The 288,358-nt window shown below is 40.3% G+C and overlaps 13 protein-coding genes across 15 annotated transcripts; 7 read left to right on the top strand and 6 right to left on the bottom strand.

The window, feature by feature from the left end:
* The first annotated feature begins 101,038 nt into the window (after positions 1-101,038).
* On the top strand, positions 101,039-101,845 carry atoh1b (atonal bHLH transcription factor 1b). The gene has a single exon (XM_072396386.1). It carries the CDS (start codon positions 101,096-101,098, stop codon positions 101,843-101,845), a length of 750 nt encoding a protein of 249 aa, XP_072252487.1. The 5' UTR covers positions 101,039-101,095.
* Positions 101,846-102,444: 599 nt separating this feature from the next.
* dok3 (docking protein 3) lies at positions 102,445-109,561 on the bottom strand. The gene is made up of 5 exons (XM_072396460.1): positions 109,356-109,561; positions 106,060-106,362; positions 105,696-105,786; positions 103,821-104,002; positions 102,445-103,564 (listed from the first exon to the last, which is right to left on the bottom strand). The coding sequence occupies exons 1-5, from the start codon at positions 109,416-109,418 to the stop codon at positions 102,713-102,715; spliced, it is 1,491 nt and encodes a 496-aa protein (XP_072252561.1). The 5' UTR covers positions 109,419-109,561; the 3' UTR covers positions 102,445-102,712.
* A 207-nt stretch (positions 109,562-109,768) lies between these two features.
* Positions 109,769-117,271, bottom strand: LOC140318246 (probable ATP-dependent RNA helicase DDX41). Its single transcript, XM_072395970.1, has 17 exons — positions 117,093-117,271; positions 114,892-114,987; positions 114,284-114,434; positions 114,086-114,160; positions 113,907-113,967; positions 113,666-113,802; positions 113,497-113,569; positions 113,257-113,410; positions 112,678-112,814; positions 112,224-112,386; positions 111,697-111,828; positions 111,500-111,571; positions 111,320-111,416; positions 110,881-111,030; positions 110,716-110,787; positions 110,243-110,353; positions 109,769-110,158 (listed from the first exon to the last, which is right to left on the bottom strand). Exons 1-17 carry the CDS (start codon positions 117,117-117,119, stop codon positions 110,022-110,024), a joined length of 1,845 nt encoding a protein of 614 aa, XP_072252071.1. The 5' UTR covers positions 117,120-117,271; the 3' UTR covers positions 109,769-110,021.
* A 1,415-nt stretch (positions 117,272-118,686) lies between these two features.
* fam193b (family with sequence similarity 193 member B) lies at positions 118,687-128,062 on the bottom strand. Its single transcript, XM_072395969.1, has 10 exons — positions 127,746-128,062; positions 125,192-125,470; positions 124,449-124,650; positions 122,150-122,368; positions 121,412-121,823; positions 121,118-121,301; positions 120,768-121,001; positions 119,437-120,484; positions 119,279-119,354; positions 118,687-119,150 (listed from the first exon to the last, which is right to left on the bottom strand). The coding sequence occupies exons 1-10, from the start codon at positions 127,902-127,904 to the stop codon at positions 119,054-119,056; spliced, it is 2,910 nt and encodes a 969-aa protein (XP_072252070.1). The 5' UTR covers positions 127,905-128,062; the 3' UTR covers positions 118,687-119,053.
* A 1,282-nt stretch (positions 128,063-129,344) lies between these two features.
* Positions 129,345-132,420, top strand: mxd3 (MAX dimerization protein 3). Its single transcript, XM_072395968.1, has 6 exons — positions 129,345-129,513; positions 130,210-130,309; positions 130,464-130,493; positions 130,597-130,711; positions 130,856-131,021; positions 131,190-132,420. Exons 1-6 carry the CDS (start codon positions 129,444-129,446, stop codon positions 131,306-131,308), a joined length of 600 nt encoding a protein of 199 aa, XP_072252069.1. The 5' UTR covers positions 129,345-129,443; the 3' UTR covers positions 131,309-132,420.
* Positions 132,421-132,554: 134 nt separating this feature from the next.
* prelid1a (PRELI domain containing 1a) lies at positions 132,555-137,030 on the bottom strand. Its single transcript, XM_072395967.1, has 6 exons — positions 136,931-137,030; positions 136,180-136,299; positions 134,663-134,888; positions 134,457-134,570; positions 134,063-134,141; positions 132,555-133,483 (listed from the first exon to the last, which is right to left on the bottom strand). The coding sequence occupies exons 2-6, from the start codon at positions 136,269-136,271 to the stop codon at positions 133,362-133,364; spliced, it is 633 nt and encodes a 210-aa protein (XP_072252068.1). The 5' UTR covers positions 136,272-136,299; positions 136,931-137,030; the 3' UTR covers positions 132,555-133,361.
* A 1,515-nt stretch (positions 137,031-138,545) lies between these two features.
* On the bottom strand, positions 138,546-142,479 carry npy7r (neuropeptide Y receptor Y7). The gene is made up of 2 exons (XM_072395966.1): positions 142,406-142,479; positions 138,546-139,894 (listed from the first exon to the last, which is right to left on the bottom strand). Exon 2 carries the CDS (start codon positions 139,853-139,855, stop codon positions 138,740-138,742), a length of 1,116 nt encoding a protein of 371 aa, XP_072252067.1. The 5' UTR covers positions 139,856-139,894; positions 142,406-142,479; the 3' UTR covers positions 138,546-138,739.
* Positions 142,480-149,805: 7,326 nt separating this feature from the next.
* On the top strand, positions 149,806-154,368 carry trim105 (tripartite motif containing 105). Of its 2 annotated transcripts, none has more exons than XM_072395972.1 (7): positions 149,806-149,900; positions 150,313-150,716; positions 151,733-151,828; positions 152,218-152,451; positions 152,565-152,578; positions 152,723-152,838; positions 153,051-154,368. In XM_072395972.1, the coding sequence occupies exons 2-7, from the start codon at positions 150,417-150,419 to the stop codon at positions 153,608-153,610; spliced, it is 1,320 nt and encodes a 439-aa protein (XP_072252073.1). In that variant the 5' UTR covers positions 149,806-149,900; positions 150,313-150,416; the 3' UTR covers positions 153,611-154,368. The 2 variants fall into 2 exon arrangements, with proteins under 2 accessions (XP_072252073.1, XP_072252072.1); XM_072395971.1 differs by having other exon boundaries at positions 150,310-150,716.
* Positions 154,369-157,642: 3,274 nt separating this feature from the next.
* Positions 157,643-205,429, top strand: flt4 (fms related receptor tyrosine kinase 4). Its single transcript, XM_072395975.1, has 30 exons — positions 157,643-157,937; positions 177,724-177,820; positions 179,233-179,507; positions 182,377-182,522; positions 182,634-182,796; positions 183,567-183,706; positions 183,787-183,958; positions 184,415-184,532; positions 184,693-184,859; positions 185,831-185,999; positions 188,817-188,952; positions 189,501-189,609; positions 190,367-190,726; positions 191,270-191,416; positions 192,155-192,286; positions 192,742-192,848; positions 195,190-195,325; positions 195,792-195,896; positions 196,846-196,959; positions 197,701-197,789; positions 198,015-198,174; positions 198,284-198,378; positions 200,539-200,661; positions 200,867-200,978; positions 201,218-201,317; positions 201,537-201,642; positions 201,757-201,881; positions 203,616-203,736; positions 203,882-203,967; positions 204,880-205,429. The coding sequence occupies exons 1-30, from the start codon at positions 157,880-157,882 to the stop codon at positions 205,097-205,099; spliced, it is 4,188 nt and encodes a 1,395-aa protein (XP_072252076.1). The 5' UTR covers positions 157,643-157,879; the 3' UTR covers positions 205,100-205,429.
* Positions 205,430-206,218: 789 nt separating this feature from the next.
* Positions 206,219-224,659, bottom strand: ergic1 (endoplasmic reticulum-golgi intermediate compartment 1). The gene is made up of 10 exons (XM_072395974.1): positions 224,494-224,659; positions 218,813-218,874; positions 213,775-213,847; positions 213,310-213,404; positions 211,225-211,349; positions 210,611-210,715; positions 210,447-210,507; positions 210,128-210,228; positions 209,271-209,393; positions 206,219-207,601 (listed from the first exon to the last, which is right to left on the bottom strand). Exons 1-10 carry the CDS (start codon positions 224,511-224,513, stop codon positions 207,494-207,496), a joined length of 873 nt encoding a protein of 290 aa, XP_072252075.1. The 5' UTR covers positions 224,514-224,659; the 3' UTR covers positions 206,219-207,493.
* A 4,246-nt stretch (positions 224,660-228,905) lies between these two features.
* On the top strand, positions 228,906-232,364 carry dusp1 (dual specificity phosphatase 1). The gene is made up of 4 exons (XM_072395973.1): positions 228,906-229,780; positions 230,004-230,149; positions 230,273-230,492; positions 231,166-232,364. Exons 1-4 carry the CDS (start codon positions 229,372-229,374, stop codon positions 231,519-231,521), a joined length of 1,131 nt encoding a protein of 376 aa, XP_072252074.1. The 5' UTR covers positions 228,906-229,371; the 3' UTR covers positions 231,522-232,364.
* Positions 232,365-239,800: 7,436 nt separating this feature from the next.
* neurl1b (neuralized E3 ubiquitin protein ligase 1B) lies at positions 239,801-267,874 on the top strand. Of its 2 annotated transcripts, none has more exons than XM_072395964.1 (6): positions 239,801-239,988; positions 261,635-261,876; positions 261,956-262,289; positions 264,367-265,098; positions 266,216-266,341; positions 266,924-267,874. In XM_072395964.1, the coding sequence occupies exons 1-6, from the start codon at positions 239,892-239,894 to the stop codon at positions 267,169-267,171; spliced, it is 1,779 nt and encodes a 592-aa protein (XP_072252065.1). In that variant the 5' UTR covers positions 239,801-239,891; the 3' UTR covers positions 267,172-267,874. The 2 variants fall into 2 exon arrangements, with proteins under 2 accessions (XP_072252065.1, XP_072252066.1); XM_072395965.1 differs by lacking the exon at positions 239,801-239,988 and adding an exon at positions 255,921-256,310.
* Positions 267,875-273,105: 5,231 nt separating this feature from the next.
* mtnr1c (melatonin receptor 1C) lies at positions 273,106-286,043 on the top strand. Its single transcript, XM_072396459.1, is given in 2 exon segments — positions 273,106-273,322; positions 285,178-286,043. Coding segments are annotated over 2 exon segments (1,083 nt in total).
* Positions 286,044-288,358: the final 2,315 nt, after the last annotated feature.

Here is a 288,358-nt window from a genome sequence, read left to right as displayed (position 1 = left end):
AATGTCAAAACATCTTATGTTATTGGGTAAATATTATTGCAGCTTCAAATTGATTCACAATTGCAAAAATATCCAATTTTTAATATGTATTATTGCCAGTGCAGTTCAGTTATTTATACTATTTAATTTGAAAAATAAGGTTTTGGAGTAAATATATGATGTAGAATAATAAGACATTTTCTGTCAGTCTAGGATGATCATTATCCTGCATTGTTTGACTAAATGTGGACACTTTCAGGTACACCCTAACTGTCTGCTTCATGAGGACCTGAGAATACCCCCCCCCAACACACACACACACACAGTGTTGTTAACAGTTTGTTATAATCCTCAGCCAATTCTAAAGGTGTTAAAGGCCTCAGCCTGCAGCACTGCTCAGGAGAATCACTGATTTCGTAGACCCAAAGATAACTGAAAATTAACATATCTAGTTAATTACCTTAATCAGCCAGCCCTCATTTATCAACTTCGTGTCTAAATTGCTTTTTGTCAAGGTAAATTGATTTTAATTGCACTTTGACCTTCCATGCTATTCCTTTCTGTCCAAATCCCTATTGCTTTACATGACCTAAGTGCAGCATATCAGTGTGTTAGGAATTCACTGTATTATTAGGCAGATTTTAGCACGATAAAAGCCTAATATTTATCTTGTGTTTCCCATATTATGCACTCCTCAATTTGGAATCTCCTCATACTTTCATACTTTAGGTCAATATGAGAAGATAATTACTTTTTAACAAAGTGCTCTCAGTGTGTGCTTTCCCACCTGCCCAGCAGCAGTCTTGCCTGGCTGTGTCCGGATGCTTTTCCTCTGCGCTCTTATGTGCTAAACCCAGGAGAAGGTTCAGTGAGGAAGACAAAACAGTCTAATCCTTCTTCGGAGAAAAGGTTACTTTATCTTAGACTAATTTAGCCTTTATCTGTCAGCATCTGTTGTATATTCTTAAAAGATTAGATATGTGATAGAGTGAAATGACAATATTGTGTTCTCTCTTTACCAGAGGAATTGATTCCATGTATCTTGTATGCAAAGGAAATGGGTGATCAATGTAAAATGAAACCCTGGGAGCTGATAGCTGAGAAATAGTGTTTTTATGAACAGATTCATGTCAGTCACGCAACCATGATGGTTCACAGCTATGAAATGCATATTTCGTGACCCAGCGTACATTTAAAAGGAGAGCTGTTATAAACCAGCATGACATGTTATCTGATTTTATTTGAAACTCTAGTGACACTTCCTCTCCCTTAAACTTAGGGAGCGTTAAAGGAGATATGAAAAATAGAGCATTTTTTTTCTTTTATTCAAGGGCACATGTGAAATAGAACCATCTGATGAATAAATGCTTTCTTTTTGCGTCGACAGACACCGTTCAGTATCTTGCGCCTCCCCTCCCACTTGATTTGTTGAAAGGAATCAACTGAAGCTGCCTTTCACATTAGAACAAACCTTTGAGATAATCTGGCAAAGAAAACGGGTCTTATCTGCATTTGTTATTCTCACAAAATCTTAATGAGTTGTGTGCAGGGTTATCGCCAAAATTCTATAGAGCTCAGCAGATGAAAGAGTCTGATGTTAAAAATGGAGAGAATCATTTTTCAGATAAGGAAAGATTAAATGAAGTCGCTAGATTTAAATGGAACAGAGTTGGATTTTAATATTCATTTTCACTGTTATATCTGTTTGCATATTTATATACTGTGTGTAACACAATCAATGTTTGACAGTGTGATCATAAAAAGCACCACTTGTTCAATTTTCATTGAAATATCACAAACTGTCGAGGGATTCATTACAGAGAAATACCGAGGACCTTTAAACAGTAAACAAAAGAAAATGTGATTAAAACCTCAGCTAATTTACACAAAATTTGTCTGGATACAAACAATAAATGTGTCATTCTGTTTTGATGGCAATCCAACAAAATTTTGTTTCAGTCTCGTAGTCGATGAGCATGAGCCAACCTGTCACTATACAGACTTTAAGACCTCTGAGATGTGTGAGTGCGGTATTATGTCCACAAAAAGAGGGCAGCATCTTTCCTGTTGATGAGGATTCTTTTTGTCAAGTGCAGCAATCATGGGCCTATTTAGAAGCCATGCTAATAAACATCCATCACTGTGGCTATCTATCATCAGTGCCCAGAAACAAAATGCTTACTGCACCATTGTTGAATTAAAGCAAGCAAGTCCCTCTGGCAGGCAGGTGCAAGTAAATGAGCTGAGAAATTGTGCACAAAAAGGCACTGGTTTAAAAAAAGGGGGAAAAAAGCTGTTTGAAAGCCTTAACTGCCCTCAGTTTGCACACATATTACAAATGCACACACATTATTAGCTGTGCATGTTCACACGTGCACAATCATAGACTTTCATGTAAATTTGCAGAAGTTTCTCATCATTGTAGTTATGTACTGAGAGTGATTTGATTGCGTTAATTACTGCTAATTGGCTGCCTCGCTCAGATGATCCATCATTACCGGTTACTTGTTTGTAACCAGACTCAAAGTTCTTTCTGAAGTTACTGTAGCATGCCCAAGATTATGCTCCCTCAGCATGTTATCTGAAAAAGCTTTGTAAAGTTTCTGTGTTGCTCAGGCAGCAGAGTGCCTCCATGTAATCGCAAATGGCCACATCATTGTTTTACTGGCAGAAATGCTCAGGTTTTTAGAATTACTCATTAAACATGCAATCCAATGAAATATTAAGGTGCACTGCAGATGGGATACAAAAAATAGGCTCAGATTTCTTTTTCACTTGCAGTGCACCTCAACTCTGGCTTGTTTGTTTTTGTGCTACAGAAACTTTACACGGAGCTGAAGTAGATTATTTGCTACTTTGTGGGCACTGGGCAGTGTCATTTGTGGAAAAGCTGATTAATAACAAGCTGTGCAATTCCTTTAACTGAGCACCTTTCTTCTTTTGAGATGTGTTAAGAGATAGCTGGATACATTAGCTGAGTGTACCCTCCAGTGACATGGAAGATAGAGCACCTTGCTCTGTTTCACTCATTCAGTCAGCTCAACACACAGCTGTAGCAGATCAGTGCCCCTCACTATAAATCCAAGTTGAATCGAGTTAAATAAATCCAAGCTTACAGATTTTGGACACGACCAACACTTTTGGGTATTGTTGTGTTTGTTCTAAATAGGCTAGACGTTTAACTATTGAACACTAGGAGCCACATTTTATGACAGCGAAACACTAAAAAGACAGCAATTGTTAGCTTTTTATTACTCTAGAAGCTGATTTCACCAGAAAGAATCAGAGTAATAATTTTATACAATAAAGTCATGCTTGGCGGTACTGTCTTACAATCCAGCCAAATTAGCATCACTGAGTCTGCTCTTCTACTGAGTCGTCCCAAGGTTGGCAGAAGCTCTTCTTCCATTAGCAAAGGAGCAGATCTCCACCAAGCACATTCTGGATGAATGATCTGAGCTCTCAACTGCCTGGCTTCCTCCATCAAACCTGGCCAACACTCGTAATAAATGATAGTCTGGAACAATGCCCTATTTTCATGACAGAGTCATCTGTCATGCCAACCCAGACAAAGCCCCCAGAGTTTCATCATTTCCAACTACTGCTCACACCGAAGTAACAGAAAAGAAACCCTTATCTGTTCAGTAATGGCTGTGGAATGCCTTGAAAACATAGATGCGATTTCTAAGTCAGACACATTCTTTTATCTGAGGAGTTCCACACGAATCCGCTTTGGTTTTCAATCTCCATTTGCCCTGTGATGCAACTGTCTGAGTCCAAGTATTTTATTTCTGCCCCTAGTCCACATCTTATTACATGGGTCTTACGTTCAATTTCATGCATTAAATGCTTAATTAACCCCTCATTTACATTAGGTAGGCAGATGCTTGATGCTCAATGTCAATTTGCAGGTTATTCAGGTCACATTCTGTCATCTGCCAAAGCATCAGAGGCCTTGTAGGCTCGTCGTAATTGTACACTGGAGGGATCCTCGACAAATCCTGTGACTGAATTTCATCTCATCTCATCTCATCTCTCTGGTTATAGAGTCCAATCTCTTGTCAGGGCTGCATCTCCATTTACATGTTGTTCATAAAGAGTATCAGTGTGTGAATCTTCCCAACACTTTGCCTGCCGCGGCTTTCAAAGCTAAGAATTGCTCTTAGATTTAGAGCTGTGTAATAATTTACTGAAGATTAATAATTTGCCACTGTTTTGATGGTTGTGTGTCTCAGTGATAAATCGGGAGGCTTATCAATCAAGACCTGGTGATGTTTATCCTAAATCTGGTGCACTTTCACATTTTAGCATGTCTGTATCATTCAAAGCGGCCCTTTTGGTTAAAAAAACCCACAAGTTTTGTGTAATCTTTATTGATTCCTGTATCTTGTGAAAGATGTTGTTGTGACACATTCTCAGGAATGTAGTTCTTTTTTGGTTTTGTTTTGTTTTCTGAAAACTGGTCGAGCTTTTGTAGTGTAGTGTAAACATTGATTATGTAGCAAATTCCATTACACATAACCTTAATGTGCTTAAGATTTAGTGTAGATAAGTGAGAAAAGTAAAGTCGAGTTAAGGACTGAATGTAGACACTGGTTACTGACCTCAGGTCAGCAGGCTGTTTGTGCCAGACAGCTGGACCACAGTAACTGGGAGCACCCTCAGCAGACTTGGATCTAATTCTGGGGACAGCGACAAGACCTGCACCGGATGACCTTTTAGTTTTGTTGTTGTGTTTTGCACTTTTTGTGCCACTGTGGTTATATCTTATGTGCTGAGACAAAGAAGCTGTTTCCAAGTCTTATCAACATTTTTATGTTGCTGTTTTGGATTCAAATCTTAAGTGCTGCTTTGTGGCCGTGAAGTTTTGAGTGTTGTAATTTCTTACTTCTTATCTCATCTGTTACAAATGTGCTTTACTTTAAAGAGGTACTAAGACTCATAATTTATCAAATCGAAATTAATACTGACAGGAGAAAAGAAAGAGGCAATGTCATTTTGAAATAAACAATCTGTATATCTGGCACGTTATAGCAATTAATCCCATGACTTGAAGGAAGTCAGTGATATATCACATACGGCAACAATGATCAAATCCCAGAAAAAAAAATCTTAAACTTCAGTTTTAACCTTTTATTGTGTATCTAAGGCTTCTACTTGCAGTGTGACAAGATGGCTGAGCAGGCAGCAGACATCTTGTCGTTTGACGTCTTTTGTTGGATGTTTTCCTTCTTGAGAAAACACAGGATTTAAAGGCTGAGCAATGGGAGAGTGACACAAGCGTCGTGGTTTTCACCGTCCATATCGCTCCCACGTGTATGTCCACTGACAATAGCGAGCCATTTGTTATCAATATGATATTTCGCCAGAGTGACATTTGGTCTCAGACAGGCGATCCATGTACACAAATATTTACGTACATGCTCTTTAAACATTTCACATCATCCTGCCTAACATGAATAATTACAAGAACTTACGGTTGACTGAACTGGGATCTTTATGTGATTTCTGACAGAAGTCTGGCTCTGTCTGCTCTCCTCTCAGCCACCATCCCACCTTCACATCCATGCTTCAGCCTCTTCACCAGATGATAGATAAAATTTACATGGCAGAGGAAGCGCTGTGAATGCTATGAGTTAGGCACCTGGGCGCTGGCAGGCAAAGACAGAGTGCTTTGAGAAATAAATGTAACAGCACTATCTATCTGGGTTATTAGAGTCCCCCCCACTGGATACTCTTTAACAGAACACTGGCCATTATATAGGCCAGAGAAACAATGCGAGAAAAAGATCTGGCAGCAGTAACAAAGCAAAGGATTTAACTATGGAGCCCTGAACCCTCCTTCCATCCTAGCCCTCATTGTAGGATAATGAGAGAACGTGTAGGGTGTTGAAGTGTTTGTTAGTAAACAGGGAAGGCGACAAATCAGTGCACGAGTGCCTTTTACACTACACTACACTAACATGACAAACAGATTGCAGGTCATTATCACGCTGTCTTTTACTGGTTACATAGGGCAAACTTAGTTATTTTTCCTTGAGATAAAGCACAAGCCATTTTATTCGCTAGCTAAGCAGACAGGTGAATTTGTTCTAGCGCGGCAAAATTATTATGTGCTGCTGATGCAAAGACAGAGGCTGGCACACGCTGAAAAGACACGACAGGAAAAATGGGATAAGCAGCATCAACAAAATGAATGTGTGCTCGCACTGCTGTTTGCATGATGTCGCAGACTGAGACAGAAGATGAAAGTCTGTAATTGATCATGTTGCCACCTTCCCGGCTCTTGTGCTGAACGTTCAAAAGGATTAGTCTAAAGGTTGATGGATTAAAGCAAGGTGGGAAGGAGAGGAGGTGACTGTAAAGAAAAAAAGTGTTGAACATGTGCACTCTAATCCTCAGCTGGTTTGCTGGGGCAGAATTACAGCACCTAATTGTAAGAGTGATTGTATGCAGCTCTTTACTGTTTACTTTTGACTATTGGATTAGTGGGTTAAAAATCTCATGAAGTAGCCTCCCTCTTCCCTGCATTTCCACATTTACACAACCTCTTTTAATCACAGGGAGTTGGTGGTTCATATAAACAGTCTCCACAGTGACTCCAGCAGCCTTAACTCATTTGCAATGCAATTACACACATGCAGGTTAATTAAATAAAGATGAAAGCAAGTTAGTATGTGGTTGGATTCTCGCACACAAACCAACGTCATGCTGCAATTATACATCATGCGTTATGTTAAACTTCCTCCTTTAAGCATTCTTACAAAATCTATATGTACACTATGTAATTCTGTTGTACTTCCAGCATGGCTTGCTGTTGTACAATGATAATAAAAGCTCTCTTCTCTATTCTATTCTATTCTATTCTATTCTATTCTATTCTATTCTATTCTATTCTATTCTATTCTATGTACACTTAATGCTGCAAAACACTGGAGTCTGGCATATGCACATGTGTGTGCCCCTCCACCAACAAGTCAGCAAAGCTATGCTGATACAGAGAGGTCATTAAGAGAGTATTTAATTAAGGCCGGGAATAAGGTCAGTGTTGGAAGGACAAACATATTCTAATAAAGTGTAGGTTGCAGGAAGATCCCACAGCACTCTCATACATCAGGCTGGGCCATGACGACCACAGCTCAATTTCGTATCCCTGCTATTTCTATGTAGATTAAAAGCTCATTCATCAATTCCACCACACTCTCATTTTGATTACACATGGCTCCTCTCCTCTCCTCTCCTCTCCTCTCCTCTCCTCTCCTCTCCTCTCCTCTCCTCTCCTCTCCTCTCCTCTCCTCTCCTCTCCTCTCCTCTCCTCTCCTCTCCTCTCCTCTCCTCTCCTCTCCTCTCCTCTCCTCTCCTCTCCTCTCCTCTCCTCTCCTCTCCTCTCCTCTCCTCTCCTCTCCTCTCCTCTCCTCTCCTCTCCTCTCCTCTCCTCCTCACCCCCTGGTGGTCCCTTTGGCCTTTATTGTACCACAGGAACAAATCTGCGGCCATATTCTTAATTAAATCAATCTGCAGAGGCCAGCAGGTGAATCCACTCACCTTTGCTGTAACTCACTCAGATCAACATACTCACTCTGACCTTGACCATGTTAATCTGTTGCATCTGCACCTGCTGGAACAGCAGACGGACACAGAGCAGAGTCAGGCGTCTGAGAATGACAAAGAGACTCACAGTGGTGATGAGTAAGGCCTACTTCACAAGTCCAGATATTTTTTCGTGACAGCATTTTACTAACAAAGGTCGGTTTACTTCAACATTAGCCAGAGGCACATATTTTTAGGGTTCAGAAACTTTTCTTGTGTTGCTTTAACAATTCAGAGGTTTTAGTTTCAGTAACTAGTGTGAAAGTCTTGATTCCAGATAGGCCAGATGACATAGTTGGACAGCAATGGATACTAAAGTTGGTAATAAAGTGGTAATAAAGTATTGTCGGATCTGGGTCTGTAGTAGTCCCTCGAAAAAGCAATTTAGGTTCCACAGGTACAGAGAACAATTCAGCGAAGATGAGAGCAATTTCAGCGAAAGAAAGAATGCAGTGAGAGGAAGGAGCAGACTGTATTGCTATTTACTAGTCTACTCTTAAAATAAAATGAGCTGGGATGTACATTTCTTTGTGTAAACTACGTTAACCACATCACTTAAAATGGTCTCTGTGTGAGCACATAGATACTCACCTAGGATATGATACTAATATCTCTCTACTGATGGCGTTCATTATGTCATTCATTCATTTTCAACATCCACTTTATTAAATTCAGCGTCACGGGGGTGGGGGCTGGAGTCCTTCCCACCTGACACCGGGCAAGAGCAGGGATACACCCTGGAAGAGTCGCCAGTCCACCACAGGGCCATCACAGAGACAAACGAGACAAACAACCATGCTGGCTCACTCCCAGGGTCAATCAAGAATCATCAGTTAACCCAACATTCATGTTTTTCAAAGGTGGATGGACTACCTAAAAAGAACCTATGCAAGCATGGGGAGAACGTGCAAACTCCCCACAGACAGGCCCCAGTCGGGATTTGAACCAGTAATCTTCTTGCTAATGACAGCCTTAACTGCTACATCACTGCTCCTTAGCTTTTTATTTTCAACTTCTTACAGAACCACATTATTGTGCAGCTGTACTTTAACAGCTCCACAACTTTGTACAGCACAGTGCAAAAGTCTTACGCCACCCCTCACATCTTTGCATATTTGCCGGTAGAAAAGGAAATGATAAGCAATTCATTTTAACATGTACAAAGATCAATTGAAATACAGTTTACGATACAAGACAAAAACTAAGTGAAAAACAAAAGATACTCGTAAGAATTCATTCATTTGCTACAATATTATAGCAGCAGTGTCAACCCCACCTCTCCAGTTGACAGAGCCCCTCTGAAATCTTTAGGATTTGAGATGTATATGTTCCTCTGGTCATAGTTTTCTAACCACAATTGAACAAATCTAATCTCAGACTCTGTTTAATTTTCACTTTCCTATTTCCCATCCCACACAGTCTCCGTCTCTCAGACGTCTTTTAAATGGACAAATTCTTATCTGTGCGTGGTTTAGGTGGATAAACGGAGACAGGATTCATGCCTGAACCAAATGCAGACATGATTTTCTGTACTGTGCTGTACCTGCAAACAAAGTGAATAATGCAATGTGCTGCCCTATTACTGTAAGATGAGTAAATGTCACAGCCGATCTCCTGCCATGAAATTAACAATTAAAGAGGCAATTGTTTTGTCTCTGCTGCAGCTGACAGCAGTATGTATTCGACTTCTGTGGGATTGCTTTTTTGTGTCATGGCGATCTTCAGTGTGTGTTTATCATCAGGCATGCACATAGATTTAGTGCACATTGAACTAAGCAATTCAATTTGTTTTAAAGCAGAACCTTCACTGAGAATCTCAAAGTAGGAGAAATCCATTCTCAGGTCAACTCCTTGACCATTCTCACTATAAATAAAGAAATCTCTTTGAAGGCCTGTACAGCTACTGTACTGTTAGAGGTGTTACGAAACAGACCTTACAAAAAAACACAATTTGGTTTTGGTTTCTTTTAGTAATAACATTTTTTTGCTTGTAAATTTTTGTCATTAATGCTTGCAATTTTGAAGGTCATTAATACCACACCTCTGTGCCATTTTTCATTAATTGATTTGGATCTATAGATTTCAGTTGCTTCTGCTCTCAGCAAAATCCTCGGAGAGTAACAAAACCACACTTCAGACAAGCCAAGTGTCAGAGAGCCAAAATCAATAAGTGTGACAAGTGAATGTGTGATTTTGAGAGACACCTGTCGATCCTGCAACGCACCTCAAACACTTTCCTCTCATTCCAAAGACTCAATATCTCTGTAAGGGAGTGAAGATTCTCAAAATTGGTACTGAAAATCACAAAGGAGATGGAAAACTCTGACATCCCAATTTATTGGAAAAAAATGTGTTTTGACTTTATATGTCAAGAATCTTTCCCCTCTCCGTTAAGCAGGTTGAATTTTAATGCAGTCTGAAAGTCAGTGCTGCGTGCTATGATCTATTCAAACAACAATTTACCTACAATTCTTTGTTGGTGTTGTGTTTAGGCCTGGAGGAAGTGTAAACTGATGAAAATTGACTGAAAATCTCACATCCGATAATAAAGGAACACAAAACTGAATTAAACTGTAAAAAGCTGATAGGTAACCATGTATTACCATTAGATTAGTTGATTTGTTACTGTTTAAGAAAGCCACAAGCCCCGTTAATTTGATTTCATTGAGGGTCACCAAGATCAGTTTTGTTGAAAAGACACAGTTTTCTCAAACCAGGTTTTCCTGTACTGCCAGCCAACAAACTTGTGAGCAAAATCTTAATTATTGCGCCCCTCAGCTACCTTATCTCTGCTCAGTCAGTAAGGTGAGGTTTACGTTGTTGATGTGCTGACGGCTCTGATAAGAAGTCATTAAAAAAAACAACAAAACTAATGGAGCTTGTTCCAAGCTTATCCCAACAGATTTTTCCAGCCAGTCATTTCTACCGTCTAGGAAAAGTTATTTTTCTTTCTCACCTTAAAATGACCCTGAAAGAGGCCACTCACTGGAGAAAGTCTACTTGTGTGTGTGTGTGTGTGTGTGTGTGTGTGTGTGAGGGGGGGGGGAATGCAGAAATCTGAAGCAAAAACAGAAAATACCTCAATATAATACAAGTATGATGCAATATCACACTTGTGTTACCAAGGAAAAATCGAAGGTCTCCTGCAACCTATGACCCTGCCTCTCGCCAAATGACAGCTGGGATTGGCTCCAGCCCCCCCGTGACTCTGAGTTGGGTTAGGCGGGTGTAGAGTATGGATGGATGGGTGTTGAACATGTTCAAAAACTTTCAAGGCTCCATAAAAAGTTGCGCGCCTATATTTTATATTTTTCTTTGCAAGTTGTAACACAGTATTGGTTTGAGAGGATGAACTGGGATGCAACAGAAATGGCCTGTAATGCAAGAGAACAAAGTTTGAGTTCCGTCTGTACCTACACTGTCACTTCTATGGATAGGGTTAAGCACAAAAACCACATGGTCATGCTTAGATATTGCTAAATACAGGGTTTAAGGTTTGGATCATGTCACTTGTCCACTTCCCTATGAAAAGCAGTAGGAAATGAAAAATGTCATTTAATTTCTGCATTTTTATTGTGATTCTAGTGTGTTTTGGACATGGTTCAAATGTACACATTGTTTGTATTCTTGTGAGATTGGGCTGCCAATAAATGCTGACATACATTCCAGGCACGGAGCTTTAATTGTATAATCATTTGCAGTATATTCAGTTTATGTTTAATTTATGTTATTATGTTTAAGTCACCTCTGTTCTCTGGATAACTGGACTTAGGTGGCTGGGTAGAAACATTATTTAGGTTTAGGCGAAACAGTGTTGGTGTCACTGGTGTCATTATTCCCTTTTCCCATAATGACAACAGAGAAGTTTGAATTTTATTTGTTCTCAGTGCAATAATAGAGGACTTGTACAGTATTCTCTGTTTGATTTGTCTCTGACCTTATTGTGACTTATATCAATGTTTCCTTTAAGGACATTTCTAGGACTATAAAAAATAGTCTTCTACCGTTACTTATTCTACTAATCATATCTATCCCAGACTACACATGAGGTGTTCTGGAACATCCCTCAAGGCTACGTTACCAAAACACTCATGAGTCAGTGTATCTGCCTGACACACAACAGATTCAAGCTGATATGTTATGAAAGAATTTCATTAAAATTTCACATAGCTGTAGCTCTACCGATTTATCTGATGTGCAGTTTTATGTGCCTCACGTTTCCACATAACAGCATCCATAGACTGAGGTCTCAGCAAGCTGGATTTCAAGGTTATCATTGCATACAGCTTTCAGATGAGCAGCTCAGTGTTGGCCAGTGACATTATACATGGGGAGTTTATCCTCCAAAAGTGGGTCATGTGATGACTTTAAAACTTTTCCTCGTTGATTAATATATAAACTGATCTCTGTCTTATTTGTGGTCTTCAACATCTACAGTCTCTGTGCCTTTTTAATTGTCCTTCTCACTCCTCTAGTATGAAAAAAGAGAGAGTTTGATTCTAAAACAATGAGACAAGTATTCGTAGTGCTTGTGAGCCTTGAGGTTTTTGTTTGGTTGGGTGTATGGTGGCGGGGTGCAGCTCGCCTGCAGAGAGAGTGTGAGATGTGAATGGCCTAGCAGGAGCCTGGATGCAGACACGTCATTACAGTTAATATGCACCCACCACTACTCACTGAAAAGAGACATTTTGAAAACTGCAGACAGCTGTGATAAGGACTATGTGACAGTTATTTTTCTCTTGCCTTTTTTTTTTGCCTGAATTCCTTCAGCTCGCTCACTTTGTCTTTCTCAGTCTCTTTTATGACGACTCCAAAAAAGCATGCTCCTCCCTTTGTTTTTGCTCCTGCTATCTCCTCTTTCCTCCATCCTTCCGCTGTTCCTCCCCTCCTTGTAATGACTGTCCCCGTTGCCTCGACTCAGTCAGCCAAATGTCACATAACAGAGCCTGAAATATCAACTGGGCAGTCGATATGGCAAAGAAATGATGGTGAGGGAGGATGGTGCTTTTGTCTTTGGTCTTGTGTTGTTCCCCAAAGTGCAGTGAACTCTTGAACATATTGTATTGATGACTGCAAGCAAGCACAGCAAAAGTGCATATAGAGTTCCTTTGAATATTTGTTGCCTACTTGCTTTGTTGTCCAATATTGCTCAACCCATCCCACACAGTGTTTTAAATGGTCATAGTACTTTTTTACTTCACTCCCACTGGTGAGTCCTTCTTTTCCGCTGAGCTCACACCTTCAAATGCTTAGGGTTAGAAGTTGAAAGTACACACTTAGGGTGAGAATAAATGTGCATGGTTAGGTCTGTATGTTATGAAATACATTTCTATACAGTTACAAAAATCAATACATATACACCCTTGTGATACATTGCTATTTGATAGTTTGGACATGTGGCCAAATGTACCTGTTACATGTTATCTGGCAAAATTGGGCTGAGTTGACAGAGATTCAAAGTTTCAGAGATGTACAATATCTGCATTTTATCAAAATGAACTGCTCTAGTGTTCCAGTATTATTACATCAAATACTTCAGCTAAAAGTTTATGATTATAGAAAATGCATTCAGAGAGGGAAAAGTATAAGCTGCAATAATTCTAGAGGAAGAAGAAGAATGTAGCCTCAGTGATTTCTTTAGATTTCTTTAATCATAAAATCTATGAGAAGTACTTCCACATTGTTAGCTGACTACTGACCAGAGTGGTCTAGCGTCTGATGTTTACCCCCTGTGCAAAGTTGCCTTGGGAAGATGATAAGAAGTCCGTTAACTGCCATCTGTGTAAGGGAATTATGGGTATAAATCAGGACATTTTGAGAATAACATACTCTACTACCTACTACATACTCTAACATACATACTAGTACGTTTGTCCAAGGGTAGGTTTAAAATTACGCAGACACCATGTCCGGGCTTTGTGCTTAGTGATGGGAACATGCAACATCTTCAAGGTCACTAAGAACAGGCAGATTCTACTTAACGAAGACAGCACCCTCAGTAAGTCAGAGATTTTGGGGAATCCGGGCTTGACACATCTCTCCAGACTTGATGCATCAAATCTGTAATTCTGATACGGACCTGGTTCACAATAAAGGTTTCTGTGTTCGACCATGTCTGTGTCAGCAGAGTTCTTCCTGCATCATCTACACACAGGCTGTTTGAAGGCGACCATCCTCAATACAGCACAGTTGCACTCATGATTCATAATGGTGATGAAAAGTTTCTGTATGTCATTATAATGATTCAAGAGGTGTCCATTTCTCAGTGTGCGCAAAATACTGATATTAAGAAATGTGAAATAGAATATTAGCTGAAATTGTGAAACATCCCACTCTATATAGTTAGGCAACTGTCTGTATAAATACAAATGTATCTCACCTACAGAAACACAGGTTACTGCTATTATATGTATGCTCTGTATATTGCTGGCTTTAAAATTTAACTGTGGGAGCTCACAGAATACCCTGATGACAAGAAAGCGCCCAAATCGATGCAGGGAAAAATCATTAATAAAAGTTTATTGGAATCCTTATGCTAGCTACTTATAAGTCCTGATTTTTTATTTTTTTATTTTTTTGCACCCTGTCTTTTTTGTGAGGATCCAATTTGCTCTGACCTTTAATGACACAGCATGTAACTGCTGGTTCAGGAGAGAGACATTAATAGACATAGAAAAAAAAATCTATTACCAGTCAGCTCTACCAAGCAGTTAATAGCCAGCAGTGGGGAAAAAAAAAACTCTCCGAGTGCATGTCAGCACCGTCACTCCTTCTGTTACATGGTAACTATCTCCACATTGCAGGTTTTCTTTATCTACAGTGCCTCTACTTTCATTTTAGGGAGTTTTCATCAAGAGACTGTACACATCTAACATCTCTTTATGCAGGAAATTGGAACCAGTCATCCTGTGATAGTAATTTGTGCAGGGTAGTATTACAGGATGAATTATTGCAAGCACACATAGTCCATTATGAGATATTAGGAATACTTTTTGTAAATATCAAATGTGCAACTGAAATACACATGATCCTTTTATAGTTGGAGCATTTATCAAACTGTGACACTTCTAATTAAGCCTGTGGAACCTTATGTGAGGCTTTTTGAATGCATAAAGCAAACATAATGCTTTCACTTCAAGCTGTAATGAAAGTTCATTCGTCCTGACCCCTATCAGAGGTTTTGTCCACTGCAAGATCCTTTACATGCTAATTATGGCCAAGTTGTTTGTTATGGAGCTGCTCTTCCTCTTGTTTACTAATGAATACCATGTGTGTTGCTGCTGTAGCCTTGATTAGAATGGATTAGGTGACCTCTTCTCTCTTCTGCGGGCATTCATGAGGACAGGCCCAAATGCTCATCTCTTGTAGCTATCAGGAGGCCCCACCTTGAAAGTGCATCTCTTCCACAACCAATAGAATCTGACTCCTTCATCTGGTATACATGGTGATTCTTTTTACCTGAGATGCATCCGTGTGAGATGAAGAGTGGCTGGAAAGGATCAAGGCTCTTTTAAAGTGCACCTCAGTGGGATACCTGAGGGGAGTGTGTGACCTCCAGGGTCCTCCAATCCATGCACTGTTGTTTCATTCTGCTAATTAAGAAGCAGTGTTCTGGCTGATTGCTTTCCAGTGTGTAATTACTAAACCGTCTGCTGAGAGTGCTTTCCATTTGAGCACCAGCCTCTCCCTCTTGACCATGAGGAAGCTATGTAAGAGTCTGGTGATGCAGAAAGTCAGGGTCATGAACCTCATTTACCAAAAAAGACCCAAGGATTCTAAACAAAGATGAAGGACACAGAGAGGTAACGGCTGTACGCAGGGCGAGCCAGAGCACCAGACAGGTGCACCCTTACACCACTGCAATAAAGAAGAATTATAGCAGCCACAGTCTTCCCTCTCAACTAGATTTTTGAGGTTTTAACTACTATATCCAAACTCTCAGAACACACACACACACAAAAAAAGATTTTGTTTTCCCCTCTCTGGAAGTTATACAAAACTCAAAAGAAACCATGACAGAGTGGCTCAGGAGCCAGGCCCAGAATATCCTTTCCAGCACAGCAGGCTAGACTCTTTTTATAGTAGCATATTATAAGTGATGACAGATTGAATAAAAAAGCATGCTCTCACTTTAAATTGTAAATGTAAACATCATTATGACAGAATGGTAAAAAGGTTTGTGACAATTTTTCATATCAATAAACATTTACCTATCACTGTGTAGTAAAAATGACACAAGTGTCAAAATGTCAACCACACGCCTCTTCACCACGCAGGCTGGAACACCACGTTCGTTCTGTTTGATCTTTACAATGCTGCTCTGTATTCATGAACCTGCTAAGCAGAGCAGAATATCTTTCCGGGGATTCCTGCCATGTGCTGCTTCCACAATAACCCTGCTTGGAGGGACAAGCCAGCAAAGTGTGCTTTCCAAATGAACAGCAAACAAAAGAATGCTTGATTTCCAGCTCAGGGTTTTAAACCCACTGATGAGACAGACAGCGGAAAATGGAGGAAATACACTTATCGTTCCTCAGGAATGGTGAACATAATGACTGCTATAGCATCGGTGAAGAGCCTCCTGTAAGAATAATAACATTACATTACATTACATGGACAATACAAAGCAGATTTATTGATGTTTGATCTTCAAAGGAAGCAAACTTTACCCTAATTTACTATTTCAAAATCATAAAATAGCACCATCTGCGCAACCCTTACATCATCATAGAAGAAAAATAACTTTTAAAGCACCTGCAACACACATTTTACTTGGAAATAAATTTGTGAGGCTATGAAATTCAAATAACTACAACAGGTTGCTGAAATAATTGTAAAATATTGTTTTGAGAAAATATTCTTTGGGAGAAAGTTGTCATTTGAAACATGATACAAGATAAACACAAAGATTTGTTAAAACAGGAGTAAGGTAGCAAAGTATCCCGTATTACTGGTGCTGTCATGGGAAGAGCTCTGAGACTGTGTATATGCTCAGATATAAAATTACACAGTTGAGCATAATGTTTATCTTTCAGCGCTGTGATGTTATTACCCCTGGAGGAAAAATGATTTAGGTCTGACCAAAAGAAGAACTCAGAAATTGAGAAAATTATATCTGCCGAATAACATCAGAACTGCTGTCCGTAAATGTCTCCAGCACTTTCAAAGACGAGGCGAGTGCTCACAGAATGTTTACCTTCCCTCACAGGCTTGAATGATGATGTCATCATCTACCATCAGCAAACCGTGGAGTAAAAGAGCTTGAAAATGAGGTAAAAATATAGACAACTTTCAGACCTGGCTTTGCGCACATGGAGCATGTTGACAAGCAGTGCCAGATGCTAAATGAGTCAACATGAGGCTGAAGACACAAGTTTTCTCTTACTCAGCAGTACGCCGTACGGGACTTCATTTTTACATAAATGTCTCTGTGACAGCCTCTTCTATTTGTTATTCAAAGAGCCCCAGACGCAGTGGTTCATTTCCTATTTCTGAGTTGAAAACATGAAAGTTTTTCCAAAGTTATGAACAAGTCGGTCTTCAAAGAGGTTTTCTGTACTGTTAGATAGTGTTGAACTGTGACAATATTACAGCTATATCGCAGCAGATGGCTACTCACAATATACCTTATTGTCTCATGAGAGAAACGGAATATGGTGATAATTGACCTAGGGAAGGTCTATATGACAGGTTCATCTAATGATCGATGTTAGAGAGGACAGCAGGTGGACAGAGGAATGTGATATTTCCTTTTATCACAGCATGGGTCCCCAGTGCAACAACCCTCTAGTGCTCAAGGGATTGGAAAACACAGAAATCTTCTCAGACTCCACAGTCTATCCTCCCTTTGTGCATGTTCGTATACTCAACACAACTGTTCCATTTCATCAGGTTTTAGTCTCTGCTACCCATTCATAACGCCCTCAAAACAGGATTCTGGTTACCATTGTCCGGGAGATACATTGTGTTGACAGAGGGCATTTTTCATGCAAGCAGCTCAAAAGCTTGAGACGCAATCTACAGTGCAACAGGAGCAGACAAATCATTCAGCTATGAAAACAACAACAGTAAAAGCATTCAGAAAGGAAGACAGGCGCTTCTATTTCCAGATGTGCTGCAGCACTAATGCCTGCAGCTTTGTCTGTCATCTACGTTTCACCAATTACTCTCACTTCAGTCATACCACAGTGCTCCAAGAGTGATCTGTAATTCAAATGAAATGTTTTCAGCACTATCATCCAAAACATGAAAATCGTACTATTTACTTCATAGATTCCCCCAACCAGTATATAATGCCTAATTCAGAGCTAACATGTCAAGTGAGATAAATTGGACTGCAGTGCCTGGGGAAATCCCTCTGACATAGTCTTGAAATCTTAAAGAAGCATTATAATGGAAATATGAAGGATTATTATTATACATTGCTGGTAGAAATTAATGTATCTAATGATCTGTAATTGCCATTCATTGTATGAGAGTAACTATGGGATACAAATAATGCCAGACTAAATCTCAGAATCCCTGAGCTGTGAGCTATTGAATGGGATCCATATTGGTCTGCATCAACCCAGCAAATGGTGACAGCAACGCGTTGCTGCATCTACAGAGGAAGCCGGAACAAAACAGATTTGAATTTGATTTGGGATGAAAGAAAGCAGAGAGCAAGCAAGTTTAAAGAGTTTCCCCACTTGGATCTTCTAAATCTAAACCCAACTTAAAACTAAATTAGCCTCTATGTTATCATGTTTTTGCAAAACAGATTTTTATTCAATGTTTCATCTGTTGAAGGAAATGTAAACCCCACCTCACAAGTTAGGGCTAGCAGCTTTTGTTAATTAGCAGTAGGATTGCTTGAAATATTTTGGGCCAAGCAAATCATCTATCAATGTTTTCTTGTGTAATTAAGTTTTGAAACTGTTCAATAAAGACTGATACCCCTGTAGCATTACAAACTGTTCAACACACCCAATTAATTATGGGACTAATCCTCACCGTATAAACAAGAAATTTTCATAGAAATATGCAGAATCTGTGGGGCAGAGGCAAGATCTTGGTACTGGAAGCTTTCCAGTTTCTGTTTGGAGTTTTGTTGTCATCTGAGCATTATTGAACAATGGTGTTAGAGGAAATGCAGATGGATGCTGGTAAACAAAATGAAATAATCAAGGACAGTCAGTGACTAAAATATCATACAGGATTTGTTGACCCAGATGCTTGTTATCCATTATCTGACACCTAATTATTGTCCTTGTTTTGAGCCATTTCACTAAACAACACACCCTTTTTGCTGGTAAGCATGTTTGCAATCTTCAGACAGATATCGGAAAAATTGGGGATTGATTTTAAAATGGGTAAATCATTACTATTATTACTATTATTCTAAATAACAAATCATTTTGATATGTAATTTCATTATTCTGATTTAACCAGCTACCCTGCATTGTAAATATATTTCTGGCATCTGTAAAAAACCAAAGCTCTTGGAGTTTGTGTAGAGCTGTTTTTAATTGTGGGAAGACATCTTGTCTCCATAAAGATACGGTTTCAGTATGAGGCTTACTATATTAACTGGAAAAAACCCCGACATGGTGGGGCTAATTTTATTATAGTTAGAATTCTATTGAACTAATTTGATACATGTACATGTGGCAAAGTGAAACTGTATACTTGCTTTTAAACTAAAGAGTAATTGATTTGACAGCTGAGCTACCTAAGATGGATCACTACTACCCTGCAGTGAGGGAAATGTGTGACGTTGTGGTGACTAATGAATGCATACTCAATGTTACGCACCTCTTGGTTCGTAATAAATGATACACTGAGATTTTGGACAAAACGATAATTGGAAAAAGGAAACAAAACATACGTAGTAATTCTCTGCACTAAATAGCATGTTTGTAAAGAAAAGTGGACGCAGTATGGTCCCGTGCCCTTAACATTTCTCTCTACCCTCTAAAATATCTCTGTTTGTAGCACATTTCTGTGTATGCATTGTAGGGTTTACAAAGTAGTGGCTTAGCAAGGTCATTTATTTATGTTTTCTTCCTGACTTTGGCTGCAGCAACTGTGTGATGTACAATTTGTCATTATCCTTATGATTATTACCACATGTGACAGTAACACGTTTCAAAAAGGTTGACACGGGGCCATGTTTACCACAGATGTCTGGGAGACCAGTTGCTGGAGCCTTGGGGGAGAATTGCTGTCCCATTCTTGTCTGATATAGAATTCTAGCTGCTCAACAGTCCTTGGTCTTCTGTGTTATACTTTCATGATACATCAAATGTTCTCAGTTGGTGAAAGATTTAGACTGCAGGCAGGTCAGCCAGCACACTCTTCCACTACGAAGTATTCAAGGCCCAACCTGAAAAAGACAATGTATAGATAGGAGCATATTTTCCCCAAACACACTATCTTCTCACTTTAATAATGCCTTTCCAGATGTGCAAGTTGTCAGTTCCATAGACAATAACACCCTCATACCATCAGAGATGCAGGCTTTTGAACTAAGCGCTGATAACAAGACGCATTCAGTTCTGCTCCATGATTTCCTAAAAGTATTAAGGCATAAATTCTGATATATCTGACCACAGAACAGTTTTCCACTTTGCCTGAGCCCATTTAAACGAGTTTTGGTTCAGAGAAGCATTTGTGGATCATGTTCACGTACGGCTTCTTCTTTGCATAATAGAGCTTGAACCTGCACTGGTAGACAGCACGGTGAACTGCGTTCACAGGCAATAATATCTAGAAGTGTTCCTGAACTCATGCAGTGATTTCCATGATGGAATCACACCTGTTTTTGATGCAGTGCTGTCTGAGGGCCCGAAAATCACAGGCATCCAGTACTGGCTTTTGGCCATGTCCCTTGTGTACAGAGATGTCTCTACATGACAAATTTTTTTGTTTTTATTATGTACTGTAGACAGTGTTATGCCGAGGAACATTATTCTAAAATGTTTCCACAATTTGAAGACAGATTTACCCATTTTTTCAAATGGGTAAATCTCTGCACATCTTTACTTTCAAGAGAATTTGCCTCTTCAATGTGTTCTTTTTATTCCCAATCAAGTTACTAACCTTTTGCTAATTAATCTCATGAACTGCAACTTGTTCCTCCAGCTGTTTCCTCTTCATCTCACTTACTTCACCAGCCTTTTTGCTAATATTTTTCGTAACAAATCTCACTTTTTAACATTTGATATGTTTTCTGCGTTCTATTCTGAACAAAACATTTGCAAGGGAATTTTAAACTCAACCTATTTACACTCTACACAGTATTCCAAGAGTTATGGAATTGGAGTTTTCATTTAAGTAAGACACTGCATCCATATATTTCTACTATCTCCTCTTGCTAGCCTCCTGTCCACTTCGGCCCTGCTCCGCTAACTTACAGATCTGTGTCCTGCAGGTTATGTCACATTCTCTTCACGGCTTAAAGTGAACAGAAGAAAAAAACCCAGGAGAAATAAAAATAACTTTCAGATAGCTTCCTAGAACAAAATTCCTACTGTCAAAATGTTTATACATCCTTTGTCACACAAGCAGTAGCCTTCCGACCATTTGCAAATTCCAAAACCTTTCTTAGCTTGTCTCTGTAGTATTTACTTTGCTTCTCACACATTGCTTTGTGCTGAGAAACAAAGTGAATCACTTTGTCAGATTCCATCTTGGAAAATTATGTTGAATGTACAGTGACTCAAGACCGTCAAAAAATGCTGAAAATCGAACAAAAAACGTTTGTAATGGACAGAAGCTTCCAAGTTAGTATGCAAATGTGACATCTTATCTATTTCTCAATGTGCAACAATACTGGTGAAAGATACTGAGTTGGTGTGCAAAGGCGTTTAGTCTACCATTAAGCTAAACCTGTAAGTATATATATATATATATATATATATATTTATAGTTGGGCTTGGAGCTACATTTAAAGACAACACTGTGTCCATGAAACAGTGACACAAAGAGAGGGAGGGCAAGAGGAGAAATACAAAATGAGAGAAAATGAAGGAAAAGCACAGAGAGGCAGAGTGTTGATCTCTGACTTTTTCAGCTGTTGTAGCTGCAGTAGCTGTCATTTTTCCATCAGGAGGGAACAAAAGTCACCTTGGCCTGCATGAAGACAGGTGACAGGAGGCTGCAGCGCTGGCAACGGCCCCTGCTGACAAGGGCTAGTGTTAGTAGAGGTGACAGGAGCGAGAAGCTGCTCACCAGGGGCTCCTGACACCACACAGCACCTGCCCCTGGAGATGCTGCATCAGCACAATTTTCCACAGGATGTTGAAGAAGTTACCTGCTCCTTTTCCTTCTACACTTTCTGTGTCTTTATTATCTGAAATATTGATAGAGCCTGGTGTGTCTCCCATTGTATTCTGCTGCAAAGGTGTAAGGGCCATATAACATTCAGAAATACACATGTAGAGGGGTTCTCCTGTTGTAGAGGTGTGATTAAAATCTCTCGAATAAACTGAAAATCCTCTCATGGAAACACTCAGTGTCATATAACTATGCGTGTTACATATTAGTTAGATGCTACACCATGAAAATCACGTATCTCCGGCTCTTGCTCATTTATTGTTTGCCTTTCTCTCTCACTCTTTTTTTCCTCTGTCCTCATCCCTCCCCTCTCACTTGTCCACCTCCCAGGTCAGCATCCATCACCATGCAGGAGACCACCTCTCCTCTGACAGCTTTGTCAATGCAAATTACTGCAGTCTGTCTGGAGTGGTCTTAGCCCAGGGAGAGCAGCACCTGCAGGGCTGCCCATCACCTGCTCAGAAGAACCCAGAATAACCAACCTGTGGGTGCATGGTGAACCAACCAGTGGAAAGAGCTCATGTAGTGGTAAAAACCCTGTATATGGATGGAGCAGTCAAACTGCTCAATGAAGAGCACATTTATGGCTAAGAAAAATATATATATATTTTTTTGTGTGTGTAGTTTAGCTCTGGGAAGTGATCGGGGCCATCAGTTACTCAAACAGTGGTCGTGGCTCAGTGGTGAGGGTGGGTTGTCCAATAACATGAAGGTTGGTGGTTCGATTCCTCACTGCTCAAAGATTGGTGAACAGTCCACCTCCTTGTCACAGCCAAGGTGCCCTTGAGCCATGCCATACCACCCCCCCCCCCAACATCTGTTCTGTGCTGGCTGTGAATGGCTCCAGTGATATCTGTCATGGTATCTGTCTCCATGAGTGTGTGACCCTGTGTGTGTGTGTGTGTTCAACTGTTGTCAACCTGGTTGGGTTAAATGCGGAGGAGTAATTTCCTGTATCTCTCTACATGACAATAAAGTTTTAATTTAACTTAACATAACTGGCAAAAGACAGATCATGTACGTAGAATGAGTAAAACTTACAGCATAGACACGCAGGGCTGGTGCCAGAATACAGAACAGAAATAAGACGGGAGGGCTTGTGACAATCCATTAGTTCTTGGACCTGGAGAGGGGTGATTGATTCTTCCACAGCATGGAAGCTAAGTCAGGTGAGTTTCCATGGCAACTTCTGATACTGAACCCTTGTTGGACTTGACCATCTCTTCTCGATCACTTTGCTCTTGGGGTAGTCTAGATATTTCAGTGGATGTTGATATTTTATCTTAAGCTCCCCTTTTAACTTTGAAAACAAGCAGTTCTACATGTGTTTTGAGGAAAAGTGGGAGAGTTGTTGCCTTGGTTTGTCTGACCAAACATTGCAAGCTATCTTCCTCTGAGTAAACAAGGTTGTGTGGAGCTTTGATTTCCTCCATTAAATGACTGATACGGTTGTATATCTCCCTTATGGAACTTTGTTCACATGGTGATTTCTTCACTTAGAAACATGGCCTATTTCCTGCTTCAAATGAGCTCTCTCGGGATTTATTTACTAAATTGCAAAGGACGAAAGATAATTCACATCTTGGTAATTAGCCATGCAAGAAATACATCACAGAACCCAACACGCCTTGTTATTAAAAAAGAAAAAGCTACAGTTTGATATTATGTAGATTTAAAAGCCCTCCCTGAGGGTTTTTATTCATTCATTATTTTGGCCTTTTTTTTCTTCATTTCGTGTGTGAATAGAACAACAGTGTTAGTTGGTTTACACTCACAATGCAGGGCACATTAAGAACAAAGATGACTGAAGAATGAGGTGAATCTATTGTTTTTCTAATCCATGTTTCTTTGAAGAAACACAATGCTCAAGGACTCATTTATACAATATTAGCTGAAAATAAAAAAGACCAGTTACATGCATGTTAACAGCCTTAGATGATGTGGTTATCCTCCTAGGTGGCTGATTTTCTCCTAGAAGCCATGGTAACCAGAACTGCAGAATTTAACTCATGCTTTGGCTGAGTGGTTAAAAAAAGATTCACTCCTAAAGCTGCCTTAATGCTTGCGTTTGTGTGTGGGTGTGGGTGTATGATTGTCTCTGTTATTGTGTTTACCTCTGATACATGTTTTTTTTTTCCTGATGTTTCAGTGTTTTGCTGTCCCACAGAGAAGAATTCCAAATGATGGAAGACATGTCTGCAACACTTTTCAGAATTATTTTACGGGAACTGAGCGCATTTTCTGCTTTGAAAGTTATATTACTATCAATATAAAACTCACTTGGATGTGAAACTTCGGGCAAACATTGTACACAAAGTACACAAAGTCGGTGCTCCATTCATGGTCAATGAAGCTGCTCTAAGCTGTATATCAGCATGTCATCACAGATTAGAGTCTGAGGTCTTTGGTTTTATAGCTTTGGGGGAGTGCTGCTCATGACTACATTGTGGAAGACTTCTCATTCTAAAAACCTGTATGTCCTAATATTATTGTGTACTAAAGTCATTACATGTCAATTTATAATTATCAAAACAGAATGCATACATTAAAAAAATGTCTAGTAGTGTAGCAGTAGTGCTGCTTATTTTCTAACAAAGTGTCTTGAGTTTGGGAGGCAAATATGTCTACATTTTTTTATTAAATCATGCTTGGAAATTACACCTTCCTAATGCAAATATTGCAGCATCTCAAACATCCAGTGATATTGAAATATAACTCTGCCTATTAATAAGTAATGATGTTAGATGTTATGAAGGTAGGGGGCATACAAATAGATAGTAGGTGTCAGGGACTGGATTGCGAAAACCAACTCTCCTTCAGGCTTGGGAGCACAACCACCTGTCACTCCTCTTCAGGCCCAGCAAGAAATCATCCAATTTTATCATCATGCTTGCAGAGGGTCATTTAGAGTGGTCCATACTTGAGAAAGCAGGGAGAATCACTCTTACTTAAAGGTTTGTCTCTGGGATCCGTGTTCCTCTCAATCACCTCCCAGACTCCGGACAGACTGAGATATTTAGCTTAGTCCTTGGACATTGCATGTGTTTTATGATCAGCAGCAAAGAACAACTTGGATTTTATTTTGCTATTAAACTACATGTTTGAATTTAATGCCAGAAACACGTTTTCAAAAAAAGTTGAGTGAGAAAGGTGAGAACTGATGAGATCAGTTGCTGTAGTTCCGAAAGAGAAATTATTTCCATTCTTGTTTGATACAGGTTTTCAGCAGCTCAACATGTTGGGACATCCTTTCTTGTTGTTTTCATATACAAGGTGTGAAATATTTTCAGTAGGTCACTGGAACATAAGTTTAGCACCCAAGAAGCCATACTGTTGTGATATGTGCAGAATTGTGGTTTAGCGTTGTCTTCCCTGTAAGAGATGTCATCGAAATGGCTGCATATGTTGTTTTGCTTCAATGGCACCTTCTAAGATGGGAAAATCATCCAGGTCGTATGCATCAATGCACCCCCATACCATATGTACTGGCTTTTAAAATGTGCGTTGATAAAAAGATGAATTTTAGTTTTTTTGTTTTAATGCCTAAAGGGAAGCATTGATTAGTCAGACTGGAGGACAATCTTCAGCTTCTCTCTGGTCCGTCTGCCATTTCTGCTGCTGATTATGTGTTTAGTTTGTTTGTGTGTATATGATGGTGTTTTTACTTGCATTTATGAGTGCACTGAATTTGTTCACTTATTGTGATTTTCAAAAGTGTTCCTGAGCCCACACAGGGATAAAAACACAAGTTATTTTTTGGCCTTGTACACAGAGATTTCTCCACATCATAAAAACTCGTTTAACGATGAAAATGAAATCCCAGAATACTTTGCAATTTTCCAGGGAGAATTTTTTGTAAAATTCATCCATTTTCTATGTACTCTCTTTATACACACACACATACCTATCGCCATTTGAAAATAACTATTTAACCTAATATACGTGATCGTGAGGGGAAGCTGCAGGGGAGAAACATGCAAACATTAAAAAAAAGAAAAGACCCCAGCAGAAGTTTTGTTGTAATTTTCTTGCTGTGACATGACAGTACTAACCACCACCCCCATCATGCCACCCCGTTCTTAAAATGTTAGTAGTATGTAATGTTACATGTAATGTTCCATATAGCATTTCATGAACTGGTTGATTCCTCTCTCTGTTAACTCCTGAAAGACTCACTCTGGTCGGTGGCATCAAATTCAAAATAAGCATTTGTCTCCACCGAACTCAATAAAATCACTTAATTTTAACATTTGACGTGTTGTTAATTATGTAAATATATATATATATATATTACACTTTTACCATATTCTAGAGCGCTATTGGTTACAATATAGATAAAGTATATTATTATAAAGCCACAATTCACAAAGACACGGCAACGGCTTATTTTCAAATTCCTACAGGTCAGTAACTTCGGGCCAGCAATACAAATTTTTTTTCAGAACTTTCACAAGCTGGGCTCAGTAATTTGCCATTTTTAACAAACAAAGCATTTAAAAAAGGAATTGCAGTGTTCTGTGATTAGTCCCATGTACAGTGAACTACACTATTGCCAGTTTTCTTTTTTAATCCTACTGCAAACATCAATAAATCTTCTCTACTTAATAGTTTAAAACATCCATTTTTTTAGAACAGCATACCTTTTAGTTACATGCCAGTGTCACTGAGAGATGTCAGAAGCCTGTTTGATAGTCTTTTTTCTGACAAATGAAAGCAGCATTTTATGTTCAAAGAGTTATGTTGCAGCGCACCGTCATCCAAATCCCCCAGTCTGTATTTGAATCTGACGAAAGGGCTCTGTGAGAGCAGCTTGCCACACAATACATGGCTTAATTTGTCTGCATGAAATCCCTTGTCTCCATTGGTCCATTGACTGGTGTCACAAATCAGAGCTCGTGCTCCAGTGTCAACAGGAGCGCACCAGTGGAGCCTCTTCACAGTGACATCCAGCATAAGGCAGGCTAATAAATGAATTAATGAGGTCCATGCAGCACCCTGAATTTTAAGAAGTGATTGCTGTTGAAGAGAAGAAGAACAAGGCGAATGTGAGTTCTGGAAAAAACTCTGGCCTGAAAGACATGTTGCTGTATGCTTTGATCTGGCTTGACAGAGGAGAAAAACTACAGAAGACAGGCAAGGTAGAGGGTGATCAAAGTCAATACCAACATACCTGTGCTTTCAATATTTCACGGAACAGCTCTGAATTCCTAAAATATGTCATCATAAAATATCAGATTTTTTTTGATTGATATTTATTGAACAGGTGTCATCCATCACTAACATGTTTTTAAATCTTTGAAACCAACACGTATCAAACAGATTTTTTTCCATAACTCATTGCACACACATGCGAACAAATACATACAAGAAAACAGTTTTACAAGAGGATGATGAGAAATCCTGTCTGCTCTCACTCCAAGGTGAACAATGAACTCTATGATCAGGGCTTTTCAGCAGGATGAACACTCCACTCACTTTATTTATTGCTGTTGTTTCACCTACCCAGACAAAGTAGCAGTGACAGATGTACAGGGAAAAATACTGAACGCCTGAATCAGAGAATCTGACAATGACAAGGGTTGAAAGATAAAACGGTACAACGCTGTGCGGTACTTGGTGATGCATTGTCAGTGCTTCTCACAGACCAAACACTTTAACATAATAGAAATCCAAATTGAACAAAACCTCTGTGCGTCAGCATTCAGATGGCATTAGAATATCATTCTGCTCATTCTTTGTATTCAGCCTTTCATTTTGAAGCTTTATATTTTGCATTTTTGCCCATGACCATCTTAGCTTTTTTAAACCGTATGAAATAATTGAGAACACTGCTGCCCAGTGTAAGTCCTGCATGCTCCATAGTGATTGCTCCTCCCACCAGTTTTCTTTACTCTTTACTAATTTTTTTGGCCAAGGCTTGATTGGATCTGAGACAGGAACGAAATGAGCTCTGCTGTGATTCGTAGTTAGAGTTCAGTCTGTCAGGACAGCAAATACAGTCTTGTGCAACTAAGTTGCACTAATAAGTGCACTACTATTAGTATCACCGATAACAATGTTGCTTGTCCATGAGAAACTTAGTTGCGAGCTTCTAAGCATATTCTGAAGTAGCATATGAGTTGTTACCAGAGTGGGATATTAGAATCAGAAAAAATCTTACAGCCGTAACAGATTTCTTTCCAAAAATGTTGGGAGGATTTGTAAAATGCAACAAAAGCTTAAATCTGTAATTGATACATTTTTTGGACCTTTAGTGAGATGATGTGAGTTCAATAGAAATCATTTGAAGTTTCTATGACCAACTTCATTGTATTTGGAAAATAGTTGGATGTATGTGACCTTCCAGACCTTTGGGTGGCACTGCACGAAACCATTTATAAATGATAGTTTATTAACATTCAATATAAGATTTTAAAAATGTTTTCAGGCTATTGAGAAACCTTTGTGTAAGACTCAATGCATTTGCTCTATTTGTTTTGATTCCAAGCCATAATTAAATGTAAATTACTTAAGGGCATGGTTTTATGAATTGTCTATTATTTTTCTGAGATATTCTGACCCTTTATGCAATGAATATTTATAATCATCTAGTGTTGAATTTGTGTTGTGTAATTACTTTAGAACAGGCAACTTACATCCGAAGATGCTGCAGGTTGCCCTTCTTCAGTGCCACGTTGTATCACTATGTCATTACAGCAGCCCAGAGGGGACAAACCAAATCCCGGCTCCAGTGCAAGTAACATCTTTAGTTTTTTCTGTTTTTTTAACCCTTCTCTGTTTGTGTGTTGGTGGGGAGTGGTTTGGTATGGAGAAGAGTGGATCACTGATTCAGGAAGCAGTGCGAGGTGAGCCTTGTTAGCACAACTGTGGCAATTTACTAATCGGTGCCTTTATATGCAGTAGTACTGGTACTGAAAGGAGTTGGGGGTGCTTAAAACTTCCAGCCTGATTTCCTGCTGCTTTTGCTATGAACTACTGCTTATTTGGATGGAAATAAAAAATTATATTCTCTAGTTTATAATGAGTGTGCCCAGTTTATGTGCTAGGAGGAAATCACCTCCTACAACAAGGTCTGTACAACACAGGGAATTTTCAGTTTTGTTTCACTATATGTTACTACATCAAACATACCCAATTCCAAAAAGGTTAGGATCCTTTGTAAAATGCAAGTAAAAACAGAATGCAATAGTTAGAAAACCTCATGATGGGTTGTTTAAAGATTGGCTGCGACGTTGCAGAAAGAATTTCAAATTTCAATTTGTCCGACCAGAGAACAGATCTCCTTTTTGCTTCAGTCCATTTTAAGATGTGGCCCAGAGAAGACAGCAGGGGGTCTGGATCATTTTCAGATATGGCTTCTTCGTTGCTGATAGCGCTTTAACCTGCATTTATGGATGGCACGGTGAACTGTGTTCGCAGACAATGATTTTTGGAAGTGTTCCTGAACCAAGGCAGTGATGTCCATGACACAATCATGTCTAACCTTAATGCTGTTTTAGGGCCAACAGATCACAGGCATCCAATACTGCTTTTCAACACCATTCCTTGTGTACAAATGTTTTTAGTTTCTCTAAATCTTTTCAGATTATGTACTGTTCATAGTGGAATTTAAATTTGTCACAATTTTACACAGAAGAAAATGATTCTGAAATTGCTGAACTTCCGCCAATCTCTACTTCTAAGAGACTCTGTCTCTCTAAGGTGCTCTTTTAATGTCCCAACATGTTGCTAATTAGTTGCTAATTATGTTGTTAATTTGAAATCATTCCATCAGCAGTTTCACATTGGTATTACTTTTCTATCTTCTATAGTTATCAATATATTAGTTTATAAAATTTGCAAATAGCATTCTATCTTTATTTTCACTTTATACAGCGTCACAACTTTTTTTAAATTGGGGTTGTAATTACTCGTTATGCTATTTTGACATTATATGTCACCATCTAAGGCCGTTTGCACTGCTGGAGGTCATACTGACAAATATGCTGCAAGGATAAAATTTAAACCAGTTGTGTGCAAGACCTCTGAGCTAATTTCATGGCACGTTGTACTCTTGCAAAAAGAGAATGCAAAAAAGATAACACTGGGTCCCAAGTAATTTCCCTCTTCTCTGTCTATCTCTTCACCTTTTACACTCAATGCTGCGGTACATTTAATGACTAATGCGTGTGCTGTTCAGATTTCATCTCGATGGATAGATGAGAGGTTTGATTAGTTTTACTCTATAAAGGCATTTCTGACAGGATCTGTCCTCATCTTAATCTTCCAATCATGACTCAGGTAGACTGAGGTAGACTAAGCTAGTAATATTAACAGAGATTGTTACTTTATCCAAACCCAGACCGCAGCCGTGTGTCTTTCTTTCTTTTAAGGAAGTTTATTGTAATTTATCCACACAACATTGGATTCTGATCTGAAGTTGTTAGTGACAGTGATTAAAAGTAAGATTATAACCACCAGAGCACCAGAGTCTTTTTTTCCGAGCATACGGTAGCTGCCTCAGGCTGCCAGTTAGTCTAGCCTGTCAATTTAAACATTTTACAACCAACTTTGACTCACTACAAAGGACTTGATGACATTAGTATATCATCTACACATACAAAGTAGCAGCTTACACTTGCTTAAAATTGGAAAGTCAGCAGTGATTAAACAAAGAACACACAAAAGTCAGTTAAAAACCCTTCCAATGTGTGTTTCCAGGTCTTTAGTCTCTCAATTTATCTATAGTTCAGCAATACAGCTCCAAAGTAACTATATACAGTTCATCCCCAGTCTTTGGAGCAGCCAGTGCTCTAGGTCAAGACTGTTTGACACTGCTGATGGAATTATTCCTTGAATTTAAATCAGAGTACAACATTGTGTCAGTGTGGAAGCTTCGATACTGTAGGTATTCTGCTTAGAAACTCTGTTACCTCCTTTAATCCTGGCCATTCACTTGCAGTCAGCTAATGGGGATAGTCATCCAAGGTGAGAACAGACAGTGGAGATGCATGGGTTTGAATCGTAGGAGATCCAGAGGTGAGAACAAGCGGACAAATAATTGACTTATAATCATGCTGCCAGGGATCGGCAGGCTATAGGAAGCACAGACAGAGTGAGACACTTCCTGCTGTGTGCTAACTTGAGTGTTGCTCCAAGCTGCTTAAATACCCAGCCATTCATTTTACAAGGGTGTGTCTCTGATATAAGATAGATCTTAAATGTGCAGGTGCAGATCATCATGCAAATCAGGCAAAGCCACTCGAAAGTCAGTTTTGGACAGGACCAGAGCCATACTTTGTGTTTGTCTTAGAATTGTTATCCTCTGTGAGGTGTATAAAGGGTGTGTCTCTGATATAGGGTAGGTGCATTCTAAAAAGGAACAGATCATTACTATCTATCCATCTATCTTTACATATGCATGTATATACACTCTGTGTGTGTGTATGTAACTTATGATTCATCATGAAATAATCATACATCATATGTTCTAAATGCAACTTAGAGGCATATTTTTTAATTCTCTTATCAACATAGGTGCAGGTGTTTGCTATTATTGTATATATACAAGCATATATCTATATATATATAGATATGTTATATATAAATAACATGCTTAATAGATTCATAATGATGTATAATGATCACCCACTAATTTAGGTAGGCACAACAGCATTAAAAGCATTTTTCACAGTCTATATATGTAATGCCATTGGGGATTAGTTGTCAAACGCTTATCTCATTACCACAAGAACAAAGGTCGTACATTCCTGCTCACAGTTGATTTAAACAAAATCATAATTTTCCTAAATAAAACTCTCACGACTTTCGCTGCTCCAGATTTACCTTTCCTACTGTAAGTGGGATCAGTGCAGCAATAAAACGTGATTTTACTGCATCCACATCTCATATTCAAATTCAAACATAATATTCCATTGCAATGTCTTAAATGTGGCTACCTGCATTTTGTAGGTTTTAAATGCCACTTTAATAGATGATTCGCAGTCATATATTCAACAAAAACATAATGACAACACTTTAAGAGGATTCTGGCATTCTTTATTACTCTCTGCATGTTTAGAGAATTTTGATGAGGCATACAAATCCTGTAAATGGAAATGTATTAATACCACTTATGGTATTCCTTCGTTTTTTTTCCTTTCTACTCTGATTTATTTAGTCACGATGAAGCCCACCAAATGCCAACGGAGGAACATGGAAAAGTCCACATTGTCACTGTGTCACATGTAGCTACTTTAATCTGCCCATTGTCTTAATGACGCTGTCAGTGGCCCCTAATGACCCGGATCAGACGTTGCCTGCTGCACTGTATTAATTTGAACGGGCCCCACACTGGGAGGGTTATTTTTTATTGCTTCTGTCAGCGTCTGATAAAACCCTGCACATCATCCATCCTTCTGAGCGAAAGAGAGAGGGGGAGGATGGAGAGAGAAGCATCTTGCAATTCTCCACTACCCACTCTGTTTTCTTCCTCCTCTCAGTATCGGTGCCCTGTATTTATTCTCTTTGTCTTTATTCATTATTTCTGTCCCTGTTTGCCATCAGCTTACCTGCCTTTTCACACACCCATTGCATTTTTTTTTTTACAGTCCTGCTCCACACGGAGGCCCTAATATTTTCCCGCAGGGGCGCCCACTTCTCTCAAACGGTGATGAATGGCTCTGGTTTCTGTATCGATTTCCAAACTGAAACAATTTAGGGACAAAACAAGTAGCAGTTTATCATATTGATTTTCTTCTGAATTCAGTTTCTCCCCTTTAAGGTGACACTGTGCACGAATGAATACATGAAGGAAAACACAGACGAATGCTATGCACTTCCTTGATGAACAGTGACTGAGATTTAAGCCCAGCTCCACATACATCTGCATGACTGAGTCGTCTCAAAGTGCTTTAAGTGAGAAGTCGATGTGGCTGCATAAAAAACAGGTTTCAAAATTAGAAGTGAAGCCTCCCATGAAAATATGAATCATTGACCGAAGCATGTGATCTGTTGTTGTATTTTAGTCACGTCAAACTAGTGAGTGGAAATTGCACTTAGCAATTCACACAGAGCAGCTCACTGCACTGTGATGTAGATCAAAGATTCGTTATTGACTCCATTTAAAATGTTTGAATTAAGCTTGTAATCCATATTAGGTGTCATGAAGCGACCAGAGGCAGAAAGATCATCGAGCACTTGTCTGCGAACACATTATACAGACTAACTTTCCTGTTTTCTTTTGATAGAGTCAAGTGTCAAGATCGTCTTTTAATACCAGATTGGATTTGATTACAATCTGCTGATGCTGCACCCTGCGACACACCTGAAAAAGCATGTAGCTGTGCCCTGCATGCATTAGTGCTGACAGTGGAATCACAGGCAAGCGGACATGCCCTTGGCCACAGTGATCTTAGCCTAACCCCAGACTGTGACCGGCAATGACAGCGCAGGCGAGCTCGGAAATTGCCTGGGAATAGAAAGCCCCATTAGAAAAACTTCAAACAAACAAACAAACAAACAAAAGAACAACAGTGGAGACACAAGGGATGACAGCTTGGTAGAGCAGGCACATTATCTGCTTAACCTTATGTCCTTTCATCATGCTGGTTCTTTCTCTCCAGCTGGTTAAATTAGTTTGACTCCCAGAAAGCCTAAACTAAAAATTGCTTTTACAAGAAACATCAGGGGAGATAAAAGCAGAGACCACAGGCATTCAGATGGACATGCAGCTCAGGAAAATTGATTTTCGTATGAAATAATGCTAATAGCAAAAGACATTACCACCCTGATGGTAGAAATCACAGAGAAATCAATATCAAGGAAATGGGAAAAGGATATCACTAAAATAGGACCCCTAACTGTGGAGTGTCTTTTCAAATCAAATAAATTGTACAATCTGCATCTTCGAGTTTACCTTTTTAATAAGGAATGGACTGAAAAATATGCCAATATAGGCCATTTAAAATGTATGGTGAAATGTCGTACAAAAACACAGCATTAAAAGACAAACAAAGAGTTATTTCCTGCTTTTTTAATGTTAAAACAATAATAATAATAAACAAAAACTAAAACTTGTTTGTTTGACCTTTAACAATCAAATGAATCTCAAGCAGGCATAATGGCAGAAATAATACCTCATCATTAGGCAGCTCTCTAGGTGATGACAAACAACACACCCACTGCTTTTACCAAAGGAAGCATCATTTTCACATGATACCAAAAACTCAGCAGTGACATGGCAAGAGTGAAGCCACTGCTCTTCATTTCAGTTTTGTTCCAACAAAACATCACAGAGAGTTCAGAGAACATTTTCTTGTCCTCTACAGATAACCCCACTGTACATATTCATGGTCCCCAGTGATTTCATTATGACCCTATCTGCTGTGCCACTAGCACTCCAAAATTTCAACAGGTATTACAATTTCTCAACAAAGCTGCTATGAGGGTGTTTCATGCGCTACAGAGGATGCATCTTTACTCTTTACATCTTGGGCACTCTAATGATACGACCTATTACTCTTATATTGACTGCATCAACTTATGGTCCCCCGAAGGTGATCCATTTTCATTAGCCTGCTCCAGTGCCCCCCAGAAGCCAAAAGTTACATTTTAAAGCATGCATCCTCCCAACAGAAGGGATGTGTTTGCTGACATTTGTCTTATCGATTATATTCTTTTTTTGTCGTACGGAGTGAACGCTGGACTCTCTGTTGGTTATTAGAGGTATTTATGTCTTTTGTTGTTACATCTACTCAATCTGATTTACTTCAAGTTTTTATTTACATACGTAACACAAACCATATGGATTGGATTAACCAAACATGAACAGATACATTTCTTCCTCAGAAAGTCTACCTTTTGGGTATGTCATAGAGCTGCGCTATATAGGAGTCAAGCTTATATATAGAAGACATTGGACATCATTACTCTGTAATGCTCACTGCTTTTGAATTGTGCAGTTGTTTGATTCTGGGACTTTTTCAGCCAAAATCATATACAGGTACATCTAGCTCAGTATAGTTTCCGGTGCGCTTTGTGACATCCCTCAGTGGTGGACATTGTCGATGCTGTACACTATATGGGCAGCTGAGAGGATAATTTGGCTTCAGTATATAACTGTAATTTTTCCACTCAACAAAAAGTGTGTGCAGCGAGGGTAAAGTAATAATGTTGTGCCCTGTTGTGCAAATAGCACAGACACTCACAGAAAAATGGCTGAGAGAAAGAAAAAAAGAGAATAGATGGAAACGGTAGCTGCAGTGATTTCTGACCTGTGTGGCTACCGAGGGGGATAAAATTGGTGTCTACTATTCTTCCATTATGGATTTCTCCCTGCAGGACTGCTGAGCAGAACTGCTAAGGTGAAGACAGAGACAGGCTTTTGCTTTTGCTGAAGAAGGTAATGTCCCAAAAAGAAATATGAAAAATTTAGAAATAATAATAACAATAATAAAAATGGCCACATTAGAAAGCCCATTGCAGCTGAACTGAAAGATGACTTTGTACTGGTTTGATTTTAAATTGACTGAAATAGCAAAAATTCACCACAAATGGCCGAATGGCCCATTACATTATACAGTACATAAAGTGTGTGAGACATAGAAGAGAACTATTTGACGGTCAAGACATTTCATGTGAATCAGTAACAACTATATAAACTACTCTAAAGCAAAAAAAAAGGCCATCATCGCATCAGTTTATGGGCATAGTGCTCAGTTGTGGAGTTTAATGGGATGCGTGTTCAGGCCAGAGTGACCTTTAGACGATCGCCTACAGCAGTGCCCACAGGCTGTTGTCAGGCTGCTGTTGGTCTATGCTGACCTCTGAGCGCTTGGCAGACCTTCCCACATCAACATCTCACAACCATCACACCTTTGCATGTCAAAGATCCAACTAGATTTTACTGCCATTGAGACATCGAACAACACAGCAAGCGTTAGCAATGTGAAGTCAGACTGAAAAGGTTCTGCTGTTACAGCTGAGCTTTGAACAATGAGTGGTGGTTTTCGAACAAAGCCTCAGTTAAGTACTTGCTTCCAGGTAAAAGAGGATTGTTTCCAATGCTGCAGAGTATCATTGCGATATACTGTAATGATGTCACTTGCTTTTAGAGCAATGATAAACTAAACATGACTGAATGAACAGAATGATGAGAAACTGCTTGTTCTAAATGTGATTATAAAAAGATCCCTGAGGTGAAAAAGTTTGAAAAATTGTTTTTTTTTTTTGGTGGTGGTGGTGGTGGGGGGGTTGGTGCAAAATGACAAATAACACCCATGAATGGAAATTACAGCAGCACTGATTGATTGGTTAATGACTGCTATTATGTTCAAATCTAGCAAACAGATGAAGAAAGCAGCACGCAAATCAGGCCACAGAGGCTTCCCACTGCTTTCAGAACACATTTACTTTGAGTTGCTGGATTGAAATTTGTTGTACTACCTACCTGTCAGGAAACAAAAAAAAAATCAGCACTCATCTAGTCTTTTACTGGCTCCACGATCATGTTCACTATAAGACCAAATTTCAAAATGTACAAAGCAAATTTTACAATCTTTACAATTTTACAATCAATGACCATAAAATTTGCTGAGCATGTTCTTGTTCATGCTCTCCAAGTGGTGAACCTTTTCCATCTTAGACACTCTATGAGCATTCCAATGTCCTCAACCTTTGCACTAAATTATTTATATTGTTTAGAAGCAATTTACCAATGAGATTAGTGCCACTAAATTTATTATGTCTTTTGAAGCACCCAGAAGATGAACTATCCAGTAATTTGTTCCGCTGCCATTTAAAAGTTACATTTTACCCTCTTCCCATAAAGTAGACAAGTACAGTATGTTGCTGATGCAGCCAGCTAGTTGTATAATGATCTCAGGCTAAGCTCTGGTGTCCAACTAGCTGCTTCACTGGTCTACTTAATGTCAGCCCACCGACCAGCTGCAATCGATCAAGAGTCTGAGAGCTGTAAACAATGCTGCTTAAGATTTTTCTTTTCTTGGTTTTCTCCCATGTTCACCCCCTGAGCCACAGTCTGCATTACAGAAACCCTTTTAGAGCAATCCAACTGAAATGTTAAACTTTTTGTTGAAGGTGAACTTACACAAACCACAAAGACACTGAAATGACTGACGAGTTTCTGCAGTCAGCTGATGGGGTGGATACCATCACATCAAAGAGATTATAAGCCAACCTAAGACATACTTCTGAGAATAACAATCATAGTGAAATGGTACTTTAGTTGTTTATGTTAAGTCTCGATCCCCACTTAGGGAATCCCTAATCTTCTTGCATTTTTTTTTTAGGATTAATACACTGAATTTCTCCCTATCAGATGTTTGCTAAATTCCATCTAAAAAAACCTGTTTTTTTAATTTAGTTAAGTCATAAGTAGCTCATCTGCGTTTTCACCTTTGATACAGTAAGTATATCCCTCTCTAAGACAAATTCTTTATGGTGCTGACTCAACTCTTGTGTGTCAGCCCCAGTTCCACCTTCATGCCTGCCTCCTGAAGGCTGCACATACATCCTCATGCCCTCTATGGCCATGGGTCTGTGGTGCAGCGCCAAGCTTTAAACTGAAACAATAGATTGTTGTCACCTTCGTCATGTTAGAGCCAACAATGAAGAGAGCCTTCTGAAAAGGACAATAGGGTAAGAATTGATTTATGAGGGTTCAGGGGCTATAATGTGCAATAGTAACAAGGAACCAATGGACTAGAAAATGCTAACAGCAGCCCTTTATTTCCTAAGCCTTTGTCTCACCAAGACTTTAATTAATTTCACTCTTTTTTGGGAGAGGGTGATGGAGAGGTCTGCCCCCATGCATCTGCTTCAATGCAGTTTGTAAGCCAGCTCTAAAGGGCCCTTGGGAAATGTAAAAAAATTACAGTTGTGATGATGTTCTTTGGAAAATAACTCATTCAATAATGACTAGTTTCTAACTTACAAGACAAAGTGTAAAGGTGAGAAAGACTTCCACTGTATTTTTTACTTTTCAGTTCTTTATTCCCATAAGCCATAAAATGTTGCTCCAAGTGCTACTGCCTGATACAGATTGTAAAACTGATATAATGATATTTCACTTTTTCTGTTTTTCTCTTGTTACCCACGTATCAATATGATGAGCCTCTGTCATTTGATAATGAACCATCTGAACATTTGAACTACATATAGGCACAAATTACATTAAAAAAGTGACTTGGTTCTAACAGTATTTTACGTACTCACACATGTGCTGTATGTGCAATTTATATTTCTGTTATATTGTACCAAAATGCAGTTATGTGTAGTATATTAACCTATCACCAAGTTACAGTGCAGATTTTAAGTATGAAATACTGAGTCATACAAGAATGAAGTGTAAGAACCTGCAACACCATAACATGGAATATTGGGACCAGTTGATAACAGTGACCTACTTCTGATCAGTCCTCTTTTCTCTTTGCTGACATGTCTTTAACTTAATTGGCACACAGGGTATCTGAGAGCCCCTTACACTTGGCAAACTAAAGCTATATCCTCATGGTTTACACTTTGGCTGATGAAGTCTGGCACTAATGTATTGGCTTTCCATCCACCATGTTAGAAGTAATATGATTTGTTTTACTCTGCATCAGATGATGTGGTGTATGTTGGATTAGTTGCTGAACTGTCTTTGAATGTCATATTCAAACGCTCTTTGGCCTGTCCTCTGTTATGTTTTATTGGCAATGACTGATTAATAACCGATGTGTAAAGATGCACCAATTCCAGCTAGAACCGATTTCTATTTTTTTTTAAAGCCAATTGCATTTGTACACAGACGCTTGGATTGACTTGAGTCTTCGGTTAAAAGTTACCTTACTAGTGTTTTTGTGGACATCCTGCACAGAGTAAAACATTAAAGTGTGTCTGTAAAGTGAGTAGCAACACAGATCTGAACACTCACCTGGTAAGACATTGTGGTGAATCTCTGCATGCTAACATAGCTAGCACAAGGAACAACAAGCACATCCAAGACAAAGACACTAATATTTACTGGACAAAGCTCTATCAAATATAATAACATTTATTACTTAAATTATTACTAAGACTTACAGTTTTACAGTGAGATTGTAAGTGACAGCTTTGGTGGCATGATACATATGATAGAACAGAGATAAAAGAGACTGACTAGAGTTTCTTTCATCAAAGAACATCTTTATCAAAGAACAAGTCAATCAAGTATGACTTAATACTGTGCTGTAGTAAAGAAAACACAGAGTAAACATATCTATTTCAAGTTAGCAACTGAATGCTGCATTTATAGAACTGACTTATGGAATGACATGAATTACACACCCCAAAAGTCACTTCTGCTTTTTGGGGGGTGAAATCACTAACCTGGTTGCTCTATTTGACAACGCCTGTTGCCCTCATCTCTGCTGACTGTCTTCCCTATGAACCCTCACTGCCGTTCCAGCAGATGTAGCACGAAAAGGTTTGTAATTTGAAGTCACTTTGATGCATCTGCCTGCAGTGCCATTTTATTGCTCACCTTTTCTGAATCATCCTTACCTTGGGTCACATTGTTTTATCTATGGCCTTTCATGCACACGTGCTCCATCTCATTACGTTCTGTTCTGCAAGAGAAAGGGGTGGGACAAGCCAATGTTGGCATCAGTTTACTGGCCACAAGGTAGGGATAAGTGAAACTATTTTGTAGACCATAGTTAATCTATCTAAAATGCCTTTTTCCCCTCTCCAGTACTGAGCAGACTGTCAGCACAGAGTAGAAGTAAAGGGAGTAATTATTTCTTCCTCTTTCTGAATACATTAATTCAAAACGTGTTTTTATGAAAAATAAATTGTAAAAACACACTGTTTGTGCCTTTTCGAATAAATGTCCAAGGATTATTTTCCACTCCAAGAATACACATCAGCTTATTTTATCTTTGTAAAAAAAGTACATACATACACTTGCTCTATAAACTAAAACAGTGCACTGGACATACAATTAGCGTGGGGCATGTGCACATTCACAATATGTAAATTACAATCATAAATTGTTATTGTTGTTTCTGATGGGTTTTTTGGGGATTTCGGTGGACTCAACTTTCAAAATGTGTTTTTCCATCATCTTGCTAAGCCCACAACTTCAACCTCCAGCACATCAGACCACTTGAAAAGAAAAGTAGACATTGCTCACACAACTGTGTCAAAAAGGTGCCCAGATGCTTATTTGGACAAGTCATAAGTTCCCAAACCCTACTTAAGAAAAAGTTGCAGAAAACCCGATCAGTATAGCTTTTAGAAAACACCAACAACAATAAGAAGCCTCGGGTGTTCTAAGGTGATTACCAGTAAGCTTCAAGGGTGGACATAGTCATATATAGGTCATTAAATGCAGACTTTTAAAGATGGTTTGGCTGCTTTGTGTTGATAAAAACGTGTGACAGCATGGACATATTTCATTTGGAATATATTATATATATTCACTATATATAGATATATTCATGTCCGTAAAAAAAATGATAATGCAGATGTTTCAATAGGAAGTCAAGTTTAATATCACTGTTGTTATGAACATCATCAATTATCCCACATCACATAAAAACCTGCTCTATATAACAGCCAGATAGGGATACTAATAATGGACTCTACCTTGATTTATCTATGGTTTTATTACAGAGTTTAGTTTCCATGGAACTATCACAAAGTAATGCATACATTTGATGGATGGCAGGAGGCATGGACTTTACATATTTCTATAGATAGCAGAACCTCAATATATGTGTTCATATTTTCAATATATGACATAAAATATGATGTTGTAGCTTTAGATACTAAATCAGTGAGCCATTTCAATATTAAAGCTTAAAGCAGAGATTTATTTTTGTAATGTTCAAGTCGAAGTTTTAAAATGCCTTTATTCATAATTTCACAGTAAGATTATTTTGTAGCACATCTTTATTTATAGTTATATTTGTTTTGGATGAGCCTCCACCACTCACGTGTTACTAAATGATCACTGCCTGTCAACATTTTGTCAGCATGTGGCTTAGGAGCAGCTGGTGTAGCAGCTGTACTTTTAAAAAGTACATGAGTAGTTAAGATCAATGATAGATAAAACAACTCTGATTCCAAAGAAGTTGGGATGCTGTGTAAAATGTAAATAAAAACTAAATGCGATGCTTTACGAAACCAATAAGTCTTATTCATAATAGAATGTAGAAAGCGTGTTAAATCATGATAATGAGACATTTTACGATTTAATGAAAATTTGTTTATCCTTCATTTAAAGGCAGATTTGTTGGGATGGGGCAGCAAAAGGCTGGAAGAAGATTTTACAACAGGTCAGTAACATCCCTCCGTTTTCTATACCCACTTAATCCGTCGGTCGGGTCGCGGGGGGGCTGGAGCCTATCCCAGCGGTCATCAGGCGAGAAGCGGGGTACACCCTGGACAGGTTGCCAGTCCATCACAGGGTCACACAGAAACAAATTAAACAACAACACACAGGCTCAAACTCACTCCTAAGGACAATTTTAGAGACGGTGAGAGGAAGCCAGAGTACCTGGAGAGAACCCATGCAAACACAGAAAGGCCCCAGCTGGGAGTTGAACCTGGAACCCTCTCCCTGTGAGGTGACGGTGCTACCCGGTCAGTAACATGACTGGGTAAAAAAAAGAGCACCTTAGAGACGTAGAGTCTCACAGAGGTAAAGACGACAGATGTTCAGCAATCTGCAAAAATTTTGGAGCTATATTATAATAACATTCCTCAATGTAAAATTGCGGAGAATTTAAATATTTCATCTTCTATAGCATATAATATCATAAAGAAATTCAGAGCATCTGAAATCATCTCCGTGTCCATGGAACATGGCTGAAAATCAAGATGCTCATGACCTTCAGGTTCTCAGGTGGCATTGCATTAAAAAAGGGCGAGAATCTGCATGGGCTCAGTAAGACATCCATCGTTATGAACACACTTTTTTTGCTATCCACAAAAACAAGTTAAAGATTTATCATGCCAAAAACAAGGCATATATGTTGGCCATGATGCAGAAACACCAACGTCTTCTGTGGCTGAAAGCTCATTTAAAAAGGACTGAGGCAAAGTGGAAAACTGTTCTGGGGTCAGACAAATCAAAATTTGAAATTGTTTTCTAAAAACATGAACACTGCATGAACTCTACATCCTCCTGACTAAGGACTCTTCCTTAGGACCATCCGGTGTGCTATCCATACTTAGATAAAAAACTCACATCTCTGATGGTATGGGGTGCGTTTTAGTGCTTATGCAACTGGCAACTTCCATTTCTGGAAAAGCAGCATCAATGCTGTATGGAAGTAACAACTGCTTCCATACTGATGATGTCTTTTTCAGGAAAAGCCTCGCATATATCAGGGAGCATATGCTAAACTGCTATCTACATTTATTACAACAATGTAGTTCAGCAGTAGAAGAGACCAGGGCTGGACTGCCTTACCTGGTTTATAAGATTTCCACTGTCTTTCACATTTTACACAGCATTCCAACTTTTCTGCAGTTAGCGTGGTAAATAACAACACTTGCTCCCAATCATTTATCAAAAAGCCAGTTTGTGAATCCACCTAGATTTATAGAAAATTATAACTCAAAGAGTGTATTAAAACACAATGAAACACAGAGGTACCATGAAATATTGGAGTGATCTGAATAGAAAGTATACCGACTGCTTGCTGTCTCAGGGTTGGCATGTCAGTATGTGTATCTAGGTTGTTATATGAACATTGATTAGCTGGCTGTGTGTATGTAATGAACCGTACCACCTGGCCTCAGAGTTGCCAAGAGCATAATTCCTATCCACAGTTTCAGATATTTGTGGAGGACTGTCTGCATGCAATGAAATTCATAGGTAAATTTGTATTGGAAGACCACTATTGCCCTGCCCATTGTGTGAATAGCTGTAGATTAGTTTGCCTAAAAGTCAATTGCAGCCACGATGCAGTTAAATTTCTCAATTCAATCATTTCACAAATTTGAATGAAATAAAATCACACACAAACACCGATTGAATTGTTGTCCTTGAAACTAGTAAAACTGAGTCAAACAAACTTAAAAGGCACATATTTTGGAAGAATCCCTTTTTTCTGAGCTTGTAAGGACGTATTTGGGTGTCTGTCGTAGTCACTACCAATACAAAAACCCTGGAATTTTGTTCGAAAATGCAGATTTCCAAGGGAATCTTATGATTATTCAGCCTCCTTTCTACTTGTCTGAACCTAGCTTTGACTTCAGACAATGCTCTTGGAAGAGGAAGTTTAGACTCTTAAGCTCTTGCTTTTTGACAAAAAAACATCAGTGTAATATTGGTCATAAAAGCCACAGTTGTTAATGTAAGCTGCTAAAAACTTAAAAAAACACAGAGGATTGGAGCCACAGTGGGGTCCAAAGTTTATGAAACCGATTTGCAATAGAAGAATTACACTCCAGAGAGTAAATAAGGGGATGTTTTATCTCCTTTTAATTAGATACTGCAAGTTAATGATCCAAATTTCTTGATTTTGAGAAATGTTTTAACTTCACTTTGTTATAACCCAATCAAATTGACTTGGTGACACTTAATTAATGAGATTACCTTCCTAACCCATTTCATGTGCTGAACAAATTCCAACAATTAAGAATGTCTGTTAGTGAACTCATAAAGTGAACAAATGACATACAAGATGCATCTGAAGGTGAGTATGATTTAATTCACAACCACACTCAACTACAGCAATGAATTTGGGCAATTCCTATTTATAAAATGACTTACAGCTGACTTATGGTCAGAGGTTAGTTAACACAGTTGCTCGATTAGGTTGCAGGGTACTAAATGTAGCTCTTGTCATATTTAGCAGTGCAACCTGACCATTCAATTTTTCAGTTTGCATATTAGTTCATAATGATACCAGGTGTCCATGGTTGTATTTGTGCATTTGCATTTTTATTTCTGTAAAGTCCAAGGTCTCAGACAATTTAATGCATGCTTTCAGATACCCTAAAAGAGCAGACCATGGGGAAGAGAAGGGCAGAGCAGAGTCAGTTGATTCATTCCTAGCCATTAAAATGATCCGCCTGAACTCAGAGGCAAATAATGAAATAATAACTGGAACAAAAAAGAGTTTCTGTAATGTAACTTTGCATTACTGTTGACCAAAGAATGTCACAGACATCTTAGCAAGATCTCAGTAAATTGTATAAGCTTGTGAAAAAAGGGAAAAAGATATCTTCTTTTAAAAGAGGTGCTGAATGAAATCATTTTACAGCTAACCAAAATGTGTAAATACAAAGATTCTAACCACCCAGAATTTGTTGGTACAGGTGGGTTGAGTGTGCCCTATGATCACCTTTCCTGCGTAATTTCTCAGTAGGTTGTCACAAATTAAAACGTGTATGGTTGAAAAAAGCACAACCAATCTTTTCTAAAATAATGGAGAAATCAGGCACAATTTTAAGATCGAAACACACGCAGTTATCTTAACTCTGTGCTCTAGGCACCAGGTAAGCCTGTGCCAGCCAGCCGGTTAAATCAGCCAGGCGTGTGGAGATGGAATTCGTGCAGGGAGACAAGATATTTCTCCTCTATTTTAGGCAGCTCCCTAACAAGCATCCTCAGACAGGGCTGTAGGGGAGCAGGGTAACTGCTGAGCCTGGCACCACACAAAGCCCAGAACAGTGCAGCCAGCGGGGCTAACAACCATCAGCAGCCCAACCAGCTGCTGCTGAGTGCCCAAGTCCAGGCACCAACACTACTGGGAGAACAACGATCAATAAAACCCACAGTCCTGGAAGACATGCGGGAAGAAATGTGTTGAGGCAAAACAGGCTCATTTAAAGCTAAACTGTCCTATCAGTGGGGTTAGAGGAGCATGCTGAATATCTCTCCAGAGAGCAGGCAAGGAGGGGATATTACATTCACTGTAAGAGGCTTTTGGATGGTCTGCAATTTGGAAGGTCAGGGTAATTGGCCAAATGAGGATTCATTCTAAGCCCAGAGTGTGTCTAGATGCATGCATGCACGTGTCTGTATCCTGTAGAGGGGGGAGAAAAAAGATGTAGAAGAGGAAAACAAGAAGAATTGAAGTAGGTGCAAACATCTGTTCAGTCACATGGGTTGTTTGACAGAGAGAACAAGTCTCACTCCCTGATGCCAAAACATGTTGTGGATTTTTAATGTTTCACTTGGATTGGCCTTAGATATTATCTTTTTCATGTTGTCTTTGTGAAAACAATATTTGCTTTTGTGTCTCTTCGTCAGAGACTATCTTGCCCCCACCCCTCAAAAAAAAAAGAGTTAAATCACTCTAACTTTTCCAGTAACTTTTGATTTAAAGATTTTATCATTATCAAAGGAAATTGGATTTTAAACAATATGAACTTCAAATGTTGGTTTACCAACTATTGAAGGAAAACCACGGTTTGTTTTAATCTGATGTATTTCCTTTAAATGTGGCTACTGTGGCTCTATAGTCTATGATGCTTTAGAAGAGCCTGAAACCAGGCGAAAACTGCAGTTGCAATGCCTGTGGAAGAAACGGCCATCTTACTTAGAGCAAAATCAAACAAAAAAAGAGGCAGTCTCTTATCACCTCTCCATATAGTAGTGACACGCTATTATTTAAGAAAATATAAGATTGCATTGAAAAGAGAAAAAAAAAAAGGAGGTACGATTGTGTTTGATAATGAAAGTCTTACGAACAGATGAATGAGTTTCATTCCAACTGCCAGTGTAATTAACCAAAATGGAGTTTCTGTAACCCCAACTGTGGGGTTCGTTGACAAAAATTGCACAGTGTGTACGTCGTCATTCTGTTGCAATAAAGAAATTTTCAAGACGCCATTGATTGCAATTTTTCAAGCACAAACACATGGTGAATTACAGTGATACCTAAGCTGTTTAACACAATGGCGTTTTTTTGTCTGTTTACTTTGAGAGAAAATGGTTTTAAATGATTCATGTATAAATCATGGTTAATTAGACAGCTGTAAAATACTTCAACTGCCAGTTCCAATATACATTTTCTCTAATCACAACTAAGAAGGTGGCAGCTGCAGAGTTGGCACCAGACCTACAATAACCACAGTTATGAGAAGCACAGCATGCTGACACAAGTTTGAATCATCCTTTAAATGATCAGAGCTTCAAAATTCTAACATTTTTCTTTATGAATAGGCATTATTCATATAGATAGACGTGATTTCATTAGCTCAGTTCTTCACTGCCACTTTAAACTATGTAGAAAATTAACTTTTATATGTTTACACAAATAAACAATTTATTTATTGCAGATCCCAATCTACCATATTTAATGTGTGCTGAAGAGTCTGAGCTAATGTTGTCTCATGTAATCTCATATAAATACCTTGAAAAAAGAAAAACATTTGGATACAGCAGCTAAGAGGTCGGAGGTTCAAGCGCACTGTCAAAGAGAAATGTAAAATTATGTTACTACTATTTAATTGAGAGCAATCTGAGCACATATGTAACTCCAACTGTGGCCATGTCATTAGAGTTAAAAAATCTTCCAGTTTTGATTTATGTAATCTGCATCCAGTTTCCTGTAGGCGTGCTTATCAGCACATTTTTTCTAGAAACCACAGTGAAGACTTATTTGACCTTTAAGACTTAGAAAAAGATGCAGCTGAATCAAGCTGGATAAAAAAGGTTATGTTTAAAGCTGAGGAAAATAGAGATCTATGACTATTAGTATTTAAGACTCTTTTGAGAACGTCATCATTTCTTTTATGCAAGACTGTATGTAACCAGTTGTTGCCAATTCTAGAAAAGTAACTTTTCCTGAAGGATTTCCTGCCCCTGAATGAGACTGTTCAACCACTGGAGGAATGTGCACACAGATCTGTATTTAATGAATATCTGAAATGCCCCCTCTCTGGAAAAATCTGTAATTGGCCAGACTGCCCCTGTCACAGCCTAGATTTGCTGAAAAGAGACTCAAGAGGATTTGCATGATTCTACTTCTCTTTCAGACCGGTTGAATTACAGCACACCAAAAGGTTATTGTGGGGTTCCTTTGCCCTGTGATGCCAAAGAAATGACAGTCCAAACCCACCTTTAAATAACAGATACAGTTTACAATAGGGCCTGTCAATGCTGTGAAAAGAGCCAGGACATCGGTTAGCAAGTACACGCAGCAGGTCAACAGTCCCATAGAAAACTGCTGATAGTGTGTTCGGTGGATCATCCAAAATATGTGTTTCCAGAAAGGGATGTTGCTTTTTATAAGTTCGACTGCAATTTTCAACAAAACGCCAACAATTTAATTTTGTAAGTAGCGTATGAATTCTTGAGTCAATTCTTGAGACAAAAAAAAGCATGTTTTGTGAGCTCACTGACCACCAAATTTTAGTCAACTCACGCTTGAGCCAAAATAGCCCAAAAAATTTGTGACACTTCTGATGGAAAGGAATATAGCGGATATATGGCAAAAATAATCTTTTGACTTTGACCACTGAAACTTATCAGTTACAACTCCGATAAACGTGTGCCAAATCGAAAGAAAATGCCTCAAAAACATCCAGGAATGCAGTATAATGTTCGTGAGATTGGGTCGAATGTATGTTAGTGGTCACAATCGAGGCATGAAAGCAAAAATAAAGAAGAACAGCATTCGGACACAAACTGTTCGGTCTCATGTAAATGCCAAATAATTCCTGCCTTGCCCTTTAAAGGGAACACAAGATCCTGTGATGGAACTAAACACTGGCCTTAGATTTAACACTGTGAGGTGCACAGTTATGGAAGATGAATGTAATATGCTGGAATATGGGGCTTGAACATTAGATTATATTCATCTATACAATTATGGAATGAATATTGTACAAGGAGAGCTGAATTATCATCAAAACACCCTTAATGTCTGCTTACCACTGAAATAAAAAGTAAGGAAAAATGTATTTTTTATAAATTGCATAAACTGACTTTTATATATGACTTCTTAAGTTGAGTAGCCAGTTGGAAAAAATCCAGAGACGTCGAGCATCCAATGTGTTTTGATTACAATGAGAGGACACATATGGCTAAATTTGTTGTGTTTGTGTGTGTGACTCTGAGTGTGTGTGTGTGTGTGTGTGTGTGTGTGTGTGTGTGTGTGTGTGTGTGTGTGTGTCTGTGTGTAGAAGCTGTGCGTGCGAGACGCAGAATTCGTAGCACGTCTGGCAGACTGCAGACCTTTTGCTGTCATCTTCTGTTGAGTAGGTGCGACTGAGGTGACATTCACGTCCCCGGTAATTATCAGGACTATGATGTGGGAACATTAATGATGTATGAGTGCCCAGCGAGGGGTGAGAACCTCAGCTTCACAGGGCCTCATTACTAAGAGAAGCCAGCGTGAGAAAGACTGCCCTGCCACACCCAGTCCAAACTTCACCCTCAGTTTTGCTCTGAATCTTTTTTTGGTCAGTGCAGTGTAAATAAGTTCTAACTTGTCACTAAAACGATCCTGTAAATAGATTCTACTTCCTACGTTTTTGTGTGTAGTATATCCATCATGTATGATGTAAAAAGTCTTGAATGAACAATGCTGTCATATTTAAAGAATTTAATTGAAGTCAAAATTTCAAACCAAGAGCTTTACTCATAGCAGACCTTGGTTTTGCCCTCTTGAAACTAGAATGGACAAGCTGTCTGATTATCCCTAATTAAAAATGATTAAGCACCTACTTGCCACAGTCAATGACCATTGACTTCGAGGGAATGCTGATGTGGTGAGTGGGGCCCTTTTTTGGGTCGAATCCAGCAAGCATTCAAAATTCTCATTTCAAATCAGAGAAGGTGCTCATTGACAAGATTTAAATCATTAAAGCCATCCACTTCTTTTCTGCAGGGGGATTATGGATCTCTGGGCTCCTGGTGCTGCCTGTTTCATGCATGCTGAGCAGAGGGAATAGAGAATGGAGGCAGTGAATGTGAAAAGCAAATAAAGGATTTATAGTAAGACAGAATTAAGTTGATTGCATCTCTAGATTGATCAAACCTCTAGATTGATTATCAGCCAAAAATGGGAGATAGAGAAGAAGAAAAAAAGTCATAATCTTTGTGGGGCACTGGAAGATGAATTAAATAGGATAAAAGGTTCTAACAAATTTGGCCGACAAGCATCATATTATATTTTTCTTGTTTTATGACTACTTGGAGAGATGTCACCTGGCTTGTCTGGCAGGTGCAATTCAGACGCCCCATGCATGACTTCATGTCAAATCATGTGTGGTATCCATGGAAACTGGGGTAGCGGAATGTCTTGTACTACACTTCGTCTCACAACATACTTGGCAAACAGCAAGGATGCGGGACACATAGCCCACATAGAGCTTGTTAACTGTGTTCAGAACAAAACATCCTATTGCAAACATGGCAACAAAACCCAAATTCTCATCATACCCGAGCGGCTTTACATAATTTAATTTCTGTGGGCTATTCCTGCTGAGGTCCAATTACAGACAACAGAGATTTAAATTTCAACAAAAGCTAAAATAAATTAATAACAACTACTCAATACATAGTTCCAATAAGCAACGCGGTTCACATCTTTCAGGAATACGCAGCTGATTAAAGTTGCAGAGGGAGCAAAAGTGTGTATGTGAGTGGGTTTCAGGTGGGGGTTTAGAGGGATCATATCATCATGAAGCCCTGTGCCTGTAATTGGGTGATTATCTTTAGGAAGCATTTATCAATTCCCATTTAACAATTTTTAGTAACTCATGAATAGAGCTCATTAAAGATAAACAGTCATTTCTGCAATTTGATAGTTGTTTTAGTCCATGACATTTATTTAGATTATTGGAACTTCATGGCATTTATTAGACTTAAGTGTTGAGGATAGCAACCCTTCGGGTTAACATTGTTTAACCAGGTATAATTATCTATATTATCTTGTAATGTGTTGGATATTTAATTTATACAGCACTGTGCGAAAGATATGAGCCACTTGTTTCTATTTTACCTTCAGAGCCAGACTTGCTTAAAGTCTTTTAAAGAGGTCTTGAGCAAAAGCTATCCAGGCTTTCTGAAGGGCTTTCACAAAAAATCTATTTGAATTGAAATTTATTTAGTGGATTGGAAGATAATTAAGCACTAATGAAGCATCATACCAGTTTTCCTAAACCATTTGATAAAAATAACCAAGCGGCCACTTTTACAGATGAGTCGCATAAAATAATTTTCCTGAGTAGGTTGTATGCCACTGAACTGTATCTATAAATAAACTCAATCTAGCAACGTAGCATGTTTAACAGCATTTCAACACATACGTCAAACTGATGTACAAAGACTATAAAGTCTACGCCATAGAATAGAACTTACAGTTAACTGGTCAATCCGCTATTAAAAGAAGCCTCCCAGCAATAAGGCAACAAACAGAATTTTCTAACCATCACTAATAAACTGGGCTTAGGTAAAAGAAAAAACTGTTTTGTGTAAAACTCGGGGAACAACAAAGTGGATGTGGCCAATTTCTAAAAATATGCCATGTTTTTACTTCGATGAATACTTCTAATTTGAATCTGAACAATGCCCACAACAAATTTGCTCTCAAGAAGGTTGTTCTGCTCCACAACTGAGTACAATTACTGTGTGATTGTTGTGCTCAAATGAGTCAAACTAAAGTGGATACCACTCCAGGGTTTCATTGAAAACAAACTAAATTATTCAGTCTAAACACAAAAAATTAACACTCCACTGTTCCTCTGGATACCGCTGACACGTTCGCATTTTTGTAACACAAAGAGAGAAAAAATGCTCAAAACTATCTGATTTATAAAACCACAGATGAATCTGTAACACCAGTCTGAGGGAGGTGGTTAAAGAAAGAAATCTAAAGCTAAATAAGTTTAACCAGAACTTGATGTAACATATTATTAAGCAGACACCCAGAACACATCCTTGACCAAAGAAAAATGTTCATTTTCATCATGGAGAAAAGCTTTAATATCATCACTACTCATTCACTAATCCCAGTATCACTTGGCCTCCTCAACATTTTTCAGCTGTTTGTGCCTTATCATTTGAACATTTGGGTCATGAAAAATTAGTATCATAAAAATGCAAAATACTTGCTTTTTTATTTTTAATTCAGCTATTCATAGAAGAGGCAAGGCACATTTGGGATAGTTGTAGCACTGTAGCAATCCAAATTGATTTGCATCAGCTCACTGTTGCCTTGGTGAAAACCATACAGAGTACATCCTGGAACTTATATGTTGGCAACAGTCGCTAATTAGCTGAAGTTAGCCGTCCAACATTGCATGACCAAGTCAGTGGTAGAGAACATATACTCAAAAATCATCAAATATTTGAAGCACATCCACTTTTCCACATTATATTACTTTTTTACTTCTACTCCACTAAGGGAAATATAATAACTTGAACTCTACTGCAGTTTTTGTATAAAAAATTAGCAATTTGTTTCTTTTATTTCTTTATTCTATTAAGGTACTTGTAAATATATAGGTTTAAAGATTAAACTAATAGATTTCTTTTTTTTCACCGCTGATGTTTTACAAAAATGTGTGCGCAGACAATCAGGGTCGCAGTTCTTCACAATTTATATTTCCTTCTAAACTTCTGTCAAGGTTTCATTTTTATAAACGTTTCAGAGAGTAGAGGCAATCAAAGCTGACATTAGGCATGAGGTTTCAATCCAAAACACTTGCTGTACGGCTGAAGCACGAACCACTTCACTGCTCTGTTATTCACTACTAATCTAATGATGAAAGTCATAACAGTATAAATTTCACTTCTGAATATGCAACAAATATAACTGCATCAGAGCCCGTGGTGACCAGGAGCCGCAGATAAATTACCAGTAAAATTGTGCAAAGATGAAAAAGATTTCCACAGCAGACAGGAAGACAGACTTTGAAGGTGAACTGCAAAAACAGATTGGAGAAGAGAGCTATACGGAGCTACAAATGGAAACCTTTTATATAAGTTTTAATTTGTTTGCTCTTTATCAATCCTGTTCTCATCTTTGTGACACACTGTCAAAGTGAGCCTCTATCTGTAATGGTGTTCCCAAATCAGATTTTGTCACGCATAGCCAAGCATATTCAATAAATACTATCCGAAAGCCTTACATAAGCATTGATTTTTTTCTGACCTTAACCATGTATTTTGTAACATCTACACATATCCATGTATTTCAGTTATAACCCTTACGATATATTTTCAACACCTAACCATAAACATCTGGGAGACAGAGAAGCTGAAAAGTAAAAACTATCGTGTGGAATGGGTCAGAATGCCTTTTAAGTGCTGTGAGAAGGAAAGGCAACGCTGTTGGGAATGGACTGCAGGCCTGAAATGTAGAAATGAATGTCTATGATCATCTAAAAAAAAATTATTTTTTAGAAAAGTTAAATATATATTGGGTTCATATCGTCTGCAAAGAGATAAAAGTCAGAGTAAGAAAGTTTTCTTTTCTTTCATTTTTCCAAACCATCTAAACTTTTTCTGATTTTGGGTCTCAAAAAAACAGAAATTTGTGTATCTCAACTGATTAGACCTGAGAATATCTGAACACCTTCATTTTGTGCCAACCAATCAAATAGACACAAAACATAAAAAATGCAGAAACTCCCTGCATGAAATGATGTTTAGTTTAATTCAGACTAAAAATCAACTGATTAGACCTCTGCTTCCTCTTTTGCCTCTTCATCTTTTCCCTTTTAAAGGATAAAATCAATATGGGTGTTGCGCTAGAGAAGCAGAATCTCGGTCCTAAATTGAAACTTCAATCTAACTTGGAGTCTTTCAAGCAGATTGTAGACCCCTCAATCACAGAAAAGCAGAACAATATGGAATCTAGTCTCGTCTCTCTTTGTGAAAGGTTTTAACAACAAAGCTTTTTGGTTTTGTTAATGGAGAAAAACCTGGAGGTTTCCTTGCCTCTTACTGAATGACAGGGACTGCCATGCACTAACATCTTAGGTTTCTCCATCACTCAGTACAGTGTGGTTAAGTGTTCTGTGCTAGAGCTCAAGAATATCAAATGGAAATCACCAAGACATAACCGTGGAAGGAGAGAAGATTGAACCAAATGAGTTTTACCCCACAGCTTCTCTTATTTTTATCTGTGTGGACAGTATCTGAAGCCTAAGGCAAGCTGTGTGCCTAGCACTAATATCAATTAGCATGCAATATCAATTAGCTACCAATCTCACAGTACATTAGTAGGGATAATGGGTTGACCCCTAATACAACCTGTCCGCTTCACTTTGCTGGATCCTTTTAGAATAAGCACTGCATGGACAAAGCAGGGACTGTTTGCAGAAACAATGTTAGTAAAGGACTTTCATTTTTGAAATCATCTTTCTTGAGGTCATCACTTAACATCACTTAACAACACTGCAATGAGGAATATCTATCTTTTTTTAAAAAAATTGATCCTTGCTCACCACAGAAGCAGGCCTCAACCCCACGGAAAGGTCCATAAATGTTCTATGCTCTGCGTCCTGTGAGTTACAATGCTCAGGGCAGGCAATAACTCACACCATTAAACATAACGAGGGCTTAGACAGGGCTTAGGCATTGGCAACAACGAAAAATAATGTCTAATCCTGCGATGATGTGGTATAATATTCCTTTCCTTAGTTTCCTCAGTCAGCAACAGATCCAGAAAAGCCCAGAATACGGTTGTGTCATGCAGTGACTGACAAGTACCCTGCAAGGAAGATCCATCATACAAGCTCAGTTAATCTGATTGTTTTGAAAACAAATACTATTATCTTAAGTGATCTTCATCAGCTTATAACCATATTATCTCACTATTATCTCAGAACTTTTTGAAAGAAGTGACAGTTCTTGGAAAAACAGAAAACTCAAGATTCAACTTCTAAATGCTACATCAAATGTAAATCAGCTTCTCGGTAATATTCTTACAAGGGCTGAGTTTCTCACAAGCTTGAGTCATATTTCAGGGTAAGTGCTTTAATCCTGAATGCTCACAGACATGGCAGCTACTTTAATTTTGATCTGGAGATGAGAATAATGCAGATCAGTGACATATACAGTACAGGCAGAGTATTGTTCTGCTGGAAGGAGATCATCTATTATTTTTACTCATCCATGGAATGTAGATTTATGTCATTACATACCACTGTGATTAAAATTTCTTCTCTCCGACACCAGACAGCTGCAAGCGTGAGATAGCAATCTGTTATCTGTGTGTTAAAGCCATACTTTGTCCTCCACAATCATCTGTTACTGCATGACAGTCAAAATTCAGCAATTAACCTGTTCTGTCACCCCATGCTGAGAGGGACTGCTGGACTGGAGCTGAACTTCAGGGGTGGCAAATGAATTCAAAAGGGACGACGGGGTGGCGGCGAGCTCCAAAATGAAAGCCGACATGGTGTGCTCAATAGAGGCTACATTCTTTATCAGAAAGTTAAGGATATTTGAAACTTCAGTTTGTCTTGTATTTACCCAACAAAAAGGCATTTATTTATTATTTCAATATATATTTTCATTATAATATTTCAATCAAGAGAATCTGAATGTCTATTCTATTAACAAAGTTGGTGCAAGTGTTATTCATCATAAACCAAAGGCAATAACGGCAGCAACAACTAAACAATGTTTTATAGTCTGGTTGCTCATTTGAACATACGCCAAGTACTTTTGGGATCCGAGCAGTATGGAGGTTAGATCAATCAAAGTGAGCGCAAACAGCCCTGTTTGCTGTCCGATTTTATTGCCTTCCAAATGAAAACATCTTTATTCAGATCATCATTCTCTTTTACCGACTGAGAGGTGATTATGGAGTGCATCCTCCTCCAAATCCAGTGGCCTCTTTCACTAATTTCAGAACAACTTTCTGGATTTGCACTAAAATTGAATGTGTTCGTCATCTACCCCTGCTCCACCTTTTGACCAACTTGAATTAAATTAATCTTGGTAGTTTTTGTGTAATTTGCATTAAAACAGACAAAATGGGGCAATCATCTCATACTGTTATCAGTTCTGACCTTTTCGGAGAAACAATGTGCCGTTTTTGCCCATTTATTCGTACAAATATTGACCTTTGTCTTCAGCCCAGTTGCCAGAAAAAAAATGTTTACATTCATTGTTTCTAAAAACCAGGGGTTAATGTCATCTTACCATTTCTCAGCCATGGATAAATACAACAAACAGGATGTCTGTCAGCCAAAAGAGCCAAGTTTAACTCTCCGATGTTGTTGCGTTTCCCCAAGCAACTTTATTTCCTAAAGTGTGACTGAGAACAAAAGAAGTACACTGAACCTAGAAGACCAAAATGGTAACATGAGATTCTACAAAGTTAAGTTAAGTGTAAGTTCTAGATAAGTAAAATGACTATGTTCGCCTCCGCACATTGGAGTATTGTCTTCATCCATCACATTCATCTTTTGTGAGTGTTAAAACTCATCATTTAGCGGTGGTGTGGAAGCAGACACTTTCTCTGTCACAACAGGGTATGTCTTGGCCTCTTCATAACCCGGCTGGATGGAAAGAAGTGAGGAGGAACCTGAGACTCCTGCTTGTTCTCCAAGCAGCGTTTGAATTACATAATGTGGGTGAAACCCAATTGTCTCCAGTCATCTCCCGCTTCCATGTTATCCATCATTTTTATTAGTGCGGCAGTGAGATAAGACTTCTTTATGTTTCTCAAGGAATCTATTTTAACATGACAAAAAATACCACTTCAATATGTTTTAACTGAGAGTTTAGTTGAATCACAAAGCAACTGGACTTCTGTCCCAATTGATCTTCCCAAAGCGGACGCATAAATCAAACAGAAAATTAGATAATGCTGATCTCGCAAAGTTTGTATGTTTCAGGCTCCCCTTCCTCCCACAGTCTTCCTGCAAAATAGGAATTGTGACGATGGAAAGTGTGGAACAGCCCTGGAAAAGAGGCAGCGGTAGAGCACAGGGATTTATGAAATTGAATTTCAATGCCACATTGAGCAGTTCATTGAGAGTGTGCCAAAAGTGAGAATCCTATGACGGATTGAGACGAATCACTGCCCAAATGAGCTGACAACAAGATGCCGAAGGCAATGCATTACTATTCAATTAGCATTTAAGAGGGCTTTGGGGAAAACTGTTTTGTTCTATTTTGCAGATAAAGTATGAGCATCTCCCACAGATTTCTCATTAGGGTCATTTTGAGGGTAACTCTCACCCATTTATCCTATCCAATGTGGACCCCTGGTGAATTATAAGCTTCTGATTGAGATGAGAAGATACACACTATTGGGTTATGCTCGTTGAACTGCAATGTGATGAGTAGTTAAATACTTTCTTTCCAGCTCCCATCTGGGTTAGTTATCACCGGATGCATTGTGGTGGTCTGTAAACATGACTGTTGTGATATTAAAATGATTTCCTATTCAAATCATTTTGGTTTTGATAAGCTTGTTGTTTTCTTGTCTTTGACATCATAGGCTCCAATGTATCAGCACTTACCATTTAAGATACTGCCGTTCATCTGTTGTTTAATTTGGTTTTCTCATATGGCCTGAAGAAGAAAACAACTTTACACATTAAAAATCCTGTCTTTTGTCAGTTACAGACCATGATACTTTCACTTTGTTTTTCACAAAACACTAATAAGGCTAATATTCGTGGCAAACTTATTTTTTTTCTTTTTTTTTAAATCTCAAGGGAATATTAAGCACTGGAGTTCTAATATGCTTTTGTTCTCATGATGAAAAGGGTTCACCTACAGCTGATAAAAATCTTTATGTTTATGTTTATGCATTTGGCAGATGCTTTTATCCAAAGCTTTAAGGTCTTGTTGGTGTCTCTCCTGGGCCTCTGTGACCAAGACGTGAAATAGAAAAAGGAAATCTACACCAAACAGGCCAGCTAAAGCCCGCTATACAAATAAGGCTACAAAGATCACACAGCTCTATTCAATCTCTACCTGCAAGCTCTTTTTTTCCCCTCCACAATCAATTTGATTTTCTCTTTTTAATTATGGCAGGATGATGATGTATGCTCCACTAATAAGACATGAATGGAAATGAAAGGTCGGCGAGACCTAGATAAATGACTCCCATTATTTCACCAATCGGATAGAAGCCCCTCTATATGTTCTAATTTGAATGATAATAAAATTCTGAATTGCTTTGTCCTACCAAGCCACTTTTTCCCTGATAAGCACCCCCGCAAGGTAACCTTGTCCTGTAAACTGGGCTTGTGTTGCCTTCTTGGACTTTTGGTTGCATTAGATTAAGAAACAGAAAACGCACAGTAGTAGAGAAAAAGTTCTATTAGATCCAGAGATGATGCAACAGAGCTCTCTCTTGATTGTGTATCTCACTGAAATATTATAATATGATGTTTTCTATTGCAAAACTAAGTAGATTTCAGAAATGAGAGAAGAGTAACAGTTCCAAATCAGCCTAGTTTATAATTAAATAATGTATCTTGACTGTACGTCAAAGGACATTATATCTTAGATGATAAACTGAACAAAGCAAAAAGCATCTGTGCTTAGAAGTCCCGAATGAATATATATATTTTTTATTTTTAGTCTACCCAATAGGCACAGAAGGATAAGGTGGCTTTGGGAGTATAAATAATAAATCACATTGTCTTCGTCTAGGAATACGTTTGAAAAGCAATGAAATATGATAAAGTGTCTCATCCGGGTTGTCTGATATTTGTGGCAGTCACTTGTGAGTTGACATGTGGTGCTGTATAGGTTACTGATGGCACAGCACAGCAAGTCTCAGTGGGTCTATAGAACAGGAAAGGCGGAGGCAAAACAAGTCGATCTCTGTCTGTAACTGTGAAGTGGAGCTGTTAGAGCTGCAGCTGACTGCATTAAAACATTCATTAGACAATAATGATAACGCTATAACTGTATGATGCTTTATCATTTTGAATAAAAACAGAAGGAGGTTCACTGGATCTACTTCTGCAACGTACTGCAGAAATGAGATTTTCTCCACATACAGTATCTAAGGTGATTCTACTTTAGAAGCTTGAACATCATGTTTTGAAACGGCAAAAATAAACAAGCATTAAAAAGAAATGTTGCTATCCTGTGTGGTGATTAAATATATTTTACTGGATGATCTGAAACAGTAATAGAAGAAAAGAAAGTTGAAAGTATGCTGCTGTTATTCAGTTCTCACATCTAAGTTAATCACTATAAAATCAACACCTTGCAGTGCAAATTACAGCCGTGGCCTCCCATAAAATTTCTTAGCATTATAACTGTCACATGGCATTTTTTACATAATCATCGCAAGTGTGAAAATTACAGCTCAAGTTTAAACTATTCTTCTTACAACACTCTTTTTCTTCTGCTGTTTTGATGAATTTCTAATATATTTGAGGTCTCTCAGAATACCTTTTCATTTCACCATAATTTGTTCAAAAGTTTGTTTTTTTCCATCATCTCTCCTGATGTTTCCCTGTGTTTGTTAACTCATTTCAAGATCTAAATCTCAACATAGAGCTTCATTCAAAGCCAACACGTCTCTCCACTATATGGCATCGAAGGTAAGGCATAGATGCAGCCAGACTTGCGTCGTACCTATTTAATTTGATGTGACATGTCAATTGAAGGGCTAAGCTGAGCATAAATAAGTATGAGAAAAACAGGTCAGTGCATGGATATTGCAGTGCATGATTGCAAATGGAGAAATGTGTTTTTGTAATAAATAGCAATGATATGCTTTTGTGGATTCATTTATTTTGATTAGGCCCAGTATTGTTCCACTTTATGAGATTAATTGAATTTTTCATGCGTTTGAGTAAACGGACAAACGAATTAATCAAGAATTGGCAAATGGGTCTCTATTCAGCTGTGCAAGAATGTTTAATATGTGTGTGTGTGTGTGTGTGTGTGTGTGTGCAAATGAATAATGCATCCTGTGAGTTTATGTTTGTGTGTTGTGGGTGGCCAGCAAATCTGAGGTTCTATAATGATGTTTATGGGTGCATGACCCTGCCTGAGAGCTGGATAGCCTAAATGAGTTCACTGACAGAAACATCAGAAAACCTATCACATAAGAAAATGTCAATGTTTGTTTCACATATTCACCGTTAACTATTGATTATTGTGTTAAACACAACCTGGCAAATTTGATCTAGTTGGTCCAGTTTTTGCGCAGCCGTATTCTGTTGTCAATAATATTGAAGACTATATCGCCACATTATTAGATTTATCATGACCCTTTTTACTTCCCTGCCCTGCCACAGTTTCTGTTCTTAACCTTTATGGAGAGAGTTTGTGTCACAACCAGGGACTGCAAGGATCCAGTTTGCTCTGCTTAGGACTGCATCTTTGCTTTTAGCAGAAAATGTGGTCCTGTTGGCTTCATCCAAAGCATACTTTCAGCAGCCACCGGGGCGATTAAGAGCTGGGTTTGAAGAGGCTGGTATGAGAATTAGCACCTTCAAACCTGAGTCTATGCTCTTTAGTTGTAAAAAAGTAGGTTGCCCAATCTGGGTTAGAAGAGAGTTACTGCCTCAAGTGGAGGAGTTTAAGTATCTCTAGATTTTTTTTTCACAAGTGGGGGTAGACTGATGGTCTGTTGTGGTGAAGAAAGAGCTTAGCTGTAAAGCAAAGCTTTTGATTAACAGTCAGTCTATGTTCTAACCCTCAGCTTTGATCATGAGCCATGGGTTGTGACCAATAGAATGAGATTCAGAAAACAAGCGGCAGAAATTAGCTTCACCCTCGAGGATTTCGTGAGGAGCTTCGTCATTAGGGAGGGGTTCAGAACAGAGTCACTGCCCTTCTGCATTCAGTTCAGAAGTGATTCGAGCATTTGGTCAGGATGCCTTCCAAACACCTCCCAGGGGAAGGGTTTCAGATATGTCCCATGTGAAGAAGGCTGACTGCATGGCAATCAAAAAGCACATGACAACAGACTAAATATGGGAGAATACTGATTGATTTACAATCACTGTAGGCAACAAAGGATACTAGAAACTGATCCAAATATGTAAGCCAATGCACAGTGTAAAAAAGGAAAAATTTCACGTCAAGAAGTTAAATCAATTGACATATTACCAGGGACCATAGAGATCTTAAAAACACAAGACATATTGACAGTAAATATATACATGAATTGCTGACATAAGGTCTTTCTACTTTATTTTTATAATATTAAGATTTGGACTTTGACTGGGCTTTCTTCTTCTTTGATTATCCTTTGGTGGAAGGAGGTCCATTGTCTTGCATGACCCACTTTTGCTGGTATTCAGTTCATGTTCAGATGACATTTTCCTTTAGAATCCAAAGCACAAATACGTTCCCCAGATGGGATAAGGCTCTTATGCTGGAATGCAGTTCTATCCTTTCTGCAAACATTTCTCTTTAAGACCAAAAAAAAATGATACATTTTGGATTTTATCTGTTATATCTCAAAACATTTTTTCCAACAGCCTTCTAAGCTTGTCCATGAGATCTTTAGCAAACTGCTGACGTACAGCAGTGTTCTTTCTGTAAACAGTGGCTCTATCTTTGCAGTCCCTATGCACCTCTCTCTGGAGGTGATTGTGTAACCTTATCCTGCTAATGAGCATCAAGTGTTTATTCTTTGAAATGCTCAGAAATCTCATTTGCTCATACAAGGATATCCTTCCACAAGGAAGCGTTTTGAAGATCACAATTCAATAAAAACTTTCCTTGAAATAAAACAGAGTATATTCACAGATCCCATTAGTCAAATGAGTCACTCTAAAAATACATTTGAATTTTGTTGCCATATTTGCTCATTGCCTTCAATTAATTTTTTTTATCAGAAAACAGAAAAACAAAACATTTTTGTCACATTTGTTTGTTCTCTTCACTTACTTTGAGGCATCAAAATCGAATTGTGTTTTTGTGAAATTGCAATTTCGTCATTATACATGCAGAAATACAGAATATCCTGAGGTTCTCACAAACATTCAAGCACCACTGATGTTTACAATCGAAACAAATCTGAACTCCTAAAGTGTTTGACGGTCAAATTCTAAATGAATTTAGATCAACATATCCGAGCTTGGACCAATCTTGTCTAAATGTTGCTTGTTTTTTGTAGGTAAATTAATAATTTTTTGAGTGTCAAAAGTTGTGTCTTCTTGTTGATTTGTTTTCTGTGTGCAAAATACAAAATACAAACTTGATCAATTTAGTGTAATTTAAACTGAACTAAAGCAGTTCTGGTTAAGGATTCACAGAACATACTGTTATTACAGGGGAAAGAAAAGGAAAAATGTGCTGTCAGGGACATCAATGGATTCTTTTTCCAGAGAATATCAAAGCACAGTTGCACTGAGGACATGATAGGGTGGTATACCTGTTTTTTTATCTCCAAATGCTGCCCTGATGTTTTCTGAAGGCTGCCTACCACTGACACAGCCTTCAGACTATTATCTCTCTGCTTCCTTCCTCCTCACCCCCCCGTCTCCTCTTCACTTTCACCCATGAACATAAAAACACTCTCTGCAAGTCCCTGTCTCAGCAGAAAATATTGTGAGGAATAATGATGATGGTACACCAGGGGTAGAAAGTGATTAAAAAGAAAAGAAAAATAAAAGGAAAAAAAAGCCTCTTAGTCCGCTGCATGCAGTCTGTTTAAAGAGGATAATTTGAAGGAGGAAAAAAACAGTTCTAAACATGTATGTGAAACAATATTACTACCTCAGCTAAAGTGAAGAGGACAGGCAGGATGTTTTATGGAGGTAAATTTAATCTGCGTAAAGTAGCGATTATGTAAATTCCTCCACACAACAATAGGATCATCAATGAGAGCAGGATGTTCATTAGGCTCAGTGAGCCTTAATATATGGATGTTTTGGCAAATACACAGAGCAGATTGATAAGCAAACTCACTCAAGCATGATTTCTTTGTTAATCACTTGACTTTGAATTCAAATGTGTTAGCCAGTTGTTATGCTCTCATGCTCTCCTGACAATTCATATTAGTAGCCATAACTTACACAACCAGCAAACAAAGCTGCTGTAGAACACATACGGGTACTTTTTGTTTTTTTTAGCACTTTGACACCTGAGAAGTTTCCCTTTCTTTTTCTAAAATTCTCAGTTTTTCTTTTCTGCGCACAGTTAAAACCATGAATGAATGTTTCTGAGGATTACAAACTGCACATTATGCAACTTTTCTGATAACATCTGGAAAGTGTGGAGCAGCCGTTTTTATCTATGCCTATTTGTGCGTGTGGCGTTCCAGGCAGCCTGACTGGAGGGAATCTCGGTGTGTGTGCATGTTCAACTACGCGCTGCAAAGAGCGACACTAATAGTACACAAGTGTGGAAAATCCAGACACCCCATAGCAGATGCAAGACAATCTTTTTTGTCATATGCACCACTGAGCAACTTTTGTTTGAACGATTCAGCCACCGTGTTGCACTCTGGTATTCAGTTCTACACGCTTTTAGTCTGATTTAATAAGAATAGACCTGGTTGTCTAAAAACAACGATCCTGTTGTGTGACTGCAGAAAAATAGTACGAAATCTGTTGAATTTCCTAAATGTGGAACCACTCTTACTGCATATGACTATCTGTTGATGTGACTACAGCAGTTGGGACTTGTGTTGAAGTGATGAATAAATGATACTACGACTTATCTCCATTGTGACTTTTATAAAAATCTGATCAGGGTTGAAATTCAGGCATGACTCTGACTTTCAGTTTCCATCAGGTTAGAGGGGCATGCAGGTATGAAAATGACTTTCGCTGAGTGAGAGATCATTCTAAGCAATGTGGAAAACCGTATTCGTGAGTTTAAGGTAATGACAGCAGCATGCATGTTAGTGTGGACTGTGAAATAGATTTTAAAACTGATCTATATATGTCTACAAAGACATTACAGTGTTTTCTCTATCAGAGAATTTACGGTAGTAAATGAGGAAGATTGAGGCTAAAAGAATACAATGTAAAAGTGAAATAAAACACATTTTATAATAAGAATTCCATTTTTCAAGTCATTTTGGAAGACCCATCTCTCCTCATTGGGATGAGGACATGATCCATTTAATCATGACATTTTGGAGGTGTGAACTTTTTGTAATCACAGATACAGGTCCACCACTAAAACAGGTCTGAGACCTCAGCGAGAGATTCAGAGTGACCATATGTCAGCATCAACTTATCGGAGATCATCTCGTCTCTTCCTGTCTTTACGCTTCAGCCCAGTCTCACTAACTAATGTCTAATGAGACAGCCGACCCTGCTAGCATGCTAAATCTGACTCATCAGCAAACAGGCACTAATTCAGAACTGACATACAGACACACAAATCAATTTGGACAAAGCAGAATTTTAAAGAAACAAGGGGAAAAAAAAGGAAAACATGATCAGCAGCTGCCATTGAAAAGTTAGCTCTTCTTATCGTCTCACACCCTGATGCGCCTGACCTCTTTCTCTATTATCAGCAACAGTAACTCAGGAGCTGGATAAGCCATCTATTTATCTGTTGTCACAACTAGTAACAGATTCCTCTCCAGCTTCATTTCAGATGCCTCTCTTAAGTAAAAGGGGATAAAAGAGTCAAGTCGACCAAAAAAAGGTCTGAAGCGCCTGCCAGCTTTGCTACTGCTGCCTCATGTCTAACCAGTGTCCGATGGTAGAGTGTGCAAACAGCCAGAAAGGAGAGGAGAACCACACCATGCAAAGCGTTGGGAACTTTCTCTCTCTGTTTTTGAGTGGTAGAATGTTTCCCCTCCCATGAATACCAAGGGCAGTCTGTTTCCATTATTCATAAATCAGCTGTTTTAGGGTACCCATATTTACACTTTTATTGCAGAACCAGCAAGTAGCTTTCCCTTTTTAATATTGTGGCTGTTAGGACCTCTCTGGCTTCTGCAGTGAAAGGACCAGCTAGAGTTGCTCTGGGGCAAAAAGTGTGCACTGATGGGTGGCGTATTTATAAACAAGATTTGTAATATCATAGTTTCTATGTGAATTATTGAACATAGTTTCATGATGCTTTTAAAACTCTATGGGAATTTGATTATAATTTGATTATAAGTCAGCTACAGTTCCTGAGGATGTTGACATGATTTGGTTATTCATATGGTTCAAACCACAGCTCTCTGCTTTGCTGTGGGGTGTCTGGGGAAAAGGGAAATGGCAAAAAGCTCAATCCAGTCTACAACTAAAATGATCAACAGTCATTTCATGGCCATCGGCCAGCAGCCAAGGCAAATGAATAACACATGAGTCCCTGTTGATGAAACATTGGAGAGTAGTTACCAGTACCCAGCTGTCTCATTGAGATGGTATTTCTGGCCAAATGGAGCAAATCTGGTCAGAATACAAGGTAAGCAGGTGGTATGTAAGCCTCATAACACCACATGGGCGACTGCTAACAGGTTTGAAAATCACCTGGTTTGCCAAGGAGAAGAAGATTGTTTAAGTGATAGAGATTTCCTAAAAAAATACAAGGACAGTGGAATTTTTCTGGTTTCGCTTACACTGTCTGAGCCGGCCCATCACAGATATGAGTCTGATATGTTCTCACTAGACTGTCTCAGTAGATAATGTTGCAGAGCTGTCCCTGATGGCAAAAAAAATCCATGGGCTGTGACTGTAGTTTGAGCTGGTTTAGCCCCTGTACAAGGCAGCCCGTCGGTGACTTAGGTTATATTCCCCAATCTTGTCCAGTCCCCAGTGGGATTCAAGATGAGAACAACATCAAGAATGGAGACAGGATGAAGTTACAGAACAAGACATATATCTGATTTATTGTCTGTGGTCAGAGTGCTCAGGAGGTTTTGGGCATAGCAGGAAATAGGCGTTTGTTACTGTTGTCATCATTCAGTATACAGCTGACACCGTCTGAGACACTACGCATTTTGAAGTGACTCTTACACCTTATAGAACTTATAGGACGGCCTAAACATGCAGATCTTGTTATTACAGTGAATGTTCCATTAAAGAAACGCTATTGCAACCTTTTTTTTACAGTGCAAATTAAGTGTGTATTAACAATTTACAAAATGAGTAAACACTCATTATTTTCTTTATTATGAGTTTCTAAGTTTAAAAGCCCTGACATTTATCAAAGAATAGCCAACATTTTGCCACTTACCTGTGAACTCCATGCAACTCCAAAACATAAACTTTTAATGAGCCTTTGCATTTTTCATGCAATTCAATTGGTTTGTTAATTATTTATTTATGTAAGAGGAGATTTTCCTATAGATAAACTCAGATTTTCACGGCCTAAAAAAGAAAATCTTTCAGTTTATCTGAAAAGGTTTTAATGACCTAATATGAAACAATTTACATAGCACACTCAGAAAGTTGTTTGAATGTGGCAAACCTATATCTCTATGCCATTAGCTTCGTTTTTAAGTAGCAGTGACTTACTGATTTACTATTACATGGCTTGATTACACTTAAGGTGGTTCAGAGTTTCAAAACAGAACTGCTTTATGTAGATTCTTTTCTTTTCTTTTCAAAAAGTTTTTTGGTTTTGTTGCTGTGCTCTCTCAGGCGTTTTGCACCTCAAATCAGCCGTAGTGAATATTTCATGATAATCATATCATGAAAGTCAACCTATGCACTATGCACCTATGATGTCCAAAATGTCTTTCTTTTTTTCTCTCTTTTGCCTGGTCCTCTAGTGCTAATGGAACAGTGCTTATGTGAAACTCTAAGGAGCAGATGGCTGTGCATCAACGTCGGCACAGGTAAAACCTTGATGTTCATACATCAGAGATAAATAGGTCATGACTGCTCAGGAAGACAAAGCAGAAGACAAAAAAGCAAAGGTGGGGAGCGATGGGGGGAGGCATCAGGAAAGTGCAGAGCATCATTTGCATAGTTGTACCTTAAGTGTTCTTGTTGTTATTGTTGTTGTGAGTCGCAGGAGAGCGGCAGAGGTGATGATGTCACTGAGACTGCCTGGCATGTAGGGCAGCAGCTGTCTCATTTCTGAGCTGTTCCACGTTTTGCGCGTCGTTGTGAAGGAGATGTCATCTGAGCAGAAACCTATCTGACAGCTGAGAGTGAAATGAGGTGAAAAATCAAAGTCACATTCTATTTGGGAACATCTCCGTAGTGCCTATCTGCAGGCTGAGATCACAAACAGTCCCCCCCGCTCTCTTTCTGCCCCCTTTCTGCCTCTTTCCTGGGCCTGACTCCCTGTACTCTGAAAAACATGTTATTCTCATAAGTGTCCTGCATGCAAACATTTATGTAGGTGCCGATACTATACTGTGCTGTACACAGAAAACACCATTTTTTTCTTGATTTCTTGTAAAATATGGGCTGAATATGTATCAGTATCAAGAAGAGCTGCAGGACAATGTAGAGGAAGAGTACCATTTCCTTCTCCTTTGGTTTAATAGATAGTAATTTCCATATTTAAACCAGACTGTGATCTATGTCTATATTTAAATATCATTAATAGTTAAAGAAGCCTTGTAGCTCAAGCTTGTTTACTTTTAACATGCCTTTGCCCTGGAGAAGCTCGTGTGTAAACACTTTACAGCCTTACCTCACCACCAACTAGAGAGTTACCCGTTATTGGGTGGGGAAACTAGGAGGATGGATTGCTCCTCTCACAGTCTGTCTATTAGTTTTCATTAGGAGGCCCAGGGAAACCTGGAGATTTATAGGGAACATTTGCTTTAAATTCAGCCCTGCAGGGTTTCACCTGATTGCCGTATAGGACAGACAATGATCAGCTACCATCCGTCTCAACAGTCTGCTTCCATTTCCATAAATTCTCCCTGTCTGTGTGAGAACAGAAGCCTGTCATAGTCTGCAATGTCACAGCGAAGACATCCACCCCAGCTGGACTTCCAGTGCCTCCAATCCTCAGCTTATTCCACGAGGGCTTAGTGTGCATCGCTGCTGACAGATCCACACCTCGGGTTGTTCATGTCTGAAGACATGTCAATCACCACTGCTCAGGGACACTTGCTTATGAAACAAAAATAATCTTTTTTTTCTTGCTCCTTCCTTTGGTTGAGCCAATATCCAGCAAATTTTCTGGCATAAATGTTGCAAGCCATTGATTTGTTAGATGACCCAGCAAAGCTGGCAGGTCAATCAAAGATGTTTTTCACAAAGAGAAAAGAGTGAAAATGATCAGACCATTCACTGGCTTTGCAGGAACACATTACACACTATTCCAGCCACCACTGACAAGGATTGCTCATTATTCATCAGACAAATAGTGGGATGAAAAAGAGCAAGAAACTTTTGAAATCGTTTGATTAGATTTCTCTTTGTTGAATTGACCAGTTAACCCTTCTCCATTTTATATTTATTGCACTTGTTTTCTCACATTGAGTAATCATTCACAGATTGTCCAAACTTCTTCAAAAAGGGTGTGATCACTTTAGAGCAATGTCATACAGCCTTTGCAATGATTAATCTGAACTGGCACAGTGATATAGGATTTCCTCCCCACAGCGTGATCAATAGCTTCTTCCTTAGCTTGGTAAAGTCTAAGATTTCATTAACCCATTTAGAAAGACTTGGCCGTCTTCTGTGAGTTATTATTAAAGGGTAAGAAGGCCAAACACATTCTTTAGCCAAAATGACGTCCTCTCTGTTTGGCATTTTTTCCTCATTCTGTTTGCCCAGAGAATAGTAATGTTGATGATGATTTATTTGCATTTCAGTTGATGGCAAATAAATCCCTATGTTTAACCAATCAATAATGCAGTGATCAATCAATTGTATTTCATTATCCCTGTCAGAGCCGCTACCTCTCCTTTAAACAATATTTTGTATTCACTTTGCAGGTTGTGAATAAATGTTTTGCTTAGAAATTCCAAACCTCCCATTTGGTTGGCGGCCATGTTACTTCAGATCACACCCCACCCCCATGTTTTATTCATTATTCTTCCGTCCAGGGAGCCAAACTTAAAAGCAGCAGACCTGATGTATTTTATCCCTCTGATGTTTTGATGAGATCACTCACACTCCGAAGCATGTTTTCCACCTCTCTGTCTACTGTTTCATTCAGCCCTGATGACTGGGCTCCATCTGTTTCCACAACATTAGGCTACAACACATTAGCATTAAAGGGGTCTATTCGTTCGAGCCCAGCAGCCTGGAGCAGTTGTGAAAGAGGCAGGTTGCAGCCGTCATGGCGTGTGTCCGTGCGGCCCTGTCTTTGAGTCATTCCGCCCAGTGAGCCGCTCCTTACTGCCTGTTTTCATGGTGAGCAGCTCTTCTTCTCTGTCTTATCGTTGCTTCCATGGAGCTGAACCGCCTGCTGTTACAAGGCCTGAGGGACAGCCTGCCTCATGCGCAGAAAAAAGAAGAGAGAGGCGAGTGAAAATCAATTCCTCATTAAACTAATTTGTAAAGGCTGCATCAGAAGGTGCTCAACATTTGCTTTGGCACAGCTGTCAGTTTGATGCGACCTTGAGAACGCGATGTGTTGCCTGACAAATAGTATGCATGCTTGTTGACGATGAAGGTGTTGCTTTTGTCTCAATCTTGATTGATAGCTGGGTCATTGCTCCCTTCACTTTCTAACATGGAGAAACGATAGCTCGGCGACATACAATTCAGAAGGCAAATCAATATGAGAGTGTGCGTGCACAAGTGTGAATGACTCGTTGTCTGAAGCTTAAGAGTGGATTTTTGTAAGTTTGACTTAAATCCAAACAGCAAATAAGAAAGACAAAGTTATAGACAGGGAAAACCAGGTGAAGAGCTGAAGAAACTCTGAAGCCCCGTCACAGGCCAGAGGAGGGAATGTCATCCTTTCAATGTCCTCTCTTGGCAGAGGAGTGGAATTACCCATCCTTATGTGCTCATACATCTTTTCTTTTACAGATGACCAGCTTTCCCCTTTAGAATTGACACCCACAATTTATACTCATTTCACATCTCTCCACAGGCTGCACAAAGGCTTCTTGCTGAGATGTACCTGCTACGGGTATCAATAGAGTGAGTCGTCATGGGCTAGCTAATACAGCCCACTCCCACTGGGGTAATCCCTCAGAGGCATCCCGTGGCCTGAAAGAAATGTCAAAGTGCTGCTGTGAGGATCAGTCTATCCTTGCATACAGATATGGAGATAGATCTTATTTAAGCCTGATTTAATTTGGGCTGCTTGGCACTGGTGATGGGAAGTATGGTGTACAGAACAGAGGGTGGAAGATGGGGATGCAAAGAAAGTCTGTCTTTATTTTGAGAAATTGGCTTTGGTACAGCACAGGCCAGATGCACCACAAACTGAACTGACAGAAGTGGTGGTCACAGATATTACTCTGCTCAAATTACCACCTGCACAGCCATATGAATATTTACTGAGTGCTGAAATGTCTGCTGTAATGCGACATCCACAAACAACTATATTCTACCACATTGTGTATAGAAATGCTGGCAGCGTTTGAAAATGTGGCATTGATAATTCATTCTGCTCAGTGGGGGACTGGTTCAAAACTTATGAATAAAACTTTGTGAAATGTCTTGTCTCACCAGATTTTTGGTTTGTTGCTGGTACCATGTAGCAAAGACATTCCACTGGGAATAAAGGTTGGTTCATATAAAGGTAATCTATGAGAGGAAAATTGATTCAAAGGTGCATTATGCAAGACTGCTTTATTAAACATTAAATAAAAATACTTTACTAAAACACCCGCGACCCGACTGACGGATTAAGCGAGTATAGAAAATGGACTTTACTAAAACATCAACAGAGGTTATTATGTTAAAGGAATCTGGTTATTGTGTTATAAAGAAGATTTAACTGTTTAAAAAAGCTATTTCAATTTACAACCCCAATTCCAAAAAGGTTAGGATGCCATGAAAAATTCAAATAGAAACAAAAAAAAAATGGATTTGCATATCTCAAAAAAACAATATTTTATTCATAACTGAGCACAAAAAAACAAATCAAATGTTAAAGTGAAACATTTGAAAAATTCCTGAAGAATATCAGCTCAACTTAAAAATAACGGCAACAACATCTCTCAGAAACGTTGGGATGGGGGCAAAAACATTTTGCAACTAACTAGGTTAATAGAAAACGGGTCAGTGACATGATTGGGTATAAAAAGAGCACCTTAGAGAGACAGAGTCTCTCTGATGGGCAGAAGTTCAGCAAGCATGCGAAAAACTGCATCAACAAAATGTGGAGCTATTTCAAAATAATTTTCCTCAACATAAAAAAAACATTTACATCCCATGATATCAATAGAGTGAGAGAATCTGGAGACATGTTTGTATGAAAGGAACACAGCTGTAAATCAGCACTGGATGCACATGATCATCAGGTGGCACTCCATTAAACAGGTGCGATGCTGTCATGAAAATCATTGCATGGACTCAGGGACACTTTCTAAAATCATGGTCTGTGAGCATAAGGTTAAATCTCTATCTTGCAAAAATAAATAAAAAATGCATGCGCAAACAAGATCCAGAAATGCTGCCATCTTCTCTCGGCCAAAACTGATCTAAAATGAACTGAGACAAAGTAGATAATAGCTATATGGTCAGATGAATTGAGGTTTGAAATTCTCTCTGGAAATCATGGGCATTGCATCCTCCAGACTACAGATTAGAGAGACCCTCCAGTTTGTCATCAGCGATCAGCTCTCAAAATCCTGCATCTCTGATGGAGTTGGGGTGCATTGGTGTGTATGGAGCTAATTAGCTTGCACATCTAGAGAGGAACCGTCAATACTGAAAGGTATATACAGGTTTTAGAGTAGCATATGCTCTCATCCAGATAATGTCTTTGTTAGAGAAGGCCTTGCATATTTTAGTGAGACAATGTACTGCATCCCTAGAACAGCATGGCTTCATAGTAGAATAAACCGAACTGTTGAGCAGCAAGAATCCTATATCAGGCAATAATTAGACAACATTCCTCTCCCAAAGGTCCAGTGACTGGTTTCCCCATCTCCAAGATGACTGGAGGCTACACAGTGATGAACATGACCCTGTCCCAACTTCTTTTTAGATGAGTTGTTACCATTAAATACATGAAGAGCTCATATTTTTCATTGAATAATAAAACATCTTGTTTCTAATCATTCTTGCATTTTCTATGTTCTATTAAATATTGGTTTAAAGCATTCTGTTTTTTTCCTTCAATTTATTCAGCTGCCAACTTTTTAGGAAGTGAGATAGTGCCACAGAAACATAAACAGTGTCGCCATATTGACCGTGACAACTTGTCAGAAGACTAAATGGGGAAAGATGCCCTTCTACCGCTTAGGGCTGTGCCGTCACACTTATCAAACCAGATTGTGGGGATAATTAGAATGCTGTTGTAATTTGATATGTTCCCACCACAGCTTTGTGGTGTTAGGCTATCAGTAATAGTCCTACACCACTGTATCACTGTAGTATATTGTTTTAGCACGACATCTCTCTTTGTACAATACTTAACACTGTACTCTGTGCTGTTCTTTCTTTGTAATATGTTTAGCACTTCATGTCAATGTTATATTGCTGACTTTGGCCATTGAGGATAATTTTTTTTGTTCTGGAGCATTGACTGAAAATATTTTCATAAAAAGTGCATTTGATGTACATTAAACTGTATCACTTTATGAGGGTAAATTTAGTAAATCTAACTTGATAAAATAAATTCATACCATTCTTGATTAAATGCTGTTTTAATCTTCTCTATTAATTATCTTTCAAACTCAAATGTATTTCAGTTATTGTGAATCTAACACTGACAAGCCCTCTTGAGAAACTTTTGTTGACTATTACCTATTCCAATGGATTACTGTAAGGTCAACTTAATTTGCACAACCATAAACTCTTGAATATAAAATCCAAATTAGGTATTAATTAAGTATTTTTAACTCTGTAACAATGCAACTCCACATTTAGTTGGTTAATGGTCAATCTTGCTTCAGCCAGTATAACAAACGAGCTGACATATCATAGCAATATGCCATCAACTTATTTATGGGATGTACTATACCACTTACCCTCTTGACTGGACCAGTGATGGCTCAGACTGCTTGATTTAACCTCAGGTTAACCCCATTACATTTGGTCCAAGACCTTAGTTGGTATTGAAGTTTGGACTAAAATATTTTACAATGTAAGGACTTTCCAAAGCCACTGTTAAACCTCATAAATTACCCACAAACTTGTCAAGACCTCCCCAATGATGAACAGATCTGATAGTTAAGAGTTAGTATTTTAAACCCTACACTCATTGGGCAGCCGAGTGGAGTAATTACCATTTTAGCCATTATTACAGCGTTATCAGGCTACTACTGACAACATTTAATCCAGCTGTGAAAATCCCACCTCCAGCTCTTGCTGGAAAATAGACAACCTGTGTTGATTGAGTTGCCCCATTTGTTTAACTTTGTCCTTTTACTAACTTATGCAGCAAGTTGTTGCACAAAATGATCCATACTGTTTGCATGAAATTACAATACATTATATGAGGTGGTGCTCTGCTCCTTGATTCCCTCCCGCCGTTAATTTCAAATCCGTTCTTCTGAGTCTGACATAGGTGACTGCAGCACCCAATCTGCCCTCAGTCCAGTATGAGAGGATGAGGAAGCTGCTCAGAGATTGTATTTTTCATTTACACAGTCTGCCATTCCACCTTCTTGTCAATCATGTTGAAAGACAGGTAGTCAGTGAATGAAGTAGTAAACTTAATGATGGCTTAAGTTACTTGCAAGTGACTATCATGGAACAGGATTAAAAGGAGAGCATCTCTTTCCATTTTTCGTCTTTGTTGTACTCCACTGGGAACAACCTCTATGGCCAGTCAGTTGCTCCAAGGTCCATGTGCTGTAGCAGTGAAAGAGGCAAAGAAACAACAGTGACCACCTCTAAAAAAAAGTATTTTGTTCACCTTTTAAATAAATGCACCTTTTAACAGTTATCACTGGTTTTATAATGTTTGACCTTATCAGCTACAAATTAAGGGCATTTCATTGCTATCTAAGTTCCATGAACATGAAAAAAGTTGATAGATTATTTTTGTTTGTTGTTCTTTTTTTTTTTTAAATCAGCTGACACAATTTTTAACTCTTACTGGTTATTTGTTCAAGGAAGAACACATATCTGATAATCTTCCAACATCTACAGAGCAGACAAGCTACTGTATATTTTCAATCAACAGTAACAAAAGACAGAAAAAGCATTTATCAGATGTAAGAATCCAGTCGAGACGCTAGCAGATGGCTCAGTAATCTCAGGTGTTGCTCCATGCTTCAAAAGCATCGTATAGGGGGCTTGCAAATAAGGGATCGGTTCACAATACATCATTGTATTACATTGCAAAGTTAGATAACCAAAATGAGTGGTGAGGTTCAATGCCACAATAGTAAAGACCCCTGTATACAAATGCTGAAGCAAGCATTTTGTGAATAGTCAAGTGCTATCCAGCCATGCCCAGTATCTTTATTCTTTATTCTGTAAAGAACAATAACATTGAAATAACAATTAAAGATCCAGCCTGTAGGATTTAGACAAATTTGAGACCAAAAATGTCAAATCGCAACCAATTTATTGCCCCTCACCTACCCCAAAACAGCTGAGTCTACAAAAAGCAAGGTTCACCCAATTACCAGTGGTTGGTTTGTCCTCTCTGGGTTGTAGGCTCAGCTTTGCACTGGAACGATCTGGTCAAGCCCAGTCAATGTGTCCCCAGACACAAGCTGAGCTGCAAACAGAGCTCCTTGGTGTCTTTTTCTCCACACAACATGCAGAGTCATGACTCCAGAGCATAGAAATATTAAAGTCTGTGTATTGAAAGCTGGTTCCTGCGGTCAAAAACAGCTTATTTACAAATAAAGCACAGGGTTTTCCTTTCTGGGTCAGAAAGTCAGAACTTTCTTGCTGTCTGACTTTTATTAGGTCCTCCGTGCTGGAGCAGTAGACAGGCTTCCTCATAACAGACGGCAAGCTTTAAAGATGTAAGTGGGGCCTATTTGCATTTTCACACGAAGGCACGAATGGATTTTTTATTTTAAAAATAATGAATAAATGAAATTCTAATCAAAGCATGTCATTTTTAAAAAAAACAGAGGTGAATATTTAAGGGTCAGCCAATGCCCAGACACAGACAAACAATTCAGCAATAAAACTGGATCTTTTTCTGAAGCTCTTTTCAGAAATGAGATAAATTGTGGGTTCATCTATCTGTTAGACATATTTCGTATCCATGTTAATATAAGGTTGTTGTTTTTTCACAGCAGCCTTTTACTGCATTATCTTTACTGATATTTCTAAACCGATATGTCATTCAAATTTCTTAACAAATCAGTTTGATGGAGACTGTCCAACACATAATACGTCTAAATTCACATTTCAGTGAATTCCCCTTATCTGTCATTGAATACGTAAGTAATATCGAAACAAATCTTCAGTCTGTTATGTGTAAGACTGTAGAGTTTGGAGGGTTTGGTGTTGTTTTGCTTCTGAAGTTTTCCACTTCACCACTCTAATCCATGCTGACAGGGGAGGCTGTGCAGGAAGCTAGTACATCAGGGGCTCTGCATCTTAGACAGCACTCTGCAGAGAGCACAAGGTTCTTCCTTCATAAGTAAAGAACAGTTGTTTTTTTGCTGAACGAATAAATCTATTACAATAATTCTCATTATTTCCATTGTTATGTCTAATCTAAGCCTTTTTACGTAGATGGGCAAAATATTTTGTCATGGCATTCAGATCCATTTTCAAATCAAGCATTGCACTACATTTTCTATTTTAGGTTACATTTATCACCATGGTGACTAGAACAATGTGCTTTCTAACATGTGGTAGGTGTTGTGAAAGGTTCTATTTAAACCTAATTAAAGAAATTAGGTTTCTAATCATAGATTAGGTTTAAACAGACAAACTAAGCTAAGCTAAGTTATAGTGTCTAAACCTATGTAGACTGTCCTATTAAGATAATGCAACATGATGCCACCCATTCATTTTGGACTACGATTTGAAAGACTTGAATCTCACATTTTACAATCCTCCTTTTCTGATCCAGCAGTGACCATATCTGGATGAGAGGGTGGAGTTACTTTTAATTATCAACTTGTGCTAGCTTGATTAGCAAGACACATTTGTGATACAAATTGTAACAATAATTGGGAACTGTGTCTCTGTGCTGTGGACATCTTTGCGAATAAATCTAGCGAAGCACCAGAGCCAGGACCAACAGTTTATACTTGAAGGCGACTTTAAAATTGCACACTTTCGCAATATTTAGCTTAGGTCCCGCGAGACATGCAGGTTCTTAGTAGTAGTGCAATGCTCTATGTTAAGGCATGCCATACTTGCTTCATTTTTTACAGAGGATGCTTACACACACATTTTACATGAGCTATGAATCTACATAAATCTATGTGAAATCAATAGCAAACAGGCACTGAATGCAAAAGTCAAATGTCAAACTGGAACATGATCAGATTTTTTCTTGAAAGTTCATGTCCAGGAACTTAAGATTGCATTTTGTCGCTGTTTCTTAAACTACCACGCAAACAAGAAGTTTGTATGATAATCGCAAATTTGAATTTGATTTGTCTGTTTTTGGAAAACTTGTTCTCAATGCCTGTTGACCACTAACCACTGACTTGATCCATCTATGAGTCATCCTTGTAATGAAAAAGCAAAGGCACTCGCCCTGTATATTGATGCCTCTATAGCGCAGATGTCTTAATAGACACACACATACACAGTCAGCTAAGAGTATAGATTATGATGCTAGACAATACTTCCAATGAGCCTTTTTATTGCACTTTTTTACACGATCCTTTGTATTAACTACTGACACAGAAGAGTGAGCAGAAAAATATGAAATCATTTTCGCAAAAATAAAAAGACCCCTGTCAGCTGATCCATATGATTCAATCACAGATGGGCAGATTAAATATTGGCCCCATTGAGTGCATCTGAGATTAGGATGAGCATTTTCTGTGAGGGTAACATATTACAGTGCATTTCCAGCAGTAATATTGTTTGTTTAACACAGAGGGCATTGTTTTGGTGCCAAAATGATCCAGCTGGCATGCTCTATCGTGTTTCTCTCCTAGGAAAGGATCACTGGTACTGGTATGGTAGACCCTAAAACAGATAATCATCTTATTCTTTTGCATCTCCATTGCTTCAGGCTATGGTTGTGTGTGTGTGATGTGTGTGTGTGTGTGTGTGTGTGTGTGTGTGTGTGTGTGTGTGTGTGCCTGCAGTATATTGCAGTAAACAGATCAATCAGCACATGCAGCCCTGGTCACGTAAAAAGGAAATGTGAATGCTATGCACACAGCAACCTCTCCATGTTTTTCTACCACCTCGTTGCTAAAACACTGACTGAAATATTTGCAGTACTTGCAGACCTGTTGTCTGGGAGACCATTCCTTGTTTAAATGTGTTGTCAAGGAAACAAAGATGGAAGAAAAATCTGCTCGTTGAAATTTTTAGAAAATCCATCTGCTGGTCTGGAACACGGAGAAAGTAACGCTGAGATTAGTTGGATGAGTGTTTCCAATAAAATACATCTTCCAAAGGGAAAGGGGTTTTATTGATTTTGCTACAGTGTTATTAATATAAAAATGAGCTTGGTTGTTGTAAATAAGCCTGGTGAGTTATTTTTATTACAGTCCAGCTGAACCTTTTCTCCATTGAGCTGAAATTGCGCAGAACAAAAATCTACCACATAACTCAGGTAACCTTCTGCAGTGTAATTACGGCCTAACTGGCCACTCGTCACTTTAATTCTGAATAGCAAGATGTCCAAATGCTTATAATCACCTATGATTACTGGTGAAAGGTTAAGCTGATTCAATCCCTCAGCCTTGTTTGACACAAAATTCAGGAAAATGCTAGAACCATGGGATTTGTAAGCCTGCTGGTTAAGGATGCTGAATGATCAGATTGTTGTTTTCTGAGCGAATAATAGCATGTTCTGCATAAGGAGTCACGGCATAATTTCATTGTGGTTACCCAAGAGAATAACAGCAGCAGCTGGGCAATCCAAGCAGCAAACATGCTGCATATTGTGCAGACGATTATGAAAGCCCAGTGTGGCCTAAATATCTTGCCACAGCATGGTCTCCTCCCTTTCCACACCTCCCCTGGTTCTGTCACATCTTTGCTGTTCTACTCCACTGCCCACCCACCCTCCTTCTCTCATTGTATGTTGAGAAAAGTACGATGCAACTGATAAAAAATACCCTCCTGTTACTCACAAGCGAAAAAACCTCACAAACACAATTTTTTTACATTCTCTGTGAATCGTAAGTCTTCAGAGGGTGAATCATCTATTCAGCATGGGGGTTGCTTTTGAATTAGCCTGACTGCAAGGTTCAGGCGGGCGTCTATGTGGGATTTGGGCCCTTCAATGTCCCCTGGTGCCACCTGATGTTGATCTGTGGCAATCAGGACTGACAGCAGCAATCAGAAGTAGGACAACCTGCTTACTCAGGGCCGTAGTCTTAACCACAGCGCTGCGGCGTAGACACATCACAACTCATCAGCACTGCAGCAATTGTTCAGGAACTCTTTGAGGATCTTTCCTGCCATTTTGGAAATTTTCTTTCCGCATCAGGGACCCCAGTGATTTGTGTTGAGAGCAGAGGCTGAGGTGTCATCACATGCTGTGATGCTTTTGCGCGGCCTGGGACACATCAGCCTCCCTATGGTTGCATCCGAGTGAGAAAGCCCTGTCAAAGCGCCTCACTCAAGGGGCTCGTCTTAAGGTGTACAGAGACAAAGGAGAGAGGTGGAGAGCGACAGAGGCAAGGAGGGGGAGGCAGGAAACAGGGGAAGTCCAGGTCATTGTGGGATCTGACAGCGGAGAGCAATGCCAAGCCTCATTTAGAATTCGCTCCCTGAGAAGCAGCTGTTACATCTTTTATTGGAGAAACAAAGAATGGCGTGCTATTTTCATATGGGAGAATTTTGTCAAAAGTCGCACCTAAAGGGACAAAAGGGAAACAGGAGAATGTGTAAGAAAAACACAAAGCCACTTATGATGGACAACCAGGCAAGCTGTCTTTAATCAATAATAAAGATCCTGTTTTTTTCTGCTGCGGCCATCTTTCTGAGAAAATACACTTTTTTTGCACATTTGTTCAGTTTGAATTTTATTAAATTAAAACAAGGACTAGCTTAAGCATAAAGTCTTATTTCATCCCAAGCACACACACACAAAACACACTGCACATGAGTGTACTGCAGAGAAGGCCTATCTCTGAGTCTTTGAAAATGAAATTGCAGTTACAGTCTCCCACTTTTGGTCAGTGACTGTGATTTAAAAACTCATTATGATTTCCTTGCTCTGGCTTTTCAATACACTGTGAGGGTAAATAACAAGACTTGTCCGACACTGTTTGGAAGGCTTGTGGGCAAATTCCTGTTGTTGAATGCTGGAAAGATGCACAGAGAACAAAGCTTTCAAACTACAAGTGAGCAGAAGAAAGCAAATGAAGCACATGCTCATTTCCAAATCTAGCAACGCCCTGTAGAAAATTATAGTGTCCCTGCTATTAATTACACCATTGGTTTTAAAAGCCAGTCAATGTAGATGAATCTACCAAAAACCAGAAAGTCTTGTAGCCTAGATATTTGGCTGGATAGAGGCCAGCAGCTGAAACATGTTGTTTAGACATTGTGTGAGTGAGCCATTAAATGAAGGCTTTTTAATCTTGTGTCTTGGCAAGAGACACTGTACTTGGCTCACGTCTGTTGGTTTACCGTGAGTGTTCCATCTCCCTACTAAAGAGTCTTCGTGTGATTAGACTCTGCAGTGCTTGCCACACACTGTATGTTTTTAATACTTTAGAGCAGTATTTCACACCAGAAAATAGATACCGGAATTGTAAGAAAGCTTTAGTAAGATGTATTACCGCAGCTTAAACCACTGCAAAGGCTGAAAAAATGAAAGTCTTAAATGATTCAAATCAATGCGGTCGAAGCAGAAAGGCTTGGAAGCTCATTGTCTTTCTCTTTATGGTTAAAAACACAAAAATAAATGACCTGACCTTTTTTTTTTTTAAAGCTTAACATAAAATGTATTAACAAAACCGATTAGGAAAAAAAAAAAGATTTGTGCCAAAAATCCATTATGCATCACAGTTCATGATTCAAAAAGATAATATACACAACCGTGTTGGTTGAATATTTACTGTCCACCAACAAATGATGATAAATAATAATAATCAATCAAACCAACAAGACAGCATGTTGTCGACTTAACTCTCCTGTGAGAGAATACTTTGTCTGTCACTCCTACAGGATTGCCAACCAAGTCAGTCATGCCCTTAAAATACCTATTTCAGAGGTCAAATGTCTATTTAAATATGGAAGTGTTTATAAAGAGACTGCAAACCCACTGATTAGATTGAGTGTTTTTTATTTATGACATTATAAAGACTTATATAAAAGTATTTCATGAGAGAAGTCTACATTTTTACTCCACAGTATAAAAACATGCATGTTTTATTGATTGGGGATTCTAAATTGTCCAATGGAAGCGGTGTCACCGTACATGGTTGTTTGTCCCATTTGTCTCTGTGTTGGCCTGTCCAGGGTGCAACCTACATCTCACCCAATCTTGACAGGCTCCAGGCTCCAGGCTCCCTGGAATCTTAACTTTGATGGATGAATGATTGACTAACTTTTGTAAAGTAAGTCTGTTGAAGCAAGTTTTTTTTTTTTTAATTAGCACCAAGTGCCCTTAAATAATGCTACACTTCTGCCATGTCTCTTTTTTTCAGACCTATTACTGACTATCACACTATCAAAATATTAGAAATTCTCTCAGAGCCAAAGCAAGCAGAGCCCCTGGCTCCTGAGCTTGTGCTTGTTCGGGTAGCCCCCAGTTTCTGTGGTCCCTTACTTGGCGCCGCCTCCACTGACTTCTCAACATTGCTTGTGCTAACTTCTCCTGTCATTGGTTCCACACACATGCATGAATGCCTCATTGACTGTAAAACTAGCATGCGTGGCCAGGAAGTTGCAATTTTGCAACATCAGTAGTATTCGAAGTTTTGGCATTTTACAGCCGTTTAGGATTTTATATTCTAGAGTTAAGCAATCGTCACAGATGCACAAGAGAGAGGTTATTAATATTAGGTTTGTAGTCAGCAAAATATACATGGGTTTGAAAAACAAAACATTGTCATAGAGAAGTATAAAACAAACAGTGTGTCAAGAATTAATTTGGTTTATTTGAACCGATTACTACTTTATGGACATTGTTTTATGAAGTAATGAAGTGTTATTAGATTATTACTGAATTTTGAAACATAAAATGTTTTTTCACATATCTTTTATGCAGTTGAAATACTCTAAACAAGACTTTTACAAACAACAAAGAGCAAACATAAATCTTTGACCATTCTTGGCCAAATTAAATTGTAACAACAGTACATTTACTTGGCATAGAAATATAACAATATAAGAATGGCACAAAACTACAAAGAGACAGTATGGCTCAGCATTATACTACTGTTATTGATAGCCTATAAATACAATAAGTGGTGGCATGGGCATATCAAATTTTAGTAATAATAAAACTACCCTGTAGTGATTATCTCTGTAATCTGGCCTCAAACTGCACAAGATCCATGCAACTACCCCCTGTTCACTCCTCATGACAGTTCTTAGAAGTTGCCATGACCAAAAGGGCAGTGCTGTTGAGGTAAAAAAAAAACAGTGACCAATGTGGCATCTATGTTAATATGTTTATGATAGATTCCTTACAGTGCAGGCAAATTAACTGTGAAACCCCACCCAGCAAGAATTCAGAATTAGTTCGATAATATTTTTTACATGGATCATTTAAGATCTGAGCTCTCTGATCTAGTTTTCCTGACAGGGGAAGTGGTGATCTGCAGATTAAAGGAGAAATCCTCAGACATAGCATTTCTGGGTGACTTTGCTCGTGATACATCCTGTGACTTCATGAAAATAGCATTTTACCAGCATGTTAACAAGGTTAAAAGCATGTCTTTTTTAGAGGGGAACTCTCCATGAATTTTACTCAACACCACTCAGAAATTAAAACTGCCTGAGGCTTTTTTTGCTTTGTTTTGTTTTGTTTTACAAAGAAAGATTTATTTCAGCTCTGGGTTTGTTGCATTTCCACTGAGGTCTAAGATCCAAGGTAGTTAGCCAAATTTAGTCTATTGAGTTATGTAGATCCCAACCGACAGTGCCCAGTGGAGTGTTGGCACTGCAGCCACCATCAGGCACTCCCACGTTGAGCTTACAGTTAAACCAGGAAGTCTGCCTCAGCTGGGTAAACTCAAAGTCTGTCCATGTTACACGCATGTTGAGGTGTTTTCTTTTATCATTCTGAATCATAACCACGCCTGCAAGTCAGTCAAATCAGCCTCCAAGCAAGGAAGTTAGCTTCAGCTGTATTAACTCCAAATCTGTCTATCTTACATATTTTTGTGGGGCTTTGGGTGTTTTTATTTGCACCTTGAAAAGATCAGAGATCAAAACGTTTTTCTCTTAATTCACCGTTTTCTTGTCACAATCAAAGTAGTCTCAGTCAAACTTGCTTGATCAGCTTTTGGTGCGCATAGTGTCGTGTCAGCAGCCTCTCACTCAAGGAAGTTTTCAGTAGCTCCAATCACTTAAAGTCTGTCCTTGTTACAAATCTCTACAGGGTTTTGGAATGTTTTGAAGTGATGCCTTAAAGCAAAATGAAAGAAATATTCAGAGATAAATGCTTTGTTGCTCTAATTTAACTGCTTCCTTGTCACAATCTGAGCTCTGTCTGCACATTCATTCTGGAGCTTGCCAAAATGAATGCCCGAGTTTGAATGTTGTGTTTGCCAACAGTAACAAATATTCCAGAGGTACAAATTAAAGTTAATAGATTAATGAGCTATTGTGGATATCAAACCTGAGATTGAGACAATCGACTGGAAACACTAGACTGATCAGAAATATGTTCAGCGATGCAAGCACTGTCCAAAAAGTTCAGGGTAATCTCAAAAGTGTGACCTCTCTACCAAGCTCCTTTTTGGGGCTGGACTTTCTCCAAATTCCCTAGTTCCTGCAGTCAAAACATAAGGAGTGAGTAACGGACCCCTATAAAAACCCTGATTCCTGGGAAAGGTTCCTGCTGTGGAAATGCAGCTTTTGAAATATGCATAGCATACATGTGTCTATAACTGCTTACTTCCACCTGTGTTACATTCACACATTTATCAAACATCCTGTCTCAGAGTGATGCAGAAAAAGCGGTCCTTGCCATTTTTTTACATCTACTCTGGAATGTTGTTATGTTCTAACAAGCCAAGTAACTCTCCGAAAAGCCTCCAGCTGATCCAAAATGCTGCAGCTTGTGCTCTGAAGGGGATGAGGAAGAGTGATCATATTTGTCTTCATTGGCTCCCTGCAAAATTCTGAATTGAATTTTAAATCTATCCCCTAACATACAAAGCACTCTATGACCAATCTCCCTCTTATTAAAAACCTCAGAGCACCATATTATAATCGAGCACTTTGCTGTCCTCTCCTACCAATTTGGGCTCAGAACACCCTGGAAATTGCCCTGAGATAACTTCAATTGTGATTTGGCACTTTATAGATAAAAGTGGAAATTTTTATTGTAGCTAACGGTTCTTTAAACAAATATCGTGGTCTGCTCATGAATGTGTCTGGAGTGCCTTCTGTTTTTGTATTATCTCACAATTGTGCTAAAAAGATCTCACAATCTTTTTTTCTTTTGTTCGGCAACCTTGGATTTTTCATTTGAATACTCGTTCATTACAGAGTGGGCTCCTTTGCATTTATTTCTGGAGATAAAGCTAACTATGTGGTTGAAACACATATACAATACTAAACTATACTAAACTATTACAAGGACTGCGTAATAAGACTGGAACACTATGAAACTAAACACACACACTTAATGAGGTATTTTCTAGTCGACTCTATCTTTGCCAAATAGTAGAGCCTTAAGTCAACAGGTTCAAAGTCAAAGCGTGTTTTTCATCTGCTGCTCACAGCAGGATGTGCAAGATCAATCTGAAGTAATCTAAGAAATGTCAACCTTCCATTTTGCTTTACCCCACAAAGGCCAAGCAGAGGGGAGAGCAATCATCACTGTTAATTATGAAATGGTTTGATCAGTGTGAGAGCCCTGTCAATAGAAATGTGCTATCATCACCTAGCCGTAGCCTGTTTCCTGGAATTAATTTATTAGAATCTGTTGTCAAATATCATAATACCCTGTGAATAACAGCTAAAATGATTTTCACATTGCACGGTTGTCACAGCACATATTGCAGAAAAATAAATTATAAAGGATATTCTGCAGACACTTTGAACTGCTGTCAGTGTGCTGCCTGATAATAGCGTAGAAATAGCTGCTTGTCAGGCTGTGTGATTACAGTGGACTGTTGGTAAGAACATTTCCAGAGGGCATATTTAAGACATGTCTCGTGTTTCATTTCAACAGTGAATCATAATTTTGTGGTAAGCTGCATCACTGGTTAGATATAGTTTTCTTCATTTGAGCTGAGGGATGAAATATATTCCAGAAAATGGAAAAGAAAAGAAATTATTCATGGAAAATGGAAATCAAGTGTTAATGTGATAATATTTCTCTGCCTTTCACAACTAAATGACATAACTATACATCACCCTCATCCAAAAAGGACTTTGAAACTTGTGTTCGAGCAGAAAAATAGCAATGGAAGGGATTTTGTCTGTGAAGCGCATCAGAAAAATGCATCATTGTCATCAACCAGGACAACCAGATCATGTTTTATAATTACGTTTTTTCTTGAGCAGTATCAATTGCATCTGCAATCCTGATAAGAATTAGTGGGATCATAACATTCACACTGGAGAAGTGGTGAGTTAGCCAAGAGGTAAAGAGGCCACAGAATTATCAGTGTTGTCAGTTTCATCCTTGCCATGTGAGCTGGGTGCACTCCAGCTGCCAGTTTTTTACTGGAGGTTAGCTGAAGTCACATCTGTTGCTACAGCGCCCTGACCCTGTCATGTTGACTGAAAGGTCCTTGAGCAAGGCACCTTGACCAAAAAAAAACCTTCTCAGTGCCCTCTCAAGCAGTTTAAGTGTTGCCTGGTAACGATAAATGAACTGAACTGAGAAGACTTCTGAAAATTGTGTCAAGGCTGCCTGCTGGAGCAGTTACTTAGCTACCAGTAGTCACAAGTATGAAAAAAAGGTATCTATGTATGTGAGAAGCAAAAATGTGTGTTTGGTGCCATTATATTAGAGCAACGCCTGCACCCTAAACATTAAAAACTTTAAGAGGTCAGTGCGGGTCGTCTTTGGCAGCGAAATAATTCCACTCTTCTTTTTTCAAACTAAAATACCTCAGGTATCGGATGGAAATATTGACCTTGAATGTTGTAGAAATAATTGTGTTCACTTTAGCCTGTCCTGTCATCTATGGAGGTTCAATCCTAATCAGTCATTTGATTCTTTGCAAAGGTAGAAACTGAATGTTTAAATCCAGATTAGCCTTTTTTTTTCTTTGCCATCACAGTATTCCAATAACGTTTGCAAGATTATTCAGCAGCAACAACAAAAAAAGGCTTCCGTGCTGTCTTTTGTGTCTCAGCGCCCAAGTATTTCACCTCAAGCAATAGCCATCTGACACTGTAATTATTTTGCTCCAAAATACCTTGGTAATAATCTGATTTCAACATTGGGTTGATACATTTAATGCCTCCAGAAGCAGCAAAGCAGCCCACAACATAATGGAACATCCATGTATTACTGTTGGCAGTGTGTCTTTTTTGTCTGCCTGATGCACTGATGCTCTGAATTCCCAGAGAAACTTTGGTTTTGTCTGTTCACACAACATTATCGCAGAAAAAACATGGCTTATCGAGGAAAGTTTAGCAAACATTAGTCTTACCTTTTGGTTACTTTCTTTTAGTTGTTGTGTTCTCTTTGGTCGTCCCCCATGAAATCCTGTGCTACTCGTTCATTTTGCAGCGTATGGTACTGATGGAAACCGCTGCAATAGAATTATTTCAGGTCAGTCGGAATCTCTTTGGATGCTTTGTATTGCGTTATTTTCACCATCCACTTCTACTGTACCTTTGCAATCTTTCCTTGGTGAGTTTGAGCTTAAAATCCTAGATGAAAGGGATTTCAGGATCGTGCCTTGTAGACTATAGAATTACTATGTTTTCTGATAACAGTATTTACAATGCTCAGAGACAGCTTTCTTGTTTTCACCACAGTAACAAAGAAAGTGGATAAAGTTACCTGAATTAAACAATTCTTGGTTTAATTCAGGTCATGTTTATCCATTCAGTCAGCGTGAATGAGCCTATCCCAGCTGTCATCAGAAGAAATAAAAGATGGGATACATTCTGGACAGGTCTGTCTTTTTTTTTTTCTTACATTTTGTTTGACAGACTAATTTACGCGCATCAAAAAATGTGTCAGTTTTCGCGTCTGGGGCACATTTCACTCTGTTCAAGCTTATTTTGTTGTTGTTTTAAAATAACTTTGGCTATTTTCCGGGGTGTTTGCATTTATTTGGAAGACATTTGAAAATCTATACTTACAATTCACAGGCACCGGTAAATCTGATCAGGACCTGGTAACTTGTAAGACAGATTTGAAGTGCTAATTAACAAATTATTGTTCTAACATGCTTACACTTGGATAAGCGTAAGCATATCCAAGCTTACATCCCAGTTAAGATGTTTCAGTCAGGTGCCTTTTTTTTTTCTTTTTGTTATGGGAAAGTGAACTTTTGCTTCACACATGTTTCTTGAAAAATGTGCCAATCAGTGATTTACACTGCTGAGAAAAGAACTGCATTTGAAATGTTCTTGCTTCGAAGTAGTAGTGCCATCTTTATTTCATTACTAAAATTCTGCTAGTGTTTATGATTTTGTAGTGCTTCTCTGCTTTAAGATTTTTCTTCTTTTTGCTTTTTTGAAGCCCCACAACCATAAAAACTCATTAGAATTCTCACTTCAGCCTCTGCAGCCTAGTGAGGCAGCAAAGAGCTGTGCAATGATTTTACAAAACCTAGTCATAACTTTACTGATAAGTGTTCCTTGCTCTGTGTACACAAATAAGCACATGGCGTGGCTTTATTTGTGCTCATCCTCTCTGCGTTGAGGATCTCTCACACACCTGACTGCTCTGTCTCATCCCAAATGAGCAAATGACAACATCTGGGGTCTTACGCAAAGAAAAGCTCGGGGGACAAAGAGGAAGGCAGAACGAAATCTCCTGCACACACACATCTGCAAAACATAGTCGAGCAAAACATGACTGAGGTTGTTAAAAGGTAAAGCCCTCACAGTCTGAAGTAATGTCATTTTCACATCACAACTCATCGCAGTCACTGCGCGACTGGAGTTTTCGTCTGCTCACATTGTCGACTGACGATCGTACTCGTAGGCAAAGTAAAATCCCTTCTGATAGTTGTGCATTTGCAACTACAAGCCAAAACGGCTTACATGAAAAGATCTTTAAAATGTTAGATGTTCAATGTGCTGCTACAAAAGAAGCAAAGTGCTGCATATCTTTGCCTCAACATGTGCTCTTTAGTTGGGCAGACAAAAAAAAAAGATCCAGAAAGGCTTATTTCCTCCTACTCTTTTCATTGAACTCAATTGCTAGATGAATAAATCAGCTACACCATATTCACATTGTATCCTTTGTCATAGTTGTCTGCACCATTTAATATAAAGTGAGACCTCTTGAACCTTTTTTTTTTACAGAGCAGGTTCTAGACTATAGAGGTAGCAATCAAAGTTCATATGTTTGATTTAAATTAAGCACCATTTAATGGTTCAAATAAACTTCATTGCATACGTCAATCAGTGAACGCATCATTGTCCATGTTGCAAGAGATTCAGTCTGCTCTGTTCAGTGCAAGAATAAACCTTCACAATCTCTGCACATAAGGTTAATAGCTCAGCAACCTGTTATTTGTGACACTGTTACCAGGGTATGATTGTTTCTGCGGCTTTTGTGGTCTTCTGACGTGCTTTGAATGAGAACGTAACATTCAGTGTGTCACAGCTGAGCTGAAAGCAGCAATGTCGTCCATCTGTGAGGAGCCCCACTGCTAGAAGCTACTAATTTGATATCATTCAGTACAGTCACTTGACTCTGAAAAGTGTTGATAGAGATTTCTTCCTAAAGGTGCTGAAGAACTCCACTAGGCTGCATTTCACCTGAGTGTGAAATGCATGTGTCTAAGTTGAATTTGGCAATCATGGTGTCATGTTGGAGTGTGATGGCCGCACCTGCAGCCACACAGCTACAATACTCTTGTATGAGTTATTTTAATAAGTTTTGCCACATTATTCTTTACATCTATTTTTGAAATGCACAAGTTCTATTTGTAGCACGCACATTTAGTTGCATGCTCAATTTTGTTAATGTCTATTTTCCTTTTACCGGTGCTGGGGAGGCTTCTGGAGCAGCTGTGTGGCACGCATGAAGAGCTGATTGGGAAACACATGTGGGAAAAAGTCAAAGGAATGCTGTGTCTCCACAATTTTCCTTTGCTTCCAGTTCTTCCAAAAATAATGGTCTATGCTTGATTAGATCGCAAACAGGAAGGAAATTAGGGGGTGTTCTACTGTGATTGGTCACAAGAGTTAGGTTACTATCCAGCACCTACACGCTACACAGGGGGAATGCAGCATAAATACTGAGACCAACGCATGATTTTTAGTGGGTTGTTGAACTGAATGGCTGGAAATATAGAAAAACAACAAACCTGTAAAATTTTAAACTTTGCGATCACTAAATCCCACTAATTAGCATTATAACCGATGATGAAAGTAACCAAAAAGAGGTGGTAATATTTAGTGAGCTTTTGTTGCTGGAATTTTCAACTTCACGCTAATAAGCTAGTCAGTTTAATCTCCACCTTACTACCACTTGCACAGATATAAAGTAATCATAGGATTTAAATCTTGACAAGAAATCAGCAAAGTGAATATAAACAAAATCCATATTATGCCATGTCATTGTTTAGTATTTGTGTTGATTTGCATTCGGTTTTCTCCAAATGGTGCTGTGCATTATGACCAAACATCTCCACTCTGGTCTCGTCTGTCCAAAGCGCATTGTTCCAAAGGTCTTGTGGTTTGATCAGGTACAACTTTGAAAACCTAAACTGTCCTACCACATTCTTTTTTGGAGAGAAGCGGCATCCTCCTGGCAACTTTTCCAAACACGCCACACTTGTTCAGTCTTTTTCTAACTGTACTGTCATGGACTGAGGCCTGTGGAGTCTAAGATGTAGTCCTTGGATTCTTCACAGTTTCTTTGAGCATAGCCTGCATTGAGGTGAATTTAATGGAACGTCCAATCCTGGGAGCATTGGCAACAGTCATTAATGTTTTGGCATTGTGTTAACACACCATAATTCTCCAGACCAGCAAACTGCCAAAACTTTTGTTATTGTTGAGGTGGACCATTTATCAAGTCCATGTGATGTACAGCTACAGCAAGCTGCTACTTACAGTCAGGGAAAGTGTAGTTTTTAACCCTGCATTTCTGCATTTTGGCTTTTCTTTTGGTTTTTCTTTATTTGAGGTTGTATAACTTTAAGACCTGGTACGCACCAGATCTTTTGTTTTTTTCCTGTTCTGATACATAAAACCTTAGAATTGAGTGTATTTTCTTTTTTTTTTACGTGACTCCAGGTGCATTTTGTGCAGGTGGTTTGAAGTGGATCTCTGATCTGGTCCCAGAAAAGGCACCTGTCATTAAATGTTGCACAGTGTGTTTATGACTGCCTTTCATTTAAATGCCATGTTGTCGCAGTTTATTTATATCTTGATCATGTCATGCATGTTTGTCTGTGACAGTCAGAGTGAGAGCTAGCATGATGACAGCCAATTAATTCAGCTCTTGGGGACTCGGCGAGGAGAAACAGTGACTCGTCAGCTGCATTAGTCATGCAGTATGGCAGTACTGGCATCGGGGAGATCTCATACACTTTAAAGGTGACTCTGTGTGCCCACTTTTGTTGTTTGCCTCCTCTTCTATCCTGTCATTCTTCCCTCACCCATGGGGGCCCAGCATGAAACAGCCTCATGACTTAAGTAATCGTCGGCAGCATCGAGTGCAGCCTGAGAGCTGAGAGTCAAACTTTCAACAAAGCATTTAACAAGCACAACAGTGACTCGCTAACAGCTTGTTCAAAGACTATGGCAGAGTTTACCCCCTGCAAGCACAATAACAAACATCTTTATTGTAGTCGATATATCGCTGAGTCCATAGAGATGTGAGGTGAGTTTTTCAAGAAGAGGTACTCGGCAGTTAAAGCAACAGTGTAATGATGTGATGACCACTATAAAGTGGGTAACCGAACAGTACACAATTAATTAAAGACCCAACTCTATGCTCACTTTTACAGAATGTGACCTGAGACTATGCAGAATAACACAGTGTAGAATAGAATAGCATACTATTGTGCACAATTAATACATTTACATTCATTATCCATCACTGCTGGCCATGAACAGCCTGTGAAACAGCTTGATTTTTTTTCTCTTTTTATGCCACAACAGATTATATGATGGGAATTCAGTTAATTCCATATACCTCAGTGCGTTATGGTCACCAGCATCAGAGCATCTGCTGTCTTTCATCAGAAGTAAAGAGAGAAGACAGAATGCAGACAGGGTCAGAATTATACATACCAGCTTAAAATTTTGATCAGAAGTCAGAAGCTTTTAGTCTTTGTTTTTTGTTTTGCATCTTTAAAAAATGGTACGTTTGACTACATTTTCCTGGAACGTAGCTTGCATTTAAAGTCTGTGCATTCTGAATCTGTTACATTTCAGAAAAAATGTCTTATAAACCATCCAGCCAAGCATGAATGATTATAACAATCACCAGGAGAAAATACTCTGCTTCAGGATATCCTCCACATTAGGATTATGGCGTCATATCTGCTGAGAGCTCTGACAGACAGATCTCAGACCAGCTGAGTTTTAAATGGTGTCTGGTCACTTTCTTGTTTTTGGACAAAGTTATCACTTACAGTATGTTAAATTGTGCACAGGTAGGCATGTCTTGGACAAGCAGTGCACAAACATGAGTCTGCTAGCCTGAAGCTAAGAGCCAGTCTGGTTGTGAAAAACTGTGGCACTGTTTATTTGTCGATCTCAGCATTCACTGTGGTGAAGCAAAACCAAATCCCTATCACAGTGCAAAGTCATGGTGATGGATTTTGGACGATGACTGCAACAGATTTGAGCAAAGTTTCCTTGAATTATTGTACAGCCCAGTTAGCCAGCTGGCAGATATACAATAAGACTTCATGGTTGGCTAGTTTGAGGCTAATATACTGTAGAGGACTCATTTCTAACATAATGCTGTTAGGGACGAGTTGACTTTTGATCACCTTAGATATATTTCTCTGCTGCAACACAGAGCCCTGATTTCAGACCCATCCTAAAATCTTTAACTGTAACATTGAAAAGCTCAATATTCCAACTGCACATTTCAGTCCAACATAGTTATCAGTCTTGTAACATATTTAAGCAACTATTGTCTAACACATTCAACATGTTTCCATGCAAATTTCATCTGACTTGAATTTACTTTAGGCACAGTCCATGTATTTTAGATTGAAATAACATTTAGGTTCCATGATTAAGGGGTGGAAGCGTTTGATTGAAATTAAGTGGTGACTGTGGTGGACCCTGACGTACTGTGCATGTTTACTCTTTTTTTCTTTGCTGTGATTTATCATTGACTTTGGGATGAGAAAATGCTTGTTTATTTGCCAGTCGCTGAACATAACATAACTTACCAAGTTACATTAATAAGACGTTTTTAATTAATGGCTTATAAGTTGTGACTAATTACTTTATTAGTTTTTCGATAACAAAAATGTTGTCAGTTCATACATTGTGAAAAAATATCAATTTAGCTGTTTGTTATCTCTCCACCATTAAGTAGCTTTGTAATTCATCAGGAAGACAAAGAAACCCCCAACAGCATTTGCAATATTTAGAACAGCAGATGTGATCGATTGTCAGAACATGAGAATTTAACACCCATTTTCTGACTTACTAACATCTAGATGGCACGCCTTATCAGGAATAATTTATTATCTTAGAGACCGTTTCATATGAACAAGCCATCAGGATTGCAGTTCTAAATAGTATTAAGTGGAAATTAAAAGAGTTCTTCCTACATAAAAGACATACATACAAAGACATACTTCCTACATACATATCCACATGGCCCCTTAGAGATTGAGAAAGGCAAAACTGTTAATTGGTTGCAACCTGTACTGATAAATCTTACAAGCCAAGGCTAGTTTCGTAACAGTAGCAACTCAGAAGGAGTCATTATCAGTATCTCTACTATATAAACCGTTAGAAACATTCATTAGCCATGAATAACACGAGCATTTATACATTTAGTAAGACATCCTTCACTGGACGTGGTGCTGAGATGTAAAGATGTGGATTTTAAAAATATAGTAATTTTCCCATGTAAGCGACTTGATGATCCTCTACAGGATGCCTCCATGAGAAGGAAATGATGGGGAGGACCAGTGGGTGACTGGTGTGCTGCCTCAGCCAGTGAGCTGCCTACAAAAGGCCATTAGTCGAGGTGTGTAGCTGACAGATGAAGGCCCCCCCTGATAGTGCTGGTTCCTGCTGTGATTTACAATCTTTATATTTAACCGGAGAGAGATTAATTATCGTTGGCAAATTGACAGGGCCAGTGAGGTGAGGGAGGTGTCTGAATGACATTGCCATTCCTCACAGCACTTCCCGCCGGAGGGCTTTGCTCCTGACCTTGGGATGCCAGGCATGTTGGGCACCCCGTCTCCTTTTCAGCAACACCTCCCTGGCCTTTTTTTCTTTAACAACCACCCTTGATTCTTTGTGGACTTGCATCACACCCCTGTCTTAGCTTCTAACCACAGAATGGTTGTCACAATAAAGCAGAAATTTACTGTCAAGCAGAAGTGACTTACATTTTTGATCTCAGAAACTGGTAGACTTGTCCTCAAGCGTGTGTGTGAGAATGAGTGAGTGTGTGGGAGAAATCAAACCTCACCCAAAGCGACAAAACAAAAGAGCCGTGGTACTGCTTTGTTTCCACTCTGCTGGTTTACTGGCCTCGTTTTAAACCTTAAACATGATATCTTGCATCAGTCTTTTTATTCCCTCTTATTCCTTGTCACATGCCTAGTTCGTCATCTCACATGTTAGTGACAATCTTGCTTTGGTCATCTCTTTGGGGAAATAAAGATATTCCCTGTTTTGTTGAAAGTTTTCAAAGATGTAAAGTCTTCTCATGACCGTACAAAAAATTCATAAGTTCCAGCCAGCCGGTTTGCTTAGCACTGTAAGTTCTCTCCAAAGGTTAAAGATACAAAAAAGAAGCAATATGTTTAAGACAAGTTATTAACAAGTTATATCCCTTTTGTTTGATTATAAGAAAATAAAATAAAAGTTCTGTTTTTTTCCTTTGTTATTTATCACCAGAACCTCTTGTCACCTTCTGTTTGAGAGGCTCCGTTTCAGCTGATTGGTTAAAAAATGCCAAACTGCAAGACACCAGCTCATTTTTGGTATGAGCTGTGCCAAACTGATCATTAAGAAAATATTGTGTTTATGTGTCACATCATCAAGTTAAGGAAGAAAAGCTTAGACAAAATACAAGGAGCATGAGGTACTTTGTACGGGGGGATCCAAAGTGCAAAAAATGACCCTTTGAAAAGAATATATTGTTTTTATCTGCAAGACAGCTACACGTTTTTTCCCCCTCTAAATAGTCAAATTGTTACTTTTAAGAAAGGAGAGCTTAGAAAATTAACTGAATTAGTCAATTTAGTGTTTTTCTTCAAGAGCATCTTGAGAAAGACACCATCTAATTGTCTTTGGAATCAGTTCTTCTACAAGATTTGTCCAGAATACACAACATTCTGTGATTTTGCGAAAAATTTCAACATCTTGTTTGCTGGCTTCTTATCCAGAGCAAATGTAAATGCAACAGGACAGAAATTCCCATTTGAAGATGATTTTAAAAATAAATACATTTAAAAAAAAGATAAAAGCTCAATGCGCTCAATGAGCTGCACAAAAAAAATGGATTTGATTCATAACTGACATCTTTGGCTTTGAATCAAACTAGGAGAGAGTGGTTCATGCTTGCATGGGATTGAGCTATCAGAAGAATAACACATCGTTTGCACCTCTAAGCAACAGCTTTTACCTCCTTCCACCTCCACACTCTGGCTCCTCCAAGTCTCCCCCCGATCCCTCTGTTAGTCACCTCTGCTTTGCCAGTCTCATCCATCTCTCCTCACTGCTCCACATAACCAATACACTAAATGGGACTTTCCCTTGATACTTTCATGTGCACTTTGCAGACTGAGGAGCTCAGTGAAGGACAAGGTGCTAATGATTTCCATTCAGTTTACCTTCTGAGACTCAGAAATATACAGTATGTACTGAATAAAGACTCATTTATGACATCAACATTTTATCTTCTAGGTGCTCTGACCAAGAGGAGGGCAGGGATGATGGACACTGGGTTACACAGGAGCAATGGCCACCTTTACAAATCCTTTGGCATCCCCACCAGCTCATATTACAGATGGAAATCACTGAAGGATTATAATAGCAAATCAGCTCTGCTCGGATTAAGATGCTGTTCACCATCAGCAGTCTCATGCTTTCTCTGCCTCCTTGCATTTCTCAGCCTAAATCACACCCCTGCATCAGAAGGCAATGCTTTAAAAGGAGAGATCACACCCCTCCGGAGCATCAGCATGGGAACAATTAGCTGTTAGGTGCAGTACACTGCTCTTTTCATAATGAAGGTTATTTATATAGATCCCCCTAATGGAGCTGGACCTAAGGTTCAAGACTTCAAGACTCTTTCCATCAGTCCCTTCCGTTTTTTTTTTTTGCTTATATGCACAGTGCACAAGCCACATACACCCACAGACATCCAAAATATCCACAAATATCCACATAATGGCTGCAAAATCTGACGCCCACTCAGATGTCAGTTCAAACTGAGACATTACTGACCCTCAATCCAATTATATTTATTGACCATAGAAAATCCATACTGGAGGTTGATGAGCAATCTTTGCTGCCAAATTATAAGGATTGCATGATTATAATTGCAGTTGGTTGTGGCTGTCACTATCTGTATAATGACATAATCTCTTTTGAACTAAACCTCTGACCGTGGTCATGAAGGAAATAAATGTTAACCCTTTTTTTGTTATGACTGGGGCCGAGCTCTTACATCACCCCACTTTTGTGAGTATTGTCAGTCAAACTTAGGATACTCTTTCCAAACTTTTCAGCCATTAACGGACACTGAGATATCATCTCAATGAGGACGACAATGGAACATGTGAGTAATCCACCATGATTTCCAAGACATTGCACTGACTCCACAGATACTAAAGACGCTGAAGGTCATGCACTTTTGAAGGATCACTAAGTGAAAACAGTCTGCCGTTATTCTCAGATAGCCGCATGACTTCATAACAGCTCTCACTTCGTGCAGCACGCTTAATTCAGTCTGCAAGGTCAGAAAGGTCAGTGGACAAAGTGTTGCTCATCTACACAGACTAGCAGCCGCATGCTGCTCCTCTGAGCTCTGAACACAGAGCGCTACTGCTCTCTACTGACAGCTGCACGTCACTTACCAGCTGAAGTTCTCATGTAGTTTTACCTTGTTCCTGATTTTTGAAAGGACGTGGATAACATGATGATGACTTCCTTCAATGGTTGCGGTGGGGTGAAACCTTTTTTTTTTTTTTACGGAGGATATAATCACATTTAATGGCTGGTATCATGACCAAGGTAAGCCCTGGGGAACTGAGCAGGAGCAGGATTTTATATGATACACGTCTTTACCTTCACGGTTTCTGATTGCTGATGATTGTCGACCCCCACATATATCCCATTCATCATTTCCAGCAGGATTTGTGTCTGCCAGGCAGTTTTAAATGTGACTTGGTGTTCCTCTGACTGAACATTGAACCCACCCTTATTTGATTTCATTAATGCCACGACTGTCTGTGTCATGTTGTGTTGTCTCCATCTGGTGGTGTTGAGGGATATTTGGTATTTTAGACTGCTCTTTTAGTCAGGTGTACACATCTATAGGTGATATTAATGCATAATATTTTCTATTACACCACTGTTCACCTACATTCCATCTGTTAAATACACTTCTAACTCATTTCTTTAAAAATCCCTCAAATAACATAATTGAAATATATTATAAAGAGACTCAAAATGCCTCAAAGCAAATACAAAAGGATTCCAAACTATTTTATAAAAGGCTCAAGGAGAACTGCATGTACCCCAAGTAACCACAAAGAGAATTCAAATGGGTCAAAACAGCATCAAGGCCCAGATGTTCAAAACAACTGCAAAGGGATGGAATATAACACAAAACCACAACAGAGACTCATACTGACTAAAAGAAAATACAAAAAAACTCTCCAAATGACACAGACAATGGAGAAATTTAAAAATGTGTTTGAAAAATACCATAGACTTAAAATAACTCATAACAATAAGTATCAAAGCTAACTAGAAACTAATCTGTAGGGCCAGAAACTGACAAAATAGAGATGCAAAATGATGAAAAAAAGACTGAAATGTACACAATTAGATGCAAAGACACAGCAAAGAGACTCAAAAGGCAATGACAGGGAGACTTATAAAGCATCCATGATGTCTGTAGTCGTTCTTTCTCTTTTATTTTGGCTGTCTTGAAGAGGGCGTCTGTGTCCAGAGGCCAGTCGGCTCATAATCATCCATATGTTCATCTCTGTTAGTTATACATGGGATGAAATTATCAGAAAGACTTCACAGAGTAATCTGTTGCAGCACAGCAACACCACAAACTACAGTATCAAAATTACCAGGTGGCGTCTTCACCTTTCTGACAGAGTGTGAACAAAGACTAGAAATTAATTTAACAAAAGAGAAAAGTTGTTTTTGCATTCCTGGCCCCATAATGTGAATTATACTACCTTGAATATACTGACATATAGACAAAAGTACATACAAACTAAAGAAGAACTGCCTTTTGCTAAAGTTCTGATAAAGTTGTGATGAAAATGGATTTGGATAAGAGATGTTATAGTTCACTCATGTGTTCACTACTCAGTCTGCTCATCAGAACCACATATAATGATGTTATTACTAGCACAATAGCCTGCCTATCCATTCAGTGTGTAATGGATAATCAGTGTCTATCTACCGCTGACAGCTTTCAGAGTCCCTGATGCTCAACTGTCTGGAAGCCTTTCTTCTTCTTTTGATGGACTGGGTCTTTACAGCCCACTCCACGCTTGCCTATCTGCCATATGGTGTGCTGGTACAAGAAAAGAACACACTCAAAACTGCATTTTACCCTCTCATATATGAAGTTTTAACATAATTTAAATGGGTCAGTGGATGGTCCATTAACACAACTCCTTTAAAACAGATCAAGTGCTATGGAGATTTACAAAAACAGAATACAATGTTTTTGTTGAAGGCTACAAGTGCTGGAGGAAGTGTTCTTATCTGTACCACAGTATTGTGTCCCCTGTAATGGCAATACATAACACCGTATAATGGGGTTGATGCTAAGGGGAGATATTTTTGTTTTCCTACTTTATGTGTCATGGAGCAGTTTAATCTGTTGAATTAAAAAGGCATACTTCAAAATGAATAAAAATGTTGCACTATATAATGTCACAAATTTAACATTTTAAATTCGGTGAAGTAGATGTAGGTTACCTATGGATTGCATTACTATGCAATTTCTATACTATGTATAGAAACACCCTCCTATATATATATATATATACACATAGTATAGAAATTGCATATATATATACAAAAAGACATATTTCAGCATTGTTCATATTCTATTGGGCAAGATCAATTAGGTCTGAGAAGTTGTGTGGCCACTGGCCTGATAAAGCTTTTTCAGCTTTCTGTTCAACCAAAATTGAACACATTTGACCAAGGACCACTGGTTTTGGAAGTTGTCCCGTCCATGTTTACCTCAGAAACTCTGTAAACACAGTGAACATGAAACAGTAACAACACAAAGACCACTGAATTTACAATGAGCCACTGTTATCACATATGCATCCAGTTTTTTTTTCCAAGTTAGATAAGTGCAAATGAACACGTCGTGTGTAACATGGGCCTATTGAAATATGTTTTAAAAGAAGCACTAAACTCTAAAAGCTGAGAGTGATCAAAGTGGGTAACATTTCCGCTTACAATAATCTATTACCGTTACACAAAGCAAAGCTTTTGAAAGGCACGTGCCTTCCAAAAGGTATCTGGTAACACTTGTGATCACTGGTGCAGGTCTGACTGTGAAAGAGCCGTTTGTTAGTTTCCTCTGCGCTGGATCAAGCTACAGCCCCAACAGACTCCATCTATCGCCTGCGTCATGGTGAAAAGGGAACCCTGCAGAGGCGACGTTGCTGCTATCGCGAGATTTTGTTTTCCATTTCACAAAAGCAAAGTACTCACGATGGCCGCGGCGACGGCGGAAGACTACCTGAACAGGTGTTAAAGTAATGACCAGGTCTGCTGTTCGGCATGAGCCATCTTCTATCCTTTCTGTCCCTTTCAGAGTTCATCAATTAGGCCTCTGCCACAGATAACATTAACTTAATGAACCGTTTCTGTAACGAGAATATTACTTCCCTTTTCCCAAATTAATGAGGCCGCTAATTGTCCTAATTTGTGTCTGAAACCCGGGCATTAAGCTTTCTCTCTGTGCTCACTAGAACCACCTCCGTAGCTTCGGGTGGGAGAAGATAATTACAGACTGTGGACTGCTTCCAACATCAAGAGGTTCTCTGTTCCTGGCGCACGATTGTGTGGATTTATTTTAAACTGTCTTTTGTAAAGAAAATTATAGAGTCTTTGAATTAAACCCAAGACAAAACGATGGCCGGAGAGATGATATGATATGGAGATGGAGATGATACCTTGACAATTTGATTGTGACAGAGCTTTACATGCAGGGTCGGGTGGATGGGATCTGAACACCTTGAACAACTTGGAAAACATTTTATGTAAAATAAGTAAACTTCTGTAACTTAAAAAGGCTTCAGTTCAGGGGGATTCTGGCTTTCAGTGAATGTTTCTGACAGTTTCTCTACAAGTTATCAATATGAATCTATAGTCACATGTGCAATAGTTGTGGGCTAACTTAAGCTGTAACTATTTTTTTCTTTGTGATGTTGACTAAAACAAATACAGACTATTTGAAACTAAAGCCTCGAAAATAGTGCTGAATTAATTATAGATTGCTTGAAGCCACTGTGGCTACCCAGGGGTATAACTGAGAGGATGTGAAGGTGCCCTCTGAGGAACATTAGAACCGCTTAATATAGTAGAAAAGTGAACAATCATATGGTGTATTATAATTAGATTTACTCTCAAATATCTCCATAACCAGAGTAACACACACTCTCTCTCACACACACTCAAAACGCTGTGTGCGTTAATCAAACTAAATGAACTACTCTGGAGGCATTTGGGCTTTCCGGTGACCATAGCAACTTAGGTAGTTGAACAGCAGTCGTGGAACTTTGTGTTGACTCAAGTGGGTGCTGCTGTGGTTAACATGTTTAGGGTTTGAATGGTTAAGGGTCAGGAAATGAAGTACTGGGACCAATGCCAGCTTCCGTCACAAACATCACGGGACAGCTGCAGTTGTCTGTGGTTTTGTGGTTGCCAAGTTGTGACTCACTGCGACGCTATTGGCAGACAACTGAATTTTGAAACTGCTGAGGCAATTTGTGCAGTCAGGTTGGTTTCCTGTGTTTGAATGATATCATAAGAAGGCTAGCGTCCCTGGATGGAGCAAATTTGTGATGAATGTGTCGCTTGTAGCAGGTGTATACTGTAGCTACATCATAAGCTATGCTGTGCATAAAATAAGGCGAAGGGATGTTTAAGAACCAGCATCAGGTTGCAGGTGAATCGGTTTAAAGTGGAAATAACTGTGAACAGAATTATTTGACTCTTTTTACTCTTCTGTGAAGCAGAGCTTTTTTATATATATATATAGCACAATTAAACAAGACAATTCAAAATGCTTTACAGAGTATATTAAATATGTTAATTCAGAATCTACAATAGAAATGTCATAAGGAGAGATGAATAAAAGACAAGTTATTAACAAATATCCATTAAAATTTAATCAAATCAACCAGCAGAGGCTATTTGATTATGTTGCTGTCCTTTGCAAGTTTATTTATCGATTTATTTATGTATTTATTCAGTCATCTTTTTTATCTATCATACGTGTTATTAGCTTCAGTCATAATAACATTCTGTCACTTGTTATTGTGATTAGTATTTCAGTAGAATAGAATGAATTGTCATAATAAATGCATCCATCGTTTATATCATTCGTATTGTAATATATTCTCAATATCAATGCTCAGATTAATTATCATTCACATTATGATTATATTTCACTGTTGTTTCTTCAATGCGTAAAACTCAAGGACACCAGCATAAATCACTGAGATCTTCTGGTTACACAGTGAATTGCTTTTGCTTTTTTTTTACACAGAGTGACTCGTCAATGATGTGATGCACATATCTATAAATGGGCTAAACAGGGCTACATTTGCTCATGCAAAAGTATAGTTTCACCCCCCCACTCGGCCTGTCTCTGCGAGGGTCAGTCGAAGTTGACCTCAGAAATGTTCCTCACACCTCCTCGCCGTCCGCTGCCACTCCTCCGCTCACGCCCCGCACCAGATGGGAAGTGTAGCCGCATTTTTTAAAGCCTGCACGCAGGGTTACAGGCTGTTGCGTTGGCAGTGGAGTTGAAGGAATGAAATATTCATGCATCCAAAAAAGAAAAAGAAAAAGAAAAAAGAGAATGGACTCCCCAGGACGAAGAACGTGCCGATTTATTCAACTAAGACCGGGCCTCATTAAACTGCTGGCGGCGAGGCAGGTCACGGTGATTTTCTTTACCAGTGCACGCCCCCGACTGCGAGTGCCTCACACACACATAGACACATAAGCTAGGAGACAGTTTTTTTTTTGTTTTTTTTGGTGGTGGTGGGGGGGTGATGGTCCAAGTCACCATCACGAGTCTACAACCTATCAGATCTCCCAGCGGACTGGTCTGCGCTGGTGCTGAAGGTGCTCCTCCCCAGTAATTGATGCCGTAATGAGTGATTAGCTCTTGGGTGTCAGCGTTAAAGCGCGGTTGTTGTGGTGGGCAGCATATGGGAGACGTGGGTGACACTGTCTGCAGCAGAGGTGCGCGACTCGTGTGAGGTGCCAAGGGACACCAGCTGATAGGCAAAGTGCAAGGGCCACGTGACAATAACTCAAATTTGTTGCCTAATTCATCTTACCTTCATTTGGTTTCAGAGACAGAAAACATCATATTTATCTCGGAATTAAATAAACAAAAAGGAAGTTGATGAATTAATCATGTATAGCTACTTTTGAGGGGGTTGAGGCTTATCCTTGTTTTCCTCCTTCTAAATGATTCATAAATCGCCTTGAGACAAACTTATCAGTTATCATGGCTCTGCCATAGACAGGTGTGTCTCAAGCCTTGTCTCCCACCTGTTCGTTTTATTATTCTTCTGCAAATAATCAGGGTTAGATCGGCCATATTTTACTGTTTGTTTGAGAACAAACTTGCCCTGCCAGATCTCTCAGGGGTCAGAGCCAATTAAGAAGTCAGTTACTTTGCTCATGAGAAAGAGGTCCAAATGAAATTTCCGCCTCACTTAAATAATCGTGAACATTTGAAATGTCTGATTCTTTCTCGTATGAACTAAGCTGCTTAGGTAAATAAATCAAGTTGAGGAAAGCCGCTCAGAACACTTTCAATTCAAGCTCAGAAGTTTATTCAAAATGAAGCGTTTGCGCGGCGGAGTCATATTATGTGACCTTATTCATTCATGCATATTGTAAATCTATTAGTCCAGTCTATAACAAGATTTTTATTTCATTTATGCATTCTTCCCTGCTCTATTTCCCAAAGATTTTCGAGCGAGCAGTGTACTCCACGCTCTTAAATGATTAATACTTCGGCTCCCCTCTGAGTGAGGATAACAACAAGGTCGTGATTGAGTTACAATGCACAATAGGAGAAGAAAAGTCGAGCTTTGTCTAATTGTTCTCTGACAGGGTCAGAGGCTGCTGCCTCCTGAGGCTGCGGTGCTGTCAGAGCTATTGGAGGGCTGGGAGTGACAGCAAGGTGACTGAGAGGAGGCTCTATAAATTGCTGGCGCAGTGCAAACCACTTCACATACGAAAACATTCGCGGAAGCCTTGTGTGCGACCTTTCTCTGCAGTGCAAAAACCACAGGCCGTCAGAGTGATGGCAGCAAAAGCGGAGCTTTCAAATTGGCCAGAGTACCCGGAGGATTTCGTTCTACTGCAGCAGCGCAACTTGGCTCAAGTCAACTCCAAAACTTGGATTTCTTCTAATTCAATCCGTGCATTCTCACGGAGGGACGCACACGCCGCTTCAGACGCAGGCATCTCACTGGAGAAACTTGTGCCAGTGGATAAACTCCAAGAGTGCGTGTCCGCTGCGAGCATCACAGAGACAGGCCACGGTATAGCATGTGATGGAGGCAAGACGGGCAACTTTGGCCCTCAGAAACACAGGCGCGTCGCAGCCAACGCCAGGGAGAGGAGGAGGATGCACGGCCTTAACAAAGCTTTTGACGAGCTGAGGAGCGTCATCCCGTCCCTGGAAAACGAGAAAAAGTTATCCAAATATGACACCCTGCAAATGGCGCAGATTTACATCACCGAGCTGTCTGAGCTCCTGACCGGCGTGGTTCACCCAGAGTGCAGGAGCCCCCACTCAGGTTCCGCGGAGAAGACCTCCAGGAGGAACCTGATTCACTCTCTCCGGCCGCAGCCCTCCACCCTGCTGACCGGAGAGCAGCAGCGAGACCCAACCGCTCCCAATCAGCTGATTATACTCGGACATACATCTGACTTTGAGTCAAACAAACCGGGAGCGTCTTCCCACAGCAGTGATGGAGAATCTTCGCATCTCAGCGATTTGGAGGATGGTCAGATCGGGAGACAGCTGACAGAGAAAGATTACCACTGACCTCTAACTGGTTCCCAGATGTTTACATGACTATAGACATCTTAGACAGTACCTTGCATATTCTACTGTCATAACTGATTGATTAGATGTTGTCCTGACTGATGAAAAAGTAACTCAACTCCAGCCTTAGAGATCTTCATATGGTTTCTTTCTGATGCCCAGATTAACTCTAATCGGCCTTTTTTATGCACTTTAATGTCCTGAATAAAACTAGTGGCTTTTCTAGTGTCATAGCTGGATTTATATTTTATTTCTAATAATTAAAAAAAAAGTATTTTTCTATTTATGGAGAGCTTAGGGGTATTTTATGAGGGATGTTTTGCTACAATAAAGATTTACTTCAGACAAGAGTGTGCATTTATTTAGTTATTCTCATATATAAGTTATTCTCATATATATGTATGTGTCATCAGAACATGCTCTATTCAAACCAAAATTTGGAGTATTGGCGTTTGGATTATGCTGCAAAGCTGATGATTTATATCTTACTTCTATTCAAGAAAGTATATTCCATTGACGCAACAAAACTGTTGAAATTATTAAAGACATCATCTTTACAATGAAACAGCCTCAAAGTCCATTTCAGCAAGCTTAGCAGAATGAGTTTAAATATACTGATGTGCAACAACAAAACAAAAAGAATATTCTGCTTTTGTAGCTCTGCAATCCTGGCAGAGAATGCCTTCCAAATTAATTTTTCATACAAGAAAAACATATAAACATCTGCGAGCACAAGATGCCTAACTGTGTACCCCAGTGGAAGGGAATTGATAGCAATACAGATGCTAATTATGTCTCATGACAGTTTATCATTGTTGAAATTGCTCCTTCTTGTTTGTCTGTTAACTAACAGCCTACAGCCTACTACTAAAATGTGGGGCTGCCCGCCCTATGGGGAAGATTTAGTTGGAACTTTGCCAGGTCCTTAGAAATCATTTCTGCCAGCCTTTGTTTAAAGCTGCCAGGAGCCTGTGAAGGGGTGACGCGGCCAGTGGAGCTGATGGCCTCCTCTGTCTCCATGTCATCTACCGCCGCAGCCTGTGGGTCGAACCATGGCTGGGTGGTGTCATCCGCTGGGGGTAGATACAGGCTTTGGCGCTTTGGTGAGGCACAGTGATCGGATGTGGGGATGGCAAAGGGAGCAACCTGGGGTGGGATAGAGGGAAAGGGCTGGAGATCTGAAGAAGGAGGAGTGATTTTCACATGAGAATAGATGCAATCGGACTCATCTTTTACAGTTTTTTTTATCAGGGGAGGTGTGCCTCTTCTCCAGTTGCAATAAGTACCGTCCTCCATGAAGTTATCCATATTTATACCCTCTAGGGATTGGCACCGTTCATCTTCATCTTCATCATCAGCTTCCTTTCCCAATGCCTCCTTGCTGCTTGAGAGACCAGGTTTGATAAGACTCGGATGCCTCACATTTTGTACAGAGCTTTTAATAATGGTAGAGTAGTGGCTGCCAGACTCTATTTCAGTGTGGAAATCAGCAGGATTGTAGACAGGAGGACTGGCAACCCAGTTATTTGTGACTGGGGGGACAACAGAGGACATGTCACATGATCCTCTGTGGATGCTGAGAGGCTGGACACTCTGCTTCCTCTGCACAGAGCACTGCCTGACTATAGCTTGGAAGATCTCTGGGCCGTGCTGCGTCAGGAAGGTGAATACTCCTTCTCCTGACTCACAGCGACGACCCGCTTCAATGCTGAATCCCCCCTGCAATCACACAAAAAATGGCTCTCCTGAGATGAAATAAACAAGTTGTAGCACGTTATATAGTGAGCTTCACTGGACTCTGAAAAAGTTAAATGTTTTATTGATCTTGGGTGAAGTTGTTTCCACACTATCCTGCCGCCGGCTGTCACTTTATATTTGGAGTTCAAACATTTTTCATTTGCTAAACTTTCCTCTAACTCTTGGAATGAAGATGCTGTCTTGCTCACAGCTCTATGCAGTTCATTAAGTACTTTACCTCAACTTGTCCAAATTTGCGCAGGAGTCTATAGGGCCAGCTGTAGATGATTCCACCAGTGTTGATGGTGAGGAGAACCAAAGCCTCACTGTCAGGGGTCACCAAATACTCCCCAGCTAGGTTGCACCTCTTTGAGGCCTCTGTGCTATGGAAGGTCACTTGGTAGTGGTTTGGAGGAATCTCTAAACATTAGAAAACATGACAGCATGCTCAGGTTAGTGTTATGCAAATAAGTGGTTAAAGATGTTCTGTAAGAGGTCTGAGAAGCAATGTATCAGCAGAGAAGACAAATGCACACCAAATACATTTCCATGTTGAAAAAAATGTCTTTTAAAATTGCTTGCATTATACTAATCTCTTCATGTGACTACCCTTGCAGGATTGTTTAGAAGTGTAATCCATTTGGAAATAAAAGGAAATGCATTTTTATAAGCCTGAGCTTGCTGACACAAATGCATTCTGCCTTTCATGTTTGAATAAATTAGTGTTTGTAGCTGCTGCTCACATCTATTGAACGCCCCTGCTGATGTCTTGAATTTATGACGCTATGACATTTTCATCCGTTATAATAATATATTCACCAATTTACTTTTACTAACAGGTTATTTGCATTTAGTGACAGTGATGAGTATAATTAAGTGCTATTATTTCCTGTGGTTGTGGAAAAAACATGTGCTCAAGCAAAGTGCTGATATCGGTGAGCTCAGAGACATTTCTACGGTGTAGTCTGACAGGGAGAGAAACGCGCAGAAAACCTGACAAACTGCGGGACGGAGGTGTTTGGTGGTGGAGGTTGCACACACACAACCGTCAAGCTGAAGAATTCAACACCCGTCCTGACAAGGGATGCGTTAAAACAACTTGACTTTGAAATGGGATTTCTTTGAGTCACTGTTTGGAAAGGTTTAAGGTTTAAGCATTAAAAACTAAATGTCCACGAATGAGCTTTCAAAACTGCTGGGTCAAGATTAGAAAAAAAAAACCATCCTGAGCCGGTCAGATATCAGAATAACACACCCCCATTAAAATATTCTATATATAATATATATTCTTTTTCTGGATTGCTTGTGTGACAAAACATGTTGGAGACACAAACCAGACTAAAATACATTACATTAGAATTTGTGCTAAGTGTCATGGAAGAATTACCCAGAACTCACATGTGCTAATAATAATCTTTTGGTTTTGTTACTATTTCCCTCTTTGCTGTTAGACTTATCAGATGTGTATTAGTAGGCTATTAAGTACAGCAGACTAATTCTGAAAAAGGAGTTTTTTCTTGACCTGTCTGGCACTTGTTTAGGGGCTGTTTAACAATTATGGGCATACTTAGGGGTTGGGGTTAGAACCTTGTTTTACACTTAAAGGACATCCTCACAACTATTAACGGCAAATTTCCTTGGAACTCTTTTCCTTTCTTAAGGAATGTTAGTTTGGGCCTCTGCGTATTAGGTCAATGTGATTCTTAAAAGACTGTAGATCTGAGCATGCATGGTTGATTGTCTCATTAGTCTCTGTTAGCCCTCTGATATGATGGAGAGGCAACCTGTCCAGGGAATACCCTGCCTTTGGCCCTATGCCCAATGAGAAAGCCCCCCACCCCCCATCCTGCTTCAACCCTTAACAAGATGAAGTAGGAATACAAAATGGACATAAAGGAGGGAGATGAACTACAAAATAACACAAACTAAAGTAGAGGAACCACCAATCTATCTTTATTAAAAAGGAAAAGCACACAACTCTCTACCCACTCTCCCTGATTCCCTTTCATTTAGTTCCTTAATAATGGTGTCATAACCTTAGAGCTGAACAATTACCTTAGCAAGAACAGTGTTAGAATCCTTCCACAGGTCAAGAGGAACAAAGAGAAATTACCTCTTTTCCAAGATGAGTAAATGTCATTATCTTCCATGGTTAAGCCATTTCCTCCCACGAAATCCCCTTTGGCTTGTTCTCCAGGATCCCTCTGTGAACACAGTGGTATGGTAAACATCACACGGAATGTACACCTCCCTCTTATCTCTGTTTTATGACATAAAAGTGGTAAGATGCAAGCAAGAACATAGCTTGTGCAAGCACGAGAATTGGAGAAGTGACAGAAGTTTCAGATACTGTTTTAACTTCCTCATTATGTTATCTATCAGAAGTTGTGGGTAAAGTTTCTCATCACTTTTCCCAAATCACAATGCTGATATAAAAGGGGAGAGTTTCAGTGGTCAAGAGGACAGATGACTGATACCTGGAAGGCGAGAAGGCAGAGGGCACTGAGCCACTCCTGGCTCGCCATGGAGGCGAAGGTGTAGGTGCACTGGGTGGTGTTTAAGTAGAAGGCTGTACAGCCCGAAGGGCAGGACTCCTTGGCAGCAGGGGTGGCACTGAGACAGTCACTTAGACGCACCACTTTTCTCTCTTGCGATTTCTGACGACCAGCCTTTATCTGCTCGCTAATAGAACTGCTGTCAGATACAGTGTAGAGCTCCAGCCGGCCCACCCCAGTAGAGCTGGGCTTGTAAAGCACCATCCACATTTTACGCCACGTTCTCTGAAGAGAAGAGAAAGAAGTGAATGCTTATGAGTGAGTTTTTCTCCTAGACTCTAAAATCAGTTTCTGTTTAGAGTCCAAAGTGAACCGCTCCGGCCCATTCATTTCCATTTACACTTTACACAAAGGACATGTGATTAGACAGCGGAAAACCTGTTTCTGTTGACACACAAGTTCACACTTCTATTATAAATACTATAATATTATATGAGTTATACTGAGAGTGCTAGATTTAACAAAAACAACTTCACAGTCGACAGACAGTTCCTGTTGTCCAAGCCAAAAGGCCAAATAAAAGTGCTTTGTATCAGATTTACCATCCATTCTTCGCATTATCTTGCCTCTGTTTTAATTGTAGAGACACAAATTAACTTTGAGAAGCACATTTAAAACCTACAAGGTAACACCATTCACCAATGTGGCAAACATATTCAAGCTTCTGTCTGCAGACCATTTCAATAAAATCTGCTTGTACCTACCTTAGGTTTGGTACTTCTGCTGATTCTATATCTCTTTTTGAGCATGTCTTTGTTTTAAGCGTATTTGTGTGTAATCCAAGGGTTTCATCATGTTTAGCATCATCTTAGGGGAAATTCATCATATATTAAATGCTGAAAATGGTTCATCAAGGAGCACTCTCTCTTCAGAAAGTGCCAGTTAAAGGGCAAAATGCCGCATGGTTCACTCTAGATTTATCCAAATGGCTTCAAACTAAATTTGAAAGCCAGGACAACAAATCTTCGTTTAGACTGGCAACTTTTCATGTGTTCATGTAATACACACACAGCTGGGATTAGAAAAACTAAAGCTGCCCATGCTGTGGTGAAACAATTTCTTGAATTTTAAGTCTAATAAATCCACTGATGGAAAGGAAAAAAACTCAGAGCTTCTGTCATGCTTTCTTAAGGGCTTACACAATATTATCTGATAAGGCTACAATGCTCAGCTGCTTTAACAAGCATTTCATTGATGCTCATTTCACGACTGATTCTTATAATTACTTCGGAGGGTAATCAGTTGTTTTTTTTTTTTAAAACCATGCCATGTCAAATCAATCCTTACTTTTCATGCAGTTCTAGTCTCAAAAATACAGAAACCTTTAGACATTAAAGAGCCTGCAGGTGTAACTCAGAGCTATGCTTTTTAGATCTAGCAGTTGATTTTAATGAACCCCTACTTCAATGGCGCTGAAACAGAAATCTGCCTTTTTTCTTCACTTGTTTGAAAGAGGTTAGAAGAGGTTACCCTGCAGTCTTGTGGGCCCATCTCCAAATTGTCTGCTCCAGTTAAGGCCCTGGAATCCCTTGAGGGCAAGCCGGATAAGTTTCTATCTGCTGATAATCATTTATCCAAAGTGCAGTCTGGTTTTAGGGAGAATGCAGCACAACTGTACCAGAATTAAAAGTAGAAAGTGACTTTTCTGAATCCTGGAACCACCCGTAGTCATTCTCTATACCCTGATCATAGATCAGTTTGGTTCAGTAACTCATCGTGACTTACTGCAACACAGTTACATGGCAGTATGTCACAAAATGCAGCATGCTGAACAATGCTCTTGGACAGGGCTTTCTCTTTTATTCGTGCACATTGATACCAAAATGATAAATTGTAAGACATAAGACAGTATCACTGTGCTTTGTGGAATAGACACAATGGAGTGTTTTAGTACATTTAAGTCCATGTTAGGAGGCTTAAGGTGTGTGGACACACACACACACACACACACACACACACACACACACACACACACACACACACACACACACACACACACACACACACACACACACACACACACACACACACACACACACACACACACACACACACACACACACACACACACACACACACACACACACACACACACACACACACACACACACACACACACTAAACTTTCCACTGGAATACATTTATGCTGGATCTCATGAAAAGAAAAATGAGTTCACCTGACCCTGTGAAACTAGTTTAACGTTATGCCTATTTCCAGATTTAGTAAGAGGTCAGGCTGGTGAGGGCCACAGCAAACCTGTGGTCTTCTTGTTCCTTTGCCGCTGCTGACGCCAGCCTCTTTTCATCTTCAGCTTTTTCACCAATGTAGCGTAATTTGCTTCGAAAATTTGCTGCAGCGTAACTAAATGTCTGTGCCGACTACAAAACAAGCACCAAGCATGACTGAAAGTGTTCTTTAGATTCAATCTTGCACCGTCTCTAAAAGGTAAATGTATGCATTTGCATCATCTGGCCTTTTCCTGACGATCAGAAGGTCTAAGCTGAAAACACAACAAGCCACAGCAACTCAAATTTCACCAGATGTGCAAAAACTCCGACAGGGTTGGTTTTTGCTCCCCCTGCACTTTCTTTTCTAATGACACAAATGGAAAAAAAACTAAAACTCACATATTATTAAGAGTATTTAAAAACTAGAAGTGATTTCATCTGCGGCGGCCGGGACCAATGTTAGCTCTATTTAAAAAGAACAGTGGTTTTAAGCATCCGATCCAGACTGTGAAGAAATGCTCATATTCACACGGGGTTAGTCTCCCTAAAGGTGTTGTGATGCAGCACAAGGACAACTTCCAACGCCATTAAACTTCCAGAAGCGTTTGAGAAGATTAACAAATATGTTGCTTATAGAAGTTCCCCAATCATTTCTAGCAGAGCAATTAGTTTTGCCTAAACAGTAATCAAATTTAGAGGATACTGTTGAAGGAGAGTCACACAAGATTTTTGAATAAATACAACAATGATACAAAGCACTGCTCTGTCCAACATACGGTGGCATAAAAGTCAATATTCTGCCTTTGAATGTAATGACTCTCAATGGGCTGTACTCCTAATTCAGATTTCCAGTCTGCAAAAAACAACTGCCATGTCTAAGCTTTACACTTCTTGCAATCCTTGAAAGTGAAACAAATGAACGCTGAAAGTCAACAAATAGTTCAAAAGAAAAGAAAAACGCTCAGAGTTGATCAAGAATGATGACTCACCATAACCTTTCCAAACTTGACTCCCTGAAGGTACAACATCCCCTCCTTAAAGACAACATCCATGCTCACGGGCTTTGTCTGGGAACCTTTCACTCAACTACAGCAGTTGCTTCTGTTTGGTCCACTTTGAGTAGTGAGAGGGTAAAATTAGAAATCAGATACCACAAGAAAAATTGTTTCCTTGACGTCACCAACCGCCTTCATATTGTTAGCGACGCGTGTGCCTCTATGGGTAATCAAGAGTGAAGTTATCCCCGATCTGCGACTTTACTGTTGCAAAACAACGGCACTCGAGATGTGTGCTGCTTGAGTTGAACTTCCTTTTGCATTATTCTGTGTGTTTCAGCAACTTCCTCATCATGTAAAAAAAAAGTGATGCCAGACCTCTCAACTTTTACAGACAACACAAAAGATCCATAACAAATATAGGGGTTTTATTTACAATTAGAGCTTGAAAAGTGTATTTTACAAAAGACATATTCCTAACAAGTGTCAGGAAATTTGCAAACGACCCATCCTCTTATCTAACAAACCTACATACGGTGTTGAAGTGATGATAAAATATACTTCCTTACTTCAGTGACATGACATGTAACTACAGTTTCCTCAGAAATCTTTCTCACTTCCTTAGAATATTGGACAATCTTTGTTCTGGTGAAAAAGCTTTTAGAAGTCCATTGAGCTATGAGCCAGGTAGTCTTTCCGTCCGATGTTGGTGACCTGCTTGGTCTGCATGGCCTCCAGCTTTGGACAGTCTGTAATACGATGACCGAGACCACCGCAGAATGTACAGCCCCTCTCTCCTGTGAAAAAGCCCAAATCAGATAGTGATAAGTAATGAGAGACAACCGCAAAGGCCCAGTCGTAAGCAGGCAAACTGGACTCACCTCCGATGTCCAGCATGGTTTCGTCTCCTGTCTGGAGTACCTGGAGGACTGGAGGGACCTTCTGCTTGGCTTCGACTAGCAGAGCTTTAAGATCCATCAACACCGACTCATCTATAAGGAGGCATAAGACACACACTTGCTGTTAACTTGCCTTCATTGAATACAGAACAAGCCTGCTAAAGCCAGGTGCAAAAACAAAAAAAGTCATGATAATTCAAAGCTGTGTAGCCCTACAGTCTTGGTTTCACACCCTGTTTTTACAAACACTATGACATCTGTTATAAGCTGCGCTAACAATAGTAAACCACACGAGTACTTATGCATCCTGAGTATCTCATCTCTCGTTTCTCAGCAGTAATTAATCACTTTATGAGGCTTTTACATCCTTTTTGTAAAAAGGTTGCAAACCATCTCACAGCAGTCACTATACTGACACGAGATTGTGACAATAAAATATAAATATGTTTTCTTACCGCAGCCTTTATTGATGAACGTTGTGGCAATACCAGTCTTGCCCGATCGCCCAGTTCTTCCAATTCTGTGGACTGAAACAAGAACATTTGAGCCAATTAGTTTTAAAACACATAACGTGACAATTTAAAGAAGGTTGATGGTTTTTTATATACATTGACTCTTACCATAGTTTTCTATCTCCTCAGGCATGTCATAGTTCACAACATGCTGAATAGCTGGGAAATCCAGACCCTTGGAAGCAACATCTGTTGCAACTAAGACATCCTTCTTTCCTTCTTTGAATGCTTCAATGGCTTTTGTTCTTTCCTCCTGATCTAAAGAAAACAAACAAAAAAAAACATCAAACAGCAAATATCACTTCAACAAAGCAGCATTTTCAAATAAAATAGCATAACTGTTGAAAATAGAATCTTGTGATAATTGTAGCTAGTACTGCCATCTGGTGGTGGTACTGAGGAATTACAAGACAACTGAGAAGAGAAGCTCTGAGCTGAGTTTGAAGTGTGGTGCAACATTACTCGAAATACAGTGATCCTCTACACGGAAATGTTACTGTGCGGCGACTGCTTTGCATTTCAGTGATCAGAACCGAGTCCAGCATACCTTTTCCTCCATGTATGGCCACTGCCTCCACTCCCTTCAGCAGCAGATACTCATGGATGGCATCTACATCTGCTTTCTTCTCAGCAAATATGAGCACCTGACATAATAAAGAGGAACTTGAGACATGTTTGATTTCATATATTTTAGAACTGCGTGCATTAACTATCTGGCGGCACCTACCGGAGGTGGTGTTTTCTGGAGACACTCCAGGAGGTACACCATCTTGGCCTCCTCTTTGACGTATTCCACTTCCTGCACACGCATTGAGATTTAGCCCGTGAAATTTTGGCATGAGCGTGTTTTTCAAATTCAGTGCAATCTTATCTTATGAAAAGAAAAAAAAAAAAGAAACAAAAGTGCAGAGAAAGATAATGTACCTGGATCACATCCAAGCTGGCAGCTCCGGCCCTGCCCACATTAATAGTGATCGGTTTGACCAGAGCACTCTTGGCAAAGTTCTGGATCTTCTTGGGCATAGTAGCACTGAAAAGCAGGGTTTGTCTTTGTCCCTGGGAATGGAAAGGAGAACAGTCAGGGTTATTGTTGTCATGGTAAGTTTGTGATCATAAAAAAAATATCCAGCACCGACAGACTGATGGCAGCAACTGGAACAAAAGGCTTGGCCAGCAACGTGAAGAGCGTGCTGCCTGTGAAAACATTAGGCGTGGGAGAGAAACTAAAGATGCCGAGAAGCAGGTTTCATGGACAAATTTAGTGAAGCTTTGAAAAAGTTTCAAACTTTTGATCTTTTCGTGGGCATCCTACTCAAAATAACGACTGATTTACAGCTATCTATATATACATATGTAGAGATACACCTGATAAAAACCACAACAACGCAAAATAAAACTGCTTCATTAACGGTAAGATTACTGAGAGCGAAAGCCACAAAAGGGTGTCTCACCTTAAAATAGGAGAAGATGGTCCTGATGTCTTCTTCAAAACCCATGTCAATCATCCTGTCTGCTTCATCCAGAGCCAAGTAGCGGCATATGTCAAGGCTCACCATCTTCTTCTGCAGCAAGTCCATCAATCTTCCAGGGGTGGCGACCATCATGTGGACACCGCTGGAAACAAGAGGACACAGAGAAGGTCAACCAAACGGATGACTCACCACCTAAGCTTCTTAAAATGTTGTTTTGTTGTCACCCCTGTTCTCAAGTAGCAAGGCTGTAGTGCATTTCTGCTACAAACCCAATTTGTAACGCATAATGACGGGGAGATTTCATCTTTGTCTGGTTTGTTCCTCCCAGAATGACAAAGCTGAACGAGGCAGCTTTTGCCCGACACTCACTCCAAACTAAAGTCTGGATGGAATCCAGATTTTTGGCTCCAAACAAGCCATCAGTCTCACTTACTGTTTCACTACCTCCATCTGCTCCTTCACAGACATTCCTCCGATGCAGAGAGCAGTCCGCAGCTGAGGAGCTCCTTCCTCCTCCAGCAGTTTGCAGTAATACTCTATGATGCCATGCGTCTGCCTCGCCAACTCTCGCTGAAAATCACACATGCTTTAAAGTCATGGGAATCAGAAAAAGAATGTTTCTCACAGCTAACGCCATCATATCCGAGGGGAAAATATCCACAGTCTGAAATTGTACTCCCCAGTTTCATAACTGACTGGAAAAAAAACGTTTACTCATCAGACATGCTTCAGGAAATGACTTCATGACTCTGCCAAATAAATGGCAAAGTCAGGCTGCATTTGACCGTACTGACTGAAACTCTAAAGCCACAGATGAGGATACTAACAAATCAGTATGTTGCAGTCTGATCTGTCACAATTCTCTGAGGTGAGCGTGATCATTTCCCATAGTTGCTGAAGCGATTATTTTCACACTCGAGGGGAGAAACGTCACATTTTCATCGACATGTCCGCATCTTTTCCCTTTTTCTGGTGGTTTAATGGCACCGAGTGTTTGTCTAGCGCGTCTTACTGAAGGACAGATGATGAGTCCATACGGGCCCTCTCTCTTGAAGAAAGGCAGCCTCTTCTCCTGCTCCAGGGAGAACATGATGATCGGCAGGGTGAAGACCAAAGTCTTTCCCGATCCAGTGAAGGCGATGCCAATCATGTCTCGACCTGACAGACTACACACAAACACCGTCAAGCTTAAGAACACTTCACATGTATTTTCACCTTAACACTGCACTGTAGCTCCGTGTGCTGAACTTACACCGTAGGGATTCCTTGAATTTGAATTGGTGTTGGGTGCACAATTCCCTTCTTTTTTAAGCCCTTCAGAATCGCTGCAAACACAGTAAACAGAGATTTGTTGCCAGTTGTTTACTGAGTGGCTGAAGGTTTTATCTGGGAGGACGGCGTGAGACTCTGTGGGTTTTCACCTGGTGGAAACTTCATCTCCCTGAAGCTTTTGATGGGAGCAGGGATGCCATCTCCATCCACCAGGATGTGAAATTTCTTCCTGACGCGTTCGTGTCTGGTGTCTGGCATATTCAGGATGTAGCGCGGCGCGTTCCAGCTGCAAGGACGAGTCGGGTTAGAAGGACGGCAAGACGAAGGAAACGAGCAGAAATCCCAGCTCGAAACATTTTACTCTCAAGAATTCACTGACGCGGACCTCACCTCGTTTTTATGGGATCATCATATATGATACCTTTGGCCATTTCCTTCACAGACATCAGAGCTACAAGATGAAAGATAAAAGTTCAAAGTTTGCACAATTACTTTTAGACATCTATAAGTTTATAAATCTGATTAATAATTCAGCACGACTTCAAAGGCACATGACGGCACTATTTTACCTCTGCCCTCAGCAACACTTTCAAGAATCTTCTCCTCCTCTTTCAGCTGCTTCTCTTTGGCTGATTCCTTTCGGGCTGCAGATACAAACATGAGGCTACTGAGATTTAAAGAGCCCCGTATGATTGAGTCAATTGAAAAAAAAAAAAAGACAAAGGTCATCACACGAGTCAAGTCTGGTTTGAACGACTGGAACATACCTTCAGCCTTTTCTTTAAGGTGCTGATGCTGGTCAAGGAGACTAACATTGGAGCGAGGACCAAGACCCTCGTCTTCATCCCTCTGCTCCTCTCCACTGTCCTTCTGCTCCTCGTCCACCGCCTTTCCTCGTATACGCAACATCTTCTGGAGCTGTGAAGTACGCGTTCATTTATGCTTTAAATGATCATAACCACAAGTGATGTTAATATACTTCGCTGACTGAATCCCTCATTGGGGATACATGCGTCGATCGCAGCTTTCCTGCCTTAACACCAACTCAAAAAACTTCAATTCAAAGAGTTTCGGATTCCCGCTCCAACACCAAGGCCATTTCTTTTTTTCAAAATGTTAAATCTATGTGTGCAGCTTACTAAAATCCCACCGACATCCTTTTTGGCAAGGTAACACGAGACTGCTAATAAAGTGTCAGTGGCTTGCTGTACCTTGGTTAGCAAAAACAAAACATTTTACTGTAATCTATGAAAAAAAACAGGCTAATAACCAGCTTCATAAATTCTTTACTGGCCCCAGTACTCCACTGGTGGACTAGATTGGCAAGTGTCTCCCATTTCTAAAGTGTTAAGCAGGACAATGCTTGATAACTTACCATTTGTTGCTTTCTGATTTTGACCGGCACATACGGGACATAATCATCATCCTCTGATCCGCCCGAGCCAGACTGTTCATCCTCCTCATAGGTTCTCTGTCGAAAAACAAAGTGCACTTACTATAATCAGCTACGCTGTTTTTCTCCCCAGATTCCAGAACATTGACTGATCTACGGAGCGAAATGACCACAGCACGGTCGCAGTCATGTCTTATATCTTTAAGAATGTTTTTTTTGCATAACAAAGAGTTTTGCATCGACGTGTTCCTCATGGACATACGTGAAAGTACATCTCGTCCTTTTAAACCTCTGCAATGTACTTCTGTTCCCGCTTAAAAGAGGAAACAAACTCGGAACAAGCCCATAAGTTAGGTTGAAAAGAGGAAACTATGCGCAGGACTTTGAAAAAAAAAAAAAAAAAGGTTCAATAATTGGGAAGGTTGCTCTGACATACAGCTGTGAAAAAGAAAGTACACTTTCTTTCAATGCAAAGGTTTTTTGTATCAGGACATTAGAAAAGTGATCTGGTCCTTACCAGGTCTTAAAATGACACGAGTACAACTGTTAAATCGTGTTTTATTTAGGTTCTTTCAGTTTTCGGCTTCATATCAATCATCTGATTGACAGGCAGCTGTGGCTTCTGGGTTGAGCCTACAGAGGCCGGTCCAACTCTTTTTCCCTTCATTCGGCAGCAGCAGTCGCCCCTTTGGGTGCTCGGTATGTCCTTTCTCTTTGAATCAGTTTATATTTAGCAACAATTATCAAAGTTATGACCTTAAACCACAGTTATATTCTGTGCTTGTCGTAACACAACAACATACTTTACGCTGTTATGCATAATTACTTATTTAACAAAACTAAGTGGAAACTCAGAGCACAAATTTGACTCTACAATCCTTTGGTATACAGAGGAGTCCATGGTGAATTCAATGATGACTGTAAGGTGCCCAGGTCCTGTGGCTGCAAAAGAAGCCCAAATCATCATCTCTCCACCACTGTGCTTGACAGTTTGTATAAGATGGACAAGAAACTCGAGTTTTGTTTCTGCTGTCCAAAGAACACTGATCCAGGAGTCTTGTGGTTTCTTCAGATTCAACTCTGCAGACCTGAGCCACGAGCAATGTTCTTGTGAGACAGAACAGACTTTTTCCTGGCACTACTTGTTCAGTTTTTTTCTAATTGCACTGTCATGCACTTGTCAGGCAATGTTCACAGAGTCACTCTCTCCTATCTCTTTTTTTTTTGCAGTTTCTTTGAGCATTGAACGGCCTGGCCTTGGGTTGAACAGTCCTGGGAAGATTGGAAACAGTCCGTTTTCCACTTATTATGAATCTTTCCAACTGAAGAATGATAGACTGAAAGTTGACTTGCAGTCTGCTTCTGCATTTTGACTAAAGTTTTGTCAAATAAATAATGACAGTGTAATATATCACGACCGTTGTAAGGGCAGTTTTTCTTAAAATAATCATTATCTACTTTACTTTGTACTTTTTAGTTTTGATTAGTGATACACAAGTTGTATGTATTGAGAGACGGTGTACATCTGGTAGGATTACTATGCTGTGGAGAACGTTTTGTTGGCACGATTTGACCACATTTGTTGCTTTAGATGCTGAGCATCAATGCGAATTCATTGAATGTTCACTTCATTCTTAGATTAAATGTTCTTTCCTGACACAAACTGCCACTTTCAGGATGGAAACGCCACCATCGAGTGAAGTTTCTGGACGGCTTAATGAATTTCAAAACGATGTGAAAAGCTACGATAGTCACAATATCTCACCTACTCAGGTTATAAATGATTGCTCTCCCTATTACCAAATAGATTAGGATTGTCTTGATATTACACGCGCAATCGTGTCTAAAAAGTGCATCAGCTATTATGTACAGACTCATTGGAGTGTTAAGTTAAACAATAGCAGTTTTTTCTGAGGCGTTTAATCGTCATTTGTAAACGTAATCATTTCGTATTTGCTGCGGGTATTGTGGAACTTCACTATTGCTAATCTTAACATTTATACGTCACATAATTCAAATAACTGGCCCCTCTGTTATTCGAACTTTAATAGTCAGTTTGTTAAAAATGTTTTTGACGCCGTAATAGGCAATATTTTTTAGACAGTTTATAATTAGCTAGCTAACATTAGCTGTCGGTAGCTAGCATAGCTCTTCATGTTTTTCATACCAAGCGCTAAACTTACCTTTTTGAGATGATTTTCGGTCTCCATTTTGCTTATGAATTCGATAACGTTTTATATGTACTTTAACAACTAGTTACAGATCATATACTAGCAACAAAATTCAATTGATAAATGCAATACGCATGTTTACACTACTGAGGAAGCGTTGATATCGTACGGGGCGCTGGAGTGGTCAAACCTTACAGCGTCGCGTCTTCCAAACAAGTGACGTCGGACAAGCACGCTGCACAAATGCACTTATCATGGATACCAAACCAAAACGTTAAACTTAGAAAGCAAACACCACACTTTATTTTTGTCAAAACGTTTTTGTTTTAATCTTTCAGTACGAAAGATTTTTCACAGTATCAAAAAGTGAATTAAAAAAAAAGAAACAAGCCAACATACACTTGGCTATTATTGGTATAGTATAAATCTACATTCGAAACATTTAAGATAATCTTCTCTAACTGAGTATAACCTGGAAAGCATCAGAGGCGTTATATTTAAAAACAAATTCTCAGGACATGTTTAAAAAAAAAAAAAAAAAAAGAAATCATCCATCTCCATGAAAGCCATCAGCTAAAACAGTGATACTGGTGAAAACCCAAAGGTTGGTGAATGATAGGTGTCTGTTGTGATCAGAAGATAATCAAAACCGAGGCTTTAGACAGGTAAGCTGACGAGGGTGCAATCAAGATCACAGGAAAAGTAAGAGTAGTATGGTTGAAAATGAAGCTCACTCTCTCACACACAACCCTCACAACGCATGACAAAGATTTGAATGAGCCAATAATATCCACTCCTTATGTACAAGTATTTGAATTACCTCCGTCAAACACGAGGTCATGGTTTCATTATTAGAATGAACACAGCAGACTGGTTTCAACGTGCTGCAGCACTGGGGTCGAAACTCATGGCAATGGACTTACTCCGACAGATCTGTATACTGGATATCGTTCTAAGAGATAACTGTTCATTACTAACACCACAGATGGACTGACACGGAAGCAACACAGACATTTAACTTTTTGCAGAATAGGACTTGGGGGGGGGGGGGTTACATCATTTTTTGTGTCCTAGTTATCATGCACAAGTATGCTTTTGCAGGGGTACTTGATAATATATAGATCTTTTTTTGAGACGGGCCAAATAGGCCAAATGCGAAACCTAAAATCAATAAATTAAATATATTAGTGTTGTTGGCAAATTAACTGTGGAAACATTCATGCTCTCATTTCTTTTTACTTCATAACAAGACAGTATAGCAGGTAAGTCAAGTGTTTTGTCATTTCATTCGTCTCACTGGATTCGTAAGCAGTTTGTTGACCAGTCAAACCTTGGGACATGTATTCCGATTCAAAGCAACCAACAGAGGCCCTGCAGTCTCCTTGTTTGTAAAATCAATGCAATTGTCATCACTGTTGCTCCCTGTAGAGGTGAAATACTAGGTCATAAACGTCTTGTGCTGCTTTTTTCTTCTTCTTAACAGCTGAACACTATAAAGACAAATGTCCATTGAGACTGGTGTATTGGGCTGGACTGTAGAAAAGCAGAATGTAATGGATGATGAGCACCAAATCGAACTGATTGGAATTCAGCAGCTTTAACAACGTTAAAATGTCTCAAGATTTGTGATAAAACCATTTATTTCATGTAAGGTAATTGTTTACATATACGTAAGCACATGGATGCAGTTGATTCAACAGACTTTTCTCTCCATTTTCTTTTTTGCATCTCTCACTCAGTGAACATTGCAATAATAGCAAAGGGTAGAGTCGGCCTTGAGGATGCTTCCTGGCCTGTAGGCCACGTTTAATGTTTTCAGTCTTCTGAATGGAGAGTGTGATTTTGAACCAGGGTCTCTTGACTTTGTGAGAAGAAAACTGGGAATGAGAGAAGGCCTCAGGCCAAACAGATCTCTACTGAAAGAGTTTGTGGTGTGAGGTTTTTTTTCTTTCTTTCTCTGGCACTCATCCAAGTTATTGAGCTGCATTGGAAGGAACTTTTTTGAGGCTGAAGTTGGACCAGTTCACTGCTACCTTCTGGCGAGTCTGCTTGGCAGAATCGAGACAAAACCTATAGGGAGTAAAGAAAAGAGCGGACACAATAGGAGTAGGAAAGAAGAAAAAAAAAAAGCCCAAGTTAGATGATTAAATGTAACAACTCCAATATTTTTCAAATGCGCTCTTGTGTAGTGTGCCTACCTTTTAAAGTATTCAACTTCCCGATCAATCTCATCCATCTCTGTTGGATCCACATCTTTAGGCAGAAAGACATCATCTAAGGAATACAAATAAACATCAAACATTAGATGGAAAGATTCAAATAAACGTGGGTTAGAAATGCAGATAGTTTCCCGTACCAATAGTGCTGCTCGACTTTTCACCCTTGTTCTTGTTCTTCCTATTTTTCCCCTTGGATTGTTGCTGTTGAGACCCATTTGCCTGAATATTGGGGTGAACTTTCTCCGATTCGTGCTCAGACCGACCTCCCCGTGCATCTGTGTCACTTTTGCCCCTTTGTGCACCCAAGAGCCCGCCATTTGTTGCATGTTTGGATGATTTACCCTCTTCAGCTTTCTTAGGCCCGTTTCTCTGGTTGTCTGCAGAGTGCTGGGGCTGTTTATGCCCAGACTTTGATCCATTCGATGCCATTTCTTTAGACTCATTTGTTTTAGGTGCTTCATTCACAGAGGCAGCTTTGGTTGGTTTATTGGAACTTTGCTCTGACACACATTGCTCCTGTCTCTGCTGCTGTTTTTTATTTTTCTTTGACTTTGCACCGTTATTCCCAGCTGTCGTGTTTTTCGCATCAGGAGTGTCTTCCTTCGTTTTAGCTGTAGCTTGGGCTGGCACCTGTGGAAAACTGTCAGATCCAGTGGAAGTGCATCTTTCTGGGGATCGAACTCTTATGAGCTTTGACAGACTGGTTGTAGTGTGCAACCGCTGGGTGTCCTTTAAAGCAGTGCCCACCCCTGATGAAGTGGTGGTGGCATTAGGGGATGGGGCAATACTTGAGTCCTCCCATCCATTAACCAGGTCCAAGTGGCTCTTAAAGGTTCCCAGTGAAAGAGGGGAGAGGTCCAGGTCTATCTGCTGCAAGTCAGAGGAACCATTAAGGTGTGACAGTAAATGGTTTCCCTCCAACGTGGCTGCCTTCTTTGGGAAGTCATTGACATCCAGATTGAGGTCATACATGCTAAACGAGGCCCGGATCGAGTCTTTGATGGTGTTCTTTATCTCTTCTAGTCGACTTGTGAGAAAACTGTTGACCCGTTCGAGTTCCAGCTGAGGCCAGTCGAGCAGCCGACTGGCTTCTGGACCGTCGGGGATGGGCTCATCGATGGGCTCAGACGGATCGGAGTGGGGGTCACTGCCTGCAGCGCCCATGTTGCCCTGCTGAGCTTTTTCCTAAAACAGACACGGAGCACACGTATGAGAGAGAAAGTAGGTGCATAATGTAATGTTACTGAGGTAACAAATAAGTAGAGATGTTTCCAAAAAAAGATCTAAAGGTTAGATTATTTATCACTATTTGAAAAGACAAAATTATATCTGTGTTGGGGATCATTTTCTTGTTTTTGATACCCATCATAAGGTGCTAGTTTTTGTTGAGGTTTCTAAGCACTATAGGGTAGATGATGAAAATTCACAAAAACAATCATCAGCCACATGGTTTCTACGGTTACCGCACCTTCTTCTTTTGTTTGTGTCGCGCCCTTTTGGCAGCCTTGGCACTGTTGACGGGTTTGGGCTCAGAACTGTTTATGAAGTCTAGCAGCTCGTCCACGTCCCTGTTGTCAATGGCACCAGCCGCTGTCAGTTCTGAATCTTGACGCTGAGGAAGCTCCTCTTTGCGTCGGGTTAGACGAGAGCGAAGCTTCTCGCGGATCTCAGCGTAGTTTCGGCTGGTTGGTGCAGCCGGAGGCTGAATGACACAGAAGACATTTGTCACTCTTTTCGCTTTTATGGACGATTAATAAGTCTGCTGTAAAAAATGTTAACTTTTAACTGCAATTTCAAAAAGGTGACAGCTAAAAGTACCGCATTGTGTCCAAAGAACTCGCAGTAGCAGCAGTCGCAGTACTTTCCATCCTTCTGGTTGGTGGAAGAAGAGGCGCAGGAGCTTCTCTCAGAGCTGCTGTCTTCATCTTCCCCCTCCTCCAGCTCCGACGGCGGATGGCACAATGTCCCATTCGTCACCTTGTGCCCTTTACATGTTTGATCCCTAAAAAGAGAAAAGACGAGATATGAACACCTCAGGGTGCACTTGTTCTTTAAGTAAACACTCAAACTTTACCTGTTAAAGAAAAGCAATGCGGAGACATTAACACCAACCTGCAGGCTCCTGCTGTTAGATGACCTACATTGGAGGTGGCCACGGTTCCCGGACTGTGACCATTACATGAGTGGTTACAGCCCATGAGAGACGTGCCCAGTTTGTTGTGTTGTGTATTCACAGCAGGAATGTGGGAGTTTTTGCATGGGCTGGGCTTATGGACAGATGTTGGGCTGTCTGGACTTGGAGAGCTGAGTTTGGCTGTGGGGCTTTGGAGATTTGGTACCAACGGGGAGAAAGGAGCATGGGCTGCCACGCCAGTGCCACAGGAAGAGGTTACATGGCCGTGCTGCCCAGAGTTCGGCTTTGGGGGAAGGAGGGTGGAATGCTGGGAAGAAAGGCCGGTGGGACTGTTGGGGGGTACCGACAAGTCTGTGTGTTGATGGTGGTCGTTGGGATGGAAGGCCTCACCTGGACAATTCAAACATAGACAGAAATTAGCTCTAGGTCCCACTTATTATATCTCATTTTTAAAGTGTACCAGTTTAAAAACAAACAAACAGGTTTTTACAAATTATTTCTGCTGCTTTAATCACAACTGAAAAAGCAAAGAGACTCTCACAAAAAAAAAAGAAAAAGACTGTAAATAAGGTTAGATAAAACAGCTTGTATAATCCGATAATCAATGCTTTAAACTTAATGAGAGATCGAAAACATTCTTTCTTTAAAGTTCTGGATTCTTTGAATCTCAGATTCAGTTCAATGCAACCGATCCCAGGGAGATGAAGAACATTGACCTGGCGGCGTTGGTCGACGGCACATGGTCTTGAAGTGCTTGGGAGTGGTCTTACAAAGGTCTGCTGAGGTAGACAGGGGGTTCCCAGCAGAAGATCCACTGGAATTCTGGGATGATGGGTGACTGTAGGGACATACTTTGGGCGCTGACGTTTTAGCAGATTTTCCAGGTGCTTCATGAAGTCCTCTTTTCTCAAGACAGGCTGATCCTGCTGTTACACCTGCAGGTACAAACATGCTTGAAACATTTTACACAGGACTACGTGGTGGACACAAAGCAAAAACAAAAATGCTAAGAAGAAGGCCAATTTAAGTGTCCACAATCAATCCAAGTTTAACAGATCGACGCATAAGAATACATGTTTTGTTTGTTAGCACTGTGTATTAAACATATCAATTTCAAATACTCTTACTATCCATACCACAATATCACCACATCTCAGTGAGTTTGAGATGACTTGAGGAACTAATTACATGATAAAACATGGAAAATCCCTACAGAGGTACATTTAACCCTCTGCTTTATTACAGCTACGAGACAGAAACCAACATCCCTGAGAGTAACCACCACCCAACTCCAAATGCAAACAAAGCCTCAACCCCAAAAAGAAAATTTATCAAATTCAATTCAATTCAATTAGACATTAAAGGAAACATCTGCCTGTACAGCACGCATGCATCATTTGATTACTTCCACTTTGTTCCATTTAACAACAATCTGCCAACACGGGCCATTCAAATGTTTGTGAAACTAGAGACACGAGCTCAGCAACGCGTCAGGTGAACATGAAATCAGCTGATAAACCAAGAGGGAGGGGGGGCAAGGAAATAAAATAAATAATGATAGCCGTCTTCCACGATTCACACTGCCAAGACAAGCACCTGCCTCTCAGAAGCACAAACACGCATCACTTCCATTTCTCCGCTAATGAAACAGCTTTAAGGCGGTTGAGGAAAGAAACACCCCATAAAGTACCAGAGTTACTCAATTAGACTGAGCAGGTAGCACGTATGAACCTACATTCAAAAACACGTTACTACAAACATGTGTTATAGCTGTAAGGTGAGCCACCAGGTGCGGATCCACGGTAGTGATTTCGACGCTTCTTTTTGAAGTACTTTGACTGTCGTGACTTGTTATATAATTTTACATGATAGATTTATCTGATACATTTTTTTTCTGTATTTGCATGATGGGTTTCTTTCTAGCTGTGGCTGTTTTTAAATTCTATTTTGGGACTGAGGAGACTGTCGGTGTTTGCGTCACTTCAGGTAAATGTGGCAACTTCCTACTGCACAGAACCGATAAAAAGGTGTTTGTTAGTACTTTAGCAGGTGCTTCTCTTTCTGTGGACTGCTTCCATTAACACGACAACACCGAGCCCACTGAAATCACAAAACGTGAGCCGACTGGGTTTCAACGTGGATGAGGTGCAGCCCATAAGTACTGTGGCCTCATGTAATAATGCAGTCGCGACCACTTGGTACACGGGCCCGAACAGGCTGACAGGCATCCCAGCATCATCGCAAGACAGTCTTGAGTCTTACTTAAGCCATTTTACAGGGTATTTAGGAAGATAAATACATTTGTTGTAAAACGCTCTGTTTTACAGTTCCACTTAAAAGCATTTCTGAATTAATACAAAAAAGGCCAAGAATCACAATCCAAATGAGAAATCTAAACTCTGGATCACTCCCTACGAGAGCCATGTTTTTGGGAGCTTAGGATATCAATAAATACATAGTGCTGTCATTTCCGAAGCAGGATTTTGGCAAATCGGAGGAGTGAAAATGTGTTCCATCAACAGAACCCGATGTGTGAAATCTTTGCTCGTCTTGGTGAACAGGTTTAGGCATGAAATTGCCTCAGCTGCTGTGCAACCTCTACGCCAAACTCTGGTATTTACCATTTAGTTAGAAAATAAGACTTAGAGTTCTTATTCTCCGATGAAGATTTCAATCATATGAACAAGTTTCTTTTTCCAAATAATTCATGGTTTAACACCACCTCCCAGTCTAAACTGCTATTTTAAATGAATAACAAACTATTCTACTTTTCAGAAAGCTGAGCCCAAAACCCCTCAGAGAGCAGAGCAGAGTCACAGGATGCATCGGTGGTCCTTTGAGATGCAGCAGCCCAACAGTTGAAAAGGCGTCTAACGTGTATCACACATTGACTGCTGCGTGAACAACTCAGCCAGCACTGTTTCTAACAAAGTTCATGTCCACTTAAGAAGAGAAACATTTCTTTGAGTCGTTTTCAGTTATCACAGCCTTTGCTATTGGATGTTTTTCTCTTACCCTGTGATGACAGACCTTGTTGTGAGTGTGATGAAGTGTTGTGGTTGCAGTGCTCCCCTCCGTTGGTGTGGGCAGAGTTCCAGAGACCTGACAGTTTGTGGGCTGACAGGAAGGAACTTGGGTCCCAGTCTACAGTACTTTGCTCCGGGTAACCGTTCCCACAGCTTTGGGACTTACAGGAGGAAGAGTGTGACAATGGTACCTGGATTTGAAAGAAAAAAGCCACCGGATTAGTTAATCATCAGACTGTTTAGGTAGACTTGCATTCAGACTCGCAATTCAACGGATTAAATAAAGAGTCAAATAAAGACTCATTTAACAATCACTTCAAGGCTCCACCTCTTTATCATCTTTAAGGTTACCGTTTGGGCCAAATATCAACACCACACCACAAACCCCACGTTCAGTTGTGGTCTTACTGAACCCTCTGAGGTCTATGATCACTGCAGCGTGACGTCATTACGGCTCAGAGGGTGAAATATTTTTTCATGACAAGTAAAATCAAGACATTTCACGCAGACGATTTATGTGAAACAAAGTGTGGTGTGTGGACAGCAAATAAAATAAAGAAAAACTACATTTTTGCCTGCTTTACAGCACAACAACAACCTCTAACCCCTATCAATGAACCTGTACTCACAGAGAGGAAACAACGAGTTCAGTAAGTGTTACAACCAGTTTATCCAAATGTCAGTGAACAGAAGTTGTGTGAAGGACCCAGACATTAGTCCCTTTATATTCACCGGTGTGGGCTGGTCCTGTGTACTCCGCCTCTCCTCCTCTTCCACACTCTTACAGCAGCTCTGACAGATCCATAGAGGCACCTCTCCCAGCAGGGACTGAGACAGCGAGGGCACGGCATCAGCCAGCTTGCGCCCCGGCGCCTCCCGTAATAAGGCCTGGGAGAGCGCAGGCACGGCGTCGGCCAGCTTCGTCCCATGGCCCCCGGGAAGTCCGTTCACAGAGCCCGCTCCCCAGTCCTTAAATTCTCGATGGCACAGGAGGCAGCAGGTGTGCATGGGCTAGGTACACAAAGAGAGAGCATGGCTGAGATCATCTTTTTAAAGCAGAGATCTGTGATCTGTTTGTTCGTTAGTGAACAACAAAAACAGCTTAATCTAATTTGACCCTTTTACCCCTTCCTTAACTTGGAATGAGGTGGTCCGGGGGACCAGTTTCGAGTACATCAAAATGCCAATCTTCTATAAAAATTTGAAAAAAAAACCATGGCCCAGAGAATCACTAAATACACATTCCAACAATGTTTTTTTGTTGACGACCACGGTGCAAACTCACTATTTTTCTCACGGTGGACCTCACTCGCAGCTTCTTCCCTGTTGCTCAGTGTCTTAATTGTGTCAGCGGGCTTTTATTAACGCTGCCGCAAACAGCTGTCAGCAAGCGGGGCTTCTAAACACCGTTTCAAACGGGGGTCTACAAATGCAGGCAAACATAGCAACAAATAATGCTTCGAATGCCGCACCGTGCAGCACACAGGCCAACATTCACAAACATCAGGTGCTGCCTGCAGCTAACCGGCTCTATAATTCAACAGAAAGGAGATTAAAGGACAATCATGATCACATGGTGTTACACATTAGTAAGTTTCATTTGAATGATATTGCCCAATATCACAAGTTTGCCTTCTGTGGCTTCACAATCTGCACTGGCTGCCAATCGTTTTACAAAGCAAGTACACGAAACAATGACCGCAGACACATCTGCAGTCTGGGAGGCTTTTGTCAGCCCGGCTGCTGTGGACAACAGTAGCTTCGAGTACCTGTAAAATTCTGTTTTGTTGATTTCTTTTATACAGCAAGTGCACCGCTAACAGAGTGCCAAAAACAAGGATTAAAGAGGCTTTATGTTGTGAAATAAATGTTGATTTAAGTTAAGCAATTCTATGACTTGTGTGTTACCAATTTAAATCGATGCATACATACAGCCACAGCAACATGATGCCGGCATTACGCGACATCCCCGATCACTGAAAATAAATAATCAGCCACTGAAAAACTCATATCTGCAACCTGAGGATTATTAACTGGAGAAGGGTCCTGCCTCAAGGATTAAAAGGCATGTAATATATGTGCATACAGAGGAACATTATTCCAGATAAACCACAGAGACATCTGAGATGACAGAACTAGAGAATGTAAACATAATTGGCTTCGATCCCCAGGTCATCAATCAGACTAACTTGTCCACACAAAGTTAGTTTGAGTGTGTATAAACACTCAGTTGCAGGTTTATAAAACGCCAATAGCTTAATTAAATCCAGTGATGTGCATATGTGATGCAAAGCGTCCTGAGGTTTCAACCGGGAAGTAAAACAAGTTGCATTAACGATGTGTTTCATGGAAGAGCTTAAATAAATGAACACCACAGGCTTGGATTCACTGTAAGGCTGTTGCTTTTTCATTTGATCGATCTATCTTGGTGGGCATCAGCAACATGCGCTATAAATGTAATTAAGTTATGCAAGAATCAGTCAGGTTAGACTCAAGTGAGATGCAATTTCAGATGGTTGCTGAACAGAGAGGGACTAACCCATCTTCTCTTTTTATGGCTTGTGGTTTCCATCAGCTCAGATTTCTAATGCCACTGATTTCGATATAGCTTGGCAATATTAGCTCGCAAGTTAAGGGTTCGCACTGTGAAACTTTCTGACATTGGCTGCTGTTACACTCCCACAGCACAGAAGATACAGTGGGGGAAGAAAAAGGTAAGTAATAAGACGCAATAAAATAACATAAATACGTCCGGCCAATGGTCCCATCAGATCACTAACCCGCAATCTCTATTAGCTGTCTAACGAGCTGCTAAGCCACTAGCTGGTTAGCCTCTGCTCGGATCAAGTGGAGGCAGCAAGCACGTTTGCAGCACGCTAGCTGCAGACAGACCGACTAGCCTTTCGGCTAACGTTAGCTGGGCGGATGAAGAGTTGTAAACGCTGGAAATGGGACGAACTGTCCGAGGCACAATGTCACCTGTCCGGTAGGAGAGATGGGCAGCTGTACTGGCCACACTGCATTAAAGCAAATTGTGCTTGCTATTAAGTTGGACTGGTTATTTATTTAATTGTACATCCAACGCCATGAAGCTCTACATCCACAGCAAGTACATTAAGTCTGAAATAGCGTTCAAGTAGCGAGCGGATGCATTTAATTTCACCTCAGTGTGGTTTAGTTACATAAAATAGAAGCACCGTGGAGGGTGCCTGGATTAGAAGAGTGTTGCTGGCAAAAAGACTATTTAGCCTATAATAAAGGTAACGATAGGATTGCTTTAAGCTACCTGGTTCGCCCTGCTGTTGGCCAACCTATCGAGCCCAGCATCTCCGCCGCCACCACCAGCTGCATCGCCGGGAGAGACTGGGCTCTTCGGTGCGTTCTGCTGTCCAGGCACAAGCTCCTTCTGGGCGACCCCTTGCTGCTTGCTTTTCTTCCTTGCCATTACGGTGGTATTTATGGTACGCTTTGGCCAAGTTTGCACCAGTTTCGATGATTTAAAGCGCACACTTTCGTTTCTTCTCGGACCTCAAAATGTTCTCTATCTCCTCCAGTCAAGACAACAGTCAATATGGCGGAGTACTGGCACACTCGGGAGTTCAAAGGTCAAAGATACTGCTGGCAAAGAGGCTTCACTCCCACAGTTAGAACACAGCTCCACTCGCATTCAGGTGGTGAAGCCAGACAGCGCCATATTTACTAAGGGCAATCTTACCTTCTGTTTTCCTTTCTCCGGCACATGTATGAAAATATTATTTATAAACTAACTAGTCATAATTTTCAGCCTAGAAACTGAAAACATTACTTTATTGGGTGGCCATATTTATATTATAGTATGACTATGATTTAAGTTGTGGTTAGCACCGTCGCCTCACAGCGAGAGTGTTCCAGGTTCAACTCCCGGCTGGGGCTTTTCTGTGTGGAGTTTGCGTGTTCTCCCCGTATATGCGTGGGTTCTCTCCGGGTCTTCCTCCCACTGTCCAAAAACATGCATGTTAATTTGGTGTCTCTAAAATTGTCCTTAGGAGTGAGTGTGAGCGTGTGTGTGGTTGTTTGTCTCATTTGTCTCTGTGTGACTCTGTGATGGTCTGGCGACCTGTCCAGGGTGTACCCCGCCTCTCGCCCGATGACCGCTGGGATAGGCTCCAGCCCCCCAGCCACCCGACCGACGGATTAAGCGGGTATAAACAATGGATGGATGATTCAAGTTTTCGGTATGTCTTGAATGGTCATATAATCCATTCAACAATAATAAAAAAGTACTTTTATAGAAATACAATTAAGTAAAGGTCTAGGGATGAACAGAAAAATATAATAATCAGCTGTGAGGCAATACAAATGGAACAATGGAACTTTTTTTTTACAACTACCTCAACAACTCCCGCTTACACACATTGTAGTCTACGTTTTGATGTAATAGAGTTGTTCTGCATATGAAATTGTCATTATCATTGCTAAGGTATGTAAAAATATTTTAAAAAAAGATACGTTATAAGCATAAACTGGATACAAAAGAGTCAACATGAATGGAGTAGGGATGGGAGTGGTTGAAGGCTTGACAATGACGTTTTACGTTGTAGCTTGACGCAAATGTTTTCGAGCGTATTTTCGTTTACAGCCTTGACGAGACTTTGTAATACTTTTCAAGAAAAAAAAAAGAAAAGTTAAAATATTTCACTGACACACTGACATTCTAATAGTGTTGTTGACCGTATGATTAGCCAAAGGGGTTAATTCCCTTAATTTATTTCTAGTACAAACAAACTATTTAAAACTAACGGCATACCTATTTGGAGTCAATGGTGTCCGCCGGTGAAGTTTAGAATTTCCGAGTTTGCGTTAGCCACTGAAGGCAGCATCACGGTCGGGGGTTCAGTGAATTGAGGACGTAGCACAGACAAGCTTGTCCGCTGCACTCGGCTGCTGATGCTTGTTCCACAGTAGGTTGTTTACCTGCCGTCTTTTTACTCTGACACAAACAATAATGGAAGGACATGTTTGCAACATCCAAGTGCTTCTTCGGGCTGCTGAGTTTCTGGAGCGGAGAGAGCGAGGTTAGTATCTTATGTCAGGGTTTTGTGTCAGCAGAGCGGCCAGTTACTTGTTTGTTGTAAAGAAAAAAAAAACGATAAGATGCACCACAATGCCACAATATCGATGCCCGCGACATATGATGCTGAGACAGAGCTGTTTGCAATTGTTCGATACCTCATCGAAATTCTCGCTTAGAGGTGACTTCAGGCGCTGTGTAGCTTTTGACTCAGTGACCTATATATCGGTCGCATCATTGTACTCGAAGGCGCCAATCTGGACGAGTTTGAAAATGAATCCGGGCGGCGCTGAGCGGTCATCGTTACGATGACTGAAAGTGCGGCCGGGGAAGATCCGAACAAGTTTTATTCGTTATTTATGCGCCGCTGAAACGTCAGTTTTTTGTTTTTTTCTTAGTTGGGAAGCTGGTTTGACGATAAAAGCTAGGTAGTGGGCGATGGCGCCAAAACCAAAAACAAACGTTCAGCTGATGGCAGCAGTTACTGTTCCCCCCCCCCCTCCTGTCACCTCAACACTGATGTTATCTTCCAGCTTCGCAGCACGCACTAGTACATGTTTGTTTGTAGCCCCGGGACTCCAAAATGACACACAGTGAGAATATGTACATATTTAACATCGTTGCCATTGTCCACAGTGATTCCGCCCATGACTGTTTGTCTGACAGCTCTGTTTTGTTTTGTGTGCCCCCTCCCCTCCAGAGGCAGAACATGGATATGCTTCAGTGCTGCCTCTCAGTCCAGGTCACTCTGATAAAAGAAGCAACCAGAAGAGCAAGAAAATATCTGCTGGTGGCAATAGGTGAAGACATTATGTAACAGATAACTGACAAGAGGGTGTGGCTGTGACTTTCAGTTCTGATTAAAAACTGTTAAACATCACCCACAGGCACTGCTGAGGGACTTTCTATGAACAGTTTCAACGCTAACCAAAATGTCTTTTGCTCTCACTGCAGGACAGTTCACAATGAGCTGGAGAAAAATAGGTAATCATGAAATTTTTAATTTCAACAACGACAACGGGAGTTCATGGGCTGTTCTCACGTTGGCTTAACCGCACCAATTGTTTCTTATTGTTGTGCTGTGCAGACGAGCTCAGCTGAGGCACTGCCTGGAGGAGCTGAAGAAGCAGGTTCCCCTGTCATCGGACTCCATGAGGAACACCACTCTCAACTTGCTGAGACAAGCCCAGCTTCACATCAGGGTACACGCTAACATCAAAATGCTTCAAGTTCAGTCTCGAAAGCCCTTTCGTGTTGCCCCCGGCGTCGCCGCTCACCCTGTTCCTGCTGTGTTTTAGCCCTGGTGGGCTCCTCACCTGTTTCTCCTCCTGTGTGCATCATTTCAGAAGCTCCAGGAGCAGGACGAGCGTGCAGAGAAGCTAAAGGGCCGCCTACGCTGGGAGCAGAGAGAGCTGCGGGTTCGGCTGGAGCAGCTGCAGAGGGGCACAGAAAGGATGAGGAACAATAGCCAGGGGTCCACCATGTCCTCGGAGAGGTCAGACTCCGACAGAGGTCAGAGCTCTTTTGTTTATTCTGCACCACTTTGGTCTCTTCAAAGTCGAGAATGATTTGAAATATTGAGATAAGACAGTTTCCAAGTCTCACCTCAGTTTGAAAAGGATGTTCTACTGCCGTTTCCTTCTGCTAATATGTTTCGACCTGTGGTTGGTTTCCTCACAGAGGACGTGGAGGTTGATGTGGAAAGCGTGGTGTTTGACTGTGTGGACTCTGACGGACTGAGCATTGCGCACACTGACGCAGACCACTGTTACTCCAGCATGGACAGGGCCTGGCTATGACAGCGGCAAACATGCAGCGTTTGCCAGGTGGACAGGGAGAGGAGAAAACATTCCAAAAAACAAGAGGACGAAGGACGAGGGAGAAAGATACTGTACAACTGAACACTTTTTTTTTTTTTTTTCCTTCTTTTTGTCAGTACCACCTTTTGACATTCTCTTATTGAAACGACTAAACGCTAAACATGAGCGAGACGAGTCCATTTGCACTGAACAGCAGCTAAAATCGCTGAGCGAGGATGTTTGTTAAGTCACACATGGGTTTTGATGATGGTGGGGTTTTTTTTGCCCTCCCCAAAACCACGAGTTTCCCCTTCCGATGATTCAAAAATCCAACCTTCTTCAAGGGCTTCTTAAAATCCAAATAGTTTTTTTTTTTTACACTCTACAGTGTCTGAATTCTGCCTTAAATTGGATTTGGTCGCGTATTCTACACAGCTTTTTCTCAGCACTAAGTTTGTTTTTCAGTGATGTCACGTCTAGCACGCACTTACACATTAACCTGTGCTATGTTTTGTGTTATTGTCCAATTATCTAAGTTCAGTCGCGTATTTAGCTCTTTTTCTTCTGTTGCACATAACGTCCGACAGTTGCACTTGTTTGGTCTCGAGAAGATTTGGAGGTCTATCCAAAGGAAAACAGTAAACATTTAACTTGGGTCACATTTGCACATTGATATTTGGCAGTAAAGACCGCCAAATATTAATTTGATGTATCAGTACACAATTCAGTCTGTATTTACGAAGGAAGAATTATGTCACCCGCGTTCAAGTTAATTTGTGAGAGCATTAAAAATCACAGTTTTAGTTACTGCTAATTTTAACTGACACTACCGAAGAGTGTCGGCCATCAAAATTGTTCAGAAGTGTTAAATACGCATAGAAAATCCTCCAGTCAGGCAGGTAAAACCTACTTGTAATAATTATGCAACTGATGCTTTTTTTACATATTTAAAAACTGAAGGTGCTCTCCAGCTTCACCTTTTTGTATATGCAAGATGCCTTATTACTCGTTTATCTGTCTCTCCGCCCAGTAATATTATGTAGCAATTTTTGTACTGGTGTAAGCTTCTTTTTTTTTTTCCTTTTTAAACAAATAAATATTTTCCTTATTTATGTGCTGTGTTTTACAACTTTTTATTTGATTTTTTTATGATCTGTTGGTTCCAAAACAAACAGGCTTCCGTTCCTCGTCTTAAATTCCGAAATAAAAGGCACACAGATGTACGCTTCCAGCACAAGGTGTCGTCTTGTTAGGATTAGAAAAGGTCCATTTATTGACAAGCTGATATTCCAATAACAGACACTGCTTGGGTAGTATAGTGTGAAAACAGCAAGGAGCTCCTGCATTTGGGTTAATTGCAACACTATCTACGGCTTGTACCACAGTATCAAATGCAGAGTATTTCTTATCAGTTTGACTGCCAACAATATGAACTCTTTTTAAGCTGACATACTTCAGCGTGAAGCAGTGAGATAATCAGCCTCGGTTCAACACTTAGGGTAATGGTACGGTGAACTGAGCAAACAAAAACGAGATGACACTGAAACGGCACAGCTGAATCATAAACAAAGCATTAATTTAAACAGTTTTAAGTGATGCTGCTCCTGGATTGTAAGAAATGGGTGAATTGGAACAAGATGTACAGACAAACACGGTGAAAAGCAAACATCGGTGGGCACACAGAGGTTGAGCAAAGGTTTACGGAACACTTCCACTGTTGGCTATCATCCTTTTTTTTCATGGCACCCAGGGCCATATCCAACCACTCATTTCCAACGTTACCATCTATGGCAAAAAAAACAAAAAACTGAAATGATGCGACAGCAGAGGTATAATAACTAACTCAGTGTGGCGTGATGAGGGAGACTAGAGCAGGCTCTTGAACCCAGCTCAGGCCTTTTATGGTCCACCTGCCATTTTAGTTAGATGCATCCTCACAGAGGTGGTCAACCGTGGCTGAGATCGTAAGTCTTCACCCAGTGCTTGTCTGAACAATGACAGGGGGAAATGTAAATCTGTCCCAGAATCAGTGGTTGCAGATATGTGTCGCTCATCATACGTATTGTTTCTTCTGGGCATGTGTGGCGAGGTCCTTTGCTTTCTCTTTAGCTGCCAGTGCTGTCTCTCTTGCCCGCTCTGTTGCCGTTTCTGCTAAGGTTCTCGATGGAGTTTCACCTACACAAGAGCAAAAGACTGCTTCTTAGTTTCAATCTAGGTTTTCATGCAAATTAGAGAAAATAAATGTCCATAACAGAGCTGAAGCAGTGCCTGGGGGGGGAGAGGGGGTGGGGACAGCTGCGGTTACAAGTATCTGCTGTGACTTTAAGCTCCTCAGTTTCCCAGCAGCAATAGAGGACAAAAATACTCATTACGGGGCTTTTAGCAATGAGCTTCAACAAGAAGAGACAGATAAGCACACAATGTTTGATTCATTCGAACTTAAAGCAATTTCATGTTCGACATTATTAGCATGTTCTCAAAAACATTAATACAGTCAAGCTAAACCAGTACAAACTTTTATTTTCGCTTTTTAAACAAACATGCAGTTGTACGTATGGCCTCATTGTGGTCAAACCAAATATCTTCTAAGTGGACTTAAATTTCCAGAGAGCATCAGAACATCTTTTCCTAATCATTTCTTTTTTTTTTTTACAGCAGATACTTTGACTTATTACAGCAGGTAATGCAAAAGTCTTTGATAGATAGAGATAAATTTAAAAATTCATGCTATTAGAAAAGAAAGGGAAAATTTACCTTGCATTCTGGCAAGCACATACTCAAAGCTTTTCATCGTCTTCGTGGCGCTGGTCTTGAATCTTGCCAGACCAAATTCCTGTTAAGACAACAGAGCAGGAGAGGAAGGCTCTGTGAGTATGTGACAACGCATAACTCACATCAAACACACACACACTGTCTCTTCAGGCCTGGCTACAACAATAATAATGACATTTAAAAAATAAAAAAAACTATCCTATGTCATAAATCATTCAGTAATTCAAGTCCTGACAGGCCGATAGCTACAACTGCTCAGCTGTTACATCTTAACATTGTGTGTTGTGTTACTAATTTTACAGAATGACAGACCGGTGGGTGACTCCCTTTCAGATGCCACACACTACTTTCTCTGGGTTCTTCCATTTTAACTGACCTGGATTGCTCTAGAAAGCCCATAGACATTGGAAGAGATCCAGGCTTCTCTCGTAATCTCCGTCCAGCCGCCGTTTTCAGGGTTAATACGGTAGTGACACCTCTCCTCCACAGACTGGCACAAAGCACAAAACAACAAGCACAACATGAGGCAACGTTTTTACTTTGTGACGCCCTGAGTGTTTATGGAAGAAAACCTGAAGGTACCATGAGGCGAGCATGGCTGATGTTCCACGTCAGTGTGGTCATGGTCCTCTTCTGAGGATCCACAATGGAGTCCTCAATGATGTACGCCGAGCTGGCCATTTGCTTTGGAAGATAAGGTTCCATCCAGCGAGGCGCGCGGCTGGTTTTGGTCAACAGACGTCTGGAAACGAGGCAGTTGGTGGGGGTCACCTCTCGGAAAATTATATCCTCCGTCAAGACATGGTTGCTGCGAAAGGACAAGATCAAGAAAATCAGGGATTGGCCAAGCTTTTGGCCAAGCAACAGTTCCACACCCGGAGACTTTTAATTCACAATAATTAAGGGGAAAAAAAAAAGAACTATTGGCATGTGAGATGCTGAACAAACTTAAATGAACAAAATAGTTCATTTGAGAGCAAATGCAGTCAAAATGACTTCAAGATAAACAGAATTACTGCCACTGCTGAGAAAACTACAACCTGCATAATCCCTGATGGTTAGGTCATGTATTCACAACAGCAAGGAGCAAGCAGAAAGAGGCAAGTAGGTCACCAAAAACAAAGCCAAACTCACCAGCACTCACACTCACATGTGCAAACAAAAAAAACATTCTATACGTGATCTTTTCCCTCCTGTTTTAACAGGGTGGGAGAAACGGCCTTCTGAAAAGAAATTTCAGACATTTTCCTGATCCCGCGCAGTAATATTAACAGCTTTCTCACTTGCATACGTACATTTCCACAGAGCCGGTCATTCTTGGTACAATATTCTGCACCACACGAGAATTTTTTTTTAGTTTGAGAAACAGTATTCTAAACGTATGAACTAGTTGTTTATTAAATCACTCAACGTGGTGATTCCGTCCCTTATTCATAGCAGAAAGGTTTAACACAGTCATGTGACTAACCGGTTGTAATTAACCTAATTTGTTGTAAGCTGTTCCAACAGATGAGCTCTAAGCGTTACACCACTTTGCCATGAATATCATTTCCCCCATTCAGACTACTTAAAACATACGGCTGGTTCTAATTCATAAATAGTATATACTATGATAATACTGTAGATCGATGGGTACAACGGTTGCCTTCAATCAGACGGATGCTGGTTCAATCCACAGTTTCCTCAGTCTACACATGGAAGTCTCCTCAAAATGTTAATCCCACTTTACCCCCAGGATGTTGCTTTGGAAAGAAGTGTCTGCTTATTCAAGTGTAATTAACTAAATTCAACATCTGATGTCTTTTACTCAGTTATATATTTATGTCAATGATTTTCCAGTAAATGTATCCAGCTTTTGATGTACATTTGGTGGTGTCTCCACTTTGAAAACAAATTCACAGCAGCATAAAATATAAACTTCACATTGAAAAATGGTAAAAGAAAAAAAAGAAGGTAAAAACAGTAACACATATGCAGCATACACGCATCAAAAGCGTCTAAGCTGCTTACAGAATACGATTTAGGAAGAAAAAATGAAGTAGACCAAATTAGGTCACGGGTAAATGTGCAGTCAGACCCTGGACTCTCATCGACCTCACCTGTAGGGGTTGGGATATCGTTGCCAGAAAGCAATGCAAACTTGGTCCCAGGTGCTTTTCAGCAAACCTGCGCAGCAAAAATACTTCACCATTTTTCCCGTGGTTTACTCTGGCAGTATTCTGCGGAGACACGGAACAAAGAAAAGGTGTTTGTTGGCCGGTATCATACAACTAATGGTAGAGAGGTACAGCAGGAGGACCGGGGTTTAATGTTCACAGCAGTAGCTGGTGGAAAACACTCGTGCATTAATGCGCGGTTCATGAGGTCGCAGTTCTGATGGCTTAAAAAGCTGATATTTAAGTTATTCCTAAGTGACAACAATCCAAACGAATCAATACTGAAAAAAACGGATGGGGAAAATATTTAACCGTTAACTGTATGTCCGGGATTGTATTTATTTAGCAATCAATCGTGGCCCTTTCGCGAGTGTTCATGAAGCTTCCGCTAGCTGTTAAAAGAGTTAACATTATAATATCTTATACCTTGTAAATGCCTCAATGAGTCGGTTAGTGTGACTGACAAGAGACTATGTGCCTGTCGATATAACCGCTGGTATATATTTCAACAATGACAGGCTAACGTCAGATAAAACCGTTATCACATTTGTCACGTACATGCTCCTAGCTTCCTGCTTAGCATGAGCTAGCCTAGCATGAGGCTAATCTCCTGAATGAATGACACACTGCGCCCCGGAAATGTCTTCTAACATCAGAAAATAAATGACGCCATTTCAAAAGCATCGAGGGTTACCTGCAAGGTAAAACGATTAAAAATGTCAGAATTAACATTTCATGCTCCTGTCGGGATGAACCTCATCTTTTGGCTACCGAAACACTACGTCAAACGTGACTGTAATGGGTGGGAAGGTCAAACATCAACGACATATCCGGAAGGTGGCGCGACTGCGATGACAGCTTTAAACACTAGATGGCAGCAGGGGACTGTGAAAGATGCCGCACAGGACTCAGGTCTATCTCCATTTATTGGTCAGTTTTAAAAATAAAAAAATAAAAAAAACTTGTGTCATCTGTAAGGCTCCTTCAAAAGTGTGTTACTCAGAAAATGATAAATTATCTTCAAATGATGAAAAATAAAACAACACTCTAGTGAATTTTACTTAATTATGCTATGTTTGAGAGGAAAGATTTAACAAAATCCTCGCATCCACTATGATAGCTAATGGGTCTGACGACATGGGTCTAAGACTAATATTAATAAACTGGGATTCAGATACAAGCTTAGAGCCTCCATAATAATCTACATTACATAAAAGAACATAAGCTTAAACCTGGAAATGAAAAACGTGGGTGTTAAAATCCAGCAATACATATGCAATAGGTATTTTCTTTGCTGAAATATGAATCACATTGCGTAGGCCACACTTGTCATCTTGCTAATTGAATGCTTTATTGAATTTACTTGACCTCCTTTTTTTAAAATAAAGTCTTTAGAGTACATAATTCTTTGTTGATGTTCATGTTGATTTTCCATCTGTCCCGTTCAGAGAGGTAATTATTTGCATACTACAAGCAGGTTGCATGCACCATAGCACTGAACATACTGGAGACACCCAAGAAATCAGAGTAGTTAGTTTTGTGCTGCTAATTAAGTCATATTCCGTTTTACTATACACCCGGAAATATCTGGCATTTACTCTGCCTCTACATGTACAAGTCAAGATTGCTTTATTTCACATGGAGGCACAAACCATAATTTCTCCTAATAGACTAATCAGGTGTGGGGTTTGTGTACAGCCAAGACTCAATATGTGTGCCCAGGGGCCCTGTGGTTGATTAATGACCTTGTGTTCATTAAAGATCATCAACAAAGGACACTTTAGCAGCAGTGTAATGAACATTGACGTCCCCATAGTGTTCACATCTCCTCAAACCAGCGTCTGTAATGACGATATCAGCAGCCTGTCACTCCCTCTTCACACAGACCACTGGCTTTCAATCCAACTCCTCTGGAAACTGTCCCGCTGGTTCATCTAATCAGGAACAGCTGGTAGCCAGGTGAAGACAATTAACTTCCTGTTTAGATGGAAAATTAGAGGTCCCCTACCAAATTCTTGGACAAGAATTGTAGGTTACTCAGCTAGAACATTGTAATTAATCTGAAATACAGGACTAATTAAGTGAAAACTTTCCAAATGATATTCAGCAGCCAACAATGTGAAAGCATGAAAATGTCAACCTTCACAGTCACAATAATAATGTAATCATTATCTTCTGTTAAGTAAGTATAATGAATTGTACATTACTTACCATTTACAGAGCACATTTTACATTGTTCCAAGTTAAATAACACTTAAGTAAAAATCTTAAACACATATCAGAGTAGGTTTGACACATGTATTCCACTAGTACCATTTACAAAAGGAAAGAGGAGCCTCACACAAAGCGATTTGCATGCAAAGCTTTAGGCCCTCGTCAGTGACATAAATACTTAAGTTCAGACCATTCAAGTTAAAAGGCTACTTCTGAACTACACGCTCCTCAAAACAGAGGTGTTCCTAGTGTGCTCTTATTGTACAGGCGTTTTCAACTGTGGCGACTCTCAGACAGCTGTGGGAGGGTGTCCTCCATTACGGCCATTCAGAGTCAGCCCTTTTATGGAGCGTGTCCTGAACGAGCCCTCCGGGTGGAAAGATTCGGGCTTGTCCTCACAACGAAAGACCATGAGGAAGCCATTCCTGTAGTTTTTATTCATCCACCCGTACAGGAGAGGGTTGGTAAAAGTTGAACACATGGCCACGATATGGAATAGTGTGTATATGAGTTTATACTCCTCAAACCTTAGCACCAGATCCAGATCGCTTGCCAGCTGAAACACATGAAAAGGCAGCCAACAGATAACAAACACCACCACCACCAGCGCCAACATCTTGGTGGTCTTTTTGCGTCGGTTGATGCTGTCGTTACGGCTGGATGGGCTAACGTGGTTCTTGAGTTTGATCCAGATGCATATATAAGCATAACTGATGATGGCCAGGGGAATGATATACTGCAGGAGAAGCATTAAGAGGCTGTAGATGACTCCGTCTCTGCTGGTTCCATTGGGCCACTTCTCAGAGCAGACAGCTATACGAAGGTTGATTGATGAGATCTCTTCATTGCGGTGTTCTCTGAAGATGGCCAAGGGTGCTGCCAGGACAGCAGACATAGTCCAGGTGAACGCCATGATGAGGAGGCTGGAGCACCACGTCAGGCGCCGACCCAGGTGGAAGACGATGCAGCGGTAACGCTCCAGAGCTATGACCGTGAGAGTCAGGACGGACACATGCACACTGAGGGCCTGGGCAAAGGGCACCATGTGGCACAACACAGCCCCAAACTTCCACTCATCCAGCAGAGTGTAAACCAAAGTGAAGGGCAGGCAGAGAGTGCTCACAAGAAGGTCGGCCAGGGCCAGGTTAGCTATGAAAAAGTTGGTCACTGTGCGCATGTTTCTGTAGCGAATAATCATGTAGATGACAAGAGAATTCCCCAGCAGCCCCAGCAGGATGATTAGGGAATAAGCTGTGATCAAGGTGATCTGGACTCCAAGGTGCTTCGTGATGTCTTTGTGGAAACCAGGTGGGTGTAAACCCATGCTGTCGTTCAGTAGAAACGAGGGATCGGTTTCACCAGCCTCTCCTTCTCCTGTGCTGTTGGACATGTCTGGTGGGCTCATTTTACTGGAAGATGTTAGATATCGAGGCTGCGTTGACACCTGAGCAGCGAAAAAAACACATAAACCACAATAGCTGTTTGAGGCACATACTATCACTTCCAACAGCGATAAATACTTTGCTTCAGCTGTTAATCTATATTTTAATTCTTTTTTTTTTTTTTTACATTTCTCTCTAATTAAGAAAGCAATATGATCTGCATTTCTTGTCAATGAAATCAGTCGCTTTCCTAAGCAGAGGGGGTTTACCACAGGCCAGCGTGCCCACTCCTAACAACAACCACAACGGGAGTGCTGAGTGCAGTTAAAGAGGACCTAAGTGTCCTCCCCAGAGGTATCACTGTTGGGAGGCTGAATCTTGGGTCTCTTGAAATTCAGGTTTAATGGTTTGAGCTGCTTGTAATGTGTAAAACCTTCCATTTGCTGCCTCTCGTTACATGTAATGAGACCCAGTTCAAGAAATACTGTACACACTCCAGTCTGTATGAAAACAAAGTGAGAGCATGGGAGAATAATTTACTTAGTCTTCTTTGTCTTTTCCTCCTCAGCACAAGCGCTTCAACAAATTAGATCTTTTCAACGTCATATGAACTATAACAGAAACAATATGCGGTTGTTCGGCATACAAGGTGCTTTGCAAATGTGATCTCAGTATTAAAAACAATCTGGGACCGAACTCATGAGCTGTGAAACGAAGATAAGGAAATTCTCTGATATGTGAAGCCTATCATTAGAATAATTGTTCGTGACAGGATTTAAGAGGTGGCTGTCCTGAAAAGCAAATTATGAAATGAAACTGAGATGAAACTCAGCTTTTACGGTAGAGATAATAACTAATAGAAAATTAGCTCTCTTTGTGGAGTCATGCACAAGCACAATCAGACTACATTATTACCTGGGGCTATTTATACTGAAAATACCTTCAACCATGCTCTACAGGTCGCTTGCGTATTTGTTTACGGCATGCAGTTTTTCTGAGGAACACCTGTGCCATTATCAATGTGAAAGGGGTATTGATGGCGGAAGCGATGATGAGGAGTTCAAAGCTAGATCATTAGAGATAAAGGCTGGTCTCACACACTGCCGGCAGCTCACAAAGGGAAAAAGGTGGCCTGATATTCAGGATTTCAGTGTGGAAAAAAATGCAGTTCACTTTCTTATCAATTTAGTCTACTTACATGTGAAAGGTAGGGAACTGAATAGAGGGTACACGTTAAGTGTAAAAGCCTCTGCCAGTGTTTGATTCTAGTGTAACGCTTCTATATCCTTATCAAGCAGATTAACGTTAATTTAATCGCAGCAAGAAGAAGTCAAAAGCACTCTGGTTTTAAGGAATTAACTCTTTAGGAGTACTTGTCTTTTTTTGTGTGAGCTTACAGGCCTGAAGTGACTCTACACATTTAATTGAGTAACACTCAATTCTTGAAGTTTTTCTCCCTGAGAAATAACTGAGACGAACCACAACATAATTTGGTGAGAGGTCACCTCTTCAGTGGCAGACACTCTTTGGTTGCTCTGGGAATTCAGCCAGCAAACCACAACAAGGACCAGAGTTCACTGAGCTTATTTGCAAGATCTTACTTCTTTGTCTGAAGCAGAATAAATGACATGTGAAGCCCTTGCTGCTAATGTATTGGCTATTGACTGAGCAGATATCAGACTGTATTCTTTGCAGCAGATTTGAAAATAAAGGTTTATACAACCAGTGTGTGCACATGCTTGTATGAGGTACCTTTAAGCTACAGCGCATTTCCTTGAAATTTAAAACCTTTCCCACAACATTTTGGCCCCTGCATGATTAAACACACACGCACATAAGCTCATAATATGTCATGAGATGACTTGCAATTTAACTCAGATCCCATAGGCACGACAGAAAATGTGACTGTGGGCACTGGAGCGTTCCAGTAACCCCGAGAACATGCACACCCCTCCTGAACCCTCAGTCACCAGCGCACGCTACTGCACATGAGCATGGGCTAGAGATTTATAAGGCAGGCTGCAGGCGACATTTGCACTCTACTATGTATGAGCAAATTGTCTAAAAAGCACAGTTTTTGAACCAGAAATTGAATGTGCCATTAACTAATGGGTAACCATCCACCTGCAGGAGCAATGATCCACAGCTCGACTGGAATTGAGCAAACTGAGTGCGCTGCAGTCAGATTTTGATGAAGCAATTCATTGCTAATCAACTATGCATTCATGCGTAATTTGAGACCGTTTGTTCAACTTAGTCAATGGTGCGCATTCAAATGTCATTCAAAAACTGAGCTCTCAAAGCTTATTCATAAGACCAGACAAGTGCAAAATGTTTGCTTCCAAGATAAATCTTCTCCGGTAAACGTTAATTGGATATTGGATCATCCTACCTTGAAAATGTTTTCTTTTATCCAAATTACGCGCATGTAACACTTTTGCAAACTACAGGTTACGCTGTTGCATAAGAAGCGATAGCTAAATCTAAGGGATACCTTTTTTATCGCTAAACTATAGCCTAGTAATATCAATTTAAAGTTCACACGAAAGCTATCCGCATATCAATGGACTCACCTTTCCACCTATTTCTCCTCTGGAGAGGCGAGTCTTCACTCGAGAGTGGCATGAAACAAGTGGGGGAAAACCCGAAGCTCCTCCCAGGCTTTAGTGCGCATCTTGTGCCTCCACAGTGCGTTCCTGACTCTGATCAACCGGATCCACTATAAGCGTCTCCATCTGTGTCAGGGACCGTCACTCAGATCTGCGCAAAAGGACCGCGCTCTGCCGATCACCTCCTTCGTCTAATCCAAACTATAACAGTCGATGGTGAAATATGATTTGATGTCAGAAAATACAGTTTAAAATGCAAGCGCTTAAAATAAACGTCACTATGTCTTGACACTACTCAAGCTGCTCACTTAGTTCCTCGCAGCTCTCTATTTCTCCCCATCGTCCGTGAGCATGATAGTGAATGAACTTTGGAACAATTCATGGCTGTAAAGTGAATCCTCATATTGTTTTATTTGACTCCTCTCATCACAGTCATAACTGATCTATATTCAGCCAGGCAGCATTTAAACTACTCTGACTCAACATCTTTTTTATCGTGCAGCGGGTCAGTGTGTTAGGTGAAGGGTCAGGTTTTGAGTGCCAGATCAGCGAATGAAGAAGTTATGGAAACAGTTTGGTGGTTGATTGCAATCAAAATTTCAGTGTTAAAAAAAAACAAAAACACAACCAAATGAATGTAAAATCTTATGTTTTGAATTAGTTATGTTATGTTACTGGGGGGCTGCAGCCATTTTGTCATGAGCATATATGACAGTTTGATGGTCTTACAGAAATTTCTTCAAGGTGACTTTTTGTTGTCAGATGTGAAGGTCTGCAATGTGCAGTACAGACCGTTTTTCTGAGGAGGTGAACAAGTAAAAAAAAAGAGCACACAAGTTATCTTGAAATAAGTCGGACTTAGAGTTTTGAAAAACGTCTATTTTAACATATTTAGTGTAGGCTGCTTGCATTGCGGATGATGTTTGAGATGAGTTCACCTGAAAAGACTTTTGAATTTGACATAAAGAGGAGAGTTTAGCAGGTCCTAAAGCATTTCAACCACCAACAAGACTTCTTTGTACAGTTTGTCTCTTCCTGGAGCTGTTTCTAGTCACCCATATTTGTCATTCAGACAGCTCCACTTATGGCATCCTTGAATCTTTTATTTTGTCTCAATAGTGGGGATTACTGGTATTGATTTGGGGAGGCTACCACTAGGTCTTAGTCTATTTGACCATGAGAGCTACCTACGGCCCTGCACCTGCAGTGGGTCGCTCTGCAGTCAAGGCTGAGAATCCTTTCAGGTTGTAAAGAGTGAGGAGTAGGTTTCCAGAGTGGCACTGCCAGTTTTCTCTTTTGTTTCAGTTAATCTATTTGTTTCCAATGTGTCTTTGCTAATTTGGCATTGCAACAACCTTCTCATTGCAGTGAGTGAAAGTTTGTGAACCCTTCAGATTTTCTGCATAAATGATTTTAATTAAACATTGTCATGTTTTCTTATATGCTAAAAAAATTTCATTTGAAAACTGATTCCAATTTAACGTATATGAAACAAAAATATACTTATAAAAATATAAAAATAAGCTGACAGAATATTTCATATCTGTGAGTGGCAAAATAGGTAAAACTCACCTTTCAGCATCTGGTGGGATGCCTTTTTGCAGCAGTAACTGCAACCTAATGATTCCAGTGAACGTTTATCAATGCAGCATCACTGCAGGACTGCCCATTTATCCGCACAGAAAGGCTTCAACTCTGAAAATGTTACTGTGCTGCTCACATGAACTGCTCACTTCAGATCCTTCCACAATATTTGTATCAGGACTTTGGTCTGGTCATTCCGAAACACTAACTTTCTTCTCCTTCAATTGCTTGAAGAATGACTTGTGTGCTCAGGACTGTTGTATGATTTGCTTTCTATTAAGATTCAGTTCACAGTTTGATGTCCTTACATTCTTGACAACTGTTTCTCAACAGCTGTTATATTGCAAAAATGATCATTCATTTATTGACAGCAAGCCATCCAGCTGCAGATGAAAGGTTCACCTCGATACAACCAGCGTGACCTTTAGCTACATGCAGTTACACAGCAACATTCTTTTAGAAGATCAGTTGCTGTCTCTTTACAGCCCTGCCATGCACACTGTTGCACACTTATGATGCACACTCATGAATATTAACATTAGCCAGTGTGGTAGACCTTTAGCGGCTTTCAGTTTCCCTGGGTTCCTTTGTGACCTCGCAGACTTTTACATACCTTATAGCTGAAGTCCTTGTGGGTTGTTCTCTCCGTGGGAGGGGAACAATTTAGCCCACTTGAAATGTTTTTTCTGTGACCTTTTTCAGTCTGATTATTATCAAGTACTCTTTGGTCTTAAGAAATGAATTTGTCCCAGGATACATTTACACAAACGTGCTATGAGGAATGGACATTTATAAATCCCTGTTCTTTAAGGTCCTAAGTCACTGTTGATTTTCATTTTACTGAATGAAAACACTTGACTCTAATTTCACTTTCACATTAGCTGCTAATCCCAGAGGTTCACATTCTTTAGCTCCCCACACATGTGTAATACTGGATCCTTTTTCCTTAATAAATAAACATCAGAGTGTAACACTTTCGTTCCACTTGCTGAATTGGGTACTGTTCGTGAAATCATTTTGCATTTGAAAGTCTGATGATGTGTGAGGTATTTCTGCAGAAAAAATATCAAATTGAAACCAAACCAATTTTCTGGTTATATGGTTCTTAGACTTTTGAAACAAAACCCTCGTGAATCTGCTCTATTTATCTGCTGCACTCCATCTGATTGCTGTTGTTGTTCAGCTCTTCTGAGAGCACTGCGCCACAGATCTGATGAAACAGTCACAGACTGTGACTTCCCCGTGTCGTTCAGCACACGCACTCTAGGCTTGTGTGTGTCTGTCACTCGTTACGTGTAAGCTTTGAGAATCGATAAATGTGAGAGTGGAGGACAGACAGACAAACATAGAAATCCCTTTCCCCATGTCTCCCTTTCCCTTTTTGCCATTGATGCTTCTCATAAAGGTTACAGTTTTACAGCTGCACACTGTAACGCACACAACAGCCTTAAACTCTTGGTCTCACTCTTAACTCTTGGAACACATGGATTCAAAAGGATGGACAATATGTGAAAGTTTTCAAATTGGATGGTAAATGTTTGTGTGGGAGGTTTAAAATATGCCTCTGAGTAAACTTGCCCTTTAATCTAAGATGTTGGCAACATGCTGAAGGAAGAAAAATCGCTTCTCCTCCTGTGTCTCCTTTCTCTCTTTGTTCAGTTAAACTTACATCTAAAAGCCTAATTCCTTGTAGATATGCCTACAAAGGACATCTCCTCATTCTAATTTGGGAATTTGCAGGTTTCAGCAACCCGATGGAGTTTACATTCCATGATTTTAGATAGTGTGTGTAAATCAAATTTTCATTTTCAGTGCACATGCTTAATTGGTTTTATACAATGAGTTCTGTTAACTTGTCAGAGAGCCTGCTGCGCAGCCTATGAAATCAGCTGTACAACGCTTACTGTGGCTTAAGACACGTCAGCTTTGAGAAAATCACCCTGATCAGGGTTTTCTCAGCGTGAGCATAGAAAATTGCAGCAAATAGCCTGTCTTTAAATCTGGAAGTATTTTCTAAGATGTGACCATGTACTTGGCAGGAGGTTTTATCCAGCGAAACTACTGACTGTCCAGTGTTCTGTGGGTTTGACCTGTAATGTGGGACTAAGAGTACTGAAATGCTGGTAGGAATAGTAAGTGATTTCTTATTCTTCCACCAGAATTCTATCCTGTACCATGTAACACCTGTTCATTTTAGCGGTTTTATCAAGGTCCAACATTCTCATGCGGCAGTTCATAGATCAGCTGTGCAGGATAGATCCTTGTTATGGACCATTTTTCTCCTCCATAAAAATCTTTCATCTAATTTAGACCTGGACTGTTACCTGGCCATGTCCTTGAGCTGATGTATTTACCAAAGAAAAGTTTAAATGCTATTCATCTTCTCTGCTGCAAGATGCATTATCCTGAAAAATTACCTCAATATCACCAAACCTCCTTTTGATTGGGGGAATAAGAAAAGTCTCCAAAATGTCAAAGTGCATGTGTATTTACTCTAAATGGGTAATGACTGTAATCTCCCTTGGTCCTATTTATCTGACGTCAGCCCTTTATCACCAGTGATTGTGGAAGTTGTCAGAGATCGGTGGTGAAGGTAGGACCCAGATGCAGTTCTTTCAATTCAAACAAGGTTTAACCCAAAAATCACAAAACAGGGAGCAAGGCAAAAAACAAAGGTTGGTGAGGATTCTGCAATGAATGAAAGGAAACCAGGAGACTAAATGCTGTGGAGGGAGTGACTAGTGAATGACGTGCAGCTGATGACAATGAAACAGGTGACATGAGTGAAGCTGATGGCAGGGGAGAAACATGACAAGAACAGAATCTAAAAACATGACAAAGAACCTGAAAACATAATTATCAAAACATAAACTGTGACAAAGCCTGAACATAACATCAATAAAAACATAAACTGTGACAGAAAAACACAAGCTGTGACAGAAATGTGCTTGTTTTCTTCAGTCATCTTTATATGTTTCATTGGACCTGCACCAAACAAAGTTCCAGCATCATCTCCCTGCCTAATACAGATTGGTGATTCATAACTGAATATCGCTTACATACAATAATCCGCAGTCCATGACTGCCTCCCTTTGGCCCACTGCCCACCTTGTTTTCTTCAGTTTATTGGTGTTATTGGTGGTTTACGTTTGACTTTTCTGGATGTAAATCCCATTTCCTTTCGCCACTTTCTTGCAAACACGGACTTCTGTTTCGGGACCTTTGCTCTTCATTTTTTTGTTGTACATTTCCTATTTTCAGGGACGTTGTTTTGAGTTTTCTCTCCTGATGTTTGCTCTCTTTCTTGATCGACCTTAATGATTCTCTTTTACAGCCTTTCCATTTTGTTTGTACTTGCTCCAGATTTTAGACACAGCAGGCTGAAAACAACCTGCGTCCTCAGACACACTCTGTGTTGAATTGCCTTCCTGAAGGAGTTCTGTAATCCTTTCCACAGTTTCCAATGACTCTTGTTGGAGCTCTTTTTCTTTCCAATCAGCCAGGTGCAAAAGCTCATCAAGCTCTGCAAGCTGCGTCTTTTAACTGCAGACTCATTTGAATTTGTAGACTTGTGCAGGTATTTGTTTCAAAAATGCAAATTACAAGCTGATTTCATATTTTCTTCTCTACTTGATCTGAAACAAAAAAAGCCAGACATAACTGCAGTTTTATTTTTTCTTAGTATGTTTTACAAAGGGAGAATGTTCAGCTGTTAAATGAAATAGTTTTGTGTCATGTATGTGACTTTATTTAATAACTCACTTATTTACTAAATAAAAGAGCTGAATGAACTTCCCCCAAGAATGGTGATTCCACAGTTTTTGCCAGGGGTTGTATTTGTGAGGATGGTCTATGTCCATTTTTTTTTTTTATCATATTAATGTATTGTCTTCAATCGCTTGAATTAAGCTTGAAATAATTTGAATTTTAAAGTTTATTTGAAGTTGAATTTTTTGTGTGAATCTTCTGGATAAAAATGACAAAAGTAGATTATCATCAGCCACAGATTCTTTGTGAGCTTCAGGTTCACACACTCCTCCAGCCTTTCTAAAATGTTTATACTGTTCTCAGTAAATTATTCTCTGATTATTTTGCTCACTTTTTTCAGATCTTTGTTTGGAGGGCCACGTTTCCCTGCAGACTGTATCTTTTTCTTCCAGAATCTCAGTGGAGCCCTCTTTTCCAAGTATCATCTAATGACCCCCACAAAAAGTCACCCTGATTAATTTGAGCTCAGTTGCAACCAACATCTTAAAATAGACACTCTAGCAGAGACTGCCCAAGGCTGGTCAGACAGGAAGGACTCACCTCTCCAAGACAGCCACACAAAAACATGCTTAAATTATTCAAAAACTCACCTGGACACAGAAGAAAGCTTTTTGTCCACAATTTTGTGGTTGCATGAGCCTGAAATGAAGTTGTAAGGGTTGTTTTGACATGACCAATTCCACTTTCTTTCTTTTTTTTCTTTCTTTTTTTCTGAAGTCTGCTACGAGGTCAGCCAGTGCGAAAATAGGGCTACATCAAAATGCTGGAGGAAAACATCAAGCAGTCTAGGTTCTGTTCTAGGACAGCATCGGATCTTGCAATAAAAAACAAAAATCTGAAATGTAAAGCTAAACACAAAAGCACTGTCGCCTCAAGGCAAGAAACTTCCTGGTCTGAATCTCGGCTGGGGCCTTTCTGTGAAGAGTCAGCGTGTTCTCCAGATGCAAGCATGGGTTTCCTCTGGGTTCACTCCTGGTACTCCGGCGTCCTCTCACTATGTAAAAGCATGCATGTTAGGTTAATTGGTGATTCTGAATGGATCCTAGAAGTGAGTGTAAGCATGTATGTTTTGTCTCTTGTGTTTTCCCGGCATCCTGCCTCTTAAATGTTGTCAGCTGCCTGGGACAGGCTCCAGACCCCATTAAGTGGGGGACAGAAAGTGGATGGAAGAAATGGTTACTGGAGAATCATATTCTTGTAGCCCTTTTAAAGTCTAGACTTGAATCTGATCAAGAAACTTTGGAGCGAATGAGAGACCAGAGTGAAATCAATAAAAAACATCAAACTTCTAAGAAAGGCCCGTACGAGTCAATGGTTATGTGTGTGAATGTGTGAGTCTGAATATCTCAGGATCATAGCTGAAATATCTTGATTTAGAAAAAGAAAATGTATGCTTTTCTAAGTCTTACAACTTGATCAAAGTGCTGGAAAGCCACTTAAATTATGTCATGAATGACAGGGCAATTATCATTGCTTTAGTAAAATTATTATCACATCAGTAGCACATCGTTGTGGGGATGGCCTGGAAATTACCTTCATTTGTTGCAAGTATTCCTTACTAAAGGTAAGCAAAACATTTCATATTACACTAACGTTAAAGTGTATTTAACGCCCCATAATTTGGCTTTAAATTATTACTGTATCTATCATTTACTCATGCCATTTACATTCTGAAGATACCCATTTTTTATACGAGTCTCTATAAATCACAATGTGCAACAGGTTTTAATTTCAGGCTTGCTGAGGCACAGCTTTGAACTGGCTATGACTTTCTGCCAGTGATAAGACAAAGTGAAGGTAAAAATGAAGTAGCTGCAAGTCTGTGATAGCGTGGCTTTTAAAAAATATGTATTTTGTTTAGGGTAGTACCTCAATGTTATGCTTGAGATTGAGTCACATAAATGCAACTGCGTTTCCATCACTTCTGTTCTATGTTTGCGTGAAACTAACAAACCAATCAAAAGTGGGTTTGTGCCACGCACATGCGCAGAACGCGTGGACGTTTTGTTCTCTGCGGCTGCAGCACGAACAGCGGTGGATCAGAGAGCAGAGCAGAGGGAGGGGCTTTGAAGTGTTTGGCCTCACATTTCTTCGAAAAACAGACAAAGTAAGTTTGTTAAAATGCTAACTAAACGTGTATAACGGTCACCACATTACAGAATAAGATACATTTGCTTTTGTGTTAATTTTAAACTGCTTCCGGTCGGCTAAACGCTAACAGGCTCCAGGCAGTGCAAAATAAACAATCCGACCAAACGTTCCACTCACAACACCAATCTCAAGCTAGCTTACAGAGCCCCGTGATATACCGCATGATTTCTGCTGCTGGTCACACTGATTAAGGTTTACACTTGAAATGGCTGTCGTTTACGCTTAAAGTGGGTGCTTTGTCTTATAACGTGGCAGTGCCGTAATAAGTAAAGTTGTTTGAACTTATTTGTCATCGGTTTTTGTCTGGTGACATATGAAACGCTGCTGAATGTGAGCTCTTAATGTTGTCCATATATTCATTTTAGCAGGCAGAACAAAGAGGAGTTCATTGCCCTGGGTGGGTTCCTCTTTTTCTCCAAAGTTTCACTTCCTTAGAAGTGTGGACAGACTTTGGGGAGAAATAAAAATCAGTATGGCTGCTGCTGCTGCTGCTCCTCCTGCTGCTCCTCCATCCGCCAAAGGCAGCCTGAGGGAGGACCTGACGTGTGCTATATGCTGTGATCTGTTCCGGGAGCCCGTCATGCTGTCCTGCATGCACCACTTTTGCAAATCGTGCATCTCCAGATACTGGAGGGGAACACATGGGCCTGTCACCTGCCCGCAGTGCCGCAAGGAGTTCAGCTCCAAACAGTTTCACACCAACTACCTTGTGGCAGCCATGGTGGAGAAGGTCCGCGCCACCACCTCGGATGCTCACATCAAGAACCTAGAGGTAAGTTAGTACTTTTCCTTTCACATCCTTTGTGTGTTCAAACACCATTTTTCTGGCTATCTTCCATTGATTAGTTAGTCTAAGCTCAATACAGTGTGTTGTCTAAGTTCAATACAGTTGTTGGCCTTGTTTCAGCCCACATACGTTTGTCACTGAGATGCCATCCATAACATATCTTGTTGAAACAGTTCAAGACAAAGTTCACTCTGCACTCCCTTTTATATTACTTTATGTTACAGGATGTAAACCAATAAAACCACCAAGGGGCTTTAATATTGTCTCACATTTTTTTTTCCTTTAGTCAAACTGTTTTCCAAACTGTGACAGAGTGTTATTCATTCAGCTTTGTTGATGTTTTGTTGAGAAAGGTTTGACATTTTGGCAAACACACTTATCTACTTTGTTCCCAAGATTTGATAAGAGGATTGATTTTTTTTCCCCAGCAAATATAAGGCTACACTCGGCAGCTGTTCAGCTTAGCTTAGCATGCATTCAGGATACGGACTTTTAATTACCTTATTGCTAGTTTATTTATTCAGTTCATAAGCTGAAAAGTCAAAAGCGATAAACTGGGTTACAATGAGGCCTTTTGCACGAGTATTTTTTCGCAGGAGGGTGTAGAAACTGAGCGGAATCTCACTCGGAAACCTCGCCAGACCCTTATTATGATGTCGAGCCAGGCTTTCAAGACTGTTGTTTGGGCTATTGATTTATTACATTGTATTAAATTACAAGGGTTTCCTGACATTTGTTCCTGTCAGCAAAAATCATGTACAAACTGTTGAGCTCTCCTTTGAATCTGATGCAGTTTGATACGACACCAGTGCAAAACACAACAGGATATGTTTATCCTCGAGCAAAAACAGAATATTTGCTGATAGCAGACGTTTACTGTCTTTTTTTTTGTGTGTGTGTAGTGAGTCTGCGTGACATATTTTTACAGTTCCTTGATTTCTCACGGTTTTATTTATTCTTTTTTTTTTTATCATCCCCATGCTGATTCCACTGCTTTATAGAAACAGCTGAGAGAGACTTTGGAGAGCTACCGCCTGAGGAAGGAGGACGTCGTCAGAAGTATTTGCAAAGACAAAGACAAGATGAATATCATAAAGGTACACTCCAAAGGGATATAACTCATCTGTGCAGCTTTACCTTCTCCATGGAAACAATTCTGTCATATTTTCCTCAGCTGAAAGACACAATGCATAAGACTACAAACAACACGGGTGTCAGACACAAAAACAAATCTATTGTCAAGGAGACAAATGAGAGGAGTTTCAGTTTAGCTGCACATTCTGTGCTGAGATGATGAAAGGGAAATAGTTCCCAGCCCAAAACACTTCATCTTTGAATCTGGCCAAAGCTTCATCAGGTCTTGCCTGTGCCTCTCGTGACATGCGCGTTGTCGTAAGTCACTTGGTAGCATAAATAACACTGGAAAACAGACAGCACAACGTCATGTCTTCTCCACGTAACACCAATTATTCCTCCCCGCCCTTAGAGAGTTGGGACAGATCTGCAGGCGCGAGTCAAAGGCGAATTCAGAGCTCTCCATCAGATCCTGCAGGACGAGGAAACCTGCGTGCTGGAGCAGCTGAGGAGAGAGCAGGAGGAGGAGCTGGAGAAGGCTCGGCGCCACCTGGAGCTCTCAGAGCTGGCCGTAAGGGAGCTGGAGAACAATACGAGGGTGCTGGAGCGGTTTAGTGCTGCCATGGAGGACATGCCACCAACTCAGGTGAGGGCTTTCCATCGGAGATTTGCCTGAAATTTGAACACCTTAAACTTCTAATTTTCCTGAAACTTGCCTTTAATTTTAATTTTAATTTGCTTTGATCTCCTTCCCGACAGCTCCCTCAGCTAAGGTGAGTATTCATTTCAGTGCTGTCACTTAGTATTTGCTTGGGGCATTTCAGCAGCAGTTATAAACATATCTGACGTCTTTCTGGTTATTTGATTGAAACGAAATGTCCCTAATGAAATGCATGTTTGCCTTTCTGAATCAACAGACCCTGCGTGCAGGTGGATATCGCAGTAGATTTAGATATAAATGCTTTCAGTAGCAAATACTTGGCTCCATTACAGTACATCACGTGGAGAAGGATGTTCAAGTCTCTGAAGCCAGGTAATTTCTCTTCTGTGTCATTAAACACAAAAAGAAACAGCAAAAATGGCTTTTCCTGCCACAACGCAGGGAGCAATCACAGAGAAACGACTGGAGTATTATATGAATGTGTTGAAGTGGCATCAGTGGGACAGTTGTGATCTAATTGCTGAGTTTTATAGCAGAAGATGTCATCACTGCTATCTTATAATGATTTTCTTCACTCCAAAAAGGTCCTTCCCCATTAACGTTTGATGTTGACACAGCGCACCCGAGCATTCATATCTCCAGGGACAAAACCGCAGCAGTTGAGTGTGACGTCATGACCCAATATATGAGCCACAGAAAGCGTTTTGTCCAGTGCGTCAACATCCTGGCCGCCCAGGGCTTCCAGTCAGGTCAACACTACTGGGAGGTCGAAGTGGGCTCCAGCCCTAAGTGGGACCTGGGCGTTGCCTCGGATGCAGTGGACCGGCATGCTCGGATCAAGCTGAGCCCAGAGAACGGCTACTGGACCCTGCGGCTGCGTAACGGGAACGAGTACTCAGCCGGAACCCAGCCCTGGACGAGGCTGCAGCTCAGATCGTCCCCGCAGAGGCTCGGCGTTTACTTGGACTGTGACGAGAGGAAGGTGTCCTTCTACAACGCAGATGACATGAGTCTGCTCTGCTCGTTCAGCAACGGGCCGAGGGGCAAAGTGTTCCCCTTCTTCAGCCCGTGCATTAGTGGTAGCAGAAGCAAACCTCACCCTATAAAACTCCTCCATTACCCTGCGGTCGCTCTCTCTGGCTGACTGCAGTCAGTCAATACTGGAGACCAAAGAGTCTTATCAGTCAGCATTTAGAAGGCAGTGCGGCCACAATGCGCATCATTCTCTCCTGTGACGAGAGCTTCATTTTAAGCTGATCTTATGTTTTCCATGCTGTAATCATTCTGAAGAGGCTCGTTCAGTTTGCAGCTCCAGGGCCTTGTAAAACGCTATTTTCCTGCTTGGTTGCAGCAGAGTACATTTGATGACTTTCTCGTTCTTCGACAAATGACTTGAATAGATGGAAACGATGGGTCTTTTAAATGAAAATCTGGAACATTATCCTTCATGAAGTCCGTCGTCTCACTTGTAGAAGTGTTTTTTAATCACCTTTGAGTGTAACCAGCATAAAGGAAATGTGCACTTTACTATGCAGATTTATATTTGAGTGTGTGGTTGTTCGTGTTTTATACTTGATTCTCAAGTACGATGGTTTGGCTGTCGGCTTTTCTGTCGGACGGCATTTTTATGATGGTCACAATAATAACTACATTTATATTCATTTCAGCAGAAGTGGCTAACTTTGAACACATTTGTATGTCTTTTATTGTCAGTATGCGTGGTGCACCTATCATTGTTGTCTTTGCATGTTAGATACAAACTGTAAATTCATTCCCAATCACTTTTTTTGGTTTAAAACCCAACCTTTGTAAAAAAAAAAAAAAAAAAGAATCAATAAATAACAAAAAAAAAAAAAGCTTCTCATGCAAATAATAAATCAAACAAGTTTTTCTTTTTTTGAACACCGTCTTTGACTCTTTTCTGTAGCTGGGACACATTCATAATCCCTGGATGTTCAAAGTCGACCCTACTTGAACTAATCAAGGATGTTATTAAGTATCATCAAAGCAGAATGCACAACTGCGTTCTCTGTGTTTGATGGCGATCCAAAACTATGCACAGTGGAGAGTTGTTGACTCCGCTGCACCTGGAATTTTTGAAAGCATGAGCCATCGCTGACACTTGAACAGCTAGAACAGGAGGGCACTGGGTTATCTTTACAAACACACAAGAGCACCAACGTCCTGTTTCCTCCTGCCAGGTGAAAAGGTCAGACAAACGAGTGACAGTAGGCTTGTCTCTGGGCTTTTTGACAGGCCTCAGGGGCATGCTGAAGCAGGATGCTGCTGCCAGCTCTTCTGATTGGACGAGTGGCACAATGAACCCCACCAGAGGAGGACCTCTGCTGATCCTGGGCAGGGGCCTCATGGAATGTCTGAATTCACAACACCCTATGCATAATCCTCAATATATGCATATCAACTTACTGATTTTGAGCAAATATTAATTGCTCGTGATTAAAATTGTGTGGAAAACACTTTATTTGAGTCTACGAAATTAAAGTCTGGAGCTTCAGGTTTGGTCCCGGTGATTAGAATCTCCAGAGAAAGCAACTAAATCTAAAAATCTATAAAACATCTCGGTTCTTCTGGACCTAAAGAGCACTATAGGGCCCAAAGAGAAGAAGAAAAGAGGTTGTGGTTGAGATGTTTCTCCAGAAATTTAAAGTATGAAACATTTTACTCATGGAGGAGAGATACTGATTTCCAACCAGTCTCTCCAGCACCGGCCACTTCAGCAAATTCAGCCCAGGAGCAGAAGATGTGATGTAACAAATCTCAAAGAACCCCAAACTTGAATTATAGTATCTGTGGGTAATTCTTGGTTGTCCATCCACAATCAGAAGATTTAACAAATTTGACCAGCACATTTCAAAACCTTTTCAAATGAATTTGAAACAGTGAACGCAAGAAAACTGTCTGCAAAACGTCAATGAGCTGATGTCAGAGCAAAGTTAAAAGTGTCCGAACGATCTATTCCGACAAGCTCAAACTAATCAAGAGCAAAGCAAAAAGTTATTCAAAGCATTTAAACCTCATGTCCTGTTTACTTTTACCTGCAAGAGGTCAGAATCACAGAGGAATTCATGTTGCCGAGTCGGTACACTGACCTCGCATCTAACAATTTGGTAAAAAAAAAAAGATTTACAAGCAAGAGTGGTGCCACTGCAAGGGAAGCCGGGCATGACTACTGAACGACAGCAGCTGATGGAAAGTGTTGGCTCTCGCATTCAAAGCGAAACAACAAAACTCTACTACTTCAAAGGGGCTCAGCAAAGCGCGCTGTAGCGCACAAGCCCGTGGACACAAACCTCAGTGAGACACATCGTTGCTTGCTCCACATCCTTCCTCTGATAGTAGCTGCGGGGCTGTAATGTGTTTCCTGGCCTGAGGATGGGCCGGATGGAGTGCTGGCTTTTCAAGGACGGGTCCTTGAGCCCTCCGTTATCTCTCAGGAGCCAGCGGAATTATTTAAGTCCAACCTTTTCGTCTGACACAGCAGAGGCGATCACACTTTATTGCTGTCACTGTGTGAGTTGCTTGTGTCTCACTGAAGGGGCCATTCGTGTGTTTTTGTGCATTTGCAACATAATGTGTTTACATTTGTAATGAGATTTGGGAACTCCCTTGCCGAGGCTTTGCTTGACTATCAGCACGATTCCCTGTGTTTATTTTCCTCTGTAGCTGAGGCCGCTGCAGGCCTGAAACCAGGGGAACATTTTAATTACAACCATTCAATCACAACATTGTGTTTTAAGGTCAGAGAGGTGGATTGCCGTGAGGGATTGGGTGGAAAGCATGCCCACAAAAACATGCAATGATCCTTTGTGTTATTCCACACTCTCCAGATTTCTTCATATTTCAGAAATAGTTGAGAATGACAACATCCGCACATGGATGGCTTTTTTTTTTTCTCATTCGACTTATCGACAGCTGCTGTTTGATGGGTTCACTGGTGTTTGCTGCTTCTGGAGGCACGGCGAGGAGAGAAATCTGGAGCCCGCCATGTCAGTATTATTGTTCTAATGGATTTCCAAGTGGAGATACAGCACACCTGGAGCTGGAAAGTAAAGTTGTGTGGGGCTGATTCAGTTGGCACACTTCTTCTCCGCTGGAACATCGACTGTTCCTCAGAGCTTCTGAGACATCTGATAGTTCACAAACACACAGCCTACACCTGACACACCAGCTCTCCAAAGTGCACAGCCCTCGTACCATCTTTGACTTCTTTGGGTCTGAGCGAACACAGGTTTTCAATTTTCCAAATCCCCTCGCGTGTAAAATAAAACAGGACTGACAGCAGCTCATATCGGGGCCTGTTCTGCTCTTGGTACAAGATTTTCATTCACACTCTGAAGACTCCCCGAGGAGGAGGATGGATGCGTGGGTGGGGGTGACGGGATTTAAACAAGCCTGCAGTTCGGTCTCATTGGAAGCATCTTTATTTCTCACTCTCTGAATGAATAATTGCAGGCTCTTACTAGAGAGGCACTCCCAAAGCTCTGGGGGAATGTGTGTTCGTAAGTGCAGGAGATATCTTGTCTTTACATCAAATTGTTGGCAGATTTTTTGACCTGGACAGATAGACCTACTCTGACATTTGGTTATCCGAGGGTGAGTTATTCTGTGGATTAAAGACAGCTGCCTAAAAGGGAGAATTCCATGTAACCTTCTCCCAGAACAAAGATGTGTTTTTGCCTCTTCCTGCGTATTTGTTGGCACTTCCTGTGGCGGCTTTTTCAGAGTTTCTAACGGCATAAGGATTACCTGCTGAGCTATTTAGTTGTCAGGACGCCCTGGCATGATTTGAAAAAAAGCCATGAAATGGAAATCAGTATCTGCACAACATGGAAATCCGCATATCTGTGGTGCTTGCATTGCTCTTTAAATTGACCTTTACCATCCCCACCGTGTGTGTCACTGCAGCGGGTTTTCACATAGAGGATGAGACGGATGGGATCTTGCAGGAAGGAAATTTGTCATGGATGTTAGGGTGACCACCCCTCCAAAATACGCACACACACCCGCCCACACACGCACACACACACCCACACATACACACACTAAAACTATCCCACACTCCTCCAATTCAGCTTGTTTTATGAACTGGGTTGGTGTGTATGCGCTTCAGTCACGAGCAAAGGAAAGGGAAATCATTGTAAATCCCATTCAGTGCCTTGTGCATCCCTTGGACAAGAGGGGAAAAGAAGTTTTTTTTTTTTTCTTTTCCTCAGCACTTGGTCTCTCCGCTGCACAACAGCCTGCACACGCGCTCCAACCGGCCGATGTTCACCTGAGTTCCCCCTCCGCCTCCCATTCACGGATCTTCACTCAATCCACCTTTCCACAGTTTCCACCAGCATCAACACCAACACCACTCAAGCTTCTGCTATTCTGTACCGGAGATCTGGAGATGAAGACAGATTTTACGTTTTTCTGTCGGACTTGGATTGGAATAGCGTACGCCTCAGGTGAGGAGACTTTCTCAAGGAGACTGAAAGTTTGGAGCGCACAACTTTCGGTCGAGCGGAGCGTTTGCATCGATTTATACCCTGGCGCGGGTGTAAGCTTTTATTGGTAGATATGTAAAAGTTTATACGTGTTAGGTTTCCCGAGTGCAGGCAGAGGTTTTGCTGTTTGCTGAAAACTGAGTGGATTCTCATTATTTTAAAACTGGTCCGCCGTAGTTGGCCTACTTCAAACACCTTTTTGCAATCTGGGTGCATTGATTTGTTAAACAGAGCTACTTCATATTGGCTGACTGAAAGTTCCTCTTAGTCTATCAGCATGCAACTGAGTTAATGGGCTAAGGTGGCAGGTCTGCATGCAGATAGGCACTAGGGGGAGGCATGGCGTTGTTGTGCTTGATGAAGATACAGCTGTTAATTGATGATGCTGTAAAGTCGACAGGAAAGAAAAAGAAGGTTCTGTTGTGTTGAGTTCAAGTGACTTTACATCTGTTATGTATGTAGGTCACATTTTGGAGGCAGAGAAGGTGGGAGGAGGCGAGCCCATTCATCTGGACTGGACTGCCATGTGGGGGAGGTGTAAATTTCCAGAAAAAAAGGAGTCTTATCTGCCTTCATGTGTGCTTTGTTGTCCTGTTCTTCTTGGACTGTAGAGAGTAAATAAGTTAAAGCACATTGTCTCATTTTGCAATAGCTTATCCTTGAACCATGCTCCCTTGACCAACTTTTCTGCCAGATATTATGGGAAAGATTGTTTGCAATTATGCTGAATGTGTGTTACTGTATGCTTGCGTTCATCAGTGATTGCTGCGGAACAGCTGTTCATAAAGAACAGGGAATAGTTCTGTGAGGGGCAGTCGCCATATGGCTGCCCCAATCACAACTCTGGCTCCTTTCATCAGTATCACTGGGCTGCTGGGATGGCTGGGAAGCATACAGTCAGAACAGGAGCAAATAAACAGGGGAATCACAGCCCTTAGTTACAGCAACAACAAAAAAAATTACGCTTGGTGAAGAACTTTATGATGTGTGACAATTTTTCACCTGACCTGGCTCTCTCCAAACTTGTTCATTTCCACCCAAAATGACAGAAAACCTCTTTAGTGCGTATGCACAGAAACATTCTCGTTAATCCACAATTTGTACTTGGAATCACAAAGCTCTGCCTGACAATTCTGTCATCACACAAACTTTTAAAGGCCAGTTAACGCATGTTTGTCATTATCTGTTGACAGTCCTATTTGAAGCGTATCAGTTCAATCATACACAGCAACACAATGTAACAGAGACACATATCTCTGTCTCAACTATCCTGGAGGCAGAGTGCTTCGTACAGTATAAGAGTATTCACATTTTGCAAGTACAGTCTCACATGAAGAACCTGTGGGATTGAGTGCCACATTAAAGGTGAGAAAAAAAGAGGGCATACTCTGGTTCAGTATTGCTGCTTGTTGTAATCCCTTCAGAATGAAATGAACCCGAAATCTGTTATGGTTAGAAGCTCTGTTCTGTGTTGAGGCTAAAATACAGTCTTCTTGGCATACTGGGGATATCAAATCATGTTCGCGTCTTTTTTCTTTCATGAATTCTACACTTGGAGGATTGAAAAGCGAGACTGTGCACAGGACCTTAAGCCTCGTCTGCTGTTGTGTAATTCTCAAAATCGCTCACTGAATAATTGAGGCAACATGTCTTCTTTCTGAGAAGCAAATCTAATCTAAAATAGTTGTGATCATTGGTCTTTCCTAACCTTCCAAATCCCCTGAAGTTTTCCCAGCACAGTACAAGTGTTTGAAAAGACACCCATAAGTTTGATGCAAGGCCTGCCTTCCCATTATTATGATCAGGGGGGGAGGTTGAGGGAGAGTGGATTGGAGACCTGCCAGTGCAGAAGTCATTGTCATTTTAGGCGGGGAGAGGATATAATTTACGCGGCAGCTGCATTTATAGAGCTTCAAGATTTCACCCCGAGCCATTTTCTACCATCTTCCTGTCACGCTCTGTCTCTGGTTTGAATTATGGGAGTTTTCAAAGCATCCATCACACCGCTACAGAAATTTGGTCTTATTTAAGAAAGATGTCTCGATGTGGTTATGCTGGTGTGGAACTATTGAAATGAACTTTGACTCATTGATTGATTTGTCTCCTCATTATTTCATTGTTTTTGTTGTAGCATATTTAACCGATAAAAACATTCCCAGCAAAAATAAATAAATGAATAGATGAATAAAGAGAGAGAGAGCCACATGCTTAAGAGCCAAATGATCTTTGGCTTACTCTTGGGTACACACTGTTGATATTGCCTTTAGCGAGTGTTTTCTGTACGCATACCACCGCTTGATCAGATCATCCCAGAAATCTGACTCTTAACTCTGGGTATTATTGGAGTTGTCCACTTATAGAGGTTGAGTTGTTCTAGCCAACAATAGTCCCCTATTCTCCGTGTTGATCTCTAGATTCAACCTCAGGGCTCTGAGGAGCAGATCCATGGTGTCTGTCCTTGAATATCTTGTTCCATCAGCTGGAGAGCAGCTCTGATGAGAGAGGAATGTTGCTGCCGCTCACTGTGGGAAGGTCTCTACGGCAGACTCTAAATAAACAGGGGCTCCGGTGCCTCCCTCATCACTGGCATGGCGTATCAAGACCCTCTGAGCATTTGGATGCCTGGTCACTCAGTTTCTCACCACGCTAAAACACCAACGCCCTTAAATATGACTACAGCTGAGAGATAAGCTTCTTCAGCACCAGGAATCTGCAGCGAAAGCCAAATATGTGTCTGAAGTTGGTGTTGGATAGTTGATTAAAAACATCTGGGGTGTTTTTGCTTTCATATTTCTGATCCTTTACTGATGCCCAGTTTTAAGCGATGCTAATTGCATGTGTCTGTGAATGCACGTAGTTTGGTGCAACAGTTTGGTCAAAATTGGATTATCCCATTAGTTATTTGACTGATTGCCACTGAATCTGACAGGCACACTGCTCTCCCACTGCTGTTGGCAGTCTCTGGGCTTTTTTTACTACTTTCAACATCTTTACACGGTACAGAATGTTAAGAACTTTTGGGATTTCCTGACTTTTCGTTTCAATAAAAGAGAGATCATTTGTAAAAAACAATTCATTGCACAATGAAGACATGCACAATAAAGAGACTCTGAGAGACTCATTGGAGTCGGGATGCTGGTTGATGTGGAGTTAGAAGATAGCTGAGGTGGTTGAGACACCACGAAGAAACCCAGATGTTAAGAAGTTGGGTAGGATAGGATAGCCTGAATGTAAGAGTGGCAGATTTTACGATATTTAAGAATCAGGTGTGACTGGCTCAAAGTCGGGCAAAACGATTATTGGGTAAGAGCAGTGATGTGGAGATTGAGGATGGGATCATTTTTACCATGTCGGAAGTTGTCGGGAGAATAGATCTACAGCATTAGAGACAAAACAAGAGGAAGAACCGATCTGTGATGAACACAAACTCAAGCTTCATAATGTGACACATGAAGCAGCGGTGGTTTTAGCATTTCTGGTTTTGGGAGAAACATCGCAGAAAACATATGGAAGAGTTGGCTTGATCATTTGTAAATACAGTCACGTTACTGTTAGGATTAATTGTAATACTTTTTATGATGCTCTATGCCATCATCTAGCCATAACATTTGATGTAAACAAAAAAGAAGTCTGACAATTAACTGACTTTACCAGCCACAGCTGATTTTTGCTTTGAGTGCTTGCAAACAAATATTTCCATATTGATATGTTAAATAGATATTGCAGTGGTAGACAAGCATGTTAGCTCTCTGTGTGTTGGGATTCTTATATTTAGTTCCTTGGGCTGTTTTTCTCATTTTTCTTTCTGTATTTTGGTTGTAATTTGTAAGTTCTCTCTGGTAAACTACGTATAAACTGCGTTCATCCCTATTCTGGTCAAGGCTCGCATCTAATCAATCAACATTCAACCTTACACATAGCATTGTCACTGTGGGGTGACAGGCTCTTGACAGGATCTATTCGCATGAATAGTTGAGCATATGTTTACCTGGATACAGATCCTATCGCTTCAACCCAGGCTAAATTCTCAACACATACATTTCTGTGGTGTGTAAAAATGACACATTGTCAGGTAAAATAATAAGAAGTGATTCATATTTCTATTGTTTTGATGCTTCATTCAGGATGTTGGTGTACTTCCTCCTGACATTCCTCTGGTATATTGTCTTCTGCTTACAAAATAATTTACCTTTAAGATGTGCTGTTTTTTTTTTAAGTTTGGACAATGCTGAAACAATATAGAAACCACCAGCCTTCACATGATAACTAACAATTTTTTGTTCTTTGGGAAGTATTCTGGGACTCCTAGTGTTAGCCAGTCCAAGGCTGCATACTGATGCAGAAGCTGTATCATCATTATACAATAGCCTATGTTTTCAAACTCACATTTCAACCAACCTGCATCCAACCTAAACCCTCTCAAAAATGATTGGTTAGTGCAACTTTGATATCTCATATTAGATGACATATGGGAACGAGAAAGCTTCCAGCAGCAGAATCACCCAACCTTAACCCAAATGATGTTAGAACACACACATTTTTACAATGTTGTGACAGTGTGGTTTGCTTTAAGTCATGTGGATGATGTGGGTAACTTCACCGCTGTTATGTGCGCTCACCGCTGAGATCTTTCAGTAATGCAGGCTTATACAAAGCCCTATACTTGACATGGCCAGGCTGATGTTGATATCAGCCTTTGTATATATTCACTACCCCTGAACTTCCTGTACAGCTGCAGAAGGATACCAAACAAGCCACTTACTGTATGCTTTCTGCCTGCAGATGCTGTCACATCTTACACTGCACTTTGGGAAATAGACCACTTGTACTTGATGATAGTGTTAGCATTTGGTTCTAAAGCTTGTTACTTATTTCTTCTAATGTCATAATACAGGATAGAAGTTGGCAGATGCTTGCTTGTTGATAAGATAAAACACATGTAGAATTAGTATGATTATCACAGTAATGTAAATTACTTATATAATTAAATCATAACACTAGACACATCTACAACAAAATGCAGTACATGAATGTTAGTTAAGGACAGTCAGGGTTAAGCTTTCGAGTGTGCATGTGCAACTTTCATGCCCATAAAAGATCCCTGCCTTGCAATCCATATGCAAACCTCTCTCCATCCAGAGGACGCTGGCCTGGAGCAGGAACAGCGTAGAAAAACACAGTTTTGAGAGTTCAGTCACGCACAATGCACCACAATACTCAATGCATCTAGAGATCCAGACCTGGCAAATTGAGGTAAAATAACAGTCAGACTTCCCAGAACTGGTTCGTTCGACCTTTTTCCCTGACCATGCTGGAAATCATAATTCAGCCAGCCATCTACGAGAGAAGCGGTGAGGGATGTGTGTGTGTAATTGTTTAAATTCAGGCATAGAGTAGTACATTGTGTGCGTCGTGCTGCCCTTGGTTGTTCATAGGAAAAGTTAGAGAAACAGCTGTGTCTTCTCACACCTGTGCCTAATGTAATGTGGGTGTAAATGTAACATTACTCAGGTCATTTGACTTGGTGTTGCCAAAGCATCTGATTTTTGTATACTGTGTACTTTAGTCTTGGAATTATTATTTTTTTGCTTGTAATGATGATTGCTTGATTGCTTGACTAAACTATTGCCTGTGTGAGAAAACAAAACTTCAACACAAAGTCATTTAAAGTCAGTTTAAACTCCAACAATCTGTGTTCCTTACAGTGAAAACAAAATGTTAGTCACAGTAGACCCCTGATTTGCTTTATGTTCACTGCATTCTTAAAACGCTCTCCCACACTTGAAGTAATTACCATGCAGGAGAGCTTTAACCTGTTGATTTTTTTTCTCCTGACTCCTGCTCTCTTTGTCCTTTTAATCATGCAGAGTGTCATGTTGCGTTTTCTTGCCAAGTACTTTAACCATGGCTCCCTGAGGATAAAAAACACCTCCCATGAAGGGATTACAGTGCCCACAATTGTACATTTAAGTTGGGTCTATCATAAGTGCTTGAATAAGGGCAACTGGACTTAGTAGAGCTTGAAGACGTTTCACCTCTCATCCGAAAGGTTTCTTCAGCTCTGAAGATTACCATGACCTGCATGACTGAGAATCTTCATCAACATATGTTGGGTCTAATTTGACAGAACGACAGGTTGATCAACATTTTTTCCAGATTAGATAGCAACAAATTAGTTGACTGCATTACATTTCTAATTGCCTGTAATTCTAGATCCATAAGAGCCAACCAAAAGAAAAGAGGTACTGACAGACTCAGGAAAGAATTTGCCTTGCTGAACCATAGCCTGATCTCTCTCTGCTCATGATGTGAAATTGAATCTTTGGATGCATGGGGGGATAACACAGTTGTAACAACACTCCAAACTACTTCCGTTGCTTAGAAACAAGCATCATTTGGAGCACTTATCAGTTTAACTAGAGCCACCATCCCAATTACTCGCAATCTGCCACTCAGTCTCAGGCACTTGTGTTTCTTTAGTTTTGTGACTTTGAAGTGTGAGTAGCACATCACTGGTCACTCATACCTATTCCTGTACTTTGGAGGTCACTTTAGGTTCATGGGAAAGAGTACATTGGCAAAGCTTGAGGAAATTGCCAGCTTCCCTCCCTATAGGCATTCAGCACTATAATAGTTGACCCGGCACTCCCCACTTTGCCCTTGTTTTCTACGGCATCTTAAGTTGTTGCAGTGATTTAGCTCAGTGGGGGATCTGACATGGCAGCCGAGACTTGTTTATGGCCCGAATCTTCAGGAGTTGAATAACAAGCATAGCAATGGGGCTCGTCAAGGTTTGGCCTCGCAGCTTGAGTTTTAGGAGCGCGCAAGCTATCAAAGCGAGTCTGTTTTTTTCTTCTTTCAAAAAGTTATTTTAGATGTTTCCCAACAGAGACGTCAATGACTCGAGCTGAGACAGAGCGTTTACCAGCAGAATATTTTGGGTTCTATTCTCAGCAGGGGAAGCAATTTCTCAATTATGAAAATGATGATAAGCAAAAAAAGAAAACCGGATTGCCACAGAGGAAGATCCAGAGCTGTCCGGTGTGCCTGTGAGGCAGGTACAGGAAGTTTTAGCCAGGGACAGACGTTGGAAACATAGGAAGCTGGCCCAGATGGCTTGTTGTCGCATCCTTAATTTTGCACCCCTCCTCTGGCAGGATGTCGGAGAGGCCTGTCCCCTCCACAAGAGGAGAGGACAGGGACGTGGTGGATGTCATTCACCTCTGTAGTAACAATGAAATCAAAGCTGAACTACCAGTCAGTCTGTCGCCTGGCTTCGGACTGGCCTTGTGTCCACATGAAAGAGGAAGTTAATTTTTTTTTCGTTTTTCCTTTTTTTTTAGAGCAAGCTAGAGTATTTTAGTTAGTTGACTTTACATCTAAAGAGCAAGTCTGCTCGGTGGCCCCCACTGTTCCCCCATTCCTTGCCAGAGCTACAGCCTTGGCCTCGTTTACATATATGTTTAGCTGAGGTAACTGTGTAGCTGTGCTGTCACTGTCACTTTAATCTTAACAGTTGAGGAAATTCAGTTACCACATTTGCTGTGTCATTTTGAGTCTCTTTAACCGTTTGTGATCTTATTCAAATTGAGAGGTAAAAGGCGAAATCACAGCTGTAAAAGATTCATTTGACTTTGCAGGATTTGACCACAGAGAAGCAGCATCAATAACCTTGTCGTGATTACATTATGTGTGAAACCCTGTGCCTTCACTTTTGAACGCACCCATCGCATCCTCTTCACCAAAGCCAAGACTCTGAGAAAGGCCTTATTTGTTTATACAAGGTTCGTCTTTTCCTATTCCTGTCATGTGAGTGAGACAAAACTTTAGAGGAGCGAGAAAAACACTGGCGGCAAATCTTCACTGCCCATGAAAAAGGGAAGTGCGAGTGAATCGTGAACATGATAAAGAAAACAGGAAATTTGCTCGCAATGAAAAACACTGCTTTGCCTTTCACACAAGGTTTAATGTGCCCCATGTGGTGCCTTTGAAGAGAGGAGCTCTCATCTTCATGCTTTACCTTCGATGCTCCCAGCTCCCGCCTGCCTTGTGACTGCGAGCCTGGCAGAGCAGCTTTACATTTTTAACTAGCTTCGAGTGCTTAATGGCACTTACTATAAGCTCTTTCCCCTTTGTGTGTGCATGATTCATCCAGTCAGCAGGTGCCCTCCATCAGCTTTAAAGACCCTGGCCTGCATAAATGTGACAAAATCATTAGAATGAGCCATGAAGTAAAGGAAAATGTGAATGTATATTTGCAGAAGCCCAAAAGAGGGTTAGAGGCCCATTAGTGTATACACAACTGTTCATAAAATGCCTTGTTAAGATATTCATTTGCAAAATTCTGTTGTGGTGGTGAGGACACAGGAAATGACTTACAAGTCCTCTAACTGGAACAATCATATTTGGTATTTGTTCATACCTTTAGATATGACTCTTAATAGTTCTTGTAAAGTACTGTCCCTACAGGCAGCAGAATGAAAATATGACTCATCAATGTTTTCAGATCAGAGCAGACGTCATTCTCAAGTGTTTTCTTTGAGCATACATATGTTCCGAAAACAAATAAACTACTAAAACTCTTTTGTCACTTCCTAGTTGAGTTAAGACAATAACACAACTTCAAACCAATCATGGCTAGGGCTAGAAACAATAATTGTTTTACAACACTGTATTGTCATGAATGTTTTTTTTTTTTATCCTTCAGATACAGTTACTCTCACGTCCGCCTGAAGCTATTGATTGAATATATCTGTCGACCGTGTCCGCCTGCATGAACGAAAGCTCAAATAACATGAAGGTCATGTTCATGCAATTGTGGCTGCACAGTAGAACAATGTCTGATCAATCTACCTGAAAATTGTTTTGTTTTTTCATTTTGCCTTTCTCGCAATCGATGGTCATTAATTTGACCTCCACCGCTCGTATTAACTACTAATTCATCATACTTGGAATACAAGCTGATTGCAAACAGTTTTTCTTAACCCTCAGCGAGCTCCAGCCAGATCAGGCTAATTGAGGCCTAGCACTGAGCATTAACTGAAACTTTCTTTTTTTTCCACTCAAAATTTTTGAAAAACAAAAACACATACATACCTGATGTCTAACAATGTTGAAAAAAGAAATTTCACTTTTAATTTTATGTCTATTTGCTTGCAATGACAAACGCTTGACCAAACTTCTGCATGCCAGGGTATAAAACCTCTGTTACTCCTCAGAGATGCTAGTAGTTGGAATATTTTACTCTTTGGGAACCTTGCTAAAGGCATGTGAAAGATAAAGCCCCACTGATGTGTGCAGTGGGAAGTTATTGAGCCTTCCTTTGGTGGGGTTTAGGGATTCCTGCTGGTCTTTAGAAACAGTGGGCTACAGAAGATTATGCTGTTTTCCTTTTTATTGCTTTGGAAGAGTTTGTATATTCGATGGGATAAAGTAAGGAGGAAGGAAATGTGGGGGCAGAAAAACGATAAGATGACATGAACATGCAGGATTCTGCAGTTGTTAGCAAAGCTAAAAGCATGATGGGAAACCTTGCATCTACACTAGTCCAAAATACGTTGTGTTTCCATTGCTTACAAATATTATTTCAACATTTCTGTTACATTTTGGAGAAACAAATTGTTGGAAAACCCTTGGATGCAGCATCTTTTTGCACCTCTTGGCATTCTGACCCATCCAACATCAATAAAGCGCTCCTGAATATGTTTCTCTGGCATGCTGTTTACTCCTCTTAGTAGACCAGCAGCCAGTTGCACATCTTTCCTCTCTGTCAGCCAGGTATGTTGGGCTGACACATCAAAGTGCAGCCTGACGCACATGCTGAGTGAACAGCCTCAATTGTCCTTGAAATATTCTGACTTCTGGCACTTATCTCAAATGTGGGCCTTCCCTCACGTCAGAGGCATGCAACCCAGCGAAGTGTGTCTAATGCAACCATCTCTATACGATCTGTGTCATGTTGTTGGCATGTTTCAGACAAACTTTTTGCACAGCCTCGTCCTTATCTGATGAACATTTTTTTCTACTTTAAGCACACATCATTTCCCCGCATTTAGTGATGTTACAAGCAAATGTTTTTAACTTCTTCATGTTTGCTTGGCAGGGCCAGCTGGACTTGGTGCAGGGTGCACATATTACTCCCACAGTGAGAAGGGCTTTTCATAACAACTAAGAGAAATCACATTTCTCAAGAGCAATGTCAAAGTTTGACAAGGACGTGTTCAGGGAGCCATCCGTGATGTGAGGGAGTCGTCAAATGACTGTCAATGAAGAGATCCTTTTTAAAAACCTCTGTGACTGTTGAAGCCAGAATTGAATTACCCTAAAAAAGATCCCTGGTGATGACAGTGTCAGATACTGAAGAGGCAATGAGCTGAACCGCAAGGTTTATAATGTGATTGGAGTCGCTGCCTTACCAAGCACTTAAATGAAAGAAAAATTAGATAGAGAGTTAACACTTTATTGTCAGGGCTGCTAGTGCAGCTCTGATGTCTGAAGTGTTTGACACATCTTAACTTGTGTGTTTATGTCCTGTGTAATCATACAATAACAGAAGTAAATCTACTTGCAGCAATATTCTTTTATTTTTTAATATCTTTTATATATCAGAGGCTGCTTTTTGTTAGTTAAGGCTAATATCCAAATGCTACTGCTTATCTGTGCACCACTAGCTGGAATGCATGGGAAAAGAGGGAGACCAAGCTCAAATATGTTTTTGGCTCCCTGCCTGTGTTCGCATTTGTAAGATGGTTGTCAACGAGCCAGTCACCATCCTTATGAGTTTATTAATCCAAGGAATCGCTGTCTACAGATAGATGTTGACTCTGTCTGATGGAAAATGATCCACAAAAGCGATCCAAATGAGGGGCCCCTGCCAGTGATTTTACCTGTTTGACATGTCATGTGACTTCATTTTGGTTTAGATCAATGGCACAAGGTATTCACATCACAGATGTAGTCAAAATGAGATTTGCTCAACAAACATTCATTTGCTAGATTATCATAATTCTCATGAGGAAAAACACTTTAAATGCTTCTGTTACTCTCAGAGATTTGACAAGTGCTTGTGGGTTTTGTTAATTTGCAGGAAATCAAATAAGTCTTGAAAGGTACATTTGTACTAACAACTAACTGATTCATTTTCCATTTAGGACACTGTAGTTGTGATGTGCTTAAAGTACCACAGCTCATAAATGAGCCAAGCCACAGGTGTCTGGACAGATACATTTCAGGGGCCAATCAGATTTCAGTAGGGGACGATGCTGCTCTGGTCCCAGACTTGGATTCATCCATGAGTTGAGTTTGAAAAAATGTAAAATGTGGAGCCACAGCAATTTTCACTGCAGATTAAACAGTGTCAAACAGCTGATTCAGTGTCAGCTTGAGAGACGTGACACAGCGTTATCTAATAATTCAATAACAAAATCTGTCTGATTCGTCTGAACAGCTGATCATGTTTTCGGGAAAAATCCTTCAAATGGTTTTGGCTCTCCAAAGAACATGGTATTGCATCCCGGCGGGCCAAACTTATACCGTCAGTTTGTTCTAACATTCAGTAATTTGTACTTCCCACCTGTTGTCCTGATAAAATGGTTTGGAGCCACAACTTTGGATCACTCTTTTGGGTTTAACATTTGCAAATTTTTCCAGTTAAATAACATCTGATGTGCTGATGTGAACATCAACAGCATTCAGTTCTTTTTACAGTTTTGTAGATATTATGAGTCAATAGAAGTGCACATTTGATCTGAATTGAGTTTTATTTAATTAATGTAATACCATGTTATTGGAGGTAAATAAAAATTCCTGTTTTGGCCAACACAACCCAAGGTTAAAAAGTTTACTGAAAATATATGTCCTGTAAGCATACACAAATACAGTGTCTTAATTATATCTGTCAGTGATGTATACTTAATATAAACTGTATCTAATGAAGTAAAATCTGGTTACATATGGTGGTATGCAAAAGTTTAGCCCCAAGAGTTCTTAGCATTCAGATAACTTTTACCATGGTCTGTAACAAGGCTGCATGTTTGTATTCATACCAACAATCTTTCTGTCTGCACAATTGCTTTTAACAGCACATGGTTCTGGTATGACCGTAAACACACAGAGTTTTGTGTAACAGGGGGTTTATATGACTTGAAAAGTAAAGGCATGAAATTTGCTCAGCTGTAACTTGAGAGAAGTAACATGCAACTGCTGTAATTGATGATCAATCATGATCATCATAATAGGTCAACTGTATTTTGAATTTCTCTGATATATTGCATACACACTGAAACAACGATGACCAGCAAATGTTTTTACTGTGTATTTTGCTGCGGACAGCTTCCCTGACACTTACTTCATGCGTGAAAAAGAGGCACCATGCAGAAACTTTAGATGTCTCGTAGCTGCAGTACAGCGCCTCACGCAACCAGCGTGGATAATATCATCTGTGAATATGGGAGCTGAAAAGAAGTAATCATTTCCCGCTGCATCGCGTTGACTTTCAAGTTTAGTAAAGACCAACTGATGCACATTAAATCTCTAACTCCTAAAATCTTGCTCTAAAGTTTAGGGCACCTGTAGCTCAGGAGGAAGAGCAATCATCTGCCAATCAGAAGGATGGTGGTTCGACTTCTGGCTTCCTTTGGCAAGACACTGAACACCACATTGCTTCCGATTCGTCCATCGGTGTGTGTAGAGAGAAAAATAGATATCTTAGTCTGTAACGTTATACAGACTAAGTAATCAGTTTATTTAGTTGTACAGACTAAGATGAGCTGTGTGTCAGCTAGACAAAAGTACTATATAAGTACAGTCCATTTAGCATTTGATAATAATCAAGTCCTGAGTTTATCTAAGCAGCTGTCTATGAGTCTGAAATTTAAGATAGCAGATGAAGGCTGAAGACCCGCAAAGTATTTACATATGGCATTTTTCCTCATTTTGTAATGAAATTGAGAAATGGCACTTAACACAAGGAACTGGTGATCCATCGTTGGTGGGCTCCGCCTTTTGCCTTTTGCCTGATGCCAGCTTGGACGGGCTTCAGTCCCTCCAGTGATCCTGAATTGCATTAGGAGGGGATGGAAAATGGATGGATGGATGGCACTTAACAGGAGAGATGGAGGTCAAGTGGAGGTCTGGTAATTCACCACAAAATTCAGCATCAGAAGAAAACAAATGATCATCAGAAAAAGGCTTTCCCTTGTGTAATGATGAAGTTAAAACAGCACGTCTTGGCTGTAATGAGAAAAAAGGGTGCAGATTCTCAAGCAGCGATCACCTCTGTACCTGTGAAGCACAGAGGAGGGCTTCCACTGGGACTACCTGAATACGCCACAGCAATGGCACAAGATTTCACTGTTTTACAGTTTGAAAAACTGTTCTCCTGGGGTCAAAAGTGGGTTAAGTTTTGCAATGGAAATTGTCCTGGCAAAGAGAGCTGAAAACAGACTCTAATCAAGGGAAATGGCTGAATATTCTGGCAGGCTGAGAAATATTTTAGGGAAGCAAGTGGAAGATTAGATATTACTTCACTCCTTAGAGTGAAACTGATGTCAGTAAAATTCTTACTGAAGTGTAAAACAGAGGTTGGAACTTTCCATCATCTTATAAGAGGATGGGCGTGAGTGAAATAATTCAAACCATACCATAAGGGGGGTTATCAACCGGGATCAACTGGGATGAATGCTAAAGGCAGACCATCAAATTCTGGAAGTGAACCTTCACAAGACATATGAAAAAGCACTCCTGATAATACACAATGGGCTGCCTCAAAAGGTGCCAGCTGAGGATTTTACCATGGCCTTTACAGTCCCTTGATGGTATCACATGAAATCTGTGGACAGACTTCAAAAAAGCAGTACATACAAAACAGCTGATGAATCTCACAGAACTGCAAATCTGGAGTAGGAAAGAATGGACAAAAAAGGAGCGTTACAAAGTAGTGACCGTGCAGGCTGCCCTAAACTTCCCTCAGACCCTTTTCCTTTCTTAGTCGCTTGATGGTTTAACACATACCAACAAAAAGCAATCTTGCTTGCAGTGTGTCATCTTTAATATTGTTCCCTTAGGTAATTGGGTCATCTTTTCCTTTGTTCTTTGCAGTATCAGACATGTTACTGTCTGTTTGGTCTGTCTGTCCTCCAGTTAAAACTGCTGTTGAGGAACAAAGCCTTGATAAAATATTGTGTCTCTTAACCTTTAGTGCCATTCAGTTTAATACATATTAAGATAAATGAGCTAACCAACTGATAATAGTCGTAACCATCTGTCATGGGAAGCAGAATAAAAGGTCATGCCAGAGAAATGTGTTTATTATCACAACGAGATATGTTATCAGCCATGAACCTCTGTGAATTGATGTGTTTGGGTTTCCTTGGATTTTGCTATATGTGACTGTACATCGAAGAAATGCGTGCTTTTAAGTGTATTTGACAGAATTACAAGCAATTACTAATGGGATTATATATTTTCTTAGGCCATTTACGGGGCTGACAGGCAATAGGATCTGGTGTCTCACAGCTTGGAAATGTAGTGTATACATTGTGACGCACATCCATATGGAACAAATTGACATCTGGCACGGAAGATCTTTATCACAACGAAGCACAAGGAGAAAGAACTCACAGCTTGAGGGGAACCATGCAGACGAGTCACCTATAAGGCGTAGAAACGCACCCCTCCCATCTCTCATCAATCTGAAGTGTCCAAACAACAGAGAGGTCGCCGCCTGTTTGGCCTGCAGTCATGCAGCACAAAAGACGTTATGACTTTACAGTGCTTCTTTCAGCAGGTACGTAAGAGCCACTTAGGATGACAAGTTACAAGAGATCCAAGGTCTTTACTAGTACTGGAACACGCATCATCCTTAAACCAACCCTGAAAACCACATGTCAGAAGTGCTGAGCTCTGAGTTCACCAGCACATTTGTCACGGCTTCTGTCAGTTTGAATGATCTGTGAAATGTTTTGCTTCACTTCAAAGAGCTCTTAGCCCAACTCCGTGTGGTTGCAATGCCGTCTTTGTACTCCGGTGTGAGGTACTCTCACGCTGCAGTGTGATAGACACATCTACTGTACGCCAGAGCATTTCAAGCAGCTAAAACTGAGCTCTCGCATTCGTAGTAAATGTGTCTTTTCCAGGTTTCCCTCCCCACCAGGTGCACCTCCAACATCTCGATGTTTTATCTCTCAGGGCTTACAAGTCAGTCCTGACATTTGAAAAGATTTACAATTTGCATCCTGTCTGTCAGTGTGTGATCACTCAACAGATTGTGAGAGAAGCATCCATCACTGAGACTCCGCTAAAATATGTATTTAGCTCACAGCTCATTGCTTAGTCTGTGCGTCCAGCTGGAGGCAAGCATATTGTCACAGCACATCAGCCTTCTATTTTCTTATGAAAGCCTGGGCTATGTTCTTAAATTACTTTGTGCACTTTTCTCTTATATTAAGAGTTTTTTTTTTCAAATTACTCCGACTTTCCCAGTAAGTGTTTGTTGTAAACCAAAACAAACAAATTGCCAAATGCATTAAGTTAGATCTGTGCAGATGGCCTCGGGTTAGATGCTTATGATATTATCCCTAGAAGGCTCCACGACAGATGCTTTAAAGCAATATGTCTTCCAATTTAGAAAAAAAAAACAGATCAAGTAGATTTTTGTTGCTTTTTTTGGCTTGTTTTTTTTTTTTTTAGATTTAGTAAAAGAATGGCAAAAAAAATTGTAGCCTGGTTTAAAAGGATAGATTACAAATCGCAACAGTTTGAATGCAAAAACCATCCATCCTGACCTGCACTGGAACTTCTCTGCACCCCCGATGTTGAACTTTTGGCTGTGAGTTTCTGTCCATGATGTCTACAGAGAGTTCACCTCTGTTACATGTGTGACGACATCAGCTAAGTTGTTGTTAGGCTGCACCTCAATCCTTTCATAGTATTCTCTGAGGATTTCTATTACACCTCTTGGATTAATAAAGCATTATTGAATTGAGTTGGAATGAATGAAGCTGTTTCTGAACATAACACACATCTTTATATGGTGGATTGCTGTAAAGAACAATCACAAAATGCTGTTGTAATGAAAATAACTTAAAATTCGCCTTTTACCAGGCCTGCAACACTTGCTGTAGGAACATGGTACAAATGACAAAAGACCAGCCTGATGTTGCAACAGTTGCCGCGACTTCTTAGACATATGTTTTACTATTTACAAAATATTCAGTGATTCATCACAAGAGAAAAAAATAAAGGTTGTTCCCATCAATAACGACTGCACAGAATGTTCAGAACTAGACTGTAAATGACATTCGGGAGAGGACAAAAAAAATTTCTCTTTAATTTGACAGAGCGACCACAGTTTTCACCATAGTTGAACCTTTTTTCTTCCTCAAAACAGATGAAATTGTCTTCTGTCTCACAAGTCAACGCCCCAGGCTAACATGCATTACCTCCAGCTTTAGAGACAATACCTGGCTCTTCAGGAGCCATGCACAGCTATATCCTTTACATCATCTACTCATCCATTGTTCATCAGTGAGAATATATATATATATATATATATATATATATATATACACTTTACATAGATAGATAAGAAGAACTGAGTGTCTGTGTGAATGAGAAAAGCATGTAGGTGCTTTTGCAGAACCTGCTTGGGGTTAAAAAGTTGCAATGTAAGTGTAGCCTATTTGCCATTTATTCACCTGTCAATTATGAACCATGAGCAGGTAGCATACTTATACCATCTATTAAAGCTTTTATCATTGAAAGCCCCTTTCTGCTGTAGCTGTAACACAGCAGGCAGCTCATGAGGAACACATTCTCACTCCCAGCTAGTGAGATACTGACGCTTGGTCAGGGGCCATTAGTGTCAAATTATAACACTCTAGGTACCCCTTTAGCGATATTTTCCAACACTGTAGATCAGTTCCTTGTGTGTTGGCAGGCGAGTTTTATAGCTCATCTGGAGACCCAAGGCTGAGACTAGAAATTAGTGTTACATTTTCATTTTCATTGTCATTTTCCAATTTCCTTAGGTACCAAAAGTACTTGAGTAAATTAAGAAAAGAACTTTCATTGCCAGAGTGATGTATCATGTAACAGAAACATCTTCTGCAAGGAAGTATTTGGTCTGGTTTACATCTCATAATTTTGACGCTGACAGACTTTCTATTGAGGCCTGTTTGACTGCCCTGCATGTGGAAAAATAATGCTAATGGGATCCTGACGGATCACCCGTATGCGGCGAGATGGGAGGGAGAACGGGTTGTTTCAGAGAGCCATGAGAGCGAATGAAATCAGTGAAGTTTCAGGCAAGCAAAGGAAAACAATGAGTTAGAAACCTCATAATCTCTATGATGCCTGAAGAATCTGCAGAGTGAAGTGATAATTCTTCTTTCAAGGCAAGAGCAGATTGTGTTCTCTTGCAATATTACACAAAAACTAACGGTCTGAATTGAATGAAACCTATTTAAGAGGTTTAGTGTGCAATAAGGAAGAATCTCTTGAATTATGTTACCCTTGTTTGAATTTCTCTTTTTTGAAAATTTGAGACAGGACTGGGATATTCTGTGATCTTCATTAGTATCTAAAGAAATGTAGTTATCCAACAATCTTACTGCTAATGTTTGAGAATTCAGGTTTGCTGTACGATGCAAACACAGGAGGCCTTAAATGTTAATAGAAAGGTGTGTGAGGTCCAGAGCTCATCAATCCACTATTCTTGAAGACTGGCCCATGCCCCCCCTTGGTGCGTGAAGGAAATCGGTTCTTCCTAAAATAGTGAAAAGTGGTCCGGACAGGAATTTCCTTTCTCACTTTTCACTTGCTTGTAGCTCTTGGGAGGTCCCATGCTGGCCCCACGAGTATGTGTCTTTGACACTGCCATCTGTTTGGCTTTACACCATTTTAAGGTGTAAGACAAAGCTGTGCTGTGTTGCAGATGGGTGGAAATGGGACTGAAGCTAGTGGCAGGTTCACATCAGAACTGAGACAATGTGTTGGGGAAACTTTGCTTCTCCTCAGAGGCAGAGTTAAAGATCTCTGAGAGAGTCGGGAAGGAATACCCTGCTGGGTTCCAAGCTGGGAACCATTTATGAACTGCAGCCACTTCCAGCCTCAACCTACAACATGTTTGTTTTCTGTCAGTGGGATACTTTTACATTTAGGCTGTATGAGAGGTCAAAGTATTAAATCGTGTCAATTTAAAAGCAAGTATTTCATGATGGCTTTACTTATTAGGAGACAGAAAGTAAGAAAGCCCATACTAGTAAAGATAAACTACGTAGAGAGGTTTTTGGGAATAATGCTCATTTGCAGTCTTATCAAGAGAAATCCAATTCACTCCTCTGTGAAGGAAATATGAAGCTACAGTCAACAGTAACAGTTTACTTAGCTTAGTACACGAGTACCTGGAAGTCAGAGGGCACAGTAGCTTGGTTCAGTCTAACGGTAACTCACCACCTTATAAAGCTCACTGCAAATACAGAAAACAGAACACTGACAAAATTACAACGCTTCAGAGCAACCAAAGAGCATTGAAGGGTGATAAATACACCTGGACACATGTTGGGATGTCTTTGATCTTATGTCTGTTGCTGGTTTGTTACTTGAAAGATGATATCTCCTTGGTTTTTAGTGTATATTCTTTATCTTCAGCACCACGTTTTATTTAAGAGTCAGTAACTTTATATTTATGATGAGGATGTGAGACATAATTCCCCAAATGTGAACAAAAGTCCCCTATAACAACAAATACTATAATGTACTGTATTTCATACTGACCTCTCCAAGTTAAGGCGTATTTTTTGAGTATGTGCAGTCTTGAAAGGACCCTTGGCTGATCAGACTCCTTCCACTGGGATTGGCCTTTACTCCAAACACAATTAACTAAATATTTACATCAGAATAACTTCGCTCCATTGTGCTCCCTGACCAGCAGGATGTGTCAGAGGATCAGGGATTGTGTACATGTTTCACAGCTGTCCAGACCTCTAGGTTGTGATTGGCAGAACATCATGACAGACTGCTGTGAGTCAGTTTCGCACATGCCGTTTTTGCCCAAAGTAATTTTTTTTCCCTTTGTTCATCCAGTGTTGAAAACATATTTGATATGGGTTTTCAGGTTGTTGGAATTTTGCTGTAATTGTCTTTTTTAAAATTGTGATGAGGCACAGAGTCTGATATGAAGAAAGGTCACCATTTAATGCACAGAAATCCTCTCTACTCCAACATGGTCCCCATCTCTGCTATTACTCCATTTGTGTTTTCAGCTCTAATTATATCCAGGTGGAGCATAAGTCATGGTGACACTTTTATATATGATAGACTGTAGGTGTAGAGTCTGTCTAAAAGCTAATAACACCCTGAGGGGACTCTGGGACAGTAATGACATTCTAGAGCGGCCATAATAAGCAAACACAAGCCAGTGAAGTCAATGCATTGGTAATGAATCAAGGGGGCAAATGGTTTTTGCGTCTGTTTCAGAGGAGGAGGCTGAAAGTTCAAAGCGGTGCTGTATCATCGAGAATGAGTCAGCCATGATTTCTCTGTCTGGGTGTTATTCAGCATGAGGGACCGATTGCATTCGCCACAGATTGCCTTACAGCTTGTAAATATATAGAACAGCGTATCTCATTTCAGATTCCTGATGTGTTTCAGAGATTTGACAGCCCAGCAGCAGCACTGTCAAAACCTTGCGGCCCTGACCGACCTGTGTAACATGAATCTAACGCAGCTGCTGTGTTTGCTCCCTCAGGTCTGGTGATAGGCTTGCCTATGACTCCACCCATCCTTGACAGCCCCAGAGACGATCTAGTGATTCCAGTCCATGAAACACTGTCTATTACATGCAGGTATGTGTTTGTGCAGCCCACGTTTGGGACTCTCTACTTTGTTATGTGCGTAACTTACTGTTGGTTCTATCTGTAGAGAAAAAAAAATACACCTTTATACAAAGAAACAGCATGTGATCATAAAAAAACCCCATCTTACTGAAGTACTATACTTAACTAGAAATTGTAAATGCTTGTACTATACAATCTCTAAGTTATTTTATAACAGTTTTACTACAAATATAAGAATTATGATAAGATCTGTTAGTATTGACTAAAAAACCCTGCAGTGTTGTAAATTGCAGCTCTAATTGTCAGGCAAAACACAGAAATTTGCATGGTTCCAGTCTCAGATATGAGAAGATTTCATACATGTATTTCATGAATATATGAACATCAGATGATTAACAAACTTATTTGTTAACAAACTATTTGGTGATATTAGTACCTTGAATAATATGTAAACCCTGAATAAATGTTAATAACATTTACCTAACAGTCAATATTTGGGTTATGCTACTGTTTATAGTAATCATTTCATACTTACATGCATGTTAGCTAATTTGATTGTATTTGAAAATACTATTAATTCCAAATAGCAAATATAAAATAAAAAGCCAAGAATGAACATATCATTCCATCATTACAAGAGATCAAACTGTAACAGTGTAATATAAATTTGAACATAATAACCATCCCATATCCTTATGAAATCTCAGCTGTGCTTTCTGCTGCCAAACTGTCACTCCATTAACCATTTTATATCTTTGGGAAAAAAAAGTGCTGTCTTTGGAAAGCTGGTGATACTTTAGGACTTTTTTCACAGCTCAAGTCTTAAATAGTTGTTTGCATGTAAACCTGACACAGCGATACCACTGAGCACCTCTTGAGACGGCGTATGAATTTCATTTCAGTCAAATTAGACTCAACAATGTGCCATTTTCTAGGCTTTAGACAGATAGACATTTTTCACGAGGTCTGGAAAATCCCCCACAGGCTATTTTCACTGAGCTCCATCACTTTTATGTTATATCCAGTGATCACATTTTGGCTCTGCTTGCAAATTCTGCCTATTTGTGTTCGATGGGGGCAGGTGGTGAAAGCACAGCTATCGGTTTTCAGAGAGCCATTATGATTCCACGCAGTCTGGCTCATAATGCCTTCAGGTTAAGATAACTGAATTTATGTGACAGAGCACAAAGCAAACAGGGGTGTGTGGCTCTTCATGTGAATTCAAACAAAAACAAACACACACACACTCTCACTGGGCACAAAAACGTTAGCTTTTGTGGTTATCACGTGACTCCAGCTGGTAGAATGTGAATAATGCAGAAACCAGAAAGTCAAAGTTACTTTTGAAATTGAAATACTGTACATTTGTCTTGTGAATTATAATGTATTATCAAAAAGCCAACACTAACATATGTCCTCAGGGGACAACACACTCTGGCCTGGACCTGGCCTGACAAAGGGGTAGTTGGAAAGGAACCCATAGACCGTCCGGACCAGCAACAGACCACCAGGGCACCTGGGCAGAGGGTGGCCTTAATCAGTGAATGTCCCGGGAAATTAGGGAGGCCATACTGCAAGAGACTGGTCCTGAATGAGACGCAGGGCATAGACACAGGCTACTACAGCTGCTATTATAAAGATGTCAAGGCGATCGTTGATGGCACCACTGCAGTCAGAATTTATGTCTTTGTTAGAGGTGAGTCACACTGTCTCAGCTCACACACACAATAAAAATGCTGACACAAACTGACTGGTATAAAAGCATAAAGATTTGAAGTAATTATGAGCCTTTTTTTTTTTTTTTTAATCAGAGCTCGTCTCATCTCTCTGCCTGCTCTGACCTTGTCTGCAGCTCTGTGGAACCTGCAGCTTTTGTTTCTGTTATCCTTGGGAGGTTCACGGGAAAAACGTGGCCGCCTCACTGAAACAGATCTTCTGTTTTAATAATACTTCAATATCAAAGCCGCAGCTGCATTATTAGGACTGTAAGTTGTTGAATTAGACTCGGTAACACCCTTGAAGCTGGCAGGATTAATGTTTTGGAAATTCGAGATGCAAAGGTTTTGATAAAGATGAGAACGATCAGCTCTTTCGCTTTTCAAAAAAGGGAGAGGATATTTTATGAATTTCTAAATAATGGAATATAGCAGCAGCTCTTTTGTAATTCACCATCTCACAAGGCCCTCAGATCTGATTAGAACAGTTTCATTTTGGTTATTGCAGTTTTTTTCTCATATATTTTCATAGCTTGTCATATAAAGATCTCAGTCTTAATCTCCTTTAGGACTGTTGCTTTGGCCTTTAGGCCTGCCTCTTTATTTCTCATTGCTCTGGGTGCTGTGGGAGAGATGTACATGGAACAGCAGAAAGAGAGACAGATGATTTTCATGTAGGGGATTCCTGCTGACCAGACCACTCATGTGAAATGCCTGTTTATTCCCCCTGACAAGGTGCCAAAACAGTTTCCACAGATCTAACCAGCAGACTGATCAGAGGCAGATGAAATCACAGCCATAAATTATGCCCAGCGTGTGGTAGGATGAGAGCGGACACATGTTGATGCAATTAGACAGGCAGATGTTGGCCATTTGCCCTGTCTGTGCTGCCTGCTGTCCACTAAACACTCCACACACAAAACCGGAATACTTACATGCATGATATACTGTACACAACAGAATTCCCGCTAGTTCTGGATCTTTGATTAAACTATATGACTGTAGAGCAACTGCGTTGTTTCTAAATTGAACTGCAGTATATTTGCTCTTGTGTAACTGTAGCGTCTTGGTGCAACAAAAGTCATTGCCCATTTGTCACTTCGATTCTGATCTTTCATTTTTTAAGCTCTTCACAGAATTTTTATGTCAAACTCTTTTCCTCCTCAGCTCTGAGGGTACCTTTTGCGGCACAAGTCTCTGTCATTCTTCAAAGACATTTTCAGCTTGCTTTACTCTTTAGAATACTTAAGATATATATGTTCAATTGGATTCTACAAATGTAAGAATTTAAAAAGAAAAGTGTTTGAGGTGTAGCTTTGGATTGTTGTCATGCTGTAATGTTTCAATTCTGCCAACTCCTTGAGACTGGAGTCATTCTGCCAGAGAGTATTTTGGCACATCTATGGCATTCACGATGCCAAAGATCTCAGCCCTTTTTAACACCATATCATCACACTCCCACTATAGTGTCTTACTGAATAGTTTCCATTGCTTGGTTTGATTTCCATTTAGAAAAAAAATGAAGGAGCCCTTTTCTCTGTGTACTCACAGATTGCTTTTCAGAGCTAGTCTGTCCAAGTGTTGCAATGTCCATGACATAATATGTCAGGATGGCCTCTGCATCCCTGATTAGTGCTACAGTGGCTTTTCTTTTTTAGCTCCTGATTACTCCTGCCGGTGTGCTTCCGCTGATTCATAATAGGTCATCATTTAACGTGTCTTTCTACCTTCAAATCCAACAATCGTTTTTTTTCCATGTGGCTCAATGATTCAAACATGGACATAGATGCAGCTCATAGGTCCAAACATGATGAAATTCTGCTTTTCACAGCTCATGTCAGCACCATGTTCATGAAATTAAGCCAGCTGAAAATCCTAGATGTGCTTGTTCCTCTAAATAAAACAGTTTCTCAAACTCAGTTTGATAGTTCTTCACTAGAGGAGATTGTCTTCCTGTCAACTTTGAAATTATTTAGTTAAAATCTATGGTGAGTGTACTCACTTCACAGTAGCTACTGGCTTGCATATAGATTTTTATACAGACTGGCTCATAACCTTGACACTTTTCAGTTTCCTCTTACTGTGTGTCAGAGATCGTCCCTTCCAAAACTGACTGTTGTCCAATACCTGCAGTGAGTTGTTGAGCAGAACTTAAACAGCAAGGATCTGTTTGTTATTTCTGTTGCTTCTTTGTAGCTAGACCACCTAAGGATGATATAATGAGATGTACATAAACCTCTCAATAGGATCCTTTTTGCGGCTTCAGAACAGCTTGAGAAGATAGCTTTCAGTGCTGTGGAAAAAAGTATCATGATAACAGAAGGCTTATCGTGAAAAATAAATGAAATGACAAAAAAGCAAGCAGACTATAGCCACACAATGTCTTTGGATGTTGTGCAAAATTACATGTATTGACTGGCCAGGCAGATAGAGAAGAATTTTCATCCCAATGCGTTCTAATACAAGGCTTTGTATCGGCATAGGCCGCAGTGCAAACTAGTGACAAATCTCTGTGCTTCAGTAGCTTTGAGTCAGATAAAAAGGGAAACATGGCAGAGCTATTTTCCTCCGACAGACAGCTGGAGGTGAAACTGTAACAGGAGGATTAAACCCCTTGACTGTCTATCTCTCAGCTGGCATGTAATAGCAGTTCTTAATTCTGTTTGCTAGCTGGGGACAGCCTGAGCGGTAATCATGTCAAACTCCACATACAGCATGTCGATGGGGGTCATTACCAAGCTGTGAGAGATCTGTCTGTACGTTCACAAAGTTACCTCAGTAATAGGTGCCATTACCCCAGCTGCTATCAGGATTACCCTTTAACAGCTCCCTGTTTCTGTTTGCATCCAGACCCGGCGCAGCCCTTCCTCAAGAGAAGCGGCCTCAGCAACGGCAACGCAAGTAACCTGGAGACCATTCTTGTCAGACGCTCCTCCACGCACGTCATAGTGCCGTGTCTTGTCACAGTGCCGGACGCAAATGTCACTCTCCACAGGGTTTGCACTCACTTTCTATAACAGCTGTTGAAGCTGTCAAGTGATGCTGTTGATGACTGTATGTGAGCTACTGAAATTAATAGTATTTTTATTCTTTAGGTTTTTCTGCAGTATCCAACAGTTGTGCAGATGAATGGCTCGAAGTGGGACAACAAACGAGGCTGGTCCATTCCCAGATATGTCATAGATAGTATGCAGCTGACCTTTGTTTCGTGTGTTGCCACACTGGAAGGCAAAGACTACTACTCTACCACCTACATCCTTCACACTGCAGGTGAAAATACGCTACGGACTATTTGTGATTACTCCAAAGGTTTAAAAAGATCCAGTCTCAGTTTCAGCATGAAATTGAGCAGATTTGCAAAGAATCATGTAAACCTTAACATTGGGAGTCACAAAAACACTCCTGCACCAGGAATCTAATTTGGATCTAATCTACATCTAATCTAATCCAATTTAGGAATCTAACTTGAAATTGAGTTCCCTTTTGTTGTAAGTGAACTTCAAAGACCCAGCAGTTCTTTTGCTATGAGGTGTGAGATCATTCACCTCTTTTTTCAGGGGACGAGAGAGAACTCATGATCATTGCTGCGGGCCAAAGGTAATAGCTACATCAGTCAGAGCAGAAACACAGTCCTTGCTCTGAACACTAATGGGGTGTTACAACAATCAGGCAATCCTAGTTTGCAGTACAGATATCACCATCGTAGTTATGCATTTTTTTAATTTGATTTCCAGCGACTGCAAAGCGAGATGTGTTCATTATCAGCACTGTTGGCCAGTGTCCAAAGCTTTCTTGTTTCTTCTGTCATATCTTTGATTGAGATTTCACTGTCTTCCACTTCGATTCCCCTCTGTGATTTGGCTTGACGCATGAATAGAAATAGGTCGAGGTTGTGACAGACTGCTTCTTTATAGTAGGATGATTTCTCTGGTCCAAAGGAAAACCATTTCCTCTGGTCCTGTTAGGAAGGAAAAACTGCTGACAATGTCACTATGACCTCTCTTGCTGTCTACCTCCCCCTTTTTCTTTTTCCCGGACAGGAACTCAGGTTAACGATGTCAAGCTGTTTCCTGAGGACTCAGTAGAGCTAATGGTGGGGGAGGCTCTCACCCTGAACTGCACAGCAACGGTGGAGTTCGACACTGGGGTGGACATTCAGTGGTCCTATCCTGGTAAACAGGTACTTAACAGATGTTGACACAAGGATTGCATATTGTAGAGGGTGTCTGGTAATACTCACAGCCTGTTTCTCCTCACCAGGCAAACAGGCAGGTGGAGATTAGTCCATATCGGGAAGCATTGTCACAAGCCACAGTGGCTGGCAGCGTCCTGACCATCCACAGTGTCAATGTCACAGACAGTGGGCCATACAATTGTAATGTCACCAGCATGGAAAAAACCCAGACCTTACAGACTATAGTCACGGTTTATGGTAAGTGCAGGGCTGCCAGCTTTATATCTATTCAAAACTGAGAAGCAAAAGCAAACTTGGTAATGTGTATAGCTGGCAGAAAGGAAGGGGCATGGCAGTTCCTGACCCTTCTAAATTAGTGATTGCTGAAAAAGCAAAAACACAAAACAAAGAAAATACTGAATGTTTGCCATGTACCATCTTTCTTTGGGTGTTTTGTACAAAAGATACTAGATTAGAACAGGATTTACATAAAACTACAAATATGTTTTTGATAATCCACAGAAGCTCTCAAACCTCTCTAAAAGTGTGTGTATTTGTGTGTGTGCGTGTGTGTTTGGCAATGTGGCATCTATAGAATCTCTCAAAACCACCATTTAAGCCCACAGTGCCGTGGTTGAGCGTTTGATGCTCAGACTTTGAGCTTCATGCATCAATCGGCAATTTATGTAAATAACCGAATGCCTTCAATTCCAGGTGAGTCATTCATCAACCTTGACTACAGAGAAGGACCTGTGGTGGAGGTAACCGATGGCCAGCAGTCATTCAAATTACAAGTAAATGTGTATGCGTACCCCACGCCTGAAACACAATGGTAAGATGAGACGCTTTGGTGTATTTGTTTAATGGGTTGGGAAATTTCCAAAAGCATATTTAGGCCCGACATAGCTGCAATTTAGAGATTATCTCGGGGGCAGAGCACCTGAACAGTGGCATATTTTCCACTGTAGCACCTGTGTGTGTCTTGTGTCCAGGTATAAAGACGGGCAGCTGATAAACACGAAAAGGATGGAGATGCACTCTAACCACTCTTTGGAGATTAAGGAAGTTTGTCAGGCGGATTCGGGGTTGTACACAGTGGTGCTGACGAACAGTGGCGCTATGCTGGAGGAGAGGCTCAACATCACGCTTGTTGTTAATGGTACGTGCATATTTGTTTGCCCTCAGTGCAAAATCCAGCAGATAAGTGCCTTAGACTAAAAGGTGTGATATGAGGAAAATGTCATTAAATTGAGATGCAATCTTTTTTTTTCTTTTGAAAGAGAATTACACACTTACATTTCATTTAGAAAAAAAAGGTGAACATTAAAAAAAAACAACTTCAATTTGTAATAGTCACGCTTGTGATAGATAACTCTCAAATCAACTGGATGAGACAACACCTGTCTTTCGTTTTACTAATCAGGATATAGTCACTATTACTTCCGACTAATGCAGCATACTATCTATAGAATAACAAATCCTGATTTAGATGCCACATCCCTGTCATATTGTTCATAAGGCTTACGTATAGTTCTCTTCCAGCTTGACGCATGCATTGCTCTGTGTCAAAACTACAAAACTCCTACATCACCAGCAAGGAAATTAAATCAAAATAATGTTATAAAGTTCACATTACCGAAAAGCAAAAACAGAGTGCTATGTTTACATTTGAACTAGGTGGGAAGCTGCTGTAAATGTGATTGTGTTTCATTGTTCATTAATTTCGTGTGCCGTTATTATTGTTAGCAAATACGTAAAGAGTGTTGCGTGCCGATTGTTTTTGGTGTGATGGCAGATGTCTAATGTAATTTTAGGGATCCCACACAGTGGAAGCACATTTGCTTCTGGGAATCTGGGAATGACAAAACAGAACATTAACAAACTTACCTCAGAGATGACAAGTTTTTTTCTCGTGTTCTGTACTTCCTACAGTTTCTTCTCACAGTTTGCAGCCATTTAAACTCATCAAAATTTGCCTGATTATAAATAGGAGGTTCAATTTCTCTATATATCTGTTGGCAACATTGTGTTATTAATGGACCGTCTCCTTGCAGTACAGTACAGTACACAAAGATTACACCAATCATTTCTGCCTGGATTAATCAATCGATTGTCTCTTTTGTTCCCCAGTTCCCCCACAGATTCATGGGAAAGAAGTGATAGATCCCTCCAGTCCATACCTCAGTGGCAGCAGCCAAATGCTAACATGTACTGCTTATGGTCTCCCTACTCCGAACATCACCTGGCAATGGAGGGCCTTGGATAGTCGCTGTGTTCTCAACAGCACACAAAGTCGACTGTAAGAAATACTTTTGGCCCTACATACATTCATTGAGATGGATATTTTTGTAAAATGTAAAATTTTTGTTGAAATGAACGGAGCAGAAAATCGGAGAGAAGTGAAATGCAGTGGGTGGAAAGTTATGTGGGACAAAAAAGAATAAAGAGAAGCGGTGGGTGTGAAACGATCCGCTGGTTCTGAGGGAAGAAGAGATTGAGAAAAATGATAGCAATGAGATGGTGAGGAAAGACAGCTGGAGGTGGATGAAAAAAGCAGACATAAAGAGGAAGGTAGGAGATGAATATATAGATGCTGAACAAGCTTCTTGTCTCTTGCTGTAATGTTGTGACTGCGACTCCTTGTCTGCCATGGTTCAACTCTCACACAGCAGTGTCACTAATGGACAAGCATGTGCGAACACAAAGAAGACACAAACACAGCACACATGGTCACAAACAGATTCATTCTAGTGTCAGACATGCATCTAAACCACCTGGGTGTAGCCATCAGGGTGCTTAATAGTGTGTACACACACACACACACACACACACACACACACACGGGGTCACGTAAATGCATAAATAAACACTAAAACACAAACACTAAGCATTGCCACAGCGTTTTTTTCTTACTGTTTCTCTTCTAAAAGGCACAACATGATATAATGGATTCTTTGGAGAACCATGTTAAGCTTTTCCTTATTTCTGTAAGCCTAATAGTCACCTCCCTCCACCATCTTCCCCCTAGGCTTAATTTTCTAATCCATAGCCGTTCTAATCTTTCTATGTGGGCAGGCGACATGAGTGCAGACTCAAGACTCAAATGTGTCCTTATAGGCTGTATACTCTGAAACACACAAACAGCAGCAGGTCGGCCTGAACTCAGGCTGTCCAGCCCATGCTCTTTCACACACACTATGTGTATCTAATGTGATATTTCATGGATCTGACTGATATAAAGTTGTTTTGACCTTTTCTTGTGGATCGGAATTGGATTTTCTTTTTTTATCTGTTCAAACATGCAGGACTTGTTTGGGTCTATCCTTTAAAGTTTAACACAGTTTTCATTGTGAAGAGTATATGATGAGGTAGACCAGTGGTCTTGTAGGAACCATGTGGCTTTTTGTTGTAAATACATCTGCTTACATGGTAATGCCACATGCAATATGCCATTTTGATGACAAACAGTAGTTCCTCGAGGGCCGCTGTCCTGCAGGTTTTAGATGTTTCCCTGCTTCAACACACCTTGATTCAAATCAATGTATCATTAGCAGGCTCGTGCAGAACTTAACAATCTTTTGAATGCGAACTATTTCAACTGAATCAGGTGTGTTTAAGGATTTAGGTAAATTAAGAATTTGGCATTTGGTGGCTGAGGTACTGATGCTGATATTTAGTTATACTGAATTTGAAGCTACATCCAGATAATTGGTTTAGCTTGGCATCAATTTAGAGGAACAAGTCTGCTTGGCTTTTCCCAAAGGTGAAAAGAGATCCAGCTGTGCAACCATAAACTATTGTTTCATGAATGCGAGTCCATGGACTTGTAGAAAATGTATAGAATATTTCTGAATGATCTTACCTGTTATCTGATGTTAGTTGTCTGTTTTCACTCTCCTTATTTGACAATGTCAGTATCTAGGTGGTAATATCAGTACCACTGGCCTAAATAAGTAATTATTCAAGTCTGATTGTATTTTACCACCTGTTATACTAAGCAGAAGTTAAACCCACTTTGAACATACTGTACACGACACACGTGATGGCTAACTCAGTCTGGGATAGGGGTGTTCAACTGATTAAAATGTTTCCTGGAACTATATCAGTTAATTAAATATCAAATTTGCTGAAAAATGACAAGATCTCAATTCTTGACAGTCAGTGGCTTGACATTTCCAATTCCATATTTGTACGACCAGATATACTTATGTCATTAGTTGCATTTCAACCAACTATACATAGAACTTAAACGGCCCAGGATTTTTTTCCAGGAGATAAAAGGTTATTTTAGTGCTGGTGCTGTTAAATGTCAATTGAAATCAACTCAAATGTTTCATTCTGCCCACTGCGGTCTTGGCACTACCATGTTGAGCCTGCAGTAAACCAGAAAGTTAACTGTAGCTGTAATAACTCAAATCAGAAGTGAAAGTGTCATTGCTCTAAATCACACCTTCATTATCATAACCACTGCTGCATCGTTGCCTACCGTAAAAGCGGTGGCGCCCTCCTCCATTAGAGAACAATATGCATGTTACACATTGCTGTAGGGTTTTGGGGGGAATTTGTGGTTCAGAGAATAAACACTGTACAAATACAATGTTTAATAAGTCTGGTTTAGCTTTTTAGCACGCCAACATTTCATCTGAGCTGATAAGCTGAGCACAAGGGGAGAGTCAGGATAATTTCTAGTCCATAAAATATCCAGAGGACACAATGTGTTTATTCCTTTATTACATATACATTTATCATCAAGTTTTCTTAAAAGGTTATAAGTGAAACTGGCTCCTCGTTACCTTCTCCTAATGTATGATAGTTGCCTTCAGGAGAGAATGCTAAACAAATTTCCATTTCATGTTTCATTAGCTCTTCTATGATGTTCACACTGCGGATTGTCATAAAATAAATGGATGTTTTTCCACTAGTTGCTAGGACACTTGATATAATTGCCTTGGCTTTGAGATCCAAGCTGATGAGCAAATCCATGAGTTGAAAAAAGAGGTTTCTTAAAGCCCCAGGATATGGCTTGACATATTATTGAATTCTTGCCCACCGTCCATTCTCTGCTGTACATATCAATGAAGGGAGATGTCATGAATGTGTCTGTGCTTCTCTCCAGGGCCCGAGAAGACACAAAGGACTGGAGTGATGAGATTGCAGACAGTCAGAATTGGCAGGACATTTACTCGCCAAACGCCATGAATGAAATTGAATTTATCGAAACGTCTGTTGCAGTGGTGAACAGTCAGGAAAAGGTTAATCAAAACTTATTGCTTTTAACTTTTCTGTAAAAAAAAGACCAGCTTTTTTTTTTTATACTATAAGATCCCAATGTGGCTATGTGAATGTAGACAAAAAGGAACGGGATATGATTTGGACAGAACCCAGAAAAGATTACATTTATGTAAGTGGACTCATCCATGAACTGTGATGTTTTTATGTAATATCCCAAATTCTGAGCTCCATAACAGAATTTGTCAATCGAGAGCCATTTCCTCTGCAGAAATATTTAGAACAGTCTTCCTCTGCAGACTTCCTCTAAGGATTGGTTATAAACACATCCAAAAACACGCACACACACGAGGGGCACATGCACACATGTGAGCGCTAAAAAGCCACTTCCATAAGAGGAATTCATCACAATCACGCGCACCCATTTTTTTCAGTCACACCTGAGCAGTAAATCTGGTTTGTGTCAGCTCACAAAGAATTACATGTCATGCGAGCAGTTTTCATTGCCTTTTAGAAATAGTCACTTTCCCTCCCAGGGAATTTAACTCATTCTCCTTTTCTCCCCTAACAGATAATAAGCAGGCTTCAAATTCGCAACGCCAGTGTTTCCGTCGTGTACAAGTGCTCTGCTGAAAACAAAGTGGGCAAAGATGAGCTGCAGATCAACTTTTATGTAACCAGTAAGTTTGTCGAGGTACATCTTACACAAATACAAAACACGAAATTTGTATGTTTAAATGGAGTGCTTTAGGCATTTTTCTATAGAAGTCACAGAATTCAGTAAGAATGAGCAAAGTAAGCAGTAAATCCAAAACCTGCCCAACAAAAAAACTATCAATCTCGCCCACTTTATAAAAAGAAACATATATATATATATATATATATATATATATATATATATATATATATATATATATATATATACATATATATATGTACATATAGGAATCTCTGATGGATTTAGTATGGGATGTCCCTGTAATATTTGTATAATACTTTCTGTGGAAAGGAGCTCCAGCCACTCTTCATTAACAAAATAATTTTGATCAGAACAGTGGTTTAAAATGCCAAACATTATGAGGCCAAAAAAAGAAAGAAAATCAAATTAAATGAAAAACATCCACAAAGAGTTCCACGTGGATGTGACCAACTCTTACTGCCTGATAATACAAGCAGCCCTCATATAACTAAGAATGAAGTTGACCTCGAGGTTATCCTCAGTAAGCAGCACCAATAACATTACACTCTCTACTGTTTCAATGGAGTGCTCAAAACAAAGACTGACTCAATCTGCATTTCACGAATAGATGCCACTGGTTTTAAGTGAGAATCCTTTTATAGTTGTTGTATTTGGATGAATTTATCTTTGAAAGACTGCATTTCATCATTGTGCATTGCAAAGCTTTACTTTATAGCCCTACTCTCTTATCCTCAAAGCCATCCCCATGGGCTTCAGTGTCGATGTTCATCCGTCTGAAAATCCCCTGGAGCAGGAGAATGTGTCTCTGTGCTGCAAAGCTGACAATTGCTTCTACGATCAGCTGCAGTGGTACCGCCTCAACCCCCAAGCCCTGCTGGATCAGCAGGGTAAGCACCAGGAGCTGGACTGCGGGAGCGCGCACTTCAACTCTACACCGCTTCAGGGCCAGTCCTCCTTCCAGGAGCACTCCAACCACTGGGTCTTGCATTTCAACATTGAATCCATACGGCTGCAGGATGAGGGACATTATGTGTGCAAGGCTCAGAGCAGACACAGGGAGGAGAAACAGTGCCTGTTTAGATACATCACTGTCAAAGGTGAGGTAAAAAGAAAAAGAGAGATGAAAGCCCCAGACACGGAGATACACATAACACCCAGCACATAAAATAGTCACTTTAACCACAGGTAATTATAGAGCAAGGCTTAAGCCTCGGCAGTGGAAACACACATGGGTCGCAGCAGCGTAGCCATCGCTGAGATGCTGGAGGCTGACAATTACGCACACTTACAAAAAGATGCCCACACAACTCAGTATCCACACCCACACATGATGGAGAGAGTACCTGGTGTTTGCACAACATAGATATGTAATGGCAGAAAGCGGAGCAGAGATGTCTCAAAGCAGAAATGCACAGACAATTTCAGGCTTCATTCATGTTGTGTGCTGAACAACCATGCATCAGTGCTTTGAGGACAGATGCACATTTTAAAGTTTTTTTTCCCTACATTTTTGGCCGTTTTCAGTCATTTACTTATATCATGTACATTTATAGTTCTTGGGTGGAACTGTTCACATCAGCTCTGACAAGTCATAGTTGTCATTATACTTTCTCCCTCCCGACTTCTGTTTCCATCTGTAGCCCTGGAGGCACCTCGGTACAAGCGCAGCCTCACCAATCAGACGGTGAATGTGACCGAGTCTCTGCGGATGGAGTGTGATGTGGAGGGCAGACCTCTGCCCTTTCTCTCCTGGTTCAAAGACAACCAGCCGCTCCACCAAATGTCAGGTGAATAAAAATGCCCACACAGGTGATACACATAGCTGCACAACTGTGCTGCTGCCCACCAGTCGACTTAGCAGCCACATATGCAGAGAGAAACTCCCACACAGCAGCAGTAACTCAGAATGTTTACTCCTATGGAATACCATTAGGCAGGACTTGTATCTTACTTGAGCTTATCCATCTTGTGTAAACTTCAGAGAAAAGACTAGAAACAATTCTCAGAAACAATCTACTTTCAATATATGTTGCAGTACATTATGATGAATGTCAGTAGAGCTATTAAAGAAACAACTTGGAAACACATGCTGCCACACAACCACACTCATGCTACTCAAGAAATGTCTCACACAGAACAAGAGACAAGAATGTTTGTACAGAATTTGCTGCACACCCATAAAACTCAAATAAAACCCTGTCGGCCAACTGATATGAGTCATTACCTTTCTCAGTGTGGGACATTTCTAAACATCTGAAGGAGATGAGGGGGCGGGCTGTGTCAGCACGGGTCTGAGTGAAAGCCAATGCCCCAGGTTCACTCAGCCAGGCTGCTGGGACACATGGCCCGACAGATAGAATGATGTGATGATAAATTAGCTCTACAGACTGAAATGTGTGACAAGAATCCAAAGAAATGTTTTGGAAAATGATGCTGAATTTATGACATGAGAGGTGAGGAAGTTGAGCCGAGTCACAGCACATTTTGCAGAGGGAGTGTCACTAATCCCGAGTTTCCCCCCGCAGGGATCCAGCTGCAAGACTCAAACCGCACGCTGAGTATCCAGCGCGTCAGAGAAGAGGATGCTGGAGTTTACACCTGCACAGCCTGCAACAAGCGAGGTTGTGTCAACTCCTCAGCAGCCATCAGGGTCATCGGTGAGACATTGCAACCCACATACACACACACACACACACACACAAGCAAACTATCAAGTGCACTTTGGCCTGAAATCGCAGTCTCCCTAACAAGCATGTATTCACCCAGAAATGGGCGGATGCCTCAGATTTTGCTGCAGCTGAAGTTGTGCTTATGGTTATGTACACTATTTTACAATCAAATCAAATTCACTGACTGCTCGGACATTTTGTATTCAGAATGAATAATTGAATGGCTTTGCTGGATGTGGTTTCATGATGAATGGCTAAAATGAGTGAATGTCTGCTGAGCACATTGATTCGAGCACAAGATTTAAGGAGCTGTGGCAAATACTTTGTAACACAGCACCCTCTGTAGTTGGGACAGAGGGATAGAATGGAGGGGTTTTTGTGTAGTTTTCAAACTTTGGCAATTAAAAGTGACTTTCTTTCTTCGCTTTCTTCTTTGTGTTAAGGTTCAAGTGACAAGGCCAATGTGGAGATAGTAATACTCATCGGGACTGGAGTCATTGCCGTTTTCTTCTGGGCCTTGCTCATCCTCATCTTCTGTAATGTGAAACGGGTCAGGGGACATCACTTTTTACCTTTTGCTCTTATCTGTGTGAAAGGAACCGGCAGGCTGTGATTGAGGCACCTTGACCTCTGGCATCCAGCATGTCAGTGTGGATCTTAGCCCAAACACACAAAGAGAGTTACTGATATCTGCTGAATGGGAGTCTAATCAGTCATTTACTGCTATTAGACCTATGGCAAGAATGTTCATAACAAAGTTCCAGATACTTTTTGAATTTCCTCATCTAGGCATTTATGATATTAGCAACAATTTGCAGGGCGGTGCTATCATTAACAAATTAAACTTGAGATGGGCTTTTTATACTCTCACTTACAATAGCTCAATCTTTTTGTCATCTGACATTTTGTTGATCAAATCCCTCTATAGGTTTGTCAAAAACAACAAACTGTTGCAGTCGATTAAAGGCATGATCTAAAAGCGTTTTATTAACCACAGATTGTGCTTTCAGAAACCCAACTTTTCAGAGTTCTGAAACAGATTAAGCTATAAGGAGGTGGCCTTTGATGGCCTTCAACTTATTGCCTTTGATAGACCTGTCTAAATAATTGTTCTGCACTGCTTCAAGTACTCAGAGATAATTCTATAAAAGCAAAATGGAAATGAGCAGGATAAGCTCACGAGTGCCTTGATGTATTTTCCACATAATTGTAACATAACAAATTAGAGTGTGGGCTGTCAAGTCACATGAAAATAACTGTTTCCCAGCTGAATAGCAGGCAAATAATCAATGCTGGATGAACTATTGTAAAAACTGTCAACATCTTAGAAGATTTAACCTTAAATCTGACAATAATTTATTTTCAACTTATCTTGAACAATAACCAAAAGTCCTTCCCAAATATCTCTTTCACACAAAAGAAAACATAATGAAAATGGCCCTTATAACTACATTTCAACAAGCATTTCTTTGACAACACATATAATAATAGCTCTGTGAATTATATTCCCTACTCTCAGAAATCAGCTAGAACACAGATGTATTTCATTTGATCAAATTCACAATTTTTATGCATTATATAGTATATTAATACTTTTAGTTCTATTTGCCAGCCAATAAAATGTTGTTGTTTTTTTTAAAGCATAACTGTAAAAGCAATGAAATCCCCCTTCACAGTTGGACCATAAACAGTCACATTGACAAAAACAGCTACAGCACATTGAACTACAACCCACAGTATATTTCCAGCTTGTATAACAAGTCTATATTCACACAGGATGTTATGCTATATGTATGTAACAGTGATCTGAGGAGTATTTTGAATCTTTTAGTCGATTATTATATATGGGACTCATTACTCATCATCACGTCTTGTCCCAAACCCCAATAAGCCACCAAAAAGCATTCATTTTTGGCAATGCAGGGGAGGAAGCTAATAAGCCAATTAGCTGCACATATCTTAAAGAGTATGTAAGCATATGTTCAAAATTCTCTCCAGTCCTTATCACACATTGGTTAAATGCGGCCATGTCATTCAAGCCAATGACGTCCTCAAGTGAAAATAAAAACAGCCCAAAAAAATCTTTAAAAAAAACCAGCACTTTCTAAATGAATCTTGATGCAAGTGAAAACATCTAGGCTGCCATTTCACTGTACTCCAGCAAAGAGCACTGTCTACATTTAGATTTGATTATCGTAGGCACAAGTTGTCTCTGCCAGTGACAAGCAGGTTAGAAAGGTCAGCGGCTGTGATGGTAGAAACAGATGTAGGCTTGAGTGCTTCAAAAAAGAGAAACAGCAAATGCTGTGTTTATGTCTAAATGGGACATAAACACACATATATATCTATATAGATATTTACATATATATCAAGTTTATAATATATATAAAAAATCCACAAATTGTCAGTATGAGTCTACAAACATTCTTAGAAGAGAAAGGCTTTCTCTGTGTGCCATGAGCAGCTAGTATTAGTCTAGTTTCATTTCAATGTTCTAATGCATGGTCCTACTTTAGAATAGTCATCTGTAAAAAAGCAGACATTTCCCCATATATGCTTTCTCCTCAAGACCACTGTGAACAGCATGCTGCCTGTCCATCATCTTATAATCTCAAGCTCAGTACCCTGTCAGTCAAACACGCACAGACCTCTTCTATAACTTTACTTTCTATTTGATAAAAGCCATTAAACATACACTAAAACAGTTAATCAACATATTTTTGCTAACTATTTGTTGCTTTCAGCTGAACTTTTCCCCTGTAACCTGTTCTACTCGCTGTGCTCATATCTGTGCTCCTCCAGCACTTCCTTCATCAGATTCGCTGTCATTCAACCCATCCTGATCTCTGACACCCTCACCTTGCAATAAGTCCTGTTCCTCTAAACTGCAGGTTAACCCAGCAGACATAAAGACAGGCTATCTGTCAATCATAATGGATCCGGGGGAGGTGCCACTTGATGAACAGTGCGAATACCTGCCCTATGACTCGTCACAGTGGGAGATCTCAAGAGACAGACTCCAACTGGGTGAGCAACTCGAAAAAGTAGGATAGAAAAAAAAGGATGGAAGGGTGGTGAAGTGGCATATTTGATGGAAATGTGAGTGTGTGTGTGAGGATATATACAGATATATATATATATATAAGGATGTGTGAGAGTGAATAGATGGATGAAACTAAATTATTTTTCCATTTCCATAATACATAATAGCCTGAGTTTGGATCGCAGCCAGCTGTGCAGAGAGCTGCCAAGTAGAGTGCTAATGTGTTCATTCCCAGAACAGCCCTTAAAAAAACGCCCAGAGGAAAAGCATCTGTTTTGCAACAGCAACTTATGGAAACATGTTGTTTTCCTCTTCCTTGTCTGTGTGGACTTTGTGTGCATTTACCTTTTTGCAAATGTGTTCTATCAAAACTGTTTATGTACTCCAGTGAGACTAAAACCAATCTGGATAATTACTCTCCGCCCCCCTCTCTGCTTTCTCCTGACATAGGAAAGGTATTAGGCCATGGTGCCTTCGGAAAAGTAATTGAAGCATCCATCTACGGCATCAACAAGAGCAACAGTTTGGACACAGTGGCTGTCAAGATGCTGAAGGGTGAGATTCTGCGTTGTTTATATATTGTATGTTATGTATTGTATTCTTTATGTGAATACTGATTAAACACATCACTGTCTGTGCTAACAACTTCACCAAAAGTTACTTTGAGTCAGCTGGATCTGAAGTGTTGGTTGTAGAGGTTACCCTCCCTATAGACAAAGGCTGATGACTCACAAAGCTTGTGCTATTGAAGACATATTGGTTTGAATCATTCCCAACAACAAAAGGAAAATCTGGGACAGCATTTTGTAAATGGAACAGATAAAGACTCGACACGTAGCCATAGTGATGTTACCTGTTGGTTTGTTGACTATGGTTTTAAAGCCGTACATTCAGCATTTTAGCTGTTGCTTTCTTGTTTCTCTGAAATAAATCATTACAAAAAAGGTGGACCTGACCAGCTAGCAATGAGAGAAATAAGTCCTTTTTTTTTTGTCTCATAGAATTCTTTACATCTTCAGACTTCTTTTAGTGAGTGTGGGAGATGCCACCTGCTGGCCAATGGATAGAATGCATGTTCAAGGCTCTTCTGGACTGGCTTTATTTTTCAGATGTTATAAATGAGAAAGATTAGATCAAAGTTGAACTCTTTGAGAAAAACACATAATGTCTAAACAGTGGTTGCACATTGTGCTGCATGCTGGAGGAAGGATCATCGCTTGGGGCTGCTTTGCTGCCTCAAAGCTTGGACGTCTTGCAGTCTTTGAGGATGCAGTTTACATGACGCACAGGACAGCCTTGGTGATAATGTTTTGCAGCAGGCATCAATAGATTGCTCTGTGTTTAAAAAGTAAAACCATGTGTATGTAATTTATGTCAACTTGTGTTTGTCTACAAAATGTCAGATCATATTTCATGAATTGTCACTGCAAAAAAAAAAGGATTTACAAACTTTTTCTCACAACTGTTTGATGACAATAGCTCACCGTTTGGGTATGTTTTACAGATGGAGCCACAGCCAGTGAACACAAAGCCTTGATGTCAGAGTTAAAGATTCTGATTCACATTGGCAATCATCTGAATGTGGTGAACCTGTTAGGAGCCTGCACCAAACCAAACGGTGAGTCAGCAGATTTGCATGGTTCACACTTCAATGTATATGTAAGACTGTAGTTTTAAAGTGTAATCATAGTGTTGGTAGAGGCTAGTCACAAACTCCAAATTGACGGACTGAATAAACAAGATATTATGCAATTTCAAATGTGTATAAAATTATGTGAACACCATAAGAAAAAAAAAAAGAATATTGGATTGGCTGTCTTGCCTCTGTAATAGGATTTCAGGCTTTTTTTCGAATATGGAGATATTGTTAGCATTATGACTCCTTTGGAGCCTTACATTTGTCTATTTGTTCTGTTCAGAGAGAAATTCCTCTTCGTAAGAAGTGTTTACATAATTTTGTCCCCCCCCTGTGTAGCTTTCATCTCTTTTGTAACAGCTAACCAAATGAGAAGTAAAACAGATACCTTTTGTTTAAAACTATACATGAATTTGACCTGCAGAGCACATTTTTGAGGGGGGGTGGGGGGCAGTTACATCTGAAAATGTTTATCCTAAATAAAAGCAACCAGGCAGATAGACTCAGGCAGGAAATACTCGAGCTGAAATGTGGCCCATTACTATTCTGGATATGGTGGGAGGAAAGAAAGAATGAGCTCTTAAACAAGAAGCAGAAATCACTGTCATGGTTGATAATATGGAAGCAACGTGGCAATGTGTGCTGACACAGCTGTAGGCTTCTCAAGCATAATTCCTTTAAACAAAAGAAAAGAGCTGACATTTGAAACATCTGTATCACCAGGTCCACTGATGGTGATAGTGGAATACTGCAAGTATGGGAATCTTTCCAACTTCCTGCGAGCCAAGAGAGAGTTCTTCCTTCCCTACAGGGTATCAAACCACAGTAGAACCTGAAGCCGTCTCTACACTTTTTTTGTGTTTGCCTGCGATGGCACTTTTTAATTTTTAATTTATTTTGCCCCATATTTCTGTGATTGCTTTGTACCCTTTATGTAATTTGTGCTCACGAATTCTGTCAGCTCTGACACACGTATTTTGTAACTCTGTATTTCGTATTGATTGTGGAGATGATGCATCAGACGGTTTCCCTCTTAGGATCGTTCTCCGAAAACCCAGAGCCAAGTGAGGCGGATGATTGAAGCGGGTCAGATGGACCAAAGAGCTCGGCAGCCTCCCCCTGCATCCTCCTCCCCACTCAGCAGTCCTCAGAATGCGTCATCCAAGGCGTCCAATCAGAATCCCACGGTGGAGAAAAGTGAGTCATTTTTTACATCATGAGGGTGAATTATTTCACTCACAGTTCAACAATGAAATCTTGTTTTCTTTCATGACCACCCGCGTCCAATCTTTTATTCCCTCTCCAGTGGAGGACTTGTGGAAAACCCCGCTGACGATAGAAGATTTAATTTGCTACAGTTTCCAAGTGGCTCGTGGGATGGAGTTCCTGGCCTCTCGAAAGGTTAATTTATAGCACTACTGTCAACAATTAGCAAATAAGCTGTGGTGAGCAGAGGTTGGCTTCAGAGGCAGTGGGTCAGAGTCTGGATCACTGATGTGGGGGTTGGCTGCGGTAGGGAGGGTCGTCTTGTAATCTTCATCAGTTTGATAACAGCAAGTGCAGTCCATTTACTATTCAGCTTTTTTCAGTCTCTTTATAACCATTCATGTGACTATTGGGCCACAATTTAATTCTATGCCATTATTAAGGTTAAGAATATTTAGCAAGAGTAAACAGTAGAAATGAATAACTGAAATAAATTACAAGACTATCAATTAGCACAGTGATCCTCTTGGATGCTTTGAAAGTGCCGTTGATAGACAAGTGACGGTACGATGAAATGCATCAGCGAAGAGAGAAAATATTAGAAAATATACTTCAGAAAACGAAACAATAAATACAGAATGCACGTTTGGATTGAAGTTTAAATGAAAGATTAAATGGCAGTTTATGGTCTCATAATGTATTTGATTGTCTCTCCCAAATGTTAGCTGTAACTTACCTTAGTTTTCCAGTTAGAGCTGGTAAAATTTTTTTAGTTTTTTTTAAGTGACAATGTTAACAATGCAGCAAAATGACAAAAGTATCTGTTTAAGTATCAAGGTATGAAAACTAAGTTTCTGCGAGTGCACCACTTGACTGATTTTAGAGAAATCATTGCTATTTTTGCTTCTGTGAAGAATTGTTGCACTCCTTTAAATGATAGAATCTTTTTTTATGTATTCATAATCGTTTTTAAGCTTTGAAGGTGTCTTTTTGGGTTGGGCCTATAACAGCACGACTGGCTATTTTCAGCATATTCACTAACCAATAAAGAGAGTTAATTCATTACAGTATGTCTTATACAATAAAACAAAAGTGTAAAGGCAAAGTTGCTCCACTTAAAGTAACAACAACCCAAAACTAGTAAAATCCTCAATGCACTACCAATTTATCATACCACATTATTCATACCACCATTAAATGGAGGACATTTTTCACCAGTAAGTTCTGTTCTTTAAAAAACTTTTACCTGCAATCTTCTGATTACACACATAATTTCTAGCGTGTTCTTTTAGTGCGTGGCATAAGCAATGAAAAATGTGTTTCGTATACTAAATCACACAACTTCTAATTGACTCAGTCTTTCAACAGGTTATCACATTTCATACACAGTATATATATAAGTTATGTTAATTATTATTGTTACTTGTATGTAAATGATATTGTGCTGGTTCATTGTTGGCAATGTATTATTTTTAATTTAAAGTTTTAATAGGCAAAGTAAATCTCATCATAACATGGATTCATAGGAATAAAAAGTACAATATGTCACACAGTGATTTTCTGCAGTAGTAATCAGAAATTGTGTGTTTAGTTTGGTGGACAGATGGTTTGGTTGTAGTATTATGCGGAATAAAACAGTCATGAATCAATAATAATAGGAATATGAGTCAAATTGGATAAGATTAAATCAAGATATTATCTAAAATCAACCATTAAATTTAAAAAATAAACTGAAACTGTGAACTGATTTTTCTAGCATCCAGTTACTGGAGAGATTTGCCAAGTGTCCTTTTCACAGTTACTGGATTGTTTCAGTTTGTCAGTGTGCTGATTTGATTCTAATGAACATCAAAACGTGCTTTTGAAAAATATTTATTGTCGTGTTTTAGGAAAACACTGATACGGGGAGGTATACAGCCTGCCACAGTCCAGCTCAAATGAGATTCAATGTGACTGATGAAATTAATGGTAGCCATTACTGCTAATGAGTATCGGAGTGAGGCTTAAAGCAGACAGATTGACTTTAAATGACTTCCCCAAAACACTCCCGACTTTAAAGGCACATTTACATGACAGCTTTGAGAAAGATGTTGGACACCTGCAGAGATGCCACATAGCCCAGCCTGGCTGTGACATAACAGAGACACACACCCGCACACACAAGTACAAACACACTGTCACACTCTAAGCGGACTGATTGTCAAATAGCAGGGATGTTATTTACTGCCTCCAAATTGTATGTGAAATTCACTCATCGGAGGGGAGAAAGTGCATACGGCGCATTGCAAACACTTCCACACACATGTGCACACGCAGCCGTCTGCAGGGTAATGATGCATGTGTGTGTATCAACAGTGTATCCACAGAGACCTGGCGGCCCGGAACATTCTCCTGTCAGAGAACAACATTGTAAAGATCTGTGACTTTGGTTTGGCCAGAGACATATACAAAGACCCCGACTACGTCAGGAAAGGCAACGTATGACCCCCCCACCCCCACACATACACACACACACTTGCTTCAGCACCAGCTAAACTCCCAGATTATTATCTATCTGCCACTGGGAGACATCAAACTAAGTTTTTTTGTTTTTTCAAACCACCCAAATAGCGATTAGATTTAAGGCGACGTCCTTTCTGTTTGTGTCATGCATAATCTGACTGCTGTTTTGATCTTCTCTCAGGCTCGCCTGCCTTTAAAGTGGATGGCTCCAGAGAGTATCTTTGACAAAGTGTACACCAGCCAGAGTGATGTGTGGTCTTTCGGAGTCCTTCTCTGGGAAATCTTTTCACTCGGTAAATTTTTTTTGAGGACAGTGATTTTGTTCTGAGAGGAGCCATTTCAATAAAATCTGTGTTTCAAAGTGTCTATAAATGTCTGTTTCTGCCAAACACATTTAAGAATTTATTCTGCTTTAGCTTTTAGAAGCTCAGTAAATATCCATCACTTTAATCCAAATACAGAAAGCCTTTTTTTCCCCCCACTACACCTGACATGTGCATTAATGTGTTACCTTCTCCTTTTGAACACTCAGGTGCATCTCCTTACCCAGGAGTGCAGATTGATGAGGACTTTTGTAAACAGCTGAAAGACGGTGTCAGGATGAGAGCACCAGAGACCGCATCCCCTGAAATGTAGGTATTCATTTTCTTTCTTTCTCCTCCACATTCTGAGGGAAAATAGGCCTTCCCTATAAAATAGGACTCGTAATGCTGAATCCTTTTATCTTATCAAGTGCAAATTTGCTCATAAATGTCAATCAACTGACAACCACATTTGGGAAATGAGACAGGATCAAATTGGTCTAAGAAGCCTGTTGCTCTTGTTGTGACTGTGCTGCCCTCTACTGGCAGATACGGCATCATGCTGGCCTGCTGGCACGGCGAGCCCAAAGAGAGGCCGACGTTTCCAGCTCTGGTTCAGATCCTGGGAGACCTGCTGCAGGACAACAGTCTACCTGTAAGTTTCATAGAAGAGGGAACAACTTCTAAATCTATTGTCACTGAACAGACACTTCAGGGATTGTTCTGTGTCTGAGTTTTTGGGTCTTGGTGTTCTTCTTATTCCCAACAGGATGGAAAGGATTACATCCCTCTGAACCACTCGCAGAACTCAGAAGATGACGGTTTCTCGCAGGTTTCATCACGTCCTGCATCTGAGGAAGAACTGAGATTGGCTTGCAACACTTTGCCCACAAGGTACAGACACGTCTTCTTCCTTTCCTTAAAAACTATAAAAATTGATGTGGAAGAAGCGGAATGTGGGAGGCCCACCATTTAACTGTTTTTTTTTTTAATTGTAAAAAAAGAAAAAATTCCAGTTCATGATCAAGATCTATAAGGGAAGCCAAAACCAGACATAACTCAGGAATCATTTTTGTTCAACCCAGTCAAATGAAAAACAAAATAAATCCAGGAAATAAATAACAATATATGTTTTTTAATTTGAAATAGACTAATGCTTCATTCTTTGCTTTTTTAAAGAGTATTAACATTGATTGTAAGGTCTTAAAATGTGATAAATGCAACCTCAGATGAACCAGTCTTTGCAGGAGTGGACGTCCTATCATGGTCAACCCAAGGGCAGATCACGTAATGCTGAGATGAATACCTAAAAACCCAAGTGGGACATTTCAGACTGTACAGGCCTCAGTTGTCATGTTTAATGTCAAAGTTCATGACAGCACAAGTCGTAAAAAAAAATCTATCCAAGGGTGGCTTGTTTTGGAGGTTTGCCAGGAATAAGTCTCTTCTCTCTAAAAACAACATGCTAGCACAGCTTTGGTTTGCAAAGCTACATCTGAACCAAATACAAGACATCTGTAACAGAATCCTTTGGACAGATTTGAGATATTTGGCCCTAACGTATAGCACCTGTTGGCAAAAACCAAACACAGCACAAACACCTACCAACTGTCAATCAAGATGATTTGGGCTTGTTTTGTTGCTAAAGGCCTGGGTACTGTATAGTCTTCAAGTTGACCACAGGCTCCTCTGTATACCAAAGTGTTGTAGAGTCAAATATGAGACCAAATCCATCCGACAGCTGAAGCTTGGCCCAATCGGGTCATGCAATAGGACAATGGTCCCAAACACAGCAGCAAATCTACTACTGCACTAGTTCATTTAAGTTCAACTATCCTGCCTCATTTGTGGTTAATTACTGTATTCCAGCATTTTACCAGCATTATATAAAAAACTATTGGTCATAAGGATTCATTAAAAAAAAAAAGTGAGCTCAGACAGGTTCTAAGACTCCAACTTGCAGTTAACTTGCCTGTGCTTCATAATCTCAAACAAGCTTAAATTGACAGCGCCTGCTTTGACATTTGGACTGATCCACGCTTATTACTCACAGGGACAACACAATGAATGTCACATTAAAGCAAGGCGTGCCAGCACAAAGGAGCTTAGTGAGGAAAGAGAAAAAGCAAACTCTTTAAATGACAGCCATGGTATAAAAAACAGGTGACACATATTAATCTGTGGGATAAGTCAACTTAACTATAAAAGAAAAGAAGAACACACACACAACAACTTGCAGCTGCACTTGATTCCTCACTTTCCTTACAGTAAACGCCACAAGCTAAAGGGGCATGTTGCACTGTCATGTGTATTTCCAGATGTAGCCCTTATATAAGCACCAGTGGGCTCAACATGCTATTTATGGGACTTTGAAGTAAAACTGAAAACGAGAACAAATTTTAAGGAAGTGGTCTCATGAGACCATTACCTCATGCAGTTACCAAAACCGTTACAACACAGCTCTGAACAAGAATCATTGCCGTTTAATTGTATTACTTATTATGAGTGATTTAAAGCAAACGTCTGTGTTTATGTGTTTTGTAAATGTCGGTTAGGACTTTGTTTTATCTTCCTCTTGAAATTGTATCATGCATTTATCTGTTGATCTCTTCCATAACTCTTGACCAGGTATTATAACTGCGTGCCCTTTGCCGGCTGTGTGTTTGTGGGACCCTCTAAAATATGCCAGCCCAGAGTGAAGACATTTGAAGAGTTGCCCCTGGAGATGCATCCGCCGAAATCTCCTCAAGTAAGCCCTTTATCCTTTCATCTCTTGTTGGAATTATTATTTTTTTCTTGGATAGTTTTGGACTTTGAGAATCTTTTGGGAATAATTACCTAAACTAGCTGCTTTGGCAGAAACATGCGTGACGTCAAACTGTGTCTCCTCCCAGGACAACCAGACTGACAGTGGGATGGTTCTGGCCTCCGAAGAATTTGAGAGAATCGAGCACAACCACATGGGTGCCGTCTTAAAAAGGTTCGTCATACAAAACTTCTGATCTTTGTTACCGCATTAATATGGAAAATGACACACTGTAGATATGCAGAGAGTTCATTTAGCCACAGCGTTTGACATTTGGACTGATCCACGCTTATTACTCACAGGGACAACACAATGAATGTCACATTAAAGCAAGGCGTTCCAGATATATGAGCAGATGATGCTTTTAAAGATGCCCCACATGTTTCAGTCAGTCAGAGACGACAGTCATTCTTTCTAATTTGGAAACTGTCAAACAGTCACCCACTCTTTTGTGTGCAGCGAAACTTGATTTGCAAAGGAAGTACGCATCAGTAGTCTGTCTGCTCAAGTAAGTAGACAGCCCTATGAGTCATATATCTCACAGCCCAAGTTTTGAGAATTAGATTCAACAAAGCTCTAAGGAACTAACCGAAGCCAAACGTAAAACGTAACACACTTATCCTGCAGCTGTAGCAAGAGTAGAGTCTTTAAGAGAAGACACTGGAATACTAAGAGTGACAGAGAGGTTTAAAATGATTTGAATCCAAATGATTTTGGATTCTATAATCTGTGTTTGTTCCTCTATCAAAATCTCACCAGATTATCTAATTTATAGTTGTTGGGCTTTGTGGTTCATAGCAAAGTCACAAATTGTCACTGGGCACAAGGGTGTACTTGGGATAGAGTCCAAATAAACTACAGAGCTGAAATGATGGCTTTAGTTCAGCCATATGGATATGGGTTACTTGGGTTCAAACTTTGCTGTTGTAAAGAATGACAAATGAATATGAATGAACTCTATATGGGCTATACTCCTATCTGTGGGCGCTGCATCCTGAAAAGATTCTCAACGGCACACTGTGCATCCATCAGCCTCAGATGTTTGTCATTAACACCAAAAGCTTCCGTTTTGTTACCCATCCCCAGTCGTATGAGCAGCACCAGCAGCACGGAGCCTCTGACAGCCTCCCACAGTTTCATGGGCCAGAACACCGGCACCGACAGCTCCAGGCATCGTCCCAACTTCTTCAGCCAGCTGTCTGGACAAACCTTCTATAACAATGAGTACGGACACCTGTCCGAGGAGGGCTTCTGCGACTTCTACTCGTCTCCAGACACCCCCTGCCTCGCCTCTTCGAATGTGTAATCTTACAACACGTACAGACCAAAGAGTGGAGCGGTTGAATGTGCAGATGAGAGCAACATCGCCTTATTGAGCTGTATGAAGATCCAGAGCTGGCTTCAACTTCTCTCAAAGCCCGTCCCATCTCCACTTGGGCTGCTGCCTCAACAAATGGACTGAACTATATTTGCCTGAAGTTCTCTAACCGGCCACTGGGTGGCAGCATTATGACAAAAATGATCTTTTAGTGTTTTTATTCATACATTTATATTTTTATCTTTTATATACAGAGTATTCTTCCTTTATTTGTGCAAGTTATGACTCATAGGGAGAAATAAATAAGTTTACTCTATTTTTATGTCTCATTAATGTGACATTAGAGCTGAATCTGTTAGTTTTATGTAACAGGAATTACAGTTTTAAATGCGTTTGGCCAAAAATAGTGATCCGTGCTGTGGACAAATCAGCAAACCAAACACATATTTGCGGTATCTGTGCCATTTAATGGAGGTGGGCATGCTTGGATACTCGCCACCGTTAACAAGCAATGAGTGACGAAGGTAAACAGAGGGATGCAGGGCGACTGGAGGAGTGAGTCACACTAAGCACCTCTTATCAGAGGTGGACGTAAGCATGATGATAGCTGTGACAGCTTAACGCCATCTTACTTGCTCGCCTCACAAATGACAACCTGCAGGGTGCCAGCTGACGGAAATGAGCAGCGTGAGGGCGCAAAGTCCACCTCTTCTGCAGTTACAGCCACAACAGCTCACTTACACAAAATTAGAGGTTCCGTTTTCAGTTTCTTTGAGTAATTGTTGATAAGGGCGCCCGGACGTCATAGGGTGAACTAAAGGTGAAAAAGGCGGCAAGTTGACAACCAACAGCTCACTTGTGTCTTCGTCCCCTTTTCAACCTGGACTGTGAGACAACAAGTTTGTCTCATTATTTAACTTATTTTTACTAAAACTGGCTTGAAAAATAAAGTCCTGAACTTGTGATGGATCTGTTTTGTAGGTTAGATTCATCTTTAAACTTTTTTTTTATTTACTTATTTTTTTTAATCTTCTTATCTAATCTTATTCAAATTAAATGAATACCTTAGAACCGGCTTTTAGAAACCAAAGACGGAGCATACGACACTAACCTCTATGGTACCTTTACTTGAGGGACACATGACATTACAGCGTAATTTGAGACAGAGAAGAAGATTGATGGCTTTTAAAGTAGAAGAGCAGGTTGTGGCGGCCTGTGGTTATCGTGGTGCTTGAACAGAGAGGTTAAAGTAACAACAGTATAACAAGAAAAAGAAGAGAAAAAAAAAAAAAAAAAACCTTCATAGCAACTGTAAGTTCATGCAAAAATAAAACATCCAAGTAAATCAAACCAGGAGTAAAAGACATTCATTATATTTCTCTTTGTCATTAAGATGGACCAGAAAGAGTCCAGACAGGAGACATTTAATAGCTTTGATGGAATATTTGGTAGAAATTTACTGGAAAATAGAGAATGATCAGTGTATTGAAAAATATCAAAAAGGTATGACTACACAGACACTGAACACACGGAGAAACAGTGAAAATCCAGGTATTCGCTGTGCTGAAACAGATGAGCGCTGATGAGAATCCTGTAGGGTGGAGGAGTAATCCAAAAGGCACAGTTTAAACAGTGGAGATAAAAAAAAATGGCATGCCGGCGTTAACTTAAATCATACAGAAATAACTATTATCTCAATTCAGGATCCCAAATAATATTTCCTTCAAATATCCATTGCTTTTTTTGGATTTGACAAAACAGAATTCAGATGAACTGACATCTTTCATGAGCAACAGACCCCTCCAAAAAACAAAAAAACAAACAAACAAAAAACTCATTTATAAACTGAATCATGTCTTTTCATATGCTAACAATTCGTCCATGAATTAAAACAAGATGTTCCCGTGACTTAATATATGTGGAATTCCTGGATGGAACACATGGTGCTAGCGCCAGATCTGAAAAAGTTCAATGCCGGGCACAAATAGGAGCCATTTTAACGTCGATATAAAGAGTTTCTTTTAAGTTGCCCCCTTCAAAAACATACAGAAGACAGCTCCTGGCACACAGTTCTTTAAAATCCATCCCCAGAGTAACAAGAGATTCCCTCTCCTCTCCTCTCCCGACCCTGATGACGGAGGAAACAGACATGTGATAGTCAGCGTCCACACGTCAGCAGGGCAGATGGAGCCCGAGAGGATCTTCAGTAAAGGAGACACGACCATGTAGCCTGGTAGTTATATCGCTGTGCCCGAGACCTCTCGTTGGTCACGGTGATACAATCTCCACGAGGAAGTTGTTTTCAATAAGGACTGGATTCAGCTAACAGGCTAGCAACTTTGAAGTTATAAATAAGATATGAAGAGGGGAGGTAGGCAGTCCTCAAGACATTTTTCCAATTTGGATCTTCTTCCAAGCTTCCGAGGCCGTAAATATACAGGAGTCAATGATTCCTGCGACTGTGAACGTCCCTCCAACGATGGCACAGATCTAGAGAAAACATTCCAGTCAGTCTCAATCTTTCAAAGCTTTTGTATATTTTTCTTTTCTTCTCTTCATTTGTTTGACTTAATGCCAGCTGAGCTGAATTCTCATTTGTTCATAGCAAAGCATTACGCTCACATCTTGGTATGAGCAAGCAAAGCAAGCCAGAAAAAAAAAGCCCTTCATTCACAATCTTTAGTCATGACTAATGATAACACTCCTCTCCTCAACATGCCTTAAGTCATGAGAGTCTTAAACAATACAAAAGACAAATAACAGTGCGGCTGCTCGGTCAAGCAGCCAATTTGACCCTGAACACATCATCAGCCGGTAGGAAACTTTCCTGATGAGGTGCTACATGCTGAGCTCAGATTGCTCAACGGACCAGGTGAGGTGGGGAGTTAAGGCAGCAGAAGACTAAAGGCTTTCAGACAGTTTGGGAGCTGAATTCATTCACTTTGTTACCATGAGAGGGGAAGATCAATACTCCTCTCACAGATGCCATTAGCAGCTGCCTAACTTAGTTTAGAGCTGGAAGCACGAAGGTACATCCATTTGTGACCTTGTAAAGTACACTCAAGACTATTCTGACTTCTAACACAAAGAGTTTGGCTTTACATTCAAATTTTATATTTATATATCTATATATATTTAATTTTTTGTTTTAAAACCAGTTAACACAGTGTGTTAGCTTATAAAGTTGGTTTGGCTAACATTTTAGCTAACAGTACATATTCAGAGGACACAGACCATTTGTATGGAGTTGTTTCTGTCTACCTAACAAATAAGTCCAAGATTAAGTTCTTGTTGGACAGGACCGGCTGTTTAGCAGCCAAATGCTAACCAGCCACTAACACTGTCCTCCATGGGAATTTGTGAGTCATGAACATGACTTTCTACGTCACAATCGCAAGCTATGAGTTCCATTTGAGGATTGCAGATGTTCGTTGGGTCATTCGTTCCTCATTTCAATATTTTGTGAGGAAAGATTTGCCCTTTCATTCCATTTAGGTCATCCCTTACCCATGCCATATCAATTAAATATAAAAAGAAAAGAAATGGCAGAAAAAGAAAAAGGCTCTGTAGCTGTGAGGAGAACTACGGAGTCACTATTCAGCTTTGTACATTATGCTCCCTGCCATTGGAATACTAAACATTTTACAGCTATGCTAGCTCCTTTGTGGGGCTAAACTTGGAAACAGTGGTGCTAACCAGGCGCAAAATCATTTTTGGCTAAGCCTTGTAATTACAGAGGCTGGTATTCAGGACACAGCTTCTATTCATTACAAGCAGGTACTCATGGGTGAAAGGCCAGAGATCAAAAGCTATAATATTCATTTCACGTTTTGGATTGTGCATCCATCCATCCATCCACTCAAAATGCTGAGATTAACACAGAGAAAGAGATCAACTGTTATGAGAGCTGGATTGATATATAACAAAAGAGCAGCTGTGTGTGTATTCCATGGTTGTGCTGTGGCTGTCACAGATGACTTTTAAACTCAAAGGAAAAGAAGGACAAGTAAAAATTATATGAAATATGCACAGAAATCTCATAACAAATAAGTTTGCACAAGTTAACATTTAATGACATTTTATATAAAACTTGTAACATAACGGTAGAAAGTAAAGAAAAACTGAATTCTGGCCAGAGGTTTTGTGTGAATTCACTCACTGTTGTGACGAAGCGGTAGAAGGGCTGTCTCCTCTCTGTATACTTGACTGTGATTGGACTGAGGTCATATCTGAACCAAATTGCTGGGATAATTCTGCCCGTGTGGCTGTAAGCGACATATTCCTATGTGGACAGGAAAAAAAAAAAAAAAAAGGGAAAGTCACAAATCTACAAAGTTTCTAAATCAATTCAGAGCAATCAGCAGCTTTACTCCCATTTGGGGCGACGGCAGTGTTGTCCGAGTGACTTCGGAATACTTTTTGGATGAAGTCACTCGAAGACATGAATGATTAATTGAAAGTTCATCTTGGCTGAGTATAACTCAGATGAAGTTAGCTTGACGAGGCCACAATGTGTAGTGAGTCACTGATGACACTCCTAAGTTCACAAAAAAACAAAAAAAACACTGCAAATCCACCCACGCAATCAAATTTTAGTCACGTCAATACATCTGACATGACAAAGAGTGCCACGGTCCGAGCTAAGATTGTGCCTCAGCTGGACTGGTATTTATGTTTTGATGTGAGGTCAAGGAATATTTTGCTCAGGCCCTCATTTCCATGCCTCACAGCTGAGCTAAACTGTTGTTACTTCACACTCCGAAGCCAGTTGGTAGTCAAAACAGTTCTAGGAAGTGTCTTTATGATTTGTTGACATCTTGAGAAGGTTTTTCAGTCACCAAGGGTGAGCTTTCAGGTCCCGGTAAGTGCACGAGTTAATGAGGCAAAGCATTCTCTGGCCATATGTTGGGGATGGTCATGCTGCCTCTATGATGAGTGAAAAAAACGCAACATACGACTCAAAGGTAGGACCTAATAAAAAAAAGAAAAGCAACAAAGTGTGCTTGGATACAGTACCTTGTTGGCTACTGTGTACTGGTAGGAGAACCTCTGTTTGCCTGAAAGGTCTTCATACACTGTTGGAACAATCTTCAGTATGTAGTCATGTGAGGCCAGAGCTGCAATGGAAACAAAAACATTTCAATAAAATAAATAAATAAATAAAAAAAAGCATCTTCAGCATTCAAAGTATGATGCAGTCTTGATCACGACGTAAGTGTGTGAAGCCTTTTCATTTGAGGTTTAGGCGTCTCATTGCATTGCTTCATCCAGTGTCAGCCGGCAGGCTTAAATGTCCCATAGTGGCCATAAGGACATGTGCTGAGTGAATACGTACGATTAGATGAGAGCCTGTCTGCCCCTCCTAAAGCGTTAAACGCTCCTTGGACTTTTTGTACCTGCATCACAATGAGAAGAAAAGAGGTTCTTGTTCAGTCTTGTTACTGTGGATCTTATCTTGTTCAGTTTCTTTGTGAGTTTTTTGTGCACGTCTGTTCTGACCTGCAGCTTTTCACCGAAAGCCAGCTTGTGGATGATGTGGCTCATGTCGGGGTTTTGGGGTTGTGCTGTGGCACTATGCGTCGACACGTGAAAGTTTCCTGGTACCTGAAGTTGCAAATTGTACAAACGCAGAGCCGGTTTAAAGTTTTCGTAACACCACAAACACCTGCAACACATTTAGTTCACTAATGGCCAGCTCTACGTGGACGCACACTTGGTTGGAAACTAAATGTTCCTTGCTGTGCCTCCTTCCTTCACAAGTTTTACATATTTCCAACTCTTCCACGAACAAGAGTGTTAATTGTCCAACCGCTGAGTTAATCATTTTAAATGTGGGGGAAAGACTGACGCACAAGATGTGGACAAACCGGGCCCAGACTACACGCAGATGTAACTGAATCCCACAGCTCTTCCATTAAACTAACTCAATTTAGACTGAAGGAGGAAGTGGGGGCCAGCACCCTCCATATTGCACTCAACTCCAACACAAATATACAGAATAATGTCCAAGAGTAAATGTCAGCGTCCAAAACTGTATTCATGTATTTCATTTAGAAATGCGGCGTGCTTGGGTTAGTTTTCTGGCGTTCCACTGTGTTGTGATGAGGCCTTACTTTGTTGACTATGAACTCCCCCTCAAAGCGACAGCCGCTCCCCTGGTTGAGAGGAATCTTCATGGAGTTGTCTATGTGACCGACCTCGTGGCGGCCCATCTCATCTTGGATGTCCAAACCCACCACTGAACAAAAAAAGAGACAAAGGAGGGGATTTAAAAGTCAAATTCCAAACTTTTTTACTTGCAGTCAGGCAACATTCGACGATTAGAAACAAAATCATTTACTTTTGACAGATTTACTTTAGTGAGTGGTTTAACTTTAAAAAAAAAATGTCAGTTGACAGATTGATGTACTTAAGTCACTAGATTCACTCATTTAATATTGCAAAGTGATCCAACACAAAAGAAAGTCTCGTTTTTAAGATGCAGGTAAAAAAAAAAGTTGAAAAAAAGTTGAAAAAAAAAAAGACCTCAAATGTAAAATTCAGCTCTTGAATCTTTTTTCTGTTTAATTTAAAAGTCTGTCTTTATTTTGTACGTGAGGAAATTAATTAACGCAACCACACACAAAAAAGAAAGAAAATTCCCTACATTATGGCAGGCGATGACTGATAACTGATACTGAGAGGAATGTTCATCTGCAGCTCTACTTTTCTCATTCAATGACCAAAGAAAAACATGAGTGATGAATAAAATGGAAACTGTAAATATCACTGCACAGGGTGACCTACAAAGTCAACACACAAATTCCAAACATAATGCCCCTCATCGCCCCATCTCCTGGTCTGTGTTTTTCCATAGAGACTTCAGTAACCCCCCCCCCTGTGTGTTGGCACACTGGCAGTGACCTATTTTCAGAGCCTGTCAGTGTTGCACCTTGGCCAGCAGTGCGAAAAGGGTTGTGTGCTGGATCTGTGCTAAAATCTCCACATGCTGCCTATCCGACCTTTGACATTCAAGGCGAGTTTAACACCCTCTCTCTGTCTAGCCAGATCTTGAAATACAGTGGACAAATATAAGTGATGGGAGTGCGAGAGACATGATCGTTTCGCCTTTTAAAGACGCTTCGGACTGGAAGTGGGTTGCTATAAAGTGGATCTGAACTGGGGTGGGGTGCGGGTTGTTATGGGCTGGCTACACGCGGTTGTGCTTTTCCATGAAGTCACAAATCAAGACGAGGCAACCCATAAAGGTCAGCGGAAGGAGAAGATGTTCGACTCTGGAAAAGAAGCGGCAGATAAATAGTGAAAAGAACTGCCAAGTTTTCCATGATGAAATGGTTTCATCCCTCCAAGTAAATTTGCAGCGGATGACAAGCTGTTTGGAAGCCTGAAGATACGCTGGCACTCGTACATTATTAACTCACAGGGAGACTTGATGTGGGTGATTTCTGTTCATTACGTGAAGCTGCAGTGTGGTGAAACCAGCACGCTGAACTGGAGTTTGAGACGGGCCTCGTATTTCATTTAAAAAATGAGCCTAAGTTCCTGCAGATAAACAAAACCACATTACGTGGAGTCATCAGCGGCTTTAATTAGAAACGGTGGGCTTTGTTTGGGCATGCCACAAGCGAGATGGCCTAAACACGTGGCTGACAGCTGTGGGTCTGTATCCCAGAGCCTCTATTGCATCAATCTGGGTTTCGTTTTCACCCAAGTATTTATTAGCTTTGTCGTTTTTGGATACTGTTCAAACTAAATAAATTCTTTGCTGTCCCAACCATGATAATGTGCATGTGTTTGTGTGTGTGCGATTCGTACAGGGCATAGCTTTATAAGGGGAGTCATGAGGAGCAAATAACCAGTGACTGCTCCACATCCTGCCCACCTCTCTAACATCAGAGTACAGCAGACCAGCCGACAGACGCGGCTTGGTATCAGCAGTGCAGCAGCGTGAGATTAAACTGGGGCTGGTCTGGTGTTATCTTGGAGCACGACACAACACGACTAAGTAAATAAATCATTATGAAATTCTTTATCTAGTGTTTAGTTTATCTTTTGCCAATAGGCCTTGCGAAATGGTAGACATGATAAAGGGAAAATCAAGCTGTAAAAAGGAGGCCTATAACAATGTGAAGGAGTAAACATACCAACAGATAGAATAATGCAGAGAAATAGAGAGATGTATAAGTGTATATACTCACAATCACAGTGCAAGTTTGGCAAACTGATGTTTAAACTCACATCTATCTTCCCACCACTGTCTTTATCAGGGTCATCCACATACAATTCATTTACACTACAATGGATGAAAAAGAGAGAAAAGGTTAGATCAACAATATCTCTTCCTACTATTACATATTCTTTTCACACTGCTTTAACAGTGAGGGACTCATCTCCTGCCAAATTGCAAGAAAAGAACATTTGTGGATCTCTGACAGTGTAATTTCCCTCCTCTCACGGCCTTCTCATGTCATCCCTTATTAAACACTGCCAGGCGGCTGACGCATACACAGAGCCAATTTCCTGTTCGAAAATTGACTCCTTTCATTGGTTATAACACTGGTTGGGCAGAGTACATCATAATGAGGGCATTTGCATTCATTATTAAGTCCCAGTGTGTTTCAGCTACAGGATGTTACAAGACAGACTGACGCTGCAATACCTACATTTCAGTTGCTATGAACCCGGTCAGCTCTGACAGAAACAGGAAGAGTATGAAGACACAGCACAGAATGGATACTGTGGGGAAAGAGGCAGAAAGTTAGAATGAACGTCTTGCTCAGACTTGAGTCACATTCTATCACGTCAATCCTGGAAAGATGCAAACCAAATGAGCCAGACAAATCCATTTTCCCTTAAATAGCTGACCTCAGCTATGGAGATTAATCAAATTGCAGCAGTCGTTAAGAACAACAAAAAAAACAAAAAAAACCCTGCCCTAAATAGCAGTTTTATTAGTGATGTAAAGCCTGCCATTACGTGTGTTCAAAAGAACCATCCTTCACTAATTATCCATTGAATAACAGCACACCAGGCAGTCATTACGCCAGCGTGTTTTTGAGAGAGGTGATCTCATGCTATTCCTCACCAAGTCCTGCAAACTGCTCATTTCAGGTTTCCTTAAACAAATTCAAACACTGACACCCTAACCGAAAAAAAAAAAAAAAAAAAAGGCTCCTTCAAAGAATCTAAACAAAGACCAAGTTAGGAATATCAACCTTAAGTAAAAATAAAATGGTATTTTTCCACTCTTAGTCAGCACTAAGTAGAAGCAGCCAAACTGTCTGTTTCTCTTCATGTGTCAAACTAATCAGCAAAAGGTTTAACAAAATGTTGTCATGTGTTTACTAAGATAAATATGGAAGTAACTGATCCGTGGCTGCGCAACTGTGGTCTATCTGGTATGGTGAGATCCACGGCCAGAAAGCTCTCATGCAGCAGGTGAGTCGTGTTTACGTGGCAACTGTCTCCCAGGATGTCACAATCACATGACCCTGTAGCTGGCAGGGCGTTGCGGCCAAACCTGCGGCGGATGAAGGCTTTACATAAGGTAATGTTTAACCAACAAACAATAGGGAGTGTCGCTATGACACATACGTTAACAATTCAGGTTCATCAAAAGACTTGAAGTAATTATTTGCTGGGCCTGTTTTTAGGATTTCTAAAGATTAGAGTGATGAGCTCAAACTCCCTTTCAACTGTCCAACAATGGAAATACTGAGGAATCAAAGACTTAAAAAACTTTTATTTAAACTCATACAGCTCATACAGACTCTCTCTGTGACACAAAGAATCGGATACAGGATACAGGATTTAAAACTCTGCATTTCTGCAATCAGATATGCTGACATTGTTTGACTAAAGCCTAAATTCACTAACTAGCACAGACAAATGATCAACGTGGGCAGAGCAAACTAAGTGTAAAGAAAAGTAAAAGAAAGCCAGTCAACAGATTGACAATATGTCTAAAACAACAAGGAGTACTGATAGAACTGTGGCAAAAACAGAGCTATTGTTCAAAGTGAATACCAGAAAAATTAAACCCTAGTGGAATGAGAGCCTAAAACAGAAAGACTAACAAAAAGCAGATCGGGTCAAACGTTTGACCCTTTTGTGAAAAGGGCTGTTTATGGATGCCTCTGAACCACATAAGCCATTGTGAGCTGACCTGCTGCAGATGAAGCAATAACAGTTGTCTAATATCGAAATAAACCGAATGCCCTCACTCTGAGACAGTGGCTGGAGACAGGAAGGGAGTCCAATGTGTACAGGAAGGACTTCTGCCACTTCCTATTGGTGGAAACTCAACTCGGGCGTATATCTTTAGTAAATTTACACTCCACCCCGTCATCCAGGAAAGAGTGCAACAACGGCTCATTTTATCAGTTTGATTTGAGGTTGATACATTGTTTTACTCTGCACTCTCATTGTGATACAAGAAAAGAAGTGAAGCGCCAAAAATGTGTCATCAGGTGTCATGCATTCAACCAGGCAGTGAATAATCAATCCCATCCTTGATGATACAATGACTGATTGATGACAAGTTGGAAAAGCGTGACCTGACAGGAAATAGCATTTGGGTTTCCAGTGATGACTGCTCAGGTGCCTGAGGCAATAACAAAACATGATCATTAGCATTCTTACCATACGAGCTGTACTAATAAGTAGGACGAACCTCTGTTCAGGGACAGGCAGGAACATGATTTACAGCCGTCAGGCTGTCCTACTAAAACTGTTCCTCAAAAGCTCCACCCCCCTGTACGGCAACTGACAGCTCACTCCTTTTACTTCCCCCCCAAAAAAAAGCATGCACATCAAATTCTTACTATGCAAGAATGACTATTTTCACAATTCAGACAAAACTGAAGTCATTATCTTTGGACCTGAGCGCTTCAGGGAGAAATTACCAAGCTATATTCTTACTCTAGATGGTATTTCCTTGACTTCTAGTACTACAGTGAGGAACCTTGGAGTTATTTTTGACCAGAATTCATCATTGGATGCACATATAAAACAGGTTTCTAGAACTGCCCTCTTCCACCTCTGTAATATTTTGATTGGACGACTGTAATTCTTTATTATTGGGCTGTCCCACAAATTCTCTGAAAAGCCTCGAGCTGATCAAAATGCTGCAGCCAGAGCTCTGATGAGATCTAACAGGAGAGATCATATTTCTCCAGATTTAGCTTCTCTTCATTGGCTCCCTGTTTCTGAGGAGATTCTTCTCCTCACATATAAAGCTCTTAATGACCAAGCTTCATCATATCTTACATATCTCATTGTTTATATTTTCCTAACAGAGCCCTTTGCTCTCATACTGCAGGGTTACTTGTGGTTCCCAGAGTTTCTGAAAGTCGAATGGGAGGCAGAGCCTTCAGCTATCAGGCCCCTCTCTGTGGAACCAGCTGCCAGTATATGTCTGGGAAGCAGACACCCTCTCTACCTTTAAGATTAGGCTTAAAACTTTCCTTTCTGATAAAGCTTATAGTTAAGGATGGCTCAGGTGACCCTGAAACATCTCATAGTTAAGCTGCTATAGGCTTAGACTGCTGGGGGACCTGATCTGTCACACGTTTCCTGACTTTGCTCTCTTTTTCCCTCATTTAATTTCTCAAATGCTAAATGATGTACATGTGACATTATTGTGGTTATTAACTTGTGTTTCCCTGTTCAAACAGATATCTTTTAAATGGTGTTACAGTGTTTGTTGTCCCCTCTTTTTCTGTCCTCTCAAACCTCAGCTGGTCGAGGCAGATGGCCACCCTCCCTGAGTCTGTTTCTTCCTGTTAAAAGGGAGTCGTTTCTCTCCACAGTCGCCTCATGCACGCTCAGGATGGGGGATTGGACTGAGGAGAAGTTTTGGTGCAATTTGTTGGTTTCCTTAGTCAGGAAATTATTTTTTGAATTGGCTCTGTATGAATGAATTGGACTAATTTTGAATTGAATTAATTGGATTTAATTTGATTATGATTACAATTAACTGAACTCCAATTGGCTAGAATTGGACTAGATTATTGAAGTGCCTTGAGATGACATTTGTTGTAATTTGGCGCTATATAAATAAAACCGAATTGAAATTAATTGAATTTGCAGACGGGAGAGACCGCAGGAACATATTAACAAATGCCTGTCATAATACATAAGGGGTCACTGATAAACCAGAGTTACGATACAAATGAAGGTTGGCTTTCATTGCTGGTTGTTCTACTTTGAAGAAAGGAAATAAAAGATACCCCATGTTCACATTACAGTAATTTGTCAAAGAGTGGATTCTTAATGAGATGAACTAAAGCATTTGCAAAGACTCTTACCACTTTCAGTTCTGTATGTTAAATAAGACACTTGGCAAACATGTTCATGAGCTAAATTAGCATAAAGACTAGCGACACAATGAAAACAGCTAGCCCAGCTCTGCATAACAAATAAATAGATACATAAATAAAATCTGCTTATTAGCACCTCTGATGTTCGTTAATTAACATCTGTCTTTAACTACTATGGATACCAAATTGGAAAAAAAAAATCGCAAGCCTTAATGTAAACCTAAAGCTAGCAGTGTGTTAGTTTAGCTTTAGCACAAAAACTAGATTAGCTACTCCAGACCAAATCTGTTGAGCTACAGTAACTGTCACCAATTAGCAGGTAACATCTCATTTGTTAAACACGTATAAACAATGGTGTAGAATCTTTGCTAAAAGACATCTGACACAGTATGGGTTGTTTATGGTAATGTATATGGTTAATAATGCTACATTAGCCGTTTCACTAGAAGCTGAAAGCTTAAAAATGTTAATTAACTCATAGGAGTAGTATTGATATTTTCAGCTTTTACCAGTAAAAAACATTTGCAGGAAAAAGGTGCTCTCGCTTGTGTACACCAAAAATATTTCTCAAATATATACAATTAGGTTGAGTGCCAATCTGCCACATTCAAACCACCCACAAAGGAAAAAAGTACAAACCCAAATTGGGATACTTTGAGCTTATCTGATATTTCCGAATTTAGATACTTTATAATTCCAATCCACCCCATTCTGAGAGAAAAAAAAATATAGTGCTCTTTACTTCACTTCATTTATCTGACAGCTTTCAACACTTGTTACATTTCTAATGAAAATAGTTAGACTGAAAATATATGAAGACCTTATGATACTGTGTAGTGCTTTGTAACAGATTCAATTGTGCTTTGAAGTAGAGCTAAAAGTCCTATAAAAGGTACCAAAATATCAGGATTTCACTGCTTTGCCTTTAAGATAACTTAGACTGTACATTTTAAGCCTCTAAATTCTGGAGGCTTTATTCAAATTCAAAGGGGGTATGGCGGTACTACAAAAACTACTAAGAAACAGGCCGAGGCACACCAAAAAAAGCTCCAAGTTTTACCCTGCTTTTGACCCATCCAGATCCTAATCCAACTGAACAAGCCTGATCCACTGAGACCTGACCCCATGAAATCCACTATCAACATCTCTGCGTCACAATCCACATGACCCCCTCAGAGGTCCTGGGTCCATGGCTGAATGAGGCAGAGTTATTTAGTGACCCAATGAGAACCAAAACAATATCAAACAGGTGGTTCTATGTTTTGTGGCTAGTCAATATACATATATATGGAAAGTTCAAACTCGATCAAACAAATTATCCACAAAATGAAAAGAAAAAAGGTTGGTTATGATTTTAGCGTGTGCACGAGGGACTACTCACTGAAAGCTCCCGTGTAAGTTGGCTGGGTGAGATCTTTTGGCACTTTCCTGTAGATATCGAATCTGAGAAGAGACAGAGGGGGAAAAAGGAAACAAAAAAGGGAAATGGGAGTGTGAAAAAAGAAAATCTAATGTAAACACTACGTGCTGAGAAAAGCAGCACATTCTGTACCCATCATGCTGTGCGATATTACAGAAGAGGGGTGGAATGTTAGCCCTGGACCACCGCCATCACATATAACAGCCCCAGACACTTTTACAGGGTTACAGCCCTTCCTTTGCATGTGTGCTCTGTTACTATGAGGTGACCCCAAAAAAAGCCATTCTACATCCACACAGAAGACAAATCCAATAAACACACACACATCAACGCAGATATATAAACACAACTCCAGTATCATTTCTAAATCACATGGTTTCATCTTCTCTGAAGTAAGCAACAAAAGTGAAGGATGCATTTGGACGGGCAGGAGAAAGCAAAAGCATTTTTTATTTTATTTTGGGGAAAATCACTGAATCAGAGGCCAGGGAGGGTGACGTAAATGAGGCATAATCAACTTCTCTCTCACAAAATATTTCTGTTCCCTTTTTAGGGAGCTAAATCCAAAAAAAAAAAAAAATCTGCTACTCAATACTGAAAGTATTCCCATTCAGGAGTTCTTGCACATACATGTCCTTTTTGGGCAGTGAAACCTTTTCAACCCTGCACTTCATCACTGACTGCACTAACTCCACCCACATGCCCACCCTCTCTTCGCGCTCGCCTTCCACATCTTCCTCCAAAACACTCACATCTGTGTGTACAGCTGATGAAATGCAGGGCGGAGGAGGAAGTAGGAGGGAGGGTTTCCTGTCCAGCCCCGACCGCGTTGGTCCTCCTTGTTTTGTTTCACCTTCTGCTGGTTTGTCTTCATCTCCAGCATACAAAGCCCTGGATTGTGAACTTCAGCCAGCCCAGCCCCCCCCCCAGCCCCCCCCCCCCCCCCCTCGAGAGTATTTTTTTCAAATCTTCTCCTGAGACCACCAGACAAGAGGGATTTGGCTACCCTCTGGGGAAAATAACTTAGCCTTTTCACATTTTTAGCACACTTTTCACTGACTGCACTCCGTCTTATGACAGATAAGTGGAAGCAGACCTATGTAAACCATCTCTAAAACTTGTTTAGGTACATAACGCTAAAAGAAAGTGTGCGTCATGAGATTACTTCCTCAAAATTTCACACCGTTACCCCAAACATTTGTGAAAAGGGCACCGATTCTGATTATTACTGCTCTAAGGAAAATGAAAACAATGAAAAGAAACTTTTTTTCACCTCAGTGCTGAAGTCAAAGGGAGCATGTTTGGAAGATGTAACCAGTGGCAACCGCGTGAAATACTAGGTGAAATGTAAAGTGGGAAAGGATAAAAGGAAAATGTTTGGCTTCGATTTCTGAGATTCTCTGGGATACGCTGCTGATATTCAGGTCGGGCGTCAGAATTGGATAAATTAAATCCTTCAGCTTGCATTTCCCTCTGCCAGTGAAATGCTTTCTTTTCTTTCTTTCACATCTGATTAATGCTGACGGTGGAGGGGTGTGTAGGTGCACGAGCATTAAAATTATTCAGATCTTTAGCTGACACCTTCCCACAGGTTGTACCTCACACGTCTAGTCGCTCAAGATGTGCGATAGAGTCGAATGCCGTCAAATGCTTTTAATTTTATTCAAAAGGTTACAGTCCGTGACGTGGACAAAATTAATGTTATGGTGTTATAATATTTGGTAAAATGCCTCAAATTACAAAGTAATATAGCGTCTCAGCTTTTCACACACAAACAACTTGACCAGATTGTTTGGTGGCTACAGTTCAGGAACCCTGTGCCAACACACTCCCTCTTCCTCCATCACACACCCTGATCATTTCACTATAAAATTTAAAAAAATAAAAAACTACAATCGAAAAAAATCATCTTGGTCTCAAAATAACACAGAGGGTTGTACACAATTCAAATGCAATAAGAGATGAGCAAACCTTGAGCTTGAAAGGACTGGCACGAATGGAGGCCAGGAAGCTGGAGATGTGCAATAAGGACAGATAAAAAAATAAGTCTGTGTGAGCAAATCTGTCACATGAAGGCCAGATTCAGGCTTTAGGCCAATTGATAAAAAGGCCAAATGACCATGCTGGCAGTCTAACTCATAATGAAACTTTATTCATAAAGCTCCTTCCAAACTAAGGCGCTGTAATGAGTTAGGTGGAGACGGGTAAGATGCTGTAAATACATTTGTTGTTTTACACATGCACTAGTCTGATATCTGTAAAAAAAAGAAAAAAAAAAGAATTTGCTTTTAATATTTTACATGGACAGATTCCATCACTATTCAGGAAAATGTTCAATCCTGTTCTGATCCAATTCTGGACTGCTAAAATCTCCTCACAGCACATATCAGTTTTTATACACAGCTGCTACTGTTTTCATTATGAAAAGGCAGTTTTAATCCATACGAGTAACCTGGTCTCTGTGGTTGCTTTAGCCTCAAATGAGCAAGATTTAAAAAAAAAAAAAAAAAACATCTACCTCAAATCAGCTTGCAGCTGTCCACTCCACAGGTAAACATAGCTGACACTCTAAGCAAATCATAACGACAAGAAAGAAAAGCCACTATTCATGAAGTCTAATGAAACAAAGCATATTTACAGCATCCTATTCAAAAATTGACTTCAAATGCCTTGAATTTGGCTAAAAATGTTGAGCAAGACGAACACAAAAGTCAGTCTCTCGCTGATGCTCATCTTTCCCTGAATCACAGCAAACATATTTTCCACCATGACATGTTTTGTCAATGGTAAGGACACAGTGTACCAGCGCATCTCTGTTAACACTGTGGGATGAAAAAACAGGGCTGCTCTTCAAGGAAAAGTCCTATTAGGTAAACTGACTCTTGAGAATGAGTCACAGTTAAGTCAGTGGCTCACCCTCTCCATGTGTCACTGAGTAAACCCACATTATGGACAATTACGGGTCGGTTACTGATGGTTTTCGCATCAGAGCCTATAAGCAGCGTGTTCCTCCGTCTTTTTAGGAGGTTTTCTGTAATCTACGAGGTGTTTGTCAAGTATCGGATGGGAAACGCGCATCACTGTCAGGAAGATGTCCAGAGGACGTGTAATCACATCAACAGACGAATCATTAAACATCTTCACTGAAACTCTGAAGTCATCGCGATCCAACCATCACTTTACAAACAAGCACCATCATATTAACCCGAAACAAACATCGCTGTGTCAATATGTGGCCTAAAAACCTATTAAACCTGAGAATGGAAGTCTTTGGGTTATCCATTTGTTATTTTGGCATGGTCATTGTCAATAAGGTTACACTCATAATAAAGAAGGCGGTGATCTATTGCAGAAACTATTTCACCATTCGAAGAAAAAAGAAGAAAAAAAAAAGGCCAACACTTCCTGTAATGAGTGATTTCCTGGAGAAGCCCAAAACCCACAATGAACTCATCTTACGAACATGTTGAGCAAGAGGAATAGAAGCTAAATATGCTAATCCACGGCTGAAAATGGTCTCACCCTACTTAATGTCTTCCCTGCGCAGTGTTCAGCTGTATTCACAAATAAGGCATTTTATTTAAAAAAAAAAAAGGATATTTCTGAATTCAAAAGGACAACCGGTTCAAATATTCAGCCATCATTCTAGAGCACCTTTTCAACAACATCCATGATGTCGTCATTCGTAGAGTCTGTCAGCTTCTTTCCTCACAGAAAGCCTCACATCCGAGAACGGCTCAAGAGTTGTAAACATGGTTTAAGTCAAGTGAGGAGAAGAGATGAGCTATTGTTTGTTCGACTTTGAAGCCAGCGCTGGCTAACCAAACTGTTGAGTACTTAGATGCACGTGGTGGAGCTTCACCCTGCGTAAACATCGTGGCCTTTTTTTTTTTCCTGTATCACTGGTTGAAGATGGATGATCTCTGTTTGTTAACACTGACCAAACAGAGGCGACGTAGCACTGGACCAGACGTACGTTGTGTTTTCAAAGAGCATCCGAGTATAACAGAATCAACTGAGCGACAACAGTGTGCCTCTGAGCTCTTGACACCTTGTATTTGTGGACACACCCTGTAGGTTTTAAATTTTGGGATATGTTGACACAGGACTGGAGGGCTCTAGCTTCATGTATCGTTTTTTTCCACAGTTTTCTGTGTGTAACCTGCTCCTTTTTCCTCGTATGATAGTTTCTAAGCCACGCTGAAAATTCAAAGCAAAATGTTTGCCCGTTAAACACTTTGGACCGCACTCCTCCTCCTAAGAGCAAGACATATAACTTGAAGATGATGAAGTCTATTAAGTCAACAAGCTTGCATGGTTTGGCTTTGCAAAGCAAGCACAGAAATAGATCTGAGTGCTCACTTGTGTAATATTTATTCCTGCAGGGTACATGTGATGTTACTTATAAAATTAAAAACAAGCATCGGCCTTACAGCGTCAGACAGTAACGAGAACTATATTTTTTACTTGTTGCATCGCAAATAAAATTAGAACGCCAGCTGTATAGTTTGAAGTTTTCGTGTGGTTTAAAAAAAAAAAAAAAAAAAAGACATGCATCTTTCTGGGAATACACGCTTCCTCTCTGTATGTTGTAATGTACAGTAACAGAACACTGATGACTAATGCTGCAGTATTTATCAGCAGGCGGCACTCTGAAACTACTAGTTAGTTGGTCAATCGGAACATTACCAGCTGTTGCAATGTTGGTTTCGTACAGTCAGGACACTCGGTCAGCGCAGCACCAGAGCACAGCATGACCTCTTTGTAACCCTCTGACCGCCTTTTACACAGTCTTCATACACAGGTCATCTACCACAGCAGCACCACAAAGGGCTTCATAATACACTGACTGTGTGGTATATTTTTTCTGTCGTTAAAACACAGCTGTCATCCATGCGAGAAAGATAAGAGAAACCGTCATGAACTGTAGGAACAGGCAGGTTGTGTGATTAAAAGCTGCAAATGCTGAGAGACAGTGTTGTAACAATGAAGGGACCACTATGCCAAAGGTGGCTGAGTGTAAATATCCTGTCTTTAATTTTGATTCACTAGGTGTTCCATTGACAGCCCTTCACAGTAGGTGTGACGGTTAATCGTTGTCCAAGTATCAGGAGATTAGCTGAATGCCAGCAGATGTGTGTACTAAATACTTTCATTGTTTTACACATTATTATTGGTGGCTCTGTTTTTTTTTTTTTCATGTACTCATAAGACTGCAAAGTTTTAAGCTACATGTAAGACTAAACTAAGCCATAACGTTTGTAAAGTAAAACACAATCACGTGGCGTTCCGCTTTTTGTGATGCTTAACTCATCCCAAAGGTTACTGAAATCAGTTTTAGTTGCAAAAATGTGGCTGGAGGAGGAAAACATGCGCATGCGCGAGTAACAACCCGCACAAAACTATTGGAGCATACCTGAGCATCACCTCACCGACTTATAAAATCACTTCATGGTCCGCTGCGACAAAGGAGGCTGATCCTAGCTAAATACAAAACGGCGTTGTTACAACTTTGACGTTTTTTCTTCAATCAGACACGATGCTGGCACAGACGTTAATTCATCCTGAGCTCACACACTGCAAACACTTCCACCCCCGTCCTTTCACGTCTGAACCCAAACGAACAGAAACCCCATACTCACCTCCTAACATCGAAAGGCATGATGTTTGTACGTTTGACAGGGAGTTAGCCCTCAAATTTACAAATAACGGCCGAATATACAGCTTTCTTCAACGCTACCGGTTGTTCATCGGTACCGGGCTGACGTCAGCTTAGGACGCTTTGCAAAAGCCTATTGGCTGAAAGCTACTTCCTGTTTGCTCTGATTCTGTTTCCTCCCGGAGCCTGATTACTGGTGTGGTGTCAGGTTAGCAGACTGTAAAATGATGAAAATGACTGAATATTGTCAAAATAAGAATCACAGCAACCGAATAATTATCTATTCGAAAAGCTGGGATAGACTTACTGGCCGTAAAATATTTTTTGCGTTTATCAATTGGTCAAATACCTTTAAAACGTCAACATGAGACATTTGTACCAATAAAAATGTAATTGTAAGAATGCAGAGATATACCGTTGTGTGTTTTCTATTTTGTTACATATAAGCAGCTGCATATAAGGTAGCAATAATATCAAGGAAAAGTTTGAAAATTGTGATGCTACTTACTTAATGGTTTTGTTCTAGATTGTAATTTGTTTCTCGGGTCATACAGGCAGCCCTGGCTATACAGGCAACATCCCAACGGTTCAGAAAACCTTGGGCCTATATAGTGAAAAACTACTACAAGCATAAGCCATATTACCATATTACAAAAAAAGAGATCAGAAACATGTTGCAAAGACTCAAAAGTTGACAATAAAATGCACAAAATAAACTTAGAGTTACAAACTGATCAAAGAAACACAAAATTGCCACAGATAGATTTAAAACTATAAACAGAGAGACACAGAACAACCAGAAACAGAGAAACAAGAGAAACAAAATGACCACTACCGGATGCAAAGTGACCGCACACAAAGATAATCACCAGAAATACTAGAATCGACTAAAAACTTCACACAAAATGACCACAAATAGTGACAGAATCTGCAAAAACTTTCAGTACAAACACCTAATGACTAAAAACGTGTTGGTTGTAGTGGGTAGGTAGGAGCCCTTTTACTGTACAAGTCTGTGCCCAGTGGCCTCTCAGGAGCCTCTCATAATGTGAGACAACAGGTAACTAACATGCAGAATATGGCAAGCCATTTTAACATTTAAAAGCCAGACTGGATATGTGTTGCAGATATCTGTAATTCAGTTTTGCCTAGTCAAAAAGAACATTTCAGATATCCGCCATGTGAATTACGGATATCTCTAACTGAATTACGACTAGTAGTAATTTCAGTTTGAGATATCTAGAATTTGATTCTGACTGGTCATAATTCAAGTTCAAGATATCTTTAATTCACCTCATTTAAAGACATCTACACGTCCCTTTTCAGATATCTTAAATTAGGTTTTGACTAGGCAAAATGACGTTGTAGATATCTGTAACTGGAATTACTACTAGTCATAATTCAGTTAGAGATATCTGGAATTACGTGGCAGATATCTGCATCTGAATTGTAAATATCTGTAATGACAAACCCCCTACACATGAATGGCAAAGGTTAAATCATTTGTCCTAGCAAGAATGTAGATATGCACAAGTAAATTCTGGATAGTCAAACGTAGCTTTTAAATGTTAACATGGCTTGCCATATGCAGAAAGATAAACACAAATGAAAAGACTATTGATATAGTAGAGGCTATTCTATGGCTTTTATCCAAAATATTTTATATCACAGTGTCTAAAATAAATAATTGGAAACAATTGCTTAGCAAGATAGATCATACTCTTTGTGAAAAGTGGTGAAAAAATGAATAAATAAAAAAGGCACTGAATTACTGCAACAACACAGAAACAGAAAGATGGTTATCCCCTATGTTAAACAAAATATGTCACACAAGAAAATCCACAATCTTCATTACTTAAGTTTCCCTCCTGCAAGTGTTTTTATTTCTCTCCCCAACCAAACGTAGATGAAACAAAACATATTTGACTGAAATTTCGTGTATGTCATCGAGATATAGAAGACAGGACAAGCCCTGTGTTTTCCCAGGGATGGCTCAGCTGTTGCCCGTAGTGACAGTGACAGTAAATAGTCACAGATGACAGCAAGTGACAGCGAGGCTGGACCACAGGAAACGCCTCTCTGTCATCCCCTGTTTCACTTCCCTTTCTGGATGAGAGCTATGGTTTGTTTTGTTGCAGGCCATAATTGTGGGAATCCAAAGCAGAATGAGAACTGTGGGAACTCAGGCTATATTTTAAGAGCTCAATTTCAATGTTCTGTCCTGCACATTACAGGCACACATTTGCATTCTTGCTGTAAGAGGCCATTTGCATTGATTACTGTCACCACTAAGCGAACGGCATCATTTTTGCTTTTGAGATGCACGTTTCTGCTGACCAAAGACTAAATATAATTAATATGTTTTTAGAATGAAACAGGAAACCACTGTTGTACAAGATACGGGAGGCAGGTGCTAAAATTGCTAAAAGAAAAAGGGTGATTCTTCAGGGAAAACATTAACATTTTTTCCCAATGGGAGTACACAATAGCTTCAGTGTGTCACTTTTGCACTTGCTATAACTGTTCACCTCTTCCTCGGGTGTGTAATATCTTAACTAACTGTAAGCCTGTCTCCTCATGACTCGAGGGAAGCTGTATTCTCTATGAGGACAAAATGTTTGGGTACAGACTGTTTTCAGGGGAACTTTTACTCTCCTCCCCTGTATAGTGTGTAACATTCTTGCCCCTTGTGGCATGTGCTTCACAGTTGACTCATCACACTGGACTGTGAAGTTAAACGGTTGAGAGAGTTTTTACACTCTGTTGTTATTGCTTAAGTTTCTGTGCGATAACCCCACCCCCCCCACCCCACCATAACACATCTGTTTTCCTTTTGCTTGGGGTAAAACAGAACCAAAAGAGCATGGATGTGGATTCCAAACTTGTTCAGTTTACAGTAAAGGGAGATTGACATTATGGCCTGTACAGTGCATGCTGGTCTCATGCTTGTGAGAAATACACGTGAAAGTGAAAGTTATACATGCAGCTCGATATATAAGTTACATCAGGTTAGATCACGCATCGAAAACAATAACTTGTTTGTTATGTGTCAGTTGAGCTGACACACATTCAAATGGGATTCTGATACCTGGGGGATAATGAGATACCTGTTTTCAACTTATCTTAGTGACACAACTAAACAACCATGGCGTGCCTCTGCTCTTCAGTCTCAATACACAAAGACCTGTCCCACCGACCTGCCAACAGATGATGTCCCTCACAAGTGATTGTCTTGCTTCCGATATTATGAGACAGTGGTGTTATCCAGTCTGAGTCAGCAAACCACACTAACAAAATGAAAAGGGTTTCCCAGAGCTACAGCAATCATCTTTTTTTTAAAAAGATTTTGGTTTGTGTTTATCTGTTTTTGTGTGGTGGGAAGGGAGGTTAAAAAAAACCTAATCTGTTTCAGTGATGTCACAAATGAAACAAAACTAATAAGTCAAGAGATCTCCATCTGCTGTTGTCTTCCTGGTATACCAGTGTTTTGTTTCTCAGCATGTGGAAATTTACTGGACTTCAGATTTCTATACAGTGATTAACTTTTATGGTTAGCCTTTGCTCTCGGAGCTTTGAACACTATGTACCGCTGACTAATAAAAACAAAGAATAAACTTTTATGGTGCCCATGGCAGATATTTACTTATTATCTAGTTATTTGTCAACTCTCAGTTGAAGAGGCAAAATAGGAATCCAATTAAACATGAACATCATGGAAAATTTAGCAAATTCCTTATTTGCTGGCTTATAGACCAATTACAATGATACTTAAGAGTTATAATTATAGTAATTATAATATTCATTATATTATAACCATAATAGTAATTATAACAGTGACAATTAAGACACAATAAATCAATTCTAATTCTGATGACTATTCACTTTTATTGGGACAAAAAACAACCAAATATTGACTATCAAATAAAGGAATTGCCAGGCTTATCAATCACATTCTAGATATAATTAAATATATCTTAGCCGGGCTGAGCAGGTATTCAAATATTTGAAATGGAAACATTAATAATTACTTATTTACTACTTAATTAAAATATATTTGTATATTGAGGGTTGCTGCTTATACCTATAACAGAGTATCTCCAATATAAAAAAAAAAGAAGCCTGGTGTTTGATATGGACGGAGTGTGGTTCTAAATGCAATTTAAGCTTGCAGTGGCAATATTCAATAAGAGAAAAAGAGAAAAACAATCGACATAAGATAAGCATCGTCAGCCCAGATGCGTTCTTGTGATATAAAAATGAAAGAAGGACACATGGGTGTTTCAACTTAAAAAGGGATGAGACAGAAAAAATATGAACAAAATAAAAAGAAAACGGACAGAAAAAAGAAAGAAAGAAAGACAAAAGTTGTTTAACCTCTCGTGCCCGCGTACGTGCAGTACGCTTGGACAAAAGTGTCCTACATTTGCGCGAGCCCTCGGTCCAGCCTGCCGCAGAGTCACAATGACGTTAGCACTGTTGGCAGGAAGTCAAGAGGGGCGGTCCTCTGACGTCAGTGGCCTCTCATTCACAAGCGCGAGCCCTATATAAACACGTTCAACGCGCCGAAAGGCAGTAGCCATTCTCTGTAAAAAATTGAACTCTTTTTTTTTTAAAAACCTTTTCGACCTAAAAAAGGACCACAATTACTGGATACACTAAAGAACAGGAGAGGACCAGTTCCTTATAACTTTTCTTCGTCTTCTTAATTTTTTTTCCCTTTGGCGTGAACATTTTTCTTTCTTAAACAAGCGAACCAACACAAAGAACTCACACTTTCAAATACTGCTTTGTAACATCGGGAGACAGAGTTGTTTTTTTTTCAAAACAACTCACATTTGCATATTCCTGCAACTGAACCTTTATGTATTTGGATTTAACCTACATATCCCGCTGTACTACTATGGTCATTATGGAGGTTCCCACCATCGACTGTGCGTCCCTCTGTAGCCTGCTGGAGGGCGATGTCCCGGGCTGCCTGGTGTTGGACTGTCGCTCCTTCCTGTCCTTCAACTCGTCCCATATATCGGGCTCCACCAACGTGCGCTTCAGCACCATCGTGCGCAGAAGAGCCAGAGGTGGGCTAGGACTCGAGCATATCGTCCCTAACGAGGACACCAGGAACCGGCTCCTGTCCGGCGAGTACCATTCCGTGGTACTGCTTGACGACCGGAGTTTGGACTTGAGTCAGGTGAAGAAGGACGGAACACTGATGCTTGCTATCTCAGCCCTGTGTCGCGACCCCTGTGGAGCCAGTGTTTTTATTCTCAAAGGTAAGAAAACGTTACTGTTGCAATTCATTCACTGTACTCTAGCAACAAATGTGGATTACAGCTGTCACCATAGCAGTTGGTCCCTGAAGTAAACAAAGCTCCAAAATAACCCCCAAGAGCAGTTGTCACCTTTTTGCACTCCATATTTAAAAGTAGATGTCCTCATGTCATTCTGTAAACTGACCTTGTTTTTTTTTTGTTTTTTTCCTCTCTCCTTTTTCAGGGGGATTTGACACTTTTTCCTCAGAGTGTCCGGAGATGTGTACCAAACCCTCCCCCCCACAAGGGCTTAGTTTGCCACTGAGCTCCAGACAGCCTGGGAGTGCAGACCCAAACTGCAGTCCATGCAATACACCCTTATATGACCAGGTTTGTGGTTTTATTGTTCTCATGCTCTAAAAAACGCAGGACACCTTGCTCTGGCTCTTACTTCCTGTTGCACTTATTTCGAGAGGACTCAATGAGCTTATTTTCTTTTTTTTATCTGTCTAGGGAGGTCCTGTAGAGATCCTGCCATTCCTGTACCTTGGCAGTGCTTACCATGCTTCCAGAAAAGATATGCTAGACCTGCTGGGAATCACAGCTCTTATCAATGTCTCAGCCAACTGTCCCAACCACTTTGAGGACTCCTTCCTCTACAAGAGCATCCCTGTCGAGGACAACCACAAAGCAGATATCAGCTCCTGGTTCAACGAGGCGATCGAGTTTATCGGTGAGTCCCTCCACCAACCCCTTTGCACTCCCTCAACTGCTAAATGTGAGCGCCTGTCGCAGCTGTTGCCTCTGAGTCCGTTGATGGCACGCTACACAAACACCCAACCCCCCTCTTCCCTCACTTCTCCCTTTGACTTCTGGATTTAAATTTTGAAAAAAGTTCCCTCCAAAACCGAGCAGCTGGCTGGGCACAGGCTCCTTGCTCCAGGACAATGGCGGTTACATCACCACCACCTCTGAGGCGTAGAAAAAGGGATGTCCTCTTTTTAAATGTATTGCGAGGCAGCAGCCCTGAACCCGTTTTGTAGTGGGAAGGCTGGCTGTGCTTGAATAGCTCTCTCCATACTACTCTTTGTTCTGGCTTAACAAAAGGCAATTTCTCCTCACTCACTGTCAGCCTTCCTCCCAGATCAATACCCCCAGCAGGGGTCTGTTCCCCTCTTTTGTCCGTTCACTATGCCTCCTTTGGGAATAACCCCCACAGGCTCACACCCTGCGCAGCTATTAACCGTGTTCCTGTGTCTTAATGAGCGCATTTAAAAAGAAACTGAAAGTGTTGCAAGGACTTTTGTGTTCGTTTCCTGTGACCGACAAAGTTCTAACCTTCTGGATTTAATCACCTTGTTATAGTGCAGTTGTCTAACTTTGCTTCATCTCCTCTCTTTCCCCAGACTCTGTGAGAAATAAAGGAGGCCGTGTGTTTGTGCACTGTCAAGCAGGCATCTCCCGCTCCGCAACCATTTGCCTCGCCTATCTCATGCGCACCAACCGCGTCAAACTGGACGAGGCTTTTGAGTTTGTCAAGCAGCGCCGCAGCATCATTTCCCCCAACTTCAGCTTCATGGGTCAGCTCCTCCAGTTCGAGTCCCAGGTCCTGGCCTCTTCTACTTGCTCCTCCGAGGCAGGCAGCCCGGCTATCAGAAACAGCAGCACGGTGTTTAATTTCCCCGTCTCCATCCCCGTTCACACCTCAGCCGGTCAGCTCTCCTTCCTCCACAGTCCCATAACCACCTCTCCCAGCTGCTGAGGAAGGTGTGAGCGGCGCACGCTTTGTTTGGACTTGAACTCACAAGTGACTCTGCACAGAACACCTCACGAAACACGCTCCGGATCATAATCCTCTTGTCCATTTACGGTGATGCTGGTGTCACTGGACAGAATGGGTGCTGTTGTGGGGCTAGTTCACTTGACTCTGCTGGCCAGTTATTTGTAGGTTAGCCTAATCATTTCAAAGGGAGATTTGATATCTACCACCAGGCAGTATTGATGTGTAACTTTTTTTAATGTGAAAGCCATCCGCAGTTTTAACCCAGAAAGACTTGAGAGATGGCTAAAGAGCGTCGTTAGTTCTGTGTAGGAAATGATGTTGTTTATTTATTGAATAGACTGAGGACAACTGCTTTTGATAATCACAATCATTTTGAGAGGGCTACCAGTTGTCTCAGGAATGTTGACTCAACCTCTTAAATGTCAATTTTTGCCTTCATGGCATGGAAATTCCTCCATCATGTTAATCGTGATCAATGAATGTATCCTCTTTTATTAGAGAAGCTAAAATCCCTTTTAAGCTGTAGACTTGAATAGGTTTCAGATTCACATCCTAATTTCTTGCCTTTCAAGACATCGCTGACGATCCTGACGTGTTGGGGAAACCAGCCGCAAAATACCTCATGTTTCCGTACTGTGTACTGCAGCCCTGAGATGGACCGAAACCCCAAAAACTGCTAAAACGGGGCCGAGGTGCCTTCTGTGACTGCGTTCTGACATATTTATTAACTAAAGTAATATATTTCTTTATCATATCTATTTTTACAAATGTTTGTTTCATGTGGTTTTTATACGTCTGAATAAATCTCATTTGACTTTTTTACTCAGCTGGTTATGTTCTTTTTCCTCTTCTTCTCTTAAATTTTATTTCTGACAACCTTTTTTATGTACATTTAGTAAGTGTCCAACAATGCACGCCGACTTCAAAGCAAGTGATCACACAGACCACAGCAATCTTGTTTGAGGTCTCAAGTGTCCCAATTCAATCCTATATCGGCATTCATGTATATGGGCAGCAACGCAACTTTTGCACTTGGTCGATAAACACTGAAAAGATTGTATAAAAAAAAATTAACCAGAGATGTATAAAACCGTACAACATTAATCTGTGAAAAGTAGCTGAAATATATATATATATATAGGGTTATATATATATATATATATATATAAGATTAGCTTATTCTTTCCACTAAAAAAGCTGTCTTAAGCGTATTTTGACTCTTTATGAAGAGTGAAAAAAACACAACCCATGTCAGAAATGTTATTGCCCCCCCCCCCCCGTCCTCGTGTTGTTCCGTGCTGCGATGGAATCCACTCCTATCTGCACAAGGATTTCACCAAAATAAGAAGCATGATGTCATGGCGTCAGTCATTGTTAAGGCCACACTCCCTCTGTGTGAACCCATCTGAGGCCGGGGCAACAGCAGGAGGCTCAGAGAATCGGCCAAGGAGCCCTCCCTCCGTAGCCACAATAGGAGCAGCTGCAAGGCGTTTGGGAAAAGTGTGACAACTAAAGAGCATTCAAGGCTCAGTCAAGCACCGGCCTTGTGTCCTTTGCCACACACACCAGTGAGGAGGTTGGGACTGAGATAGCTGTGAAAGGGGAAGGAGTTTGTTTGGGTTGCAGATTAACCAAAACACTGGCTGTGACTTGTGGAAGGGCGTGAGATCAAAACTGAGATAAACACTCTCATCTTTGGGTGAGGAAACCTTCACAACAACACGACAGTTTGCAGTTAAGATTTTTGAAAGCTTTTCCACCATTAATACCCAAACAAATCCAAAAAGGGACATCTTACAATCTAGCTCGAGTGCAAAAGTTTATCTTTACCAGTGAAAACTTTACCAGTGATGATGCCTCTGCGATGAAAAACCCATTCATTACCTCATCAGCTCCTCCAGACAAGCTGTGGTTTTGGTGGCATATGTGTGACCCCCTCCCATCACCCGCTCCCCTTTGTGTCCTTAGATTTCCTGCTGTAAGGAGGGAGGTTGTCGGGAGCGTGTGTTTGCGTCTGTATGCGTGTGAAAGTCGGCAGGCATCTTTTAAGATCCGACACCCATCAGTTGATGGGTAAAACACATTCAAATACTGCAGACTGTGAGGGGAGACAGTTTAAAAGTGCTATGAGACAGTTAAAGGAACTTTTCAAATCAAGCCTCATCTTGCTTCAAGACATGATATGATGTGATATGTGTAAAAAAAGAGAAGAAAAAAAAAAGAGAAAAATCCATGTTTGGCTTGCTTCTGCCAGACTGAATCCTCGGCCTCTTTTCATATTCTCACATTTTCTGGCAGTTTCACTAACCTATCAAATGACCCACCTTTTATCAGCTGACCTAACTTCAAAGTCGTTCCAATTTATACAATCCTAAGGAAATGAGGGTATAATGTGTCACACCGCTGTCACACAGAAAGAGAAACTCCTCCCTCTTTCATCACCTAATACACTTTGGGTGTCAGGCAACCGATGGTGATGAAGCTGCCGTGTCTCTTCCATGCAAAGTTTGTATCATAGCTCACTCCTCTGAATGAGAATGGGATACTTGCAATGACTTCAGTCCCACAAGTCTCCGAAATGCACTTGTTTTCATGGCAGCCTGCTACAGGTTAACTGGCTCAGAATCAGAATATGTAGTACATTTATTGCAAAATAAATCTTTTTTTTTTTTTTTTTTTACAGCCTTATCCACTTTGGTATGAGGCATGATATTAAATTTGGTCACAAGGTTCAGAGTTTGCACCACAAATGTTTTTCCTTGATAGCACTGTACACCCCCCCCCCCCCCCCCCTCCTCCCCTCCTCCCAAACAGAATATATTTTGACTCGTGACAGCAGAGAAAGCACAGGCCATGCAGATTATTGTTAAATGTTCAGTTCTATCAAGTCTACCAGTGCGCCACAACAATGACTAAAACCGAAAAATTCTCCTTGAATTGTTAAATTAAGTCCAGTTTCTTTTAATTCTAATGATTACACCTTTGCTTTCCTTTTGATAGAAAGCCTAACTGTCTGATATAAAGAACAGTCTGGGTAACAGCAGTTATATTATTAGCACGTGCAAAGGTAAAGGTTTTAATTGGCTTTCAAACTGGCCTGAATTGACTCTACAGCAGTTATGAGGTTTTATGGACTCCAGCTAATCTTCACTGATGGTGTTGCCCTCTGAGTTACAACAATGGACACAGTTAGATTTGTTGTTTTTTTGTTGCAGAAACACACTATAAGACACATAACACATAGAGACATGCAACAACCTGCCTGCAAAAAAGAAACTAGATAGATTTTTTTACCGTTCGCAGGACAGCTGGTGGCTCACTCTGAGTGCTGATGTCCGCGGTTCAGTCAAAAGAAATAAATTAGACTAAATATCTCAGAGAGTTGTGATTATAAGAAACTGTGGTTCAACACAGCTGGTAGGATAAAGTGCAATCACTTGTACCCACTTTTTAAAAAAACTGTTTACTTGTTTGCTACTCAAAGTCAAAATTGCTGATGTGAAAAAGGCCTCCATCAATATTCTATACCCGCTTATTCCAGGTTAGGGTCACGCCTCATTGGGCGACAGGCAGGGTACATGACAGGGCCTTATGAGACACACAACCATGCACAATTTATTAACAATTTAGAGTCACCAATTAACCTAAGATGCATGTTTTTGCACAGTGGGAGGAAGCCAGAGTACCCAGGGAGAACCCACGCATACACAAGGAGAACATGCTCCACACGGAAAAGCCCCAGCTGGGAATCGACTTGCTGTGACGCCATGGCGCTAACCACCAAAAGAGACCATGTGTAATCATCTTACTTTTTCATATAATTTGGAACAATAATTAGATCTCAGTCATCTGGAAAGACATTTTTCAGAATGCATCATACTGCCGGACTTTCAATCCTGCTCAAACAAAAAAACAGTACCCGGCGTGACACACTGAACTCACGTGGTGTCATCGAGGCGTGGAACTGAGGAACGGTCGCGACCTTACAACAACATGAAGGGAGCTGACTCTCAGTTTGAGAATATTCTGAAATGACTGTGGCAATCAGTCTGCTCACCGGAGGATGCTGAGTAATTCAATTTCTCACACTTAGTCATTACCTTGAAACTGGATTAAGTCTCATACACATACAATACAATGAGTTAGGGGAATTAAGTCCACACACCGATGTCCCAACAGAGTACGCACCAGGAGTAAATCTGTAAGAGGATTGTGGCTGTGACGGAGAGGCCTCCGGACATCCTGAGGCTCAGGCATCTGAAGCATTGCAGGAGCTTGTTCTCATCTTTACACCAACACTGCCCTGCGTCTTCATGCTCCACAGCTAAAGGAAGCACCTTTGAACGGACTGTTCAGCTGCTTCAAAACCTCTAGTGGATAAATAAATCTGCCAAATGATTGCAAGGTTCACAAATTTAAAAAACCATAGAGGAAGACAATGACAGAGATGGCGATTTGTGTTAAATGTCATCTATATCACTGACCCTCCAGACCACCTCTACAGAGCCAGACAAGCTGTAGTTGCGTGACAGGAGCAGAGATAAGGCCAGATCTGTGGCCCGATAACCAAACACTAGCTTCAGGAATGTCAGGACATTACGTATGGCTGAACTGAAGTGGCCCTTCCTTTCTAGCAAGTCTCCCCTTCCTAACAGCACCGCTGGAATGTCAGATAATGGTGGAAGGAAAACTATGCCTGCTCAAAAGGTAAGCACTTGTCTTATCATACATCGACATCACACTGTGTTTGCAGTGACTCCATCTGTCCAGATAAGAGTTTTGCTATGCCTTGGTACAAATGGAAGGCATCAACTGTGATTAAGAATTAAAAAAGAAAAAAAGAGACATCAAACGTGCAGAAGTAACATCTTTAATTCTGTTATGATCTTCGAACCTCGTCACATACTTGAATGACTGCCGGGAGTCCTCTCAGAGCTTCATTCACTTCCCACATGCCTGTATTTTTCCACTCGCTGGCGGTACGCTTTAGTGCTCGCAAGCAGAAGCAAGATCCTATATGGGGTATTCAAGGAATGCTTGGCATCCGTTTTTTTTTATCGTGACTGCACTCTGGTTAGATGATGTCACACCCATAGAGCCAACATATGCCCAGACATAATTTGCAAAGCTGCTGACAACAAATACCGCAAACAACGATCCGTATCAGTATTCTTAGTTCATCAGCATTTTTTTAAATCATGAGGAGAGTTCCGAGGCTGGTTTGTGAGGGTTCTAATCACTCGCCGTGTCCTGGATTAGATTATTAAGGTAGAGATTATTAAGGTATTTTCTTAGAATTCAAATTATGAGCACAGCTATAATTTGTCATAAGGTTTTTTATTTTTTATCTCTGTTTCTTCGCTTATATAATGCAGTAAAATGGAGCACATAAATCAAACTCGAAAAAAAGTGGTGGCTCTGGGCAGGAGCATGGGACCTCCTCTTTTTTCTAAACCCTAAGAAAGGCTGGCTTACAAGCTGCACTGGACCCTCGTGACTTGGAAATAATGATGGCGTTGTGTTACTTGGAGCATTACTGCTGCTGCAGGTTCTATTACAAAGAAGAAGAAAAAAACAGCCATAAAAAGGTTTAATTTCATGCAGTTGTGCCCAGATATGCAGGTCTACTCTTGTATATAACCTGTTGTTGTTTTTTAAAACAGCAACACGTAAGAAGGCTCTGTTAAATTGACTCAAAATTTCACATTTACACACATCTTCTGCATATCTGTAGAAAAGCTAGTACCTCCACCTCTCTATCTAACCAACCCCTCTATTGAAGGCAACTACACTACAACTTTGCCTTTCTGATAAAAACAGGCATGAAGCAAACTGTTAAATGTGCCGCACTTCATAGGGAGTTTAGAAGTGAGTATACTCTACGATGACAAAAAATAAGAGGGTACACGTCAACTATATACGCACCGAAATCCAACACCACACCACTGATCACATGTAAATGTATAACTGCAATTTGAATTTTTCCGAAGTAGTGGAAAGTTGTCCTTCGGCTTTGAATCAGCTGACGACGCAGCATTAGAGGTCACATGACATGTCAGATGTGTTTAATTTAAAAAAACTTGATAAGAGTGTAAAGGAAAATGCTATGATGTCCTGGAAGGTGACAAAGCATTCCCTCAGCTTTCATCTTCTTTTTAAGGTTTGTAATCACGTGTGGTGTTTTCCCGTTAAAACGTTTGAAGTCACATGTTCCACATAGTGTTTGCATGTTTGAAAATGATAGTATAACAAAACAGTAAAAAATTCTTACATGAACACTGTGGTGATCCCAACTTTCCCCCTCGTTTGCTTTTACTCACTGATGACCCATCACTGAATCACTAAAGGTCACATGCTGTTTCGTATCAAGTGAATCATCCTCGTCAGTCATTAACCAGATTGTATCCTTATTGTTTTGTTGTCGTAATGAACATCGTCAATGGTCCAAATCTCACAAAGAGAAACTCTTTCAAAAATGAATGCATGGATATTAATTTTGTGTAAATAATCAGCTCTGTGGGGGGAGTTTCAGGGATTAATCAGCAGGCTCAGGTGAGTGTGTTAAACACATGAGCAGGCAGGGGGCTCAGTAGGATGGTAGGATTGCTTAACAGGCCATTTGGGCACAGGCCCAGGCCTCCTAGTGAAAGCATTCATATGAATTTAGACAATATTTCTTTTCAGAGACCCACAACACCGCCAGCGAGACACAGATATATCCCAAAGAGGTCAAAATAAAGAAGCAAACAAAAGAAACACCACGTTTTCATGATCTTAATCAGTCTGAGAGTTCCCCTAAATAAATAAGAAGTATGAGGCCATTTTATGTCAAGGCCAAGGGGCCCATTGTTTCATAAACCAACTCTATTAGGTAAGGTTTGCCATTCATGTGAAAGCATCTGATTCTGTTCATCGTCTTCTTCTGAGTTCATTATGTGTGAGCGCCATCTACTGGGAGATACTTTCATGAAAAGAGGTGTCGTCTGTGAAGTAAAAAGAAAGTGAGGTCATTTCAATACATGCTGCTTATAGGAGTATTACGAGCATCTATACCGTATGTTTTGGCACGTTGACCCTGAATAAAGAGCTGTGGTCCGATTTGCAAGTGTTGCTTTTGCCTCTAAAATCAAAAGACAACAGCCAATCCCAGATGCACAGCTGTAACCTGATCCTCTTTTTTTCAATTATTCACATTCAAAGTTCAGCTCAATAAATACCCATAAACCCACCCAACTGAAAACTGCTGAGGTTTGCTGGAATAGGTCAAGACAAGAGAACAGCTTGACTACAGTTGGTCGAACTCGAGCGATTCGTTTTCGAAGTGTTGACTTTTGAGCAGCACTGTTAATGAGTAACACTGCTGATGGAGAGCATTCTGGATAGAAATGGGACCACTTGATTCGATCTATTTTCATCAAAAATAAATGGTCCGCATATAAGAGTAGAATGGGATTACATTTACAAGAATAAAACGGTCACAACAGCTTAAAATATCAAACTACAAAAGGCTTCTGACGTCAAATCTTAATGCAGATTGAGTTCCAGTTCCTCGCTGTTGTGAATTCATACGCGGTTTGCAGGCTGGGACTCTGGCGCAGAGCGCTGATATATATTCATTATTGCAGTGAACTGAGTGACTTGTTTAAGAAACAAACACTTTTTCTTTCGCCAACATTTGTCAACAGGTGTTTAGGTGTTACTAATACATTTTTATTAAGAACAGGCCACTGAGCCTGCAAGCTAAGCAACATCCAAGCTTAGTTTGTTAATACATCAGTATTCATATAGAAAGATAGACAGGCAGATAGGTGGATAATAGTGCATGTCAGTGGTTGCTGCTGTTTAAATGTTCATGTCTGAAACCTCTTTTTTCCTCCGTTAACATTGGTGTGTTCCTTTACCTATTTGAAAATGTTAAAATCACGTGAGGATAATTTCCCTCTGCGCTTCGCGCGCAACTTTCAAGGACAGACTAGTTTATCATGTGCGCCCCCACCAATTCACAGAGACTGCAGTGTGGACTGCAACACATGTCTATTCAGCTATCAAGTGAATATTCAACGGTCCGCGGTGTTCATTAACCGCGCGCGCACACAAACAGACACATACCGTCTCCACGTGCCAACGTTCTTCCCCTCTCAGGGTGGATTTTATTGGTCCAAAGGAAGCGATATAGCCACGTGCTTATGTTTACACATCTTCAAATTTTAGGCGGGATTTGATTTCTCTACTAAAATAACACCGTTTCTTCAGAAGAACACATGCTGCCTAATAGAAGGGACGACACGACCAGTGCAAACACTCATCTGAGTTAGATAAACGCAGCAATATTTTTCTGCAAGAAACAGCATGGGAAGCTGCCAGTCCTCAAACTTGAGCATAGCCTCTGGTTTGTGCAATGTGCCTTTCTCCAACAAAGAAAAGAAACTTAATCACAACACAGAGGGTAAGCCAATATCTATTTATTTCCCAATTCCTTTTCTATTCTTTCGCCACAGGCCATATGGGGAGGAAGTATCCATATTCTCTACTGAAGTAAATGTTCTATAGAAAAGTAAAAGTCCAGAATTACATTCTTTATTTGAGTGGAAGCTTAAGCTAAAGAATATATATATGTTTAGCAGTTTGAAATGAAATAGTTTGAACAACTATAAATCTAGTTTGTCTAATTCGACAAATCTTAGGGGTCATAATTTGATTCATGAGTGTGGAGAAAGAAGAAGAAACTAAGTCCCGACACACAGATCTGTTTAAAGTATTGTATTATTGGAACGTTTATTTGAATTGAAACAATAATAAACGCTGAGAGAGAAGAAGAAAACAGGCGAGCCAACAAAACACTGTTTGGTATTTCTGCAAACAGTTTGTACACGTCCAAAATGTGACCCTGTGACACTAATTAGGGCAAAAAGGCGGGAAATGTCTGGTTTAATCTTAATAGTGTGCTGTTCAGTACTGTAGTAAATATATTTAGTCGCTCTTCACCACTTCTAGAGGTTGTTGAATTTGATCAAAATAAGGAGAAAATTGTCTGCTCCTATGTGTATTTCACCCTTTTGACAAGTTTTCTACAAGAAGAATACTTGAAACATCACAGCAGACCCCATTTATAGCATCGGCTGAGATACCAATAGCATATGTTTTCTGACGTCACCAAAAATGCTGTAAATCATATGACTTGGTAACGTCTTTCAGACCCTCTGGCAAATAGGTTAATGCAGATTTCGACTGCTTTTAAACATTTTAGTGCCGCTGCTATTCCAGCCTGCAATGGTTGTATTCGCTGAAACCAACTCTATAGCTCACATATGAGCTCTTTTACCTCATCTGACATGAATCCAGCTTTGTTTTTTCTGTTTCTAGACTGAAAGGAAATGCCTGTCACTCATACGTTGCTGTACTGAGCGTCAGCCATGTGGCCGACTGAAGTTCTCAGAGGCCATGTCATAACTTTCCCAGACCCCTGTGGGGGGGGTGAGAAAGAGGCAAAATGGTTGTGAGAATAGGCAAGGAAGTCGCTGGGCAAGAACCAAAATAATCTAGAAGAAAAATAAAACAAACAAGCAGAGTGTTTGTCAGGCTTTTGGAAGTCCCCTGTACTATCTGTCTCTCCTCCTTCCTTTGTTTATTTATCCCTCTCTGCATCTACACTCTTGTGGTTGTTCATCTGAAACCCCCTCATTTTCTGAAGTGACCAACCCATAAGTCAACATGTGGACATGTAGAGGAGCTAAACTCTTCTTTAATGTTTTTTATCTTTCCTAACTCACAAAGACGCTTCCCTCGAAGCGCATAGATTCAAACGAGCTCACCGATTGCTCTGCTGCTGTGATGCCAAAAGATGGAAATCCCTCTTTTCACGGGTAACTAACGTCACTAGGTGGCACCACTGTATCACTTTGATCACAGACCGGGTGACGGCCATTAGAGAGCCCAGCACTCCAGGACCTGGCTTGGTCAATCAAAGGATGAGTTCATTGGATGGTTGGAGCCAAGCTAAACTGCATCTGTCATCATTTTCTTTCAGTGCGTTAGGTCACCGCGTGAGACGGCCAACGTTTTCTCTATTTAAAACATCCATCGTCCAAATGTAAGCTCCCATACGATGAGGCCGGAGGATTATGAAGGCATGTTTACTCTCAGGTTTTAGTTTACATAGTTGCTCACGTCTTGTTTCTTTCAGTAACAGGTGTGGCTGTGATATCTCGGCTGAAGCCTGTTCCTACATTCGATGGTCGGTTTGTGCAGAGGAAGCCCTCTGAGGATTAGTGCATGTATGTTTGGGCTCTGTATTAGTGTGGTTTGGCACTCACTTATCAAACCATGATGTCAGCAGAATACTCAATACCATCAGCTGCACTGAGAGCGCAGTGCCTGCAGAATTTCATCCGCTGTTTTCTGACCACATCTGCGCTTAGCTTGTCTTATATTGCACAGATTATCTGTAACAGGCGTCTGAGTTTATGAATAGAAAAATTAGACTGCGCCACATGTGGGTGAGAACAAACGTCATCACTTCTCTCGCATGAGACAAAGAGAGGAAATGAAACTTTTAGCTCCATCTTAATAATTTAGGAGTGCTTGAGAGTGTATGTGAGATAGAGACCAAAAAAAAAGGATGAATAGGCATTCTGGCACATTATGACTAGCCCTGATTATAATTCTTGATCAGAGGTGCTCATACCTTGCTCTGTGATTACTATAATGCACTGGAAACCACGCTCCATCCAACCATGTCGATTTTCAGCTTAAAATACTGGCAGCGAGCTCCAGGTCAGCCTTATCGCTCAGCTTCCTCCTCTGAAGTCCCAATTCAATAACCGTCTTCAAAACCCTCGAAAAATATGGTGGAGGCAGATGAAACACATACGTTACACATGGTGTCACATTTATCAAAGTGAGAGCCACATTTGCTGTCCTGTTTAAAGTAAAAAAAAAAAAAAAACAAGATTACGAGAAAAAACAAGAGGAAGCTTTCCCTGAAGTGATAAGATGCTGGATTATTTATCTATTCATTTCTGCGGTTGTATTACTTCTTGTTGTTAATAACCCTCTGGGATATTAGATATACTTTACGAAAGGAAGTTCTCATATTTACAAGTTCTTAAAATAGGCCCGTCACCCAGCACTCTCAGTATATCAGTGTCCTGTCTAAAGCAGGGGCCCCGCAGAAGTTTCCCACACGTGTCACAGGCCGGTGTCATGACAAGAGAGCCGGGGAGGGAGGAAGTGGGCCAGGGAACGGGAGGGAGACATAGATTAGCTTTGGGCGGGGGGGGGGTAAGAGAAAAAATGAGCATACTTACAAACTCAAGGTAGAAGGAGACAGAAGTTTCGACAAAACACTTGGATGGTGATTGAGCCAATGGCAGCGGAGGGACCTGTCAGACAGGAAAAGGGGCACAGATGAACGGAAGCACTCAGCGGTGGAAGAGCGTTAAAGGTGGAGCAAGCATCTGTGAAACTGACCCCAATGTTTCCCTGCTTGAAATCAACGGCCATGCAACGGAAAATCTTTCATCTCAATGATAAATGAGAGCCAGTTCCTCAGCAATGATCCCAACCTGCTACTTGTCATCGCACTTGTTTACCTGTCAGACCGCATTAGCTGCATACTGTACATTTTCACATGTCACAGTGTCCTGAGCTCGGCTTACAGAGTTCACACTGGCTCATGTCCTTCCACGGCGTTTGTCTTTGATGTCTGATATGCAGTCTGTCTGTGCAGTGAGCCAGCAGATACTGGATGGTGTCCAATCCAACACATTCCAAGTTTGCTTGATTTTGATGATGCTACATGTAAACGGTTACATTTGAACGTCACATATTGGCAAAGTCTCCTCACGTTTGTCCGGGAATTTGAGAAAAAGAACACATGCCTGTAAAAAAAAAAAGGCCTGTTTACCCTTCTGCAATCAGAAGGTAAACAAGATTAACTGCCATTCTCCTAGTTTTCATTTTCAATTCCAATTTAGGAAAATAGATAGAATTGTCTTTATTTTGGAGTTAATCTTCAAATGGTTCAGCCAAAACAATCATGACAAATCATGAAAAAACAGGGAGTTTGGCCCTTATCTGTCTATGCCTTGTTTTACTTTTTATGATTAGATGGAAAGCCGACAATTGTCTCTATTGAAATAGCATCAAAGACAATAATAACTGTAAGACTAGAAAGTAAAGAATTAGAGCATCCCTGTGAACCTTTTTTTTTTTTTTCGAACGTCACATTAATCTTTGAATAATTCAGATTTCGGTGCATTTGTGGGCTGGTTTTGTCAGTTTTTGATAGACTGTCCTCCAGCTCTCCAACCCGTACTGTCTCTGGTCCTGTCAGAATAAGTCACATGATCTGTGATGCTGCAGCGATACCTCAACAGGAGCAGGAGAGAAGAAATGTGCTCGATTAGAGTCATCCATCCAGAACAGAGTGGTAGCTTGCTAAGGAGTCACTACACACCTCAGCTTCAAGCTGCTCCCTAGAAACTGGGAATGGATGACAGCGGTTTCCCTGGAGACCTGGACTAACAGGTCCTGCTCTCTAATTACCTCCACCCACCCACCTAAGTTAGCAGCCAGGCAGAGATCATCCTTGTGCTAAAGACTCATAGCACATGAACAAATGATGTTTTTTATTACATGTTGCCGCTTTGTTCTGAAATGGTTGGTCATATGAGCTAAAGGGGTAACTACCCAAAGCATGGAAGCTGCACAGGAAGCAGCACAGGCATGTAGGACACATTGCTGGCATAGAGTTAAGATGACAGGTAACATGAGGAAAAACTCATAATTTTCTTTTTTTGTTGAAAACAGAACTGATTTTCCATAATCTCTGATGGATCTTTGACTAGTAACGTAGCCTCGCAAGCACTGAATGTGTGAGTTACATTACATCTGCTAATGAAACCCATGCAAGGCTTCCCTTGATTGTTGGCACACTGCATGCAGTGAGGCAACCCTGTTAGCCTTCATTAAAGCATGAGCAAAAAGAGCTACAGGCCTTCAATTCACCCTTGACACCAAAAAGAACAGCAAGTTATTACTGGACTGCCTAACGCAGCGCTGCCAGTGGCTTAAATGTCTTATATGACAGTTGACGTGAGTGACTCATGCACCCTGAGCTCTGGAACAAATGGCTTGACTTATGCGTTCTGGAATGTCAGATATATGTCCTTCATGATGCGCAGTGCAGTGGAGAACAAAAGCTGCCTTGTGCACATTTGCTTTAGTTTGCACATACGTTTTTGATCTGGGGATCTGCCTTTGAAGGCGAGTCATAGTTAGAGTACAGAGTCTAGGATGTTATCGTTAAAATAATAAGCACCTGTCATCATCCACGAAGTGAAACCAAATAGAGACATTGTGTTGATGATATTCAAATTAAGTTCTAATATGCTCAGGCGCCAAAAAAGCAAGCACTAACCAGACCGACAATGTGACTTCCTTGATTTGTGCAGATGAGTCATGTCCGTCCTGTCTGAAAAATTCTGTTTACTATGGGAGATTTGGAGCTGAACAGTGTGTGTTTGTCTTCTAACCCCCAAAGGACAGGCAAAGAGGGGGCAAGCAGAAAAAGAACATTTCACAGCTCAGCCAGAGTAACAGCCAGGTTCCGCAGCATACAGCGTAGGCCTCGCTTTCTTTCTCTAACCGCATACCAAAGAAGAACGGAAAGAAATGGCCATGGGAGGAAAGTTTTTTATTATGTAACGCGGTACGTGGGGCTCACTGCTATCCCTATATAGCAGGGATATATCCTTTCTGACAGTGAGACAAAACGAGCACACACTGACGAGCAGCCTTCAATATATAAGCCACAGAGTGTTGCTCTTGAACTTCTCTTACTTCGTGGAAACCTTGGAATCTCAAACACAGACTGTCCAAGCGTGAAAGTGGCTTTATATGTCTTTTTTTAGCTTACAGAGTGACAGCTCAAGGTAATAATAGCAAAGGCATTTTCTGTCATGGCCCTCACTAGGTCATGAAATCCTTTACGTTTTTTTTTTTTTTTGTTTCCTCTTGCAACATGTGGTAAATAATGTTTCATTGTAGAAATTAAGCAGATTAAGTTTTACAGTGAGAATGTCCCAAATACAACCTCATGGGTCGCTTTGTTCATTTAGACCAAAATGTCCCATGATTATGTTTGAAGAATTTGCAGCCTCTAGTGGACGATAAAAGAACTGCATGTTAACTGTAAAACCTGGCCGGTTGCATGGTAAAAATAATGTTTTTAGCCCTAAATAATGATTATTTTGTGACAACAACTAAATAGTGTTGATTTCTAACTCCAACAAAGTTATGTTATTGCCTAAAGCCAACCAAAAAGTGACAACATTGTGTTGTGTTGTAACCAGGGCAACCAGAAATATGGTGTCCATAAAGGTGACAGTTATGTTGTAAAAAGCTTGCATTTTGGCCTTTACCACCATCGTTTTTGTAGCCCTAACCAAGTTGTTGACTTCTAACTCTTGCCAAGTTGTCTTATTGCTTAAACCCAACCAGGAAGTGAATAAAATTGACTGCATACAGTATCTCAGCCATGCTGTTTGAGGAATAAAAACAACTCGTCACCCTCACACTACAGTTAAAAACTACAGTACAAAACCAAAAACTCAGTTCTACTGTTCGGGAACATTAACTTTAACAAACTGCTGCCTTAGCTTGAGCAAGAAATTATATCATGTGATCAACACATGAAAGAGAAGCAAGAAAAAGAAATTGATTAAAATTGTGAAATGGTTGTTGCTGAAAAGCCCCAAACCGTGCTGTTCAGCACTTTCCCCAAACCGCTTGCATTTCCCTAATGAGATTTTGGATTCTTTTCTCCTGAATATTTGAGAGCGAAGCAATTTGGAGGTTACAATTTGGGAGCCTGAGGGCAAATTCTGACAAACCTTTGATTGCTCGGGAAGTACGTTGCTTTTGAACTATGTCATAAATTCTAATGAAGTTAACAGACTTAATTGGGATTTTCTTAACTATGGGTTTGTTGTTTAAGATATACCACAAGAATTCACTGCTTACCCACTGTATGCCTCACAGGATAATGCGAATATGGCATGAGGTTTTTTACAACTGTGGTGCAGCAGGGAAAGCCTTTGGGTCAATAACAGCCATCGTGCCCTGAAACCATTTTTATGCATTTTTACACCAACACACACACACACAAAGCTCTCTCCAGGTTTACACGCACCTTTCCTAGTTTAGGATTATATACCTCTCACTTAACAAGCTCCATGCTTATTTTTTTTTTCTTTTTGTCAAGAGAGATTAAATATATATAGCTTGACCTTGTAAATCTTAAAGCTAAACCAAAATGTCTATTTCTGGAGAGGGCCTGACAGGCTGTCTTAAGTGAGTCTGCTGCTGTTTGTGTGGAGTCAGGTTGAACATGACAAAGACCTTGACATGGGCCGTCCTGTTCCTCTTCACCCAGAAACTAGAAACCTGTCAGTGCTCCAATTAGTCCTCTAACAACTGTATGGGCCCTGCATCGAAAGATAAAATATAAAATTAGGATTGAATTCTTGTGTAGAAATGTGTCTGTGCTTTTGGATCACGGTTACAAAGACTGCTCCATTCCATAAAACATAAGAAGTTGAGCACCATCTTAAGCTACACTTGAATCTTTAGCCAGTATAGAAACGGTTAGAAGAAGTTGGCTGTGTTGTTCTGGGCCAACAGTATTTCCTGCATCTCCTTCGGTGGTGCATCCGCTCCTCATCCCAGGGAACACGAGACAATAGAACAGATGGAGGAAGAGCACTGTCCGTGCATCTGGTTAAATGCATTGAAAGGACATTTATAGCACATCTCCCACTGACAGAGAGGCCTAAAACAACATTTGAGTGGAGTCGTACAATTTTTCATGTTCCACCAAAAGAAAGTGAGAATTTATCTCCTTACAGCTAAGTGCTAATTGGATTTGATGACAGTTTAGTGTACTTTGAAATGCACAACGATGGCTTTTATTTATTTATTCATTTTTCCAACTCCACCCCCTGACTTCTTCCATTGTTTGAGAAGCAGAGACCATTTAATGTGAGTATCTGGCATGTTACGTAATGTCGTGATTTAGACTCTCAATGGAAAACGTATCTGGATGGTCACCGTTATTAAAGGGATAGAGCTGTTAAAATGTGCTGCTATGAACAGAGTCAATAACAAAAAGTATTTTAGGTGCTTAAAAAAGGATTACCTTGAGAAAATTAGAGTTAAGAAAAGTGTTCCCTGTATTTAGAATATTTAAACCACTTTAACTTGCTCCCAAACAGTCCTTTCTAACGAGTAGCTGAAACCACCAAATTCCTTTGACAAAAATGGTAATTTCCCACCGCAGACCATGGGAGTTGAAGGTCTACCGTTGTAACATCATAGCATTAAAATGTCTTAAAACAAATACAGCAACAAAACACAGTTATTTCTAGGTGTTTCCAACAATGTTCAAACTTACAGTTCATTTCCCAACCTACAGTATATAGAACAGACAAGCTGACCGATTGAGGCAGTAGCAAATGAGCAGCTCCCATACAGGTAAAAATGCTGTTTTTGTCAAAGGAATCTGGTGGCTTTTAAGAGAGTGCATCTGCTGGATATAGCAGCTGTAGTTCCCCATCAGAAAGGTAAAATACTGACAATCTAAGAAAAAAAGAGTACATTTAAGCTGAACATGATAGGCCTTTTTCAGGTGGCTAAAACATACATATATATCTATATTTTCTGATCAGTGATCAGCTTTCCTGCTCGTATTCCTGCCAACTCCCAAACTGGGGTGTGTGCCAACAGCGACTTGCAGTAGGAATTACACTGATTATGTAAGAGTGCCTCATACAAAGCCAAACTGTCCACTCCTCATAACAATGTCACCCCCTTTTGCTTCCAGCTGGGGCTGAAGTTTAAAACAAATCCATTTTAATGTTTTGTTTGCCATTGGAATAAGAAATATAGTTTAACTGTTATGGTCAGGTATCATTCCAGCGCTCTTGTACTTCTTGGTGCATTGACAAAACATGAATAAAAGTAAGAACAGCAGATTGTATATCGACACTTCATTTTCTTTACATGAAACAAGATTTGGTTGTTATATTTTGTGTTACTTCTTATTTTGTCATAAAACAGGCCTAAATTTCAATCCCTTGGGAAAGGTAACCCATAACATGTGACTTTCAGATCGTTTTTGTCCACTAATCGGAACAGTAAAAACTGGGTTAACGTTGGGATGAGGAAATCTTTTGTCATTTCGGAAAACTGAAAAATAACAATTCACTCTTTGACATAAAAAAGAAAAGGTAAAAACAACCCTTGGTCAAGATCTGCTCACGTCTTTTTGGAAATTTAAAAAGGCGATGTGGCTGATGGCTCAGATGTGATACACCATGACTACTGAGTAAATTCCATTTAGTAACAAAGGCTAAACCCTAACCCTAACAGAGGCTGTAAAATATAGCTGGAAGTTTAAACTAACCTTTCGTTAAGCGAAAAAGTTGGTTTTTTTTCCTTTGCAGTTCTAATTTTATAACATGATCGTGCAAAGTATATTAAAACGTGTGAGATTCTGGGATAATGTGCATTCTGGGAGGCAATATTGAGTCAGATGTTATTTATGTGTTCTTGTTTTTATTAATGCAACTTTCTCAAATTGTCTTCTGGAAAGGAAAATAACCACAGTTCCTCTTAGATGCGAGGAAAAACAGCTAGAGATGAGTAAAAAGCACACGTTTTCATTTGACTGCATTACTGCGCGGCGCTTATACCAGCGGCAGTGCCTTCTTTTCCCAATTTACACCACTTGCCAGTGATTCACTGCCTCATGGTGTTTTTAATTTGCTGAAATCTGAAATTGCAGACGTGAAACCAAGCATGCATACATTCTGTCTGCTTGAAACTGCCACGGCATTCTGTCTTATGATCTGAAGCTTTTGCAAATTAGAACAATCTGTGAGGGCACCAAGCACATGGCAAAAACTCCCCCTAAAACGCCTGCAGCTAAACGCAAATGCTGCTGTTGCTTTGATTTAAAAACTTTTTCGACTTGGTGAGATTCATCATCGACAGGAGAGTCGTTTGGCTGATACAGTGGCTTAGGCAGTGGTTGGACTCTTACTGTGTTTTTGCAGTAAAAGCAGGTGCTTGACACCAGTGGCCTGTTGAGAGTCAACCGAATGAGAAGACAGGAGCACATATTGAGAGCAGATGTGAGTGCACTGTAGTAGAAAACTGCACGAACGAAAAGAGGTGACCAAAAAAAACATTGTTGTATGAATGTGGTTCATTGTGCTGGCCCATGTGTGTTTGATGGAGATGGCTGTGCTCACAGTGAAGGTGGGTATGACTCACTTCATCCATTAGATCAGTGGCTGAGGTTTGGACAGCAGCCCTCCCCTGATACCAAGACCGCCACTTGCAAACCTTCCCAAAAAGCCATCTGCTCAACATTTCTGCCTTTGAATCTTTCGAGAGAATTAAAATACTGCAAATGTAACACTTTGCTGTCCAAGTAGCGGTCACTGCTCAGCTCTGCATGGCAGCAGTCACACTGCTGCGGGCCAACTTTCCTTTAGCAAACAGGGCATGTCTGCCTTCCTTCTCTAGATTTAAGTTTATTTGCTGCAGGGGCTCTTGTGAGATTGCTTCATTACAGATGCATGACACCCTAAAGGGGGGCAGTGTGTACTGGTTAATTGTGGAGCATTCCTGTTTGGTTTCATCTTAATATATAGTGACACCGCATACAGTGTAATGCCCTACTTCTAGCTTGGTTGTTTAACAATACAACCCTGGATCAAACTAGTTTCACATCACACTCACTTGTCACACCGAAATCTTAAAAGATTGCCAATGTGCATGACTCTCTACAGCAGCAGGAAAGTGATAATTGAATTTGGTTTATGTCCTTAATTGTGTTTATCTAGAAGTGGCCAAACCAACAATGTAAGCTTTCTAAGCTGGATATGACTAGAACACCTGTCACCCAACATTTGTGAATGCTCTCTGCTTCTACGTGTTCCTGGACTCGACTGTCTCCTTTTTATGTGTGTTTAAGTTCACTGAAATAAGTAGGCAGGGGACTATATGTTATGGCTTTACATCAAGGTGTCTAATTTGCTTAGTGTGGGCGTGTGACGGTGGAGTAGTCATTGGCTGTCATCCTGGAGACACAAATCTGTCTCCTGACCGATCTGGTGCTATTTACACTTACACAAACTTTGCACTATTTTTGAACTTATGTGTGTTCTCAATTTACTTCATGGCAAGCATCCCAGCTTGCCTTAAAAGAGACGCTCTTACAAAATTACAACCAAATTTTTGGAATCTCTTCTCTGGCTCGTTGGGTCATGAATCCCACCCTATGTGGGGAAGACACAAAAGAGGTCTCTTTCTTATGTTCATTACTTTAAAGGCATGCTTGGTCTTACAACAGAAACTTCACAATTAGTTTTCACGACTATGATGCTTTTTTGGTTTTATGAGTGGCTCATGACTTGCCTGTGGGCTGTGCTAGCACTGTGCTAAGTTTGTGAGTAAAATCCCTCTCAAGTTCACAGTAACTACTATCTGCTTCAGACTAGTAAGCTAATAAAATTGAGTTGCACCGGTCAAACCCAACAGGTGTCTTTAATTACCTTTAATAGTATAGAAATCGGTTACTGAAGCTGTTTCTGTACTTAAAACATGGGTTCTGACATATCTGACTTGCCCTGAATTTTTTTATGTGCTGGAAATGCAAAAGGTGTGCTGCTGTGTTTACAGCACATTACTGACGTAAATGCCAAAAAAGAAACAACTCCAAGGCACCACCAGTTGGAGTTCTCCAGGTGTACTGGGAGTGTCCATCTGTAGTACTCCTTCCATGGGAAACTTAAGAAAACAAAAACATCATAATCAGCACTCACTCTACAAAAAGAAAGGACCCAGTATGATACCAAGCTAATATGATAAGTGTTTCCAAAAATGCAGTAAAAACTTTCCTGTCATTCAGGCCTGGATATTTTGTGGCCTGCAATTTGAATATCTAAAAAGTCTCCCGTTGGTTGAGTTTCCTTTGACTGTCAGATTTTTTTAACGGAAAGGGGAAAATGATGAATTCCAAAGGCTTGTAGTATGGATCACAATTACAGTGAACCAAGAAGTGTCTGTCCATAGGATGGTTGATATTACCTGCACAGATTCCACATTTGTGTTCTGATAATCTATCCTGTACAGGTCTTTTAGTTCTACAAGTGTAAAAAAAAAACATAGAGCTGGTCTCAGTAATGGCTGGAAGGCTTTTAGGTCTGCACTGCAAACTTGTTAGAAACAGTTCAAATAACAAGCGATTCGAATTTAGCATTCGACAGTGTAAACAAGGACGTCAACTGCAACATCAAATGTCCAACGAACGATCCACCTTTGCTTTTGATTTTAGCTGACAAGAGCTGGCGCTCACTGCTGCTTGTTACCCTCTGAGGGTACCAAAGCACCTTTTCAGCTGGCTCGTGAAAGAGCTCCAATAGGCTCGTGGTACGCGCTTTAATTTTTGCAAAAATTGGCAATAAAAAAAAAAGCTTGACTGTCCAGCAGTATTAAAATATAGTCTACCCATCAGCACTTCTCCAGTTCAGTTATTAATGTGCTTTGTCTCGTTGATTTACCCGGGGTCTTGTCTGCACCTTAATGTTTCAAGCTGTCCGGGCCTTCCAAAAGCAGTACATTTTATTGAAAAACAAATCTCATGTGAAAGGGCTGTTGTTCAAGATTTGTCAGCAACACAAAAAGTGATTCTGTAAAATTTAGGGAGAAACCAAAGTTTTGGCTCTTTGTTTAGATGAAAGAAAAGGTTGAATTTCGATTAAAATGACATGTCGTTGTTACCATAAAAAACACATAATTAAGCTTAGGGAATGATCAGTTGTACTTTGCTCTCAGTGGGCTGTTGTTACAGTAATATAGAAGAGAGGCATGAACAGTTTTAATGCTGGGCCATGGAAAACAACGAGTCCCATCCTATTTGATGATAGCAACAACAAAACCTTTGTCTGACTTTATAGAATTCATTTATACAACCTTGAAAATGAATTCATAGTTGGATACTTTAGTGTGTAAAGTTTAGCGTCTAAACCGGACTTAGAAAGACTAATCCATGCGTTTGTCTCCAGCAGGTTAGACTACTGTAACGGCCTGCTCACTGGGCTCTAAACAGGCTGCAAGACAGCTGCAGTACATCCAGAACGCTGCTGCTCGAGTCCTGACTAGAACCAAGGAAATACGACCATATTAGTCCAGCGCTCAGGTCTCTGCACCGGCTTCCTGTCGCTCAGAGAATAGACTTTAAAACAGCTCTGCTTGTGTACAAGTCTCTTCACGATCTAGCACCAAAGTACATCTCTGACCTGTTAGAGCCATATGAACCAGCTCAGACTCTGAGAACTCAGGCAGGGGTCTCCTGCTGGTGCCCAGAGTCAGGACTAAACAAGGTGAGGCTGCGTTTCAGTTTTTGTTGCTCCTAAAATCTGGAACAATCTTCCAGAAGATGTAAGACAGGCCTCCACTCTGACAATGTTTAAATCCAGGCTGAATATTTATTTTTGGCTGTGCATATGACAACTGAAACTATTTTATCTGCACTCTTTGCTTTTGAAATGAATTAATAATTATTTTTATGTTTTAATGATTTTATTTGCCTTCTTGTGATTTTATGTAGCTGTAAAGCCCTTTGAATTGTCTTGTGTAAAAATTATGCTCTATAAATAAACTCGCCTTGCCTACTTTTGTTGGAAACATAACTTACCTCAGAAGGCTGCTGGATTCTTGGGAGCTTTATCTTAAAATTGAATCAATTGAATCCATCCTAACCTTCTCCAAGCTGTTTGTTTGTGGCAAAGGCTCAGTTGCTTTGGACCAGTCAGGGTCATATATTGGCATATGTTTGAGCAGCCAATCTTACATACTGATGCTTGGTCAGGATCCCATTGTGTTGGATTGAATGCACAGGGTAACCACATGCAGGTTTTCCCCTGCTGGTAGCATAACAGTGACTGAGTTGCCATGGCAATGTGGAAAATGTCAGTGAAGCTTTCTACAATAAAAGTATTCAATTGTGCATATTATTACCTCATCATAATGTATTTCCTAGTGCAGCTGATGAGAAGTCAAATTAAAGACAATAAAATAGTAAGTGAGAGGGAAAAAAAAGTTTTAAAGCTGGGACTGATGAGTCTTGTGCTTGGGAGCCGAATGTCTGTTTCCCATCTCCCCTACAAACGTCTTGCATGATTTGTGTAACCTGTTTCAAAGCGAGCGTTGTAGAATTTTTTTCCTGTCAGCATAACTATTAGCACAGTTCGTCCTTCACAAATTGCTGCAGAAGGATAACTGTCATTATACGACTATGGAGCGGTTCCCTGTGTGTCAGAAAGGGATGGTGAGGGGGTACTCTGTGCATTGAAAACTGACTCAAAAGGCTCTGGACCGGGCATCAGTATGTGATGAGTTGAGAATGAAAAAATGTCTTGGTGTCTGTTATGGGTGTGACAAGAGTCACCAGTTGTATAGCCTCATATATAGCCTTAGTTACACCAAAACTGAGGAATGTTTCCTCATCTAGCAAGAAATGGTTTTACCAAGGGGCTCCAAACCATTGATCTAATTCAAACTAACCTCCAATTGATATTCAAAGCAATGGTGGAGAAAAATAAAGGGTTAAAATCACATGTCATGTGACTGAAAACAACAAGCTCCTCCCCTATTGTGCTGGTTACCGGAGTGACGAGTTTTCCTGACTGGTTTTCCTACTGATGAAAGGCAGATGGTTCATATCCTGCTGTGCATTCTTTGGTCATACTTGCCTTTTTGCAAACCTAATCCCACTGCAACTGATAATAATGAGGCTACAGAATCCACAAGGACACAAACCCCACTCTCAGTGATGAAAGTCCGCTGTTTAAGCCATGCTACAACACTCCCGCTAAATATGCCTCTTCGTCAGTTTTTATATTACCACTGTCCCCTGAATCACGGAGTTTGTGTGTCCACCACAACAAAATTATCTATTAACTTTCCATTGACAGTAGATCTGGGGCAGAAGCAGGTCATTTCAACATAATATGCTATGCAGTGTTGAAAAAGTTGGAGTTGCTGATGTTGTCCCAAAATGTTCAACAGTCTCTTTGAAATGTCTCTGTAGTTTGTAGCTGTAATTTTGCAGCTACTCAGTGGCGGATCAAATGACTGCGGTGAATACGAAAGTACAAATCCTTGCCTTTAGAATAAAATCAGCTCCGCAATCATTACGCTTTCATTAACACCCCACAGTCTACACTCAGACGGTGCAGCAAGCATCAGGGGGAAGCAGCACTAGTTACTGCAGCTCTGCTGTGTTTACAGAGAAGGCTTGATTGCCGACATCATCACAGCCTCATATTCACTTCCTGTGTTAATCCCCTCGCCGTTGCAGCTCTTTCTTTCTGAGGCTAGGTCAAGTTCGTTGGTGGGGGGGTGGGTTCACTGATGCTTCACCTTTAAACACCATTCACTCAAGACTCAGAAGGAGCCACCATATCCTGCTCAAACAAACAGCATTGAGGAGGCAGAAACAAACGCTTTTGTCTCTGAGTTATATTTAGTTCCAGTCTGCTTTCACCCAAACGCCATTGCCCACAAGACTTGTTTGCCCTTAGACTGAATTAGATCATACATGACTATGCTGTCAGCTACTAATTCCTATATGTCAGCACAGTCCACCTGCAGCTACGTCTTTAGTATCCTTCCCAATTAGTCAAAATCATTACACTGACGTCAGTGGAGGATGGTTTGAGCACACTAGCAATTTCAGACATTTGAATTCCGTCAAGAGCAGGCTTTGTTCACAGTGTATGACACACAGCTGCTGTAGCATCTCAGGCCTCTCTAGTACTCTGCTCTGGGAGATATGCCATTCCATCTCTCCTTTCACCGAGGCTCTCATTCCTACAAGCCCTGCAGGCAATGCACGGTTCCTCAGAGAGCAGTGTGGTCCAGAAGACAGGAAACAGCTTGAGAGAAGCCCAGCAGTCAAGGCTGTGGGAGGGCAGAGGATAGGGTGGGGAAAAAAAAGGGGATTTCCTCATATGGTGCTTGGACTTTTATCACAAGTGTAGACTCCTTATCTGTTTGTCTACTTCATGCGTGCATGATTCATTTAGGGGTTGATTGCATCCACTTGTTGGGTCTGCATGCCTGTGGGGATCTAGACAAGTCTGTTGTCTCTACTGACATGGATTTTGTCTCCTTGGATAGCATTGTTGTCCAAGTTTTCAGCATCCTGTCAGCATGACCCTTATATGCAAAATGCAAATATCTTGACAGACTGCCTCCCTTAAGAACCCCCCCCCCACACACACACACACACTGTTTGTCTTATGATTTCATGATAGAGTTGAGTAAATTAGCTACTGGATTAATTATTTAAAGCCTGTGCGTGATGTTGTTGAAAGGGTACCTCTGCTTACTGTGTCTTTAAAGTCGCGTGGAGGGGAGCCTATACTAAAGAAAGGAGGGGGCTGCTGTGCGCCAGTTGGAGGTGTCTGCCTGTCGCTGCGGCTTGGGGCTGACATTAAGTAGAGCGCGTTCATGCTTCAGTTGGGATGTACATCGCAGTTTGAAGGTATTGGAATCGCAGCCGATCAAGGCAAATACTCATCGGACGAAGGCTTAATGGATGGACAGAGATATACTGCAGTCGGTATTAAGTTGTCAGCCGATGCGAGGCATTTCTGGATATAATGGGGAATACAGCACCTAAACCGTTAATAGGTGAGACTTGCATTCGTTTATCATTTACTATTAGGCTTGTGATGTGGTTACACATAAAGCGGTGTCTGTTGAAACCGCTTGCTAAGCAGATATTGCACATGGTTTGTCCCAGTTGTGATCGCCCTGGAGACGCGCTTCCCATCACGGGGGAGCCGAGCGTGATTCTCAGGGAGCGGGTCCAAGAAAGCGCTCCTCCAGCTGCCGCGAAGCACCACAGATGTGTGTGACTTTTTTTACCCATCATTTGCAGGTTTCACTTCAATGACGCCACAGTGTGTGTGCGGGGGACGGTAATACGTGTTACAAAAATACACGACGCCTTTAAAGATTATCTTTAGAAAAAGATGCGCTGTCGAAAAAAAGCTTTTTTTTTGTTCGTTGGTACTGTTCTCCATAATTTGATCCTCAGCGAAGTGATGTTAAAATTAATGTATTATTCCATCACTGTAACGCTTAACGTGCAGTTTCTAATTCTGCTGTGATGCATTCACAGTTATACCAGACTATATGGTAAATGGAAGCACTTTGAGACTGATTTTATTTTTGCTTTCTCCTAAATGTGATCCTTCCCTCTTTCCTGTTTGAAACTTATTTATTATACTATATAGATATGGCTTTTATTTCAGTTAGATTGATTTTTCTTGCCAACTTTATATCAGAAACAACATTCCTTACTCACTCCTTAGTGGAAGTCTCATTCCAGTAGGATGTTGTTGCAGCAGCCAGTTCACACGGAAATCACACATCAAAACTTATTATCACGTGAAAACAGCCAGGAAAACAAAGTAAGATGAACTGAATAACAACACAGTGACCTAGAAGATGAACAAATGCTAAAAATACTACTGATTTATAACCTACAACTGTGTTTTGTTATTCCAAGTATCATTGGAATAAGTGCAATCTCAAGTGATTACCAGTGATTTATTCCTACATTTGTCTCGATTGTCAGCCGCAGTTTTTATGTGATTATGAGCTCTCAGAATACTACTTTCTGAGCCACTTTGTCATGTCACCTAGAGCCCATTACTTGTTAATCAGTTCCCCATATCAGTTTGATTTAACGACTGTCACACTCCCACGCCCCCAGCAGGCCCTCTTACAGCGGATGGGGCTGCTAGGTAGCAGTTGGCTCTGGGTTTGGCCTGAGAGGGTTTAGTCATTGCAAGCAGGACTCACACAAGTGCAGGAGCCATGAGGGACCTTGTGCCAAAGATGCTGCTGATGAATGAACAAAATCAGTCTTATGATTGCATTTATTTCCTCTTTTCCATTCCCTAGCAGCAACATTGCTATTGCCCAACTGTTTTTCTCCAAAGGCAACTGATACGTTAAGCGCAGTAGCAGATATATACCGTCTGTGACGTGTTGTATTGATGACAATAATCTACAAGCGTTAGATGAGCTTTGCTTAACAAGCAATTTCTTGACAGCTGTTTCTGACCTGTGTTTGAATCCCAGTTATTGTCATTGTCAGTCTGTTTTCTCTTGTACTTTGCTCTCCAAAGTCCGAAACAGATTGCAGACTTCAAGTCCTGAAACCATAAAAGGTCTCGATGGATCCGCTGTATTTCAGTTCTGATTCCCTTGCCGTACTTGATGATTTTGATGGTCCATCAATCCTTTGCTTAATACTATGGAAAGGTAGCATTCTGAGGATCCATTGTTGAGTCTTACCTCAGACCAGTTAATATTTCTATGTAATTTACTAAGCCTCACAATCTCTTTTAACCACCTGATATTCCTGCCGTTACTTGCAAAACAATGTGATAATGTCATGATTCAGTGATATTTTCTGTTCAGGCAGATGCAAATGACACAGGTCCTTGCTGCCTTCGCAGAGCTCAAATAGACCAATGATTCTAGTAGATATTGAATCAGAGCTGAAAGCAACATATTTTCAGACAAAAATAATTAAAGATAAAATTCTTGTTTTTGATATAAAGTTTTTAAATAAAGTCTTTAAACTGAAAGTACATGTACATAGCACACTTAAAAAGTCAAGAAGTGGGCAAAAAATTCCATCTCTCTGTAAAATCAGTGAAATGTAATCTGACGCAGCCAAATTCCCAATTAAGCCAATGAATTGTGAGACGATTAAAAAGGACAGAAATTCTGACTGAGAATCATCGCATTAAAACCAGTTGTCAGCTTGCAGATACTTTTCCAGACCGTCACTCTGCTCTAATAAAATTTTGTCTTTTAAACTGCAGCATCGTCAGACAAAATCCCCATTTAAGTAACTTAAAGACATGTGTGTGCAGTGAATTCAGCTACACTTACATGTATGATGATCTCTCTCATGATCTATTCTCACACTGTCCACACTTCAGTCAATAACTCGACCTCAACACCCCCCCCCCACACACACACACACACAGTAGGTCAACTCAACTCTGCATGTGACTGTAATGTTACAACCCAGTCTCACAACACAGTGTGAAGTACTCATGAAAATGTAACCTATTCATGTCCACAAATGCGTTTTTTGCTCTTTTTTTGGTTCTCCTAGACTTAAAAATAACTACATAGAGGAACACACTGTCACCACACTTGAAATATATGTTTATCACATTTAACAGGTGGCAAAGTCTGTGTCTGGTTCCAACCGCAGCCGTTTTGAAGGTGCTCTTTGAAGAAAGGAGATGTTACATTAAACATCAAACTGAAAAACATCACATGAAACTATCTATTAACAGAATAGAAAAAAAAAGCCATACTGACTATGTTTTATTAGAAACACCCATCGATTATACAGCTGAGACCTGAGAAAAACGCTACGGTCTGACAAGACTTTGCTGTAATGTACAACTATGGTTGGGAAAACATCATTAAACATTGACATTGACACTGCAATAATGTCAAATCAATGGCAGCTAAACGCACAAAATGTGAAATACATTACTCTTGAACTATATATTACTTTGGAAATCGTGATGGGCGCACAAAAACAGAAGGAAAGAGAAGAACAGAATTTGTGTTGATCAGCTCAAATACAACATTTTCTACATTGTGGCTATTCTATTTTCTGTTTTACGGGGGAGTGTTACTCACCAGAGCTCATCACCTGTCCTTAAGGTCTAACAAAAGGCATCTTATTCCCAATAAAACATTTACAAACCAAAATTTTGCAGAATTTTAAGGTTTATCATAGCATATAGCTATCGGCTAAAAGTTTCTCTGAAACAGTGACACCTAAAGGCCACAGCGATGTAGGCAATTAGAGGTCACGTCTTTTAAGAGTTTTAGGAGGGGGTTTGATTGGATTGATAAGTCAACAAAGTCAACAAGACACTTGTTGATTTCTGATTTAAAACCTGCAGACATTTCCAACGTCGTGTTCAAACAAGCCTTTCATTATCTTAACTGCATGTTTATTATCATATCCTAGGCAAAAAATGCCCTCTGTTTCAGCCGAACAGGTGACCTCTTCCCAAGAGATAACCAAGCATTTGAAATATAGAAAAATAGCTGTGCTGTATTGTGTCTCCTGTGAATCAGATACAGAAGAAAAGAAATATATCTGTTTCTTGGTTCATTGCCATCATCACCATCGGCAGTAATATGTATGCATCCTATCACCTGCATGTGCATGCAATAGGGATACAAAATTCCGACAATCTGAAATAAAATGATGAATAATTGTAAAAGGTGAACGCATAATTGAGTGATCAGAGGTCAGAAACTGAGCTGTAGGTTTGGTAGACTTTAGATAAGCAAACATCTGCTATAATCTTTGTTTGGACTAACACACAAAGATTACTTTGGAAATTGTTATAAAAGAGTTTTTTTCTTCTAATTGAGTAATAATTAATTGATGCAGTTATGAGCGTCAGGTTTTACTGAGTGATTCTCTGTTTTTTAAAGATCGGAGGGTCTTTATTCTCCATCTTTTTACATCTGAGACACAAATGTCTTTTTAATACATGAGAGGCACCGACTATGGCCATAATATGCTGTGAGCTGTTCTTTGCTGCATGACCTGTTATGCTATGCCTTTCATCTAATACTGGCAAACAAGTGTCTATATCAGGCTTCACTGTATGCGATTTAACTCCAGGTTCCCAGTATGTCACTCTGTCAACGAGGCACTTCAGCCTAAGGCGTACAAGCTAAGCTCCGACATATTTTCTTTCAATTTACTGTACCCAGAGTATATTTTGCTTTCTCAAAAACTGAATTCCCAGAGTACGAAAGTCAAGAGGCACCCGCACATCATTTGAGATGTTACAGATGTTCCTGCTTCTACTTCATAGTTTAGAATATAATCAGTGATAATGCCTAATTTAGGAAATGTGCTGTGGAACATTTCACTGAGTTATTGTCTTTACACCAGATCGCGCTGAATTTAAACAGAAATGTAATCACTCTGTTGCTGTGGAGGAGGGTAGACACACAGCCTCGCTTTGAATTTTGATCTGAGTCGTTCTATACCATAAACACTCACTTAAAGCTTTAATTTGATTTCATAGAAAGCCCCAAAAATCCCGGTTTCATTTGAGCCAGTGTTCTTGTTTGTCTTGTTTGATTTTGTGAGCCCTATTAATTTGTTTTGCAGAGCTTTATAAGAGATTATTTTCCCCAAGTAGGACAGTGACTTCTCCTGTGAAGATGAGATCAAAGATTAAGTCTTTTATTTGGGTGTTTCAATACCAAGTAGGCACTCCTCCTCTGAAGATAACTGAAGAAACCAAAGGGGTTATTCAGGTTTTGTTTATGCTGTAGGCCAGGGATGTGAATCCTCCATATATATATATGTTGAGGACTTATGTTGAGGACTTGTCTGCTGTCAACTTTATGTTAGCTTTTTTTTTTGTTTGTTTTCTCTCCTGTGTGATGTCACTATTATTAGCACTGAACTTAAGCCACAATTTTATTTTTTTTCCCGGCACGTGGGATTTTGTCTAAATTTACCATATGGATGTGGTGAGAGGACTGATTTGGGACAGTTGGCTATTTTACACTATAAATGTGGGCTCCATACTGAAAGAGACTATTTCATGTGCTTGTTGAGAGAAGCAGAGGGGCTTTATATTCATTATGGTTAGGGAAGTTTGAGAGACTGTGGGCTCCCTTTCATAACTTGGTCTCTGCCCTCTAAACCAGCTCCCATGGGCGGCTTGCAAACAACTCATTGTGTACTGATTATGTTGTTTTTCCAACAGCTGGTGTCACAAGCACTGCTGTTTTGACCTTGCCGCAGTCACATAAAAGCAGGCCTGCCTGCAACTCACATACCATGTTCCTTTCCTTTCCAACATAGTTGAATCATTAATGGTCTCTTCTTTTCTCTTGCTGTAACCCTGATGTTTCTCCGCCCACAGCTGGGACACTGCAACCCCGCCCGGTGGCTAGTAGGCAGTACTACACCCCTAACAATGGGGCAGGTGTTGAGAGAAGAACATCTGCTCCCCCAGTCAGCATCAACTTAGAGTCACCTCGCTTTCACCCGCATGCCAAAGGCAAGAACATCAGGCTGGACGGACAGCTTCGTCGTGCCACTCGCAAGAACAGCTTCTGCAATGGCATCACCTTCAGCCATCGCCCTGTTCACCTTTACGAAAAGGTTCATTTCTTTTCTTTATTACTGTGTTGTGGACAGCGAAAGAAAAAAGGTCAAATTCATACTAATGTCTTTTACTCAGGTGCGTCTGCGGTTGACTGGTGTGCACACTGGCTGGAGTGGAGCTCTGCGCTTTGGTTTTACCAGTCTGGATCCCAGCGAACTGGTTGCCGCAGACATCCCCAAGTATGCTTGTCCAGACCTGGTGACACGGCCGGGTTACTGGGCCAAAGCTCTGCCTGAGAGACTGGCCTCGAAGGACAATGTTTTGTCCTTCTGGGCGGATCGTCACGGAAGAGTTTTCTACAGCATCAATGATGGAGAGCCCATTCTGTTCCACTGTGGGCTCAGCATCGGCTGTCCACTTTGGGCCATTATAGACATCTATGGCATCACTCAGGAGGTCACATTACTTGGTAAGAGTTTTATTATGTCGTTTGCTTGCTCTGTGAAAGCACTCTTACCAAGTGCTTTCACAATTATTCGTACTACAGCCAACCAATGCAAAAAAAGAAATTCAGATGTCCAGTGAAGTACAGAGCCGTGTAGAATTTTCTGACTGGGTTCGTCTCAGTGGCTCTGTGTTTAGACCATAGCTCTGACAACCCCCGAAACCTCAGGAACATATTTTTACAGTGTCAACATATTCACAGCTAATATAAGAAGTCTCTTGTGAGTTCAGCGAGCAGCTGTACAACAAAGCTCTACTGCACCAACTGAGAAGGAGTTAGAAGGAGTGGGTAGTGTGGCCTGTGTGTCAAAACTGATCTGTTTGACTCGAAAACCAGAGCCTCTTTCTGTCAGATTGGCTGACATGACATTAAGGTATGAACAAAAGGTCTGAAGCAGTCAATCCACCCCCTCAGCCTTCCCAGCCATCCCGCTTTTCCTGCTTTAACAATTTCTTACTATCGCTTTCCCGCGCTTTGTCACTTTCTCCCCTTACGCTGCCTTGATTTCCATCATTCTCTCCCCTGCGGTCCCCACTCATAGGCTATGCATCGCATGTGTTTATCTTCAGTCTGACAGGAGCTATGGCCTTGTTTGGTCAAGGCAGCTGATCCCAGGAGCTTTGGTGAGGGGCCAGTGCACTCGACTGCTCCAGAATCACTGGGAATAGTGAACTGAGGAATGTATCTTTAGTCAAAGAAGGATCACTAGTTCCACACTTATTTATATCAAACTCTGAAAGATAGAGAAATCCGGCAAATTCCACACAGAGAGAGTGTAGTGTAGATAACTCATGTTTGTGAGGAAAGGAAGATAGGTAGGCTAATAATGTGGGGAAGGACATTAATCATCTGGCTGATGAAGCTTATTTGTTCCAAAAAGAAAGGTTTATTTAAGTCGGCCTCAAACATCCCAACAAGAGCTACTTACAAAGGCATCTGAGCATTTAATCACTTATGTCTCTGCAGCTTGCTGTCAGTAGTAAGAAAATGTACAATTTAACTGTTAACATGTAAATTATGTAAATTACAAATGTAGAAGTTTTGCATGAAATGAATATTTTTTTAAATTTCTATCACTTTAGCCACGCTGTCTTCACAGAAACAACTGCTTTACACTCATACTGTCCCATCACACCGAACCCTCAACTGCATCCAAATATGAAACTTGTAATGAAAAATGTAAAGTGCAGTGCAAGGATCTTAAGCCACCACTTATTTATTCATATTATAGCAAAAAAAAAAAAACAGGAAATAAATGTACAAACATATATGGGAATGTTGTATATGAAGCAAATTTTTACAATTCTACAAAAGTTGAAAGTTAAGGTTTAGTATGGTCATCTGTATTCTTAAACACTGCCTGAACTCTCTTCGACAAGCTTTCTTGTGATTTCTTCAAGTCACTTCTTTAAGGAGAGGCATTTCTTTGGATATTGGCTGCCTTTTGTCCCATTCCCTGTCGAGGGGATCCCACGCTGCTTCAGAAATGTTGAGGTTAAGACGTGTTGCCACTGATTTTCACACCAGTTCTAGTGTAATGAGACGCACTGACTGCAATTTTCTTTAGCCAATTCTGAGTTCCCTTATATTCTTTCCTTTTTTCTTTTAAAGGTCTGGCCTGCTTATCTGAATTTTCTTCCCTAAGAACTATAAGCAACCACATTCAAAATGATTTTTTTAGTCATTTTTGTTTTCATTTGAATGTTTTTTAGCATTAAAATGAAAAAAAAAGAAAAAAGATCATCAGTAACTTTCACGTTTTCCTCAAAACTGCTCCGCGCTTTGGAGCCTTCTCCAAGTGCTCCAATTTCCCGAATAGAGGAATTTGTTTAAAATCTGAAAGTATTTACGACACACCACCCTTTTTACACCTGATTGTGGGTCTCATTTTTGTTTTATCTGGAATATAAAAGTGATTTGGATAACGGAAACAACATCCTTTGAAACTAAAAAGCAGTGTCTGTGGCTGTCATAACAGTGCACATCTCGATTATGTGTACCTTTGTTGAAGTTATGTATTTGACCGTATTTTGCATTACAGAAAGCACGTTTGCTGAGAGTGTGGGGTCCAGCTGCCTGAGTGCAGCTCGTCTGAGTGCCTATCTGCCACAGAGCAGCCATGATTCAGCCAATTACAGCAACAATCAATTGGAAAACAATCAGGCTGCTGCGAAGATGGCCAACCTGCAGCTCAACAACTACACTCAGCTTAGCCCCTGCTGCTCCTCCACCTCCTCCTCCTCCACACCGTCCTCATCTGTGTCCACTGCATTCCCAAGGGTGGTCCGGGGTCTACCTGCTTTGCTGGACAATGACTTGCACTTTCATCCCATTCGTGGCTCCGATGTGATACTCTCTGCAGACCGTTCTGCCGCCTGTATTCACTTTCTGGACAGCAGTCGGACTCTGGTGTTTAGTGACCGGCCACTGCATGTGGGTGAGACTTTGCACGTGGAGGTCGGCCACCTGGGCCTGCCCTACTTTGGTGCGCTGTCGTTTGGTTTAACATCCTGTGACCCAGCTTGTCTGCATGCTGGAGACCTGCCAGCTGACCCTGAAGTGCTCCTGGACCGCAAGGAGTATTGGGTGGTGCACCGGAGTTTCCCCATGCCCTGCTCCGGAGATGTGCTCAGCTTCAGTCTGCTGTCCAACGGAGAGGTGCACCACGGCGTGAACGGAGTGGGACGTGGCAGGCTGCTCTGTGTGGACTCCTCCCAGGTCCTGTGGGCCTTTTTCACCCTGCATGGGGCTATCAACAGACTCAGGATACTCGGTAAGCGTTTTTAAAGCAACACATAGACACGGCATCATGAACCCAAAAGGATTTTGATTCATTCTGTTTGCGTAACAATTTCCTAAATCTAAAAAATGACTAGATCCAAAAAAATGTACCAGACAAAGAAGAGGAGTTGTCGAAGAACAGCGTGGATGTTTGTGTAGAAGAGAGAGTTTGCAGTAGAACCCAAACTATCCACATCTTTGCAATAACTGACTACATGGCTGTACATTGGAAGCATTAACACAACAACCTCGTCTCTGACTGAAGTCAGCTTTAGTCACCATTAGAAACTACCAGTAAACACACTCAGAGCTCGAACCATAGACTGAATAGAACTGAGTCGACAAATCCTCAGTGACATTACTTTGTGGACTGCAATCGTTGTAACTTATGAAAAAAGTTCACTAACTGAGAATTTCACGAGGGAAGCTGGCGTCTTTTGAATGTGAGGCTGTTTGCACCGGTGCTAAGCAGCCGTTAGTTGGATGGCATTTTAAGGTCACATCAGTTTCCACATCAATTACAAGTTCAACTGTGACAGTGTAATAAAAGCGCAAAGCTAAATTGGTGAATGACTCTAAATATAAAACAAACAGCTGCTGGCTGGGGCACAATTTTTTAAACAGAATAAGAGTGGCATCAATCTTCACATTCACCTCTATCCCATAAAAGCAAATGAGCATAATTTCCTCAAATTATGAAAGCCTGATGTTTCTTTTTTCCAGACTAAAGGAATGCGTGTGAATAGTTTATGTCTGTATGAGCCTTTGAGCTGTGACCTATCTGTCCCAGTCCCACTACTCCCACATAAACTGCTATCAGCTCAGCCTCCAGTCTCAGTGGTTTCTAATTCAACAATACTCTCTTATAGATAGTACTATGCAAAATCGCTCTATTAAAAAAGTATGCATTCCTCATCTAATTGATCCAGGCCTGTCAGTGTAAAGCCTTACACTCCATTATTACTTTAAAAGATTTGAGGACATCATGTACTAAAATCATACAAATAAACTACTGTTAAATATATCCTCTGACTAATTTCCCCTTTTTAAATGCACTCCAGGTTCTTTATTATTTGGGGGTGGCTGATTTGTATTTTTCTTTGTGACAGGAACACTGCAGTCCAGTCCTCCCCCCACATCCCCCACCGCTTCTCAAAGCAGCAGCCCGGATGACAGTGACTCAGACCTGGTGTTCAGTGTCAACAGATCCTCCTCTGCGTCTGAATCCTCTCTGGGTAAGTTGCCAAATGTTGAAAGCATACCCTGTGCTACACTGTATATAGAAACCCTCACGAGATCATCATGGGACGCTTTAGACACGAAGCAGTTGTGTTGGACAGTGCTGTTCTGTGACACAAATCGTGGGAAAGATGTTTTGTCTCACTTTGGATGGAAGTCTTCTTTTGTGTACCGCCTTTTTGCAATGTAAAGAAAACTCATATGCAACTTCTTATCATGTTAAACTTTGAAAAGTGCGGCGCTCCTCATGTACAGTTAAGGAAGCAGCATACTTTCTTCAGTACACAAACATTTCGCACTTGATGACATTCCCATCGGCGCTAAGAAACTGCGAAGGCTACTTTAGATGGATATCTGAACACAAATTGGATTTAGCAACAGTACACAAAGTAGTAATAATTTAGAAATCCCAGATTAAGATTTAGAATAAACATTTTTTATTGTGATACAATTCAAAAAAACACACTCACAGTAGGGGTGATCTGAAGCTTAACTGTTGCAAGAGGAGTAGTTTGTGTATGTAACCATGTCCGCTCCATTTTAAGACATTCACATACCTTTTCTTGTTTCTCCTCCAGTGACTGCGCCCAGTTCCCCTCTCAGCCCTCCCACCTCTCCCTGTCTCTCCGCCTCAGAGCTCCCCTCTGCTGGCAAAAACGGAGAATGCACCATCTGCTTTGACCAAGACGTCGACACGGTCATCTACACCTGCGGACACATGTGTCTGTGCAACGACTGCGGGCTGAGGCTGAAGAGGCAGATAAACGCATGCTGTCCAATATGCAGGAGGCCCATCAAAGATGTCATCAAAACATACCGGCCATGATGGCACAGATGTTCAAACAGGTGCTGTGGGCTCCACTGTAGGATGTCACCACCTGTTGACCTTTCTCAGGCTTTGCTGGACATCATTCTTGACCCCCACCGGAGATTAGCCACACCAGTACATTACTGTGCCTCTTTCCTCTTTTCCATTTTATATGGGCAAATCCTATGTGGAGACTGACTGAACTCTTTGTACTCAGAACCAAGGCGAAGCTCATCTTTATACATAAACTGCACACAAGAGCACCTGTACTTTGGCTAGGAAGTGAGTCATGAAACATGTGCTCCTTTTTATATTTCTTTCGTGTGATGTATTTTATGTCATGTGCATTTGTTGAGCAGAAAGGCCTGCTGTGAATATTTTGTCTGTAGCATCATTGTTCTAGATTTCCTTGTGCTTTAGCAGAATATGTGGACCATCGTTTCGACTTCTAGTGCCTTAGAACTTTGTCCCATTATTTGTCCGAGTAATTATGCTAACAATCCTAGCCATATTTTAATGTACCTTGCTGAAAGTTTGTGATGAATAAGGGACACTGATGATAAATTTATGCAATAAAAGTTGTGATAGTAAGTAGAAAGAAGGTTTTAGCTGTGTGTAAGTCTGTCCAATGCTGTGTTTCAGGAAAGGTGTGATTGGAAAGTTTGTTTGGAAGAATCTGGTTTTGCACATTGAGAGTTTAATAAATGTGGTCTGACTAAAATGTGTCTTGTCTCAAGAATCAGACAACCTTGAAGGTTTCAAATTGCTGTTAATGTCTAAATCACTTTTAGTTGGCTGTTATTGATGGAGGGCGCACCTGAGCTTCATTTACCCAAACTACAAATAAACTTAGTGTCGTGTGTATGGTAGTATAAATGTAATAACATGCACTAAAATTAGATTTTTGCTGTTATATCAAGGAAAAATTTACACCATTTTCAGCTACGTAGCAAATATCAAGAAATATAGCAGCACTTATGAGAAAAATGATATAGAACAATTATGCATTTCCTATTTGAACTTTTCTTGTGAAATGAACCAGCTTCTTATTTTTTTCATGATACTTTAATCACAATAACAGTCAGCTGGTAAGGCAACAACTGCTTATTAACAAGGGTTGTACTTTCTTTTTCTTTCCTATAATGTTACTCATCTAATGAAGATCAGAAGTTTTAACACAGCCGAACAATTAATATTCTGACACTGAGGTGAGATTTTGTCCTTTTTTTTTAAGTAAAGACCGAGAAGTTAAAAATTGACACAAACTTAGAAATTACTGCTTTGTATTCATTTTATATTTTCTTACAATGATATTATTTTTCTTTTTTTTTGGTATATAATGTTGTAAAAAAAAAAAAGTGTAACCAATTATATGAGAATGCTTATTCTAAAAATTGTACACACATATACAGCAAGGCCACAGAGACCATCGTAAAACAGATATATTGTTTGAGGCTGTAACAGCAAAGCACACACGAAGCAAGTCTTACAAATGACCGTTTTTAATCTTACACTTGAGCTTTTCAGCTATCAACATGTTTGCTGTGAGTCCAATATACTAGCAGCATATGCAACTGGTAGATGGGATGTTTCATAACTCTAACTGGCTTAACTTTTTCATTTGAAACAGAAAACCTTTGATTTACATTGATAATCAGAGGCATGACCTGGGTAAGTTCCCTAGTTTTCTCCCTGATGTCACCAGTGTGTGAGTACTAGGATTTGTGCTGGTTTGTTCACTACATTATGATCTGGTATTTCAGGATAATTGTGTTTCTGCTGGCTTGAGGCTCAAATTTACACAGCTGTTTTTCTAAACTAGGATGTTTTTCTCAGCGCTCTCCTGGTTCCTTGCCTACAGCCAGGGTTTCATCCAACATCACAAACTTTACATGTTCGTTTGAAATATGTTATTAGCTAACAAAGTCAAGTAGATTGTCTCTCTTACTTCAGCTGAATGGAAGACTCTCAATGGTTGTTTTGCCTCTATGTACGGTCAAAAAATAGCAGATGATGTCATCTCCATCAATCTCTTATTCTTTTATATAGAGACTGCGGTTTTATCAAAGCAAGAAAATTAAACAGAAAGGAAATGCGTTTCATTGTAAGATTCCTTATTTGGGAATAACTGAATATCTAAAATCTTATCCATGTTATAGAGTAAGAAATGTGATTTTTCTTGTCAAAATATGGTTCAAAATGATAATATAATTTCACTATCACTTCAATCAAAAGGCAAAATATTTTATTAAGATATTCATTGTAAAGGTACAAAAATATTTCCTCATGAACTCTTGGTTTATCCTCATAAATACTGAGTTTACAGCCACAGATACCCTCCTACACCCTCCACTTTTTTTTTCCCCCAGAAAATAAAAATACATCAACCCTGGCTGAATTATTTTTGAAAAAAGTAAAAATGTCAGTAACAGCTGCACAACTGTTTGGCCAAAATGAACACCTTCGGGCTCCGTGGATAAGTAACACTTCAGGGATACTGACATACAATAAGCCTCATTATCCTTAAAAATTTCGAGGACATATCAACATTTTCATTTTTTACTTCTATCAAATCAGCACTGTAAATTAGAGAGGAAACAGCCTGAGAGCAAAGAGTCAGTGAACACTGGTGTGATTGTTCTAAAAATTGTCATCTCCACCTCTACCAAACTGAGTGCTGCAGCAGTGATGCACAACAGAGCTGCCTCCATTTTGCATGAAATTTCCCAGGGCTGTCTGCTCAGTGAATGGGACATGTATGGCAACCTTTGAAAATTAGCACTAGTTTTATAACAGGCCTGGTAGGGACAGCCACTGACTGATTCCAACCCTTCATTCAGTTTACATGATGATTGGATGACGAGACATTGAACAAGCTTATGCTGATGTGATGACCAAGTCACAAGATGAACTCTGTTATGAGGAACTGAGGAAATTCTGGTTAGAGAGGGGTTGTAGAGGAGTAAGTCTGAATGATTGTCTTTAGGATCACCATGATTAAAAATGCTGGTTGTAGAGGTAAGAGGAGTAAGTCATTGGATTTACAAAGCACATTTTCACTGGTATGAGCTTGGAATCATGTTGGCATGTCTCTCCACATCAGTGCAGCTTAATAAAAAAAGCTAATATGTGTGAAATTCTAATCTTAGTGCATTTGTGATAGTACTGCAAAATACACCCTGAACTGCACAGCATCGTGGACCCAACACAAAGCCTACTTTTGCGTTTCTTGGAACATGGAATAATAACAACTGGAAGTCATCCAGCCTGAGTTATAAAGGTGAATATTACCAGCTATTTACTGAGTTTCTTTCAGAGCAGCAAAGCAATAACCCCAGATTCCGCAGCTTTAATTTTCTTTTCCAAGCAAAGCAAACGCATAACGCTTCAAATGCTTTTGGATGTGGGCATCATGAAGTAAAAGCATCAGCCTTCATGCCAAGCATGTTCACACTGATTCAAACTGTCAGTTTAGAACTATACTTATTTTGTTGCTGCTTCAAGTTGACACATTCAGTTCAATGCAAAACAAGCCTATAGAAGCCCGGCACAGAAGGTTGATAGTTCACCATAGAACTATGGGCAATGAACCTATCATATCATGAATGTTTTGTGACTTTTGAGACCTTTTCATGTGCTTTTTACAAGGAGGAAAAACATTGAATCAGACAGTCAAGGCAGCTCCAATGCCAAAAGCTACAATGACAAGAGTGAAGCAGAGCAGTCAATTTGTCATAGAAATGTGGTGCTTCAGATATGTTTGTGAATTAACAGAACACCTACGCTGCTCTATTGCTTTTGAGACCATTGAAGATGTTCGCAGGCTCACGTTACTACTTCCTGTTACTGGCCTGAAAAATAATACAAGAAAATAACACTCTGCCTGTGTTTAAAAGAGTAACGCTTTAGTTTGAGGATGCTTGTACATGTTTGTCTCTGTGAGCTGTTTACTGCTCAACTTCAAACGCTCATTATCTGTACTTGATTGTGACCAACATTTGGTATAGACATAACCCTACGGTAAACCCCAAAAGACCAAACAATCATCAAGAATTTGAGCTGTAAAGAAACGTCTTCCTATTACAAAGGATGGAATGAAGTTAAGGAAAGACCAATGAGACCGAATACGGACTCCCATTGATCAGTTTGAAAAAGCAGTGCGTCACTACAACTCAAACCCACAGTGCTAACCACAGAAGACAATCTCAAGTGAATCCCTTTAACAATTAAGACAAAGCATATTCCTTTTTAAAGTAATTTCCATTGGGAAAAGCAGAGACTGACCCTCGCAGCTGGCATCTGGAGTTGGGCAAACACACCCAAGTTTACTTTTCACAGTATTAGCTGTTCACACCTAAACTTTGTCCGTTTTTCTGAGGATCCTCTCATGCTACTCAGACCAACATGCCCACAGTCATGTGGCGACAGGCAATATTTTCTCACTTGAATATAAAAAATCTCTCTCCAGATTGGATACATTCTCACATGCTGTTCAAGGAGACTGAGCTGCAGGAAACCATGGCAAACATGACATCAGAAGTTTAACAGCAGCAATATAACAACACCAGCTTTCTGCATGCATTGACCATTCTGTCAAAAATTGCTCCTGTGGCTGTAAGGATCACAGTGACAACATCACAGAATATGTATCAGCACAATACACACAACCTGACCTTAATCTGCTTGCTGTTTTTGTGTCATTTGCCTGAATTAACTTTTAATGATGTGTTTAATAGGCCACTATTGATCTATATTACTTTTATACTAGATAAAGATCTTAAGAAATACAATTTTATTATGTATTCATTATATTTGGATGACAGTCATTCCTCAACGAACAGCCAAATAACACGATAATCAAGAGGGAGAATTTTAATCTCCAAGATCTAATGAAAAAAGACAGTGAACAAGTTCTTCAATTTGCGTGTCATGACAACTTTAAACAGCCAAAGAGAAGCATAGGAAATTTAGACATTTACCATCATCCATAATTTCATAAGTCAGTGAAGTTCGAATAAATTATTAAGTGACTGAAGGATAGATGAGTTGCTCAACAACTTCTTCTTCAACACTCACAGGCAACACAAACTGAGCAGGGTAGGAGTTGATATGAAATAGAATAATATAAAGGATTAACTAAATTAGTGTATTGGTCTTTGCTGTAGAATATCAATCACACTTTGTTTTGACTGCTTTTAGCTGTAAGAGTCTGCACTGGACACATGAAGGCGCCATTTCCATTCACACAGGAAACTCTGCCCACAATGGAAAAAAAAAAAAGTTTGAAACAAATGGCTAAAGTTACAAACAATCAGTTTAAAAAAGCAACACAATTCTTGCCACTGTACGAATCCATTGCTCCTCGGTCGGTCGTGTCGTGGGAGTCATTTCATGACAATATGGCATTGTGGAGGTGGTCAGGACGCACGAGCTATTTTTGAAACAGCTCGTGATAATAAATCTGACAGATTTTTAACAAGCGCTACCATCTGACTGACTGAAGACAGGACTCAGGCCAAAAAAAAGTGAGTTCATTCATATGTATTTATGGGTTTTCCCTGTCCACACGAGCCTCTCTCTCACTTGCATTCCCATTAGCCTACACACAGAAAAGCGCTCACATGCGCCGTGGACGAGCTCTCCTCTTAGAATGGAGCGGCGCGTGGCAGGAGTCTCGGTGACGGACGAGGACCACACGGAGGATCGCATTGAGACCCGAGTCTATTTCGTCTTTATCACCCGAGAAATTAATTCCCCCTTCAAGCTACATTCTATTAGTGTCCCTATGATTTTGTCATGGCTTGCGTCATCCCGCCGCTCCACGGACCGAGGAGTGTGGGTTCGCGCCCCAAGAAGTTCAAAACCCCCTCCCGTGAGGTCATTTTGAATCTCTGGTCTCTACTTTTTGTCCTCTCCATTTTTCACCGGAACACTAAAGTACCTATCTCCATCATGGCCGCTGCATCCTGAGGGGAGATGGATTTAGAGGTTAAGGATGTGAACATTTCGAACTGTTCGCGGAATGAGAGCGGCTGCGAGCAGAGCGCCTCATCCGCCCGGGTGTCCACTGCGCTGGCCAGCGTGCTGATCTTCACCATAGTGGTAGACATCCTGGGCAATGTCCTCGTCATCCTGTCCGTGTACAGGAACAAAAAGCTCAGGAATGCAGGTGAGACACAAAGACATAACGAAGAGTTGATTTTGACTTTAGCTTGATGTGAGGAAATGATGGAATTTTAAACTTTACTGGTCCATGGTCATTCAGTTTCCAACTGAGGGTCAAACAGAAACTTTCATCTTTAATTTAATTAGAATTGTTGTGACATGACGGATTTATTCTTTCAGGAGAAATGCCCAACAGCTGACTTTGCTCATTAAAAAAAAACAATGACAAATCTTCTGCTATCGAGTTTCAGTATGTGGGATCCCACCTGCTCCCCTTGCTTCATTCATAACTGAAAGGATGTAATCTAACTGCAGCCTGTGACCCCCGTGCTTCACAATCAGGCTGCTATCTGAACAGAGACACAGTGTGATGGACTTTCCACAGCCATGCATGCCTGCCTTCATATCTCTCTATAAATAATAACACCCTCTTGCCGCGATCTGGCTTTAACCTTGGTGTCTCCATCCCAAATAAATCACAACCTTCCTTGTATCATGACCCCAATGTCCCATGAACAGCGAAGGTAAGAAGCGTTGCTGTATAGCTCCTTTCCCACAGGTTTGATGTCAAACCTGTATTTTCTTCTTGTTACATTTGCCATATTCTGAAAGGTGTCAGGATTTATTTATGATCTGCTCTGACTTTGGATGCGTTTTTTAAAAAAAAAAAACATTTTTAAATAGAAAATCTTTGCCAGTATTACTGTGAACGGATTCAAAAATAGCTTCAGTGTAAAAGATGATAGCTGTCTCGTGTGTCATGGTATATAAAGGTGCTCCTATTCGTTTTGCGGAGAACAACTGTCACGACCGGTAAGGTTGTGCGTGATGGATGTAGGACCCGGATGCAGACATTTTAAAGTAAAAACTTGATTTATTAAGAAAAAAAAAGAACACAAAGCGCGGCTGAGCCGGGAAACAAAAAGATTAACTATGACAAAAAAAAAAAAAAGAAAAATTGATTGTGACTATGTTAAACCCTGACATGGCAAACATGGACAAACTTAACACATAAGAGACGGTGAGGATTTCGCAGTGAACCTGGAAACTAAATACTGAGGGAAGGTGCAGCTGAGAACAAAACAGGTGAAGTGGATGAACCTAATGAAAGAGTGAAAAACAATGGCAACACTAAGGACTTAATAGAAACCTAAAACATGAAAAACCACAACAGAAAAATCAAGAACCAAAAACACAACAAAACCCACAGATGTGACAACAACAGCTCTGCCTCTGTCAGGGTTTTATTTTTTCATTCTAATTAGTTTGAATTTCTTTGTGAAACACAAGAAAACTCATGAGGAACTTATTTTGCCATTAGAAATTGAAATATCCTTTCAAACTCGTGGTTTCCCAAAACAGCTTTTTAAAACCCAAGTCTTATGAGAGAACAACCTCCTTAAACCACCAAACCCTTTACTTCGTGGCCTCTGAAGAAACTAAAAATATCAAATGAATAACATTTTAGAACTTGAACCTTTTTCTTTTGCCATACATTGCTGGCAATAATTTGACAAAACAAAAACAAAGTCTTTGGCTTGTGTCTTGTTATAAATTAAATCATTATAATATTTATATAAAACACACTCATGTCACATTAGACTTTAAGGGTAGAGGGACCCATTTGTGGCGTTGAAAGGCAAAACCAACATAGGTGTATATGCAAAGTGTTGGCCACCATGTGCTGCCAGGATAGTTTCAGTGCAACTTGGTGTTAATTCTTAAAGTCTTTGAAGCTGTGCTGGTGGGATGGGACAGCATTCCTCCATATGATACTCCCTCATTTTGGTGTTTTGATGAGGGCATCAGTGAGCAGTCTTTGATACTTCTGTACAAAATCTCCAATTCATGTTGAAAACTGGGGGCTGTAAATGATTGAAATGTCTTTAAATCCATCTAAGCATTCAGTGATGCCTCATGGCCTTTATGGGAACATACTGGGAAAGAGTCCATTCCCATCAGGATGGAAACGGTCCACATGCAGAAGGACAGAGGTGATTACACAGGACAACTTTGTATTGATTTGCAAGGCCCCTTCGCTCTGAGGGGAAAAATGGTTCCACAGCATGCCAACAAAGTGTCTCCAACGGCTAATAGAGCCACCAGATCCTGTTGCCGTTCAGTTCAAGGATTCAGATTTTTCCCTGTCACGCCTTTGCAGCTGACCTCACTTTCCCACAGTCCCAAAGCAAATGCAGCTATCTGTCATCTCTGTACGGTTGACAATTATGTGCGTTGTAGCTCCTGTAACTTTATAGAAAACAGATGCTATGATTTAGCCAGTGTCTTCTGGTGTCGAAAAACAGGAGCAGCAAGGGGAAGAAACAATCACAGAGCAATCTGAGAAATTAAAACACACTGTAATTTGATTTAATTAATTTTTTTTTCTCTTATCTTTTGCAAATAAAGTAGTCCTGAAACACATAATACACGCCATGTTCTCGAGTCACAAGAACCTGAAAACCTCATTTTACCTAAATTGTTCCACTTTAGCTTGGTGCAGGGAAATTATGGAATTTTAAACTTTACTGGTTCATGATTATTCAGTTTACAACTGAGGGTTCAACAGAAACTTTCATCTTTAATTTCATTAGAAATTGTACCAAATCTTGTGATTTAGTTTTGTCAAAAAAGAACAGAGCAGTGAGCTGTGGTGTCAGACATGTCTCACAGACTAAAAACAGATCTGAGAGCTACAAGAACTCCGTATTTGATGTTGTGCCGCTTTGAACTTTAAGGTTCTGCGAGATGAGCAGTATGCACTGTGGCCATTAGAGCCAGTAGAGTCAGGAAAGCCATCTGCTCAGGCGATAGCCTAAACTCAGCAAACACAACATAATGTAGTTCTGATGAGAACGTCTGAACAAGGCTGCTGGATTAGGTTGTTTGAAACAATGAGCTTTTAATTACAATTTCAAAAACTTTACATAACACATCTAATGTGCTCAGCCAAGAGCTGCTTGGCAAGAAGTTTAAAAAAAAATCCCCAAACAATAATTAGATTTTCTGGTTTGCAAAAAGGACACAGTTGACTGGTCTCAAACAACAGGTCAGGAGTCATTGGCCTCACACTTGCTGACCTCCGTGCTCTTTCGCTCTAATTGGACCAACTGACAGGACAGTCACACAGGAGTCCTCAGTGTAGGGGTGGAGAAGTAACCTGAAACTCCAGCAGAGGCTTAGAGACTATCCAGCTATTTTTTTCTCTTTTTTTTTTTAAGCGTGTCCTTAAATTGCTGAAATTGCCAATCAACAACCTCCTCTCTGTTCTTAACAAGCTATTTATAGGTTCAGCTCACATTGAATAAATGTTTAATTGTACACAGTTTCCAAAAGAGGAAGTGTGGACACAGCTGAAGAGTTCCGAACAGCTGTCTGACACAAAAATCCATTTATTTGATAGATGGCATGATAACACAACAACATTCTTTCACTATACAAGGGTATAAATTATGATTTATAGGAGGTAAAATCCATACTCAGACAATGTTATCTTTGTGGAAGCTAGAATTGCTGAAAACATCCTATCTCTTCTTTGTATTCTACATTTTTCACACTACTGGTTTGCTCCGTGGCACACACAACAGCAGGACTTTTCCGTTCGGTTTCGCCATAGCTTTCTCGTTTTGCATTATGCAGCCTTCCACCATCCACCGCAACAAACAAAAGTGTGAACATGCATACATTTGGAAGGTGCTGGTATGTCTAAGTAACATTTCCTCAGTGCCCAAACAACAACTGGTAGCTTAATGTCTAGTTTCGCTGCTTCTCATTTTCTTTCAAGCGTGCAAATGTTACAGGAGCTACTGTTATCGTCTCAGTGTGTAGCGCATGACACTATTGCACTGCCAATGGGATGTTAACGCCAGAGTTTCCCACTGGGGTTAACCGGGCTAAAAATACACTCACAAAATGCAAGAGAGAGAAGGATAACAGGAGCAGATGGAAGGAAAAAATAAAACAAGCGTGCGGATGCATGTGTAGTTTGTGCCACCGTGTTCAGAGCTGTGGGTCATGGGATGTATAAAGTTAAGCAAGGACTTGAACTTTGTTAAATCATGCATCACATCCCCCCAGTCTCTCCACAGTCATGAACACATTTCCCCACTCCATTCCCAAAAAAGAAAAGAAGAAGCAAAAAAAAAAAAGGTCCAGAGGGGGGGTTAATTGAGTGAGTGGACTTTGTGAGTCAGACCAGAAGGCAATTTAAATTGACAGCACAGATCCATGGGGAATATCACTTAGCGCACTACATTAAGCATGTCTTCTTTTCCTGAAAACAATATCGTATATGACATTTTTTGATGTTGTAAAAGGACATTATATGGACATTATAAGATTAGGATTATCTGAGTAGATCCCACTTGGAGGGGTAATCAAATTTTTACATTTCTTCTAATCTACTTAATCTGAAGGAGGTTTCTTGTCGAAATTTGGATTTTCACACGTCCTCTGTGACTGTGCCTAACAGGCGCTGCACCAGACACTACTTGTGTCCTGATGGTCTGATTTCTCTCAGGGCCAGCAAGTCTTCCGTTCTCAGACACAAGGGGCGGGATTGGTAGATGGCCTCCGATGATAATGATGATGGTGATGATGATGTTTTTGGTCGAGCTCATAGCAGGCTGCATGACCAAAGGGCTGCTCATGTCAGTTTAATGTTGAACTTCTCTAAATTCTCTGGCCCTTTGTGCGCAAGTTCATGTAGTCGTCACTACCAATTCATCAGCGCTAATGCCCTTGCTGAAAGGTTATTTTTGCTTATTTATCATAACTAGACTAAGTCAAATGTAATCTAATTTGAGATATCCACTTTCATAAGCAATGTGCTGCTGACATTAAGCCACATTCAAGCAATGCCAGCACTCCGACAAATCTATTCTTGCTTTTTTTTTTTGGGGGGGGGTCATTTTTCCTTCAAAGGTGTTTAAATATAGCTGGGTGAATCAAAGCGTAGTGCGGTGTGTCACGTTTCCAGTTATGAGCAGTGAGAGTGATGGGACACAGACGGTGGGTGGGACACAGGAAAATAAGCCCCCGAGGTGCACACAGCCATGCAAGTCGTGAGGCAGAAAAGCGATTTGTCTTGCAGGCTTTTGTTTTTCCTTTTTCTTTATCTCATGTTCTTGCATCTTCAACGTTAACCCACACTTGCTCCAACATATCAACATATCTATTTTTTTAATCTCCTATGTTGTTCTTTTTGCTGTACAGCCGGTAAAATATGCCATGACTATACCTAGATTGTGTACACAGCCAACTGTAACACATTTTATATCTTATGTCTTTGTATTGTAGAGCTGAAGGAGGGAGACAGTTTTGGTTACATATGTGCTGCAGTCTGGTGAGCTGGATTGGTCCTGAGCGTGAGGAGAAAGTGTTTCATTCACCAGAACAGGGAAAATACATTGGGGGAATTGGCCGGGTGGCCGCTCAGACACTTAAAACAAGAGTCAACTGATTTGATGCAACATTTCACTCGGCTGACAGTTTTGTGCGGGTGCAGCCCACTGTAAAATCAAATAATTACAGGGTCGTATCAAAAAAGTTAAAGGCTACGTGTCAGCTGTCCCTGCTGGCCTGTAAAGAATCAGCATTCAGGTTGATAATTATAGCTCCAGAAGAGGTCAGTGGGCACGACTCTATCTTTGCATGCAGCAGGTGTGACACCATCTTTGTTGGTCGCCTGTTTTACACAAAAACAATGATCGTTTAAGCGCTGGGATTTTGGGTGTGATGAGCATTATTCTGGCCAAGTTGGTTAATTACACAAACAGAGAGAGGTAATGGTTTGTCCAGTGTTTTAATAATGGATGCCAACAAAACAAAGGCAGTCATCTGGCCACTTCACAGCAATCCTCTCAGGGGTGTTTTTGCACTTCCCTCATCCTCCTGACAATGAGCGTGAGAGAGGGCTCAGCCAGCAGGAGCTGTAAAGCTGGAGCATGCCCTGTCTAGCCATGATAGTACTGAGTTCATGATGTCAGCGAGGAATCAAACCTCTGCACAATGACAAATGCACACAGCGAGTGCTGGGAGCGTCACAAATGCAATCTGACAGATTTGCCCACCGAGCTGACTCTGGGACGAAGAACAAATGCTTTTATTTTTATCTCAGCAGGCTCGAGAGATGGCTTGTGCTGTTTTAGTGAGTTGGAAATTGACTCTGACTACACAGCCTCTGACTACATAGGTTGGTGGGAAAATATAAAACCCATATTTAATTGAATGAAAAAGAAAAACCTTATAACCTCTGCCAGTTTGAGAGGTATGAGGACATTTAAAGTGCTCTATGTTCTTATTTTCCTGTGTGTGTCAAGTTAAGGCATGTAGGATCTACTTTGACTGGATACTACACCATGTTGTCACTGTGTTGTCTTTACGGTGCAGGTATTATAACAAGCTTCGGACACTGTGGGTTGATAGCCAACCTGTGTTTTAAGTCCACTTAGTGCTGTTGTTTCAGCTTCAGCTTCAGGATCACGGTTCATGTTTTCTCAGACCTGCATGGACTGGAATTCCTCCAACATCTGGCACACTGCAATTGCAATCTTGTTTAATTAATGATAACATTATTTATGGAAGACACATTTTCATGTTTTAGTGATTTATATGAGGTTGCAGGAGAAATGAATGCTGGACAACAATCATGTCATCCAGTTGCTAATCACATTTTCATAAACCGCTCTTTCATTATTTGGCTCAGTCGGCTTGATAATTTATATTTCCTTGGGAACTATTACAATCAAGTTTTTCATCTCTTGAAAACACTGTGTTTACGGGCAACCTTTTTACTTACTGGTGAGTCTTATTCTTAATTAAAAGCAGTTACAGGGTTACCGTTAGGGCTTGTTTTGCAGAAGAACTGTCCAATGTTACAATAAGTTTATGGCCTCTATCTCCCTCTTTGACTTGAAATTACGATTTGATTTACTGTTTTATTCCCCGTCATCCAGAACAGCTGCACTGTAACAATGTTAGATGTCATTTTCCATAATTCATGTCTTCTGAGGAGATCCAGTGTCACACCAGCATCAGCTCGAATCTCAAGGAGACAGGAGCTTATGTGGAAGTAATCGGACACTAAATTCACCCATGTCCTGTTTTATATGGACATAAGATGTGTGTGACCTGTTCAACGTTTTTAAGCAAGAGCAGGCTGATTTAAAGGGATATTTTGTTCTCTCTTCTTCTTCAAGCGGGATAGTTTGTAGCATTGATGAGCTCTCAGTGTCTTTCCCGCAGTAGACAGTGTTCAAAGGGTTCTTTGAAAAATTAGAGGCTTTCCTGACGGGCGAGCTAAAGCGATATGCAGTACGGTGCCACCAGAAGGGCACATTTTTCTACATCGTGTTTGATCAACATGTAAATGTGCTTATTGACTATGCAAAAGTACCACACACAACCCTGCTGAATAAGAAGGAGTTTTAGCATTTTGGTGGTGCTTCCAAAGTTTAAGATACATTTTGTCTGATGTCTTTGAAATTGATGGTTTCTCTGTTTGTCTCTGAATGGTTTTAGGTGGGAAGCAAGCATAAAAAATAAAAAAGACATTTGGTAAATAACACTGAGCACAACCTTTAGAGATTAATGTTGCATGATATCTGTCTAACAAGATACTGTACTGTGCAAAAGCCTTGATTCACCCCTAATTTTTTCATATGCTGCCAGGATATCGGGAAACATGCAGTGATTTATTGAAATGTGTGCAAACTTATATAAACACAGATACAGTAATACAGAAATGCAGCAGAAGCATTTGTACAATTCTAACAAGCTTTAAAGGTCAATATTTGGTTGGGCCACTTTTCATTTTAGCTTTTAATTTGATGCAATTCTTTTGTAAAGTTCTTAATATTTTCATCTTTTCTTTAAATGTGGCGCTGGTTACGAAAACTGTAAGTGTAGTCAGGATGGCGCTTGATTGGAACAACCTGGAAAAAAGCATAAAACACACACCATCTTTTAAGCCTTTGCAGGTACGCCAGTGATAGCAGATATCCAACAAGTCTGATTCAACTTAGCAGACTCAACTGATCAGCTAGATTTCATAATCACCCATTTTTATTGTCCCGTGTTGCTGTTTTAGGATAAGACCAGTGATGATCAGTGGCGGGACATGCTTGGCAGCTGCAGGGCACACAGGGGCAACATGGATGTTGTACAGTTGAGAAAATAGTGAGAGCAGTAGTGACTTATTATTACATTGTATTGTTTGCTGCTATGAAATTTTGGAGGTTTAAGTTGTTTTAGGTGGTGAAAATTTGCCCCTTTTTGTCTCTGTTTGCTTTACTCCCCCATTACATCCAACAGAGAGTGCTCTGAATGCTTTTTACTGCAGGTAAAAAATGCTCCCCCCCCCCCCCCCCCCCCCCCCCCCCCCCCCCCACCACCACCACCACCACCACCACCACACACACACACACACACACACGCACACATTAATCTCCAAGGAATCAATCGATACTCTTAAGCATCTGGGAATGCTCCAGGCCTGGTAAAATGATAAAATGCTATATAATCTAGCAAATCACTAAATCTCTCTCAGTAGTGAGGTCACTGTTGCCCTCTGCCTGAAAATCTTGCAAGCCCCGTGCAAATACATTTTTGATCATGGTCCCTGCTTACAACAGTTGCAATGCTGTTTTTCAATTACGTCCATGGTTGCATCGATTTGACAGAAGGTCCACCCTAAATTATGGCTCTTGGCTTGTACAACTTGAAATAAAAACCTCTGTGTGGTGAAAAATGTTCAGTAACCCCTCCAAGAAAAACACAAACTTGAAGTCATGCAGCTTCTGATTGAGTGCTATGCTCTGGGCAATGGCGTCATTGTCCCAGCCTGGGTCTGTCATGATCCTGTCAAACACCATTATCAGTGCGCTCTGACCCTCATGCGCTGCTTGCAGTTCTCTGCTTTTAAACTGCCAGCATGTCAAGTGTCTCCTGGCACTTGTGTTAAACCAACCTCAGTCTGAAAAGATGTCCATTTAGCAGGTTATAAGTAAGTTTTGAAAACACTACGCTACAGTAAATTTAGTACAGTTTGTTTCTGTGTCTATTTAATTCTGTACCACACCACCTTTGCTCGCAGTTACATCATTCTGGATGATTTTTAGGATTCTTTTGAAAACCATGACAGTTTTCTGATGATCTACCGAATCACAGGGTCCCACTCAGGGAATGACTCAACAAGTTCTACTGAATTTCCTTTGTTATGGCTGGCTCATTATGCCACCGAAAAGCTGTTCCTGTCATCTAAAGGGAACGAAATGGCTATTCCTTTCTTGCTCATTATATCTCTGTGTTGCAATTTTGACTCATCACCTCTAACAAAGCCAAAAACGCTTTAGCTTAGTTGTTGCATTTACAGTTTTTTTTTTATGCTACATTCCTACAGTTCTGTTGCTACAAATCCTTCATGTCATCAAATCTGTTTGCTATCCAAGGATTATTGGTGGAAGAGGACTCAAACAAAATGCAAGGCCAACAAAACAGTTTTCCTGAGGCTGCTTAGTCTCTCAAGATTTCCACTCAATATACACACAGATTCTGCACCTGCAGTCTTCTGGGTGTTATTTGATTCCCAAGTCGTTCCTCAATGATTCATGTTTTGTTTTCAAAATGTAATGGTAAGTAGGTAGTTATAAGAGTATATTGACCTGTATTTTGGTGTTCTGTGGAACTAGCTTCAACTAGCAACACAATCAATAATGCTACAGTGGATTTGAAAAAGCTGAACTGTGATTCTTTGAAGAGTAAGAGGAGGCTTGCATCTGTTGCATTTTTATTCATTTCTTTACAGCGTACGAGATGGAGATTTTCCCCTAGCAACAGGAAATTTAGTAAACTCTGATTGATTATTTATTTTCCCTGAAGGTAGCAGAGCTGTTTTGGCATCTACTGATAACTGGTTATGTCTGTAATGTCCTCTGTACTATACGATGACATTTACCAACGACCTAAGCAAAATGTAAATATCTTTATATCATAAATATACAGCAATTCTCAAATTAAATAATATTTTAGTGTCATCCCATAGAACAGTGGTTCCCAACCAAGGGTCTTTGGCTCCCTAAGGAGGCACCAAAAATTACAGTAAATGTGTGACATCTTCCCTCCACAGGAAGGTTGCACCCACAGATGTGTTTAGACTTTCCAGCCTAAAGGTACATAGAATACCTCAGCTGTGATGATTTTCTTGATCATCCCCAAGCTGACTCAGTGTCAAGGAGAGATTTCCAGGACAATGGATACAAAAAAGTTTTGAACATGCACTCTAACTAGTCACACACACACATTTTTAGGTTATCCCTCCATGTACCTGTCAGAAGCAGACTCCTGTCACAAAAATGACACCTGACAGCTCATCACTGGCCAGAGGTTTGCAAACCCAGGTGGCTGTTGATTTTTTTAATGACGGAAAGAGTGACTTAATGTTCTGGAAGTGGGTGCCAGTGAGATTTGAGAGGAATCTTTCGTTGTTTGTGCATGCGTGCACACTTGGCAGGAGCGCAGATTTTTGAAGGATACAAGTAATGAGGGCTTCTGGGGAAAAAAAGATCGGGAACCTTCAATATCAAACAAAATGTTCTCTTTTTTTTCTTTACCTCTAAAAGTTCACAGGAGGTGTGGACTTCCTTGCTTCCGAGGTGCTGAAATTATGCAGTGATAGTAATAGTGTGGACCCATACTGATGGTGATCTGGAAACCTCACTTGGAAAGCGAGGCTGAAATGTAAAATTGGGCCATCCACCAGTTTATGAGACATTTCATTCAGTCCAGGGCTTTGTCTAGGGATGCAATTAGATCTTTATTGTAATCTTTATTTTTTGTAATTGGATTCCGATTAGTATCTCCTAATCTTCGTACTGTAATTGGGCAGCAATAAAAGTATTGACGAAATTGAATTTTGAGTTGGTAATGGTACTAAAAAGCAAAAAATTCATCCTGAAGGAGATATGATGGTTTAGACCGTAGCTCTTAGGATTTTGCACTAAAACATGAATATAGACTCTGGTGGGGTTAAAAGCCCTGAAAAACAAAAGTGGTGTCCAAAACCAGCAGTAAGATAAGGTCCCCAGCCGTGACCTCATATGCTTCCTTTTCTACAGCCTTATTACAATGGAAAATATAAACAAAGCAATAATAGCATAAATCAGGTCATACATTGCATTTTTAGTGTTCCACATAGTTGTTGATAAGTTAGACATGTTTCAATAATCTCAAAAAATCTACATTACAGTTTAAGCTAACATTGTATTGTTTGTTTTGTACTTGTTTTATCCTTTAAACATTTAAAGTTAAAACATTTAAACTTTTACCATGTCTATAAGGTGTTTTTCTATGTATTACAATGCATTTTTGTAGTAAAATCACCTGTCAATGCTATGGCTGAGTATTTCTGCTTTCAATATGCAGAATACCACTGAAAGTCTCAGAAAGGCGAGGTCAGACAGCTTGTATTTTATGTCTGTATGTGTTGGAAGTCGCTAGGTCAAGAAACGCTGGGCTTGATAGGCCTGGGAACAGGGCTACCTCCCATCACAGAGAACAAGCTTTCAGTTGGCTTGTGGCCATACCAGGACTTTCCCCTGCTAGCACCTTGGCTAACCTAGTACTCCACGAGATACAAGATTCTGCCCTTACTGGGTGTCGCGGATCCTCCCTTGGCCTAATGAGGTGTTGCTGTTCATTTGAGGTTGTGTTCATTGAATCATAAGACCTGAAAAGGACTATGCAACTTTTCTTTTTTTGAATACTAAGAACTGTAACAGGGTGTACTTTGCTGCATCACATGACTTAACATCAGCTTGATTAATGTTTCATTTATTACCTTAACCTATTCTGTTTCTTTAGGCAACATCTTTGTGGTGAGCTTGTCGGTAGCAGACCTGGTGGTGGCGCTGTACCCGTACCCCCTGGTCCTGACAGCCATTTTCCACGACGACTGGACCATGGGTGATTTGCACTGTCAGGCCAGCGGTTTCATCATGGGCCTCAGTGTCATCGGCTCTATTTTCAATATCACAGCCATCGCCATTAACCGCTACTGCTACATCTGCCACAGCCTCCACTACGATCGTCTGTACAGCTTAAGGAACACATGCTGCTACCTGGGCCTCACTTGGCTGCTCACAGCCATTGCCACAGTACCCAACTTCTTTGTCGGTTCTTTGCAGTACGACCCCCGCATCTACTCCTGCACCTTCGCACAGACAGTCAGCTCGTACTATACAATCTCAGTTGTTATTATTCACTTTCTGATCCCACTGCTGGTTGTATCCTACTGCTACATGCGGATATGGGTGCTCGTGATACAAGTGAAACAACGGGTTAAACCAGAGCAAAGGACCAGACTGAAACCTAGTGATGTGAGGAACTTCCTGACTATGTTTATGGTGTTTGTATTGTTTGCTGTGTGCTGGGCTCCACTGAACCTCATAGGCCTGGCTGTAGCTATCAACCCAATGAAAGTTGCACCCAACATACCTGAGTGGCTCTTTGTCACAAGCTATTTTATGGCATATTTCAACAGCTGCCTCAATGCCATCATATATGGACTACTAAACCAAAATTTTCGCAAGGAGTACAAGACAATTCTCCTTGCTCTTTGTATCCCACGTTTGCTCCTCATGGAAACCTCCAGGTGTGCCACAGAGGGACTGAAGAGCAAGCCTTCACCAGCTATAACAAACAATAATGTAGCAGAGATAAATGTATAATCCAATGTTTAACTGGGCAAGTGTATGTTCCATGGTTCACCCAGTGCCTTTTCAAGATGTGCATCATTTTCCTGTTGTAAGGATATAATCATGTGGAAAGGATACTGCTGCTATTACATTCCCTTTCAGCCAGTTTGGTATACTCATTCGGATTTCTATAACTCAAAATGCGAATCTGACAAATGGTCCTCCCTCCCCCCAATTTTATATACATTTTACAAATGCTCACCCAGAGTCCTATGTTCCCCGGGTCCTACGTTCTATGGCTAAACCTCGGAACTTTGGATAATGAGGACCTTGGAAAGGTAAGCTGCCTTTAAACAGAACTCATGAGCTGAGGGGACATGGGAAACACTACAACAAGAGAGTGTATCTGTGAACAATAGCTATTTATATATATAAAGCAATTTATGTACAGGCCAGCTAACTGGTAAACAAGCAGGAAAAAGAGGTTCTAAAATAACAATGACTTGAAAACATTTAGATGGTTGATAGCAGACGGTTGTGAAAATGACTTTCCTCAAAACCTTTCTTCAGATAGTCCATACACACTGTACAGCCTGTTTTTTGGTTTAAAAACTTTACTATTCAACGACATTCCTGCATGTGTACATATGTGAATGATTCACTGCCTATTTGCACAGATCGATTATGAGTACGTCAGCAACATACTGAAAATAAATGTATTTTCCATTGCAACTGTGTGCACTCTTAAATGTAGCATTAAGGAAGGGAGAGCCTTTATTTTTATAGTTTACAATCCTTGTTGCTTTAATGCTCAAGCAGTTAACAATGACTTAAAGGCATTATCAGTTTTAAGCAGTTGAGAGATGTAAAAGTAGATGAGCCACTAATTCGGAAACACATTTGAGATTAAACAGAAGCTATAAAGTTTGACTCTCATACTTAATCATCAGTGTGTGCCTGGCTTGTTTTTTTCATTCACCGCAATGCTGTTTCCCCCTCAGGCTTTCAATTAAGTCCTCATAAAACACACAAGAAATATTGTAGAAGCTTTTGTTTTAAATTGAGAAAAGGAAATACCTCATCAGGCTTTTTGTGTCACTGGAAAATACCCTATTGTTTGTAAATTTGAAATCTCATGGTTTTTAAATCAATTATTTAACTTGTTTCAAATATCTAATGCCTATTCTTATTGGACTAAAAAGTTAAAAGCTTCAGGCGTCACCTTTTAGAAGGATTTAAACGATTTAGGAACTGCAGAGACTGTAAAACGAAGAAAAGTGGATGATGAACAAAGCTAGCTGTCTTGTTTATTAAATGCCCGGAAGACATGATATACATCAGGAGCCACAGAGATGTAATTTCACGATAGTGCAAGTGTGCCCGAACGCATGTCACCCTGCCCAAGATGAGTTCTGACAGCCTCCCAGTATAGCTTACCCCCCACCCCCCCACCACCCACCCCCAGCCCAAACACACACGCACCCACACACTTTCGCATTCTGCTGTGCTCTGCAACAACTAATCCTGTATAGGCCGTCCATTGTCGGACTAAATTAAACCATCATACAGTAAAAGGGAATAGGAATCTGAATCTATTAGACTTCTTTTCCCAGCACTGTGACTCAAGCTAAAGGAGCCAGGTGCTGTCAAGTTGCAGAGCAGCAAAATGGCACAAAATCGTGTTCACCCCTGCTTCTTATACATCATTGTGTCTGAAGTGGAAGAGTAAAGGGCTTGACATGCCAGCGCAAGGTCAGCCACAGGTGAGTAGCTAAAGCAGCCTAGGGGAAAATGTCAACTCTACCAAACTGAAGAGTCACTCACAAAAGGGTCCTCCTTCCCTTTCATCATGACTTCCTGACTTCTTTCTCTCCATTTCTTACTGATTTTACTGATGCTCTCTATTCTTTCTTCTGTCTCCTCAGGCAGCTTAGTTTCTTCCTGAGAATTTGATGAGAGGACTGAATGATCATTGAAGTCAGACAAAGGTGTCCAAGGGTTCAAAATGAATCTACCTTGCGAAACAGTCAACTCATGGAAATCTACGGAAAAACTTACATAGTTAGCAATTTGGGGACTCGTGAGCTATCATTTGAGGCCTCGCAACCACACAACACCACAGATAGGAGCGTTCAGTTCAACAGCTGATGAACAGGGGCAACCAGCTTATTTCTACCAGGGGCAGCGAAAGTTGATGGACAGTTACACTCAGACCTAATCCGGAGCTGTAACTGGCTACCAACAAAGATGCTTGTTTCTTATTACAAAAAAACACATATATTCCTGAGTCTGCTTATTTATGAAGTTAAAACATTTGAGATGCTCTCTTTTAACTAGATTCATAAAGA

Source organism: Leuresthes tenuis, unplaced genomic scaffold, assembly GCF_036924035.1.
Source record: "Leuresthes tenuis unplaced genomic scaffold, fLeuTen1.0.hap1 SCAF_11, whole genome shotgun sequence".
Taxonomy (NCBI): Eukaryota; Metazoa; Chordata; class Actinopteri; order Atheriniformes; family Atherinopsidae; genus Leuresthes; species Leuresthes tenuis.
Note: the sequence above shows the minus strand (reverse complement) of the source record. Positions and strands in the feature narration are given on the sequence as shown.

Excerpts from the sequence above, each read along its gene's own strand:
- LOC140318246 (XM_072395970.1), bottom strand. The coding sequence starts at position 117,119 with ATGGAGACCGAAAATCATCTCAAAAAG. Across the intron at positions 113,411-113,496 it reads ATTCAAGGAATCCCTACGGT|TCTGTCAGGTCGAGACATGA; the intron begins GTAAGTTCAGCA and ends GTTTGTGTGTAG. Across the intron at positions 111,031-111,319 it reads GGCCATACATGGAGGAAAAG|ATCAGGAGGAAAGAACAAAA; the intron begins GTATGCTGGACT and ends TGTTTTCTTTAG.
- ergic1 (XM_072395974.1), bottom strand. The coding sequence starts at position 224,513 with ATGCCTTTCGATGTTAGGAG. Across the intron at positions 213,848-218,812 it reads AACTTACACGGGAGCTTTCA|TATCCATTCTGTGCTGTGTC; the intron begins GTGAGTAGTCCC and ends CTTTCCCCACAG. Across the intron at positions 210,229-210,446 it reads AGACAGGCTCTCATCTAATC|CTCTGGCCTCACATGACTAC; the intron begins GTACGTATTCAC and ends TTTCCATTGCAG.
- mxd3 (XM_072395968.1), top strand. The coding sequence starts at position 129,444 with ATGGAAGGACATGTTTGCAACATCCAAGTGCTTCTTCGGGCTGCTGAG. Across the intron at positions 130,310-130,463 it reads ATATCTGCTGGTGGCAATAG|GACAGTTCACAATGAGCTGG; the intron begins GTGAAGACATTA and ends CTCTCACTGCAG. Across the intron at positions 130,494-130,596 it reads AATGAGCTGGAGAAAAATAG|ACGAGCTCAGCTGAGGCACT; the intron begins GTAATCATGAAA and ends TGTGCTGTGCAG.
- fam193b (XM_072395969.1), bottom strand. The coding sequence starts at position 127,904 with ATGGCAAGGAAGAAAAGCAAGCAGCAAGGGGTCGCCCAGAAGGAGCTT. Across the intron at positions 121,824-122,149 it reads CCGTCGACCAACGCCGCCAG|GTGAGGCCTTCCATCCCAAC; the intron begins GTCAATGTTCTT and ends TGAATTGTCCAG. Across the intron at positions 119,151-119,278 it reads GAAGTTGAATACTTTAAAAG|GTTTTGTCTCGATTCTGCCA; the intron begins GTAGGCACACTA and ends TACTCCCTATAG.
- dusp1 (XM_072395973.1), top strand. The coding sequence starts at position 229,372 with ATGTATTTGGATTTAACCTACATATCCCGCTGTACTACTATGGTCATT. Across the intron at positions 229,781-230,003 it reads CAGTGTTTTTATTCTCAAAG|GGGGATTTGACACTTTTTCC; the intron begins GTAAGAAAACGT and ends CTCCTTTTTCAG. Across the intron at positions 230,150-230,272 it reads ATACACCCTTATATGACCAG|GGAGGTCCTGTAGAGATCCT; the intron begins GTTTGTGGTTTT and ends TTATCTGTCTAG.
- neurl1b (XM_072395964.1), top strand. The coding sequence starts at position 239,892 with ATGGGAAGCTGCCAGTCCTCAAACTTGAGCATAGCCTCTGGTTTGTGC. Across the intron at positions 239,989-261,634 it reads ACTTAATCACAACACAGAGG|CTGGGACACTGCAACCCCGC; the intron begins GTAAGCCAATAT and ends CTCCGCCCACAG. Across the intron at positions 265,099-266,215 it reads CAACAGACTCAGGATACTCG|GAACACTGCAGTCCAGTCCT; the intron begins GTAAGCGTTTTT and ends TCTTTGTGACAG.
- dok3 (XM_072396460.1), bottom strand. The coding sequence starts at position 109,418 with ATGGATGTTGTCTTTAAGGAGGGGATGTTGTACCTTCAGGGAGTCAAG. Across the intron at positions 105,787-106,059 it reads TCTGCCTTCTCGCCTTCCAG|AGGGATCCTGGAGAACAAGC; the intron begins GTATCAGTCATC and ends CTGTGTTCACAG. Across the intron at positions 104,003-105,695 it reads TTACTCATCTTGGAAAAGAG|AGATTCCTCCAAACCACTAC; the intron begins GTAATTTCTCTT and ends TCTAATGTTTAG.
- flt4 (XM_072395975.1), top strand. The coding sequence starts at position 157,880 with ATGAAGACAGATTTTACGTTTTTCTGTCGGACTTGGATTGGAATAGCG. Across the intron at positions 192,287-192,741 it reads AGCAGCCATCAGGGTCATCG|GTTCAAGTGACAAGGCCAAT; the intron begins GTGAGACATTGC and ends CTTTGTGTTAAG. Across the intron at positions 198,379-200,538 it reads AGTTCCTGGCCTCTCGAAAG|TGTATCCACAGAGACCTGGC; the intron begins GTTAATTTATAG and ends GTGTATCAACAG.
- atoh1b (XM_072396386.1), top strand. The coding sequence starts at position 101,096 with ATGGCAGCAAAAGCGGAGCTTTCAAATTGGCCAGAGTACCCGGAGGAT.
- npy7r (XM_072395966.1), bottom strand. The coding sequence starts at position 139,855 with ATGAGCCCACCAGACATGTCCAACAGCACAGGAGAAGGAGAGGCTGGT.
- trim105 (XM_072395972.1), top strand. The coding sequence starts at position 150,417 with ATGGCTGCTGCTGCTGCTGCTCCTCCTGCTGCTCCTCCATCCGCCAAA. Across the intron at positions 150,717-151,732 it reads CTCACATCAAGAACCTAGAG|AAACAGCTGAGAGAGACTTT; the intron begins GTAAGTTAGTAC and ends ACTGCTTTATAG. Across the intron at positions 151,829-152,217 it reads ACAAGATGAATATCATAAAG|AGAGTTGGGACAGATCTGCA; the intron begins GTACACTCCAAA and ends CCCCGCCCTTAG.
- prelid1a (XM_072395967.1), bottom strand. The coding sequence starts at position 136,271 with ATGGTGAAGTATTTTTGCTGCGCAGGTTTGCTGAAAAGCACCTGGGAC. Across the intron at positions 134,889-136,179 it reads CGATATCCCAACCCCTACAG|CAACCATGTCTTGACGGAGG; the intron begins GTGAGGTCGATG and ends GTCCTTTCGCAG. Across the intron at positions 133,484-134,062 it reads TGTGCTTGCCAGAATGCAAG|GTGAAACTCCATCGAGAACC; the intron begins GTAAATTTTCCC and ends GCTCTTGTGTAG.